General features: G+C 32.6%; 6 protein-coding genes, 1 long non-coding RNA gene and 1 pseudogene across 11 annotated transcripts; 3 read left to right on the top strand and 5 right to left on the bottom strand.

The window, feature by feature from the left end:
• The first annotated feature begins 101,044 nt into the window (after window positions 1–101,044).
• On the top strand, window positions 101,045–165,932 carry LOC136347158 (voltage-dependent T-type calcium channel subunit alpha-1G-like). 5 transcript variants are annotated; one of them, XM_066296896.1, is made up of 26 exons: window positions 101,045–101,154; window positions 103,227–103,461; window positions 114,838–115,015; window positions 118,824–118,865; window positions 132,714–132,993; window positions 134,969–135,061; window positions 135,120–135,467; window positions 135,745–135,915; window positions 137,169–137,358; window positions 139,944–140,209; window positions 141,398–141,777; window positions 141,926–142,135; window positions 146,602–146,767; window positions 148,377–148,667; window positions 148,718–148,903; window positions 149,016–149,189; window positions 149,765–150,009; window positions 150,099–150,210; window positions 151,021–151,173; window positions 151,432–151,787; window positions 153,728–153,920; window positions 153,987–154,136; window positions 154,191–154,761; window positions 154,814–155,187; window positions 156,968–157,582; window positions 159,568–165,932. In XM_066296896.1, exons 1-26 carry the CDS (start codon window positions 101,059–101,061, stop codon window positions 160,318–160,320), a joined length of 6,828 nt encoding a protein of 2,275 aa, XP_066152993.1. In that variant the 5' UTR covers window positions 101,045–101,058; the 3' UTR covers window positions 160,321–165,932. The 5 variants fall into 5 exon arrangements, with proteins under 5 accessions (XP_066152993.1, XP_066152994.1, XP_066152995.1 ...); XM_066296897.1 differs by lacking the exon at window positions 146,602–146,767 and adding an exon at window positions 144,094–144,238; XM_066296898.1 differs by lacking the exon at window positions 118,824–118,865.
• Window positions 155,430–167,139, bottom strand: LOC136347178 (uncharacterized). The gene is made up of 2 exons (XR_010733455.1): window positions 166,800–167,139; window positions 155,430–159,802 (listed from the first exon to the last, which is right to left on the bottom strand). It is a non-coding gene; the product is annotated as an uncharacterized lncRNA (long non-coding RNA).
• Window positions 167,140–167,679: 540 nt separating this feature from the next.
• On the top strand, window positions 167,680–170,393 carry Rpn7 (regulatory particle non-ATPase 7). Its single transcript, XM_066296940.1, has 6 exons — window positions 167,680–168,003; window positions 168,861–169,212; window positions 169,274–169,493; window positions 169,557–169,665; window positions 169,726–169,894; window positions 170,111–170,393. Exons 1-6 carry the CDS (start codon window positions 167,859–167,861, stop codon window positions 170,283–170,285), a joined length of 1,170 nt encoding a protein of 389 aa, XP_066153037.1. The 5' UTR covers window positions 167,680–167,858; the 3' UTR covers window positions 170,286–170,393.
• Window positions 170,394–170,618: 225 nt separating this feature from the next.
• LOC136347183 (uncharacterized) lies at window positions 170,619–176,246 on the top strand. The gene is made up of 5 exons (XM_066296941.1): window positions 170,619–171,579; window positions 173,677–173,839; window positions 173,918–174,104; window positions 174,162–174,320; window positions 175,232–176,246. Exons 1-5 carry the CDS (start codon window positions 171,480–171,482, stop codon window positions 175,427–175,429), a joined length of 807 nt encoding a protein of 268 aa, XP_066153038.1. The 5' UTR covers window positions 170,619–171,479; the 3' UTR covers window positions 175,430–176,246.
• Window positions 176,247–176,913: 667 nt separating this feature from the next.
• On the bottom strand, window positions 176,914–242,507 carry LOC136347184 (uncharacterized). Its single transcript, XM_066296942.1, has 5 exons — window positions 242,365–242,507; window positions 187,986–188,325; window positions 186,188–186,394; window positions 181,903–182,177; window positions 176,914–181,852 (listed from the first exon to the last, which is right to left on the bottom strand). The coding sequence occupies exons 2-5, from the start codon at window positions 188,069–188,071 to the stop codon at window positions 181,779–181,781; spliced, it is 642 nt and encodes a 213-aa protein (XP_066153039.1). The 5' UTR covers window positions 188,072–188,325; window positions 242,365–242,507; the 3' UTR covers window positions 176,914–181,778.
• On the bottom strand, window positions 202,934–204,706 carry LOC136347189 (tigger transposable element-derived protein 4-like). The gene is made up of 2 exons (XM_066296948.1): window positions 204,272–204,706; window positions 202,934–204,207 (listed from the first exon to the last, which is right to left on the bottom strand). Exons 1-2 carry the CDS (start codon window positions 204,558–204,560, stop codon window positions 202,934–202,936), a joined length of 1,563 nt encoding a protein of 520 aa, XP_066153045.1. The 5' UTR covers window positions 204,561–204,706.
• A 5,043-nt stretch (window positions 242,508–247,550) lies between the features above and the next one.
• Window positions 247,551–268,949, bottom strand: LOC136347207 (sodium-dependent nutrient amino acid transporter 1-like). Its single transcript, XM_066296966.1, has 12 exons — window positions 268,760–268,949; window positions 261,822–261,902; window positions 256,874–257,153; window positions 256,564–256,798; window positions 254,134–254,404; window positions 253,885–253,988; window positions 251,782–251,971; window positions 250,585–250,761; window positions 250,422–250,521; window positions 249,527–249,709; window positions 248,003–248,088; window positions 247,551–247,939 (listed from the first exon to the last, which is right to left on the bottom strand). The coding sequence occupies exons 1-12, from the start codon at window positions 268,769–268,771 to the stop codon at window positions 247,790–247,792; spliced, it is 1,869 nt and encodes a 622-aa protein (XP_066153063.1). The 5' UTR covers window positions 268,772–268,949; the 3' UTR covers window positions 247,551–247,789.
• A 3,702-nt stretch (window positions 268,950–272,651) lies between these two features.
• Window positions 272,652–274,614, bottom strand: LOC136347181 (uncharacterized; annotated as a pseudogene).
• Between the last annotated feature and the right edge of the window lie 13,744 nt (window positions 274,615–288,358).

Genomic DNA, 288,358 nt, shown 5'->3' with positions numbered 1-288,358 from the left:
AACTATTTAAAAAGGTAATTTAAGCGTTATTTCTCTCAAAACTGGTGTTTACAATTTAAAACTTTCGTTGCTATGTTATAGAGAATTATCTTACTTTTAAAATGAAAGGTTCCTCGATCCATCGCCTCATTTAAAATTCCAAAGCTGATTGCACCACCATAGAGGAGGTTGTTTTAAAAAATTTGAAATCCACGCCATCATGTGTTCTTCTCGAAACTAAAAACGATGTGTCCTAGAGTTTTACAATACTTTTGCAATTGTTCAAAATAATTCTGGTGAAAAGTTTTCGATGCAACACCCTATATGTTCCTTCATATGAGTTAACGCCAGTTATCAAACGTGTGATACTAGGTAATGTAAGTTACCGCTCTACTTCTAAGCTAATTATCTAATTAATGTCGAAAATAATTTTCGTGTCTACGTGGGTGTGCCCTTTATTTGATTAAGTCCTCTCTCCGTAATTACCAACTTTTAATGAAGTGAGGTTCTAAAGTATAAAATCCAAGTTCAAACGTCACAAGCTAGAATACAAAACAAGAAACGTGTAGCAAACCACAGACGCAACATAAACTCCCTTGGAATTAGAAGAAGAAAATCTGTTCTAATAGGATAAAGAGAAAGAATAGCGACCGGGGTCAAACTCCAAATTAACATGAACAAATAGTCCTTTCATAAAACTGTTGGATTTAGACATGTTTATTTAGATAACTGCTTCGTAAAAGTGTACGATTTATAAGTAAAAGTTCTGAATCTCGTGCGTTGTTAAGCATGTTAAGAGAAATAAATAAGATGTTAAATTTTACTGGAATCGAAGACAGAACAATTTAGTCCTTGATGATGTAGCTTATATTCGTTAGCTATTGTAATAAAAAATAAAATGTATCGTGTACATATCACGTTGATGGGAATATTTCAAATAAACTGAGCGTCAAAATGGCCCAAATTGCCTATTTGAAATTCAATTTCTTCTTCTGATCCCAAAATCTTAATTTTTTCATGCTTGAAACCCTATTTAATTTTCATCCCAGGGAATGAAATTATGTTTTGACAGTTAGGTACCACTTTTCATAGTCCAATTTCCTCGGATTGCTCGGAACAGAGAAATTTTAATCACGAGGCACTCAGGCAAAAAAGATCTTTTAAACTCGTCTCATCTCCTCTGTCTCTCTTAAATATTTAATTTCACCCATATACTATTTAGTTATCAATTGGCTGTTTATCGTTCCGTTTTGGAATTTTGGCAACTAAGATTTTATTATTAAAGTATGTTTTTATTTTAACGGCGTAGGCATCTTTCATTTTGTCCGATATTTGGGAATAACTTATTCATTTGAATTACTCTATCGGGTTTGGACCATCAAAACCAGATAATAACGATAAAATAGCTTTACATTTAGGTAAAATAGATATCAAGTAAACGTCAAAGGCATTTTGAGTTGTTGGTGAATATTAGTCAGAAACAGTCAGAAATATGCGGCGTACACCGGTCAGGATTAGTATACATGTGTGTAGTTTGAAGTTTCGACCTTTGCATGTGTTTCATACACACGAACTGTATGCATCAAATCAATTCAAAATCAATATAAAATATGACTCGTGATGTCTCAAAAATTTTATGTTTTTGGATTGAAATAAAAAAACTGCCATAACAAAGGAAAGTGAAGAATGAGGAGATGAAAAACTTGATTAACGAACTAAACACCAAAAAAATAAAATTAAAATTACGAAAACTGTTTATAGGAATATGGAACAGAGTGAAATCAGTAACATATACTGTCGCGCCTCTGATTGTGCTACAATTGAAACAAACAACAAACTCAAACGCTATCGCCGCCACCACCACTATATTTATTCAACTCGTGTACACTCCCATTATCAGTTTTGACCCGTTATTCTAGTCTGTAGAAGACATCCATATTATATTTCTGTCTTTGTTATTTGAATATTATGTTCCCCCATACATCATAAACACGTACTTGTTACCTAATTCGATGCTCCCGCAAACTACAAACTATAGTAGTATTATTATACAGAGCGGGTCTTTTAAAAGTATAAATGCTAATATCTTCAAAATTCACAAACACGTTTAAAATAATATAATGGGGAAGATGATTAAGGATATGATGAGCTCACTACCCTCCACCGAATGCATCCCAGTTACATTAAGTAATTTTTTTATAATAGCACGGGCACGGTTGCGACATACCATCGCAGAGCATTTTCAATAATTCAATGGTACCTAAATTTTTGCAATTCCGCTCTTCGATGCATTCGATAATGCCTAAAATGCAAAATCTATGAGTAAGACGCCTAAACACAAAACTAAATCATTTTCAATCAGGAGAAAGAATAGAACTGATAATTAATTGAAAGTTTTATTTTATTTAAATCAAACCGTAAGATTTTCCTCTCAATATTAATAATGTTTTATAATAGGTGTTTGTTATTTTCTGTGCAACTGTACAAACAATATTCACGTTCTCAACGCACATTGTTATCAAATAATTAATAATAATGTTAAATGTAAAAAATGAGGTGTTTTTCTTTTATTGGAATTTATGAATGTTTTTCTACCCAGTGAATCGTCGGATCCTGTTTATTATCTAAATTTCACTTCGTGTTTCTTCTCGCAAATTTTCAACCGAAACATGGTTTATTCAATTACGGAACGAGTTGAAATTGTTTTCGTTTATGGTGCTGAGGAATATTGTCTTTTACGAACCATAGAAATATTACGCGGACCGAACATTTATGCTTCCTATATTAGGAAATTAATACAAAAATTTGCGGAAACCGGTTCGGTGGCCATCAAAAAAAAAGGAATCAACCTAGGATATTAGGTAACGTTACTCAAATCGAAATTCTTGGACAATTTGCTCAAAATCCGTCATTGTTAATTCGTCAAGTTACTTTAACTGAACCATCAACTGAGTCGTACCGAAAAGTTCTAAAATTACACAAATTCCATCCATCCAAAATTCGACTTCATCAGAAATTAAATGAAGATCATCCAGATCGACGAATTGAATATTGGGACGGATGCAAGCTTTGATTACCGACAAGCTCCGATCACTGCTCAACGTTTGCTACAGTGATAAGTACACATTTGCCTGGAATGGTACCCTCAATAGGCACAGTTATAAAATCTGATATAATTAAAACCCTCATGCTATGAGAAAAGGAAGCACTCAATATTCACAGAAATGGAATGTTTGGACTGGGATCCTTTGTGATATTGTCACAAAACCTTTGTTTATTGACGGTAATTTGAATGGTGAGATGTATCGTGATCGTTTAAAAAATGCTATTGAACCATTGATAATCCGTGAGCTAGAGAATCTGCAGGACGAAAATGGCGAATTACAAGCGGACGAAAATTAACTACGATTTCAACATGATGGTGCACATTCACATTTTGTTTTGTTTTACTCGTTAGACAGTGGCTGGATAACAATTATCCCGCAAGTTGGATGAAAAGGAGAGGAGTGATAAAATGACCCTCTAAGTCTCCCGATCTCGCGCTGTCGGATTTCTTTTTGTGGGGGCACTTGAAATTTGTATTGTTCAAAACCCAACCAGTTGAAGAGTTAAGACGACAAATTATTACGGAGTGTTGTGCAATTTCTATGGAAACTTTCGCCAATGAGTGATAAATCTTACTCCTTGATTTAATTACAATAAAACTTGCAATTAATTACATTGTCGACAAAAAAAATCTTTTTTTGTAACATAGAGCTGAATAGAATTTTGTAGTAGAATAGTCTTTCTAAATAAGAAAATGACAGAAAAAAGCTGTAACACGTAAGGTTTTCTTGTTGCATTAAACAAAGCACATGTACAACGATAGTACTATTTAATACGTTTAAAAAATCATTTTTTCAACAGTTTTATCCTGTATATTGACTATATTTATGGTTTTTGTTGTCTCGAGTATTGTGGTAAAATCTAAGAAAAATTAAAAAGCAAATGCATTTATTTGGAAGACCATTATTCTATTTTTTCTTTTATGGTTGGGTATATATTTCCTCTTTGAAAACCAACAGTAGTCACTCATCATGGCTGAATCCCATCATCCTTGGTATCGGATTTCCATTGTCCTGATATCTTGATGAAATCTTTCTCCCTGCTCGTCGCTAACAGTTCTCAAATTCTCAGAAAAAAAATTAAATGGGAATGGATGAGTGAACTTTAAGTGGCATTCGGCAACCAAGCGCTTTGTAGGAGTCTAAAATCTCATTATCTAGATCTTCGTGGCTTGGATCCATAATGTCGTCTAAAAATCCCCTCACTCACATATCAATGAGTTCCAAGCTCTAAGTTCTTGTGTGGTAAACTTTTCTACAGAGTTAACATCGTCCAGTAATTTCCTAATTTCTGGTCCAATAAAAAAGCCTTTTTTTAATTTGGTGTCACTTAACTGTGGAAAGACTTGCCTTAGGTATTTAAATTCTTCACCCTCTTTATTCGTAGCCTTCACAAAGTTCTCCATTAGCCTAAATTTAATGTGAAAAGGAGGCAAAGGACATTTTTTGGATTTACAAGGGACACATGTTTAACATTTTGAGTTCGAGATTGAAATTCACTCTTTTCGGGCCAAATTTTGTTTATATGATGTTCATTTACTGCGTGACTGTCCACGAACACAGAAAACAGTAATCCTTTGTAAATCCTCTCTGAAGTCTCACTAAAATCATTATAACTTTTAAATCCCCACATATGTGCCATTTGTACCGGTTGTAGTTGATTTTATCTAAAAGTGTGCGCACATTTTCAGAGATTTCTTTTATTGTCACTGAATGGGCAACTGGTATAGATGGTTTCAAATTTCTATTATGTAATAACACAGATTTTAAATTATACTTTGAAGAGTCTATGAACAAGCGCCACTCGTTGGGAGAATTTTGGATATCGAGTTCCTGCATTAAACAATCTATATTGGTACATATATATAAAGAATTTTCCATATTGTAAAATGCAGAAAACGTAGCAATTCTTTTCCTAAAATTTGTAATTTTTGTTTCCTTTGCTAGCAAATTCTACTTCATAAAACGGGAAACAAGAAGTTCTGAGACTGTTGCTTTTATAACCCCAAATTTGGTACTAAAACATTTAATTCGAGTTATAAACAATAAAATATGGCTCGCCGGAACTGCGACCTGGAGTAAAAGTAAGATCGATACATTGTTCTTGAAAGCCGCCTGATGATGCGGTGTCTCCATTATCTTCCAAGCCAATATCTTGCCAAGATAAAGGCGGAGTCGGTACTGGTGAGTCTGCATTGGGAGGAACAGGTCTTATGTCAGAAAACAAATTCAGATATTGAGTCTTGCTCTTTTTTTTAAATAACCACGGGGCGCATGACTTGGCATTCTCGTCGTTCAAAAAACTCTCTTAACAACGCAAAACCACTCGGTTCGAAAGGAAGATTGAAGAACAAAAAAAAATTATGTTATAAACGGCTTAATTTTAATTATATTTTGGTTTTAAATTGCACCCTTTTTAACGACCCCCCTCATAAAACTTACTACCTACGGATATAAAAGGGTCTACCGAGCCTACCGAAAAGTGACGTGTCTTAGGGCTTAATGAATTTTTTTTTTATTCTAAAAGTATATGCATTGCAAAAAAATGGACTGAACTGTGTTACAAAAATTGTGTTGACCGATGTTATCAGTTCTGTTGCTTATTCCTGATTGAAAACCATTTAATTCTGCGGCTAGATGCTTTACTCATGCATTTGACGTTTTAGGCATTGTTGGATACATTTAAGGGCGGAGTTCTAGCAACTTTGCCATATTGTAAACTTTATTGAAAATGCTTTTCGACGATATGACTTAACCGTGCTCGTGCTATTTAAAAAAACATTACTTGTAATGGCCGAAGTGCATTTGGAAGAAGGTAATGTGTTCGTCTCACCCCGACTCATCTTTCCGCCTGATATTATGGTAGACGTGTGTTTGAATTTTTCCATTGGCAGCATAATTCTCAAGATATTGGCATTTATACTTAACAAAAACACTTAGCGTATATATTTTAGTGCACGAGCCTATTGGTAACTATTTCAGATGATACGGAATTGGTTTTGTCTTTTTTTTTTAAGAAATGCAACGCCACTATTTCTATTTAATTTAAATGTTTCATTGGAATTGATTTACAGTGCACAATTAAAACGATCTTGGAAAGTGCCATTGAAATATGTTAAGTTGTTTTGAACAAATTTACAATTCTGAATTTTATAAAGTGCCCTTTAACGTTCATTAATTAAATTTTTGTCGATTCACAATTTCCCCAATTTTTTTCATATTCGATTAAAATCGCTTTGCTTCTCCATTTACGGTTCTTCTATCTATGAGACTGCCTGTATCTTAGGTTTAAATCTCTATTTCCGTGCGCCTTGTAGGTGTTCTCCCAGAAGCAACGTCGAAATCTGATTAGCAAAATTAAATTAATAGTTCCGTTACGCCACGAAGAATTAACGATGATCACACATAGTTATCAAATGGAAAATTTATGGATGTTAAATTATGACCCCCATATATACACAGGCAGACAATATTAAGTAAATAAGAGATAGGATAGTGCGAAGGAAACAGGAATGTGAATTTCTCATTAGTTTCCAAGCCCGGCAATATGAGGGCCACACAGGAAAATAAATATGGAGGGATATTGTCGAAATAATTACCGTATATTGCTGAACATTAATTGTCCGATGTTGCCGGTCAATACGGGTTGAGTAATTAATTGCTCTAAAAGTTGTTCATGAAAAAGCACCTGAATACATGTTTTTTTTTGGAATTTACAAGTGCAATTTATGTGAAATTCGGTTGTGTATTAAGGGCAGGCGAGCTAAACTTCTACATCTGAAATTTCAAGTTAAATGTCTTTTTCAACTAAACCAGTTACACTAGCTTGAATGAAATAAAAAGCGGATTTATAGAGGGTAAAAAATTTTATAGGCGATAAGAGCGGAGGTAGCTGGCAGAGAATTGCATGGCAGCGCTGGCCTATGCAATTCTCTAAATTTTACGGGCGCTTGGCTGAAAAATGAACAAGGCATAATTTAAATGAGAATGAGCTGCAACAATGTTGCGATGCAGATTACTTTACGTGATTTAAAGGCTCAATCACTGTAAACAGTAAATCACCGTCCTTATTTGAACTAAAGTAGGAATTTCCAAACAGGATTCGAGTAACCACTAGGAGTAATCAAGTGGTTTCTCGGTAAATTATCTGTAATTTCTTATATTACGTCAATCATTAAGCTCAGTCTGATGGCTACAAAGTATTATATGGTTCAACTATACATTCCCACATATATCTTCTATCGAAAATTGCTTGAAGGTTTGAAAGTTTACAAAATTCTTTATAAAGCAATCATGCTAATATTAATAGTAATAATTATCTGACTGGCGTTGCTGTGGGAACTAGCTTGCAGTTAAATGTGACAGTATCTTAATAATCCTCCTTTTAAAAATTATGTGAACAATTGGAAGCATTTTATTTTATTTTACCGGTTATGCGCAATGTTTACATTTATCCACATTTCGTATTGTTTAAAGTCAAATTCAATATAGCTTTTTGGCAGAAAAAATTGTCGTTGCTTTACGAATAACTTACAGAGAAACTGCGTCTAAAAAAATAATAAGTTGTGCCCCATTCACATTCACTTAATTTTATTTCTCCCTATTATGTTCATTTCTTCCAAAAGACCGTTAAACATTTTGTATGACTCAAACATAGAACTTTTTGCTTTATCGTTTTCAGATATGTCTATCTAGGATATGCTAATAGATTATGCGTATATGTTTAAATGCCGCAAAATCACTTAACTCCATTGGGATTATGACGTGCCAATACGAAATATGAGAGTAATCAATCATTGCATGATAGAGCTGGCAAAGAAGAATACATAATATTTTTTCGAGGTCCAGATGTTGTTGCCTTTCAGATAACACGCAAGAGAGATAGCGTTGAAATTAACAATTTAATAACATGTCAAGAATTATACGTTTTTTATCTTTGAAAGATTTTAGTGTTACATGTTGTGTTAGGAGAAACACGGCATTAAAAAGCCAACAACTCAGCAAAATACTGGCAAAACATCTTATATTATTTTCATTGCCAATTATTCTCTAGATTTGAAGGCATAAAAATATACTTTAAGTATTAATTAACCTGAAATGTAAAAATCCAGAGATGTTAAGTTTGGTTTGCGCGAAGGATATCTTATATACTAAAATTATAGCGTTTAATACATCTTCCCTGGTCATTTTCATTCAGCCACATAGTCAGTGGCGTTGGAATAAATAATTTTGTAAAATTAGACGGTTATTTTTATTGAATATTTCCACAACTTTAGAATGAAATGTGACCAAGTAAACACCAAAATGAACAAATTCTGACTAAGAAGAGTAAACTGAAATTGATTAATTATTTCTGTTTGTTTTAAAGAGCTGCCGTTACAATAAATCCTAATTAAAGAAAACCCGATGAACATAATGAATTCATAATGGATATAAGCGCCTAAGGAAACTCGATAGCTAATATAAAACAATCTTAACACGAAAATGCCATTAAATGAAACGAGAGACTCTAGTTACAGTTTAATCCCTCTCATACCTGAACCACCACTGGCGTTTTGAACTGTTTTTTTTCAATATTTCGCTTCAGTTGCTCAGTTAACTTTTACTGCCTCTTGGTAAATTCATTTGTTGTAAAGTCCGAAGCCCTCGAGGCATGAAATATTGAGATCATAAGCGCAGTGAACTACATTTTATACGAACTGAAATCATACACCTAGAAAATAAATTGAGAGTTCAAGATTCATTTGCGTAATTCGAAAGCTTTTACAGCTCTCACGAAATTTTATGTAAAATTGAAAAAGAAACGAATCAACGCCTAATTCAGAAGAAAAAAAGAAGAATTAAAAAGGAATAAGAGGTTTTTCTTTGGTTCGAATACTCACCTATAAATCTGTTCGGATACATTGAAAAGGAAGGAAAGCTTAAAATTGTTCATTGACGCCCTGCAAACTGTATTATTTGGTTACAAGTTTATTGAAAGTAGAACTTGTTGGACCAAAGAATACTGGGGGCAATTGAAAGTGTGTTTAAGGGGATATCTAGATCAATATCTCTGGAGATCGACACCAACTAGCTTATTCACTCTTCGATTTCAGAGAGGAATTTCATACAATAGCTTGAACATAATTAGTTTTTCTCGAGACTGCGGTTTAAAATCTCTATGATGGTGTCATTATGATCATTTTTCTATTTTTGTAGTGACAATACTGTGCCATGGTTCTTATGTTAGGAAAATCTGCTTGGTTAGTTCGGTTACTTCAACATCTCCCAACGTTAAGCTGGAATTAATACAGGAAACACAATAAACTTACTTAAATTGAGTGTAAATTAAATCTAAAACAAAAAACCACAAAACGTTTTGAATAATAAAATCAACCATGACGTGCCATTCGATATTCATTTCTATAAAAACCATCAACAAAGCAGCAATGGCCCTGAGGACATTATTATTATTAATCGGGCCTACCGATTAGCTCGATAGGAAAATAATGGGCCATAAGTACGTGACAGCACGTGCAATTTCTTGTGCATTTACCCAAATAGATTGACCAGTTTGATTTGTTTTAATTATCGATTCGGTTGTGGACTTGATAGGTTGAGAATACGCTTTTTAAGTAATCCGAAATGTAAAATTACAGAGGTGTTAGGTCTGAGCTACGCGGAGGCCAACTTCAAAAGAAACAAATATACATTATTCTAGTGCTACTTAGAGCTGTCAAGTAATATCTAGAGTAATGAGATATGGGCGTCCGTGCAACTAAATGAACTGTGGGTTCCCCGATGGTGGTGCTGAATATACCATAAAATATGATGGGGCGAAACCACATAAAATATGTTGTTGCTGTACGAGTGTGGTAAAGGGTTCCAGGGTTAGGAACGTGCTGAAGCTTGGCAAATTTAGTGGTATATTACTGGCTTTCGATATTCAGATTAGAACAGGTTAAAGCAAGAACTGTGCAAAAAAGGGCATGCAAAGGTTGGTGTCTACATAATTGGATTGTTGGAAGTAGATGCACAAGAAGGATGCAAAAGAAGCATTAGAAATGTAAAATGTGGAGAAAAAAATCCTGAAAGAGAATAATTTCAATGTTTGATATGTAGGCGGAAGCTAAATGAGCAATCTTATATTAAGCTCTATTCACTTAGTATAACCGGACCAGGTGAATCACTAACATGGATGTGCCTAGTCCTTCAGAAATCACTACTTCAACTCCCGGTCCTTGCATCCAGCCTATCACATACCTTCTCCTTAAAACATGAATTATTCTTCTAAAATTAGGATTTCTGGAAAATGTCAACATAGAATCTTTCTTATGTAACTTTTTCGTTCATTAAATTTAAATTTCCCATCCACTAGTCCTGAGAGAGAAACTGTGGCAGCGTAGTTTTAATTATGAGCTTGTCTGGCTGCAGGACACTTTTAAATTAGCCTATAACGAGGCAAGACTTGAAAAATGTGTGTAAACCTGTAGTAAATTTCCCATACAATTTGAGGTTACTTTAGAGATAAAACATGTAGTTGAGTTAACACTGAAAGACACGCAATCACTTAAATCATAATGACGATATCGATGTGTTATTGAAAAACAGGCCGATCTTCGAGCTTTATGCATGTTTCCAATTTTGACTGTATTACTTTCCAAATAGTACGGAATTTTCAAGGTACTTCAGTCCGGTACATGTCACTCAGCAAATAAAAATACATAATGCAATTGATGTTGGTTGAACTTAAAAACAGAGCGGGTCAGTCAGCGTCAGCAGCTAACACCATCTGGGATCGACAAGCTATTTTCAAAGTTTTAGCCGAACCTATGACCAACGGACCAATGTACATAATTTCTGTATGTGTGGCTAAAAAATCTTAACTGAAAGTTTTAATGAAACGGTTTAATTGGAAACTTAAGCTTGATTTGTGGACCTTAGATAAACGACATTGAAAATGTATTAGTAGTTGCGTCAATTTAAACCAATAATAAATATTGGCGAGATATCGGCAAAATTAATCAGCCACTGCGTTGCACCATCTTGTTGAACTAATTTGAACGTCATTGTAATTAAGAACCTATTGAACCTCTGCTCCTACATTTAATAATGTAAAGAAGTGTGGTTCATTTGGAGACTCATTTCAAGCATATGTCTCGATTGTTAGCTAACTGCATTGAACAACTTTTTTCTCTTACAAGAGTGCAAGGAAAAACACTTTTCCTTTAAGCGCACAGAAAATATCATTTTGCGGAAATCGTGTGCACGATATTCCTACTATTCACCTAATAAGGTAATCCAATAAACTTTCCCGCTTTACAAATGCGATTTCTTTTATAATATTACCAAGTTTTCCAAACAGCAGAATTTTCTTGTAAAACTGTTTACAAATTAAAATAGAATTCTAGAGTAAATCGCTCAATTCGAGGTAGTATTTATGGTTTTCAGATTCTTTTAATGGAAAAATCGTTCATTACAATCGAAAAATGCACACTTACATAATTTCTCGTGTGAGATGAAATCGAACTTTTAGACACACACGGAAAGATGCCATTTTCCAGATTCGTTGTACACACGTCGGCAAATCCTTCCATTAAGATCTTTGTAATAACAAGCCCGACGATGCTGGCAGAAACCCCTTTATTTTATTGCTCTTCTATTTGGCACTTGTAATTGTACCGCAATACAATTACCAATGACTAGACTCAGCCATTTATGCAAACTGCATATTTAGCATATTCTGCATATTTCATGCAAGTTTTTAAATATTTGCATATTTGCATAAAATAATTTGCATAACATGCATAAAAGTATTCCACTCGATACCTTCCAGTCTATCTTCGTACCCTGCTCCTGAAGTCGCAAGAAATAAAAAATGCGTTTTTACGGCCAAAGCGAACTCAGTTGCGGACCTTAACTTCGTATTCATTCAGCAGGGTTTACTGAATAGAATCTATCGAAACTGGGAAGTAATAATGTTGGAAGGTCCCAAGAAGTACTTACAAAAGAGGAGTACAAAAATGTAAAAATATGTTTTTTTGAACAATTATCTTCTTTCTATCTTTTTTTTTTAGAATCCGTATCTAATAAAAGACTTTCTAAAGAGTTCATAGAATTACATTATACTAGAGCTCTAATTGCGTTTGTCTTCGTATAATTAATAAAGAAAAATATTTAGTTAGTTCTCCGAAGGTATATCTGCGGCATATAAAATCTTTGTTTGGACTGATTTATTTCTTTGCACTGATTCGAGATTTTTTTTTCAACTTGAAATTCCTGTTATAATTACGTCTATTTTTCACAGAAATCAGATAAACCGATTTATGGGAAAGCCCCCGCAGCGCTTGGGGATTTTTCCCAACATTAAAAAAATTTTCTAGCTTCGTATGTCGTATTCGTATGGTAGTACGCAAAATAGTCATACATTTAGGCTTAGCTTGAGCGAAACTGTAGAGAGAGGTCTTTATTGCATCTTGTTTTTGTGTCGTAGGTCGTGCCCCAAACGACCATTCTCTACAGGCTCACGGCCATCAGCCCTTGTCGCTTTTGTCTTTTTCTTCTGTGTTGTTCTGCCACTTTACATTAATTTAAATGTTGTATGCGATTCTGCTTTCCGAGCTGAACAAAATCAAAAACTTAATAGATTCATGGAGTTAGCAGTATATTCAAATTATATGATAAAGCGGTTAATAGCGTGATTTGGGTTTCGCTTTCCTAAACTTCAAATGGTATGTACGCGGCACCCTAGCAACACTTTAATTTTGATTGATTGATTTGCCTTGGATTTTAGAATCGTGTCCAAAGCATTCGGTTGTGATTCAGCGCCTAATAATGTACAGAGTATCTCGTGTTACTGGCAGCTCAGCTTAGGCAGAGCGAAGGGGGTCAGATTTCTTTCTATTGAGCCCATTTTCCGAATATTTAATTATCAATCTCAAATTTGCTTAGGCTCAGTTAATATAATCTGAACTAACTCTGCTTCCTATGAGAAAAATGGTCGTCGAAGTCTATACTATTCATTATGGAGTCGGATTCCCAATATTCCCAATATTTACTTGCTTGAATCTTAACGCTCGCAGTCCTGTAATGTACAGAGTCGCATATTTGAGTTTATAATTTAACAGTTACCAAATCAATCAGTGCGTAGATACGTAAATATTTCTTTGTAACAGAAAACGTTGAAAACTCTTGCTTTCAGATACTCATATTTATATTTATCTTGTTAGATGGTAACATGAGCTGTTGAAACACAGGGTGACATTACAATAAACAGTAGTAATGAAAATATGAAAGAATTTCTGGAAAAAATATGTAGATTATAGTGTTTATAATAAATATCCTCTTAAGGTTTATAAATAGAAACTTTTGTAAATTCAAATGAGCTTTTTCACCGATCATCCGACCGTGTCATGCAACCGTCCTAATCGCCTGTAATTTCAAACTTAATCGAAAGCTACACTTGTTAAACATTTCAGGAATCAGCTCTCATAAACCAGAGTCCATAATGTTTGGAATTCGACATTTCAGTCGGAATATTTACGGCAAGTTGCCGACATACGAGTATAAATGAAAGTAAACAAACAAAAATCGAACTCGTTCATCCGCTATTAGGCTCAAATCCGGACTGTGGAAAGGACAAGCTAAAACAAATAATCAAGCTTTCAGAGTTTTTCTGGATCTGCAGCTGCAAGTTGCAAATGGGCGGGAGATTTAGTTAAATAAGTTACGTGTCCATATTCAAAATGCTTAATTCTTCTTTGATAACTTGCTGGTAGCTATTGTATTACTGTTACTAATGCATATTTACGCCTTGATCCCTTGATAAAGCGATGCTATGGAAAAAAAATTGTATGTTTGTTGCGATATTTTGAAAAAACTGCGAATCGGGCCAAATTAGCAAGTAGGAGAAAATTTTCTGTTTGGCCCACATACAAAATATTCATATATGTATGTATGAGCGAAACAGGAAGAACAGTACAATAAACGAACGACATAAGTTGATAACATATATATTTTAAAATCCATTTAAGTTTCATTAACACGGAGGTATTTCGTCTACGAGCTATAAATTTACAATTTTTTACGACCAGCACCGACTGGGAAATTTATAGTACCTGCAAGTTTGACCAAATAGATATATGAAGTTGAAAGAGAAGGCCCATGTTTCAGATCACTCAATAAGGTCCTTTTACATTTAAAAAAATCGAGATTTCAGATATTTCAGGACATTGTTGTATCCGACATTTTTCACTGGCTCGAAAACAGTTGCAGATGCAGCAAAAACGCAATAGCCGCCAGTGTTTCTAAATTGAACAAAGAATTTAAATTTCTGGATTTTAGCCGACAGTGGCATAGTAAAAAAAAAGGTTTGGATGGTACATGAGGGTCTGAAGCCATAAAAAGTTCCACCTTGTAGATTTTAACACAGTTTTTAAAATTGAGTTTGGGGTAATTCGCGCCAAGAATAAATAATTTTTTTTACAAAGGTTGAAATTTCTTGAGTTGGACACCACTGTTTAGAACGGCTACTTAAAAAAATTCCTGGTTAAGAGTGCTTTGAAACAAATTTTGTTTAGTATATGCAGGTCGTAACTAAGTTTAGAAGAAAAGTACTCCTAACCACGTAATTAGGTAGATCAGAGATTAGAGAAATCTCGTAGGCGGTAGGAATAACATTTTTAAGCAGCCTTTGATAATTTTTCAAATCTATATGTACAGCTAATTAATTAAAAAAAAATTAGAATAAAGAGTCTAAGGGGTTCTAGTCTGGAGGCCATATCGGCCACCTGAGCATACCAAGCTTTCTGTAATCAAAATTGCGTGTAATTAAATAACTTGTTACGCGAAGATATCTTTAATCTGAGATCTTTGAATAATGCTATTAAGCGTTACCCGCAAATTAGTATTAACTTCAAATAATTTAAATCTGCTCCAACGTTGTGAATGACACATATTTGTTTGTTAAATTTAAGTTGTGACCTGCTTAATGCCAGTTCTCAATTTGTCAGTTTCGTCTATTTCATTTCAACCGCACCATTTGAATCGGATTGAGTATTTCAATCTTGTTAATTTTTCGGACACATTAATCAAACCAAATCCATAATCTATGTTGTTTATACTGCAATTTTTGCGGTGGTTTGGCTGATCCCACTGAAAAAGCGGTCAGAATTCATCCGAGATGAATATACTGTAGTCACGAAAATATTTGCACGATATTGAGTTTTTGAAGTAAAATCCTTTATTATTGTTATACATCATAAAAAAATAAGATATGCTATATTTTTATAAAAGTACGTTAATTTTTATTAAATTAGATAAAAATAAAATTAAAAATTATTAAATACAACCAATATAAATTTTAATATTTCAACGCAAATCATAAAATGTAACCGACAAAAATATTCGAACATAATAAAAGTAAATAGATTTTTAGAGTTTTAATATTTTGTTGGGTCCTTTTATGCCTCGATTACCGGTTGTAGACGTCATAGCATAAAATGTACTAAATTTTGTGTCACTTGAGCGCCAATAGAATTACAGGGCTCAGAAACATTGGGCTAAACTGTTCTTAGAGGCGATTGGGTATGTTCTTAATCTTTTTTCGTCTTCATTCTACAAACGTTCGATGGGATTTATATCTTGGCTTTGTCGTGGAGTTGGTAATAAGTGAGGGTTATTAAAAATCAACCAAGTTTTCACTATATGGGCTGTGAGCTTTGGATTATTGTCTTATTGGAACCAATAATATCTTGGCAGACCCAATTTGTTTGAATTTTCTGTTAAATTATTTTTCTATATTTGCAAATATTTCACTTTGTCCATAATTCCGTCTAAAGACAAGGTTTCCAACCCCGCTTGCCGCCATATGCACCTCCACACCATTACTGACCCACCCCCATGTTTAACAGTTGCATGTAAGTTTTTAGGATCCAGTGTTGTATTCTTTTTCTTTTACACTTTTTGGTCTTCATTGTACTTGCTTTCAGCAGAGAAAAGTACTTTATCCCAAAACGCATTATCTTTAGTTTTGTATTTTTTTGCAAAGTTTAGACGTTTTTTCAGTCTTTTTGGCTGGTAAAAGGCTTCCCCCTAGGAATTCGTCCATGTATGTCGTTACTTAAAAAAAAAACATCTACATAATTCAGGATTTACTTTTCCACATTGGGTTAAAATATATTCCACTAACTTTGATGCAGAAATAAAAGGATTTTTTACATTTTCACGTAAAACCATAGACTCTTCACGTTTTGTCAATATCTTTAATCTTTCTGATCGACGTTTATCGATTATATTTCCCTGCGTTATATATTTTCTAAGATGTACGAGATAGTTGAATTACTTGTATTTAATAAACGAGCAATTTCTGCATGTTCTTTGTCATTTTAGAATTAATTCTCTTTCGCGAACTCTCGTTTCATTTCTTTTCATTGCCATTTTTATAAACAATAATCTATGGTGGTAAATGATATGTAGCTATTATCTTTACAACGTTACAACTGACAAATGTTTCTACACTATCGTCAAATTATTATTTACAGTTCGCATTTTTAATTCCTTTCTGAAGTGTTGGAATACTTTTGTGAGTCAGTATGAAGAATATTTCAAATTTCTTTTAAACAGGATGGTATTTGTTATTTTCTTTACTAGTTATTTATCTATATAGATTCTCTTCTTGATAATATAGTTTAATTTACCGTATGTTAAGTAAATAGCAATATCACATTCTTATTTGTTTCGTTCGAATACTTTCGTGACGGACTGTAGATATCATTTGTCTAGTAGTAACAATAAAAAGCCAGATCTCTATTGCTAAAATCTCAGATTTGACCGATTAATGGTGTTTTCATTTTAATTTAGTAAGATTTACATTCTGATTGGACTGTAATTTTCTCTTTCTACTCGACTGATGATATTACAATAAACTTATTTACATTAGGAGTTAATTTAACTAGAAACATAAAAATACAACGGATTTTGGATCGTAACGTACACTATAATGTTTCACTAAAGATTGATTTCCATGGTCCTATGTTACCTCCGTATGTAAATAGTGGGCCATATTGGTGCCATTATTTACCTGTTCTAGAAATAAGTCAAGAAAACCTATTTAACACCCAATAATTGTGCCTTTGAAAGCTAGTCTAGCGGAAAAAAACATTCGGTTGTGGCTCTATGCCAAAAATAGGGGAAGTAATGCTACGCCAATAATTTGTAAACAGAATCGTTACACCATTGTCGATCATCCATTTAGGTACGCCACGGAGGCGCCTGATATCATAAACAAGAAAATGGCGGTTGATACGAAAATCTGTGCTGAAATATATCTGAGGTACGTGCACGGGAACAAACGAGAAAAAACATATCAAAAAGTTACTCTCGTAAAACCTTAATCCTTTTAGGGCACGGGTGGTGTGGTGAAGGGATCATTTTTTATTCCGGAACTGGAAGAGCAATAAATATTCAAAGCATGAGTGTATAAATTTTCAGGATATAACTCAGCCATTAAGGCACTTTACACCCAAAATCGACAAAACAAACAACAAAATAAACTGACGTTACCATATGATAACACTAAATGATTAAGTCGAGGAAATGTTGTAGATCTGAAAGTAAGTGAAAAAGCTGCACAAATTGCGCGAAGTAACAACAAATTATCAATTCAAAGTCGTAAGCTCCAAGTGATGGGAAAAATAGCAAAAATTCATTTTTGCACAGTTTTGCAATTTGTTTTAAATTGCAAAGTCTAAAGCGGCCTGGAGGCTTAATTAACTTAAGAAAGGACGTCTTCTATGTATGATTTTCTTTCTGACTGGAAGTTTATTACGTAGTCCTTCGATCCTCTAAATGTTTCATATTTTAGAATTTAAAAGGTTCGCATTTGATTTTTCTGCAAACAACGATGCAGATCTGACTCAATAGGCGGCAGACCGGCCGGGGGATTTCAGTTATTGAAAAGGGACTTTTTTCTATATTTATTTGATTTTTTTTATAGGGTGAATATTTAATGCTTTCATGCTTATGTTAAAGAAGGACCAGCAATTTTACCTGGCATTGTCAATTTTTGAATTCCCGTGTTTCCTAACACACGACTGAAATTTCTGGCTGAGAATTGTTATGTTCTATTTATCGAAAATGCAAAGGGGTTCCGAATTGCAATGGCTCCAATCACCTACAGGATGTCCAATAGTTATCGGTATATATTTTTTTAAACGCTCATCTTAATTTTTTTCAAACTTGAATTTTTTACCTGAAATACCCTAGGAAGTAAGCGTCATATTAATTTTTTTTTTCACATTGACTTGTGAGAACTTCAAAATTTTCAAAGTCTAATATGAATGAATAATAGGGGAAGGTTGGATATACTGCTCTGTTTAGTAAAGTGGCCACTACTACATCTCAAATTGTACTTTTTATTTTTATAAGTTACAAGACCATATATTCGGGAACAATTTCACGTTGGTTAAACTGATGCGATCTTGTGTTTGCAAAATACTATAATAAATTCAATTGTTCTTATATAATTTTTAGTGCTTTGTTCTAGAGGCAGCATAAATTTAATGTTAAGCTTTCAGTGTTTGCATTTATAATTTACAATCGTTGTCTATCTACGATTTACTGAAGTGATACAAATTTAGTTTTTATAGGTTATGTTGTTATACTTTTTTTTTAATTTTGATATGCAATTTGATAAATTGGACCGCAGGTTATTGGGTAAAATGGACCGGACCAATTTAACTTGTGTTAATGGTTTTCTTTATAGATGATGGAAAATAAGTATTATAAGTGGAAACCTGAAGATTGCAAAATTTAATACATGATTATAAAAATGAAGTTATTTGTGTGAATGAGTGAGAAAAATTACACAAAGTTCCAAAGGCTAGCTTAAAAAGATACTTGGATAGGCGCGATACAGGCGAAAGTGCAAAAATAAATAAAGGAAGGCTGACTGTTTTCAAAGGAGAATTTGAAAATATTATCGTTGAACACATGCTGAAGTTCGAACAACATATGTTCGGCTTAATAATTATGATATTCAATATGTTCGCAGATTAGCATACTAAATTGCAAAAAAAGATTTTATTACTCAAAATTTTATCACATAAAACAAATGGTAGGCAAAGTTTGGTATTGTGCTTTAATGAAAAGAGATAAAGATAAAATTTTCACCAGAACCGCCCCAAAAAGAAAATAGAAAAAGCAGATCAATTTTTAAAACAGAAAATGGATGGAAGCAGAATACAAAAAATAAATCTAAAAAAGCATAGAAAAATGATGAACGGAAATACGCCTGAAAATTCAGATTATGAAGAAGAAATCTTACTTCTAAACGATTCAGACAGCTGTATGCGAGAAGACTAAGATAATGAATGTATCAAATGTAAAATTAATTATTTTGACACAAAAGAACCTAAAGGGGATTGATTGTACATTGCCATGATTGAAATCATAAAATTTGCATCAGCAATTCTAATATATACGATAATCGTTGCATCTTGATTTTACGACTTACTATATTAAAACATTTAATTATCTACTGGTGTTGTTCCGAGATATTTTTGAAATACATTTTTTTTTGCTGGACTGGTATCAAAGTCCAATTTGGCCACTCCACGGTCCAATTGATACGATTGGTCAGCTAATTTGGAACAAATTTTTGATCTCAAATTTTGTTCATTATTCAGAAATATAATAATTGTGTTGACTTATCTTTAATAAATATGACGATTAATAACTGTCGTTTTATTTAGTGTAATGGATAATTTGGCCAATTCTAAATTATTCCGAAAAAAATTGATTTAACAAAAGTGGTCCAATATAATCGAGTTTCCCCTATTATATCACTAAATTGAGTCTATAGAAAGTTCACATTTAGATTCACAGCTGCATTTTAATCGGCAAATTAGTAATAATAAATAAATGTTGCTTTCAGCGATTGACTATTAACACGTTTGTTTAATGTATACACAATCGATCATTAATGTACGATTTTATTATAGGCAGCCAAGTATACACAACATCAACAAACACACTATTGTCGTCCTGCTTGATGTTTACTGAACAGACAAAGATAGGCTATAAAACAGTCTGTTTTTGTCTAAATTGTGTGCCTAATTTCATAGTTCTGTCCCTGTTACTTTCCATTCTCATGTTTTTAACAATACTCTCATATATGGGTTCATGAATTAAAAATTATTTTATTTACTTACCTTAAATTAAAAAAAAATGGGAATCAGGACAACTACAGGTAGAAAAAGATGTAATAATAACCTTTGTGCTAACGGGTGATTAATAGTCGCAACTCTGTTCATCCTACCCATATTCTTCTATGCTACTCTGTTGAATCATCTAAGAAACGATAGTGGTTCGAAAACATACAAAATTATAACAGTCTGCCTTTGGTAATGTTACTAGCAATGGGTTACGTGAAAACAATGACACGAGGATAGTTCCAGAAGTACACAATCCAATTTTTAAAGGAAAAACATTCTAAAATATTACATTATTTCTGAACATAGTCTTTTTTTGAGATCGACACACTTTTCCTCTGATTCCACCTTGTCATAATTGGCAAATCGTTTTCCACCGAGTTATTTTTTCAAGTTTGAAAATTGAAAATAATTTGAGGGGGCTAACTCTGGCCAGCAGGGTGGGTGAGGAAAAAGTTCGAAATCAAGTTAATTGATTTTGGCTATTGCGACGACGGAAGTGTGGACTGGTGGGTTGTCTTGATGAAATAAGATTTTCTTTGCCAAATGTGGCCGAATTGTCGTATTTCCTTCGCGTTGTGATAAATTTGTATAATATTCTTCGTTTATTGTTTTTTCTTTAGGGAAATAGTGAACGAAAATTATTCCATGTGTATCCTAAAAAATTAACGTCACTACCTTTCCTTCAGATAGAAGAGTTTTCGCCCTTTTTGGAGACGATTTTCCTCTTTGAATCCATTCTTTTGACTGCTCTTTGGTCTCAGGTGTGAAATGGTGGAATGATATTTTATAGAAGGTTATGAATCGATGCAAAACCGGGCTTTATTGCTGTGAAACTTTGCAAAACACTACCTTGAAATATTATCACTACATTGGTTTTGTTCATTTTGCCCGCAGCTTACTCATATCCAATTATCCGGTTAAAATGCGATGTTCAATATTTTTTGTAATGCCCATCATGTCCGCTAACTCGCGCAATTTTAGCCAACGGTCCTCCTGTACAGTTTTTATGGATTTTCACTACAATGTCTGGAGTGGTCATATCTGGAGGGTCATTGGGTCGATTACTGCGGAGTTCGACTTGGCAGATCATACGACCGTCTCTACTACCTGCTATTCAATATTTTACAGTTCTTAATAATGGATCAGATGCGCTCAGAGTGGAATCTCATTCCGCTTTGATGTTGGATGGACAAAGAATTTTCAAGTTAAAGTATTGAATCACGTATCCATGACCATTTTTTTGCATATTCACAAAATTTCTAAAATCGTTCAGTAAAAACGACTTCAAAGCAAATACAAATCAACGCTTTTTACGGTTAGATTTTTGTAATATAGGCTAATTTTGAGGAAAAAATCGCCATTTATAGGTTAGGTTGGGTACTTCTGGGACTATCCTTATACAATGGCTTCCCAATATTCATAAAACTTTATAGACTTTTTTTGCAATCGGACAGTTCATCGGTTTAACAACGGAAATGATACGTGACACGTAAAATATATAATATACGACATATTTGACTTACAGATTTGCTAGAAGATTTTCCAGAAATAATGAAAAGAATGTGAAATTCTTCTAACTAGACCAAAAAAAAAATTGTAAAGGGCTTGAAAAAGGAACCAGGATTTTATTAAAGAGCAAGATGATTAGTAGTCTCTTTAACTGCACTTACACTGTTTTATGACTTTCTGCTTCAAGTTGTTTACAGAAAACAATAAAATTAGCACACATTCGCTCGTGGGAAAATTACTGTACTGATATGTGCCAAAAAATAAGAAAATCAATCTTGAAGCGCGCGGTTTAAAAACGATTTATAGTCCCAAATGAGTCAATTTGTTTTTGAGTCACGCTCAAAGTATCGTAATTTCTTTCTTAATAATTTACGAATAAAATTTACAAAAGACAAATAAGTTAAATTAAACATGACTTAAAAATTGGAATAAATGGGCAATACACTAATAGTAAAATTCACAATGTTGCCACGCGAGATAGTATGTACATACATACAGAGTGGCTCAAGGAAAACTTTGTATCTCGATTTGCAACATTTGAAATAAAAATATGTGAAAAAATGCTCACATTTTGCGATTTTCGTGGACGACAATTTTTTATTGTATTTTCAACCGTTCAAATTCAACGCCTGAACAGGTGTGACGGTTACCTCACAATTTTCTAATGGGAAGCGGTACGTCAAAATAATTCAGTGATCTCATTTTTAAAGGTCTTCTTACCCTCTATTTGAAGTCTACAGCTTCTATGGTGATAAATTAATTATGAACTAAAAGCTTTTTTATCTCATAGATTTTGACAGCCCGCCACATCAACAAGAATAATGGTAGTGCCATTGAACTTGGACGTTAAAATCACTTGGAACTCCTTACTAATAGAAATTTTGGGGATAACTGGCACCTTTTTTTAAGGGTTGAAGTTGAAGCATTAAAAATACAATAAAAAATTGCCCCCTTCGAAGAAAAAATCGACCAGTTCAAGCGTTGTCACACATTTTCAATTAAACTACTGAAAATCGAAGTGCAAATTTTTCATTGGGCTACCCTATTGGTGGCTTAAGTCGAGGATCAAATACAGTTACAATGTTTTTGCCGGAAAATTGTGAAACCACTTCCCGTTCGACTATAACCTTCATTAATACCCTCTGTTGATTAAATAACTATTACTAATTATTCCTTTAAAATCGAACCCATTAAAAGTGCATTTATGTTACTACACTTGGGTGCATAAATAAGCATTTGTGTCCCGTATAACTACCACGTATTTTACTTTTTAAATATCATTTCGTTCATTTCAATTACAAAGCTCAAATCCGTGCCGAACATTCAATCTACGTATGTATGTATTATCAATTTAGAAATTCCTGAAAAGACCAAAAATAAAAATTCATTTATTTATCATAAAATACCGACATTTCTATTATATTTTCTATTGATTGCAATGATCGAATTGGGATGTAGGATGGAATATTTTTCGTACTTAAACTCGGAGGTTATTGAAAATATTATTTAAATGCAAATTACTTTGGTAATTGAACTTTGATATGTAAATTATACTGGATGGGAACAATATATATGAAATTGAGTAAAATAAAACAGGAGATAAACACTAGGGTTTTGGAAAATCAGTAACGTATAATAGGTATTTCAATAAAGGATTAAAGTAAATTGCAATCGATATAGATAGTGTTAGTTAAAATCCATAATTTTATGTTTTTGCTTTGTGGAAGAGAATGAAAATCACTGATTTGGAATAAAACAAGGTAGATGTCGTAAAAAGTTTCTTTTGATTTAATAAGAATTATGTTAAATTAATAAATATATTTTTTTACTTCTTGAAAACGCCAAAAAAGCTCTAGGAGCGTACGCCTAATGCGTCATTGCTAATATAGTTTTGTAGTTGTCAACAAATCTATACGGTGTAATGCTGCATTGAACATTAACTCTGAAGATAACCACTGTGAATATTTACAGATTATCTGTTCATTCTGTGTTTTTGCTAAATCAAACTTAAAAATTCAACAACAAAGGAGTGAAATTATTATTAAAAAAACCATATTGGCCACGAAAATAATTTATCGCATTTGACAATCACGTTAAATGGACCTGCCGGTGTTTGCTAACCATACTAATATTTCACGATTTTAGGGCTAAATAATTGATATTATAATTTATCATCATCAATATAAATATGTGATTCTATAAAAAAACTTGCATGAAATATATAATTCATATCGCTCATTGTCGCACACGTCTATTGTAAAAATTGAACGTTAATGGGACGTTTATTAATTGGAGAATTTAAGAGACTCTTGAACTCTCTCTCTTCTGTAGCGTTGCGTATGTGGGTCTCTGGATTGCATTTCGTGGTGAAAACACATCTGTCAGGAATTGCTTTAATTGCCCACTAGTGCAAATTTCGATAGAGGAAAATGTTCACAAGAAGAGTTACAAAATTAATGACAATCGGCTATTTTATAAAACTTGAATCCTAATATAATATCATTTGAATTTCTTGAATTGTTAAGCAATGAGTCCTATCTTCATCATGGTTAGAACCATAGCAGATGCGTGCTTAGCGGTAGTGGTAAAGATTAACCAACATTTTTCATAATGATTAAATAATATTAACGGAGCTATCTTTTTGCGGATCTTGAAACCTTTCTGCATTTTTTGAACAGCCAGTATATCAGATAATTTACAGAGACTACATTAAATCAAAATTCTGCGGTATAACGAATACATTTTACTCCTGTCACGTGAATATATCCCTCCGGTCTTTAACAAATAAAAACTCACAGTTATCGGGAAAACCAACCCCTTTATTTTTCTCTTTCGATTTCCGCTACGAAAGGGATGTTTGTTCTAAAGCCCAAATGAAATCTGAAGGTCTCAATACAATGCGTGGTTGGGCTTGAAAGAGTGTGCATCGGTTCCGCTGAATCACTTTATTTGATTTAGTTCTTTAGGCGATGAAATTGAAATATTAGTTCTGCTTTGAATGGGTTTTTAATAAAACGTTTTTATTCTTTATTCCATACCTAAAGAGGGCTGGAAGACGTCCGATTATGATTGTGTGATATATGATATACCATTTAGTCTAGATGGAATTTAACAATATTTTCGGGTCGAGCAATGTCTCAAAATGTTAATTATTTAGCACCAGCCGTTTTAGTAAAATACCTCGACCTAATAGGCTTAAAGATGTTACACATAAATCCGAAAATCCTAGGAAAATTATTGGAATTATGCTAAAATACGAAATTAATTAACCACCAAATCCGGCGATAATAACTTTAACTGTTGTTTATGTTGACATTTAATTAAATATTAGGTGTAAGATTGAAGAGGTGTTAGGTGCATATCCGGCTAAACTAGGGAAAATGTGCGTGTTCTATAATTTTCAAATTTTGATTTCAGTGGTATTGAAGGTTTCCAAACTTTGTGGCAACTAGAGATCACTCGTCATCTAAGATATACAGGAATTCTTATTGTAAGGCTTGTTGTCACATAAAAAAATGTAAAACGTGAAAATAAAAAATGGAAATGGCTTTTAGATTGTTTTTGATATTGCCAATTTATTTAAAGAAGTATAAGATTATAAGACCCCTCTAGAGCGAAAGTTTTTCAGCTTAAAACACTCAACTTTTATGCAGAAACAAAAACAAAATTAGGCCACTGTCTTCATAAAAACTCGCTTATTCTTGACATTTCATTCAGTTTTTTTTCTACGCCGGGAAAAGAAGAGTTCAGACCTGCAATTAGGGACAACATCCAGACTTTATCACCGACTAAGTCTAAACTTCTGGTTGACGTGCGGAGAAAACTTAATTATTGAGAATTCTCTACCTTTTTTAACTTCCAATTTTGCCGTTTGGGATACCCTTCGCTGATAAAATAGAGCACCTGCCAGGGTATCAGATGGAAAAGCGAGCTTAGAAAAAGAAATCAGTCCCGCAGGAAAATGTCTCGCCTTACCTTATTGGAATAGACACAATTGTTAAAAGAAACTCTTTTTTTTTTTTAATTCGCTCAAGTGACAAAAATGATCAGACAACGCAAACAATGGATAAATACTGGATTAAACCACATCTAAAAATACGAGACACATTTTAAAAAAAGCAGAAATCATATCGTGGTGTAACTCCGGCATCTATAATATATTCTGTTTTCTTTTCCGGGTTCAGCAAATTCGTTTTACGAGGAAAGTCGCAGACTATGTGGATTAAATTGCCCTTGTGTAATCCGTAAATATAAAACACCATCTTCGAGAATAATATACGAGATTTTAAAATCGCAAACAAAGGTTTTAACTCGGATTAAATTTTTTAGTGGAGAAATCAAGAACGTTCGTATATGCTGCGTATTGAAAGGACGTCAATATCGAAGAGCAAAAATCGAAAAGTAAGATAAAAACCTATAACTAAATGTATCAAAATGATTTTATAAAAAATAAACGTTAACTTAATTACCTGATAATTCCTTTTCCTTTCATCCTTTTTCTGATTTATTTCCTCATTTTCTAAAACAATTTTATTGTGGCTTTAATTACGTCAAATCTCCATTTAGGAAAGTAACTCCAATAAATTGTTCTAGATGTATTATGGGTAAATCATTCTGTGGATGGAAATTGCTAAACCAAAATATCTTCGAATATACATACGTCCAGGTGTACGAAAGACCTCTGCAACATAGAAAGGGATAACTGGTAAAATTAATTACCATATTTCGGTAAAAAACAAAACAATTTACTCGGAACAATCTAATATTAGACCGAATCCAGATTAAGGAATTTTACCTATTTAGGGCTAATTGTTTCATGAATTATTTAAGTTTAGGCTTCTCCGGATACCTGTTTATGGTTATTATTTTGTGAATATAATGTTAAAGGTTTGCAAATTCAAACTAATTTAGGTTCAGGAAGCAAAACGGACTATAAAATAAATTTATGAAAATTATCCGTTATAATTTTCTTGCCAGCTTAGTATAGACGCCGCTTTTATATTCAGGTTTTGGGTCGTGGGCATATTTTATATACCGTGGTGCTCATGAATAATGTCATAATCAAGTACACTTGCCTCAAGTATTTTATTTCAAGGCTTAAAATAAGGTGTTAAATACAAAATTGAATAGATCTTTACTGATATAAACAAAAAAAGAGAACTACACTACATTTTCGAAATATGACTAAAACATTTATAATGTACCACCCTATAGGGTGAGTCGGAAGAATTGTGACAAACTTCAGGAGAGTATTGTACATTGAAAATAAATGGTGAAAACTTAAATTTTGTTATCCGATTTTCATTTGTTTACAAGTTATCGAGTATTTTTTTAAAACTAGCATTCAATTTACAATAAAAGTAGCATTGTTATATAATAATATTAATGTTGATTTAACGTATATTTTCGAGTTCAATTAATGTATTATAAAATGAAACACATTTATTTAAATAAAGAATGTGCAAACTCCGCTCGACAGGTTCAGCAACATTTAGGCAAAAGATTTCCAGTGTGTTGGATTTGTCGCGGTGGTCCTATTAGTTGGCCGCCAAGATCTCCACACCTCACACCATTATACTATCGTTGGTGAGGTTAGTTTAAAAGTAAGGTATACAGTAAAAGTGGACACTCAAGATGCACTAATTGAACGTATTAGAAATGTTGTAGCTGATATTAAAAAAAGACATGAAACAATCAGCAGCACCACGAATGCTCTTCATAGGCAAAATAGAAAATGTTTAGAAGACAACGGCGGTATTTTTGAGCATTTATTAACACAACACCATGTCACCCAAAATGTTAATTTATGAAATTTCTTATGACATTTATGAGTTTTTTTATAACTTGTACAAATGAAACAAATGAAAATCGGATAACATTTGAGTTTTTTTACATTATTTTTCATGTGCAATATGCTGTTGAAGTTTGGCAGTATCCTCCTGACTCACCCTGTGTTTTATTATTTGTGTGAATGGGGTTCTTTTTTCTGGCAATAGATTTCACGCAAACAAAGAATTTCTGTTCCGCATGAGTCATGTGCTAGACAAAAAATATCATTGAACCTATGCGAATATTATAGGACAAGAATTCTTTGTCGAGTTGAGAATTATTAATAAAGGAAGCCAGTTATCAAATTCCATTAAATAATATCTCTGGAAGATTTACGGTTGATGATCAGTTTATCTAAAACGTGTTTTCAACACTTCAATGCCTACTTGCGCAGTTGTATAATGATCAACCCTTATCGTAAAACCGTATATTTTTTAATTCAGAAGAATGAGATATACAGGACATTTTAAAAACTTGCACTAGCAATATCTCAGGATTGAAAATGTTTTGAAAAATCGTTGAAATCGTTTCTATAATAAGTAGGGGAAACCAAAATTATCTAGTTACGAACCTGCCTACGTCTACCCTCTAACTCTCAGTCATCTCAACTTTGTAATTTTGAATAGCAACTCCCCACTGCTAATATCTCATTTTAAAACCCTTTAAGATCGCATTCACTAACATCACATTTCTTTAAGCAGCTATCGAATTATTAAATAAAAGAGGAATAGAATGTTTGCATTTACCTTTTATTTAATTAAGTGTTCAAAATTATTTCCGTTATTTTCCAGACAATAATAGAGCCTGTTTCCAAATTCCTGACGAACCTTAGCCAAAGTTTCCCTTTATATAGCCCAGCATGCTTGAATAATTCTTTCTCGTAGTTCTTTAATTAAGTCAGGCTGAGTTTTAAAGACAACAGATTTTAGATGTTCTCATAAAATAAATTAAGCGACGTTAGATTTGGAGACCTCGGGGGCCACTCTGTAGCAATTCGTCTACCAATCCAGTTATTTGTATAATGGTTATCTAATCAGTGCATAACTAGAATCCTATAGTTAGGAGATGTTCTGTATTGTTGAAAGTGTAGCAAATCCTAATTTAAAGACTTTTTTTTTGTATATAAGCCTGTTTTTTTAATATCTAAATTCTCTATCTAAATAATCCAAGATCCAATGGTATTTTGGAGCATATCTGCATAAACCGCCCCATTTACAATTTCCTTTATAAACAGCGGGCCATTAATGGCATTCCCCAATATGCAAGTCGAAACATTAAGCTTTTCAGGGTACTGGGAATGACCTTCTCTAAATCTGTGTGGATTCTGCTCCGTTCAATAATGACAATTTTGCTTATTAGCATGCCGGTTTAAGTAAAAACAACATGTATCACTAAAAAAAAGTGTCTTTCACAAGTCGAAGCTCAGCAACAACTCTCTGAGTCATTAATTTACAAAATTCAATTTTCCTGTTTGGATCATCGTCACAAAGTTCTTGAACGATTTACATTTTATAAGGATGAAACTTATTCAATTTTACTGTCGTTTTAATTGTTTCGCGTGAAAACCTCGTTGCTGTAGCTGTTTGATCTATCGATAAAGTAGGGTTCATTCCAAATTGACTGAAAACTTCCACTTGAGCTGTTTCGTGAAGGACTCTTGGTTCATTTCTTTTCTTATAAACAATAGAATCTGTTTCTTGAAATTTAGTTACTAACTATCGTATGTACTCATGGCTCACATTTCTGCCCTCGTATTTCAGTAAATACCGCAGCTGCTCTGAGGAAATGATTCTCCGTACCATAAATGAGTATAATTTCTACATGTTCTGCAATACTGTACACCATTGTTCAAAAATAAAATGAAATGAACACTTCGATGATAGTTATGCTCAAAGCTTCAAGGCTTATTAAGTAATATTTGTCAAAATCTTCTTGACTGATCTCAGCACCAAAATGAAGTAAAATAAACGAACGTCTAGAAGCAGAACTCCGGATAAAAAAGTTTACTAGTTTTGCTGGACACAATGATTATGATATAAAAATGTAAACAGTTCTTGATTTCTTAAAATCTATAAATAAACGATAAAAGTATTGTTTGAATTATTGGTCTGCGCTTCAATACGATTCTGAAAATTTTCATTTCATTCGTTTTTGATTTAATAATTCAATAAGCCTTTGAATAACTGGGTTGTTACTACGGCCATAAAACATTTTTAAAGAGCTTTAAAATGGAGTATTATAAATGGGGGGGCTGTTGTTCAAATTTACAAAATTGGGGTGACTGGGGTGTAGGAGATAGACGTGGGCAGATTGGTAAGTACATGATATCGGTTCCCCCTACTTATTACAGAAGCGGTTTCGAGAAATTTTTTTAATATTTTTTTGATCCTGAGATATAGCAATGACAAGTTTTTAAAATATGTCTCCATGTATATAAAGAATAATATATAGGTTGTCCCCGTTTCGACTCTGCGAGGGTCAGAATAGGTACAAGTTGAAATTAGTCAGATCTAAACAATCATGAATGGATAACAAATCATAGGTTAATGAGGGTTATTAATGGAATATTTTAAGTAAGTTAAGGAAACGTGTTAATGGTTATTAGCTGAAGGAAATTGCTGTTGTATGAATATTCCGGCCGGACAAAACACAGACAGCCTGTATAAAAACAGTTTACATATTTATCATTAAATAATCTAACTTTCAGAATAATTCACAGTAATTAATTAGCGTAATATTAATCAATTAATTAAATTCACCTCCATGGGGCATAAATACATTCAGAAATTTTTCAGTAGACCCTCATACGAACATTTAATTGTAAACAAGTAATAGCTCTGTAACGCAACAACAGTACGAATCGTCAATTTTTTGGTCTGAGAAATTTGGTCGAAATAGAGAGTTCGATATCGTTGTTCACTTTTTAATTTGAAGCTGTGCCAAATAATAGAATACGAAATTGTTTTGGATACCGCGTCACGAATGAAGCACGTTTTTGGTTTAAAGGAACAAAAATAAACTGTTTTTTTTTTTATTGCCAAATACATATACATATACAGCACGCCATACCGTAGAGAATGCCCCATATATATTCCAGGAAGACGAAACAGGTATGTATATTGATCCGGTTTTACCTGCCCGGAGTCTGGAGTAAAATCAGGTTCTGTCATGCCCTATATTTTTTTGAGGGAGAGCTGCAAGGGTCGTAAACTCGGGTCTCGGCCAAAGGGCTTTAATGTAAAACAACACAGGAGAATCTTTGATTTAAACCGTGTTTACTTGACCGGCCCTTTAGGGTTTAATTAGCTTTTTGGTTATTAATGTTCAGCTTTTATTTAATATTATGTCTCATGCCCGGCTGATTGAAAGTTAGCAAAACTCAACCAGAACTCGCACTTGAACTTTCCCGTGAGACGAGCACTGCTATTAAATTACTTTTATTTGTGACACTGGATGTGGACTCGAGAGATTGTTCAAATATCAGTTCTGATTCAGCTGAACCAACTTTCACACAGCTGGAAAATCTATTAAATTGTATTCGTATAGATTTTATTTGCAAATCATATACAGGGTGGTGCAAAATCTTGCTCAAAGAAATTTAGGGTAAATTCTATCTTTAAAAATACCAAAAAATCTACAAATGTAAGTACGAAAGAGGTTACTTACTCAAAAACAGGGGTGGTAAATTTCGAAAATGGTTCTAGAAGTTTTTTTAGACCTGAGAAAGACGATGAGCTATTTAGTTTATATTTGGGGCGTCTACGACACTAAAGTAGAGCCGTTGATTCATGGCACGGTTTTGCTAATCTTGACCCTCACAGAGTGTCCCAGACACAATGGTATAAATGGGATCTAGAGCGTTAAAAAGTTTAGTGATTCTCTGCGTTATACAAAGCTAGCTGATTTTCATTCTACAGGGTGGAAAAGTAATTTTTTAATAGTGCAGTTAATCGGAAATAAATCTCATACCTGATGATTTGCAAACTCGAAACTGCGGTTATACGGATTTTTTACTACAATAAATTGATTAAAAACGTCTGTTTCAAGTTAGCTAAAACACAAAAATCGATTGAATTATTTTATATCAATTAAACACCTCTAGTTGTCTGTGAAGTCTTAATCCTAATAGAACAAGAGAAAAAAACAGATTGTTGCATAACATGGCATAACCCGTTTAATTGTCCAAATGGTCATAAAACTTAATTTGTTACCGGCGCTGCTGACCTGGATTCGAGCCACTGTACTTTTCACGTTGAGCACGGAAATTGCACCTGGACCATCATTTTTAGCTTCGCCCAGAGATCTTCGATAAATTGAGCACTTGTTTGAATAATTGAATTGTTTTCACCCATCATAGCATGCCAGAGCCACTTTCCGCATAAATGTCAAAATGATTCAATATTTAGAGACAATTCACAAAAACAGCATTTATTAGTAAAATATGACGGTTTAGGTACAGAAACATGATATATCGTTTTAATGGACATATAATTGGGTTTTAGCGCTTTGGATAATACAGAGCGTTTTATAAAAAAAACTCAGCAGGTGCAAAGGCCAACCGTAAGATTATTAATTTTGATTGAAGCAATCTTCTTAAAAAGTCAAATTTATGTTTTTTGTAAATCAAACTGTATACGCACATAGGAAATTTGTTTATATCCGATTGCTATTATTGGGACAGCAATGAATTTCTTATGGAGGTCAAAATTTACGAGGGTCCGTTTTAACTTGACTGAGCCATAATTCAACAACTCGGCCTGAAGAACATACACGATATGACACATCAGTTGTAACTGAACATAAAATATTCGTAAAATAAATTGTACATATAACTAAATGGCATTTATTAATTATCTCTCTGCATTTAGCATATACAAGATGATTCCTAAAAATATAATACAAATTTCAGGGTATCAGGGTTGTGAAATACAAGATCACTAAAAAATCCTGGTATTTGTGAAAGAAAAAGTTAAGAAATCACTTATGGGATTCGTAAAAATGAAACGAGACACGAAAAATTATTAAGGGAGAAAAAAGTTACATTTTTACTTGCACTATTCGGGATAAGCATAAGTAACGCAAAAATTTACTAAAAAGCTGTGAAATTCCGGCAGGCTGACTTTGTGGGTATATCTAGTGAATATTGGCTTAAATTTACGCTTCATATTTACGAAGCGCCCTGTATACATCGTCAACATGTTAAACGGGTAAACAAACATTCAGACCGTACTATCTCTTCTCATTATGTATTAGATGAAATGAAATAGGTTGCGTGTGTGCCGGAAAGCCATATTTGCTTACAGTGTATCTACTCAATTTAATGCAGTGTTTATCTTTTTGAGGTATACCTACAATGCTGTCGTAAAGTATGAAATAGATTCATTAATAGTCAGAAATTGAACAAAAATTTGGAGACTTCGGTCACGTCCGAGATCTACCCAAGACTGGTCGATTTTCGATATCAGAAGATGAAAAAATTAATATTTTGATGGCGGTGCAAGAAGCTCCACATTTCACAGTTTTATACAGTAACCTTTTATATTTGTTTAATAGGGCCGTTTCCCCTATGCACAAAACATTGAAAACGAAAAAGTACCATCCGTATAAAATACAATGTACTTATGAGTTCTCTGAAGATGATTTCGATGTACAAATCCAGTTTCGCGAACAAATCTGAGAACTCTGCAACAATGATGAAACTTTTGCGAAAAGAATAATTGTTTCTTATGATGCCACATTTATTTTAAATGGCCATGCCAAGTGGTAAAATTGTCGTTACTGGACTTCTAATAATCCGCATTGGGCGATGAATTATTATAGTCAACACTCTCAAAAAGTGAATATTTGGTGTGCCATAATACAAGATAGAAATGTGAGTCCTTATTGTTTCAGCAGCACTCAAACTGAAGAACAATATTCAAGTTTTCTTCAAGAAGATTTAGTTTCAGCGCTAGTTAGTTTATGTCCAGATCTAGAAAAACCCAATCTGCCAAATATACATTTGCTGTTTCAGCAAGATGAGGCACCTCCCCATTATGCACCAGGTATGTGAGCATACTAAAACGAATGTTTCCCAAATAGCTGGATAAATTGAAGAGGTCTTAAGAGGTTATAGAGGGACCAGCTCGTTCACTTGACCAGACGCCCTTCTACTTTTTTTGTGGGGATATTTAAAAAGCAAAGTATATTCCTCTAAGATCTTAAATTTAGACGATTTAAAAAGACGAATTCATGAAAATATATGTACATACGACTTACAACTCCAGACGTCATAGACAAAGTTCAAAAGGAATTTATTTGTCGTTCTGCTTATTGTCAGACAGCGGATGGAGCTTAGTTTCAACATCGCATTTGATCATTTATTTGTTTTTTGTAAGTTTTGTAAATTAAATCAATGCTATTTTTCTCACAAAGTTTCTTATGTAACCCCCTAATTTTTTTACAGTTTATATTACATTAAAAAAAATGCTCTTTAATATTTCGATTTAAAAAACAATTGTCATTTAAAATATCATCAATGACGTCATATGTTAAACAGCGATGACATCATCAAAATAACTAATATTAAAAAAAAAAGTTTTTTAACAGCTAAATAGACGTGTCGCAGAGATTTTTTTACAAAATACGTTAGTTTTAATATTAATGAATTTATTCCAGGCTTTACGAAAGCACTATAGATGTAAATCATCCTCCACGTGCATGTACATATTCGATATGTTATTGCTAATCAGTTTTGATTAGTTTTACATTTTATTAAATGATTAGTATTGTTAATCTTGCTACTAATTTCACTGCTACGTGAAAAGAATATTAGTAGTTCGGGACAAATTTCAAAGAATTCATTTCATTGTGGGTGGTGTAGTGAGAAACGTGGAAGAATTAAGGAAAGCACTCAGAAAGCATTATTTAAATTCTATTAAACCATCGGTTGTTCAGATTTTGCACTCCATCACCTTTAAGAAAACATGTCCTATATCTCATTGGTGAAACAAGAAAACTATTATGCGAATTAACGATTTTGATTTTATGAATCGACTTTATTTCTTAGTTCAGGCTAGTTCAGGTTAGTTTTTCAATTTAGCAAAAATTGTTCTTCGCGTCTAATGTAATTTGTTTAGTTGTTGTTGAATATTCTAGATTACTTCAATTTTTTTGCAACAGTTAAGTGGAGATGAGCCTAAAAAAGTGCTGGATATGCTGAAGACACATCAACAGTTGTTGGCCGAGAGTTCAGTGGTTCCCGAAGTGTCAAGCTTTCAATAAAGTGGAAATGTCGAATTTAAGGGGCGAAGAAAACCACATCTTTTCAGAACACCCGGTTAACAATTATTCGAGACTTCGACTAAAGCAATTCCAGAAGTCTCTTGGAATTAAACTTAGTGTAAAGCATTCTTTTGAGTGGAGTTTCAGGTTCGCCCCAAGTGAGGAAACGAGGGCACGAACATGCTCTATCAGCAGCTATTTCAAGCAAGCGAATATTTTTTCAGTGTCGTCTAGTTCGGGGTGTCAAGGCAACAGTGTCTCCATTTTGCACTATGGTCATCTTAATGTTACAATTACAAATTTGATATATTTTTTTTACTGCCCATTTTAACTCCTCTAAGAAATACCATGGATAGTCAGTAGTTTAGTCAGTTTTATTCAGTGTTTAACACTGTGCCGATAATTAAGAGCTGAACACAGATAAGTGGGCGAGCAGAGGCGAAACTAAACCTTAAAAAATATTGACCTTTAACAAAAAAAACGCGTTCTCTTTTTTTATTTCGTTCGGGTCACGTCAATTATTTCAAACTTTTCGATTCAATGTCTAAAAATTGACCTGCAAAAAACATTGTATTGCTTATATGTATTTTGAATAAAGCGTGATTTTTATTTTATCGGTTGTATTTCACCTGGTTTATGTCAATAATTTGTCTATAATGTCTGTAAATCCGTGTTACCTTTCAGCAGTTACAAGGATTTATGTAAGAGAGTATCCCACCATTAATTCGGACCTCGCTCTGTTTCGGTTATCTATTTGCATATGTATTTTTTTTATTCTCTTTCTTACTAAACACTTAGTTGTGAGCACAAAATCGAAACCAAACCAATTTCCTATCAGTAAACAATTTTCGTCATTTTTACGTACTAGTTAACATTTTTTAGAAAACTTATACTTGTCTTTCTCAATAACAATTAAATAGATTTTGGGTCGCAATACACTATCGAATGAATCTTTGTTTTGTGCTTTCACTTGACGTATATTTCAATTTAAAAATATTGGCCCTTTTCTGTTATCGGTGATGTAAGTAACATTTAAAAAAATAAACTAGCGCCAAAAGAGAGTATTATTTATTCTACTTAATACTGTTTTTGAATTTAAACAAAATTGTTAAAAAGTTAACAAATGAGGGAGAGGAGGACAATTTAAAGTCCCACAACATGGCATGGAGGTTAATTGCTTATTTACTTTTTGTTTTTTTTTTTAAATCAATATTTGGTTTTCAATGGCCAAAGATTTCTGATCAAAACGACGGATCTCCTGTGCCTGACTGCGAAAATGTATTGGTAGCTATGGTTGATACAATATATTTTTTTAAGACCAACTACATAGGTACTTGGTACTTTCTGTCTAATTTTTCTACTACCCGGCAGTAGCATTTTGCACATTAAGACCGCAAACTTAGCTTAAAAGAATGGCAAAATTTTCGAATATCCGCATATGAAATTCTACTACAGCAGTTATTTACGTTACAAGACTGGGAAGTTTTGCTTTGCAGGGTGAGCTACGTAGATTCCAAGGCGAGTTCTAGATACTTGCAGAGCTCTGCTGAATACATTTTCGCTCGCTTGTTCTTCAATATTTTTACCCAATGTTTCAGACATTTTATTAATTTTTTATATTTTATTTATTAAATAAATGTCCTGCAAGGCACTACAGTAATTGTGCTTGTGGTGTCACGATGGACATTGGACAATCCCCCGAGTAATACACAGAAGACCCGATATAAAATAGAAAAGTTGAAAACAGAACAAAGGCTCACTGTGCTCCAAAGCTGCAATTTGCTGAAGCGAATGAGCAAAAACTATTAACAGGAATTTCAATCGTTTTTCGAATGCAGTAATAGAAGCCAATTTTTTTTATAGTTCACATATTTTTTACATATAAAAATAAATTTAATTTGAATGATTCGGATGAATCTACTTGATACTGGAGAGACTTGAAAAGGGGAACAAATTTATTCACAAAATAAAACTTTGGTGTTGATATAGTATATAATTTGACAGGCATTATCCCCGGTGAAGGCGCCCTTTACTTAAGGTTCCCTTTCTTTCAAGTAAACACTGCGGGGTATGTGGATGTTCTGAAAACTAATCTGTTGGTTTTGTTCTAAGTGGAAACACGCTAGAAATAATTGGATCCTCCAACACAGATGCGAGAATTCATGTAAGCCCAGAACTAAATGTTTTATACCTCTTATATTTACCTGTTATTTACTCATTATTTTTAACGTAATTTGTCTTTGTTTTACAAGTTGTCTAGTTGTCATAAATTATACTAAGAATTACTAGCTTGTAGTTGTAACTAGGTAAACGTGCGAATTCAAAATGCAGCTGATTGCAAAACTGTAACAATAGAAATTGTCAAATTATCAGAAACTGTTCCAACACTATGTGGTGAAATTTCAAAAGTCGCATTTATGTTGATTTACATAGATATATCGTGACTTACTTAAAATGGCCCTGAAATTTTTAAGGTTGTGGTTCTTCCCTGTTTTTCTACCCTTAAAACCCGTACAAAATATTTGATATTATATCGTTGAACAATGAAATAAATCGAAAAAGGCGAAGCGCACAAAAATACTTTCACCTACAGGCCAGAGGGATGGACCCTTTAATGTCCATTTTATTATGTAAAGGGCTGGATATATATTTTAACTCTATTATGTAAATTTTATAAAAATTATTAAGAATGATACAAGGTGTTTAAAAAAGACTCATAACATGGTAGATTTGTTTATAGTAATAACTAGATTAAAATTATGACGTTCAGTTGCGTCAGGAAGGAACATCTTAACCAAATTTATTGACAAAAGAATGTACGCTACCGGCTTTAATTAAATTTACATAATTTTTTGAAATGAAGCAACTAAAAATACAATTTTTCTATATCTTGAAGTTTCATCGTATCTTGCTTCGTTTACAAGATTAAAAATAAAATCCGTTTTATTTTATGCCCATTTATTATACAAAAACATTTTCAAAAAAATTCAAGGATTTGTTCCCTTAGTCCATAAGAATGTTTTATGCTTTGATAATTTTTATTTTAATAATTATTTTTCAAAAACCTTTATTAAAAAAAAGTTTAACACCCTGTATTCTGGATATAATACATTTTCGAAGCTATGTTTATAACAACTTTTTTTCATAAAATAACCTCAGTAATAATTCCTTTAATTATTACCGCGTCGTTTCTAAGCACCCTGTATATCAGATATTAAAACATTCAGCATGTAAGCGTTTTATGGTTTAAAAAACAGACCATAAAAGACTAACATCAAATTACATTTGTTTCAGATGCGATTAAATATTAACAGGTTCTTAGTCCGATGAATTAATGATTCGTTTATTTTAAAAAGGTATATAAATAATAGAGCTTGGGAAGTCAAATTTCTTTTGTTCCTTTCCAGGCCGTTATTCAGTGCGTTCTTATTAACACCTCTTTCCTCTTGACATGTTTTATTAATAGCATTATAATGCTCCTTTAATAATGGAAGTTCCATAAAAATACGTACAAAAACAAGAAGGAATTAAATTAAGACTTCTGCCGAGAAACTGTCTTAGACCGACAGGCGTTGGCAATCAATTTTTCCTGCTGAAAGAAGTAACACGTGAGCTTCCGAATTAATAAAAATATTGATTTAGAAGCAAAAAATAGAGAGAAAAGAAAAAAATACATTGATCTTTGTTTTAAATGAAAATACAACATTTAATACTAAATAAGAAGCAGATTGTCGTGTGTTTTTATTTTTTTTATCGAACAATAAAGAAACAATTCATCAAATCTAAGCTAAGGTTAAATTTTCTCTCTCAATTTAAGGGAAATTCTTTTAACAAAATAGAGATGTAAATTTGGTTAAATGAACAATGTTGGCGGATTTTTTTGTGCATAATTAATTACCACTTTTAATTTTGGAAAAGTTTTAATAATACTGAAATATGTGTTAGGGAAAAACTAAACAATTTAACGAATAACTAGATAATAGAAAGATAGTGTAAACGGATGAAGTTCTACTTCTCTCGAAAAATCAGGGGAATAATTTATTGCGTGTTGCGTTGCTTGGTTACAATACGCTTTGTGATGTCACGCTGCTGTGAGAACGGTTAATGCGTTCATGAGAACTTTAATTTTTTTAAATAGGATTCTTCCGTATATATAATTAAAAATCTGTCCTTTTCTAACAATATTTAAGTACTAATTTAGTTCAGGTTAGTTCACTGGTTGAACATGAATAGGTCCAAACCGCAAAAAATAATGGCACAATACCAACTTAATTTCCTCCATAAAAAGTTTACTTAACCAAATTTTCCAAAGAAGACAACGAGGCAGATTTCATTTAGCTTTTAATAATCCTCCTGTCTTAAGGCTTTAAACTCGAAAGTCGGCAAAACTGGAAACTTACGTTTACATAGTTTCTTGAAATTAGTTTGCATTGTTATGAATTTGCAAATAGCTAAGTGAGAAAATGAGGGCCTCGTTTTGTTTTAATACAATTGTTTCCGCTTAAAAGTGCATTCTATGTTCATTAGTGGGAAACTTGCATATATACATATATTTATATATATATAAATTTATAGACAGAAAAGTTTTAATTCACCAATTTTCAGAATCCCACGAAATAAAAAAAATGTTAAAAAAGATTTTACAAAATGCATGATTCTTAAATAAAATTTGAACTTTATTTCTAATGTTACACATTGTCATTGTCATTGTCTAATTTTAATACAGGGGAAAACGTCTCTGTCCATGGTTAATGAAAACTCTTTAATTATAATAAATGTTGTTTTTTTTAACATTTTTTAAACATATTGTAACAAATATTATGCAATTTTTTTACTTATCATCTACAATACTCATAATTTGGCCGAAAAGGCCCAGAAGTAATATGCTTTTTCTAAAAAAATCCCAAATTTGCAATATGATGCTAGACGGTTATTAACAGTTAGAATCGTAAGACTTTTATGTTTTAAAATTATGCAAATATCGCACATTCATATTTGGTCGCAACAGGTTTTCAAGCAAATTCATTTAGACCGTGCAGTCTGGATTTTCTATTATCTTCACTCCGGATGCGAGGGAGATAATGTTTTATGTTAAAACAGGTCTGGTGCAATACAACTGTTGCATAATGTATTGAATCTGGATCAGTTCAGGCTCAAGAATGTCCTTTTGTAGTCAATATCTACATACAGGACCAAAAGTCCTGCATAAATTCGTTAAAAATTGAAAGAAATATTTTTCATAAACATGCTGGAATACGTCAAATATTTTGTTTTTAATTTTGTGTATTTTTTGACATAACAAAAATATATGCATGATTATAAATGTAGTAGAAAAATATATTTTTTTTCTTATGGGACCCCGTGTATATTATGACGTTTTTGAATTTTTTTAAGATTTCTGAATATATTTTATGTGACATACTCATGTCCAAATTTAACAGTTATTGAAATACTTACCCAATACAGCAATTAGAGTGGTCTGCTAGATCACCTGATCTCGCCCCTATGAATTTGTTTCAGATTGTCTGAAACATAAAGTATATTTAAATAAGCCATAGAATATACTAGATCGAAAGAATAACTCAAGGAGCTCAAAATACACATCTTCAAATGATAAGAAAACTTCTTGATGAATTTAACGCTGGACTTTTGGTTCTCTCCGTATATAGTGCACTGATATCCTATTAGGTTATAATTTATTGTGATATACACTAATGGACAAAAGTAGAGAAACTTTAGTGATTTTGAATTAATTTTTTTGAACCAAATTGAATCTGGAAATTATTAAACATATATACATTGTATATTAAAAACTTTTTAAATAATGTTTTTATAGTAATATCGCTGAGACACGTCTTACTGGATAAGTGAAAAAAATCATACAAGGATACCACCCTAATTTATATGCTGCACTGAAAAAACAATATTTATCTCAGAAAAGTCGTTTGGTAAAACGCCCCATTACGCGGTTGATACCTCGATTGTCACTGCTTCTTGCATTGCACAGCCACTAGAAGCAACGAAAGCAGCAGCTTTATTTACTTTAACGGTCTATTTAACTATAACGGTCAGCTAACTTAAACAACTTGATTGTGAGGGTACCTAACTTCTTCGGGTTTCATTTGTGCCGCTTTCATCTGACTAGATTTAGGTGCCGCGGCTGAATGAACTCTCTGTGATAAATATATACTTTGCGGTCATACGATTTTTTTATAACATATTTTTATTCTAAAAGTTACTTCAAATTTTAAAACAAAACACAGATACCTTGCATAATGTAAAAAATGTTCTATTTATGCTTGTCAATCACTGTTTGTTCTAGATTTTTGTAGTCCATAAAAGTAATACTAAAAACACAGCAACTTTCTGCATTCCCACCTGATACGTAACGCTTTAAAATATCTGTAACAAACGCAATAACAAACTTTTTGAAAAGTTTTCTGAATCTTTGCTGGGGCTACCGAAAATATACGTCCGGGATGGAAATGGAACGCAGCAAACTTTAAATAGAATGTTGAAGGTAATAGGGTGATAATTCTTCCGCCACAATGATTTTTTAATATGTTTTTCCAGTATGGTTGAGATTATATTATTTTTTCCAGTCTGGAGCAAAATATCAGAAATATGAAACATACATTTATTACCAACTAGATGGTATATTAAAATTCATTATAGTTTTTGTTGAAGATCAGCGAATGTCTTTGTACCTTTCAGAAAAAGAATTCCAAATGATGATGAATAGTTCTCAGCTTACTTTTCCCTAAGTCGTTTCCGAGTGATAGATTATATTAAACTCTGCTAAGAATATCATATAACCTGAAGACAAGCGCTGATTTCCTCTATTTTCTTGCATTAGAATATTTACAACGGGTAACTGCCCCTGAGAAAAATCAGACCAAGATAATGCGAAAAATATGGAAATTTCGAAAGTTCTATGAAAAATAGCTATGTAGTATGGATGTAATAACTATGAATTATGAGTTCGTGATAGAAATCGTTCTTGGGATTAATTTAGGCTGCTGTGGGAAATTTATACCTACTCATATAACATCGTTGAAATTTTTTAAGGGTTTTTTTTGCGAAATTATAGCTTAAATCTGCCAGGCAGGCTTTATTCGCATTAATCCTTATGGTGATACATAGCAACTGAATGAATGAGGCTATAGGCAAGGAAAAATGGGAAAAAAACCGATATGATATATTGCGTTATAAGAACATTACCAACAAACATGAGCTATTGGTGCCATAATATATTATTCAAACTAATAAACTAATCTGGTTTTGTCATGGAAAGTACATGCCTTTTCGCTATATGATTGATATACAGAGTGGTTCATTTAAGCCAATTCACCTGAAATATCTTGAATAGAATTTTTTTCTTCGGAAAACACCGAGAGACCTCAATTGTACATTTAAGGGGAACATATTTATATCATCAATTCGTAGATCTAAGGTTATGCCCCTAAACAGTGATGTAAACCATGATGTTTTGAATCGTTGGATGAACTGACAAATTTCGCAGCACAATTTTGATCAATATAAAATCGGAACAAAATCCGTTCAATGCTAACAAAACCCATCACCTTATCTTAAGAATTCAATGATAAACATTATTTTTTGCAATATTGATGAGTATATTATTATTAAGTTTAGGTCATTTTTTAAAATTTATTTTATCGATGTTTTAAAACGGTTTTTTACAATATTTAAAGGCGGGGCAAAAACAGTCCAGCATACTTGTAAAGGGAATTGAAATACTTATGATTTCATGTGCTACTTGACCACCCGTGCCATTTAAGATTTCTGAAAGGGTTTTCACCCCATTTAGGGGGATGACTCTACCCCTAGGAATTTATGATTAAAAAATGTCTCTCTTAAAAGTAAAATTGACGTGTCTTAGGGTTTTTCGTAGAAAAAAATTCAATTCAAGATATTTCAAGTGGACTGTTTTAAATGAGCCACCCTGTATAATGGACAGTGATCGTCGCTTATATATTTTTCTTAGAAGGGCTTTATTCGGGACAAAAAGCTTATGAGGTTTCCTTAAATTTTTGGAAAAAGTGGTTGGAAACACCACATAGAGGAGAGAGGTATTCCAAACTCACTTTTTTAGTATTAAGTCTCATCTCTCTAAGCTTTCCAATAAAGGAGATTTCCATATAACCCTATGCCGTTTATATGTTGCTTATTGGCAGAGTATGGGATTGCTTATGGAGATGTCAGTATCAAAGCTTATGGAACCATGTACCTTGATTACTTACAAATTCTAAACGGTTCGAAATCATTCTACAAGTGTTTGGATGCGATCGGGCATTCCGGCCGATAGGGTATACAAACTATCCAGAAAGGTCATGTCATAAATTCGATGAATTATAGAGAAGTTCAACATACTGATAGTAATTTGTATAAAAAAATGCCTAGCGGCCTTCATCATCAAGTTATTCACTCTCGGAGTATGAAATTAAGGGTTGCAATGAAAAAAAAAATTACTGAAGTTTCAAACAACTATTATGGGAACAATGAAAGCTGGGCGGTTTAAATAAAGTGTTTATTTTTACATGCAAACATTGCACTTTTTTATTATAAAGTACAATTATTTTTTTAAAACGGTACAAGGTATCTATCAAAGCTAGGTATACCGTTTTTATAGGAAAATTAGCAAAAAATAAAGCTATGAAAAGCGTACTGACTTAGTCAACTCATCAAAAAATGGAGAAGTTTAAATAGGAAATTTTGACTTTTCCTGATAAGATATATAGACGAAACATGTGTTTACATATGAAAATGAGCATGATTATGAGTTATTTAAATTGGCCAACTTTTATTGTTAAAATGATAATAATTTTTTTAATGTTACAGCAAAAATATTTGTTTAACTTCTTATTTTGAGAGTGAATAATTTGGTAACGAGGGCCGCTAGGAATTATTTTTATGTAAGGTACTAGCATTATTTTAGCCTTCACTATAACCCTTGGAACTGAGTGAAGAACAGTGGTGTAATCAAATGTTAGATGCGATAATCACAAGTTTTCCACATTTTGGCAACAGAATTATAAAAAGTATTGACTTTTCTGTAATACACATGAAACTTATGTAAAAAGATGACTCAGTAAAAAATAAAATCGACGGAATTGAATGTTATTTTAGCTCATTGAGTTCACTATCTATTCAATTCTATCAAGAGTTACCATTTTCCACAATAAGAGTCCCTGATATTTCCCTATTCAAAGTTTCAGCTATTATCGTTATTATGCACTTTTGGAAACTCTTTTTAAACTGCCTTCGAGGTCGTTAATGAGGATTTCAAGCTCATTTTAGGTAGCTATCGAAGGCAAAGTGATAGTGACTGAAAAAAGGACTTATAAAATATCTAAATTTCTTGTTTCTGAGAAACAAAGTTATTTATATTCAAAAATATTTAGTTCTCACTCAATCCAAAACCCCGAAGACAAGTTGCGTCTGTGGTTCACAATGTGATGAAAACCTTCCTTAAGGCAAACATACAATTCCTTTTAGCGAAATTGCAACCACCCTTAAACTTATATACCTACCCTCATAAATAATACGTAAATCTTTACGAGGCCCCTTTAAACTAGTTTATGCTTTAAATGGGGTTCAGCTGGTTATTATTTTGGGTTAAGACATTTCGGAAATTTAATTGGAAGGATATACCCAGCTTATTGGGTTCAGAAGCGTCAATGCCTTTCAGTAGGAATTGAATTTCAATCAACGAAAAGAGAAAAGACATTTAAATAAAGTTTTTTTTATTTTAAATGCAGATTATTTACAAGATTGAAGCTCAATACTGACAACAAAGCTTTGACTAAGTATTTATATACATATATCAGACAATCAAGAGGTAGTATGAAAACCTAATCAATCAAACCTATTATAACATAGACAGATTGTTATTATCAATCGCCAATCAACAGGCAATAAGCATATCAAATTAGACAGGTGCGTTGTGGAGGACAATATTAACAATTGACATCAGAGGAAACATACTGCGTAAATTCTCGAATTCTCAGAGATAATTAATTAGTATGTTACAATCTAATTGTAGATACTTCAACGCTAAGTAATTTAATATTCAATGATAATTTATTGTTTTTGTTGATTACTCAGCTCTTAAGTTAAGTTTGAGAGCACCCGTAAACATTCCTTTAATGTTTCAGATCCTAAAATATTTTCTGCATTTATTCAAACAGATCTCTTCTTTAATGAAAAAGAAATTTTCCTAAAAATCTATTAATTAAATCATTACTTTTGCAGGAGTTCGTTCTTTCACAGGAGGCTTCTAGAAACATGCTCTTAGGTAATGCCTAGACATATATTTTTTCATAGATGCACTCATGCTAAGAAATGTTCGATTTTCAGCCAATTTTGTCTATTTACTACCGATTAAGTGCTTCTGGCGTCGATGAAAACATGATCTTTATCGCGATAAAGAGCCAGATTTTTATCGGGATCGTCAAGGTAATAGAACAGTTTGATTATATTATACAGAGTGTAAATAAAATAGAACGACGTATTTCAAGGACTGATTTTACATTACGGGTCTGCAAAAATCTCCTAAGGGAGCTACGGCCCTTCGAAAGTGGTATCCAAAGAGTACGGAATAGTGCCAGAAACCAACAGGCGAACTACACCTACTTAATATATTTTTAAATCGTTTAACTTTTATGACTATTTGAGATCTAAATATGATTTTTTGTCTAAAATTACGAAGAAAAGGTACTCTTGATAAATTGACGTAAATCGAACTGTTTAGGAAATATGCTGCTTTAAAAGAATCATTGCAAAGTGAGAAGATGAAATTGCGCAGTGAAATTTTTCACTAATTTCGAATTTGATTTTTAACCTTTATTATCGTTTCATCTATTCTATAAAAAAAAAGTTTTATTTTTTTAGACAATTTCACTACTCAATTTTACCTGCGCACCTTGCAATGTGTGTTAAACGGTTTGCGCGACGACAATTTATCAAGAGTACTTTTTCTATGTAATTTTAGATAAGACATTATATTCCATTGTCAAATTGCTATAAAACTTAAAGAATCCAAAAAATACATTACGTAAATGTAGTTCGTCCGCTCATTTCGTATGCCATTCCGCATTTCGTGGGAACCACCTTCGAAGGGCCGTATCTCCCTTAGGAGGCTTTTGCGGCTCCATGTTTATACCAACTTTGCTTTATCATCAGAAAAGTCTAAGGATATTTTTATAATTAGATTAAAGTTCTTCTGAAATAATTAAAAAATACAGTTAGGCATTTAAAGTGTTAGAAAATGTTTAGCATAAAACAAAACTAAGCTTTTGTTGATTGATTTCTAAATTATATTGATTTATTCATAATTTGTAAGTATAATTAAAAACCTGCACTAATATAGTGCAGCATAAACTACACCTGAAATTACTTGTTATCGGTTTTATGATATTTTAATAATATCCTTAAATTTCCGATGTGTGTATTTTCAAATGTAAAATCAGTTCTTAAAATTCCCACCCTATTTTATTTTACTCGGTAGATGACTAAAACACTGACCCTAAACATTTTCATTTTACAACTAATAAATTTCAGTATAGAAAGAAAATTTTGGAAAACTGGGAAGAATCATAGCCTTAGCGTTGCTTCATTAAACATTCACTTGGGAATGAAATTGTTGCGATAGAATTGTTACTGAGAATTAATTAATGCCCATGTAGGAAACTACATGAATATTTCCAAACAATAATTAATGCCAATAGATGAAGAGTTTAGCAAGTACATTCCTTGTATGTTGGTTTGCGGTTTACCAAACCTCGGAATGCAATTGAATGCATAGAACCGTTACATAAATTGGAAACAACATGGTTTGCATCATATGTAATTTTTCGTATACATATATTTTATTTAATATTTAAAAAGATTAGACTAGAGCTATTTATGTAATTAGTTTGAAAGTGCGTGTTTTTATGTAACTAATCTGCCTCTAATATTCCAATATGTTCTTGGAGATTTTTAAAAATCTTTTTTTGAATTAAATGCAGAATTTGTTAAATAAAATTTAACAAATTTTCATATTTTTTGAAATTATGTTTTTTTTTAATTTAATAAAAAAGTTTTTAGAATTAATATTTATTTGTACATAATAAAAAAGTAATTTAAAAATAAATAATAAAAATAATCATCTTTCATACACCTTAATCGTTTAATATATTACATTTGACTCCACGCAGAGCTAATAAAGAGGTTTCAATCTTACAATATTCATCTCCGTTGTGTATTGCTTTTCATATAAAGGATGTTCCGCGAAGAATGCGTCAAAAAGAAATCTTTTTATCTAGACATTAAAATGATAAGATTTAATAAAAATGGCTCTTTTATCTTTAGAAATGATAAGTCTATCAATAATGCAGTTTAAAATCGCAACTATTGCATTGGAAAAAAAAAGGGAAACATATAGGCTTTAACTAGTGCCTTCTTTTCGAAACTCAAATCTCATAAAATGTTTTTATAAAAACTTAAAAAAACATAGATACAAAATTTGGAAAAGATACCTTCAAAAGTACTGGATTTATTTAAATAGATTGTAATATAAAAATTAACTTTAATTCCCTGTATATCCTAAACGAATATATCAGTTTTATAAGGCAAGTTAGGTTAAATCTTATTATTTTAATATCGAGATTACAAGATTCCTTTTTGGTGCATCCTTTATAGAACACTCTATACTCAGACATTTACAAAATTTTACTTTTAAACCACAAGCTTCCCTTCAAACATCTAGAGCACGTTATTCATCAGTTTTAAATAAATCAGGATGATCCTATGAAAATGTATTTTCAATTCAACTTTGTAACATAATCTTTGGGATACAAATTGAATTCAAATAGTTACGCAATCCCTCAAGGGAACCGAAATTTTAAGACGTTCCCACATTATAATTTGCTAATACTAAATTATGGAGCGTAATAAAGATGATAAGATGGAGGCTGTTCTTGGAGCGGTTCTTGAAATACGACAAAAAAGCTTTTGATGAACAAAGGATTTCATTTTCGGGTGCCACTTCAAAAGAATTGTGATGGATAGAAGCAGCACCAGGTTAACAGAGGTAAAAAACTATGACTTGACGGCTTATTTTGTTAAGGTTATCTCTTGTAAAGTGATCGCAATCGACTGTTTTCGATAATATTTTTTCTTTCTATAAGCTATTACTTCACTCATTGATATGGAATTGTTATAAGCGATTTCCATGATTTTTTTTTAAAGTAACTGAAATTTCCGGCAGACTAAATAATCGGCCGATCGCTCAGTCAGATAGGGGTGCATCACATGTGCATGCATTAATCGGCCGATTAAAAATCGGTGAATATGTGCACTGATGTATATTTCAGGCCATTTAAGCAACCGACTAAACTGTCGCAAATAAAAAGTCCCTAGTCTCTGTTGGTTCATAATAGATACTAATGAAATGGACATTTCGAATTATTATTTTCTTCAGCTTAGAATTAATTTAATGTTTCGACTGAATTAATAGAAGTGCTAATTGCACATTTCAATTATTGAATTCTTTCTTCTGGATCGTTTATATTTTAGAATGGAATAAACCCGTTCATTTCTCGTATTTGCTGAGGACGTCTTCTATTGTTGCCTTGAGCGGTCTTCAGAAACTTTGCTATTATCAACGCTGGCGTTTTGTCGTCGAATCCTTTATGTTAAAACGCTTATTATTGTTGACCCTCGGCATGTTATTTGGTTGATTGCAGACAAAGACCTAATAATGAAATAAATGCGTAGGACACTTCGACATTACCTCCTCAACCCATTTCAACACCCAAAAACTTGTCAAGATATTTTACAATATATACAATATAATGCGCGAACATGTCAAATGCACGATGATAGTTGGAAGGTACGAGCAGGAGTCCTAGAAGTACCCGACCTGACAAATACAGAGGTAACCACATAAATAAGAACAATCTTTAAAATATACCAACATTACTTAAAATTGGAAAAATAAAAACTTTTCTCTATCACATTAGTTTTATATTAAATAACATTTATTTTTATTAATGGTTTTAACGTTTCCAATGAGGATGTAGGTCAACATGACAAATAAACAAAATAGCTTTAGACAAATAAATAACGACGATTACATTTAAATGAAATGTTAACCCTAAAATGGTCTAAACCTACTAATAATCATTTTAATACTACTAAACTGACACAAATATTTAGTTCCGTATTCTTTATTCCGAATGACTTCATAACATCGTTGCGCGGCAAAGAGTCGATTAATTTCTGGCACCGTTCTCGAGGTATGACATACCAAATCCTTTGAATTTCTTCGTAAAATTGAGTAAGATTTGTTATATTTTTATCCTTTACTTCCTGTTTTACATTCCACCATAAATTCTCTATTGGGTTTAAATCGGGACTGCAAGCAGGTCACTTAATAACATCAACTTAATTTTCCACTAACCACTCTTTTACATGTTTTTCTGTATGCTTTCGGTCATTGTCGTGCTGAAGCTGCCAGACAACAAAAAGGGTTTTCTCTACATATGGCAGGATAATATTCTCAAAAACATCCCGATATTTGTGCATGTTCAATATACCGTCAATTTTGGTAATAGGTCCAATTCCATGTTTCGACATATACACCCACAGTTTAATATTGCTGCCACCATGCTTCACGGTCATTACAACGACCATGAAGTATGAATTTAACCCAAAGTACACTACAGTGTACTTTGTGTTACATTCTGTGTTATGAGGTCGTCTCGCATAAACTCGACCATCGGAAATGAATCTGTTAATATTTGTTTCGTCCGACCATAACACATGTTTCCATTGAGAACTTGACCATCCAATATGAAGTTTTGCAAATTCCAACCCTGCAGTTCTATTCCCTTTTGATGTCATAAGTTTTCTTCTGGAAACTCTTCCAAACAAACCTTCCTCATTTAAACGTCTTCGTATTGTTCTTGTTGAAACTGCGGGTGTTTCTTGGCCAAACAGCTTTTTTTATAATCGAATAGGCATTAATTTTGGATCTTTTTTTGATAGTATTCATACATGTCTATCAAATAGAGTTGTTACTTTTTTTCCTTCGTTGTCTTATAGGAGTTTTTAAAGTTTTATGGGCATTAAAATTTTAACTGTATTTGCGACCATAGTTTGGACTAATCTAAATGGTCAACAATTTTTTTATAACTCCAATTCTGTTCTTCTAAAGACAAAATAAATTTTCGTAAACTTGGAGTACAATGTTTTCTTCTATCCATCTTATGTTCTATTAAGGTATTTTGCACACTACAGCATCACGAACTCATCGACAAATGATTTCTTTGAAAACGATCTTATTTATTTGTTCAAAGGAATTTTGTTTATTTATTGCTTCGGACTATAGTATTAATATAAAAAATTTATGTTGACTAAAAATAGATGTATTTTATTATAAAAATACCTGATCACACAAATATGTTTATTTTTTTTGTTTTAAAGAAGTTTTACCACTTTAAAGAGCGTACTTATTTACATGACCACCATTGTACATGGTATTTTTTGAATATAAATTAGCGTGTATTGCAAAGATTTCACCTTTGAGAGTTTATGTGTAAAGTATGCGGGTGCTACTTTGATTTGTGTTTGTTTTGCAGCAGTTTTTAATGAATGGTTTTAGAAATTTTGAAAACATCTATTTCTTGCATTTAACAGGCATTAGTTCATTCAATATCAAAGCAAAGTCAGATTCTACTTCGGGGCAATCTGGTTCTTCCTTAACAACTGTAAATTATTGGGTGGCAGAGTTTTAGTGCGGTCGTACGAGCTGCCAAAACGAACTCCGCAGTGGTCGGCTCACTGACATTCCAGATTTGACCACTCCAAAAAATGCGGTGAAAATCCACAAAACTGTACTGGAAGACTGTCGGTTAAAATTGCGCAAATTAACAAATATGATAGGCATTTCAAAAAGTATTGTAAATCGCATTTTAACTGAACAATTGAATATGAGAAAACTGTGCGCGAGATGGGTGCTGTGACTACTCACAATTGAACAAAAACTGTTAACATGTTTCAAGGGAGTATTTGGCAAAGTTTCACAGCAATGAAGTCGAGTTTTTGCGTCGATTCGTAACCATAGATGAAACATGGGTCTATCATTTCACACCTGAGACGAAAGAGCAGTGAAAACAATAGGCTCAAAGGGGACAATCGGCTCCAAAGTACGCTAACACCGTTGCATCTGCAGGAGAGGTGATGACGTAGTTTTTTGGAATACATGGGGGATAATTTTTATTGCCTGTCTTCCTAAAGGAGAAACAATAAACGGAGAATATTATACAAATTGATTGCAGCGTTTGAGCGAAGAATTTAGGAAAAAGCAACCGCATTTGACGAAAAAAAGTCTTGTTTCATCAAAACAACGCACCAGTCCACATTTCCATCATCACGATAGCCAGAATCAATCAACTTGATCTCGAACTGTTCCTCATTCACCTTATTCGCTAGATTTAGCTCCTTCAGATCATTTTCTATTTCCAAATTTGGGAAAATTATTCGGTGAAAAGAGAGTTGCTAATAATGAAGAAGTGGAGTTCGAAGTTGATGTCTATTTTAAAACATTCGAACCTTCTTACTATAAAGAGGGCATAAAAGCCCTAGAATATCGTTGGAAAAAGTGTGCCAATCTCAAACGAGACTATGGTGAGAAATAATGGAATATTTTCTAAAATATTTTTTTAAATATAAGGTCGGGTTGTGATGAAGCTGTCCTCATACATTTTTTAGCCATAAAAAATAATACTATTTTGATATACTGGATGCTCGTAAATTGTGATATCAAAAATAGTTGATTTACAAATGGCCGCAAATATGCAATATTCGAGATACATAGAGTTTGTTTTAGCAAAAAAACCGGAAATGTTAAAAATTCTAGGAATCTATTTATACGATTTTGATGAAATTTTAATGCAATAATTAACGATATGAATATATTAAAGAAGCAAAGTTTTATACTACTGCTTCTACTTAAAGTAAAAGTTATGTCTGTAGATTCTGGTCAATTTTGAAAAATCTCTTTCATAACTTTTTCTATTATGACGCACCATTTTTCATTAAAAAAAAGTAAAACGATTTTAGTACATGCCAATTCATTGATTATTCAGAAAGTCTCAGTTTAGGGTATCCAGATAAATATATTTTTTTATGAGAAATTGACTACGGAAAATTCTAAAAATCCTTCTTATATTATATTGCGTGAATAACCCGTAAAAATGGTTTTATTTAAATAATATTTGGTTTGCAAGTTTCTTACGCTAAAAGAAATACTTCATTAAGAAATTCAACAAATTAAATTTTTAAAAACAAAAAAAAATCGATCATCCACGGTGTCTTATATATTCTTGTACACGTCTATTCATGGATCTAATGAGGTGATTGATGTTCTCTTGAGCGATCTCATTTCAGATTAACTGGACAGCATGACATAACGCCGCTAGGGTTTGTGGGGGATAGGGTAAATTATGCAATCTTTTACCTACAATATCCCATACATGTTCAATCGGTGAGAGGTCTAGAAATGAATGTGGCTAAGGTAACAAATTGATTATATTTTGTTGAAAGAACTCTGTAGTCACTATAGTTACATGTTGTCGTACATCGTTTTGCTGGAAAAGTGGATTAACAAGAATTTCCAGATAACATACGAGATATGGTTCCAGAACTTCTTGGATGTGTCATTAGGCTGTCATACTGCCTCTAATGAAATGTAAAGGTGACTTGCTACAATATGTAATAGCACCCCAAGCCATTTTCCCAATAGGCTGATGGACATGCCTCTATATTGTAAACTGAGGATCCTGTTTTTCACCCCGTTTTCTTCTTACTCTTGTCCCACCATCATGCATACCCAAACAGAATCTGGCTTTGTCGATAGACACCATATTATGCCATTTCAAATTCTAATGTATCCGTTTTTTGCGAAAATGCAGTCGATTCGATGACGATGATTTGATGTGAGGAGTAATATAAAACGGAGACGGTTGGAAATCAGCCCAAAACTTCGTATCTGGCGATAAATGTTTTGAATCCCAATGGGCCTTTCATACTTAGTAAACCACTGATCTGCCAGTGTCCTCGACGAGACGCATCTACGTCTTAGGGCCATAATTCCAAGATGGGGATCTTGGCGTTCTGTAGTTCTTCGGGATCGCTCTGTATCTCTCCTTCTGCCTGTTTGCCATTCTTGGAACCATACCTGATAACATCTCCTTATATTGTTTATACTACGGTCCAATTTAGTGGCGATATCCCAAAATTACCGAGCAGCCTCTCGTAGACGTACCACTTCACCTCTCTCAAACTTGCTCAATAGGTGAAAATTTCGCTGCATTCTGCGTTAAGGCACATTTGATTATTCTAAAAGCACTTTTTAAGCACAGTATACAAATATAAATGATATTTTGCAGTTATATTGTTGATATTTTATTGCAATATTTATAGTAAAAAAAGAATAACATTTCTGATAACTCGTTAATCCATTGATAAATATAGTTAAAAATTTAATCGTTTTTGCGTTACCATATACAAACATGCATATAAAAAATTATTTAAATAAAACCATTTTTACACGGCGTTCTCTTTTTCATGTCACAGTATAGTTATGACATCTGTTTAATTGTTAACGTCACTAATTTGTCACTGCTCCTGTTATGAATTAAAGCACTTATACATGCCAAGTGGGGATTTTTATTAAGTCAAAACAACACATAGTTTCGTTTCTTATCAATCTATTACGTAACACGTTCGTTTTTCAGGTAGTATCGATCATAATCAAACTGTCAAGATATCCAATAAACCCGTTGACCTGATGGTATGAAACCATTAATAAAAATATCGTTTTCATCAATCAAAAATATGTTTCCATAAACAAGTTGTTCTTTTAAGCTTTTAACGTGCCACCAACACTCGTTATTACGTATTAATAACTGGCATGTTGCCCACCTATTGGTTTTTATAAGCCCAAAACTAAAAAAATATATATTTTTTTTTTTAATTAGATTTTTGATAGATTCACATTACAATCTTTATCATGTTAAATTATATAACATTAAAATGCGAAATTATTTAGAAATTTTGAAGCAGGCAAAGTATCTTAACACAGGGTGTAGAAGCATAAATGTTTGTATATATACACGGTGGGCCAATGAAAACGAAACAAGGCCGATTTCTCATATTTACCACTCAAAAAAAAATTGCTAAAACCCTTCGATTTTTATTTCGAGAGGGACATCTTTTGCGACCATTGTCAACTATGCCACTTTCAACCCCTTGGCGGGGAAAGGTGCAGCCCTTAAACCTTAAATGGGATTAGGGGTCAAGTGATGCCCTATTTTAAAGATAATCGAAATCTTTTTTCAGTACTATCAAGTTTTTTTAATTTGATGAAGTAGTTTTCGATAAATAACGTTATAAATGTTGAAGAAGCTAAGATTGAAAAAATAATAGTGTTTTTTCAATTCGTAACATACATTAAAAAAAATTGTGGGACAATCCAAACTTTTCTTGGTAGATGGATTAGCCGAAGAGGATCAGTAGAGTGGTCTGTAAGATAACCAGATTTAAGTCTACTAGATTTTTTTCTATGGTGTGACTTAAGGAGAAAAATTTATAAAATTCAGCCAGAGTCTCTAAATTGTTTACGTCAACAAATCATTGATGAATGTCGCAAAATTACACCTGAAATGCTTCAAAACGTCCGAGATCGTTTTGGAAAAAACCTCTATTTCTGTATGGAAGCAGGAGGCCAACATTTTGAAAATTTGTTAAATTATAAAGTCAGTAAAATTATAGATAAATGTTTTAAATCGCTCCCCTGTTGTAAAGTTACTACCATCAGAAACTTAAATCTATGTGTCAGAAAGAATAGTTTTTCCCACAATTTTTTTTAATGTAAGTTACGAATTGAAAAAACACTATTATTTTTTCAATGTTGGCTTCTTCAACATTTATAACGTGATTTCTCGAAAACTACTGCATCAAATTCAAAAAATTTGATAGCGTTGACAAGAGAATTCGATTATCTTTAAAATGAGGTATCAATTGACCCTCTTATTTCGTTTATAGTTTAGAGGCTGTACCTTCCCCCGCCAAGGGGTTGAAAGTGGTAAGGTTGACAATGGTCGCAAAAGATTTCCCCTTCGAAATAAAAATCCACAGGTCTCAGCGTTTTTTTTTTGAGTGGTAAATATGAAAAATGGGCCTTGTTTCGTTTTCATTAGCCCACCCTGTATATTTAATTACAATATTGTATATAAAAAGTGAAATTTTGTGATTCTGTTAAGCAGTAATGGGCTATCGATGGATGGATGGCAAAAATAATATTGAAAATGCTGGTGGCTGGTTGTGCTAACCGCTGGTTACTTCCCCAAATTCTTTCGATTAAGAAGAACAATGAGCTATTTACAATAAACTACAATACGTCGTATACTCACACATTACATATTAATTTTATCAAATATAAATTTGCTTCACAATCATATACAGGTCGTTGAACTTTCAATTAGCTTCGCTTTTAAACTTCCATTAACGCTGTACGTTGATTAAGTCATCTTTTATTTTCGGTTAAATCTGTATGTAAATGTACATAGATAACACAAAGAATTTATCCCTGACACGCATCTAATATTTCAACGCTTCTTTGAGTTTTTTTAACGTTATTATAATGGATGATCGTACTTGAGGAAAAAAATGTATCCAAATTAATCTTTTCCAGTTGAAATTCCGTTGCCCTAATTTTGGATCAGTGTTCAACTAAGTTGGCATTAAAAATGCTTTATATTTCATGCAACAAATAAAGGTGACATCGCTTTATCTTTTACAGATTTAATGCATTTCTACTTCTGACTAACTCTTCGATTCGAATAATGCAAAGATGAATTCAAACAACAGATTTCGTCTTTCATTGTAGCCAGGCAAAGTTTTATGCCATTTAAGTTAAGCCGCATTTCATGTTCATAGATATTATGCCTTTATTCCCTCAAAGAACAATGGACCTTTGTTGTTGAACAGATAGCTCTCTGCCATTTGGTGGGAAATTATTCTATATCAATACGTATGCATATCAAGTGCTTTTTGTGGTACAATTAAAAGTAGTTTAAATAAATGTTATGAATTTTTCCATAAAAAAACAATAACACATTTCAATAATGAATGTAATTAAAATTAATGGAAAAAACTATTGAATAGAACTTAATTCTACTAAATTTAGGAACAGAAAATTCAAGCGAGGTTGATTCTAAATAACATCGACATCTTAGGATGGCGTATAAATATCAATTTATACACGTCGCTATTATACCTCTCCTCATGAACTAAGGACTCAAAAATAAGAATTTGGCTTTTATATATTTATTATATTTATTTATTATAAATCTTCATAAAATCAAATATTTTTCTCATGTTCTACCGGTCTGACGCCCTACAAATATACCGCCAATTAAATTGTTTAGGTTAGTAATATTTTTTGCCTTAAGAATAATATTCTATGTCAATTCTTGTTTGTGACAATTAGTATACTTGCGTTAATTTGAGATATAACGATCTCATGGAATATTGCAAATATATCATTTATGTGATTCTCTTTCTAAGCTATTGCTACATGATGAAAATTTTCGATTATTTATGTATTGAGATCTTGGAAACTGTAGGAATAGATCTCAAAATGTCATTTATTTTCTTATTAATGGGTAATTTGATCGAAATGATCATAATATGAGCAAGTGTGAAAAGACACTTTCGCACGTGTTAGGCATAATATTTTCCTACGAGCACATGAATCTTAAATTTATCCCTTTTTGAAAGTGGAGTGAATATTAGCATGCGATAAAGTCTTGGCACGTGTGCGGTAAAAAATTTTGTATTTTCATTTGAAGCATTGCCTCTGCACTTCTCCTAGTAATATATGAATGTAACTTAATTGGATATGATTAATCAAATTTTTGTTTGTAGAAAAAATTTCATACTAAGTTCTTTTTTGTACTCGCCGACATACCATCCGCAATCGCGGAAAATTCTCGCTTTTCGTATTTGTTGGGTTATTAACAATTTTTTTCTTTTAATGCGTCCCTTCAAATCCTTTTTCATTACCTTCTTTATTCATTTCTGCGAATGTTTTCCACAAAATAAAACTGAAAAACTTTAATAAATGCTGATTTTTCTTTGTTATTGTGGAAATGTATTTATGTTATGGTTAAGTTATGTCAAACATAAAATGTTTGAATAATAAAGAACACCACGTTCGGGTCTTACAACGTAAATAGTTATTTATACATCTTGAATAAACCACAGTATAATTCATTTTATACATAGGAGACCAAAAGTTGAAGGAAATATTTTTCACGAAAATGCTGAAACACGTAAAAATATTGTTTCTAGTTGTACTTCTTTTAACGTGGCAGGCATGTATACAAGGTTACCAATGTAGGGGATAAATGTCCTTTTTTGTATTTTTAACGAACTCTTTATACATTATAATGTTTTTGAATTCTTTGAGAAATTCTGAACATATTTCATGTAACACACCTATATAATAATAATAATAATAATAACAAAATCGATGGATTGGAGAAAAGGATCAAATAGAGTGGCCTGCTATATCGCCTGACTTGACCCTTATCGATTTTTTATAGAGTTATCTGAAACATAGAGTACTTTTCAGGTCAACAATATAGAAAAATTTAAAAATAAAATTACTCAATTATGCCCAACATTTACAATATTGATCATAATTATTGCAATTTTTTAAATCGATTTATGTTTTTGTTTAAATCAAAAGGACAAATACTCCAACCTGTAAAAACATCCTTTATTCAACTACCTATACTTATCAGAGAAAAGGAATGTTTTATCTCTTCTTACATTCACTGGTATAAACAAATTATCCTTCTAGACTAGCCAAAACTGTTGCAACTAAATTGTTTTGCTTAAATAATTAACTATAACAATGAAAAAGAAAAAAAAACATTTTAATATTTAGTGTAGAAACTATTGACTTTAGTTATGAATATGTCACATAAAATATGTTCAGAGTTTCTCAAATAACTAAAAAATTTTATAATGTACTTGGAGTTCCATAAGAAAGAAATGAAAAAATACATTTATGTCCTTTACGAGTAACCCTATATCCATGTCTGTTACATAGAAAATGCATTACTGAAAAAAATGTTTGACGTGTTCCAGCAAGTTTATATATTTCCTTCAATTTTTAATGAATTTACGAGGGACTTTTCGTCCTCTATGCATATTAAATGTCATATTACATTTGTTTTTTGAAAGTCAAAACCCAACAGGTATGTAATACGCTTTTGCACATGCAACGCAGCTTTCACATAAAATGAGTATTTTCGTAGACCTTTATTTTTAACTTCAAACGGACCTGAGCGAAACAATTGCCTGAGATAAAGTTAAACCTACTTTCTTTGGAAAAAGAACACAACACTGCCGTTTAATGGGCCGCAAACCTACTTTTCCATTACCTAACCATTGCTTTTAGGGAAAAGACAATAAATCTAACATGGTGTACGTGCAACCAATCGGTAAGGAAGTTGACTTTTGAGAGGGATCGGAAATAAAAAGAAACATTTTTGCTTTTGCTTTGTGTTAATTGGTATTTAAGTGGCGGTTTTCTAAAATTAAAAACCTGTTACAAAACCAAACAAAATGAGTTACGAAACTGGATTAAAACTATGTTGTTGAGGTTACGTGATTTCGTGATCTATGCCACGAAGTTAACAAGGGCAGAGCTAAATCAAATCAACTTGTTGATTTTACTTGATTATCGTCCATTTTAAACCCCATTTTAACTTAACGACGCCCCGCTGGGAAATTGAAAAAAAAACTTTATCACGCTTAAACCACCTGCTTTGTTTTACGCCAAGACAGAGATAGTTTTTGTTCTCTATTCTAGTTGAAGAGTGAAGTGGATTACGAAGTGGATTACAAATAGATTAATGCGGGATTAGGAGAGATTCCAGATATGCAAAACATCAGAATTAATAATTTGCCGTTGCGTTGCGAGAGTGATAAACTACAACATGTATTCGGAAATAAAACAAAACTAACAAAACAGAACCTTTAATGCAATTCACGACTATTTGCATCACGTGCAACATCATGACATGGTATGAGAGAGGTCACAAATAGGGGTTAATCGCGACGAATCCCCTACTCGTAGTATCACATACCAGGTACCCATATTTCAATTTACGGATGGCATTTACATAGGTCCGTAAATTATAAATATATAGCATGTAATTTTAACTGAACAATTAATTCGATTAGATACTAAAAACGATTCTCGGGGGCTACAAAATGTTGCAGAACCTCAAAAGAGTATGGCGGCGCATTTCTACTATATCAATTCCAAAGTATTACCGTACTTCGGAATGTGCTGATGGAACTTCACCTTATTATTTCTTTATTCTTTCCTAAACAAAAAATGATTTTTCCTTAAAGTTTTTGATCATTTTTAAAGTCCGTATTGATTTCAGGTATTTGACGACGTGAAATAAACACAGACTTTAATCAATAATTTAGTGTCTCAATATCGTTCTAGTAAGTGATTCTATTATTAGAAGACAATTGTCATATAGACAGAATGGCTGTTTCAGAGCAACATTTAATTTAGCAGATTTTGTACCAATAGGCAAACTAGGATATTGGCCTTTTCTTCCGCTTCCCGCAAAGAATATTCGTGATAGGGCGAGAAAATTATGAATTACATTCAAAATAATGTTTCTTCAAAAATTGTCTTTCTTCTCAAGCAAGATCAAGATTTCAATACTTAAAAATATCACTGATTATGTCTGATTGGCAAAAAATTATTAAGCGAATTATAAATTCTTATTTACTCGCTCTCAGACACAAAAAAGAAGATCTATACCATAAATCAACTTTTCCCAATAGATATATCACAAATTAAGTATATGATCATCTCTGCTTCCGCTAACTCTATTCAACTAACTTTACTTCTGCGAGACAATTGCAATTATACGATCGAAAATAAACTAGGTTTGTGCCCTCCTTAATGAGACCCGAACAAGTGTAATTTTCAACTTTGCGTGCCACCTAACATTTAAACATGAAAAGTCACAATATGTAATGAATCCGTCAAGAGGGGAGGAATATACCGTGAAATATTATTTATTCATGTTTAATGAGATTCGCTAGCAGTTAGAAGTTTCTAACATGTACACTAATGGTAGAATTTCGTAAAATATTAATTTTCGTTGGTTTCGCAATTGTTGAATTTTTTTCTGAATTTCACAAAGTAGTGAAAATTGTCTGGCCTTTTTTGACGTCATGAGAATTATTGTTTCCAAGGGTTCAGGTATTGCTCATAAACACGCGGCAGACAGGTCTGTTATTCTGCTATCAGAACCAATAAGAAGTTGAGAAAATATGTTCCTACGACCATTTATTCGCATGCTTATCTCATAGGAAAATCATGTTCTCGACCGCTGATGTTCGGCAACGCCTCATCTATCAATCTGCATTGTCGGGCGAAGATATGTTGCTTTTCCTACTGAAAATGGTTTAACGTTTTGAACCATAGAATTTGTAAATTAACAGTAGATTTGATATATTAAAAGTTAACGTTTAAAAAATGTCCTCGCCTTATGCGGCTCTACATCTACCATGATTGATGGAATATTTTCAATGTATTCGTTTCCCTGTGTTTATAACAGCTAGCGAAAACTAATTTAAAATACGCAGAATACTCGAAAACGTATATTTAAATGTAGATCCGTGTTCTTAAAATAATAGTGTGCCAAATAGAACTTACATGCGTTGTTGCATTTAATTTGCAAAAACAACAAACAGTAAGGTAAGCAAATAGTAACATGAAAATATGGAGATACCCACATAATATGTAAAACTTGCTGGTTTTAGAAAACATAAGATTTACTTTTAGGAGAATAGACAATTTGCATAGATCAATTATTTCTCGTATATTCTCATTTAAATGTAATTTTTAGTATAAAAATCTATGAATACCACCACTTAGAATAACAGTTCTTGATTGTATTATTGGTATTGTGTTATGACCTTTTCCTTGCCCTCACTTATCGAGGGCGTCTGTTTCCGTCCTCATTAAATTGTAACCGCATTAGATCAATGCCGAAAATAATACCTCCAAGCAAGATCAATATAGCATTATGGTGGGAGATAATAATTGATAGTGCTCCCTGATGATCGAGATAGCAACATCTTAACTTATTGCAGCTTTATTGTATAGAGAGCGCTCCAATTTTTAGACCGATGAGGGTCGAGAGTTCTCAAATGTCACTATAAATTATATTTTTACAATGTTAAAGAATATAACATCTAAAATGTCGCGGGGTTTATATGGCGCCAAAACCAATTTAGACATGCATATCTTTTGCAAATAATTACATTCAATATAGTATTTGGAGATTTGCAATCATAATATTCAATTGTATAAAAAAATGTGTATGTACAATGTGTTCCAGAAACAATGAAATAAGTATGTATTAAATGGTAGAGGGTACAAAAATAGATCGATTCAGTTAACTTCTGTCATACAAAAGTTGCTTGTTTTCATTGTACAAGGTGTGAGTTTTTTTTTATTCCACATTTTGGGAATAACTTTAAGTATTTAATTTCGAGATTTCAAATTACTGTTAGGAATTTTAGATATGTTAAATTGATTGAAAATATCTGTTTTAAGCTAGTTAGCAGATAGCGGCATCTGCGCTTTAACGAGGTACCAGGATTGTTTTTTTATTTTTTTATTTCTTCTTTTGGTGAATTGAAACCGCGTCGTGATAAATGACTTTTCAGGGCATTATTTTGAAAAAAAATTCTACTAATTAATATCTGAAAAATCACTAGATATATGAATTATTAAGCAGAAATAATAAAAGGGAAATAGTGAAGTACTTTTTTCGTATGTTCGCCATTACTTTTTAAAAGTTGTTTTAGGTAACATTTGCAATTATTTCACTTATTCTAACTCGTACTCCTTTTCTACCTGGGCCTATGATTCATAAACTTTTTGTTTAAAGATGTGCATAAAAAGTCATGTAGCCTCATGTTAGGTAAAATAGTACCAATGCTTTTTGCTATTGGCAAATATATATGACTTTTTATTCCATGGCAGGTTTTATGAGGCAAAGTGAATTCATAACCAGATTCTGCCAGGCTGTGATTTAATTTTGTTAGAGAATTATTAATATGCAATGAAGTTTGGTTCATCCCCATATTGAAGAGTCCCTAACCCAGTGATATACTTAGACTTTTTGTAGAAAAATTGCTAATACAATTTCTTTTATTTTCATCCCTAAAATATATATAATAAAAATATAAATGTTTATATAAATATTTTCATCCATAAAAAATTATGCAGCATCCTTTGGTTTCTATTGTTCTTTTCTTCTCTTATTTTTTTTTTTTTGCTTTTTCTAGTACGTTATGTATAATATGTGATCCGTTGTCTTGAATTGGAATTTTTTTCATCCAGCGAGATGACAAAAATTAGCCAACACCAACCACGAACACAAATTTTATGGTACAGCTCTGCTTTAAAGTAGGTCACATCATATATATAGTATTCTAAATCAGGATATCCTGCTGCATACTGCAGCATCTTGTATCACCTCACAGGGTCATAATGTTGTCCTTATATTACTGCATTCGCTGTCAACGAAAATTCACTCCACAGTACCAAGAAAGCAACAAGCTTTTACCCCAAAGTAATTTCTGTACTTGTGGTGCAAAGGTTAGACGGACATTTACTGCTAGAGAGTCGCAAGACTTTTATCTCTTAAAAGTATGCAAATTTTGCACACATTCATATTTGCCCGCAACAGGCTTTCAGGCAAACTCATTTAGACCGAGTGGCCTGGATTTTCCATTATCTTCACCCCGAATGCGGTGACGATAATGTTTTATGTCGAAACAGGTCCGGTATAGTACAACTTTTGCGTTATATATTGAATCTGTACAAGTTCAGGTACGCTTGCTTCAAACATACAGTACGAACAGACAAATCGTCTTGGCAGTTAAAATTGATTTATTTTCCTGTTCTTCTTTACTCAATTCATTACATTATGAATTTGCAATTTCTTTTTAATAATTTACCTATTTTCGTTTTTTTATTCCAACCCGTATTGAATTACTATTGTCATGTAGAATTTCTTTCCTTAAGGTAAATTAGAAAAACACGCTCTATTTTATTTTTCTCCTGGCACCACTGTAGTTGATCCAACCCTGCCTCAGGCAAATTGCCATAATGTGAATTATAAATAGCGGCGAACGATTATGACAGGACACCGACTCTAGCCATGAAATCTGCTGCTAACCACTCGAATTATTCGCTAATTGTTAAAAGCTGAAGCATTCTAGATGATTCAGCTTTAGGTGAACTGGTGTATTTTTGCGCAAGTGTATATGCGGAAAATAATTGGTTAATGATAATTAATTTTTATTTATAATTCGTTTTTATCGTTTAAAAAATGAAATAATTATAATAGGACTGTGAAGAATTTCCCCCTTTCGTGTCTTTCTTCAGTTAACAATGAGCGATCCACTCTCAATGTTATGCTTCTCGACGACTGAAGCGATAACTGGATTGTCGGTCGTATTTATACTGTGATCAGGTGCATTCATGCGCATTGATAGGAGGAGCTTAGGCACATTCGATATATAACGTACCACACGCTGCCAATAAGAACTGAGGGCTAAAGATTTCCTCTTTGTTATTAAACTTATTCTCGCGTTTAAAGATTTCCATTGATTCTCTAGTTGGTCTAGAGTAATAATTGCCGAACACCATATTTTTCGATTTCAAAAAACAAAGATAAAAATTTATAAATATAAATATTTTTCCATTGACACTTTTTAGCTTCTACAAAATCATAGTCAACTACATTGTTTTCAATACGGACTTGTTACGAAGAAAACCTGCTTGTTTTATATTCCTTTCCTGAATTGATTTTTAAGCTATTCCTTAGCAAGCTGATAAATATCCAGAATTCTTTCGGTGACTGATCATCGTTATCTAAAATATGTCTAGATCATAATATTAAACTTTATATATAAAAACGCTTCTATCTTAAAAGGGCTGTCACTTCTTTTTGCAGACACAGGCAACATTAATAAAACAATATTGAGGCCACTATTCCCAGTTACAAAGGAAAAACGAATACCGTCAAAACCAGTGACCCCGGAACTTGTTCGGGCATCTATCACCGTCACTTTCACTCACAAGCCTTTTTTAGAATTTAAGGGTCGAAAAGAATACAAATGACCCTCACCTCATCATCGTAAAAAAACCAATTTATTGTTGGAATAAAATTGAGAAATTTAGTAGAGCAACTCAGTATATCAAAACGACAAATTTCTCAGAAACTTTGGTTTAAGCTTCAGAAAGCTTTGTTGGTCGGTACATAAATTTTTCAATTCGGAAATAAGGGTCTTGACTGGGCAATAACTTAATGGGCTATTCCACTCAAGTTTTACAGATTGTATCCCTTGTGGGAGCCGCCACATTAGAGGGTTAAGCGCATAAAGTAAAATATTGCGTCATAGACATAGGCAAATTATGGCTTCATCCAATTTCATGCATAAGGTTTAAATAGTATTAAGTTGAAAATTTTAGCTTTAAAATTTCCATCTAAAACCCTCACTTGCGTCCACAAACTAAAGATTAATACAGAAGGTGCATTATCATTCACAATGCGCTGATAATGATTGATTAATTATTGAAACGTTAATTGATGGTAAGGGGTCTGAGCAATGCAAGCAGGGTTGAAGTGGAGGAACGATGGAGGGAAATTAGAATTAAAATTTTCCGTGAAAGGGTTTTCTCTTCAAGATTATTTTAAACTTTACTACCATTTAATGTTTCATGTTAACTTGCTGTAGAGTATTCGAGCTAACTAAACAACTGATATGTTTACTCGTCTTAAGTCCCAACGTTACGTCTTGCGGCTTATATTTTGTTCCTTAATCGGGTTATTTCTGTAGATCACTCTAGCGGAAAGTTTCATCGTGAAAAGCCGCGTTCAAAGAAATTCAGTGAATCTCAAGGCTTTAATATTCAATACTAACCCCCACCATTTGCTTTATTATTTAAGCGAAGTCCACAAGATAGTAATCCTTCAACAAAAACAAGCCCTGTTGAGCTTCCTGCCTCGAAATCGTAACATCCTCAGGCTTAAGGTGAGCTCGACTTGTTGCTTTAAAACTTTTGGCACGTTGGCAAAGTTTCCTCGTAAATGCCCTAGAGATAAATTTATTTTCTGCGTGAACAAATTCTGTTAGATGATTCTAAAATGTCCTGGAAATTTCCAAAAAGGAGGGAGGTGGTTACTTCAGATTAGTACCCAAATTTTACCGTATTTTAAATTTTGAACGCCGATATCTCGGGAACCTTCAGAGCAATTGTATTAAAAATATATATCAGATTATTCGCCTAGGCAAATTCACTCACGAGCCTGTATTGGACATATTGCTCAACTTCTTTTAGTTCCAATTATATGATTTAACTTTCTTATATATAGTCACCATTTTGAAAGTGCCTTGTTAAATCTTGCTTGAAAGTTGTTCGACGAATATGAATGAATATATGAAGTGTTACTCTTATGATGTTATTTTGTTGTTGTAGATGCATCATGACTCGGTGCATTCGGCGCATATGTTTATAAGATGTAACATGAGTCATAAAAACCATATTGCCTTATCTGACGAACTTATCAATATAGACGTTTGGACCTACTATTAACCATTAAGGATCCAATGATAAACAAACATATAAAAACTACCCTTAAAACAACTTAAGGATCATTCTGTTGCTCGTGATTTTCGTGTAAGCAATTATGCTGTCAACTTGATGATTTGTATCTTTATGTTTATAATAAATGGTTTTTAAAAACACAGTTTCTTTGTTGTGAAACTTAATTCATGGTAATGTCACTTCCTCCGATTTTGACTCCATTGATTAGTGCCTAATTGATCAAAAAATACGGAAAAGGCTAAGTAAAATCGTGCCGCATGTATTACTTCTAAATCATAGTGTAATACTAATATACAAAGGTTAGCTTTAGTAGAGTTAAGCTTAAGGGATTACTTAAATTAGACTTTCTGTTGAGGTGCCGTCACGAAAGAAATCGGTTGTTAAGACATTGAGAGATATTGTTTTAAAATAGTAACCTATTTCTCAAAGCGTGCTCCTTAGAGCGCTCATTAATTAGGTAAAAGCCGGATACACTATCGCAGCTAGATAAAAGGGGTTCTTTCATGATTAATTGGGCTACAAAATTGAGAAAGGTTTCTTTCCAGATATAAAAGAAAAACGAAATAAAGAGTATTGCAATTTGTTGAGAGTTAAAAAATGAAACAGCACCAGTGTTGCCTTGTTTAGTAGGAGCTATATTCTATTTTACTTTTTGGGAAAATCCCAACATAAAGATCTCGCTCCCGTGTAATGCCCTAACATATGGGCAATATATAAAAATGGAAAGAAAACAGACCTCAATCTTCGGTCTACCATTACGTCTCAAACCATGAGTACCGCGTTAAGTACCATACATCTGGTTTACTTCCCTCCTGATTTATGATTTGCTAATGGTGAAACAAGTAAAGGGCAGTAGTAAATCAGGATGGAATATCGCTTATCGACCCGCGTAAATGGCCCAAGAATCAGAGGATGGCACCGATAAGGTAATAGTTCGAAAGCGTTAAGGTGGTGAGCATCCCACAAATTTGTGGAAAAGAAACCATGAAAGGGACCGGCATTTAAGGGAAGAATACAACTCCTCTTGGAGGGGCAGGCAAAAGCGTTTCCCATCTCGTCGCGTCAGCAACAACTTCTCAACTCTTCCCATATCAAAGATAGAATAAAAGCTCAACAACTTCTGATGCATCTCGTTGCAAATCTAAATCTGAATGCGGGCATTACAGTCAATAATCTAATTACTCATCAAGCCCTGTGTAATAATTAGCCTGTGATTAAACATAACGTCATACGTATAACAGAGTTTCTATACCCTCTCGAACCTTTGGATTCCTATTATCTCATGACAGTAGCCCGTCTGGTCCTTCGATCTAGTAACAAACCCCGCCAGCGTAAGTGGATTACTTCGTGAGTGCCTAGTGAGGTAGTCACTATTGTTAGGCAGGAAATCAGAGCGCTCTGACTTAAACATTATTCAATAACCTAGAAGAACTGGAGGTAACAAACAATAATTGCCGATATTCCGCTGAAATCGAGGATACTATCCCATGACCTCATTTTGTTCATGCGCAAGCGCATGGCGCGCATATGATATGATGGGGTCATGGTGACGCTATTTCCTCCAATATCGTCGCCACGGATTAGTGTCTCAATCGCCAAAAAGAGTCTTTAAGGACCTTAAAAACATGTTACACCAAGTTCTTTCACTGAATGATTTAATTAGACGCCGACGCTATGGTACAGTAGATAAAATTGGTTTTGACATAATTTTCTGATATTCAACTTTAGCATCTATATGTATAAATTATTAGGAAATGTGGGTCAAGCTATTATGATAAACTTATATATTTTATTATTCTTTCCTTCAGTCTCCAAAGTTGAAAAGAATTTAGTCACGTATTTGCATCTTCTAGTTTAGCACCAATAAATGCTTATTGCTTAACTCATAAATAACAAATAATTATCCTCTGAATGAATTACGAAGCATGAATGTTTTAATAAGCGCTCTGATGCAAAATTTCCTGTGCATTTGTTTCATTTACAGAGATTTGCTTGATGGCTTTCCAATATGGCATAGCACTTATTTTTCGTTAGGGTACCATAATATATCGCTACTAATTGATGGATCATTAGGATAGTGGCATAACTAGCCACATGGAATATTAACGGTCATTTAATAATAATTTGTTGTTGTATAGATTTTGTAATGGAATAAATTTGGTGTACATGTTGAACTAATAGATGCGGGTAATCTCTATCAACACTTAATATGTGGGCTGCGCAAAAAACTTTAAGACTCCTTGTGTTGTGGATGAGTCTTGTAATTATGCCAAGACAAAAAAAAAACGTCGATAACTTAGTAACTATAGGACATCACGATCCTGTTCATTGTAACCGCGATCATATATCTGTACAATTTGAGATTTCCATAATGCTGTACTGTTTTTTGATTGTTCTGCTCGACCAATCACTGGCAAATTGCAGGCATAATTTGCACCGGCGCCATTAATTATCTCGGTAATTTGCACTAGTGCAATTATCGCGGTAATATCTCTGAGCGCATTAGCCATGATGTAAGAAATTGAAGTATTTTTACATTGTGGTCGTATTATTCGAGGATGTGATTAATAAAATTCTCACCTTAAATGTACTTCATATAACGAAAATGAATTTATATTTTTTATAACTTTACGCTCATGCTACTTAAACTGAAAAACTCGCAACTTTCCATATATTATCGGTAACTTTAATTGTCCTAATTTTATTATTCCTTATAATTCCACTCATCCTTGGAATTTAATATTGTAACAAAGCAGTAAATGCTGGATTCTCATTGGTGCCTTAAATTAACTAATGGCGCATTGCATCGGTAATGTGCACTAGTGCAGGTATCACGATATTTTTTCTGGACTGCGTAATTCGTATTGACTTTCCAAAAATTATCGGTAATTTTTGTTGCATCTTCTGATCCACATAATTTTCGATTATTCTGGCAGTTCGGCAGATTTTCTGGAACATCTTCGTTGGCGTTCGTTTGTGTCAGAAATAGCAACGTTTCCGGCTTGAAAGAAACTGCTATTCATCAAAACAATATTCCTTTATGTTCCTTAAAAATGTACGTCTGCATAAATAAAAATAATTCGCTGCACTCTAAACCTTGCAACCTACATTTTCCTCAAAAGAATCACAAACCCACCTGTTTACAATGCAACTTTGAGCAGGAAACTCAAACGTCTGACTATTTTATTCGAACATATACATTTACCTATTTGTATGTGGATTTAACGACTCGTGGTTGCACATTTATTCCCATTTTTATTTATTCAGGCCCGTGAAAAGAACATGCAACAAAGAGCTGTAATAAAAAGTGGAACAGACCGCTTCTATGTGTTTAGCTTAACCACATATTCTGGAACTGAGGGCACTTTCATCGAGATTTATACCTCCTGCACCTGACAAGTATAAGCTGAATTTGTTTAATCATATTGTGGAAGTTAATTCTTTGGAAATAATTTGAAAGACCTTTGAAATTGCCGACATGTGGAAATTACACACACATTTATATATTTTCTACGTTGCTGACGGCATTAAGTTCCAGGTAGGTTAATTAATAGTTTGGAATTTGTAACAAGCCACGCAAGGAAAATTTTGGATTAGCGAGCGGTAACTTCGGGGAGATCTGGAAGTTTTCAGGAATTTTCCCAATTTCATACTTCGTTAACCCTCAGTTCGGTTTACTCATCCTAAATTGATGTAATCATTTACGGTCCTGAATATGTTTCGTAATTCTCGTGATTTTCATAATTATTTGGACTTTATGTGGTATGTTCTCAATTAGCATGATCCAGTCACTTACGTAACAAGCATAAATTTTTAACGCACGGACGTGAGTTATTGCGCACAAGCCGCAGTTGAGGACGGCAATCATACAAGTGTGTCAAGAAGCTTTTCCGCTAGCTCGGCATAATATTTCTGTCACAACCATGGCTTACATACGAAAAAAAAAATTCCATAGCGAATATAGGGCACTATTTCCGTCAGACACGGAGGGCTGGTAGATCTGGACCGTCCTGGAACTCCCATTACTGGAAGCATTTCAGCATATCACGGTATTACTGGCATGGGCATTTAATATGAAAATGCCGCAATATTTTCCTAACATTCCACCTCTTTGCTTTATGCTCTGAGAAAGATTTATTTCTCAAGATACGGATCCGATTCATAATATTTCGTAAAGTATACCATCAATATCTTTATTTCTTAAGAGATCACGCATAATCACTTTTTAGTCCATCAGTTTCCCAAATTTTGAAAAACCAAAATCAGTTTCTGAAACACTTCTGTACTCTGCCCTGGTTCCTTCGTCGGCCCTTTTTAAAGTAAAGTTACTTCTGTAACACACTGATAACACTGATAACTAACTACATAAAAGGAATACAAAGGCCCTTAAGGCTCCGGAGATGTCTGAAATTCACCACCTCTCCCTCTAGTTCATCTAGAACAATTTCTATTTGTAAGACGCAAAAGGCACTTTTTCAACCCATGTAATAAGTGGTGATTCCTTAGCACTCTTGCATTTTGAGGAGATTTCTCCCAAGGAATGCCCCCCTGCCCTTCCCAGTCACCACTCCCCACATGAAAAGAGAGAGAAAGAGAGAAAAAAACTTCCAACACGGTCCACTTCACCTCTGCTTTCATATACCCAATTAAGATGTCCTATATTTTCAATATTGAAAAGAGTGTCAGGGATAAATATAACCTTGAGACCTGGTAGGTATCATGTTTGTATAAGTTTTCAAGAAATATTACGATTGAAATCACTAAAAAATGAAAGAAGTGAAGCAACCAAATATTAGTAGTAAATCTTTTCTAAAGTGTAGCAAAATCACTATTTCAAACACAGAGAATAAAATGTGGGCCACAAAATTCATTTTAACCCACGCCACGTGGCAAACTTCAACCATACAAATTATTTTCCCTATAACTGTAGTGATTCTCTGACAGGTTAAAAACCAGGGACAAAGACGGTTGTAAATTACAAGCCTTACTTGCTTTTGAGCAGGAACATTTATTTCCTAGCATTCGCGTTTTTTCTTTGCTTAAAACTCATTAGTACTATATTCCTAGAGACAGGGTAATATAAATCAATTTGAAATAGAAATATATAACCGCAACAACAACAAAAAATCATGAGGATACACGGGTTGCTTGAAAAAGTTGGTACAAAACTTAAAGAGGTGGAAATGGAGCCAAAAAGGATTAATAAAGTTCCTATAAACGATAACTAAACGAAACACTTATGCTGAGGTACGGCACTCCAAAGGAGTACTACCATTTAGACATTTTTTATAATAATTTTCTTTTTGATGAAGATACTGGAGTGAAAGTTATATGTAATAATCATATCACAAGGGTCTTTAACCGTCATAAGTTTAATCAAAATTGATTATAAATAAGAATAATTTGGTAACTATCCTTAATAGAAATGTTTCTATTTTTATATTCCTTACTGTTAATGTTCTGAATTCTAAATTATTAAAAAATAAATTATTTCTGACTAAACTACGAACAATTCGAAAAAAAAGTAGAGAATTTTTTTCTGCAAAAAAGGTAATTTAAAAAAAATAATATTATTTGCTTGATAATTCAAAGAAATAAAAAAAAAACATGCATTTCTTTTAACCATAGTGAGAAAACAACCTTTATTTATAATCGATGTTGATTAAATTTATGATAGTTCAAGACCTTTATAGAATGATTATTACCTACAATTTTCATTTCATTACTTTAGTCAGGAAGAAAATTATTTAAAAGAATATCCAAATAATAGGATCCCTTTGGAGAACCACATCTCAGTAACAATGCTCCGTCGGATTAATATTTTTTACATTCTTTATACTTTTTTTGCTATTTTTGGTTTTACTTTTCGCTCCTTAAGTTTTGTATCAACTTTTATTCCAAACACACTGTATAAGAAAATGGAGATTTTCTAAGGCTATGATTTTGACACTAATTCAATTTAAAAAGTATTTAAATTGTTATTTAAATTATACATAAAATATTTCTCACTGATAATTAACGAGTTATCTTATGCCCTGAAACGTCTCTTAATTATTTTAATTTCTCCTTTAAATTAAGTTCTGATTTTCTCCAAGTAAAGCAAGGGAATAAAAACGTAATTAGTGAAAATCTTTTCATAGTTGCTGGGGCATACTCATTAAGATCGTAATCTAAAATGAAAAAGCGCTAGATATAAAACCCCTCAGATGCCTAAGGATTATTTATCACTATGACAAAAGCTCATATCCTGTGGCGGTCTTCAATTGTCAGAGAGTTGTATTCAGTTAATCTGAGGAAAGTTTTAGATCACAATATTTTAATTTCTTGCTTTCGTTGTGTCAAAAATTGCTATATAAAAGATTCTGATAACAAGTTTTAACTCATACGTGATGGGAAGAAAATCGGGGACCGCTGTTGATTGTGATAGTTGGAGTGTGTTATATAAGGTAATGTTTCAGTAAAGATTTCAATGCTATGGGCGATCAGCTTTAGAAAAATTTGTAAATCATGGGGCTCTGAATTATGCTCAGGTGTGCTGTTAGAAAGTTTAGTAAAAATCGTGTAAAATTCGCATCTCTACCATATTCGCATATTATTCATGCACATTCAGGCACAAGTACTGCTGGAAACTAAAGGAACATTTTACGAAGCTGACATTAAGAAATCTGTACAAACATTTCTATTATTTTTTCTTTATCCTTGCATTCCTTCAAGCTTTAATATTTACTATCTAAGAAAAACATTCCAGGTTCAACCTATAAACCCAAAAATATACGCAATTGTTTCTTATTTTCCGAGAACGCGACATTAACCCGGTGAAGTGATTCCGTCAGGATTTCGCTTATCCTCTGTATGTGTAGAACAAATAAAAACACCAATAAAAATTGGAGGAAAACTTTTCGGTTCTGATAATAAATGGAGCTTTTGTCGTCAAGGGGGCGCCGCAGAAGGTAAATCGAATTTTGATTATGTCTTGTGATCCCTAATGCCATTTGGATGCCAGTCGAGATGCAATCTCGGAATTGGTTAAATAAGAACTGTATTTGCATGTTATGGAGAAAGTTCTCGTTTTTTATACAATTAGATAATTTCTCCCATGAGGAAGATGCGAAATACGAAATATCCAGTGATATTTTATTACGTGACTTTCCCTTCTTTCTTCCTGCTTAGCACTTCTTTTATGGCACTTATAGTTTTTTAGGGCGTACTATCTTGGTTAGCGCGTTAGTGGAGAGCTGCCTCGTATGTATTCTAAGCCTTTGGGGAAATGTTAATTAACGTTTTACGAGATACCATAAAATTGAAGATAAACAGTTAACTGTTTATGCCCTGTGTTAAATAGTTTAACAATTAGAGACTGAAATGGCACGATAGAAAAAGGAGCAACCATAAACCGTAAAGCACTAAAAACTGCACATATGGCTGAAAGTTAGTGTGAATGAAAGATTAATGTCGAAATAACAGCTACGTCGACTCAGAAGTTCAAAGGTCAGCAATATTATTAAGGGCTCCTCAGAGTAGAAACAAATTAAACAGTCGGCCGATAATTCAGTCGGGATGGGGTGTACTATCATCTCCATGCATTTATGGGCCGATTTAGAATCGGCGAATGGGCGCTCGTCCGCCAATTAACCAATCGGCTTAATCATTGGCCGATTGTTCAGTCTGTAGTTTGAAGCCTAAGAGGTTTTCCGCAGGCTACAAATTAATTAGACAGCCGATAATTGTACAGATCGTGTCAGCTGATAGGTGCATCATCATTACGGTTGGCTGCACTAAAATCGGCGAATGTGCGCACTCATATAATCCTTTATATCGATCGACAAAAATTCGCTAATGTGTCGTTTTTGACAGATTCTTACACAGAATATTACTTAAGTACGTGGCCAAATTTCAAGGGGTGATTCTTTGGGTGATTTTAAGACGAAAAATATATAGAGTTTGTCCGGGATACGGATGAACAGCATGGAGACCGCTGAAAGGGTAATATATATAAAATTGCTTAAACTATGAAAAAAATTCCCAATTTATATCAAATAAAAAATCTGTTTTTATATCGGCTAAATCCCATTGGTTACCAAGATATCCGGAAAAAAAGGAATATGGCGGTTTCCGTCTTATGCAAATAACTCTCATACGGTTACAGTTAGAGGAATGAAAGTTTTATATTGTGAAGATACTTTTTTGATAAATTCTCAGCAGTGTTTCCAGTTGTCATGTTACGTCTTCGCTTTATAAGATAAATTGTTAAAGTTTTAATGTTCATATAGACGCAATATCCAATATGTACACTTTTAAAATCGTCATAAAAATTTCTTTTTAGCCATGTATTGCATTTAGTATTTTTCTCAGCAACTCTATGAGTCATAGCCATTAACACATTTTTTGATAAATCGGCTATGATTTTGATTTATAGCAATGGTATAAAATAGATAAATACTACGGAAACTGTGAAAAGAGCATATTTATGTTTGGACAATAATTGTATTTTATTTGAATATTTGTTATAATTTTAAACTTCAATTCGATTCAAATATAGCCATATTATTGTCATTAAAAACAAAATTCAATATTATTAATTTTTTGCTTATGTTATATTTATATTGACTCTAACCTAAATGATTTAATTTTTAAAAAAATTGACAACCTGTATCTTGAAAGCGAAAAGTCACCGAACCTATGTTCATATAAAATTTTCGTCTTAGAAGTACCCACAGAAGCATTCTTTCAAATTTACGTACTTAAATAACACCTTGTATACACACGTTCACGGTGTTGTTTCATGTGCCTAATACCGAACTTCCATTCAATAAGCATACGTAAGTAGGAGATATACGAGAAACCACAAAAAGTGCAGCGACCGCAGTCCAAGCTGGTAATATCGTTACAGAATCCTTCCATCCTAAACAAAGTTGTGGGAAATCATGGTTCAACTAAATAAAATAGAATAGGAAAATAAAGCAGGAGTAACAAAAACCAATGGAGAACTAGTGAAGCTCTATAATATTTTAGCTGACCAGCCCGCAAATCACGAATGGTTATCCCGAGGGAATCCCCTTGTAAATCAGAATGATATTCTGTACTGCTCAGAGATTTTATTTTCGCAATTTTCCTGTCTAGTATGCATATTAATGTGATTTAGAAGCTCGTATTTTCCAAGCACATCTGTGTCATTGTATTAGATTAATTTTTTTGTCAGAATTCTGCTTCAATTTAAAAACCAAATACTTACTTCCGTAATCACTGCGAATCTACAAGATGAGTTTGAGTCTAAAGGCGTGTTTACACGGGTCGTGAACCACAATCGTAAACCACTCTTTCGTGAGCCAAGAAAGCATCAAATTGCCATTAAATCTTCTTCTTAACGCATTTAAATCTGCCGGTTTTGTGATATACGTCTTACTTTTTTGTCGCCCCATTGAAAATAGTCAAGGGGCATCAAGTTCGGCAATCTGGTGGGTCATTCTATTTTATGTCTATGTCCTATCCAAATCGCATAATAATCAAGTCAATTACTAGATAAATTACACAAAAAGACAAGTTATTATCACCCTAATGTAATGACACTGAGAATACCTTTTAGATCATCAAATTTTTTGCAACTGCACATTTTGATCACCTCATGCAATGAAAATGTTTGTTTGGTTTTCTTCACACCTACAATCGCTGTAGAATCGTTACAGTTAGCCATAGGACATGTTACATGAAATGTATTCAAAATAGGAGGAAGATTTCGAAAATGCTATAAAAAGTTTTCCATTTCATGGGAAAAAATAATAATTTTAATTCGCTGTCACTTTATGACGCACCTTGTATATTTTTGAATACCGCGCAATGGTGGAATCTTTAAACCCATTCAGTATTTATATAAAAAATTCTTTTAATTAATAGTATATTTTTCGAGATATTTCAGGGTTGACAGACTTTTCGTACACAGTGTATATATCTCCGATAGAAGTACCAGTTTTCGCGTTCTCAGTTATTCGGCGCGTACGAGCTTCGTAAGTAATAAACTTTATTATTTACATGAGCGGTTGCGAAATATGACAAATTTAACGCTTCTGCGATTCTACTGGCTACTGCTATACGAGAGTTCCTTTTTTTATATTTCTCTCTTGTAGAGCCCCATAATGATCGCTCATTTCTATAATAATCCAAAAATGTTTAAGTTTCGGAGTGGCTCATGCGTAACCCACCCGTGTTGATCGTCGCTCTGCGACTCATACATCCAGAAAATATCTAACGCCTTTGATACCCGAATTCACGATCATAACAGCTTTAGTTTCGATTCTTCTTTTACAAATGTGTTATTCACACGAGGCGTACTCCACGAAAGCGTGGTTCACTACCCGTGAAAACGCACCTTAAGTGCGATTTAACTACAACCGGTGCCAACGGCCCTTAATACTGCTGATAAAAACTGAGGTGGCAGACTATTTTAGTATTTTATGTTTCATAATATACCCCCAAATTTCAAGTTAATATTTTCATCTCGATGCTGGTGGTGGGAAACGGATTTTCGACATACACTGGAGTCGTGGGCTAATCAATGAACTTTAAATGATTAATAAGGCTCCGTTAACGATCGGCGTGGATAATGGAACTTAAGAAGCCTCAATGTTTGGTGTTATTTAAAAAACATCGGTGGGAATGGAAGATTATGAGATTGGATTGTCAAATAGGGCATAATAATTCGTGTGAGTGCTTAAACATCTGCCACACACTCTTCATGGTAAGCCGAAATCCAATTTAATATTATTCAAAAATTATGTAGAGTGGTGTTAAGCAAACACTTTTATGTTTAATCCGGCCAAACTTTTCTTATTAAAACATAAAACATTTCCAGTTGTTCAGTTATTTTACAACACCCTCGACGGAAGCTTGATTAATTCGTTAGGCCTTTGAGTTAGGGGAAATAAAATTTTTCCCTTTATTAAAACCGATATCTCCCTCTAACGAAGTACACATTTTAATTAAGTACGTATTCTTTATTTATAAGCTTCGACTTTAATTATAAAAAGGGCAATTGATATAATCTGGTTTTCGAGTAATAAAGCGCAAGGCTAAAGTCTCATAAAGCGGCAACAAAATGAACCAAATCACGTCTTGATCTGTCACCTGTTGAAATAAATGCCTCGAGAGAAACCAAGAGAGCAATTTAGTTTCCTTTAGGAGGGAAAGTAATATATTACACTTTTTCACTTTATACAAATTTCAGTGTAACTCGGCGGAAAAAAAATCCAAAAAGTCCGGAATTTGTGATACTTTAAAGCCTGCAGCAGTAAATTCAATACTCCTTTGGGGGATATCGTTTGTTTTACTTTATTTTTTATTGAAACTTCCATTTCATGAATATCAGATTTATGGTTCTAGCATTGTACCAAGACATAATTTTCATCTGCGTTTTAATGACTTCATAGTAGGGTTTATACAATTACATTTAAAATATTGCTGAGAATGTAGAAAATGCCAAGCAGTGTGGAAGTTGCCCGCCAGGTAATGCATTCATATCCTCGTGCAAAGATCTGAGACCTCTGCCATCGAAGTCGAAATACCAGAATAGTCCTAAAAGTACCCGGACATGCCATATACAGTAGCGGCCAAAAGTTTCCAAGCTTTTGGCCGCTACTGTATATGGCTGTATGGCTGTATGGCTGTATATGAAAAACTGAAAGTCCTTAGCCCTTCTAACGTCAAAGTGGAGTTAGATTCTACTGTGAGATAGACTGGTCCCTCGCTAACAACTGCAAAATATTGTGTGACAAAATTTAAACACGGTCGTACGAGTTGCCAAAACGAACTCCGCAGTGGTCGACTTGATGACAATTCAGATCTGACCACTCCAGAAATTGGGATGAATATCCACGAAACAGCACTGGAAGACCGTCGGCTAAAATTGTGCGAGTTATAAAATATAATGGGCATTTTAAAAAGTACTGGACATAGCATTATGACCGAACAGTTGAATATGAGAAAGCAATGCACAAGGTGAAGAAAAAGAACATCAAGAGGATGTTTCAAGAGACTGTTTGGCAAAATTTCGCAGCAATAAAGCTGAGCTTTTACGTCGATTTATAATGATGGATAAAATATGGGTCGATCATTTCACATCTAAGGCGAAAGAGTAGTCAAAACAATGGACGCAAAGGGAATAATTGGCTCCGTAGTAGGTGAAAACCGATATATCTGCAGGAAAGGTGATGGTGTTAGTTTTTTTGGGTGCACATGGGATAATTTTTATTGATTATTTCTCTAGAGGAAAACCCATAAACGAAGAATATTATACAAATTGATTGCAGCCTTTGAGCGAAGAAATTAGAGAAAAAATGACCGTAGTTGCCGAAAAAGAAAGTTTTGTGTTATTAAAACAACGCACCAGTCTACATTTCCGTTATCGTGATGACCAAACTCAATCAACTTGTTATCGAACTATTTCCTCACCCACCCTATGCGCCAAATTTAACACTTTCAAATTATTCTATTTCCAAACTTGAAAAGATGACTAGGTGGAAAGAGATTTGTCTATGATGAAGAGGTGGAGTCCGAGATTGATGTCTATTTTACAACATTTGAAGCTTCTTACTATCAAAAGATTTGAAAGGAAAAGGTTTTTGAATTTCAAAAAAGTCTATGTTGAGAAATAATGTAAAATTCCCCAAATTTTGTCGTTTTAAACTATTAGGTGGGATACTTCTAAGACTATCTTGGTAGTTCGGAAAAACTTAAATAATAAAAATAAATTTCAACACGTTACATAAATTCTTTCGCCAGTGTATAATATCACACTTCATTACTCACAATTCTTAAATTATTACATGGGAAACCTTCATGTGCCATGTCAAACAACTTGAAAATTCAGTGCCCTCTTATCTCAACAACATTCACAATCCAGCGTGTTTCCTCATGTCGTAAAAAAAAAAGCACCTTAGGATCCCAAACCTCCCTAATTCAAGTCTTGTGTGGTAAACTGAGTGGAACAAGGAAGATGATTTTGAGACTGCGAAAGTGTGTATCCAATTTGACTCAACGTCCATCTGACCTTAATAGAAAATCAATAATGGATAGATTTGAGGTTTCCTTAATTAGGTAGGCATATGTATACGGAAGGGATTCGTAATATAGAGCAGTATATGTAAAAGTTGAAAATTAAATTTATTCTTAATTAAAATTACACATGAATTTTACGCATTTTATTGCGAAATTATCTACTTTTGTTTCAATTTTGTAAGAATATCTCTGGATCACGAATATATTGATGAATAATTCTTTAAATTTTGCAAACACTACATTACTGGAGATACAATTTAAAACTGTTAAAAATAATATTGAACTGAAACATTGTTTGGGGGCATTTATGAAAACATTCCAACATGGAGTGTATTAGTGTTAAAATAATTTCTGCTTATAACTTAAATTAAATTTTGTTAAAATATAACATCATTGGCTTAAACATAGATAGTATTATTTTAGGTTCAAGGAGATACGCAATAGTATATCAAACACTGAGGTGGGAAGTATTTGATTAATCTCGAGACATGATAATTTACGAAGAAGAGAACTCGGCTATTACTTTGAGACCCTAAGAAAATTTAATTCAAATAATATTATATTTGTACGATGGTATGTGAATTAATTGCACACTATATCGAGAGAGTATTTGCATTTTTTTATTTTATTATATTTTTTAACTTTTCTTTGCTGTAATTTTTTATTTTTGTAAGGAAATTTCTCATTGTTATAGTAAAATATATTTTAAAACACCACAAGTAATTTCAGTATAAACATTTTTTTTTCGCGGAGTTTAATCTAATAAAAAACATTTGGAGATTAATGAAAATTGAGGTACAGCGATAAGCGCCAAAATTCAATTAGTGGCAGCCGTTTTAGAATCATGGGAAGTAAATAATGAGTGAAAAGTATGTATCCATTTTTATGCTGGGCGTCCCCAATGATCTACAAACGTGTACGAGAATGAACTATGAATTTTTTGTGTCATTAAATTTTGTTGAACTAAAAAGAAAATAATTGCTAGTTGCTTGGTTTGATAATATATTGTAATGTAAAATTACTAGTTAACATGGGTTACATTACGAGAATAGTAAGATATACATTAAAAACAAGGCAAATATTTGCGACCAGACGAAGGCAATAATTTCGACAAGAGAAAATATTTATGATACTCCCGAATGGCTTACAATGATTTTTCTTTGAACTACTGTTGTTTCATTAAAAACGTACATAAGAACTTCAATAATAAGAAAAGAGAAATTTTTAAAAACAAAAAGGAATTTAAGCTCCTTCGCGCTTATGAAATGGAATACAGAATACACAGGTATATTATGGTACAGAAACCTACACGAGTTCGATACACGTGCACGAAAAAGCTCCATTTCTCATGTATTTTCCCCTTTTACTCATCAAAACATGCATCTAACAGCATTAGAAATCTGTATATTAAAATTAAAATATAAAGACGTAAAACGAGGTTTTTTACCATAAAAAATAATAATATGACCATTAATGTTCAGACAGAAAAATAAAAGTATTATTTTTTTGACCTGTATAGCCTGCTTGGAAACATAACGGAAAATAACAAAAAAAGGCTAGGAAATGGGGTCAGAAAATTAGGCCAAGGAATGAGAGCGGAAAGTAGAGGTATATAATATGAGATTTTCTCACTTGTAGTATAGTGAGTAATGTCAAAATTTCGTATACAGAGTTTGTAAAAAGTATGGCAACACTTTAATAAGTTTCATAAATCAATTTTTTTTTAATGCTTAAACATGTATAACATTGTTTTGAAAAAAACATTTATTGCATTATTTTCGATGTTCAAAATTTTGACCCCTATCTAATTATCCCTACTAACTTTTTGTTTTTTAATTAAATTTAATGGAACGCACTGCAGCATACCAAATGAAAGGTAATTTAATACAGGATACAACGGTATATTGAGAACTAAAATTGAATTTACAGTTTCCTTACAAACAAATAATTATTATGTACAAAATAAAGTAATTCACTATTACATGCAACAAAATTGAAATTCTTACAATAAATGCTTAAATTGGGTCCAGAAATAACTTGGCAATGGCTCAGTCGTTCTTCAAACTTTTTTACGCAATTATCCGACATTGTTTATTTTATTAATTCTGATTCTGTTTGAATTCTAACATATAAATCATTTAAATTATGTGTTTTATTTTTGTAAACGGAACCTTTTAAATACCCCCACAAAAGAAATGAAAGGGCGTAAGATCTGCGTATTGTGGCGGCTATCCTATTACGTTTCTTTTATCGATGCACGAGTAATGAAATATCATTAGCTACTTGTTCTTCATATTTTCCAGAAAAAAATTGCCGCAATTTCTAGAACTAATTCGTTTTGCAATGAGTGTAAATATGTTGCTTTTTTTACGTCCCCTCTATGTAAAAGGGACTGATAAACTGGTGGCCGATTATATCCATCCATACATTGAGTTTTTGCGGATGTTGTGCATACAGTCTGCATCCAATGATTATCTGTAGACCAGTAGCGACAATTATGTGGATGAATAGATCCATTTAAGCAACACGTTGCTTCATCCGAAAATAAAATTCTAGAAAAGCATGTATTATCCTGAATGCCTTTTCCTGCACCCATTCACAAAATTCTATCCTGCGATCAAAATTTTCTGGCATCAGCTATTGGGCAAGGGAAATTTTGTATGGATGAAACCTTTCTCGTTTCTAAAGATTTCTAACTGATTTTGCAGATACATCAAAATCATCGATAGGTTTGCTGGTGACTATGGGGTTTTCAACAATAGATAAAAGAATGTGTACTACTTTATCGCTACTAGCTTCGTTCGACATTTTCCACATTTTGGAATAGTTTTCACATTTTCAGTTTGTTGAAATTTTTTATTATTTCGACAAGTTACATTTCTAGCAATAAATCGGTCTGGGTATTTCTTATTAAATATGGAACACGTCTCTTCGTAAATTCTTTTGCGATCTCCATATTCCAAAAAGATTAAAAATTTAATGCTTTGTTCTCAGATAAACGATTCATTTTTTTTTTAATAAAAATTAGTTGGGGTAGCAGAATAGGGGTGAAAAATTTCAACATCGAAAGTAACGAAATAAATGCCTCTTTTTTAAATAACATTATACGTGTTTAAGCATTTATTTAAAATGTCGGGTTTATGAAAGTTATAAACGTGTTGCAATACTTTTTACAAGCTTTGCATATTGTTGCAGACAAAATGAAAGCTTTTACTGATTATGAGAACAATTAAATAATTTCTGTATCTGTTGTGTCCACAACAGTTAACGACATTGAGGGTAAATCCCTTGAACCCCTGAGTGCAATTCGGCTTTCAGGTTCGTCCTTTCTAGGTGGTGCTAAAGGGAGAGATTTAATATTCCACAGCCACATAGTCTGAAGTCTGTGGCTGACAAAGATTAATAGAAATTACCTAATTAGAGATGCCATATAACAAGTTGTGTGAGCAGTTAGACCTTTGCTATTAGGTACAACATTTTCACTGGAAAGTTTTAGTGTAGCAATCTATGAATTTGATGAAGCTGCTCAAATTGCGGTTTCGATATTATTCGAGTTGTTCCGTTTGTTTACTAATAGAATTCGACCTCAAATGTTGAAAAATGATTAATTCTGAACCCTGACATTTCGATTAACTCTACATGAAATTGGAATTCAGTGTGAAATATATCTTTGAAAACTGTGCCTGACACGTTATAAATTAGGCGACTCCTTACTGAAACCAGCTATATACTTTCTTGGCAGCGATAAGCATTTCCAAATGCTCTATCTGAGGATGACTCGCGTTCCCACAAAAATAAAATTCGAAGCCACACGTTGGCCAATTTAAATTTGAATTCAGAAAGTCTTATGCAGAACTTTCCACGACAAATGTGGCGAAAATGACTCGAAAAGTGTATAATAAATTAGAATGTATCAAAACGCATTAAAGTCAGCTATTTTCTAATGCTGAGCTTTCAATTTGATTCAAGTGCAGCGACGAAAATGTTTTCCTTTATGGCCACTACCCATAAAAGAAAATGGGCCCTGCAAGTGCTAAAAAGTTCGCCATACTGGAGATATGTTTTCTAAAATGCTCCTCTTTTAATGGCTTGTTAGGGGGTTAATTATTCTAGTCTGGATAGTGTACCACGCAATTATCTAATGCTTATTAGCTGCACCGAAAATTGCAAGTAACACCATTTTTCTGTAGAATATTGATTAATTTTTTCTATTTTTCAGTTCTTACGTTTGATTGACCCCATTTCCTTGGGTGTCTTTAATTTTAGGATTTTCAAGTTCCAGAGTCTCAAACAGCAAAGATGATTTGGTTAAAGCTATAATGCGCCAATATTACACAGTTATATAAATTTTTGTGGTATAGTGCATATAAGAGCTGATATCAAATTCTCAGGACGAGTTCCGATATGGATTTGGACTGTTTTGCATACACGGTTGAGAGCTCGCCAAAATCCGATGATCATAAAAGCCTCGTTTGCTTGACGAAATAATCATTTTCATTGCCATATTCCAACGAAATCAAAGCAAAAGTATTAATTTAATGTCGGAATTTTACCTTTGGCATTAATACCAACAAATAAACGATTTTTCAGTGTTTTCAGTCGTTTGCAGTCGCTAGTGTCTCTACGTCGGGTTTTATTAAATATGCGTTCCAATTTGGGATTAGTTAAGGTTTTTTATTATAGGTAAGCGGTTGTAAACATTTTAATGCCCAAGAAGTATATGTATATACTGCGGACACAGAAAAGAAAACACCCCGTAAAAATTGTTTCATTCGAACATTTTCTGGTATGCACGTTTCGTATGCTAAAATAAATACTTCATTAAAAAATTGAATAAATTTAATTGTTAAAAACAAAAAAAAATTGTCAGTCCTCTGCAGTGTCTTATACATTCCTGTACACGTCTAGACATGAATCTAATGAGATGATTAATGTCCTCTTGGGTGATCCTATTTCAGGCTAACTGGACAGCATGACAATACCGCAAGGGTTTATGGAAGATGGGGTAAATTATGCAACCTTTTACCTGCAACATCCCATACATGTTCAATCAGTGAGAGGTCTGCAGATCGAAGTGGTCAAAGTAGCAAATTGAATGAATTTTGTTGAAAAAGTTCATAGTCATTCTAGCCACATGTAGTCGGGCATCGTTGTGCTTAAAATCTGGTTTAACAAGAATTTTCAGATAAGGTACGAGATGAGGTTCCAAAACTTCTTGGATGTATCGTTAGGCTGTCATACTGCCTCTAATGAAATGTAAAGGTGACTTGCTACAATATGTAATAGCGCCCCAAGTCATTTTCTCCATTGTCTGATGAATATGTCTCTATATTGTAAACTGAGGATCCCGTCTTTCACCCCGTTTTCTTCTTATTCTTGCCCCACTATCATCCATCCAAACATAATCTGGATTCGTCACTAAATAAGATATTATCCCATTCTAGATTCCAATGTATCCGTTTTCTGCGTCGATGCAATCGATTTTGACGATGATTTAAGGTGAGGGGTAATACAAAATGGGGATAGTAGGAAATCAGTCCAAAACTTCTTGTCCGGCGATAAATGGTTCGAATCTCAATAGGCTTTCCATACTCAGCAAACCACTGATTTGCCAGCGTCCTTGACGAGACGAACCTATCTCTTGGGGCACTAATTCGAAGGCGACGATCTTGGCGTTCTGTAGGTGTTCGAGATTGCCCAGTACCTCTCCTTCTGCCTCTTTGCCCTCTTTGGAACTATGCTTGACAACATCTCACTATTGTGTGTACACCACGGTTCAATCTAGTGGCAATTTCCCTAAATGACCGTCCAGCTTTTCGTAGACCCATTGTTCGTCCTTTCTTTTAACTCGGTTAATTGATGAAATTTTCGCTACTTTGTGCGTTTAGACATATTTGGTTAATGTAAAAGCACAGTATAAGTCAATGAAGATATTTTGCAGTCATATTGTTGATATTTTATTGCAATTTTTAAAATAGAAAAAACCTAATATTCCTGATAACTCGTAAATACATTGACAAATATGGCTGAAAATTTAATCTTTTTTTTGTGTTCCCATAAACAAACATGCATACCAAAAATTACTTCAATAAAACCATTTTTACGAGGTGTTCTCTTTTCTATGTCATGCAGTATATTTTTAAAGACAATGCTATAAAAATGGCACTTTCCTGCATGTGAGATCGTATTTAATTTGTGATGTCAACTTAACAATTTCTTAGACAGAATTTTCCGGTGTTTTTACAGTTTTCATAAACCCATTGAATCATATTGTAGATGCTATACATCCGGACAGTATTGCGTCAGCCGTGATAACGGCCAGAGCTTTTTAGAAATACTAAACCGTAAGTACTGCAATAATTTTGTTCAAACAACCAGAAAAATTCTATTATCAAAATATGGAAGCCCGGTCTAAAATGACCTTATAAAACCTTTATTGAGCAATTTTTCATCTAAATGCATCTTATCTAAGATATGAAAAATAGTGTTCATATAACCGTCCCTCATCCAAACGGTTCGAGGCATTTTTTGGGTTAGCTTTAAACTCATGTAATATCAAAATTAATTTGACTACCGCACTGTTTTGAGGTTTTCCAGATATAACATGTGAATTTCTTGTCATGCTACATTGAGTAGGAAAGAAAGAAGTGCAGAAAAATAAAAATTTGTTAGTTGGTTCATTTAAAATCAATGCCTCACCCATTTTATATGATAACAGATATGCTTAGAAAAGTAATTTTTCCATCACATTAAATAAGAGGACGTTACGACGCCAACGCTATATATTTTTCAGAAATATGCCTTTTTTTAATGTAAACATTAATACAATGTAAACAAATTTTTTGAAATTTCTATTCATTTAAAAGCTACAGGAGAAAAAAATATTAGCATAAAAGACATATACAGGGTGTTAGAGAACTTACTTTCATAAATTGAACGAATAATTAAGAACATCATTTTGAACAAAAGAATTCCTTTGGAACAGGGGTCGTAAATACAACCGTTTCCCCAGAAAACAAAAAAAACATAACATATTTTGAAAAATGGCAACGTTTCGTCGTGTATATTTCATTTTGATACCTCCCTAAATAATCGCATCAATTAAGTATACGTTTTTACACATTTTTTTGGATCCGATATGTTTTACAGTAAAATTTAAACATTATGTGATTCTTATTTAATTATTTTGAAAAGCCACTTACCTTTAAATTATTGTTGCCTCATTGGTATACCATGTTACGTCACGTATTTTACACTACTCGCATCACAATAAAAAACACAAGTTTGTTATTTTTTTTATTACATTAAATTTTTGGAAATGTCCACAATTTCAGTTCACGCATGCACGATAACGTTTTAGCCAATTTTCCCATACACGAAGAAAAATGCCGTTTGTCGATGTGAAAGTTTTCTTTCTGGATAACGATTAGCGTAATATTTGGAATTTTGTAACGCGTCTCCATGAATCAAAAGCATATCATGATACTAACGTAAATAATATATTTTCACGTAGGAATTGTTAATAAGCCCGAATACATTTACGTACTAATAAAAGGTCAGGCTGTACCATCGATCCGGTGTTAAGGAATTACAAAAAAAAATCATAACAAAAACAAATTCCGACTCGTCGTTCACGTTTAGTGCAGTGTTGCCGCTTAAGTTTCATTTTACCACTTAAGTTGTATCATTAGTTATTAATTAAGTTTCAAATTGCTTTTAGCGATGTTATGGCTGAATCATTTCAACTTTTTTTGTTACATCTCAAACAATCAACGTCTTTCAAGTACGGTTTTCATTATTTTATTAAAATTTTAAGCTTATTGGCTTATTTTTCGATTACCAACATAACTTTCTTTTTAAACTATTAGGTTTTCGATTCCTGTTATAAGGAGCTTTTTTGTTAAAAATTATGTTCTTGATCATCGATTAAATTTACGACAGTTATTTTCATACCACCCTGTAGAGTATATGTATATGTATGTATAGTACAGGCCAGAAGTAGATAGACAAACACAACACAATTTTTTAATTAAATCATGCATGTGTTAATTGATCTGTTTCCCATGCATGTATGTTATTTGTCGTAAAATACGTTATAAAAAATAATAATCAAATGTTGATAAAGTTATTTTATTGTCATTAAAAATTATATTAACAGGAGCTTACCTAATATGTCAATATGTATTTGTTATTAGGTACCCAATATGTTAATATTTGTGTTTTCTGTAGCTTTTAAATGATTAGAAATTTCAAAAAACATTTTATACAAAATTTGTTTAGAATGTGTTGATATTCAGATTTTTGTCAAAAAAGATATATTTTTAGAAAAAATAAGGTCAGCGTCGCGATGCTAAGCGCCACTCTTCAGATTTTAATGTTTTTTTTTGCATTTACCATACTTTACCTCCTCTTATTTAATGTAACGAAAAATTTGTTTTGCTAAGCTTCTCTGTTTTCATACAAAATGTATAGGCCGTCGAGTTTAAACAATGCTGTACATCAAAAACTGTTTTTTAATCATTTTTTTCATAAAAACTTGTATATGAGGTTAAAATCCCTAGACGTTTTTCGGAATTTCTTGCTTAATTTTCTATAGCTATTCATAGATCTGTTTAACTAACTTTCAACTATCGATGTTTGTATAGAGATTTCAGATAAATACATGACAATGAACATAATAAGTTAAATACACAATAACTGAAAAGTAAATGTAATGAAGAATCTTAAGTATATTGGGCAGCTGTTACAGATTTTTAGATTTTAGCTGTCCATGTTCTATGATTATAACGTTAAATATACAGACTTATCACTGCACTCCTAAGAACTGTGAGGTTAATTTAGGATCAGTGTCGATTTTTCTATTTTTGGCAAACATTTCATAAATTTAATGATATCATAATTTATTGCGAATCAAAAACTCAAAAAACGTCAAAGCAAACAAAAAATTTATTTTTAGGTAGAGGATGAAAAAAGTGCGGTAATTTTAAAAATGATGAGGAATAAATCTGCAAAAAATAAAAACAAAATTTGATTTCTTTTGGCTTTCCCGATATTTCTGGAAGTAATCATAATTAATTTCTTTTACAGGTTTTTCTGAATTAAATTACAGAACTTTTCTTCAATTTAACCTTCACTGCACTTGGGTTAATAAGAAAGATAGCCTGCTAATGCATCGAATTTGTTACAACCTGTGCAGTCTGTAAACTTTTAAATAATTTCCGATTTTTGGATTAATAGTAATTTCTTCATCTACGGAATTCCAATAAAAATATGCCGAAGGCCGAAGTACTGTCTTCACCTACATATATCATGCCCAGTGACCAGCAAATTTATTTCTATACATATATTTTTGCACTACATATTTTAAATATAATGTATTTATATAAAATATATATTTTTTTACATTGGTACTAAATAGAGTACTTAACTTTTTTGCGTTTTTATATCACGAGGGTGGATTGCCGAACCGTTTATATGAATGGAATAAGTATTTCATAACATGGAAGCTTTGCGTTGCCAGCAAACATAATTTTTTATTATAACGCTTTATACACGTCTCGGAAACAAGTATTAATATTACCATGCTGGGATTCAGTTACAGCTATGAGGGATGCAACCTTGCTTGTTTTTCGAGACCACGTCCGGAGTTCATAATATCAACGTCCTCAAAAAGTGCTTTACTTTCGAAATTTAGCCTTTCATTTATTCGTGCTTTAAAAAGTTTTGGAATATTGCCTCTGAAACATTTGTAGATACTTTCACAGTTGGTCTTTATTAAAAAAATTGCTATTTCCTCTATAAGTTATTTAATGCAGCAACTGTTTCTCTAACCACCTCAAGTAGAATTTCCAGTGAATTGAATGTGGCAATCACATCTTCACGCACTTCAAAGTGTAGTACTAAAGTTGCGACCACATGAAATCCTGTTTCTTCCGGGGTTCCCATCAAAATGCTGAACACATTTTCAGCAGCCGAATCGTTTTCACCATATTTTACAGAAACACTATTTAACTCCAACTTTGCCATGGGCCAAGCATCTAAATATATTATTAAATATCGTGAGCAGGTCCTTAGTGTCGAGATTTCAATACCACGATTAAGTAAATATTTATTAGCGATTATTAACACGTTGCTGAAAGCAACATACATTTGTAGTTCCTTCGCCTTAATTGCCACTTTTAAATAAAATATTGGTGGTGGCAGCAACTATTTTTAGCACTTCATCGTTAAGCAAACTACGAGGTGGCTTGCATCAAGGGCCATAAGACTACTTCAGGAATACTGCGAGTATTCAAGTGTTGCTAAACGCGACCCCGTTTGCTACTAGAATGTTATCTCAGGGATTTATTTCACGGTTTAAAACCCGGTATTTTATTACTGCCATTAATTATTTTGCGTGAATTTTTCCCGACCTGGACCGAAAAATATTTCAGATCATTTAACTAAAGGAAAAATCGCCGGAATAGGAAAAACATTTCCACAACATACCGAATGATTTAGGGAATCATTACGAATTCAAGCTGAAATATTTTTGTTTTAATGCCAATGCTTTCCGATTCGTTTTCATTTATTGGAACCTACGTTTGAAACGGCTCTTGTTTTGAGGACAATTATGGTGAATTATGGTCACTAATAATTATTTGATGCTGGATACTATGCAGGTGGATACTTTTTTATTTACTCCCCTATTGCATCAAAATAAGAACATAGAGGGTCGTCGTTTATTCAATTTAAGCGATCGGCCAACATAAGCCAAAGTTCTCTAAAAATCTGGTAAAAGATAAGTTCAACACAGTTCAAAAACACGTTACTCTAAACCTAGTTACAAAATCTAAATTCTTTCAAAAAAACTCTAAAATGGTTCTATAGAAACCAAAAATTATCTAATGAATTAAAAAATGTATGAAAATTTAGCATTAAAACAATCTTGGGATCGCTTATTATTCGACCGAAAAAAAAATCAGGAAAATGCAGAAAAATTTGCAATATTGCCTTAAATGGGTCATGATCATGGCTACTTGACCCACTTTCCATTATCGTTACTTTGTGGATAATAGATATTACACTCATCTAAGCTAACTTGTGGCCTTCATTAGTGAAACCAATTAATTATTTCAAAGAAGAAGTAAAATTAAACGTTTAATTTCAATTTGCAACAATGAAACTCCCAAATAAAGTTTTGCGTTGAAAATAAATCTATTTACTCCACTGTTATAAAAGAAAATCCCATTAGTAAATCGTCTCTATTTGTTCAGTTAAATCGTACCTCAACTTCCCTAAACTTAAATAATAGCGTTGTTAGAGCCCTCTCCAGAGATCTTTGTTGAACTTTCATAGTTGAGGTAGAAGGAATTTACGGATTACAGGAATTTGGTTTTTCGTTGAAGTAACTAAATATAGTTCTCTCTAGTAACTATAAATAGGCCGTACTAATAATAAATAATGAGAAAAGATAAAACTTTAATTACTATTTGAATTAGTATTAGGAAAGGTAAAATTGTAGGATTTTAGTAAGAGGTCAAAGGATTGCGAAAGTTTGTGAAACCGACGTAACATTTTTATAACTGCGGCTATTTGTTGCATATGTAAGCAGAACATGTCATATTTTGGTAGTAAAACAATGGAAATTTATTTATGACCTTATAACAATTTAACAATAATTTTATATGCGTTTGTAAACATATAATGAGGCGTTATAGTGAAGAGAATTGCTACCGATCATGATTGATAAGCTTATTATTCACGTAATGAACTTGTCATTCATGCTGAATACTATAATATTAAAATTCACTCCATTAATAATAAATACGAAATACCTCAACCGCTTCAAATGTGTTTCGCTCGAATATTGGCCTAAAAAATTCTCATAAGAAAAAGGACTGCTAGAGTATTTAGTAAATTTTAAATTTCTCTTTTTCATAGGCTTTGAATTTCTTATTCCAATGTGACGAAATGAAGATCTGCTAAGAACCATGAAACGTCAAAATATTAGATATTTTGTTGTTTAATTGTGCCCTGTTTATGCACTGCGATTTGAAGCTAAAATGTAAACAAAACTGACTTCTTATAGTGAAATTATTTAAGTAGGATTTTTAGCTCGTTTGCAGAAAAGTATAATGTTGTATTCAAATATAACGAAAATCACCCTTTCAGGTTAATTGCTTCACTCGCTTGAGGCGTAAAGCTCACTTCTGCCCCGGGCATGATGATCTTCGTTATACGCTGGTTTAATAATACTTTATTATAAACACACGATTAAAAAGAATTACCGCTTTTCCACATTGCGTGTTCGGCAGTTTAAATGAAAACAATTTACCTTCAACTTGTTGACTACTTTCGTCCTTGAATCAATTGATTTCGTTTCGTAAAATAGAGAATGAATTGTCACGCGACGTGTTTTCAACAAAGTTGAATACCGATTTGATGCCGCATTTATACTTTCGATATTAAAAAGCAAATATTGATATTTAATAGAAATTTAATAATGTTGGAAGGCAGAAATATTTGAACCAGTTTTGAAATTTTAACCGAATTTTAATTAATTCCTGGCAACTACTAGGTTAATTTGTACAGGTTTACTATTGCATCAGTTAAAGCGTTGAGTTTAGTTCCGCAATTTGGCACGCTGATTTCCGAGAATAACTTTAGCACTTATGCAACTTTAATAAAACGCAATAAAGAATAATCATACAAATAAATCAGAAAAGTATTATTTCTGGTACTGCTGTACTTTGCTGGGCTTATGGAGCATTGTTTCTGATTAAGGAACACATTTGATTCGAAGACTTAGTTCTTGCATTTCAAGCTCTAAAGAATTCGTAATGTACAGTTGGGATATAAAACGAAAAGTGAATTTATATGCATTCTCAATAGTTATTTAGTGGGCTTGACAAGTCACTCGAAAGTATATAGAATTTTAGTCCCACTGATGGGTTCTACATATAATTTTACACTTTCACAAATTCTTCTCTGACAGGTATGAATCTATCATTCTCATCTACGGTGAAATTCCTTCCAACATGAGAAACTTCTATACTTGTTTCCTTAAGTTCAGCCTTCTTGTGTAAATCACTCTCATCAACATCTACTTGGAATCAATCTATTCAGACGTCGTTGAAATGTTCGATGCGATTTTAATTTTTTCTTTTTTTAGCACATCTGCACCTTCATCTTCTGTCCCATCTCTAAAATTTTATTTATATCCACCATTTTAGATATTTTTGTTTTTGATGTTTTTGTTATATCTTCCAGGACTTATTATACGTAAACGAGTACTTTTAACTTGGTGCCTCATGATTTAAATATAACGTATTCTCTGCAGGGTTTTCCTTGGGTGCGTTCTTATTGGGATCGTGTTTCCCTATTATATTTTAATTGTTTTATTAGTATTGCTGCATTTTTGTAGATCTTTATCTTTAAAAGTTAAAAACAGAAATTCGAAAGATTTAGTTTTTTTTTGCTATTTCAGTTTATATCTATCGCCATGAATATTATTGAAATGTATTAATTAATTAACTGGCCAACGTTACAGTTTCTCTTTACTACCTCTTTTGAGCCATATCAAATGTTCACGTAACTAAGAATAGCTGCCAGTCTATCTTTGCACACTATCGCCAGGTCACGCTTGGTTACTTTGTTAATAAATAAAATATGAATAATTTTAATGTGGCATAATATAAATTTCCATTTTAAAATGCTACAAAAGAGTGATAAAAGTTTTATGTTGATTCTATTTGTACAAAAGTATATTAACATTACACAAATATACATCTCGAAGTCAGCAAGTCATTTTCCCTTAAGACATGAAATTATTATCCTGTTTTTAAATCCCATTTTCCAATTGCGAGAGTAAATTGCTTCCACGTTTAAGCCATTTTATTATACGGGGAACTGCTGAGACCAAATATAATATTTCGCCGAAAGCTAATATGGTTTTCTACTCGATTCATGCCTTTATTGTCGAGAGATCTAACCAAACACATTAATCTCGCTTCTATGCAGTAGAGAAATCTAGAAACGTATCATAATAATTTTCTTCCAGCTACTAACGTAATTGTGAACTCTCCGTCTATCTCAACAATAACAACGTGGCAGAAATCTCATCAACACATGTATCACCTTACAAAGAGAGGTGAGCTAAAACTGTCTCGTTAATATGTATATTAAAATGGGACCCTCCAAATTTAAATGCCTCAGGTGGCTAGAGGAGCAGTTAATCCGAGTGACAGCTCAATTAATTAAGGCTGTTATTAAGAGCATTCAAACTGAAGATTCTCCACAGATTCCCAAGGAAAACGAAGTTAGCAACCTTTAGACAGTTTAAGTGCTCTCCCAAGTTTTATTAATATAGTGCCTGAGCGAGCTGGTTTTAACCTTCAGTCTGTTTTAAATGTTCCTACAAAAGAAGGACAAGCTTTTGCAGGTTTGAGGACATTTCGTGCTTTTGTTTGCCTATTTTTTGAGAGCTTCAATTATTTTATAAATATTAAAATTTAAATTTAATACTTTAAATCTTTAGTAAAAAAATAGAAATGCTGGAAATAGCAGCAACATTTCACATGTTATAACACATTTATTAAAGAGACGAAAATCTCTGGTTTCATCTTGCAGCAACTATGCTAGTCGACACCCCTATTTTGAATCATAAAGTGGTAGACTCACTCTGAGCATTTTTTCAAATTTAATATGTTTTTAATTAAAATGTTATCTCGATCTTTTCAACATTAAGTCATGTTGATATATTTATTTTAATATAAATAATTTTCAAAGTAATTTCTGAACAATATGAGAGTATATTGCAGCTCGGACAAGGGCATAGATTAACTGAGGAAAATTCTACAAGAATAAATTCGGGATGCCACTCAAATCACATTCTCCTTTAATACTCCAATGGGTGTTATATCACGCGGTACAATTTAACACATTTCACATTTCCAGTGAACTTAGTTTTCAACAGTGCACATTGTGATGTGCACTTCAGAAGTTGATCCGAGACTTTTAATATCATTTAAGGAATTTAAGCGTCATGACAAATATTACATACAAATAATGATGAATAAAATCTATTGAATGTAATTGTAAAAAAGGTTATGAATACTATGTTGAATAGGCAGGTCTACTCTTTATTAAATATTATGACAGGTTGTAGTTTACACAGTAGTTCACAAAAAATAGATTACGTCAAGGTAATTAGGGTAGCGAACGGTACCCTTCGGAGAAGCTAGCGTTTTGACGTCACACGGCAAATTAAATTATTTGTAATCACGGATAGTTTGCGACAAAACGCTCAAAATGCTATTTTTACATGGTATTTTTAACTTTTCGATGTTGTTATATATTGGCAATAGAATGTTGTACTTGATTACTGTGAATTTTTACCATTTCACATTCCGATCAAACGCATCACCTGCGGTGTATTAAAATTGAACCAATGAATTATGACCATATGGACATCAAAATCTTTATTGTCTATTTTTTTCTTATTTCTCACCGCATTCTGTTCCTTAGATTATAAGTGAAAAGAAAATAAAGTTTAACAGGGAACTTCAACGTATTAACCATTCCCCACTGTTTAATAACTACTTCCGTACACCCTCATTTGTTAAACTATTTTAACATGATGCATCGAAACGTTTAATCAGGAATAAAATTGATTCAGTGTTCTCTTTTAGTCAATTTTGGCCACTGTGAAGTGTACAGGTATATAAGTCAAACTACCTCATTATTTTCAGTTTCCTGTTAGTAATAGAGCCACAGCTGCAGCCGAAACACTAACCAATACCAGAGAGAGACAGGCGAGAAGTTAGTTTCAATTTTGAGAGAAATTTCACTAGGAAGCGCAATCGTCAAAGGTAAAAACTCCATCATCCCAAAATAGTCGTTTTAAGGAAATTATCCACAAGCCAATCGAGAAATGCCAATTAGAGACGGGAAATAACCCTTAATTGACTGCTGCACGAGTTCCATGGTAATTCAGATAGTCATGCGATACACGAAGCAGGGTAATTGGATATCGGTTTAAAATTGATTAAAAAGAAATTTAAAGATCGGACAACTTATGCTGATTATTTTTGCCTCCGGAAGAATATTTAACACATAATATAAAATAAATAAAATATATAAGTACAGAAGTAGGTGCTATGAAGCTGAAGTAAGTAATAAACTTTCAAAATGAAAATTTGCATGCACATCTTCTTTGTGCCCATTCTACTACTTGCAATTCATTATTATTGATAGATAGAGAATAAAAATGAGTCTAAACAAACTATTTAAGAAATTAGGCAAAATTGCCAAAGTTCGATATACAGAATTCTATTAATAAATTAAATTAAACTATTATTAAAACTATTATAGAACTTCTTATTTTGCTGCCTCTTTTCGGCCGTCCTTCTCCGTTTTTCTCAATCTAAAATAGTCGTGTTTTTATGTACTCCCCAATGTTTTCCTCAAATCGCTAGCCGTTAAATATGTAATCTATCCCCAAAAGTGAATTGTTTTTGTTTATCTGAATTCTGGATTTTCCTCCCAATATTTTACTATTTCCTTACAAATGGTGCACGGAAATATTCCCTTTGGGAGTTCCCCGTATAAAATACTATTAACGTCATTTTTGCAGGTGACAGTTTTACGAGTACATTTCTTCTCCCTTTACTGATTCACGTATTGTAAGCAACAAACTAATGAAGAATTTAATAATCTCGTGCAAAAATGCGAGCGTATTCGATACTTATATCGAAAATATTTACTTCTATCATTCTTTTTTATTGCTCGGTATGATATAGTAAAAATTAAATGAATGTCTCCACTCGAACATGTACAAGGAGTCACTTTAAGTATTTGATTTATGCCTTTTTTTATGAAGAAAATCATTAGTAAAACACTTGTTTGGAAATTCTGGTAACCGGGTAGTGTGGGATTCACAGGAGTGTTTATCCATTAAAAACCTAGGGGATTCCGAGTTGATTCGATCTGCGACTGTACGGGACTGTTCCTGAGGGATATAAGCATCGAAGACGCGCGTGTGGTTTGATTAGATGGGTGCCCTCCTGTATCCAATTTGCCTTGCTACTATGATTTTTTTTTATTGAAGCTTTGTTGTGGATTTGTTTATTTCGTTCCTTGTGTTTTGTACCGTTCCGTTATGGAAAAACAAATCTCTCATCTTCTTGTGAGGTTCGTGCCATCCGCTCCTTTTTCTTGACCATTGCCAAGATGGCTTAGCTGCAGTGGCCCCATGTTGACTTGCTCTCCAAAATTGCTTTAATTAAGGATTTAAGAGTCAAGGTCCTTATGCAAGCGATCAGTTCGTTTCTTTGTTCGAGAAAAATCGAACACTGGAAAATTCGTTGTTCCGCTGTGTCCGAGACCCCACAGTCCCTGCATTTTGATCCCGTTTTTCCTATCCGGTGCAAGAAGTTTCCAAAACTTCCGTGAACACTGAAAGCCTGTATTAGGTAGTAGTTTAGGCCTTTACGTCGGTGGGACGTCCACGTTCTAGGTCAGGGACTAATCTCATAGTTTAGTGTCCTTTGTCCTCCAGGTTCCTTCACCATGTCTGTCGTTTCCGAATTATGATTTTCCTGGCTCATCATTTATCCCTATCTATCGTTCGCAGATACCCGTTTAGCACAATCCATTCTCCCACCAGGAGATCGATAATGGGAGTCCTCGCCAGTACCTGCATTGTCTCAGGTGGTGCTGATAGCTACAAGCATATCACCCGCACACTTGCTAGCATTCGTGCATATTTCTTGATTCTCAGCATCCATCCGTAAATTGGGGCGGAATACAGTAATGATGATTGTATTACTTCGTAAAGTAGTAGTCTCTTTTTGCATAGGTGGTACTCTTTGGCTGGCATGATTATCTGCAACTACCTGATTTTCTTTTTTACTTTTGTTGCACAAGTCTGTTAGATATTGTGCATAATATAAATTAATTACCCAATTGAATGACCAAATACCTGATGGATCTCTTGGGTGGCATTCTTAAATCGCCGACAGCAAAATGTATTCCATTCCAGTCTATTTTCATATTTAATATGGCTGCTGCCATTTTTCCAGACTTAGTATAAGCGAATGTACGGTTGGCATCAATTTATGACCGCATTTGCTTCAACCATTAGTTCGGCCTTATCGTCTCCCTGGGCAATCAGCATAACGTCACCTGCATAACCGATTGGCACCACTTTTCGAATTTTTCGTTTATCAGTATCAGGTCGTACAATACGTTCTGCAATAGGCAGTACCAAACCTTGTGAGTTTCGCCTGCCATTTTGAATTCTGTCTTTGTGTGTATTTTGTCCACCCTATTGTTAAAGTGGTCAATTATTGTGTTTGTCACGTAGTTCGATACTTGCCTCATTCCCAATTCTTTTACGAGCGATTATTTTTCACATCTAGTGTGATTAAGGAGCACCATCTTTTCCCGCGATATTTTGGTCGATTTTCTCTGGTTTCAGCGATTATATTCGCTACTCGCGCTATTGCTTGTAACATGGAGTTGCTTTTCCTGAAGCTAAACTGCATTTCCGGGAACAGCTCTTTTTCTGGTAATTCCCTGTCCAGTCGGATGTCGACCACACCTAGAAAATTATAAACAGTACAAGTTAGAAATATGATATTACTAAAAAAAAATGAATATTAAATAAGATACATAACGCGTAGGTAGCGAGGTATTCTAATACGAATGAGTTCTATTATTATACTATTCAAGCGAGCTTGCGAGTGAGTCTATAAATAAAGAAGTTGTACATAAATTTTGCTACGCCCTTCTTCGCAAACTGAACTAATCTGACCTGCGTATTTATTACATAAACTACCCCATGCACTTATTACATTATTATATAATACATATGATTTTACCGTGCCGTCCTATATTGCATCTCCCGCCCCTCCCTCAACCGTAAACTTTTTAGCAAATTACACTTGGTTTTAAAATTTAAAAGCAACATTAAATAGGACAAAATTTCTTTCTTTTAACGTTTGTTTTTTTTTATGTTACTGTTTTAAATAGCACAAAATGGCCAATATTTTTAAATTGAAACATACGTTAAGCCACGCTTCAACCTAAAGATTTTTCAAAACTACATTCACTGAATGTATTGTAATTGTTCCACACTATCACGACTGCATAACTGAGCAAAAAGGGGAAAAAAGTACGCTGGCGGGTCTGTTACTAATACAATCGAAAGAAAAATCATCAAATATTTCGTAACAAAGAAACATTATCACAAAGTGCCTTCAAACATTCACCACCTAATATTCCGAAATACTTGCGAGGCATAATGTGAGACCGTAAATTTCCACTTTGAACCTGTTCACTCAATGATAAATGTTTCTGTTCGAGATGGCAAGTTACGAATGAAGGAATATATGTACAACGCCGGAAATTTTTGCACGACAACAAGAAGCTATTTCCGAGGAAAATCAGGGAAATCAAAAAAAGTGGTTTCTTGGGAGTAGCGAACACATTGACAAGCAAACAATATTGCCATTATTTGGGTATTGTTCCTAAAAAAACTCACAATATTTTTCTCCTTCTTGTCTCCCTGGAAATGTTTGCTTATTCCTAAAAGCCATATTAATACCTTATTATCATTTCCATAAGGAACGCCTCTCTAATCTAAAGTTCAATTAACTATCTCAATCTCTTGACATTTGACATCTTGTGGCCTAGTTCGGTTCAATCTGTATTAAGAGATCCGGGAACAAGGTGGTTTATAGCCCCGATAGGCATGACAATTGATGGCCCGAATTTGGGGAATTTTGGGGTTCCAGTCTCGTGGAAATTTTATTTTATCGCTTCAATAAGTAACAGATAGTTTATTTTATGGTCGACGTCTTTTGGGAGATTTCGGGGGATTGGGAAGTTTAGAATGTTGTGTTAAAGCCGTTCTAACAAATTGTCCTCGAAGGTTTCTTCATGATACATAGTTGTGGAATAGCGGCTGGAGATAAGTAGAGTGTGCACAATGGTTTTCGTGGAAAAACGCCTTTGAGTTAAAACAATGTTACACATTGTGTTAAATGTACGAGGATAATCCCAGCAGCACCCGACCTAACACTTGAAGAAAAAAAATTTTGGAATACAATCCATTCCTTCTCGATATAATTGCGTTTGAAATTGAGGCACTTTTTCCTTATATATCCTGTTTATAGAAAGAAACTCCAAATGGTTCAAAAAGGGCAACCTCGCACTCCACATCTTCATTATTAGCCAATCTCTTTCCACCGAGACATTTTTTCAAGTTTGGAATTAGAAAGAAATCAGATGGAGCTAAATCTGGTACATAGGATGGGTGAGGAGCAGTTCAAAACTAAGTTGATTGATTTTGGCCATAGCGATGACGGAAGTGCTGACTGGTTCAATATTTTGAAGACACAAGACTTTCTTTTCCGCCAAATGTGATTGCTTTCTTCAAATTTCTTTTCTCAAACGCTGCAATAAATGCATATAGTATTCTCCGTTTATTGCTTTTTCGTTAGGAAGATATTCAATAAAAATTATCCCACGTGCATCTCAAAAAACTGACCCATTACCTTTACTACAGATGGAATGGTTTTCGCTTTTTTTAGAGCTGATTGTCCTCTATGAATCTATTTGTTTGATTGCAATTTCATTTCAGGTGTGAAATGATAGACCTACATTTCATCCATTATTGTAAATGAACGCAAAAAGTCGGTTTTATTTATTGTCTTGAAATTTTTCCAAACACTCTCTTGAAACATCCTCACGGCATTGTTTTTGTTCATCTTGCGCACAGCTGTTTCATATCCAATTATCCGCTCAAAATGCCATATCCAATACTTTTTGAAATAGCCATTGTTTCTGCTAACTTCCACAATTTCAGCCGAAGGTATACCAGTAGAATTTTGTAAACTTTCACTACAATTTCTGGAGTGCTCAAATTTGAAGTGTCATAGAGTCGATCACTGCAGAATTCGTCTTGAGAACTAACCTGAACTAAGTTTAACCTCTGGCGCTCAATATTTTACCGTTATAAAAGAAGAATCATATTTTGCCTGAGTAGAATCTAACTCCGCTATGGTGTTACATGGACTAAGATCTTTCAAATGAAAATAAAAATTGAAACAAAATGAAAATATTAAACAAACTATTTTTAACAAAAATATTACTATCTCTATGTCAGGTCGGGTACTTTTGGAACTATCCGCGTATCTCTCATTTCTTTAACTTTGGCATAATGTTTACTCAAAGAATTAGTAAAAACATGATAAAGATTATCAACTTCTACATCCAACGTGAATAATAAGTTGATCATTCACGCCCCATGGGATCTGGTTAGAATAAACTCCATTAGTAATAAACGTGCAATACCCCAGTCCCCTTAAATCTCTCTCCGAAATCGGCCTAATAAAACTTGTATATGCATAGCGGTTACTAGAATATATGGTAGGCCTTAAATTTGAAGTGTGTGGCGGCAGCAATCGCGAAACGTCACGTATCGTTAATTACTTGGATGTTTAAAGCCAAATAGGGTAGAAATTCTATTCGAAATAAGTTATGAGTAATCCAGTGCAAAAACTAAACTAAAAGAGAAAAAATCCCTTGGAAAATCAAGAAACTTTCATTTAATTGTGGCATGTTCATGAATTATGGAAAAGGAACTTTTCGTTAATATACGAAAAGAAGGAACAATCTTAAACTAAGTACACTATTGTACTTGCATATAATCATAATAACGAAAATTACACTATTCGGCTCACTTCTGACGAAAGCTTTTCTATCGAGAATGATGGCTTTCATTATGTGCGCCTTCACTAATAGACTAGTCCGTAGATTAGGTTTTGTGCAGAAGATAAATAAATGGAGCGAATTCACTTTTAAGTTTTTTCTTCAATATACATAGGACCCTGTAATGCGTACTGAATAATTCAGTAATTACCCACTACACACAATAGTAATTGTATTGAGAATTTTCTTGTGAAATTACTTTTCTGAATTAATTCACAAGAGCTTCAATCTTTTACACCTGACGTTAATATTTATAACTTCATATTATGCTCGTTCCAGGTATTTTACCATTTCATTTATCAAGCTGCTATACGTGTTTTAGAATACTGATACAGAAAATGAGTTTTCTTCGATATTCAGCAGGAACGTCACGATTTCTGGTGGAGTTATAACGTTGTCTCTATTCTCATTTTAGCTGCTTCTGTAATGATATTTTAAACTGTGATATTTTAAGACATGTTCATCTATTTGATCGTTGCTGATATGAAAGGTAACTGGACCTTAAAATAATATATTGTTTCTTTTTCAATAAATATATCCTTAACATAAGATTACATGGTTTGAACGTGTGTCCATGATGGTTATTCTTTTAAACTGCATCACCCTGGGAATGTATCAGCCGTGCGTAGATAAGGACCCCTGTGTTACCACTCGATGTAGGATATTGCAGGTACGTATAATACTAACATATTAAATCGATCAATAGTTTCGAACATTTCATTTTTTATTTAGTGCCAACTTAAAAGTAGAAGCGGAAATGACCGTGTACAGGATGTCTGGGTAATAAGAGATGTCGGCTGTAACTAGGTCTGAAAGCTATGGCATTTGAAATTGCAAAAATAAATGATTTTTTTCAATACAGTATCTCAAAAACAGAACGATGAATAAAAAATAATAAGTTTTTGAGAAATTTTAATATAAAATTATTTTAGCTGCTACTTTAGGGGATCAATTTGGATACTGGATTTTTTTTTATTTAGTTTTTGAAGACATAAACGGGTTCTTAAATACTACCTGTACCTCTGAATATCCGGACGCAGTACAAAGAATAAACGTAGAAACGATACGAAAATAAAACTTACTTCACTAGTACTTAATACGAATTACTAATATTTCCTAACAAACTTCAAAAATTTGGCAAAATTTGGATATCTGAAATTATAGTACAGGTGTTGTTATTTTTTTCGTACTATTAAAAAATATAGACTAAGGCAAGAGAAATGACTACCAGTACCTTAGAATAAAATATCGAAAAGTGAGATAGTGGATGTCATGGGTGCCAAAATCTCAAAAACCAAATCTTTAGGTTTGTTTAGGTTAGTTCAAGTTAAAAAAAAATCCAAACGCTTCAAATATGACGGTAAAAGCGAAGAAAAAAGGAACTCTACCTCTTTAGGGGCATTTGCTACTTCAGGGAATGACGGACAAGATGAGGGAGATAATAAAATCTACAAAAAAATTCTTAAACAAGATCATAAGCCCTAACAAATTAAAATAAAGTTGTTTACTTGGTGTTCTTTACGAGAGCTTACTACGGTCATTCCTCAGAAATGCTCTCGTTAAACAATATGTTTTCTTTCCCAACTGGTTAAATAAATAGACATTTTCAGCTTTATTTCTTATTATCACCTTCGGGATTAAAATTTTTCAAAGAACTTAAAATAATGTGTGAAAAGCGACACAATGATTAAAAATAAAGCCCTCCTTTCAAGACGAGGAAATTGATATAAAACAGGGACTTTTTTGGAAATTGCCTGCCAGCCACAAACAAAAAAACTTGTCAGTTCTCTCAGAGTTTTCATAATTTATACCCCGACAGTAGGAAATTTGCTGGATATTCAGCGGAATTTTCATAATTCATGTTTAAGCCTTGTCAGTAATTATGCGAGAAGGCTAAAGCTGCGGTGTCAAAGGATAAAAATGAAGTCGTGTAATTTGATGCGGAAAATTGCACGTAATAAAAAGAGTAGATAGAAATAGATAGTGAATATTTCATAAGCTTGATAAATTACATTTTCTTTCCACACAATTAAGTAAAATACATAAAACCCAATTTAATATGAGAAAGTTTGGTGCGAGTCAACACAAATGGACAGAAATGTTAATGGCAAGTCTGCAAGAGGAATCGAGTATTCCAGGAGAAATGGATGTTAGAGAAGTGTTCTTGCTTATTGGCTTCATCAAATATGTGTGCATTTAAAGTGGGTACATTCCAAGACATACGACCTACATTAAATACGGCTTTAGCATTTGCATTTTATATTTCGCTAGAAATTATTGTTTTTTAGAAAAATCTATGTATGATTTGTTTTTTTTTATCAATAACAATATCATGAAAATATTCTAGGATGTTCTATAGTATTAGTACATAATAATTTCCAAAATACAAAAATCAGTTGTAGTCCTTTCGGGAGACCTAGGAGGCTAAAAGAAAACAAAAAAAAAACATAGATGATACATCGACCCGTCAGGAATAAGAAAAATTTTTGAAATATGAAATAAAAACGTGAGGTTCATTATTTGAAAAACTCAGTTAGTAATGATTTTTTGGACGCAAAGTGTCATTTTCGCATCATTTTTAGCCTGTATTCTATAGAGGATGAACAAAGAGATTAATAGTATGTTATTTACCCGATTTTGCAGCTTTCATCGTTTCAGAGATAGTAATAATGCACGTACTTAATAAGACTATCCTGCAAATACATTTATAATTTGATTATCTTTTTTTTTTGTGTTTTACAGAGGTTTGACGAGTTCATTTTTGCATTCTTCTTCTTGGAAATGACAATAAAAATGATCGCCATGGATGCGTATGGTAGAGGCTCCTATCTGGCTGATTCGTGGAATAGGCTGGATTTGTTCATCGTCGTTGCTGGAGCAGCCGAGTACAGTCTTCCAAACTTAAATAGCCTCAACTTCGCAGCGGTTAGAACGATACGGGTGCTGAGACCTTTACGAGCCATTAACAGGATACCCAGTAAGTTTTTTTTAATAATTTTAATAAAACTCGGTTTTAGTATAGATTATAGCAGCGAATTTTAAATAAAACGTAAAAAACTTTCAGCTAAAATGTTGAATTAATTTTCGAAAGGAATTCTTCCAAAGGAAAAAAAAACGAAGAAAAAATCATATCAAAAAGACGTGTACAAATAATAATTAATTGTGTATTTATTAGAGAAAGCGGCATATATCAATCAGCTCGATAATGCCTTAGCTTGATATGACGCAGTCCGAAAAGCAATAGAAATAGTATTTTTAATTGTGAGTCGGATGTCAGAGTTCCATATAGATACAACAGAAGTCGTGCGAACACGGGAACATATATTTCGAACGTGTAATAAAGGCTACTTTTCATTATTAAACCTTGAATTTCATTAAGAGCCCAGGAAATGGCATTTTTTGTATGCTTACACAAAAAGTGTATTTTCAGTACAGCTAACTGGGAAATGCATGTTTTCAAAGTGATATAATGAAAAATCATGTTTCTACAAGATACATATCAGAACTATTTGGCTTGCAAATTAAAATTAAATTTTAAATGTGTAAATTTTGAACATCGTCTATATGCGAGAACCGTCGTATGGGAATATTGTGTTGGCTCTGATTGCAGGGCAACGCATATTACTTGCCGCAGAGACGAGTAATACACGAAATAATGCATTTTGTAGCAGCAAAATACCTCAGAAAATCAACAGTTTTCTGGTGATTGTAAAAAAACAGTCGCATTATATACTAAGATTGTGAAGTGTATTATTATGATCCAAACGTCAGGAAGGATCTAAAACGTGAGATTCATAAGCCTTTCACAACCACGATGTATACTGTCTATAATAGCTCTATCTGAGGAATAAAAAAAGGAGAAAAATAAATGATATGAAAAAATAAAAACAAATGAGAACGCAAATTAGTTATCTCGTCGAACTTAGTCTCTTCTACCAGTCACCTCAACTAAACAATTATAAAGTTATTAAAAACGTTTTTCAGTGGTCCTCAAAAAGCTGAATTGGATTAAAAAATTAACCAAAATTTATCGTCATTTAATATTATATGGGTGGGGGAGGGTGGGGAGAGAGATTAAGGTAAAAAGGATTTTCAAGGGATTTTTTTTATGTTTAATATAGCCCCTATAAATTTTAAAATTATTACCCTATATACAACTTTATCTAGATTTGATAAAATTGCAATGTACTAAATTACGAATAAACTAAATCAGAAACACGGAACTAGAATGCGTTGTGAGTTATAACATCAACGATGGCCTTTCATTTCCATGAAAACCATCTTCATTACCTTGCTAGGTGAATAATGAATTGCATATAGTTTACCAGTGATTTAAAATTTGATATAGCCGATTACCAGCTTATTTAGCGAAAGTCTATAATTATCCCTTAGAGACTTTTCCACAACCAGAAAAATAAATATTTGTCCAGAGATTAGTTCAGGTTAGTTCGTTTTACTTAAGCATGTTTCGCAGCATTTAAGCTAAAGTTAAAAGTAAATTATCCTCTTAAAAACTGTGTTTTACTTTATCTTTTGTTCTTAATTTGAATATTGCTCTAAACGTAGTTTTTTTTTTTAAATAAAATATCCTTGTGAGATAGAGATATAATTTTAATGTTTACTTAATTATATTAATTATAATAATTATTTGAGGTAAGTTATAGTTACAGGTATTTTCTTTCAGTTATTGCATTAGACCGAACTCCATCTCGTCTTGCATTCGAGTGCAGTAAGTCGTATGATTTACCATTCACGAGCATTAAAAACTGCTATCACACATGTATTGTAGAGTGCTACTATCAATTCGTGATTGTGTGCAATGAAGTCCTTTTATCGCACAGGCTCTTAGCAAGAATTATAAAAAGTTGCCCAATGTTGTGGTCAACACAATAATCCTTCCGATGTTATACAATTCTGGCCACGTTCGCAGGTCCTAGAAATTGCTTTCGAGTAATATAAATGTATGGACTGCTTTAGGCATCCCATAGAGAGAGGAACGGTTGCAAGGAATAAATACAATATCTGCATATTTCGGCATATTTGTGAAAAATACCAAAAGAAGTCAACTTTAGTTGCTGAAATTACGCCCTGTAATGTAAAAATTTGATCTCTAAATTCAACACCAATTGCGTAATAATAGCAACCCCTAAATGTTTAAATTGGAAATATGCATTTTTTATATGTCATTTAAAAGATCTTTCTATTCTCTATAACAAGCTAAAACTTATTAACTAACGCCACTTAGTTATTGACAATATAATAAAATAATAAAACACATCAATCTTAATGAACCTCGACTTAACTTTTCCAAATCAGTAGATAGGGAAGTGAGGATTGCTAGAATAGTCAACGTGATCACCTGATGTTACTTCATTAGAGTTCTTCTTATGGGGATGTATAAAGAATTTGGCGTACGAAACCAAACTTTGTAAACTACCATATGATCTAGCTGTAGTCAGCTAGATCACAAGGTAGTTTACAAAGAACAATGACGCTTGCGGTTAGATCTGTTATGTCTGAGATGTTGATTAATGCTAAAAGACATATTTATTTATGGTTGAGATACTGTCAAGAGGCTTGAGGGGTGCATTTTAACATCTCATATATGATTGAGATTGATTGTTTTAATTATTTTATTATATTGTAAATAATGAAATAGTATTTATTATTGTGTTTTGAGTTTATTGTAGAGAATGTCGCCAATGTGCCGTATTTATATTTTTGTATTATTCTTTGCAGTAAAATTTAAAACCATAATAGTTTGACGTAAAGAATCAAGCAGACCTTTCAATTGAGGTATCCTAAATCTATGCTTCCAATTTAAAAATTAGGTGGTTGCAACTGTTACACACAGGGGGATAAATTTAGGGATACATTTTTTACATTATAGGATGTAATTTTAGATTCTAAAATTAACGTGCTTCGATATTTTTTCACATATGTATTTCGAAATATATTGGTGTCGAATTTATTCTATCTCATTTTATTTGGATGTTCCATCTTGTATGGACCATTTTAGGCATCCTATGTATAGACCTATTTAAGCATTCTTATTTTAGCCTTGTTACGTGCTTTGACAGATGAATCATGTGAATAGATCCAATTTATTCAGATTAGGGATTATCAATAGGTTGTAAAAGAATTTCAAAATTCTCATTATTCTCCCGCAAATAACATTTGATACCTGCTAAGTCAAAGGTAGCGTAAAATCGTAAATTACATCTCTAGGAAGCAAAACAAAGGCAGTGCTCCATATTTGTTACCTACCGTTTTAGCGGGGTAACATTCGCGACCGAACAATGGCTTTTAGTTATAATTAGCGGCGGTTGTAGGTCTTGTCAAATGCAAACCTCTACATCATAAATCATATTTTAGTTAACTACATAAATGATAGGTCTGTTAACATTGGAATAAGTCTTTAATTAATGATAAAGGACGTCGTTACAAAGAGTGAAGAGTAGTGCCAGATAGAGCATCTTAAGTGGCAAGCTTATAGAAACTTATGTGGGGCTGATTCAGGGTTCAATCGGGAAAATTTAATATGCGATGGCGTTCAAACGAGAGAAAACTGCATATGAACTTTGGTGTCTACCTCGTAAAGTTTGGGATATTTCGTTTAAATATTCGTATATAAATTGCTTCACAATCTACGTCACGAAAATTCGCAGGGTGTGATGATTCCAAGTTTAGCCCTACCTCAAACTTTATCGTAGTACTCTAACGGCCGTTAACTTTAGGTTAGTTCAGGTTAATGGAATTTGTGACTGTTAAATTTAGAATTTTTTTTGCTTACCGGGCCATCACCGTTGCATTAAAGACTGCATCAGAAGCGGATCTTAGCACTTTGCTGGTGTTTCCGAAGCTTCTTTTCTGGATTAAGAAAGAAGCTACAGCTTTTCACAAAGGATTCAGATCTGCAACTAATGGGAGTAATCGTTAGATGAAACCGGTTCTTTTAGGACTGCCGGACGGGTCATTCCCAATGAAGAAAGCCTGAACGACCTACTGAGGTTTGAATAATTTTTGGTGTGAACGTGGGAGAAAGAAAGAAATTTACTTCTTCAGTCACTACAGGACAACAATCAACTGAGACCACGAATGACTATGACACAGTCATCTAAAGCTGGAATGTACACGCTGGTTACAGGATGGACCAGTCCTTTCGAGCTTTGAACTCATTCTACAGAACAAAGATGAGTGCGAACCTCGTCCGATAATGCAGGGAAGTTTTTCAGGAACTTGCAGACATTAAGAGAATCACACAAGGAGGAGTTCTAAAACACAGGGTCACAAAACTGTCGCGTGAAATAAAAAATCATGAAGGATTGCCTCCTTCATAAACGGAATGGGCTCCCTTCCCCTTGGGAAGAGAGCCCTATAACTCGGGACTCAAAGCGTGAAAGCCTTAGTGGTCTAGCCATAGTGAATATAGCCAAGTCATAGTCATCTTCCTAGGATAACTTCCTTTAGGAGAAAATAAAAAAATATTAGAGTGAAAAAACGGTAGATTGAGGAGTAAAACGAGCCCTTAAAGATCCTATTATAGGACTTCGCCGAAGCTTTATGATACTACTGATTGTCTTATACAGATTTTGTTGAGCTTTCAATACAGCGGACATGAGGCTGCATCGCCGGGTTTCACAAAAGAACGTTCTATGGAGCTTCTGTTCAGGTTTTCAGACTCGATTTTGATATTCTCCTCTTACTTTTCAGTATTTTTTTGATGAAGCAAGTAGCAGCTAAGTTCTACTTGCTTCATATTCTTATACTTTGTCAAGAACAATCTATGTACTGAGACAAAGGTAGATAATTCCGGATTAAGTTGTAGCAATCTCGTTCCAATGACAAAGTGTATCACATGAAATATTTCGAAGAAACTGTACTCATCGATTCTAGAAAACAAGACAGGCACATCGAGTTCCAAACTCAATTAAGTCGATCGGAAGCACTTCCATAATTAAATGTGCACTCTAAGGCATTGCAGGAATTTTGATTTCCGCGACAACTTTTTCCATTTCCGCTCGCGATAAGACGAGTTTAATTGAATTAAGGCAACTTCCACAAAAGTCTCGTAAATTCTTAAGGCTTACAGCTCAGTTCTTTTTCTTATACCTCTATCCTTTCTGGATCCCTTCGCTTTCATATATTTATTTCCTGTCCTCCACAAAAGTTAGTTGCTTCAACGCAATTACTTGGGGCAGATCCAAAACTATCCGTTATTGCTGCATAAGTTACATTGGATAACAGCCTCTGGTTTACTCGTTAAATTTGCATTATCTCGAGTGCTAATTATTCATCGTAGTTCTATAACAAACCTAAACAATTAGTTTGAGTCTTGACCTGACGCCTGCGGCTGTTGATACATATCCCAAGTAAACCCCAGGCCTATTTTGCATAACGTGAAGCAGGCTTAATTTGTATGGAACCTGTTTATTTTACGAAATCTCTAATTCTCCTTGGATTATATCGAGGTATTATCATTGCTTGACGCCTACCGAAGTATTTAATAAATTAAAAATCAATATGGGGACGATTGTAAGTAAATAAGCGAAATATAACTTTTTCCTGCACCAGTGTTCAGTAAAATTATTTTACTGCAGGAATGTGTGACGTGAATATTTTTACCGCCCGCGAAACAAAGTGACATGAAAAATGTTTGTGGGCGTTGCCGTAATTGGCATTGAAAGAGAGCATCATAACTTGTTGCACGCGTAAACTTTTTTACCGCCTACTGATCTTTAAAAGAAATTATACGAAATAATTAACGTTAGCACATAGTTGTAGTAGAAAAGATTTTAGTTCTATATTATGCGAAGTTATTTTTCCTATATGGCCTCGATTGCTGACCGAAAGCCAAAATTCGTTTCGCACGTGTCATAAAATCGCAATCAGCAGTTTGGTAGAGCTCCAACCTAAAATGCGCAAATTTTGGCATTTAATATAGATGAGAGATGCTAGAAGTGACATAAATACACCCATCAACTCATTACGGATCCTGTAATTACTAAAACGCTATGAAATTTTTGGGGAATTTAATCAGTCTGATAGGTGCAATGTATATTTCCCCTAATGACAGAAGACATCGCTACAAAATACAAAAATTGTCAAAAATTCAATTGTTTCGTCTAAGCGTCTTTTGATAGGCAGCATTATAAAAGTTTCGTGACGTCACTTAGTTAAATTTGTTGATTTTTATGATAATAATTTTTCGTAAGTAAGATATTAGTTTTTGCAACTTTATTTGTTTCGAATATTCTGTTGGGTTCTGTAGAAAATTTTAAGAAAAATGGATCGGCAACATGCATTGTTCTCTTAATGAAAAGCTAGTAAGGAAGTAAGGAATCTAAAAGACAAAATGGTATTACTCCAGTGCATTGCAAGATTTGTTGGATGTTCTGTCGGAATGGTCCAGAATTCTTCTAAAAATCGTTCGAATCAAGGAAACAGCAACAAAGCTCGTCAGACAACGTCTAGTATGGATCCAAAAATTGTGCGAATGGCAAATAAAGGAACTTTCAAATCAACCTAAGAAATACTGATTGAGCCAAAAGTCAGTGTCAGTATTTGGACAATCCGCAGAGTGCCCCTAAGAGAAAACGTCAAAGAGAGGACTCCCCGACATGTGATTCTCTAGAAAAAAATTCATCGGGAAGTCCGCAAAACTTTTATGTCAGAGCACTTAGAATGGTCAGGAGAGGAAAATCAGAAAAAATTGCGAAACATTCTATAGCATTTTATAGAATGACGAATCCAAGATTATGTTGTTTAGTTCAAACTGGTCGAGATTAGTGCCAAGGCCTCCATGGCTGGCGTTTGACTTTAGATACACGGTGAAAATCTTGCAGCACGAAGATGATAACATAAAAATCTGGGGATGCCTGGGTCCTCTCGTAAAAATTGATAGAATTCTAACTAAAGATTCGTATTAGGACATCTTTACAAATCGCATGTTGCTATATGCCGCGTAAGACATGCCATCGACATAAGTTTTCAGCAAGATAACGACACGACAAAATTTATGAAGAATCGGTTTACCACAAATCTTATTCAGTTTATGAGTTGGCCCTCACTATCGTCAGACTTGGATCTTATAAAGGACCTTGCGTAGTAATTGAAAAATCAGGTAAAAGAAAGGAGCCTAACTTCTATGAAAGATTTATAAGCTATATCCTGAGAGAAATATAAGAAAATATTTGTCGAGTATTTTCAGCGAGTTATCGCCTTCATGCCCATAAGTGCCAACAAGTTTTAGAAATAAAAGGGCGTACAACTAATTAGTAATTACGAAATTTTATATTAACATATAAATAATTTGTTTTTCAATATTTTAAAATTTCCCACACACATACTACTAATAATTTACTGTAGGTTCATCCTAAATACTGCCTTAGACAAGTTTTCAATATAGAAATGTTATGTGAAACTATATTTATTTCATTGCTCGCATCTGTAGGTCACGAGAGAAAACATTTTGCATCATTAAAGTCCACTAGATTAATACGCTGACAACGTTACCTGAAAGATAATGTCCATAAAAGGCACGAAATTATGCTAAAAGGATATTGTATTCTTAGTAAAATTCAGGACTTTTAATTTATTCACACTAAAGGTGCTGCTTACGTATTCAATCATAATCAATAAACTATCGCGACAGCATATTAGTATTTCAATATTTTAGCAGGCCTGTTTCCCCGTTCTGGATGTACCGTATACATTGATCCAATTATCTTATAGGTCATTAATTAAATTTTGGTTTAGCTGTTTCAACGGTGGCCTCCCTCCCCCGAGAACGCAATGATTCGTGGTAATAATCGAAATACCTGTTACGAGACAAACGTAAATCATGTATAAATTCATATATAATTTTAATGTAATAATAAATAATGAGTCGATAATTTAGTTTGTGGTATAAAATCACTTTTTCGAATTCCACAAATTATATTTATTTTAAGATCTCTATGTTAGATTCAAAACGTTCGAGCCATATTTTCTAGGCAGCTGTTAAGAGCGAAATCGGATAGAACAATATAAAAAAAAAGAAATATGAACGCCATAACGAGTTTTATTCCAGCGAGTTTCAATCAAGAAAATATTCTTGACATTCGTTTAGGATTCTTGAAGGGGGTTTGAAATATTAGGAAAGAATAAATTGGCGATAAGTCGACGAAAGGTTTTTAGGTGCCGTGGATCTCTCGAGGAAACAAAATTAATCATCAGTTATCTATATCTCTTTGTTTTCCGTTGTCTACACGTTCGTGGGCACTTATTATATCTCAATTTCAAGCTTTTTATCGACGAGTTTCATATACGATTTTTCCAAATCATGGTCTAGTATTATGAAGAATGTATTCGATAAACTAAAGATTTGAACTCATCCAAGATGCAGCATAAATTATTATTTTTGCATTGTTAATGCTCCCGTTAGGTTGAATTAAAATGAAAATAGTGTTGAAGTGGCCAAAATTATCGATCATTTTTGCACGTTGCGTTTTTTGTCAAAGCAACATGGGTTTTTTTATATTTTTTGCGAAAGAGTCCATTTAACCAATAAGTCTATAAAAGAAACGCGCTTGAATGCAAAATTATTTGGTTACTTTGAACCCTCCAGGTTATTTAATGGACTATTTTCTGAATAAGGAAAATTCACGTCATAAGTACTGCTCATTCAGTTCCGAGTATTTTTAGTCCTCTTTTCTATTTTACTTTTAAATGACATATTTAAAACTACTGGCGGAATTAAACTTCAATACCTGCCGGGGCACTTATCGGCAGCCAGCGGGCAATTATCGGAACCTGCCGGGCAATTGCTGCTCTAATTTCTCGATAATTGCATTCTTCAAATCGACAGTTGAACATAGAAGAAAAATACTCTCGATTATTTCACTAATACTTATCGATCTAATAAGAATAAACTTTGTTCTAATAAACTGCTCCGCAAAAGTTAGGGTTATTAGGATATTTTGGATATTGCTTAGAGCTAGCGATAAAACTTTTTTTTTGTAACCACTTTCAAAAAATAAGTAAAACGCTATTGTTAATAACATTTTTTAAATTATGTAAGAAAACCAAAAACTAAAAAATAATTTTTGCAAAATTGAAAATAAAATAAAAACTACATCTGGGAAATTCAACATGTCGTAAAGCCTCCCCTAACGTGTGTAACTGCTTTACATCGTCTTGACATACTTTCTTTTATGTTGTCTTGAGGTAAATGCTTCCACAACTGTGTAAGTTGTCGAAGTGGTAACATTGCTTGTGGGTGTTAAAGTCAAGCGATCTGGACGAAAGCGCTAAATGTTCGATACATACATATACTTTCAATTGCATCTATAACAAGTGCTGCAAGATGTGGTTGGGCATTATCTTCCAAAAATTGGAAATTTTCCCCTACAGCAGAATGAAAATTTGGCAGAAGGTTTTTGATTATGTCTTCGTAGATTTATACATTTATGTTTCTTTCACATACGTATTGCTCACTTTTCCCATCGTGTTAAATTCCGCCCCAAATCATTAATATGACACACCCCCGTGATCCAGATGGTTGAGCTCCAGAAATGGACACCCTGTACTGTGTATAGTGCATAAAACACTGATTATATAGGACATAAAACTAATAATATTTTAATTAATAATTGGTATGAAAACATCGATTCCCTAGTTGGGAAAAATTTGCAAATTGCCGTACTTTTTGTTTTTGTTTTCTTTAAAATTTTCCTTCTTATAACAAACTCGTTTTCATGGACGTCATTTTGGAATCTGCAACTGCGAAAAAAGCAACTCTTTTCTTACTCTCAACAGGAATATAAAACTTTTATCTCTCAGCTTACAACTTAGTGAATGTGTTGTACTTAGGTACCGAATTAATAAAATTTCTTGTTGTCTGTAGTAGAGTTTCAACTAAATAGTTTTAACATTAGATTACGTCCCATGGCTCGTCATAACCAAATACTGGGTGGTTCAAATCAACTTTTTTGTGCTTCTCGTTTAATGTTTTAGGAACAAAATAAATTACTGAGATTTCTAATTTTTACCCAACTCAAAGATATGTAGATTATCGATGATTGACATTTTATTGGCAGCAAAATGGCTTACGCTTTGGTTAAAGGTGAAAATGTATGTATATACGGTGACTGCCAGAAATGGTGCACTATTTGAGATTTTTTAAAATTTGAACTTATCAGAAAGTTTTATTCCTAATAAAACTTTGTGCATTTTTACAAACTCAAAAAGCAGTTTATGAAATTTATAGATCTCATTTCACATGGGGAAGATTCCAAAATCGTGAAAATGGCTCATGAATAAAGTACCTTTATTTTTAATTTTAGAGGAAACGTGTATTATGAAAATTTGTTTAGAATTAAAAAGAAGCCCATCAATGAAGTTTCAAGTTTCCATTCCATAAAACATTTTTTAGAATTTATAGTTTACCCCGTATAGACAAATAAATCAAATTTAACATGCCAGTTTCGATTCAGAGAGGATTAAAAAATGAAAATCATAATACTTGTGTACGTTAATACTTTGTCTGTAATACTTTATGGACACTAACATTAACAATGCAAATTAATTTGTTTGAAGAATAATTAATGTTAAGCTATTTTTTGGTGTAAATCTTATTTTACTTAAGTTTACAATCAAATCATAATTTACTTCTAACGTTACTACACTGATGTAATATTAAATTACTATAAAACAACCAAAATTAAAACAATATCTTTAAGTAACCATAAGTGGGTAAGTTTTAATCAATAAACATTTTTGCGACATAAACAATACAAAACTATTATCCGATTTTCAAACAAATAAATTTGTGTTGTGAGATTAAAAAGTACAAATAATATTATTTGGATTTTTGAAACGAATCTCTCCGATACGAAATTGGCATATTAAACAAATTTGGTTAGCTTTCTTTACGGGATGAGCCTTAAAATATTTCTAAAAAGTGTTTCAGTAAATAGAAACTTGAAACTTGATGCTTGGACTTATCTTATGAATCTAAACGACTTTTCATAATACAAGCTAAGATATACAAATTTTATAAACTGTGTTTTGAGTTTACAAGAATGGACAATAATAAAATTTTCTGATAAATTCTATTTAAAAAAATTCCTATGTAGTGCGTATTTTTTACTGGTCACAGTCAAATAGTTTTCATTTGATGAAACATTAAAATATCACTTCATCCAAAACGACGTTAAAGGTCATGACATTCGCTTAAGCGACAGGAGTATTAAGGTTTATCTCCTGCTCCTTAATCCAATAACATTTCCTGCCATCCGGGCTATCACAAGCTGTTAGAGTCCTAATGTCCTCAATATTTTTCTTCATCTACAGAGGAATTTTTCTTTTCCAGGTATGAGGATCCTGGTGATGTTGCTCCTTGACACTTTGCCTATGTTAGGCAACGTCTTGCTGCTATGTTTTTTTGTATTTTTCATCTTTGGAATTGTTGGGGTGCAGCTCTGGCAAGGGGTTCTCAGGCAAAGATGTATGTTCAACCAAACCCTATACCCTCACGTGCGATGGCCTAAGTAAGTACGCTATTATAGCCCTAATTACATAATAGCTACTTTAAGGATTTATCTTCGCAGTGTTAAGGAGTTTTTTAAGAAGATACGTTTTTATTAATAACATTTCTTGTCCAGTGCAAAAATATAAGTGCAATTTTTATTAAAGAAGCACATACACAGGAATTTTTAAACTTTTTTGGTGCCCTCATCCATCAAGTGTAATGAAGTGGAACCGAAAAAGGATTCGCTTGAACAGCTAGTAGAGGAAATTATGAGATATTATTGTTCTAGTTCATATAAGCCGAAAGAAAAACTATTTGAAGTTGCAAACAATGGAGCTAGATCTCTTAATTTAGACTGGCGATTTAGGCACGTCAGACCATCATTTGTAACGTGACGTGGGATGTTTTTACGTTGATGATTTTAATTACGAAACGGTACTATTGTTTGCAATATTATTTTCGGTGACTGGACAAGAAATGCTCTATTATTAATGCTTTTACATCAGTGAATCCTGCGGCTTTAGAAGCTCGCGCTTTTTTAACATACTAGAAAATTACTATTTTTAGTAGAGATATTATATAATTTGCATGTTAAAAGTAATCCATTGATATGAGTAATATAATCAATACTTCATATTATATATTTTGCTGACTGGTGTATGGAGAAAATTAACACTTAAGCGTTAATTATGTCTTAATTGCTATCACGGAAATGTAATATTTCCTCCAACACATCATCTATAGCTTAATATCGGAAGTCATTCATTATATGTGTACACATTGTTTAACAATGTGCTATTTAATTTCCATATATTTTAAACATCTAGCACTATTAATTTGCACGGAAACTGGTACGTTAAACATTAGTCGCAGATAATATATTACGTGTAAATATACAAACATCTGTTAATGCGTAACATTTTAACGTGTTAAAATTCTTTTAAGACCATGTTAGGGTCGGTTCCGTTATAATTTTATCTAGCAAAAGTTTTATATATATTTTTTTAATATACCAATTATATTGCTTATGTTAATTTTCTAATTAAACCAAAGAAACTCGCAAAAATACCTAAAAGAAGCATTAAATTTTAGAAAATGTGTATATTTTGACACTGTTCACAATTATTGTTTTAATTTATGCATTTCAGGTATAAAGGTAAAATAATCTATTTTGCACCGTTTAAAATTTATTGTCGGAAAACGACGAGAACGCAAGTTTGCAACCCGATTACGACCCAGAATATGATAACTCTATAGGTAGTATTGGCGAGTTGGGACAATAAAACAAAACAAATAGTAATTAAAACTTTCCACCCACGTTTCGGTTAAATACACTTGAATCTCTTTAGGTTATTTCAGGTTAGTTGGATTATGTTCATTTAAACGAATCGTCAGCGAAAAGTTTTAGTTAGTTGTTTTATTGTCCCAACTCGTCAATACTACCCACACATACAGGGTGAAACCGCCAAATCGAATAAATTCAATATATGTTAATTTCGACATGGATGAGGAAATACCGAAACGTGTTAATTCTATATCTTGAAAATACATCCAGTAATGTAAACATTTAATATCTAAATTTAACCTCCTTTACGTGACAATTGCTGCAACCCTCAAGTTTTTAAATTGGAAATTTAGATTTGTTATATCTCATTTGAAACAACTTTTCATTACCTACTCAAATTGTTATGGTCTTAAACTGTATAGCAGAAGTTAACTGAAAAGAAAATCATGTAATTCACTGCTTGCTCTACAACAAATTAAAAACTTAACAACTAATACCATTTCGTTATTGATAATGTAAAAAAATAATAAAACACATCAATTTCAGTGTACCATCAGATGTTTAAAATGCATGTCCTGATCCCCTGAAATTCTTGAAAAAATTTAAAACTAAACAAACAATAAAACGAAAAAAAAAACAAAATAACGTTTTAGTAGATTTCGGTTTTCGATTTATACTGACTTTTTTCTACAGTATCGAGAAAACACTTTTTGATAGTTTTATTGGACATGTCGAGTTGTCAGTGTTTTGCAATTTAGAAATATAGTTTATTTAATCAAAATGTATAAAATAACAATTTTACAAATGATTGGTTATGGAAATGAAATATGATTACAGGCCAAAGTTGCTTCTCCATTTCAAGCAAAATTTAAAAATCTTCCGGCTATGTCCCAAGGTATAATTAGTAAAGTTTTTAGATTGTTGTAGAGAATGTGTTGAAATACATGAATCTGTTTTTTTTTTCTATTTTTTTTTGTGCAAACAAGTGTAAATCCATAGTAGTTTTGAATAGAGAATGAAAAGAGCGTTCAAATGAGATATTACAAACTCGTACTTCCAATTTAAAAATTTGGCTCTTGCAATTGTCACGCAAAGGAGGTTGAATTTAGGAATGAAATTTTCATGTTGCAGGATGTAATTTCAGAATCTAAAATTTACGTGTTTTGGTAATTTTTCCACATATGTCGAAATATGCAGATATTGAATTTATTCCATTTGGCTGTTCTACCCTGTATGCATTTTATCAATAACAAGGGACAAAGCTTAGTCTTAAAATGAAATTCGTTCAATTTCGTGGCAGAAATTTCCTCTATTTGCAGTCGAACAGAATCTCAAATGAATATCCATACAATATTATTGTATTATAGCAATCCAGATAGACTCGTCCAAGAATTTCATTTCATAAAATGTCTTTTGAAATATTGATTTTTTGTGGAACTTGCCTGTGATCTTCCCTGAATGGTGAGGATTTTCTATTATCCCGATATACACAATTGTATTTATTTTAAAGCCCAGTACATGCAATTCTCCATCACAATCCTTTTTCTTCAGTTCGTTTACAATTTCTATTTTCTAGAAAATAATTGGTTACCTCTAAAAATGTGGTGCACAGCAGATTAGTACTTTTATTAAATAATTTATAATATTTAACAAAAATGCCAATGAATCAATTTTCCATTGCATTTGTAAGTAATTGTGAATAAATGAAAGAATTTTATTAATATTGGGATATAGAAAATCCACTCAGGTTCAGCGCAGATCAAATTCGAAATAAGTTCTAAATCAGGTAGTTTAATAATCGAAAATTGTTACTGCAGGCAAGATGGTGATCTTTGTTATTTCGTTTTCCTAGTTCATTTAAAACTGATCAAGATCACCAATCCCCCTTAAATAAAAACATCTAGGTTTTTTAATTATACTGATTTGGTTAAGTCCAGATATGTTACGTGGATTTTATCCCTTTTCCAGCAAGCAAAAAAACTGCAACAGTAATTCAAGTTAAGATGTGTGTTACGAGCATTTTTCTCTTAAAGTCGAATTGTATTTAATATTATTATTTGAGTATTATCGGCCCCGTAGATGATGCGAGATATTGTAATTTGCCTGAATCACTGTTTTAAACAGGACAAAATTTGCTCAAAGCAGATTTTAACTCAATAACATTGATTAATTCTAGGCTTATTTGGTTTTTAATCGGGAAAATTTAATCTCTTAAATACAATTCGCAATAATTTGTTCCAGAAATTCGTTACCGGAGTTCCGGAAACGCACATTTTGCCTATTCCCTTAAGGTCTCAACAGCAGTAGGGTCATCGCTATTGTTAGTGCCCCAACCGTATTTCCGCATTTTCTCAAACTTTATTTCTGTTACTCGGAAGTAATTTTATACTATACAGATTCCTAAAATTACTCCTAACTAAAAGAACACTCCGAATATTTCTTTGTTTATTTTATTATTGGCTTATTGAACCTAATGTTTATTGTACCAGTTGTCTCATATATTCTGCAAATCTCTGAATGTTGTGGCTTTAATTTGTTCCAGGGATTTGTTACCGGAACAGTACATTATGCGCGTTCCCTTAACGTAAGATCTTAACAGCAGGCTTATTGCTATTTGTGTTCGTGTCTAACCCACATCTTTCATTTCTGTCCTCTCTCTTATTTCATCTCTGCTATACGAAAATTTTTTCTTATATTCTACAGCTCCTTAATATTAAGCCTCACTAAAGACAGACTCCAAGAGTCGTGAAAGAAAGCCTTTTAAAAAAACTTATTAAAACTCAACTCATCAAAACGGATGCAGAAATTCTTAATGAAGTAGCTGTTCACCATCTCATAGTACTTGTGCCACATGTTACTCCTTTTTGCTAAAGATTCAATATCAGGGCTCTGCCAGAATAAATCATAATACCGGATGAAAGCGTCAGGAAAATGTCATTTCATAAAAGTTTAATAGACCATCTAAAGTCAGCATAGATTTGAAAATTCAAATCTGGAGACGTGACTCGAAGACGTTCCTGAATTATCCAAAGCAATACGTATTTCTTAGAGGTGATAAGGGAAACAATAAATTTATATTCTACTCGGTTTGAAAAGAGAATATCGAGTATGACGGCGACAAACCCGGTTGTGACAAAATCGATAGCTTGAAAATATGACGATTTATTGGCATAGAGCTTCAGGTGAATGGTGAACTTTCTTATAAAATATTGGAGTTAGGTTCGTAATAGGGATTTTTAGATGGAGAGCGTATTTTCGATGATCGTAATTTTGAACTAAACTATCGTTAAACTAAATAGTCAAGTTAAAAGTATTTTTTATGTAGTTCTTGAAGTCTCGTAATTTCAGAACGGACGCCAGGAAATCAATGCCCCCCCCCCCCTCTGCTCCACCACTGATTAAAGTGAAACGAGCGAACTTAATGTGTTCGGTCCTAGTTGTCAGATTAACTTATGACAAACGAGTTCGTAGGGAAAATATTGGATACAGCACGTTAAAAAGTATGTTTACCTCACTCGATTGCTGATTGAACTCCGTTTTTTTCCATGACAGCAAATTACTTCTATCTGTAGATTTCCAGTATCACTGACTGAAAACAAATAAAAAACTAAAGGTTTATAACCCTGTATTTTAATAGCAAATAAGCTTGTTTCGGTTGCATCATGAATTATCTCTATGGTGTGCCAGTTTGCAAATTTTGTCAATTTTATTCTTTAAAAAACACATAAAATTAAAAAATATAGGGTTTTTCAAAAATATGGGATCAAACTTCTTGGAATTCTTCAGTGCAAAAATAAAACACATCTGAGTGTAGGAGCGCGTATCCGCAAATGTTTCCCTAAGGCGCTACGATCTTATAATGTCTGTGAAGGACTTTAAGTTATTGGTTTTTTTGTTGTTGTTAATTTTGTTAGTTGTTAGTTATTTGTATTTTATCTCTTAAGCTACGCCCATGTACTGCAATACTTGTTCTAAGAGTACCATCCGGGTGCCAAACCACATGGCCCATCAAGCCACAACCAAGGGTGCTTTTTGACTGGGGAATATGCTACTAATCAAAGGAAGCTTTCTCGGTCGGAACTATTGCCACGATTTACATTTCGGTGGGCCTGAAATATTTCCAGAAAAGCGACTAGTATAGAGATATTCGCCAGATGGCCGCGATTTATGGTATCCGGCACGGCCATAGCCCGTAAGGGCTTTTGGTGGTGGTACGCCCCTGGTTGGAATTACTCGGGTTTAGTACCTAAGGGATAATCGAAGTAATTCTTCCCTTTTTTTTCTTCTCTTCGTGTTGAAACGGCGTCGCTGTCGGATATGTGATCAAAATCATAGTGTGTAACCCGCACATAACTGTCTTGAAGTATCATAAGGCCGTAGCACCTACGGAAGATATTTGCGGCCACGTGTTTTTATACTTAGATGTCTTCTATGGTTATACTGACTAATCCCTAAAAGTTTAATTCCATAGTTCTGACACATCCTGTATATGTCGTCATTATAACCGAGTCAAAAGTATTTTTTGGTTCATTTTTGAAGTTTAGTGCTTTCAAAACGATTGTACGAAAATAGATACCCCCACCTCTCCTTTTCTGATTAAAGTGAAGCAGATCAACCCCATTATGCTAGTTACTTTAAGACAAATAAGTTCATAAGAAAAATATTGGACATAACACGTTAAAAATTATTTTTACCGTGGTCAATTTTCTACTGGACAAATGTACCTACTTTATCTCACATCAATATACAAGGCATTTCAGAGTTAAAGTAAGAAAAGTCTAGGGAAGATTCCACTTAGCAAAATATGCAAAAAGTTCATAAAAACATAGGTTCGAAAATGCTTGGTTTTTATGATAGAAGATTTTAAGTTTTTTAAAAAATAGAGTTTTTTTATTAATAACTTAAAAACGCTTTAGCCAATTTTAATAAAATTTTAACAGTTTATTAAAACAATTATCAGGCATTTATTGGACCTATTAAATTTTATCCACAATTTTCAGAGGTATACCTAACGGGCAAGTCTGTTGTTTTTTTTTGCAGAAAAATTATCACCATCTAGTTTTTTGCAGTTTTCATGTAATATCTAGATAAACTCACAAAAATACATTTTTTTTTATAATTAGTGATAACAAAATTGGAACAAATATGAAAACTAAGACTCTCCTGCGTCGATGCAGGCATTACACCATCTCACTATACTTTAACGTACGCATTCGAAAATTTCTGGAATGTTCTGGATAGCTCGGCAAGAATCGAAAATTCTTTGGTGTAATTGTTCCAGTGTTTCCACAGGTATTGTGCAAAGTTTTTTAGGTAACTTCAACTCCCAAAAGAAATCTAGAAATGTAAAATCTGGAGAGCGAGGCCATGTAACGGGTGCTCCTTTATCCATCTACCGTCCAGGGTACACTTCGTTCAAATGGTTTCAATGATTTCTTACTTCTCGGTAAAAATACTAAGTCGAAGCCATCATGCTGAAATATCCTTTTACTCTTTACATTCAGTGGAACTTCTTTTAGAAGTCCTGGAATAGTATTGTGTAAAAAACGTAAGTAGTCATTTTCATTTAAGTGCAGTGTTAACACAAAAGAGCCCATCAATTCATCAGTTACAATTCCTGCCTAGACATTTAGATGAAAACGCTGCTGGTGGCTTGTGATATGCATTGTATGCGGCTTTTTTTATGTGAAACATGATAATTATGGGTGTTAAAATATAAATTTTTAATAAACAGCAATTCATAGAAAAATAAAATGTTTCGTCTAAACTGTGGATTTGTAAGCCTACACAGGTATTACTGGTAGAAAAAAGTGGCGTGGATAATAAGCTGGAATCAGCACATGTACTTGTTGCAAATGGTAGGGATGCAGCTGCTCATCCAAAATTTTCCAGACTAAATTGTACCCAAATTCCAAAGCATTGGCTATTTCTCGAGTTCTAGCGAATGGAGTATTCGCCACTCTTTCGAAAATATCATCCTTAGCAGACACAGTTTGGGCAATTCTTCTAGGAGTAACCTCAAGCCTAATTATACGCAATGTACCAAATTCTCGCATTCGCCTTGATCTAAATATGTATTATATGAACACGGCATAAAAACTAGAAGGTGATATTTTTTCTGCAAAAAGCGTTGTTGAGTTATTAATAAAAATTTAATTACAAAACCACCTTGCATCTTGAAAACCAAGCATTTTCGAATCCCTGTTCATATGAACTTCTGTATTTTACTAAGCGGAACCTCTCCAAGGACTTTATCACTTCAACTTTAAAACACCTTGTATAAATAAAATTACAGAAATATAAATGCGTTTTCTGATTTAGCCAACTATATATTGATATACTTCACGAAGGTCACATATCATCTTACCTACATATGAATATACATACATATATTGAGTATTCATAAACACCAATATTGGCTTTGCATTGAGCTGCACTGCCTGCTTAGAAAGCAAAGGAAATTGAATAAATTTGTTGACATTTGCTTTGAAATTATTTTTATAAATATTTTCTATTTGAAAAGAGTTGTGATAAGTGGCACAAGACTTTCAGTTATTATGAATCATATTTTCGCAGCGAAATTTCAAAAATATTCAAAGAATAAAAATATATATAATAGAAAGTCTAAATAAGGAGTCATCATTATTTATCCCCAAAAATCTATTTATTAACCGTTAACAGAGGAGTGTACCAAGGAAGTTCCTCAGGATTTCAACGTCTTCTTGAAGTTCTATTAATGATCAGCTGTCAGAAACTGAAGGTTCAGCTATAATTAAATTCATGATCTCTTTCATAATATCTTCATAAATGATTTAGATGTACTTCAGATGTACTTTTCAAATTACTTTTCGAAGAAATAAGGCTAGAAAATATGACCGTTTTCGTAAAAGTCTAAGTAATTACAATATAATATAATTCTAATTTTCTCAGATCTATGTTTCGTTATCTTAAGCCTTCAGGCGGAGCCCCAAGCATCTGGTTTGCGATATTCAACCAATATCCGGAAAACTTCATGTTTTTTACGATTGAGACATGATAATGTCCCATTAATGCGAATCTTCGCCCGAGTTTCATGCGAAACTGAGGTATAAATTTTGCACTTCCTGCTATTGATTCAGGAATCTTTTCCAATTTTATTTCACAATTTGCAATTACTTTTTTATGTTTAGCTAATTAACTCGTTTTGTAATTCGAGTAGTCTCTAAAATAGTTCGAGTGGTGGACACACAGGTAAGATCCCCAATATCAGAAAAAGTTCTAATTAATTTAACTAATTTGCTAGTCCGAAAATTGTATTAAAATATTTATTCAGATAAAAATTGTATGGGAAATTGGGACTCCGCTTTTCTATAAACATTCTGACTTAAATTGAACTTGAAACTACAAAAAAAAAGACGACTTCATTATTAATCACCCCAGCTATTGATTCTATATGTCTACTTGCCTTTATTCTATATACTGTTAAGCATGTACAATTATAGCAATATTGCATGAAACTGCATGTTAAGGAAATGTACATAAAAAGTGAGACGGTGTTAAAATCTATTAAATATACCATCAAAATGTAAACAGTGATATAAAATAACATTAGAATAATAAATTAAATATAAGAGTTATAGAAAGAACTGCTACGCATATTGATAACTGATATTCCATAGTTCTTATATGGGGAACCAAATGGTTTTTTTTGGTACTTTAAAAACCAAATGAGCGTCAGTAAATTTTGATTATTTAATGCTAAATTGGTCACTGAATTTTAATTTTTTTTTAATTTATTTTAATTTTAAAAACTGTTTATGTATTTTTCGGAATAATTTGTTAATCAAATAATTTTATAACAGATTTAATGCTAAACATCATTAATGAACCAACTAGGTACCGCAAAATACAATTATCCCAATTTTTGACCCAATAAATATGTACATATACATATTTCTCAGAACCCAACTTCTTGACTATCGAGACTCACTAGTGCACCACTAGTAAGTAACCCACTACAATTACTTTCCAAGGGAGGTAATCTAAATTAAATTGTATAATTGTTTTTAATAGGAAACTTGGCGTTAAAAATTTATAGTATTAGAGCGTTTCAATACTAATATCTAAAGTTTTATTGTAGCTGATTTGCTTTATGCCGAATCATATTTTCAAAATAATTTTTAATTTCCATCTGCAACAATATACTAATTGGCTATTTTACATTTTTTACATTAATAGGAATGATTTAGAGTAAATATCATTAATAGAAGGTTTTTCGATCTGCTTTAGAACACACACTCTACTTGTTAATCATTAGACACCCCATTTGAGAGCTATCTCTAATTATCCTATACCTTCTTCAATACTTATTTGTATTTATATTCGTGTTTATTAAGGGGTTTCCATGTTGCAGTCCAAACATCTTACCTTATATTCACGGGGTATATAAAGTTATTCACCTAACCATTTCAATAAGATTTCAGCGCTAGTTTAAATCAAGAAAATTTATTTACCCTGTATAATATTTGTCAGAATTGCACATTTTTTTTCCTTATCTTTCTCTTGGTTTTTGGGAGAATATTCCAGTCCAACTGACAAACTAAAAATATTAAAAATCGTGATGTTTCATCCATAATAATCAGGATCGGTCTGTGCACTCTTTTATAAAATATAATTTAGCAGCAGAAGTCTTGGCTGTTTTGAAAAACTATTAGCATTAAGACAACCGCAAGGAAACCGCTATAAGAGTTAGAGATCCTTCTTTTTCTCCTTTTGGCCAGTACCGAACTGGCCATAGAGAGAAAACGGAGAATTTCTGGCCCATCATTCACCATACTGGGGCCGTACCAACCATGGAACTACGAGTATCAATTAACGTGGATACTGCAGAAAAAGAAACAAATATCATGAGCTAATTCAGTTGAGATGGTAGAAATTTCTGGATGTTCTACGTTTTTATTGTAAAAAGCGTATACAACGTATATTTCCTAGTCATATTACTAAAACTTATACTGAAATGGAAACAAGTTTAGAAACTAAGAGAGAAAAATGTAGCACATCCAAAACTCTTAGCAACACAGCTATCTCACGAACTTTAAATTGACTTTACTTGTTAGGGATTCGCTTTCTCACATTACATAAGCAGCACTTCTTAGACTTCTGGAAATATCGCAAACATAATATTCCGCAAAATAAAACAAAATCTAAATCCCTCTCTTAAACAAGACAGACTGTACCTATCTTACATACGGGGTCCACCATATACAAAATATCCCATTTAAAGCTATGATTGCAGATTACTCAAAAACGGTACGTTATATGAAAAAACGTTTCAAATAAAAGTTGTCCGGTAAGAAGAGGAACATGTTATGAATAGAGTGACTTTTAACCAAAACATTATTTTAAGGTTATTTCCAGGGGAATTTTTTTTCAAATGGCAACCAGTTATATTTTACAGATCTTTATAGATCTTCAAAAAGTGAATATATTTTATTTAAACAATTTTTATTACACGTTTTGTTGCAGAGTAATTCTTGACTTTTGTCTATTTTTTAAGACAGTCAACATTATTGCATTTTTTTTTCTATAAAAGTTTTGCAATACATATTCTATTTAAAACTCATAACAATCACTGTATTTCATTAAAAAAATTATTTCGATGATTTTTTTTTATTTGGCAAATTAATTTAAAATCCTGATTTGAGAAACTTATGGAAGCAAAAGTTTAAAAAAATGTCCTCCTCCTCCAAACATTTCTCAACTCTTATTCGAAAAGAATTGTTTACTCGATGCAACATCTCCCCGTTTATAAATTAACACGCAATTACAATTCTATTATTCATGTGGTTTGCAGTAATTGGTATTTCTGCATAAACTTTGGCCTTTAAAAAATCACAAAAAACAAAATCTGATGAAGTCAGATTTGGTGACCTAGGAGGCCAGTTCACTAAACTTCCCCGTTCGATCTATCGAACTCGATACATTTCATTTAGAATTACACGAGACATGCTAGAAAAATAAGTTGGACAGCCGTAATCCTGATACCACGTCACCCGTCTAATTGCAATCGTAACGTTTTCTAACAATTGCGGAAGATCATTGTGCAAGAAATTGCGATACATTTCTCCATTCAAGTTTCATTGAATAATTAAAGGTCCAATTAATTATTCTGCAATAATATCGTACCATACATTCACTGACCATGGTCTTTCATATTCAACTTCTCTAAGTCAGTGTGGGTTTACAGCATTCCAAAAATGCAAATTATGGTAATTCATAACATCATGGTTTGTGAATGTCGATTCGTCCGAAAACAAAACCTTGGAGAAGAAATTTGCATTTTGATTTAATTACTGCTTTGTCCAATTACAAAAATTGACTCGGTTTTCAAAATTAGTTCCATGAAGTTCCTGATATAAAGAACTGTGGTAGGAATGGTATTTATTCACCTTCAAAACTCTTTGAATACTCATCTGAAATACCTGAGTTAGCATCAATCTGATGACAACTTACATGGGGATCGAAGGCAACAGCTACAAGAACTGCTAATTGATTGCCTTCATGTGTTAGACTTCGAGAGCGCTTGCGTTTTTTTAATTCCAATGATTTCGTTTCTTTGAAAATTTTAATGACTGTTGAAAGTTATCCAACAAAGAAGTATTTCGTTCGAAAATCTTTCAGCATAAAACTCTACTGTCCGATTAACATTTATTGGAGCCTCTTTATTAATAAAAACTATTTATAATTTTTCATCCAAAGTGAAGTGATCCATTTCAATTATTGAATTTTGATATGAAAAGAATAACTTTTAAATAATTTGATACGAAACAATTAGATTGATTGTAGAAAAAGGAATATCGATTTCCTGTAGACCTTGTTATATGGTAGACTCTAACAAGAGGAAATTCAAGACTTGTTTTTCATAGAAATAATTTTTTTTTATTAGATAGAAGGATTATTATGAGTTTTAAACAGAATAGGCATTGCAAAACTTTTTTAGAAAAAAATGCAGTAATTTCAATTCTCTCAAAAATTGGACAAAAATCAAGGACAACTTCGCAGTAAAACGTTTAATAAAAAAATTATTCAAATAAAAAATAGTAATTTTTTAAAGATCTACAAGGATCTTAAAAAAAATACTTGGTTGCTATTTGAAATAAAAAGTTGCCCTTGAAATTACCTTAAAATTACATTTTGGCTGAAAGTGACTGTCTTCATGACATGTCCCCTTCTTTACCAGACAGTTTTTATTTGAAACTTTTTTCCATTCAACGTACCGTTTTTAAGTAATCTTTAATTACAGCTTGAAATGGGACACCCTGTATATGGGATAAAGGCAATAACTTTTAAAATAATTTCTCTGTTAAAAAATATTTCAAGTAAAAATTGCAGAGCTAATTTATTATTACTTTTTGATAAACTCTTTTTTGTTGTCTCATAACAGTTCAACTTTTGATTGTAAAATGTGACCCCTTATTTCTGACTTATTTTATGGAATCTACACCTATTTAGGCATAGAAATATATCACATTTTATTGGCATTAGATGAGAAGAATTTCGGGAAAAAAATTATTTTCTTTATTTTATTCAAAAATTAAAAGATTAGTCTGAAAAGCAAAACGACAAATTACTGCTTACAAGAATTAATTATTATTTAATGTTCACAGTATTTGCTCAAAATGTATTCCGTCGTTATATCAACACAGTGCTATTCTATGCATGACTAATCTTCTCACCTGAACATACATGTATTGAGTGATGGTTTGCATTAGACAGACAATATGAGCCTTCAAGTCACCTATATTATTTAGCCAATCCTTATAAACTTGATCTTTTAAGTGGTTCCCAAGGAAAAATTGCAGGGCATTAACTTAGGTGGTCGGTCTGACCACCTTATTTCACCAAACAAAAAATTGGTATTAATTTTTTAAATTAAAAATCGGAATTTCTCGAATGCTATTTACGTGATGTTTACAAAATACATTCAGTATTTTTGCTTTTCTGATTGAATTTAATTTTTTTAATAAAATACGAAAAATAATTTTTTCCTTGAAATTTTTCTTGTTGAAATCTAGTAAAATTTTATATGTCTGTATGCGTAAATAAGTGTAGATTCCATAAAAGAAGTTAGAAGTAGAAGATTACATTTGAAAAATGAAAGCTGAACTTTGTAGTAGTGTTATGGGAAAAAAAAGAAGTTAATTTAAAAATTCATTATTGTTATTCCAAATACATAACGAACCTTTTATATAGCTAAAAGAAGCAACCATCACAGTAAACGTAGCTTTTTATTTTCTCTTAGTACTTTATTTTTCTTCGGAAATATCCATTAAAATCGCTTTACGCCAGTTGAGTACCATATTAACAAGTTAATTAAATGTACAGAAAATCATTCTTCAACGGTACCCATTCATGCACGAGGTTTCGTTAATACACTTTGAGCGCATTTTTATTGGGTAAATGTGAACGACCGCCGACATTACTACTTGCATTTGACCAATCACAACACTTATGCTTGACACGTGATTAATATTTTCGACTTCTAGAAGTTAAAATTTTTGACCTATGGGGTTTCCAATCTCATACTAAAATGGTTAAAAGTAGGGTGACTTATGAATTCAAGGTAGAAATGTACATATTTTGATTTGCCGCAATACAGTCGACAGAAAAATGTTGTAAATAGCATGTAAATTAAGCGCAATATAATCGCAATATAATGAGCGAATTAATAATCTTGATTTTGTTAAAGCGTGAGCATAGCGAACAGTTAAACAGTCTCGATTATTAATTGCTGCCATCAATAGACTTGTTTGTTAAATAACTATTAGAATTGTTATCCTCTCTGTTCCATTTATCATAATTACAGGGTGATGTTCGAAACTTTTAGAGGCATCAATATATTTATTAAAAATAATATAATACATGCTGTGGTTTTGTTTTTACGGTAAACAATTTTTAAGTTCAGTCTATTAATGATAATCTAAATAAATAAAAAAAACTAACTAATAATAACAGATAAGCTAACAGCCTATAAGAACTGCCCTAAAATGTACATCTACATCTGCTTAAGTTATGTTTTCTTCTGTCACTTTTTTTTATTGAAATTAATTTCTAAACTTATTAAATATTAAAGGTAATAAAAAAAATGTTAAAATATAAACTAAATAATTTATTTAATTAAAACAAAAATTTAAATTAACTAATTTCTTTGATTAAACTTATAATTTAAATGAAATTGTTTATTTAAATGAATTAAATACATCGTTTAAATTATGGAAATTGAGACTGTATCGGGCTAGGTTATGTTCTTTTGAGCAGTGTTTTTAAGAAGGAAACCTAAATCAAACTAAATAAAACTATTTCAATGTTAGTTTTTTATATCGAAGACCATATTAGGTTGACAGTTTCGAGTGGATCACCCTAAACGCATACTGTTCAACAATTTTCCTATTAATATCCCTATGTTTAATTTTGGCGCCCAATTTCGCTCTTATTGTCAGGTACACACGAAATCTGGCCCAGATTAAGCTATAAATTAACATACTGGGGTTCAATGTCAGCTTATATGCTAATGATTGATTTTAACTTATTTCGGTACATTGCAAAACATTAATTACCAAGTATCATCCTCGAATTAATCAGAAACTCTGGGCGACATAGATCAAACTTTCAACAAGTTTAACTTCCACATACATCAATGATTAATTAAAGGAATAAACGTTTTATCCACCACTGAAGTTAAACAAAAAAAATTTGTATACGTACGTGCAAATTCTCCAATTCGGAATCTAATAATTTGAAATGTTGGAAAAGTGACACTCAATAGTATATATATATATACATTTTTATTATATACATTCTTTTTAAGAAAATTTGTTCACAACATTATATTATTTGGAAATTATCCAAGCGTTTGGGGAAGCTAATTGGAAAAGCGCTGTGGAAAATGAGTTACCTACGTGGCGTGTTTTTAGTGTAGTGAGTTTTGAAATGATTAATGTACTATGCCGCAATGGCACATGCATAAAATGAAGTTGATGAGGTACATTGTGGAAAATGGAGAAGTAATTTTATGTGAAAGATACATGTATTCGAGGATCCACTTTTCACTTCAATGGGTGAAACCCCCGCATTTCACCCTCACAGCCGTTCCAAAAAAAGAAGAACCTTACTGTGTCGTTTTGTATGAAAACAACAAATTAATACTACGAAAGAATTTACTACCTCATGTAGGGTTTTTTACATTGAGGCATATGGAGGGTTGGGAGGTGGGTTCACATTCGTTCCTTTTTTCAAACAAGAAACCTCATACATAGAGTACCAAAAATCCGCGTAAATTCCTTCACAATTCAAGGAAATATTTTTTACGAAAATGCTGGAAAACGTTAAATTTCGTTTTATGTTGTGTATTCTTTAACGTAACAGACATGTATACAAACTTTTCCATGTCTTAGATAAATGTACTTTTTCATTTTTTCATTTTTTCATTACGGAATCCCATGTATATTATTACGTTTTTGAGTTATTTGACAAATTCTAAATATATTTCATGTAACATACCCACGTCTAAATTCAACAATTATTCAAATATTTGAGAAATGCGTGGCGTGTGACCTACTAGATAGCTTGACCTCATCCCTATGGACTTTTTTCATGGTGTTATCTAAAACATATAACGTGTATTTAAATAAACTAAGCAATTTTAAAAAACTTAAAGAATAAACGTATTCAAGGCACTCAACAAGTATCTCCTTAAATGATAAGAGTTCTTATTTGACATATGACTTACTCACTATCAGAAAGGCAACGAGGCGCAAGTCGAACATTTAATATGGTAGATTATAGAAGTTTATATTGTTCGTTTTTAAGTATTAATAGTTGCTTTTTTATTTCTATTTTGCGTAATTTTTTTCAAAAACTGTTGAATTTAGACGTGGGTATGTTATATGAAATATGTTCGGAATTTTTTATAGAACTCAAAAATGTCGTAATATACATGGGATTCCATAAGAAAAAAAATGAAAGAGTACATTTATTTACTAAATGGGCAACCTCTTATATATGTCTACTATTTGAAAAAATGCACAATAAAAAAATATTTGACATGTTCCAGTATTTTCCTGAAAAATATTTTCTTCAATTTCGAACAAGTTTTCGCGGGACTTTTGATTCACTGTATATGTGTGTAGTGAAAGGAAAAAAAAATTGCTTAACCGAATAGGTGAATTACAACTTTACACAGAACATTTGGAAAAAAATACATACCAATTTCAAACTCGCAAAGGATTTTAACCATAACATCTTTTACAATTTCGTAACGTACAATTCAGTCTTTTCTGACCATTATTGCCTGGAAACTCATTACCAAAAATTATTGCACACGATAATCAATATAGACTAAAATAGCAATACATGCAGTAAACTTACATCTTGGCACCTCTATCGGCCGTAACAATGCCGTGAGTTAGCGATGGACAAATTTTAAAGCGTCATTGTTGCACTGAAAAATTTCTCCCAATGTGTCGTTAATGATCTTAAGAGGATCATCAGTATTCTTTTCCCTAGGATATCTTCTATCACTTAAATACTTAGTCGCTTCTATCAGTTCCTAGATGAAACGATCTTGAGTCAAGAATATATATTTGCTCAGGGCCTCGAACCAGCACCCGTAGGCATTCACTAATTAATAAAATCAATAAAAAATTATTTTCTATCTACTTCAATCTAATAAAAAATATCTATAAATAATACGCACCAAATTTACTTGCATGCATTAGAACAGATACATGTAAAGTTTAACATGCATCAAGAGTAGATTGGATGCTAGCACCAGGCCCCCTTTAAATGCTTTTATTAACCTCTAGTTTCTTAGGTAGATCATTAAGTCAAATCAGTAGATCACTGCGTGATTAGCAAAACACAATTCTCATAATACTTTCCAGCTCCATCAATGCACGTTTTTTTAATTTTTTATATTCTATGGTAATTGTGTTACTGGAAAACTGCATGCCCCTTCTGGCACATCACATAATGAAGCTTTCATAAGAGAAGTACTTGAATATGCATCAGAGAGCATCTTGTAGACATATCGGTTATTTACACGATTTCACATTGATACGCCTATTGTCATGCTTTTTTATCGAGATTTCAACTAATGTATTTTTTGTCATGTAAAGCCCATACTTAAAACCCAAAGTAGTTTGATTTCATTCACTTCACTTCAAATTAGAAATTATGTCAATATTGCGAATTAGTGAGTTTTATTGAAGCTGTTTAGAATAATGTGAAATCAAAGTAAATATGCTTAAAAACTACATGTAAGCACAATTGTTTTATGAACCTTCAGCAACAAGCGTTTGTAAGCAAAATGACGAAAGAGGGTTCATGGAAGAATTGCATTAATACTATTTTTAACATTTCGGTGAACTAATGATTTACTTACCTCGATTTTCAGTATAGTACCCATGTACAAGCCTCCAGACACGGATTACATATGCAGTAAGAGCAACTATTCAGGGATGCATACATGCCATGACCTCCCGCCATTTCTAAATGGTACCGTAAAATGTCAGTTGACATGGGAAGAAAAGCATATGCAGGAATATGCCAGTAACGATAGTTATTGCATAAACTGGCATTTGTACTATTCCACGTGTTCTGATAACAACCCAAACCCCTTTCAAAACACCATATCTTTTGATAATATTGGATTGGCTTGGATAGCAATATTTCTGGTAAGTTTCTAGAACTTCGTTGACTGCATTACGACTACTTTGGTTTTTATCATCATAAAAATCATTAAATTGTGAATGGAAAATTTCATAGGAATTAGATTCAGTCACCAAGCCAGGTCCATTCAGGCCACCAGACCGGGCCATTCAGGACATTTTTTCTTTCTAGCGTGCGGTATGTGGCCTTATCGAACGCATTTGCGAGCTGAAAGTAGCACTTAACAGTTTGTGGACAATATCACGTCGGGGCCATTAACATTATTTAACCGCGTGCTAACATTCAATTCAGATGACGGAAGCTACAAAGTTAACACACGACGCTCGTAGGAAAAATATCCCACAGTACACGTTAAAAAAATGTGTTTTTCGCACTCCATCTCTGACTTAACTCCGCACCTTTCCATGATAGCGCCTTTAATTCCCGTTTTATGACAGCGCTTTAAGTCCCTTCACATGACAGCGTCTTTAAATCCCAATTCCATGAGAAACCCGTAAATCTATCAAAAAGGCGCCAGAGTGGTGGTATTTTATTTATGGGATATAAGAAAAACATTAATAGATAGATGAAATCAAATTGCACTTTCTAAGGTCCGATTTTCGCGACAAAAATTTATCGTGCCATTGTTTCGTAGCTTATTTGATTCATATTTTATGTACACGGCATTTTTTTCTTATCTTTCATTTGGACACAACACTATATCACGATTATTATACTAAATGGAAGAAAAGTTTATGGCTGACCATACCTGAGAAAGAAAACACTGAATGTTGTGAAACTCTATCAATGTATTATCTTGTAAAAATAAAAGAAAATATATCTGAAATTTGAAGCAATTACAAATTATTCAAAATAACTAGAATCACTAATTAAAGAAAATTATTAAGATCAAAAGACTCGCATAAATTCGTTAAAGATTTAAGGAGATATTTTTCATGAAAATGCTGGAACATGTCAAAGATTCTTTTTAGTTGTCCATTTTCCGACGTAACAGATATGTAAGCAGGTTTATCCATGTAGAAAATAAATATACTATTCCATTTTTTTGAATGAAACCTTATGCATATTTTGACATTTTTAAGATCTTTGAGAAATTTTGAACATATTTCAAATAACATACTCACATCTAAATTCAACAGTTAAAAAAAATATAATAAATAGAAAGAACGATAGAAATATTAATACTAAAATATAACAGTATAAACTACTACAATCTTATATATTCAATGTTTGAATTGTGCTCCATTGATCTAACCTTAATCTGAACTAACCGGACTCTGGACCAGCCGCCATTCAAATTTCTCCAGATTTTTTAAAATCATTTAAGCAGGTATTTGTTAAGCTTCTTGAGGAATTTTATTTTTCAACTCTTCTATATTGTTGAGTTTATTTAAATACATCCTATGTTTAAGATAACTTTATAAAAGAAAGTTCATAGGGGCGAGGTCAGGCGCTCTAGCAAGCCACTCTAATTGCCATATTCCTCAAATATTTCAATAACTGGTAAATTAAAACATGAGTATGTTACATGAAATATGTTCAGAATTTCTCAAAAAACTCAAAAATGTCATAATATACATGGGGTTTCACAAGAAAAAAATGCATTTGTCTATTACATGGCAAACCCTGTATACATGTCTGTAACTTGAAAAAATGCACAACAAAAATCAATATTTGACGTGTTCCAGTATTTTCACGAAAAATGTTTCATTAAATTTTTAATGTATTTACGTGGAACTTTTGGTCCTTTTTGCATATAAGTTATTCCGGGCAATTAAAAGACACGGAAAAAAGCGCGATGGAATACATATTCTATCACGCTTAGTGGCATTCGTTGCACTGCAAATGTTAATAGCCCTCATTATGCTCTTATAAAGACAAGTAAAGCTAACAATATTCGTATAGAGTCGTGGAAAAAATGTTTTCTTTTTGTAAGTTTCCCTCTGAAATACGATTCAATAAATATTTTGATAATTTCAGGTAATTTCCCTCGAAGGATGGACTGAAATTATGTATTACGTCCAAGATGGTCACAGTTTTTGGGACTGGATATATTTTGTGTTATTAATTGTGGTATGTAGAAGGGTTCTGTCGAATTAATTGTTTGATAAAACTTCTCTACTATTCCAAGATCGGATCATTTTTTATGATCAACCTTTGCCTAGTCGTCATAGCCACACAATTCTCTGAAACAAAGAAAAGAGAGATGGAGCGCATGCGCCTAGAACGAGCACGTTTCCAAAGTAGCAGTACATTGGCGTCATCAACAAATAACAGTGAGCCCACCAGCTGTTACGCCGAAATAGTGAAATATATTGCTCACTTATGGAGACGATCGAAGCGAAGAATACTGAAGAAAATTCGATTATACAGGGTACAAAGGGACATGAGGAGGGATAAGAAGATTACAATGGGAGAGACAATAAGACTTAATTATACTAAGAGACACCATCCTAATTGTCCGAGAATGAAACCAATGGTAAGTACGATTTTTTGAAGGAGTTTAAAATATCAAAAAAGCTTTGCACAAAACATCAAAATGTCTAAACCGCATTTCTTGCAATGAATAAAATGGTTTACACTCACATCGGTCTGTGTCACGTTTTCTAAACAAGCTTGAAAACTCTCGACCCACATCAGCTTAATCTCACACAAATATTTAGAAAAAGTATTATCTATTTTCTGGCATATGAAAAATGCTGATTTTAACCTGTTTGACTAAATAACATAAACTAAAAACTATTATCGATTTATAGCAAACGCAAAGCCTACCGAGTACAAGGGCCGTGTCCCGAGCGAGCTCAATATGTCTAAGTGATCCCGGATTTCTCAGAGCAGAGGATATAGAGCTATCCGTTGTTTCTCCAAGAAGACCCGGTCTCTTGAGAGTTCCTTCGATATCAAATCAGGAAATATCAAACAATGAAGTAAGTGCTTTTGCTTTTTATTAGATCATTACCTCATTCAATTATTTCGGATTCTGGTTTAAAGATTTTCTTTCAATATTTTTGATCATCTTTGACGAGATTTACTGAGATTTTTCTGTAGTTTTCGCAAAATCTCTTTCAAAAGCTCAGATTAGTTGAAGTTGTCTTCATGCTTTATAGGGTTTTCCCAAAATTCTCAGGTTAAATCAAACTAGATTAGAAAAAAGAGTCCAAATTTTTAACACATTTTCTAAAAAAAAATTGTCATTTTAAATACAATTTAAAATACACTTTTGAAGCTTTGTATATGATAACCATTTAACTTTGGGACTGAGGTTAACTAGGTTAACACCCAGTTATATTCCTTCAGCTTAAATTTCAACTGTAGTTAAACTCAATTTAAGATTTAGGCAGATAATCAATGAGGGTTTAAACTTCGGGTCGAGATTAAACTTTAGCTATAAAAAGCATATATAGGGTGTCCACAAAGGTCCTGTCATAAATTCTAGGCGTTATCGAGAAGGCTAAAATAATGCTAGTATTTCATATAAAAAATTCATGGCGGCCTTCATTTATTATATTATTAAGTTATCCGCTCTGAAAATAAAAAGTTAAAAAAGTTCTTTAGCTGCAACTTTTAAACTTATCATAGTAACAATGAAAGTTGTGCGGTTTTAATAACTGATAGTCGTGCTTATTTTCATATGTAAACAGATGTTTCACGTCTTCCTTATGTACGGTAAGTCAAAATTTCTCATTCGTATATAAAGGAATCATATACACGGGGCCCCACATTCGAATCTGAAGATGAAGATGTCGAAACCGCAAGAGAAACAAGAGAATCAGTCAAATATTTTCTGTATATCCTGAAGTCACCTACTTCTGTAAATATCATGCTACACTCTGTAGATACTTTATAGACTACTTCTAACTGACCTGGCGCAGTAGCTTTTTGTTTTCTTATATTTAAAAATTTGTAAATGAGACTATTTAGACCTGCCTTCTAAGTTTAAATGGTTTGAAAATTATGACACATTTTTTTAACCTAAAATTTCAATAGCCTGTAACTTAGCAATGAAGCATATTTGGAATTAGTTAATCCAGATCCAGGCAGATATTCAGGGGAAGATACAGAGAAAGAAAAAATTCCTTGAAGCAAGGATCTCCTATTTCATTATAAGTTGTTTTTGTTTTAAATATGTAATTGTACATTTAAAATGAATTCGCATTGAATAAAAAATATTTATTTTCAGGCCCAGAGCCCAACGAATATGCTATCGCCAACTTCTTTTCAAAATAACCGACGTCGCTCTTCCGTTATGTTTAGTGGTGTAATCGTGCTACATGGACAAAATGTTTCTCCAACTACATCCGCATCTAACCTCTTATCAGTCAACATTGATAAGAAAAATGTTTGCTCCAGCGAAAAAACGACACAAGCAGGTAAGAAAATATCTCGTTTTTGTCGATTTGGTTCGTTTCAAAATGAATAAATAGCATCACATTGTGTATCCACCTTACCTCCCATTTTTTTATTGCTACATCGGGGCTTATTACATAATCACATTCACACATGTATGTCATGGGAAGCTGATTAATTGTTTTATGACAGTGGGCCTTATGAATACATAGGCGCTTATCTTTAATTAAAATCTAACTATTAAATTAAATAGCAAAACCGCCTATAAGGCAAGTTTTAAGGGCGCTTAAAACAAGATTCACCTTTCAAGTAATGCAAAGTTTAGGTGCCTTTGTTTGACCAGTGAGGACATAGAGCTAAAAGTTGCTCTATGTTCGCCTTAATTAAAATCGGGTGGGAGCTTAAGATGAGCTTGAGAGCTCTATCCATATCGAAAGGTTTCTCGCTCGCAAAAATTTTACTTGACTCTAATACGAAAAGTAAAATTGTAATTCTCATGCTAATTCGTCAAGAGCACACATAACTATTTCAAGAAATTTTAGAATAAAATCAACTGGTGTACATGTAAAGGGTACACCATTGAAAACTTTCCATCACAGTTACTTTGAATTTTTGCAAAAATATCGTAAAACGTCGATTTTGTTTTCGAGATAACACATGATGGCGCGGATGTCAAATTTATTGAAACCTCCCTCTATGTGGGGGTGCAATCAGCTTTGGAATTTCAAATAAGACCATGGGTCGAGTGACCCCTCATTTTAAAGGTGATTAAATTCCCTCTAACATAATACTTATTTTTTGAATTTTTGACCATCAGTTCTCAGAAAAATAACGCCCAACGTATGCATAAGATGCTACGAAATATTCACAAGTCCCTATAACGGACTCGAATTAACAAACTTTAATCATTAATAGAAGAATCTATGCAAACAAATTGTTCAAGATGTTATTTACATTTCGCTCAGCGGTTTAAAATATATTTAGTAATTGTTCCTTCATTTGATCGGTACCCAAAAATTTTAATGAGTTTCTGTCGTACTTCGAAAGCTTAAAAGTAAAACCCCTATAAGATTAAGTTGGCCCATGAACTCTACGAGGACGATCTCGATCGTCGCCTTCAGTTTTGTAAAGTGTTGACTGATCGACTTGTGGCTAATTCCAATTTAGTTTACTCGATTTGCTTTTCTGACGAACGAATGTTCCTTTTTCGTAAATGGATTGGTTAATCGCCGTAACTATCGATACTGGAATGATTCCAATCCGAGGATTTTCAGAGAGGAACACACTCAATATCCTGAAGAGCTGAATGTTCGGATTGGAATTCTCCATAATCAAGCATTCGGACTACTTTTCTTCCGAAAAATCTCTATAGGAAATTATGCTTGAATCTTCTAGAAAGTCACATCTACCCAACAGTTTTGGAGGCTAACGAAAATGAAAAAAACATTTTTGGAAACGAAGTGTGGTTTCAGTTAAAAGGGGCAACTCCACTTTTTACAGCAGTAGAACGCCAATTCCTAGATGAAAATTTCCCCAATAATGGGATAGATCGTCGAGGAGCCATTGATTGGCCATCCAAGTCACTCGATTTAACACTTCTCGATTTTATTTTGTGGGGCCACTTAAAATCTAAAATTTATCTAAACTAATCAGATTCCCTAGAATTATTAAGGAAATGGATAGTTAAAGAATCTCGCCTAATCACCCCTGAAGCTCTTGGAAATTTTCAAAGAAATATAGAGCAATGTTCATTTTATTGCATGGAGAGTAATTTTTTCCAGAACTGGTTGTCAATAAAAAATTAGGTATTATGTTAAAAAGAATTCTATTACGTTTAAAATGAAGAGTTACACACATCCACGGCCCACTTGAAATTTTAAAGGTGATTACACCCCTACAGAGGGGGTAGCTTCAATAAATTTAAAATTCACGATATCATGTGTCACTCTCGTAAACCGAATCAACGTGCCTTAGCGTTATATGTATAATATTTTTTGCAATTATCCAAAATAACTGTGATGGAAAATTTTAATTAGAACAACCTGCATAAGATTGCCTTTGGATGCTCTTTACATAAATTTGCGAAACTTGGCAATTTATTATTACAGAGTTCTAGCACAGAACCAATATTTACCACAAAAAGTTCACTCGACTTCTGAGCTTTGAACTGGTTCAAATACACTGCAACTCAAAGCAACTTTCACTTCTCGTTATTGACCATCCTGTATAACATCCCACGACCAAAGCTTCGAGCAACTACGACGCAAAGGTCATAAAATATGTTTATATCTGGTAATCCACGAAATCCAATTAATTATGTAAAACTCGACCCTCTTTTCTCCCTAAAACTCACAACTCACCTGTTATCGTGCTGACCTTGTTTCCGCTCTTAAATATGCATTTTCCTTCTTGAAAATTTCGCGACATTGAGGTTATAGCAGAGCGTCACGAAAATGCTCTTACAGACAATATGCGGACATTTATTTACGAGCATTTGGACACTCTTTCTTTACAGTTGGAACTCGAAATAACAAATGTTACTGACGCTACAGAATAATAATGTGTAGATACCGAACTATGCCCATTAAAACTACTCTCAAACTTTCAGGTGACGGAAATATTTGGCAAATAACAGGGCCCTCAAATGCTCAACAAATGTTGGAAACAAAACAGCAAATTGCTCAAGAGTGCAGTGACTTAATGAATGGGGAAGCACTCACCTGCCAAGAACTTTTGGCTCTAGGAGCCATAAATGCAGCATTACCTTCGGGCCAGGTGGTTTTGGACTCTTTTTTTGATTCGCTGTCGAAGGGAATGAATAACCGACAAAAACAAGGTGAAGATTGTTACGTACAGCCCGTGAATACTGAGGAGGTAAGAAGTACAATCAAGAAACAGCTACATTTTAACAATGTTAATTCTACAATAAAATAACAATAATACAACAAGTATGCAAGCTTTGAAAGCTTTACTTAAATTTGCCAGTGATGTAATAAGATACACGCAACCTTCATATCACTTGAAACTGGAGCGTAATCTAAGATTGTAAGCTGCAGAGTGGCACGAATAAGTATGGTAATGAAGCCCGATCTTGTAATAAGTTTTTTTCTAATTAGAAAAGGTTACGAGTATATTCATCGTATGGGTTAGTACATATTATTAATAATCTTAGGTTATCACTCAGATGCTTTCCCCAATGCATCGTATTTTAGAACAATCGAGTCAAACTTTTAGGAATTGTTCAGTGTAACAACAGAAGACATCTGAGTATAAGAACCCCCTGTACGCAAATATCTCTTTCCCCAAAAGACGCTACGGCCTCATGATGCTTTAAAACTGTTAGGTGCAAAATTGTATTTCATCGAGTTTTAGTACATTTATTTTAATTTTTTGTTCAAAATAATACGTCAGGAATTGTCGTATTATGTCGTCCTTGAACTTCATTAGTTTGAGAGGTAGTCCAGTTCTGTGGCCCCCTAATTTACTCGATCTAACACCTTTACATTTTTTTTTATGGGAACATGTGAAGTGTTTGATTTATGAAACCCCAGTGGAAACAAAGCAAGACTTGATTGCACGAATGACTGCGGTATTTCAGATGATTCAGAACGATTATCAAAATTTTAACCAGATCCGCAAAAACTGTATACAGGGTGTCCAGTTTTCGACGTCGTTCAAACAGATGCGATAAAGTTCAACAATCACTTTAATGTTATTTTATATAAGTAATTTAAATTGAAATTTACTAATTCTCGATAAAAACCATTTTGTACATAACTATCTTAAATCATCATAAAATCATAGCGCCTTAGGGAGACATTTGCAGACGACGATTATTGTACTCAGATGTCTTCAATCGTTGCACTAAACAATACCTAGCAGTTTGATCCCCTAGTTTTGAAACACCCTGTATAAATTAAGTTATAGACTATAAACCTTGGGATTTCGCTCTTTAACGCTTAGATTTTTTTTAAGATAATAGTTTTAGACTATAATTCAAGTTAGCTTCCTTGCCATAAGATTAGTAGCAACTTATTCAGTTGATTTTACACATGGTTCCAGGATTACAGTTGCTGCATTGAAATGTGGCACTGTGAAGCAGAATATAAGAACGAGAAACGATCCAAATTCTACATTTGCTCATGTATGGTTGTGAAAGGGATTTTGAGAACACTAAAAACAATCAGAAAATACATCAAGTCGTTAGTTGAGCATAAGATTTTTCAACATGGGATTCTATTAGCAATTCTCATAAATACCCTATCCATGGGTATTGAACACCACCAACAGTCTAATTGGCTAACTCATTGCGTAGAGGTAACCAATATTATATTTTCTGCTGTATTTGCAGTGGAGATGGTTCTCAAAATAGTTGCCGAAGGCCCATTTGGATACATCTCCAATGGGTTCAATGTTTTTGATGGTGTGATTGTCATCTTAAGGTAAGTTGCATGAGTTATCTAAACTTTCACAGAAAATGCCATGAAACTCGTCGATAACAAAAAGTAAATTTTAAATTATAAGATTTTCTTAAGTGTCATAAACGCTTCCTGTAATGCTTATGTGATTTAAACGTTTATTTTCTTTTAGTGCAATAGAATTGTTTAAGAATTTTACACAAGACGAAGAACTGCATACCGATTCAGGCCTGTCCGTTCTACGAACATTTAGACTTTTAAGGATACTAAAACTTGTTCGCTTTATGCCAAACTTAAGGCGGCAGTTATTTGTCATGCTAAGGACAATGGATAACGTTGCCATATTCTTTTCGTTACTTATACTGTTCATATTTATATTTAGGTAAGTGGCAGTAACGGGGTTATATTTTTCAGAACTAGCTCACAACTACACACTTCAAATTTGACAAAAGTTAGTGTAGAAGTTCTAATTTTTCAGTGTAGAAACATTTTTGTTAGCTTAAAATGAATGTCATAGAGCAGTAATTTCGGTAATTTTGCTTCCACAACCCGCCACGTTACAACTTTCAGTAAATTGTAAAGGTTCGGTATATGCGTCTGTATGAATTTTTCTAATCGGTCTGGAGAAAAACTCGTTACTAAGAAATTCCTCCACTGCATGTTATATTAACTTAAAATTGACAACCGCGTATCCCAAAGAAATAAAAAAATAGCAAACCTTAGATACCCCTCAGATCCTCCTTTAATTTTAAAATGAATTTATAAGCCTCCGATCCCTCTATATTCCCCTTTTTTGACAACCACCTTTCCAAACTAATTTTCTGTGTATTCATCCTCGTATTTTGGAAAGAGATTGAGTTCTGAAGCAGAATAACAATCAGGAAGTTAACGATATTACAATCATCGCTTAAACATCAGCTCTGATCCCGCTTTCACTTAGGTTCAAAGTCAGAAGTTTTTCTTTTTTTCAACCAAGCGGAGACCAAAAACTTTGAAATAAAAAACGAACAAGTGAATGAAATTTTTTATAGCATAAAAGTATCCAGCTCAGGAGAACCTGCGCTCTAATCAACGAACTAAAAGAAATGTATGTGGTATTACTTTTTATAGTTTTTTCAGCACTTTTTAGTAAATTCGGCACTAATTCTTTAGAGCGAAATCACAATACTTTACATCTTATATTTGCGATGAGTACGCCGACACGTGAGAGATCTCTTATAACAAAATGGCGTCATAAGGGTACAAATCCATAGCAGAATTGGAGACCAATACATCAATTTTTCTAAGCCTTTGCTTTAACGTAATTAGTCGTTGCACTACAAAATTGCCAGAATTACGTTCCTTTAATTGCATGTTAAGAGAGAAATAATATTGCACTCTCAACCTGACTTGTTGAATCATGGCTGAAGCTTGGTTCGTCGGAAATCAACCTTTGAGGTCCATAAAAAATTTATTGGGAGTTGCATTAAAAACATTTAATATAGACAAATTCCTTGTATGCTTGCGGAAAATGTGAAGGTCAAGTTAGCAAGACTGGATTTAAATCAAGTTTCAACAACTCGGCCTCAGGACACTTGAAAAAAAAAAAACGTTTTTTCGAATATTAGCAAATAAAGTGGGTATGAAATGTTGTTGAAAATGTTGAAATGTCTTTAAAAATGTTGTTATCCTACTAGTTAATAAAGAAAACTGCATTTCTTGATTAGTTACGCAAGTATCTATTATTAAAAAAAATTAAAAACTAAATTATTCATGTTTAGTTTTCAATTGTTGCGTAATAACTTTTGTCGAATTTGAACTACATTTACTAACTCTGCACATACAAGATATCATATAAAAACCAAATAAAAATATCTATGGTGGGTAGGGGTGGCATTTGATTAATTATTTTTAATTGTGTAAATATGTTAATTAGAATATTGGTTACTTTTATTTAGTTGATGTTTAGAGAAATTTGTATACTGTGTACACCACTGTAACCTCTCTTCAAGACTTTTCTTCTTTCAGTTTATTCAAATTCCTTATTTGCACTTAATACTGCACCTTACACTGCCAAACAAAGAATACTTTCTGTACATAGAACAACTTAATACCTACAATCGAAAACGTTATACAAAGTGCTTAAAAATGTCCCTATTTATAATTTTATTTTCAAATCATACTTAACATTCCAAATATCACATTCGTCGATTGTTACTGTCGTATAAGTTATAAAATGCTGTAAAAATCAGTCAGTAAAACACGTAGGGTGTTAAATTCACAATAAACTCACTCATATCATAAAGTTACTAACCACCATTAACTGATAACCATAAATGCTGATTTTTGGGATGTTTTTAGTATACTGGGTATGAATATTTTTGGGTGCAAGTTTTGTAAAGAGCAAAAATATAACAAGGAAGGAGTCTGCAAATCTAATTCTGACGAAGATAAAGATAGGAAAAACTTTGACTCCCTTTTGTGGTCACTCGTAACCGTCTTCCAGGTATTATAATTTTTTTCCCTAAATCAACTGCATTTAGTTATCTTTATGTGCCTGCAATAATCTCGTAAATTTTTAAGTTTTAACGCTCTCAAAAATTGATGTACTAAATGCGGTTTTCTCGTTATTTATCTTGTCAAGTTTTATTAAAAATGAAAGCGGTAAAAATAAGTTGCCATTCTGTGATGTGATCTTCAATTCAAGGTAGGTTAAAGTATTGGTCTGCTTGAAATATAGTTTAGTTTTCATAAATTTTTCACACACTTAGCTGCATGCGTAAGTTTTATGTTTTTCATTCATACTGGGTGAAACAGTACTGAAACCTCCATAACTAGGAAAGTTAGAAACTCTTATAAATTAATATATATTTGTGTTGTTTTTGGGCGAGCAATTTGAATCAACTTTTGCGTTTTGGACAAATTTATGACTCAGTCATGGAATATAAAAAATACAATTGTATCGATAATTTTTATCAGTCTAGCTATTTATTTTTTGTTCCCATAAATTTAAAATTGTCCCAGACATTTAACCGACTTTCTAGCTCTACTAGGTACCGATTCCGCTTTGCTGAGCATCGAAGAAAACTCACCCATTGGATTCAATTGCTTAATGTTCATAAAAGCCAACATATTTTTAAACCATCGATCCGGTCCTCTTACATGATAAAAAATATTGAGTACATTAAAATGAGCCATGTGAGTGTTAATGCATTTTGGCATCGCTAGCAGGAAAATATCTTCGTAAAATCAATTAATTTCGAACATTAGAAAAAAATATTTTTGAAAATTTCATTTCTGGCTTTATTTTAACGTTTCAGCTAATATTAAATATTAAAATTGAACACATGTGGACGATTTTCTCACTGATCTCTATGATAGGTATTGCACTTCGTAATCTAGATATTTATCTAAACTGAAATTGTTGAAATTATATGAGCAAATATGTACGGGGTGTAAAGTTGTAAACTAACCCGCCGCCGAATTGTAATCAACCTAAGAGCATACGTTATTTACGCCTGTTCAATATTTTTCATTCCACCACCTCTATAGAATAACAAAAAAGTCTACAAGCTAACTCTGTTACAGAGAAGGTGGACGGTGTGTTTATGAAAACGTTTAACAAAATGACGTAAATATGTCACATTACGATATCCATTAATAAAAATGAGAATTTAGAAATTCCAGTAAGGAAACATTAAAACAAATATTGTTAATCCAACTCGTAAATATAATGTAATGAAAAATTATATACTATTCCAAATTATTAAAAATCTCCGGTCGCTATAGAATACCGATCTTTTTTACCTATTCATATATATAACACACAATGAGAGTGATCACAAAATTTTACATTTTCTATTCCTATATATATATATATATATATACAAAAATATAATAGCATATTGCTGATAGTGGACACGTATGTCTATTGGTGGTTTTGACCTTAACGGCCACCGGCTATTAAGAACCGTTTTGTTCAGTCTATTTTGAGGTATGTTAAATCTGTGTGATGAAAAAATAACAGCGGTTTTCAGAAACAATGATCTGGTCCTGAATGATTCCTATCAGGTGATTTTCAACCAGTCAGACGCCGCCTTATTTATGATCAGATAAGGATGAATCTGATTCCGATCATGGTTTCCGAAAAGGCCGAATGCAATGTTTACAACATATAGAGGTAGAAACACATAAAATATATAGAACATACGAGATGCGTCTTTTTCGAGCTCATGCATGAGTGTTTCAGTTATTTGACAAGATATGATCGGTTAAATTGGAGCAAAATTGAGCAATTTAATGCACATTTAGAGTCTGCTTTGAGACTTAAAAGTTCCGATATATTTTCATAATTATCTATTCAATATATAATGAGTCACGTAATAAAGCATTATCATGTAGATGGTAGATAAATATATGTACATGTTTGTGCATGTTTCTATGTTGCCATAATACATTTTATGTTGAAGCTTTGAGTGTTTTCTATCAATATGTCACCCCTGCAGTTGTGTTTGTCTAAAAGCATCTGATTTGTTAACACTCAGACTAGATTTCAATCATAGACGATATTTCTTTTACTTAAACTATTTTATAATTCATTAATTATTGTTGTAGATAATAGAAATTGTTCTCTATATTACTTGGATATACGTAAAATGTCAGTCTCATCAATCATAACAAACCATACAATCCTCAACACTAATTTTCAACATAAATAAAAAATATAAATATGTTTTTTTAAGTTGAATTTGATTCAACACAAAATTTTAACCTAGACACAAATTATTACCCTCGAGAAGCATTAATTTCTCCAAACCCTTTAACCTATAAAATAAACCCATCTCTAACAAAATTCATACATTTTGCTAGCATTCTGGGTATGTACCTGTTTGGTGGTAAGTTTTGCAATTATGTAGACGAGCAGGGCACTGTTCAACATTGTGGATGCGAAATGCTCGAATTGAAAGACGAGAGGTGCCAATGCGACCGGAAGCACTTCAACAACATCCTATGGGCTACTGTTACCGTGTTTCAAGTGAGATCTATTAAATTTATATTTTTAGATCATTAAAAATAGTACGAAATGTTTACTGGATTTACTAATTCTTCTTGTATTAAATAATTTGGATTTGTTGCAATTTAATTAGCTTTTGACCCCACTAATAGTTAGATATGATTCTCTTGTCGCTATATGTAAAGCAAGACAAATTACATAGAAATCCTTTTTGCAACTTTTTCTTAACAATCCCCTATGGAAGACATTCAGAGAATATGACTCTATTATCAGTTAAGATCTGGTACCACCGAATATATGTGGCGATAGAAAGTTTACTCAGCCACGCAACTTTGATCTATGCACATAAAAGTAGACAGAATTGGATTTTATAGAAATTAAATTGGAAGCGGAAGCTCTTTTTACTCCCTGAAGTTCTTTGCTCTTTATGTATGTGTCGGAGATTTATTAGTCCTTAAGTAATAAACTGTAACATTACGAGCTGATAATATGACGAAGGGCAGGCTGACGGAGTTATCTTAAGGAAAAGCACTGTCGAACAAGGTCGCTACCACCAAAGACGAAATCGAGAGGCCATGTGTGCGAGCCTTCGTGAGAAACAGGGACTAGCAAGTACCTTATCCCTCGGATTTGAAAGATTCGCGAGATCTGGAAAAATCGAAACCAAAAAGAAACAGGCAGATCAGATTTGGAAAGGACGAGAAGCGCTCGTGTGACAGCGAATTGGTTGGTTTTGCTCTTTTCTATTCTTGTTACTAAAAATGAACAAAATACTTTATATCATCATGGAAAATCTTCCTAATGATGGTCCGACATATACATCTTCATGATATCTGGAAAACCAGAAACCAAAAAGGGACAGGCAGATTAGATTGGGAAGTGACGAGAAGCGCTCGTATGGTAGCGAATTCGTTGGTTTTGCCCTTTTTCTTTTCTTGCTATTAAAAGTGAACTAAATACTTTATATCATCATGGAAAACCTTTCTATTGATGATCCGACATATGCAATATAGCCGGTATCTGACAATTTAACAGTAGTCGGAATGAATAAAGTTAACTTTGCTTTTTTTAATAAGCGGGCGCATACGCCAGACTAAAACACAGAAAATCAGATCCTCTTACAAAATTATGAGCCTCTGCCTGAGCCTCGCCAAACCGTTTTTGGTTATTGAAAGCAATTCTCACACCAACGCAACCAAGAAGCTGGAGTCAATAACTTTTAAAGCTATTGTACCACAGGTACCATACAGGTATGTTTCAATAGAGGATTTTACCAAATTCAAAGTCGCAGAAATATTAGCTAGCTGTCCATTAGTCAGCACACCTTGTGCATAGTTTTAAGTATTTCTGAGAAGTTGGATTTGGTTTTATACCCCTGTTGAATGAAAGCTATGGAATGCCTTTGAAAATCAGTTTGGACATCTTTCGAGATTATAAATGGCCACTTCTTATATCGTTCAACGGTTCGCGTGTGGGTGTCTGTGGGCCTATTCGATTCAAACGGACTGATATAATTTACTCTCATAATCAGTGGGCGAACTATCATTCAATTGCAACAAATCCACGTTTTCTTTTCATTATTTCAAACAGAAATAAATAACCATGAAGGTGATCTGCAATGTTATTTCAGATACTAACCCAAGAGGACTGGAACATGGTCTTATCAAATGGTATGGCACGAACGACCCATTGGGCTGCTCTTTATTTCGTTGCACTCATGACTTTTGGAAATTACGTGTTATTTAACCTCTTGGTAGCTATTTTGGTTGAAGGCTTCAGTTCGGAGAGGAACGAGAGGCGAGAGAGAGAGCAAAGAGAACTGGCAAGACGTAAAATGTCTTGTATATTAGAAGCAAATTTTAGGGAACTTAGTGATGCCAGTAGCAGGTCGGAAACGGGGTCTTCAGATAGTTACTCCAATGTAAGAAAAAAATTATTTAAAATCAAAATTAGTTCAGTGATCGTTGGCAGGACAAGAAGAACTACTGGAAATCAACTGTTGAAATATCGAAAATAAAGAACTTAAATGGTCAAAAATCTATACAAACCTTAACGAAGTGCGACATTAAAGACGTAAATTCCAAGGACAGCTGTTATATTCGAGAACCAAAGTGCAATATCCAGAAAGAGTCACTGCTCAAACAACCCCCTGGACCGGTAAGTGTTTGATAATAAAAAACTGACAGATTAACCTTGATGTAGTACTTTAACTCGTTGAGTCTATCCTAGTCACAGTCTTACAAAACACTTTGGTTTTATTTTGTTCCAGACATCCCCTCCTATAATAACACACACAGCAGCCACGCCCCAAGATTCCCCCAGTAACACATTAGACGCCGATTTTCCAGAATTTCTTTATAATGTCACTAGTGCGACAAGTGACACTGAGGCCGATCATTCGTTATGCCTCTCTAGCACTGATTCTGCTACCCAGAGAAGTTCTGTAAGTCCAGCTACATCTTCAAAGAATATTGATTTATTTTTATACCTAATTCTGGAATTTTAAAAAATCATAGTAAATTAATTGATTTGCACATTGTTACAGACACAGGGGATATGAAGTTGTGTGTGCTGTTCTGTTTTCACACGAGGCCTAAGAATTTGAATGCAATATATTTCGCTGCATTATGTTCTGCAATTTAGCTATAAAATTACCTTACTATATTGCTGAAAATGGTTAAGGTTAATTCCGGTTAAATTCGAATTTTCAGTGGGTCGTCCTATGGAGTTGCAATAAAAATATTAAATAAAAACGCATACTTTCATCGGAAATAAATTCTTATTTTCTTTATATTCTTCAAGACGTAGTTACAAGCCAATTTATAATATGATCCCAATGTAGTGTTCATTAAACATTTTACTTACAGTGCAGTAAGTAATATGAGTTGCACTAAAACTAACCTGGATCATCTTAATGAATAATTATTTGTTTGGTAATTTTGTATTAATGTAAAAACAAAACAGCGATAGAAATTTCTATGGATCATATTAAAAAAAATTCATCGGCATCTTTTTCAGAGCCAAAGTCTACTAAAACCTCCTTCCCTCTCTCCGCTTCCCGTGACGTTTCGTACGTTTGAAAAGCCTCCAACAGAAACTCATCAAGTTCCTTCAGGAAGGATAGTAATACATAATGAAAAAATTGGAATGAAAACTATGTCATTCTCAGAAAAAGTCGTACAAGTTAGTTGCAACAAAAACGAGATGAAGCAGAATCCCCATAAAGAGAAATTACAAAGAAAAATGTCGTGGAATCTCCCAAGGTAAAGCTTACAAATACTCATAGACTAAAACTTTATGAGTATTGTGTGGTGATGTCATTTAAAAATGTAGATTTAATTTCATTTTAAAGAAAATCAAGCCTGAGAGTTAAGAGGGATAAATCAGGATCAGACTCTGAGGCTGTACCCTTAAATAATGGAAGAGATCATTCTCAGTGTAACGGAAAAGGCGTTGTTAGGCATGTAAGTTACATCTCTACGCTGCAATAATGTCTCTATATATGTTTCATTATATTTTTAAATAGAAAAGTTCGAAACAACGACTTCAACTTATGTATCTACAGGATTATCCAAGTTTTTGGAGCACCCTCAAATATCTAGTTTATTTCTAGCAGAATTGAAAAGCAGTAAATTCAAAAGTATGTAAAATTTTCATAAGTTTTCCAAATATTTAACTTTAAATTTAAGTTGAATAAATACACGAAAAACTTTTTTAATTTCCCCAAAAAAAATATATTTTTTTAAACTACTAATAATTATGTATATCTCTCGCCGTTGTCGTCATTATACTAATCGATCAGCGTGTCCCAACTGAACACTGTTACATAATATTATTACGCACGGCGTGAAACTTTGTTGCACATACTTACCAGAAATTGCTGATTTCGCGTTAGAAGTTTCACAAAATCTTTTTCTAAAAAGCTGAAAGTTTTTTACTTTCACATAGTCAATCTTTAACTTGATTTTGGTTGCTTAATTTAAAAAATATTACGTAATTGACGTTTATCAACTGTTTAAATTCATTAACATATCTGAAGAAATTTGAGCCCAATCTCTTTTTAAAGAGCAGCTTGAGAAACTCTTATGGCAGTTGAATGAGCTATGCACGTAATTAAATGTATTGACAATATTGAAATATCTGGAATCTAGCTTTAATCATGAAATGAACGAAGTCGTTGTTTCATACCTAACTGTAGATACTGTGGCTAGTTAGCTAGCACCTACACTTACCATAAGTCATTCTGCTTTGCTCTTCGCACTTTTGTATTTCAGGCCAGCTTGAGAAATGATTCATTGTTGCAATCATCTATTCGGATTCAAAATGACACACATCGAGACCCGCCCAATAACAAAGTCGTCAGAACCGCAATTATTCCACAGAACGCTATTAGATGTAGATCAAACACATGTAGCCGATCGCAACGAGTAATGCCTTAAGTTTATTTCTTTTTAATTTTGCTTACATTTTACGAATCGATGTGAATTCAAACATTAAGCTATTTTCGCATCTTCATAATTAACTAAATAATTAAAATTAAACTAACAATAAAATAAAACAATGCAATTGCGCAAGTATTGCACACTTTATTAATTTTCTCGTTAACTATGAAGTTATCGATATAGCTTTACGCTACTCCAATTTTAGTTAATGGTCTCAAGCTGAAAAATATTAATGTTTTTTAGGTCAGCACTACTCAATCGACTTTAACTAGACGAAACTCCCTCACTAAATCACCAAAAAGCACATCCAGAAGTCTCCGCGAACACTCCGAGCACCATTCCAAACAAAACCTCAAAAGCTCTAGCCCTATCCCGTCCAGAATATGTGACCATATCGAGAATAAACCATTAAATAATCTGAAAGATAATAGCTTAATAGACACTACTTTGTCCAATCAGATAAAATTGGAAGAAAGCGTAACACCCTCTTCACCAAGACTGAGCATCATCGATAGGGTGGAGATGATTATTGAGCCCAAGATTGGATGTTTCAAGGGGAAGGACGAATATTCGTTATACTTGTTTTCTCCGAAAAATAGGTAAGAAAGTTTTGGCATTGACATTCTATAAATAAATCAATCCCACATTATAAATCTCGCTATTTTTCAATATAGAGGAAGCTTAGAACTGCGTCACCCTGTATTTTACAATCATTTTCGTTTATCATATACAGTCAGTCAAAATGAAACTCGTACACATGAATTATTTTCATTAATTTTTCTTTATGTTAAAGAATTAAAACAAAATAATTGATTGTGTAATCCTGGTATTAAATGGACCTGATAGATAAATAAGAATTCCAAAAACATTGCATTTTTTGTTAAATATTTCGAAAAAAATAATTCTTGATATTAAAAAGAAACACGTACATCCAACATATTTAGTAGTAAATGCATATTTAAAACAGTTTGATAATACATTTTTGTGTTTTCTATATAATATTATCCTCGTCTATCCAAATTTAATTGTTATTTGCAATGAGTCGACAAAGAGGCCAACAAACTACCTTCACCGATAGAAACCTCATCATAAACCATTAGAGAAGCGGAAAAACTTACCATCAAATAGGTAAAATGGTCAGTAGGAGCCATACAATAGTACAGAATATTGTAGATCGTTATATTAATGAAAAAATGATTAAAAACAAAGTGCGAAATAGCCCTAAAAAAATTTTTAACGATTAAAATGAAAGGTGGATTTTAAGAAACATTGCAAAAAATCCAAACATTTCTACTTCTAAATTGGCAAAAATTCTAAAAAGATATCTAAATAAGGTCGTTAATCAACTAACCATTCGAAACTTATTATATAAGCATAATCTAGAAAGTAACCCGATGAAGTAATATAAAGATGTCCAAAAGAAACCACGAATTAGTAAGACTAATAAAGTCAATCGCTTAAGATTTGCGGAAGAATACTAAGAAAAGGATTTTAACCTCTAGAAAGACGTAATGTTTGCATATGAGAGCAAATTCAACATTTTCAGCTTAGATGGATAACAATTAGTTTGGAGAAAACCCAATGAGGCATTAAAAGAAAAAAAATTACCACCGACAGTGTAGTACGGGGGAGGCTCCGTTATGGTCTGAGGATGCATATCGGTAAAAGGTCCTGGGAATCTTCGATTCATTGAAAATACCATTGACCAAAATATGTATTTAGACATTTTAAAGCTAAATTTAAGGCAAAGTGCACAGAAATTGGGAATAGAAACAACATATAAATATTACTAGGACAATGACCCAAAGCACAAGACACTAAAAGTTAGAAAATAGCTACTTTATAATTGTTCCGTAGTAATAGAAACACGTCCCCAGAGTCCAGATCTAAACGTAATTGAAAATTTGTGGAGTCAGTTAAAAATTGCAACACGAAAACATGAAGTTTCTAATAAAGAACAACTAAAAACTGTTTTAAGGAAAAAATGGGTACAGATACCAACAGAATATTGAGAGAAATTGGTTAAATATAATATATACCCAACCCTCTAAAAGACGTAATTAAAAACAAAAGATTTTCAACTAAATATTAAATTAAATTTGAATATGATTTAAGGCTACAATTTGAATTGTGTTCGAGTTTCATTTTGAGATAGAAAATTGATTTTCATTCTGCATTACGCGTGTGTCTGGAACTTTTGAATACTTTTTTTTATTATTATATTCAATATAGAGTTTCATTTTGATTATATGTTAATGTCAGTTTATGCTTATTATGTTACTTATACCAAATAAACTTAGTGTACGAGTTTCACTTTGACTGACTGTATGTTTATGCGAGTTCGCATGGTAAAATTCCTTATCTGTAATATAACGCTAAAGATTCTTTGAAATGTGCATATTATTAGGTTTCTCTGTATGCAACTCGTTAGAAAAATGCTATTTTATGCAACCGAGAATTTCTCAGAATCCTACTCATTACACAAACTTATGCATTTCTTACGTGATTACATAAGCTCTTATAATATCATCTGTTTCAGATTTCGCAATAAATGCACGTGGCTAGTAGAACAGAAATACTTCGATAATGTTGTTCTCCTGTTTATTGCCATGAATTGCATAACACTGGCCATGGAAAGACCCAACATTCCTCCCGAAAGCCCAGAAAAACTATTTTTACAAAGTTGCAACTATATATTTTCCGTTGTCTTTGCATTCGAAATGTTCGTTAAGGTATATTCTCTATAAAAGTGCATAATAAATAGAGGTAAATCTAAAAGCAAAAATTATATTGGGTAGGTTGTGGCTGCTGGTATGTGCTACGGGCCCAACGCTTATTTCACTTCCGGATGGAACATAATGGACGGTGCTTTGGTCATTATTTCTATAGTTGACATTATAATGTTCCTTATTAACGACACAACTTCAAGAATATTTGGAATTCTCAGAGTAAGTATCTAATAGTCAAAAGCATAAACAACTATAAGTGAAGTCATCTTTCAGGTCTTTCGCCTTTTACGTTCGCTTAGACCATTGCGAGTTATCAACAGGGCACCAGGGCTTAAGCTGGTAGTTCAAACTCTTCTCTCTTCCCTCCGCCCTATTGGAAATATTGTACTAATTTGTTGCACGTTCTTCATTATTTTCGGTATCCTGGGAGTGCAGCTTTTTAAAGGCACTTTCTACCATTGCATTGGAGAAAACATAACAGCAATATCAAACAAGTCTGATTGCTTCAATCGAGGCTACGAATGGAAGAACGAAAAATACAACTTTGATGACTTAGTACAAGCGCTTATGTCACTTTTCGTTCTAAGTTCTCGAGATGGGTGGGTTAACATCATGTACACGGGGTTAGATGCGGTGGGAGTCGACAAACAACCCATTACAAACTACAACGAATGGAGACTTCTGTATTTTATTTCGTTCATTTTACTTGTCGGCTTCTTCGTCCTGAATATGTTCGTGGGAGTGGTGGTTGAAAATTTTCACAGATGCAGGGAGGAGCAAGAGAAAGAAGAGAGGATAAGAAGGGCGGCTAAGCGAGCTTTACAGCTGGAAAAGAGGAGGAAAAGTACGTTCCGAATTTCCTGTTCTTACATGATAATAAAACACCCGAATTTCAGGAATGAATGAACCACCATATTACATCAATTATCCTAACTGGAGACAGTTCATCCACAAAATCGTGACTTCGAAATATTTTGACCTCGCCATAGCGGCTGTGATAGGATTAAATGTTGTTACGATGGCAACTGAAAGTTATCGAATGCCGACGATTTGGGAGTACTTGCTACGGATTTTCAATTACTTCTTTACGGCAGTTTTTATATTGGAAAGTATAATGAAATTGATAGCACTTGGTATCAAGATGTACATAAAGGATAGATGGAATATTTTGGATGTGGTTATTGTGATACTCTCGGTGTTCGGGATCATCATTGAGGAAATGAAGGAAAATGAGATGAAGATAATCCCTATTAATCCTACAATTATTCGGGTGAGTATGTGCATATAATGGTTCGGTCTATAAAACACCTTAAAGCCGAAAAGATTGGGATTTTCTAGCGTCTGCAAAGCGCAGCTAAACTTGTCTCATACAAAAATTTCTTATTTTTATTCTCTAAGATGTCAAAAACTGGAATCAATTCCATACGAACAAATCGACATGTGATTTTATAAAAAATTATTATATGGAACGAAATATTAAAAAAAAAAGTTTTGGAAACAAAACAATAATGCTTTGATTGTCACTGTTTTTTATATTAATATTTTCAATATTTGGTTAAAATTGACTTGTAAATTCAACGAAATGTAACAAATTTCTATTGCGGCAAAATTTCAAAATTAACCATCTCCGTACACTGTTTCACTGAATTTTTTGTTGCTTATATATATGTCGGAGAAGCACAAGGGTTGTTCATCTTTTCCATTATTCTTTAATATTAATAACTAGACACTAACTAACAAAAGACACTAAGCACTAGACTATAATTAATTATATGATACCGACGAATTCACAAACCACTCTTATCCCTTTTGTGGGTTTCTCGTGACTACGTCTGCAATCGAAGAGTTATCCCGATTGCGGTATCTTCACCCCTTTTTATATAAACAAATGCCCTAAAGACTAAACATAAACATAGACATAGACATAAACACTATTATTCACCGATATATATATGTATATACATATGCGTTTTTTCAACGGAGATCGTCGATTTTTACGTGTTACATTTTTTTCCATATATGTATTAAGTAGAATTAAAACCGCAAAACCTGGCATAAGTAAGATTTGCAATCCTAATTTTATTCCAATTTGTCAACTACATAAAAAAAATTTGTGAAAACACTTAAAATAATAATTTGTTTTTTAGCAATAATTGTCTTTTTTTTTGGGGTTTCATTTAAATGCATCACTTTGGTTCCTAACATAATCAAAATACTACAATTAAAGTCTGTCGGGTTGAAAACTTGGCATTTAGTACGATATCTACTAAAACAAAATTAATTTGTTTACTCTTTGTTAAAAAAAAGATCGAAATAGAAACGAGCGAAATACCGATACGTCTGTACGTGTCAGTAACACTTTTTTGTTGAAGTGGTTAATAAAAAATATTTGTTCTCCTAAAAAAAATTGTTATGCAACACATTTAAATTTTAATTGTCCTGAATACATAATTACTGGATATTTTAAATAGCAATGTCAAAAATTGGCGTTGTAATTAAAAAAAACAGGGTCTCACGTTATATCTGGGATATTAATGACATCATAAGAAATCATTTTATGTGAAAAATTGCGCGATTATGTATTAAGGTTAACGTACTCCTCCATGTTTTTTTTTTTCAATTGTCAATAGAGATTTCATTTAGTATATTCCAAACTTCACGTCCCCTCTGTATTCCCAATTTAGAGTATTTAAAAAATTATTTGGCATCCTGTAGAATCAAAACAAGCAGCTTTTATGTAAGGTAAGTTAACTTGAATCATTCTGTTTTTTCCTCTATCACTTAATGCTCACTTATCCCATTGCGTGTGGGACACTCTGTATAAGCAATGTCATTAGTGTTCACAGTGTCAATGTCTAATCAGTTTTTGAAGGATTTTATTCCAGTTCCTTCATCTTTTCTCTACGATTTAGTGCGCATTTGAAGAATTGTAAAACAAGAAAAATATTGTATTTTAATTTGGGATGGGCATATTGCCTTCCTACTTGCCTAAAAATAATTTTTTCTGCTATATCCATACATCTGAAGTTTAAAAATATTTTTTTTTGCAGGTGTTGCGCGTAATGCGCATAGCCCGAGTATTAAAACTCCTAAAAATGGCGAAGGGTATCCGTGCACTTCTAGACACGGTCATGCAAGCCCTCCCTCAAGTCGGCAACTTAGGGCTCCTCTTTTTCCTCCTATTCTTCATTTTCGCAGCCCTGGGTGTCGAACTATTTGGCCGGCTAGATTGCACGGTCACCCCTTGTCAGGGTTTAGGAGAGCACGCTCACTTCGAAAACTTTGGCATGGCATTTCTCACTTTATTTCGAGTGGCAACTGGAGACAACTGGAACGGAATCATGAAGGACACTCTGTATAACGAGGAATGTAACTCAAGCGATGACTGCATAAAGAATTGTTGCATATCACCCATCATTGCGCCGATATTTTTTGTGATCTTCGTTCTTATGGCTCAGTTCGTTCTTGTAAATGTGGTGGTAGCAGTTCTGATGAAACACTTGGAAGAGTCTCATAAACATCTGGAAGATGAGCAGGACATGGACATTCAACTAGAGAGAGAGTTCCAAGAGAAGCAAGAACAAAATGAGCGGAGGGAATTGTGCCTGGCTCTTCAGTTGGATGCACAAGAGTGCCACTCTGGTCTTGAAAAAAAACTTCATAAAGTAAGTTTTAGTGATTCCTTCTAGATGTTTACTTATATCTGAAAAATATTGTTATTTTGATTTATTAAATTTTTGACATTATCTGAGTACTTTTGTAATCTAGATTTTCCATATCCATGAAGAACCTGGTGATGTTTCAAAACCCCACCATTTTGACAAAACATAATACATTATTGTTACAGTTTTTTCAGACTAAACAAAGCAAAACTGAATTTGAGGTATTTGCCAATCTCAAATGTGCCTTCCTATTTAGATGCACGCACTACACTCTTTATCTCCATCACACTTGACTATGTCTTCCTTCTAAAGAACATTGTCTACATATCTTTTTTCTAAACTATACTGTTTATATACAGGGTGTTTAATTGATCGATGAAGATACATGAATAGGTAAATGGAGTGCACATTTATCTATATAGAATAAGTTGTTTTTTTGTTAGTGAATGAATATGGCAAACTATTAAACTTACGAAGCCATTTATTTCCCAAAGATTTGCAATGTTAGGCCACCAATTTACGGCATCTTTTGCACAAAATTTACAATATTTTAAAACCCACTTCGCCAAAACTGAAATGTTTCGAAAATTACGACTGGCTATACTGTTTAATATCATTCTTCCAAAATCCGATAATAAAGTTATTTAACTATTAATGTCATGTCTCATTGTAAATGTCTATACGCAGAATTTTCTTTCATAATGGCCAACTAAGTGATGGTTTTGACGTAGAGTGATCGACCAAGTCATGACTTTAACGTATAATAGCTGACTACGCAATTACTTTGTCGAAAAATAGGTGACTTTAACGTTTCTTTTTCAAATATTCGATTTCTTATCGACTAAATATCTCTCAGTTGAATAACAGTTATAACCTAATAAATATGCCTTAAAAAATTCGTCGATCCAAACACCCTGTATAATTATTCTGATCTAATTCTATGTTTTAGTATTATATTTAAATATGTTAATATACTGAGTGACCGTTTTTCGAGCGCCAAGTGGATTCGTGGTTATTTTAACACATATGTACAAGGTCAGTTTAACTAGGGCAGAGTTTTGTATTTTAAGACTTAACAAGAATACTTTTTTAAAGCAACAGCATTGCCAATATTTTCTTAAACATACTTGAAAAACTGAGACCCAGTTTTTAGCTTTTTAGTCATTTCAAAATGTGGAACTTACTCTTCCATTAAGGTGTCCCTTCCGGCTGTTTTTTAATTAATTACTGCTCATTTTTGTAAAACAATGAGGCATCATACAGATTGGGCAAAACTTTTTTCTGAAACACGTCTTCGAGTACTGAACTAGCAACACCTCAGATAAACAGATACTTTTTAAAGGTAGGTAACTCAGTTTAGAAATAGCTATGTACAGTTAAAAACCTGGCTTAAGGCCTATACACACAGAAGCAACATGAGACAAGAGTTGAAATTGCAATAATGATTCCACAAATTTGCTGGAGGGAGAAAGATATACTTAATCCTCGCTTCAACATATCATTTTAATTTCAAGAAAGACAGATCATCAAAGTCTAAATTAAATATTGCTTCTGCGTATACAAGTCTTTAGGCTTATTTACTTCAGTTGCATTATTCGGTTCAGCCAGCTCTAGACTTAATGCTGAACTCAAAAGTTTCGATATTATAGACATGTTCAATACTTTTTTTCTATCGCCTAAACATTACAACTTACTCCACAAATCTATTTACACACACCTGTTCGCTTCCTAGACAAAAAAGTTTCCATAGTTGCCATCTTTCACATCTTTAGAGGCCTTTTTGCCGTAAAACGGAAACGCTCTGTATTCGAATTTTTGCTTAATGCGACTCGTTTGCAAACAGCGCTGCTTTGATTTGTTTGATTAGTACCACCATTAACTTGTTTAATTTTTTATCAATCAAAATAGTGCTGCTGGGAGCATTTTAAGAAAATGTTTACAACTACCAAATAGTTCATGGCACATTATCCGGTAAAACTTTGTTTTAGGTGCTCTCCTTACCCGCAAACTTCACGTTCAACTCCCCTGGATCGGGAGTACAAATGACGACGGAAAAGCAGCATTCTCGATCCCGCCGCCAAACGTTACATAGTCACCTGCCAATCATGTTGTCCAACATAGAAGATATGAAGAACATTGACGATTCCATTTCGGACATCTATAGTATCCAAGAAGTAGCAGCCCCTTGTGCAGATTCGCCTCCAGGTGAAGTCTCCAAGGAGTCTACACGCATCAACTTAGATGAAATCTTAACATATCCGCCCAAAGATTTCCTGACTTTACACCAATTACAAGTGCCAAAAATTGACGATGATCAAAGAGGGAATAAAAAATCAAGCGAAAATGCCTTGGATTTAACTAACAGGTTGTCAATCCGACATGAAAGCAAACCTGTTAATCGATTGTATGGCAGTACAAAGCATTTGTTTCAAAAACAGCTGTCCATGGACATTTGTGAGGAAACTCCATTCCTTGCTGCCCTTGCAGTGTCGGAAGCTGCAAGGAGCGATAATAAAAAAGTTCCAAGTAGTAGTGATGAATTCAGTACTGATAAGATTGAATATTTGAAGCCTCTAAGGTACGATAGTCAAGAAAGTGTGCAACGAATAATTGCGGAACGAAGAAAATTAGATGAAAATTTTAAGGCTGTTGATCCGTATGATATTTATGATACGAGGTTTAGTAGTTGCGAGGATCAAAAGGTGGAAAGTGAGAATTCTGGTAAGAAACTCAGTTGCTAATCTTAATCTAATTAACGACGTAGCTCGTTAGAATGTTGTGATTATTATTAAGACATCTTAGAAATAGATTTTCCACTGTTCCTTTGAGAGAAAAAAAACATGTTATAGTTATACCTAACTCTAGTTGCGCAAGTATTCGGCAGACCCTATTCATATAGGGATTAGTTTACTACATCACCTATTACCTCCACTATACCTTATCCAGCCGATTGCAATCATATATGGAAAAGGTGGGAAAGTATGGCTTTCCGTATTTGTTAAGAAAATAAGTATTTGCTAAATAAATTAACTACTTTATGCGTCCTAAAGCACTAACGACTCACGTAACCGTATAACAATTGTCATTTAGTACAACCGCAAGGCATCAGAATTCCATGGCCACATAAGAGGAAAATAATCGTCGAATTGTTAATAGGAACACCTATTTAGTTTTGTGCAATATTTCCAAAGGAAAATCGTATAATGGTGTCTAAGATTTAAAAATATATAAAATATGTATATCTTTCCTTCAAAAAAATCCAAAAAATATTGACATAAATTGTTATGAACGCGCAAAACGCTCTCGCATCAATGCAGCTTTAAAGTCTGAAGTATTGTTTAGTATTTGCGCTAAAATTGAAGATTTTTAAATGGTGATGTTACGTAATAACGCAATATTCATTGAAACGTCATATTACACGTACTCTTTAAGAATAGATGCACTGTACTTAGATTTTTAACAAACCTGACAGACAGACTGTGATAGTAGTACTCATCCCAACTTTGACCTTAATGATATTCTCTAGGAGCCTTACAGAAAAGACTAAGACTATTTCTATACTCTTCTTTATTATTTTGATACAAAGCTTTACTGGCTTTAAACTATCGGCATCACCTTTTTACGAGAATAGTCTCAAAAGTACCCGACCTACAATTTAAAAAAAAAATGAAAATATTAAATTATTAATCAACGTAGTCTCCTTTGAGATTGACACACTTTTTCCAACAATATTTTATGGCTTCTACGCCCTGTTTTTAGTAAAAAGCATCAAATGTTTCAAAGTAGCCATCAACCTAGAACTCCACATTTTCATTATTGGCAAATTTCTTTCTACCGAACCACTTTTTCAAGTTTGGAAATAAAAAATAATCTGAGGAAGCTAAATCTAGCAAATAAGATGGTTGAGGAAAAATTTCAAAACCAAGTTGGTTGATTTTGACCATCATGGTGATGGAAGTGTGGACGGGTGCTTTTTCTTTGTGAAACAAGTCTTTCTTTTTCGCTAAATGCGGTGGTTTGTCCTTATTTCTTCACTTAAACGCTACATAAATCTATATAAGATTCTTCGTTTATTGTTTCTCCTTTAGAGGAACAATCAATAAAAATAATTCAACGTGCATCTCAACAAACTGATGCCATCCCCTTTCCTATAGATTGAGCGATTTTCGCCTTCTTTAGCGCCGATTCTCCTCGTTGAGTTCATTGTTTTGTTACTCTTTCGTGTCAGGTATGCAATTGTGGACCCATGTTTTATCCATGGTTATAGATTGACGCAAAAACACAACTTTATTACCGCGAAACTCTGCCAAGCACTACTTTGATACCCCCTCACTGCGCTGTTTTTGTTTTATTGAGAATAATTGCGGCACCTACCTTGCGCACAGCTTTCTCGTGTCCGATTGTGCGGTCAAAATACTATGTCCAGTACTTTTTAAAATGCTTATCAGGTTTACTAACTTGCGTAATTTTCACTAACGATCTTCCAGTACAGTTTTGTGGATTTTCACCACAATTTCTAAAGTGATCAAATTTGGAGTATCATTGGTTCGATTACTGCAATGTTCGTCTTGGCAGCTCATACGGTCGCGTTCAAATTCAGCCACTGAATATTTTACAATTATTAAAGGGCCAGATTCTCCCAGAGTAGAATCTAACTCCGCTTTGATGTTGGATGGTTCAAATAAAAAGATTGAATCACGTATTGATGACCAATTTTGTCCATGTTCACAATATTTCTAAAAACGTTCACTAAAAGCGGCTCGAAAACAATCACAAATCAACACTTTTTAAGATAGTTTTTGTAATAAAGGCAAATTTTTAACAAAAAAATTGCCATCTATATATCAGATCGGGTACTTTTGGGACTATCCACGTATAACGTAACATGTTAAAACACAAAAACTTAAATTCATGAAATAATAGTACCGAATTAATAAAAATGAAAAATTAAGGGAAACAATAAGACAAAGCGTGTGCTGAGCGTTTTGCCGCAAATAGCCTGTGGTTGCAAATAATTTGGAACGCGATGTGACGTCAAACCGGTAATCTCCCGTAGGATAATATTAGCTGATTTAGTTAGTTTGAATATATTTAATTACGATATATTTGGAAAGTTTTTTCAACGTTTCAACGCGTAGTACGTAATTGTGTAACCTTCGAACTACAATAAATATAAAATAGTAAAGCTGCAAATTAAATTCAAAGCTCTGCAGGTAATGCAATGAGTGAATATGTAGCTAGTCAGCAGTGGAGAAATATTACTTCAACATATCTGCAAAAGAGCCGTCGGTTTCATTAAATATTTGACTACATTTCAAGAAAACATACCAATTCAGGCCAATGTTCTGATTCAAATCAAATTGTTCAAGGCTATCGCACAAAATGTCTAAAAATGTTTGATGACATAAAAATAAAACTTTGAATCAAACAAGTTTTTAAATAGGTAAATTCTTTACGCGTTAAGCTGTAAACTATTAGATAGATCCAAATGTAGAGTAAATTACTCTCATAATTATTTTAGGGCTAAAAAATTAATACGTATAAGTAATAATAATAGAAACATAATAATGAAGAACATAGACATATTTTTGTTCAGATTACAAACTTTACAGGGTTCCATCTCTTTAACTTATATATTGTAGTACTACTAGAAAAAGTAGCAGTAAGTAGAGACAAAAAACAGGATTTATCGACTAGCAGATAGAACCAATTTGCAACTGACAATCTAAATACTTTGTATCTTCAAAACTAGCCCAGAAACACTAGTATAAAAGATTAAAAATTAAAAACAGCTAGAAAACGGCGTAACAATGTATAACATAAAAAATGTTCATTTAATTACTGAGTCTTCCTTAGTTTGCACTAACTCTTCATCAAAAATATGGTACGTCCCATCAAACTATGGTACGCCATGAGTGTGGCTTCGTGTAAAATAAGGATAATGTCAATTATTTTCAAATAAAACTTAAAAATATATTAATAGTGTGAGTGTTCATTATTGATGGCGTAACCATATTAATTCATACACCTTGTCGTTATTAAAAACCGTGAATTTCACTTTTAACGAAGAAAGGCATATTTAGACTTAAATGGATGTCTTTCTGGGGGCTAAACAATCCTCTTTTCTGCAGACTAATTTCCAAAACAACACTGAAATTGAGCCTAAGATATTTATAAGATTTTTGGTTTCTATGAAAATTAGATTGATGTTAAAGTTAACAGCGCATTAATAACTTGGCCCTGAAGAACATATGATTTAGTTAGCTCAGTTATTGTCGTAAAGAATTACAAACAAGCATATTTAGGTAAAAATTTGAATATATAGATAGTATTAATCGCATCAGCTTCGTATAAAACGCTGATCTTGAATTTCATATGACAATGACTAAGATTATAAGAAGAGTAATAATACTATTATAGTCTTCTAAATTGTGTGGTAGGTAGCCTAAAGAATTGAAGCTAGATATATAAAATAGTATAATAAAAATGTCAGGCAGAACTAAACTATATTTTAATGGCCTACAGTTTAGAAAAGTCAAATTGTTTCGATATCTTATCTGTGATATTTTTTATCCTCCTCATGCTACATTTTATTAAACGTGTTTAGTATAGTCTTGTACTGTTACAATTTTAGTATTATTATTGGAAAAAATTGATTTATCATGACTTGATATTAGACTTAAATCGTCTTTACTAAAACTTAAACTTAAGTTTTATCTGAACCAGCCGAATAACGATTATTTACCTTCAAAATACAGTCAGCGTTGAGGCTGAATGATATTTGCAATGTTTTTAATTTTATATTTTTCTCAATTACAAAAAATTTCTAAATTCTCTAATTTTGATTTTTTAAAAGATTTTCTCATTTTTTCATTTTGATCTTTGATGTTTGCAAACATACAACCGAACCAAACTTAAAACATTATTACATTTAAAGCCGCAAAAATTAACAGTAGAAGAAGAAATTTAAACGTCACAATATTTTAACATTAACACTTTAATATAGTCGAAGCAATGGATCTTTGCATGCGATCGCACTATGGATCAACCTAATAAGTACGTCCCTTTAAAACATATTTCTTTTCCGTTCTGCTTATTACAAAGTTTATTTAATTCGAAACTAACCGAAGCTCAAATATATTTTTTGCAGATTTAAGATATAAGGCTAAGGTGTAGGTTCCTAAATATACAAATGGCATCAATGACAGTATATATTGAGCTTTGTGTGTCTAACGTCATATTCGTTGTAATCACAGTGTTGTCTATGGTATAAGTCACAAGACAGATCCCGAGATATCTGGGAAAATTGAATTTTTATTATTTAATCGTGCTTTAATAAATGATCATAACCCAACACTACTCAACAGTAAATATTTTTTAAATAAAATCAGAATTTAGTGGTTCAGATAAAACTCCTTCCTTTTGATAATTTCAACCAATAAAACAAAGCGTAGTCGATTGTAGTTTTGGTAGTTACATTTACACATGTGTTGTAGTTCATATTTACGTTTAATTTCCCACTATGGAAGGAATAAATAAATATTTCTATGGAAAAATATATAAAAATACAGTTTAATTGCAAAGCTCATTTTGTAACAATTCGTACAGTTTATTGGTAACTTTTCGTGTATAAAATGTGCAAAAGGAAATTGAGAAAAATGTATGTTGTTAAATGCCTAATTAATGGGTTTTGTATTTCTATTTCCTTTTAGGAAAACTGTTCTTTTCAAATATAAAATGAAAACTTGCTTTCTCAGATTGGAGCCCTATAGAACTGCTCAAAAAATAACCGAAACCATAAATATTAAGACATGTTCATACAGGAGCAACATTTGTGATTGCTGGAATGTTTCCACAAATTCTTTCGTATAGCCGCTGTGTTAATCTTCTAACGAACCTAAACTAGAAATATCCCATAAAAATTTAAGACCATGTAAAAAGATAGTTCAACAATATGTTTATTTCAACAAAAAAATCAATTCTAAATTTTCAGATCGATTTCCAACTATTTGTACTGCGGATATTTCTAACCTCTCCGACCTGGAATACGGTTTTAAAACATATCTAAAATTGACTTTTAATGTTGACTCTGCATGAAAGGGTCTTAATACCTTATTTAAGCCTAAGGCTTATTTATTTTTATGGATAATAGTTGTTTAACGGCAACTACAAACACTTTTTTAAAAATTTTAATGCAAATTTTAAGATATGTGTAGGTACATGCATATTAAGAAGTTTTAATTCATTCTCTAATCTGTGCCTTCTATCTGTGTCTGTACATTAAATCCTGTATATCTCTGTACTATTTGTATATTAGAAATTAGCATTTAATTATAAGTAGTAATTACTCTAAATAAATGATTACACTAAAATTTTATTGGTTTTTATATCCTATTTATTTCGATTTGCAAACGACTTTAGAAGAAGATGAGCCTAAAGACCTTTAATCGCGTCCTGTTTTTTAATCCCCGCTGATCTTTTTTAATAAGTTTTATTGAAAACATAAATTTGGTTTGCAATCTAAACACATGTTCAAAATTCTTGGCTTGGCTTCGCTTGCTAACTTTTAAAATTTCCTATCTCAAGTCACTATCGTTTTGTTTATGAATTTTTTTGGGTCTTGTGATAAAAAAAAGAAAATACCATAGCAACGAATAATTTACATTCGGAAATATGCTGGTAGTTATATACACAAGCAGTTTAACGTAATAAAAATAATTCCGTTAATTGATATAGAATATAAAATTTGGCATCTCCTTTCGTACAAAAAGCCAGATAATTCAATTTCTTGCTTTGAACGGGCAAGAATAGTGACCTTACATAAATAGGCATTATCAAAATCACTAAATTACTCATTGTCTGAATATATCCCGGGTTTCGATAAGGCAGATAGTTGCTCTTTCTCAGGGTACGAAGAGATCCAGGCAGACAAGAACGACTCACTTTTACCAAAGAAATTGTTTCATATAAAAGTGAATCAGTGATGTTTTGTGAGGATATTATGTATCATGACCGTACTCCTCTCGTCGTAATTGAATAAACAATAACAGGAACGATATATGCTGAAAATCTTATCCAAATAATCATTCAGTTCTTACACAATGAATTTGGAAAAAAAATCATTTTTTTTATGATAATGCTTGATCACGTCGTACGTAAAAAGTGCGAAACATGATGCAACAAGGAAATATCCAAAGAATGGACTGCCCAGCAAACTTACCAGATATGAATCCTATTGAACATGTATGGGAATTAATTCTGCAGAACAATATCCAATTCACTGCGTGCGTAACTTTAGTTTACAAGCTATCTTTAGGTTAGTTGTCATTAAAAATTTACTTCACCATAACGTCGAAAACTCTTTAAATATATGTTTTATTAAGATTAGATTTCGAAAAATTCGAGATATTCGACTACCGCATTTATGTCCACTTCTCAGTTCCACTTGATCTTTGTGTACAAGTTTTACTACAAACATAACAATTTATCTTTATCATAATTACCACAAAGCGTTCTTCACCATGACGTTAAGAACTTTTTCAAATTTGTCTCTTATTAAATTCTATCGTAAAAAATAAAATTTAACAATCATCCCATTTTCTTTCATATTTGCAAAATTTAGAAAATACCATTAATGAAATAACAAGATTAATCATTTTACTGGCGAGTCATCCCTAACTTAAAAATCAGAATAATTAAATTACGTTTTTATCGTGGTAGACGCAGTACAATTTTAAAATACCTTTTCGAGTTTTTAATTAAATCTTTCGAAAACGGCAACTCTATGAAATGTCACAAACGTCGAGGCCGCCGAATATGACGGCAACGCCGTGGCGAGCATTTACGCAGCATGTCAATAGTACATAACCTCTACCTCCGAATTACAACTTACTTATTTAGTAAAAGGTATATTTAATTTTCAGTTAATTTTAATTGAGAATAGAATGCTACTCCATGGTCATTTATGTATAAAATGTTATTCTCGAATAGAATAAAAGAAAGAATGACTTAGTGACAAGACAAAGCTCAAAGCAGGCGCTTATGGAAACATGACATTGTTGACAATTTGACATGACAAAAAAAAACAAATGGTTCCCCAAAGTCACCAATCATACATTTTGCTTATCATCTTTCCCTTTCGGGTTTGCGATCAGTGGTCACTGCATCGTTTGTTCTTTCATTCAGTTTGAATTTATTATTTGAAAACTCTGTTATTTATTATTTAAGTAGGTGATTGGTTGTGAATCTTGGGCTTGATAAACATCTATTAAAATAAATCATGCCTATCGAAAACCTGGAAGATCAAGGCTTAGAAAAAAACCCAGATCTTGAGCTAGCTCATTATAAGTTTCTACTTACACTGCCTGAATATAGAAGTGATAAAAATGTTCATGCAAAAATTACTGAGGCGATCAAGAAAGATGGTAAGTTTGTTTTTTGCACACTAACAAAACACTGTATATGATGCAAGAAGCCCAATAACACACCATGTTAGGTTCTTCAACAGTTTAAATATGTAATAGTCGAAATATTAAAGTACAATGGAGAATCCAATATGACTTATTTTCAAAAGTATTTTGTAGCTAAGCTTATCAGATACAAATAAAAAGTTTTCTTTACACCTAAGGAACTTATGATGTAAAGAAATGTCTATTCAAAAAATGCCATTGGAGTAATTTTATCTAACTTGCTGTTCAGGCACATTATCTGTTGCACCTGCTCAATTGCCCCACTTGAACTTCAAGAAATTGACATTTGGTTTACATGTAACATTCTGTATGCAGTACTGAGGGTAATCTGAGAAAACTACTAACAAGATGAACAGAAATCAGGCAGCCACACCATTCAAACTTTTCCTTATTCTTTTGCTTGGTCAACTTGTCTGTCACTTTACTCATACCCAAAACTGTAGACCATTAATCTATTGTATATCTGGCAACCCAAACTTGATTCTTACAATAAATCAGCCTCTACCTATATAAATTGAGTTATTTAGCAAATCTTAAATGATCATTGAAAGCTAATAAGAAACTAATAGATATAAATCAGAGTTAAACTCAACAATTAAAGTCATATTGTGAGGAGTAGATCACAGATGAATTTTTTACACTAAAATACTTTGAACATAGTTTTATCGCTTGCTATAGTAGTTTATAGCGTGATATAGTTAATATGGACTTTTTAAAATCATATTGCAATGTTTATTGCCAAATGTAGTTATTTGCAGATTTTTAGTAGTGAAGATTGAATAATTTTTATTTTTATTTACTTTTTTGTGAAGATATGGCTCCATGGTACGAACTAGTGTGTCAAGATGTTGGCTGGAAAAAAGATGAGAAATTCCTTGCAACCCTTAAAACAAAAAATGAAGAGCAAATTAAAACACTCAATGCTGCCATCGAGGATGCTGAAAAGAACCTTGGTGAAATGGAAGTAAGAGAAGCATATCTTCGGAAAGCTGAATATTTCTGTAGAATTGGAGATAAAGAAAACGCTGTCAGCACTTTCAGGCAAACATATGATAAAACTGTTTCTTTGGGCCATCGTTTAGACATTATTTTTCATCTAATAAGAATTGGATTGTTTTTTATGGACCATGACCTTATTACTAGAAACATTGAAAAAGCTAAAAGGTGAGAAGAATTCAAATATTACCTCAGTGCAACCTTATTCAAAATTTCTGTATTTTTGTAGTTTGATTGAGGAGGGTGGCGACTGGGATCGTCGTAATCGTCTGAAAGTATATCAAGGGGCTTACTGCATGGCAGTAAGAGATTTTAAAACAGCTGCTAACTTATTTTTGGACACAGTTAGTACTTTCACGTCATATGAATTGATGGATTACAAAGCCTTTGTTAGATATACAGTGTACACCTCTATTATTAGTTTACCACGGAATCAATTGAGAGATAAAGTGAGGATTCCGTAATTATTTTGTACATCGTAATTATTTTATTATGTTTCCTTGCTATTTTAGGTTGTAAAAGGTTCTGAAATTTTAGAAGTTTTGCATTCGGAGCCATTTGTAAAAGATTATCTATTTTCTTTGTACAATTGTCAGTATTCTGACTTTTTTACAAATCTTGGTATGCATATTAAAATCTTCTAAAAGCACAAGTTTTTAACCATTATATGAATTTTTTTAGCGAAAGTTGAGGAAATATTGCGAAAAGATTATTTTCTGAATCCACATTACAGATACTACATAAGAGAAATGAAGATTCTGGCTTATACACAGCTTTTGGAATCCTACAGAAGTTTGACACTGCAATACATGGCTGAAGCATTTGGTGTTACAGTCGATTTCGTTGATGAGTAAGTATCACATCTTAAGCTTATGCTATATTTTCCTTTGTACTATTGAATAACCCAAACGGATTTATTACTAGATAATTAAAAATAAGTCCTAATCCAATCGTAAATGAGGAATAAAAATTTCCAAGAAATATATATTGTAGTACTATATACTCAATTAGTTGAAAACCGATTTTTCTTTTAATTGCTATTATTGTATTCCTGCTTTACTTCCAGGGAACTATCCACTTTTATAGCAACTGGTAGACTTCATTGCAAGATTGACCGAGTAGGGGGAATTGTGGAAACAAACAGACCTGATTTGAAGAATGCCCAGTTCAATGCAGTGGTTAAGCAAGGCGATCTGTTGCTGCAGCGTGTGCAAAAGTTGTCTAGAGTAATTAACATATAAAAATTTATTTTACACCGTCAATTCATACAGATGTGACAATAAACAGTTACATCGTGTCATGTATGAATTAAGTTTGCTTAATTAGATTTAGGTATACCTACTGATAAATTAATGACATTTTTATTACTACCTGAGTTCCATATTATTTAATTTACATCGTTATTTTAATATTATGTTAATCTTCTTTTGTGTCGATGCATAAAAATAAAAAAAGATATGAAAGATTGACCTTACGTGCTAAACAAAGATAAGATTGAAAAATATAAATAAGTCTCGCGTTGATTTTATCTTAAAATATAAGTTCAAACTTTTTAACTTCAGACTAGTGCAAAGTTGACACCCTAGAGATACTAAACTCACATCCTTTCCTACAAGGAGTACTTGCGAAAAGTTAAGATTAACTCAAACTTTTCTAGTAATGTTGTTTGATTCGACGAATTCTATATGTAGGTAATCTTGGATTGTACAGTTGAAAGATATTAAAGTAAGTAGAAGATTTGCGTCTAGAACAGTCGAAACAAATGTTCCGACAAAATAGTGAACCGACAAATTTTTGAATTGCCGAGCGATACTGGGAAGATTACTACCCTGATCGCTACGTTATGACGTACGAATAGGTGATTGGTCTTCTAAGTCTCCAGATCTATCTCTGTTGGACTTCTTTTGTTGGGAAACATTACATTACACGTCATAATTATTAGATATAGGTTTTTGAGTTAGTCAGTTTCAACCACATGAAATTCTAGGGATACTAACTAAGGTGATCCTTAAACCTCAGCAATTACGTACCTAATGCTTCCAAAGGCTTTGAAAGTGCTTCTAAATTAAGTGCCTATATTCTCTTAGTGAAAAGGGGGATGAAATGCCAGCCCAACCTCCCTTTCGGCCATTTTCGTCATCGATAAATGCGCGTCGCGCGTCTCTTTAATCTGGTTGCCGATTTGTTTTCCTGTGCTCCTCACTCCTCACCGATCAGTGAGTGTTTGCGCACTGTAAAAGCAGGATACATGCTGCATTGAAAAACGTTCTATTCTAAATATAAACAGATATTAACTTATATTTATGTGTTTCCTCGTATGTGCTGTCGACGAATGTACACTATGGTTCCGGTTATGCTATTGGATGTTTTAATTTTTCCTAGTCAACGACAATTAAGGAGAAATCTAAAAGAACATAAACGATAAAATATCTCTAATGCATTTTTGGATAAATAAAGGTAATCAGCAGGGGCATTATTGGCCCAGAAGTTGTCGCTTAGTTCGTCCCCCTCCAGAGGCTGTTGCAAATTATTTGGGTAAGTCTAAGTAAATAAATAGGTAGGTATCTACGTTATATGAATTCAATTTTTTTAAATTATAGAGATCAGTACAACGTCTCAATCAAAAATACGCAATTTTGGGCATATATTTACTTCAAAAAATTTAACAAAATTCAAACGTTAAATATTTCGCAAATTAATTTAACAAATAATTATGATTAATAAATAAATTTACTGCAGAGAAGCATCTAAAAACTGTTTTTTACGGACCTCATGTACAGGAAAAATTCGTAAACTGGTTTCTATATTAAACATTTTTTTGTGTAAACTTATAGTTTTTGAAATATAAATTCGTTAAAATTTTATAGTTAATTATCAAAATCCTTAATTTGCTATTTATTAACATAAATTTGTCTACCCAGTAAGTAGCAAATTAAAGAACCTTAGTGGACGCATTGTTTAAATTTACACTTGAAGTATATAATAAAGAAAATTGCGAGGATGATGTGATTAAGGTGTTTATTAGAATAGATGCTTGAATAGATCTTGTGGAAAACTAGAGGCTTGAGTTGATGTAAATAAGTATCATGCTATTTATGTTTTAAACACATAAGTTGAACCCTTATTTATAAAGTTTAACTGGATATGTGAAAAGAAAGAGATCAATATTTCATAGAAACAGTGTGAAAAATTTTGTTTTTGTCTAGGCCAATTTATATGTATCTGGAATGAAAATTAAATATTATGTCTATAACCTGCTTTAGTTGAAGAGAACCATATTTTTTTCTAACAATATGATGCGAGAACAAATAATTCCCAAGTTATTCTTTTAGATCACCCGACCTAGCCTCGGGAGACTTTTTGTATGGGGATATTTCAGAACTTTAATTTGTCGTACGATTTGGCATAGTAGCATTGAAATTTTGCGTAATGCCACTTAACGGGTATTTGCACGATACAAGAACAGTACTGTACAGTAATATATGTTAAATATATAAGAAAAAATGGAAATCAATTTGAACATCTCCTTTACTGATAGTTATACTTACTAATACTTATTATTATACAGGGTGTTCCTTACTGATATGCGGATATTTTGGAAAGGGGATTCTACATGAAAAAATAATGATAGTTTGTCATATAAATTATATTCCAAAAATGCTCCATTAAGAAAGTACAGGACTGCAAAGTTTTAGAAAAAAAGTAAATTAATGAATATTTCCGAAACCGCTTGAAATATTTCCGAAACCGCTTGAAATATTTCAAAAAAATTTTATATGTAAAGACAGTTTACAAAGGGATATTAATTGTAATAAAAATATGCGGTTCACTGCAAAGTTATTCTAAACTATTTTAATGCAACAACTAAAGCAAAAAAAAATTAACACATTATGGATTGATATTGTAATGAAATTTAAATTGTAATAACAATAAAAAGACACGATTTTTATAACAAGTGTTGAAAATTACCCCCTTCGCTTAATAGGCATGCTTTCGTCCTTCCCATTGAATTGTGCACTCTTTCCAATATTCCCGGAGTATTTCATATTCTATCATATGCTGCAACTAGCCTCTTTTTTGCATTGAATCACATATTTTTACTGAAATTAATGCTCCTTTATAAACTGTCTCTACATACCAAATTTAATTGAAATATCTTAAGCGGTTTCACAAATATTCATTAATTTCCATTTTTTTTCTAAATTCCCTGCAATTGTGTAACGGAACATTTTTTGAACATCGTTTATATGGCAAACTACCATTATTTTTTCGTATAGAATATCTGCACATCATTAAGGAACACCCTGTATAGTATTCGATATTACTCTCCTCTGAATAAAATGAGTCCATTTCTTTTTACAATTTCTTAAAAATTCATTGTGATGTCTTCTTTTAAGTATTACATGGTGTATATTAAACACGAGGTATTTTTCGATACACGTTTATAATTCATTTTTTTACGTTTATTTTATTTTATTATTTATTACTTAAATTCCTTTTTCAAGGGCTAAAATAGATAATTCAATTTAAATAATTTTTTCTAAAAATTTCTTGTAATTCTAATAGCACAAAGCATATACATGTACGTATATACTGAGTAAACAAAATTTTTTAAAATACTTTTTTGTGCAGCTAGTCGTCCCAGGGGATTTTATCCCAATCCCATGGTAACACCAGTTCGGCGCTTCCAGTCCCTCGAAAGTGTATCCAACAATGGTCTGCGTTATAGCAGAACATCTCCAGGTCACCGTCCCATTCGCCCCACCGTACACAGTAACGCACATATTTACTATAAGTAAGAAGAAATAATTTATATCATTGTTTGCTTTTTTTATTAGTTTTGCAGCGTATTTGATTTTTAAGTACGTTTTAGTTCAACAATTAACCGAACACCACGATTCGACCAAGAGAGATCAATAGACATAGAAGACCAAGCAGCAGTACAGACCTTAGGAGGAAGTGAGCTGGAATCTTATATTCAGAAATTTAAATTTGCTTTACTGAGTTTCGCCTTCCTCTCTGTATGCGTTATGTTTGGGGCCAATTATGTGAGTACAGGAGTAAGTCAATTATTATTTTATTTGAAATTTTTTAATGAATAAGGAAATAAATTTCAGCACATATGGCGACTGGGAGTTGAAACGTTAGTAGTAATTTCGGGAACTCTCGTGATACTTCTACTAGGTGGTATAATTATTTTGTACTTGGGTGATAAGCAAAACACCACACATCTAACTATGATACACCAACAAAGTTTCGAAACTAGCAATGATCAGGTGAGAACAATAAATAGATGGATATTCTCAAGAGAGAGAGAGTAGTCACTTTTAACCTTTTTTCAAACTTTCAATACCGAAATATTGAGAATTCCCGGGGCAATTACTTTAAAAACCGACTAAATTTATTCGCATGGATGCACTGTACAGGGTGTCTTTAGCTGAATGACCATTATAATTATTTAGAGAACCGCGAAAATGAGAAAATTACAATTTGGTGACAGTCATTTGAATCTAAGATCTATTAATTGAAAATTTTTTGAGTTACTCTGTATAAATACATTTTAAAACGAAACATACATAAAATTTGAAGGAAAATTCAAAAATAACATAAAAAATAGGCGTTTCCTTTAAAAAAATTAAGTTGGTGGTCATAATTTTTTGGGCCACCCTGTATACATAAATTTACCATTAAAAAACAGCAAGAAAAAATAAAAATCGACGGGTTCGAGCGTTTTTCGAAAGAACAAATTCCTGATTTTTAATTGAATTTGTTCCACTTATTTACCTCTCACTGTATGTATACTATTGTTCCATGACCTGGTAACTTTTTATTAAGAAAGACAAGAAACCGCAAAATCTGAAATTATTTGTACCTTAAATATCTCGTAAACTATATATGGTGGAAGAAAAAGTGTTCTTGATAGGTATTTTTGCGAAGAGTTTCATGGAGTTATAAAAAAATAAATATCATATTTCGATTCGCAGATTCAACAATTTCATTTCTTTTAAATGAAAACCATCGTTTTCTTCTTTACAATAAAACAAAAAATAAAATTTCTCAAATTGAAACTAAATAATACATTTTTCATCTTTGCTCAATAATACTTGTATTTACCTAAAATGAGTTTTTACTCAACAATTGAAATCCGAACGAAACGAATCACAACTATCTCACTTCTTTATCTCAGTTCCAATTAGATGACTTACAAGACCACAATCACCAGCAAAGACCCAATCAGCTGTCAATACATGAGACAGAAATGAGAGAAGCGTCGCCCCCGCCATATCACATCGCCATTAGATTGACCAATCAGGTAGATCTGGAAGATATACAGATTTACGATGACCAATCCCCTCCTCCACCATATGAAAAGGCTGTCACCTGAAGCAGATCAGGGTTTAAAGGTAAACATATTCTACTTATGTCTTGTAAGCATTTTTTAAAATCTATAAAGAAAAATTATGAAAGCCACTTATTAATGTATTCGTATACTTTTACAATTTCCAGGAAGTTGTTAACATTCACCCATTTCCTAAAGACTGTATTTATATGCCAAATATTTGAATATTAGATGTAATGTTCTTTAGGTTAAAAAAAATGATTAGAGTATATGCTGGTTTCTTTTGTATAATATCTTCTTTTCAAAAATCTTTCACTCTAAAAACTATAAAAAAACTAAAGAGTTTATTTTGGTAATTTTAATTTTGCATATCATCTGGATCCACTTACTATCTAAGAAATGGGTTTCGTGGTATTTTGAGATGAGGATCTTTTTTTATTAAAAAATTAACTTCTTAATATCTTTTAACAAAATTTTACTAATATGTCTATATGTCCATGGTGATTTAATCGAATAAATATTTCTGTTATTATTGGTACCATGAATATCCTTAAACTAGCAAAGCTTCATGTTTTCTTCTAAATTCAAATACATGTTTGACATGTTAGTATAGTGTAATTTATAAAAATGTTTCCTGAATATGTATGTATAATACAACATTTTGACATCGTTAAATAAACGCTTAATCGGCCAGTACATAATGTCGCTATTAAAATGTAATTTTTCGTAATGTTTTATTCACGTGATTAAAATCTATATTTTTAAAGTATTGCATAGATCATGTTGGAAACATAAGGCAAATATTTACATATTTATATTTTTTTCCACAATGTGAAATAAAATGCAAAATCACTTTTCAAAACTCCTTTATTTTTCCTCTCATTACACAATCCCTGAATTGGTCTGTAGGACAAAATCCATTTTGGTTTTCTGGTTCTCTCTGAAATTCAATCTGAATGGTAACTCCAAATAGATTATGGTAAAACAATATAGATGCGTAGCCCATTTAACTGATTGGCAAACATACGGGAGACATGGGCAAGCATGTGCATTCATACTCAGTTATTGACTGTGGACTAGTTGCAGTATATCGTTTCAATTAATTAACCAACAATAACTAATTAATTTTCTCTTACCTGAATAATATGTAAGATATTACACCAAAACTCAAAAATAAAACACAAAACAATGGAAAGCAAGATTAGAAAACAAACAAATACAGACCAGATGCCAAAGCCAAAATTACGATAACCTGTCGAATTAAACGTGAGTTTTAGCTTTTTTGCAAGTAATACTCTGTTTGTTATGTTAACTTTCATAGGGGATGGTGGTAAATAGTACATTATGCTACGAGAATAATAAGCAGCATGTTACGAGTAAAACGAATGTCTGCGTCTCATCTGCAGACCAGGTCAGTAATTACATCAAGAAAAGTAATATGCTTGAATTTTTTCTACAACTTCCCCAACACTGTTACGTAATGTTATTAATACTTAATGATGAAAACAGGTAAGTAAAAGTCATAGAAGTTACACACAATATTATTTATTCGAACAGGTATCAGTACAAATATCGTTGTAGGCTGAGCATAAGATATACATAGTTTTGTTGAATATGATATACACTTGAATGTAGAATGTCCAGGGTCATCACCTATAACCGCATAATTAGACAGATTAAGCCTTTATGCTTTTGGGTTACTAGAATCCTGTTTCTTATGTGGAAACCATGTACGTACTTCTATTGGAATATGATTACAGATATTTATATTAATAAAGTTTAATGTAGCAGGTTTAAGACCTATACCTATTACTTATGCAAATAAGACAGATGAGTATATAAAAATGTTGTGTATAACGTTACATATCTATTCATAGCTAATACTAACTCAGATTTTGTATGTGCCATCGTAAGTAGTTTTAGATTACTTTACAAGTCAAGTCCATGTTAAAACTGCCTCTAATCTTCACTAATTTCAATTATTTTATGCTTTCGCATATCCCCCTATAAGTACCTAGTTTTAATTATTACATATATTTCTATACATTGTTCCCTATACAGTCATTAAAAATCAATGTTCGTGATATCTACAGTAAATCGTGAATATCATATATGTAAGTACATATTACAGATATAAACCAGCGTGATCTTTTCATGTGGGATTAGTCTTGATGGTATTAAGTAATACTACTTTAGTAAGTATACAGGACCTAATTAACGCCAAACTGCATCCACATTTCTTTCTGTAATAATATTACAAATTGGTAAAATATATTTTGAAGATCGACAATTTTTGTTGTTCACCAATAAATACACTGCGTATCACTCTCTACACAACAACACATGTTATCGAGCGTGAATAATGCGCACGTCATTCACGCCTTTGATTCTTAGAATTCATGCCGTTAATAATAAGTCTCAGGAGTATTTAGTAAGTTTAAATTTTTTTATTTCTGAAGGTTTCTTGTAGTTCGACATAGGCGATCTGATAGCGCAATCGTCAAACGTCAAAATATTATAAATTTTTCTGTTAATTACTTAGTGACTTAAAGCGTAATCTGCTACAAATCTTATCCATAGTGAGTTGTGCGTTTAGTAACCATTTAGAAATAAAACAGGAATTGAAGAAAACCCTTGGAAAAAACAGGAAAAATTTATTTAATTGTAGCCTTAAAAAATAAATAACAATGGCTTCTTATTATGGAACTATTTAAAAGGAATTTTAGGATAATTTGCAGAAAATATGAATATTTAGCCGTGGACAGAATATAGTGTGTGCTCGCGTAGAGGGCGATCAATAATTGATATGCCAAATTTTACCCACATAATCTACATCCAAAAATAAGGCGATGAGTTTATTAGTTTTCGAGATGCAAAGTGCCACAGTTTCACATTTTTTACATTTTCTTTGTAGCTCCTGGTTGAAGGTCTACATTATTAGATATACCAAATGATTACGAGAATCTATAAGCTGTGTTTGTTGTTCTGGAATCAGCTTATTTATCCGCTTACCCTGCAAACTGTTTTATTACTACTATTGATCGTTAATTCCCAAAGATTAAAATTTGTGTTCATACTAGAAACTTTTTCTGTCTTTTGTATTGTTTGTTTAGCCGCTAAAATCCCTAAAAATATTTTAAAATGCATATGATATTCCAATAAGAAATGCTTACGAGTTAATGCGTTGCTATTTCGATTAAAAATTAAATGTTTGTGAGCTAATGTTTACATGAAATTTTTGCTGTATTTGGGCATAGATTGTATTGACAAATTTGGCAGGCCATTTGTGAGATGTCCATATAATGGATGATAATTCATAATACGGAGATACATGGTCGCCCAATAATATACTTTTTGGATTTTGAGTCATTTTAGAGAAAAAGTTGTAATGATTTTTCGAGGTATGTTAAGAAATAGATAAAAACTAATACCAGTTTGCAATTTAATTTTAATCATTTGAATTAAAAGAGTCATCTAAGTTTACATTTTAACCATTTCACTTGTTTTGCTGGTCATAATATGTACGATATTATTAAATTCAAAAATTTTATCAAGAATCGAAGGGATAGATACAGGGTAGAGTGATTAAAAATGGGAAATCGAATGTTGGAGATATCCGTTAAATCGTGACCACCGGCATAAACTTTTATAAAAGTTGATACTTACGCAGATACAAGATGCTTTTATATTACACGTAAAGCTACGCAAAATAATTATAATTTTTTTTTCATTATTTAAATTGAGATTTCCCATGATTAATAAATCACTCTGTATATTGTGAAAAACATGAGTTGAAAAAGTTATGTAGGCACTACCAGGAAAAGTCTTGTTCACTTGACTTGAGGGATTAATAATAGCACTTATATTCTATTACACAATCATCATAAATATAAAAAGTTATTTCAGTATATTCACATTTATGTAGCTAAACAGTCATTTTAGTATGTGGTCTCATTTTTGTGGTTCGTAATTAAGCGGGTTTTTCTTCAGTCGCAATAAAAAATGCTAAATTGTCATGTTTGCCATAATATTGTAGTGCCATAAATACTAAAGTGACTCAATATACAGGGTGGGAACTTTCAGAACAACGGATCATTCCGAACTTCAACACGATAATGTTACATAGTTGGTTCTTGGAAAAAAGTTGCATCATTTAGTGCCATTTGATATCAAGGATATTTAGAGTATGCTATATTTGTAGCAGTTATTCAGTATATAAGGTGCTTTATTGGTAACATTTTATATAATTGAGATTTGCACCCTTTCCCCTAAAGGTGAAGTTCAAATATATATTCAATATATCAATATGTTGTGTCATTTACAGGATTTGAAGGGAGCGTTGCCCTAAAAAACACCACCATGTAGTTTTTCATAATTATTTATGTAGGTTCTAAGTTATTCATATTCCAAATTAGAGCTAAATATTTTAAAAGCCCAGGAATTTTTATTTAAAAATAATAATAATAAGATTAAAAATTGAATAGCTTGTATTTAGAAAATTAAAGATTTACGGACCTACAGCCATATCAATTTTTTAGAATAAAATAACTCAAGAAATCACACCATTAAGTTTGACACAGGCATTTCAGGATATCTTGTACATATGAGAATCATTGGGAAGTTCTCTGCTATTTAATTTGAATTTTAGTTACTGCGAAAACTACTGATACATTAAACAATGAATTTTCAACTGTCATGGCTACTTTCGTAATTATTAATATCATCCATTTTTGGCTAATGCAAAGATTACCAGAAAATATAAATTTTTATTTTTATTTCTCAATTCCAACTAAAAGTAAAGAAGATGACTTATATCTCCTGAAAGAATGGTTTTCATTCCCAGAAAAAAATCCTTTTCTGTCTGACTTGATCATCACAATCTGTGCGATTTGATTAGGAAAGACGCTTCACGACACACGATAGAGTGATTAATTAGAATACTAGTAGAATACAGAGAGTGTTTTAATTTTGTCATAAAAATTGAATTTTCATAAAATTACTAAGCAAGCGGGTATAAACCGTTATATATTATCCTTTCGTAATAAGATTTTATTCGACTCAATCTATTTATGGACCCGCTCGCGAATTTGCTCGGTCATAAACTGATTCGTCTCATAAAACCCCACATTACGTCCTTATCACATAAACAACTATTCTGTGTAGGTGAATTCTTTATGACTATTGAAATGCGAGATTTTATTAATATTTATGAATGATGTGTTTCATTGTGCGTGAATGTTCTTAATTGAATGCATTGCAGAAGTGACCACCCTGTAATAAGATCTATGTAATTTTAACTTTACCAGCATTACATTTTAATTTACGGCAGGGAGATAACGAATCAAAATACTGGGTATTTACATTAAGTATTCCATTCATTAACAAGCGTTTTCGAGTACCTAACTCTTAAGCTCAATACATTAATTATTATTAGGTATGTACCTATACATATTAGTTTACATACCTATGCATGTAAAGGTCATATAATAGTAAATGTATGTATATAAGTTATGATTTATAATTGACTATTATTAGCAATGATTTGTTTTTATAAAATTAAGTAGGTATACCATTAATGCGTGAAACTACGAAGTTGCAGCAAGTTCAACTTAAGTAATTTTTAGCCTTTGGCTAATTGTAAAATGGTGAAATAAGGATAAATGTAATAATCAAAAGTGTTTTAAATTGAAAAAAAAAATTCTATTTTTAAGGAAACAATCAACTATTGCAGTGTGGAAACAGGAGTTGTCTAAAGAATCTACTATGAATCACGCTTTTATAGTTACCTTCAAATCAAAATAATTGAAAATATGAGCGCTCGTAATATTTAAATGACTCGCTTTACATTTCAACACCATATTCCCACTAACTTAGTCAATAGTAGCATGGTCTTATAATTTAATCTAAATATTGTATCGATCATCGGTAGATCAATATTTCTAAATTTTTTTAAGATTTTCCTTTTCAGTTCCTTGAAAGATAGTATATGTATAGGTAGTCATGCCATGGTGTTTATATTCTTCTTCACGACTTTCCATTGTAAATTTCCTTAATCCTAATAGTATCACATGAAAAGTCTTAAATTCCCAAATAACTATATGCATGTAGTACCAAACACCTATAACTGTAGTTCCTTACTTTGAGAAATGGTCAGCTCTAAATAATGTTGAAGTGTCCAAGTTCATTATTATTCGTGATGGTGACATCTTCCAAGACTAACCCTCAGCTTTCCATGTTTGCATCGTCGAAAAGAGTAACGCCGATGGTAACACCGTTGACAACGTCGTGCACTTCGCATTTTTCCTCCGGCATCAAAATCTGACACACATGGCCATTCTCCAATATTTGGGTCTTGTGTAACTCGCACTCTTCTGGAGGATCCAAATCCCCAGGGTCACCCATAATTACACCACCGTTCTTTTCGCAGAGAACATGGTGTCAGGGATTCAGGACATCTCTTTCGGATACCTGCGAAGACTATTAGTCTTATTGTTCGTGAAGATAAATGCCATAGTTACCTCTACGAGAGGCCAATCGCTCTCTGGACTTGAAGATCGGCCCCCAGGAGACGAATTTTCCTCGTCCTCTCCGGAAGATACGTCCACCACTACAACGCCTCCGTCGCGTGGATCTCGTGGCCCTCCACCTGGAAGACCTCTGGACTGTGGTCAGGCCACAGTCATTAATCCAGTGTCCGGATCTGGAGACCAACAGTTGTCGGACAACCAGCAGCCTATGACAACCGTGACAACGCCGATTAGGAGGGCCAATATTATGTAAACCTCTGCGTTTCCTGAAATGTAGTGTTATGTAATAATCGCTCAATGATCCAATAGCTGACATTGCCTCAGTAGCACAAAGAAATTCAAGTATGTCAGTCAGGAGTTAGTGGTTTCTAAGGTATCAGAAAATATAAAATAATAACAGAATATATCCATGGTCATAGGCAGGCTGTCTGATTCTGGAGCTTAACCATGAGGATTTTCCCTTAGTTCGTTTCAACCAGGGGTTCAATATGTTTGGCCTTCATCTTTACAACTTCTCTTCTGTAACTTGGCAATTTTATGTTTGAAATCCCACTTTCCTATTATCGGCAACCGTGATCAAGTTTATTTTTCTTATCGGCGCCATCTGCAATGTTCACACTTTTCAATTCAGCTTTTTAAAATATTATTAGTTTTTTAGGTGGAATCATATGGAGACATACGTTGACCTGCACTTAACCAGATTTTTATCCATTCGATTATTATTTACTGGAAATTATGAAAGATCTCATACATTTGTAGCATTCGCAGATATTCACGTGAGCACTGTGTACAGGTACCTACCATTTAATATTACTGTGTTTTGAATTGTAGCCCTTTGTGTCCAACTTTTCGTTCCATTAAATTAAACGAATAGACGTCCAAATAATTTCCAGTGTAATTAACATGCCGAAAATTTACCATTCCGAAACATTCGTTTTTAACAGCACTTCTCCACTCCCCCTAATAATATCCCAGAAAATGCCCGTATTATTTCGAGTTGACAGGATGAAAACAATGACGTAAATTGCAGTCTAAACGAGGTGTTGTTGAAGTCTAATTAAAATCTTGTCCAACTGTAAACTTCATCGGGTTGTTAGAAATATTAACAAACGAATCAACCACAGGTATTTTTTGAGTGCTGCCGTGATGCAAAGAATATTAAGTAATGCATGAAACGTTCATATTTTCATTAACAAATTGATCAGGAAAATTCCTCAATAGTAGCCTTAGCAATGCAATTTTGTGCTTAGTAGAAGTTTTAAATACAGGATGCAAAAACGGAACAAGTGCTGTTTTGAGACAATTAAAGATAAAGGCGCGATTAAGTCGGATCTTGATTTGCAAAGGAAAAGTTTTTTTCCACATTCACCTTTTAAGTACTAATTTCCCGAGAGACTCATAGTGGAAGTCGAACGCGGAGCACCCTATACTAACCTGGACCTCGGACTAACTTTTTAGCGGATTGACCCAGAATATTCATACCGTACCGATTAAACATGCTCCATTGATTCAATATGTTATAATGATTAATTGAAATCCAACTTAGTAAGTCTAAGTACAGTTTCGGTTACTCAATTAAAGAACTGAACAGAAAAAAGTTTCATGGCTGTCCGGAAAAACAGTTTCTGCATAAATAGACTTGCATGGAGCATTTTATATAGTCCATTTGTAAGCTACACTGTCCTTTGGGACCGAGAGTAGTAGACCGGGAACAAAATCGAGCACGGTAGATGGAGGTGACTTAATAAAATATTAAGTTTCAAGTGTAGGCACCGCCGGCTTATGTATTATTTAGTAAGATATTTTCATGGAAACATTATACTTCGTGCTGCTAACTTCTTCCAAAATTTGGTTAATTTGAGTACGAACCAGTTATTTTAACGCCGAGAACTATTACAAAATATGCCTGTTGAAAGATAATTTTATTCCTGCACGTCTCAGGAAAAGAATATTAAATTTTATGAAATTTTTACTGTATATTGTTTTGTTTCTATTTTTTAGTACACAAACGACTTTTTATTATTTTTCCGATCTTGTTTTCGTCAGGCTTAAATATTTGAGCAAATGACAGGGTCCGTAAAGAACTGGTTGCTGTTTTATTAAGACTGGGCACTAGTAAAACTAGCGACGCTGAAGTAAATTTATTATTCAAATAAGAACCTTTTCTATACAGGGTGTCCTCGAATTACGTGGCCAAAATAATACCGCAGATTGTTTGAGTGAAAATAAGTCGATTTAACTAAACTTCCCTCAGTCCAAAAGTTGATAATTATGGAGCTACAGGGTGTTAAAGTTGAAAAAAAAATCACATTTTCTTTAATATCTTTCAATTTCTTTGAGTTAATTTCACGAAATTTCATATTTGAGGGTGTTTTAGGATACGAAATTCAAATTTATTAACGATTTAGTTGTTTCTTCTAGGGGGTGCCACAAGCGACCATTAGGACACATTTAAATCTCTGTAACTTTTTCGTGCCACGGTGTATATTATTTTGGTATTTAAAAACCTTTTTCTCTACCTTTTATACTTAGAAAAGGTATACTTTATTGACGTCGCTAGAAGCAACGGTTTTGGAGAAAAATGCATCTAAGCCTGATGATGCATGCAAATTACCTTAAAATTAGACGCCTTTCAATATTAACAAAAGTTTTCCGATTTGGAATTCTACGGAAAGGATATTTTTCCTTGTAAACTCGTACACTTTTTTGACTATTACAACGGCAAAGTCCATAAACTAACAGCATATCCACTATTTCAGAATAAGTGAATTTATTGGCCATACTTATGGATATTTACAGGAACAAGAAGCGAAACTGACAAGAAAAACTGAGGGCTAAATAAAAAAACTGACATTTGAGAAACAAATTCAAGTGTTAAAATGTCAATTAAAAACATAGCCAACTGAGTTATTTACTTAAAAGCGCTAACGCAAATATGCAGCGCATTAGAATTATGCGTTTTTCTCCAAAACCGTTGCTTCTAGCGACGTCAATAAAGTATACCTTTTCTAAGTATAAAAGGTAGGGAAAAAGGTTTTTAAATACCAAAATAATATACACCGTGGCACGAAAAAGTTACAGAGATTTAAATGTGTCCTAATGGTAGCTTGTGGCACCCCCTAGAAGAAACAACTAAATCGTTAATAAATTTGAATTTCGTATCCTAAAACACCCTCAAATATGAAATTTCGTGAAATTAACTCAAAGAAATCGAAAGATATTAAAGAAAATGTGATTTTTTTTTTCAACTTTAACACCCTGTAGCTCCATAATTATCAACTTTTGGACTGAGGGAAGTTTAGTTAAATCGACTTATTTTCACTCAAACAATCTGCGGTATTATTTTGGCCACGTAATTCGAGGATACCCTGTATAGTGTCGGTTGCAAATGGCATAATTCTCACTGATGATAACAAGTGCTCCTTGTGATCCAAAAAGATACTTTAGACATGTCGGCCAACGTTTCGTTACCGAGGTAAATAATATGTTATACAGGGGGTTTAAATTTTAAATTTATTTCAATTTTTTTTCTATTCAAATTATCTCTCTAATTTTCTAGCCTTAATTTATTGCATTTTAAGTGTATCTGCAGGGCATATTGTTTCAGAATTATTTAATTACTTACGAAATTATGAGATAATGAATGCGATTCTATTTTTAATTTGACTCAAGTTCGTGTTCATGCTTTTGTTTAACTTTCAAGATACTGGAAGATTGGGGCACAAATTAAAGTTTTTTATCATTCCTCAAGACTAACTACGATTCCGTCTGAAGTAGAACAAAAACTAAAGGGCCGACAGAAAGATTTTAAATTGAAGCATTCTCGAGTGATGCGTAGCAAAAAATTTGAGCTACTAAAAGGTTGTTTGATTGCCAAAATAGTGTCACCATGTAGATTTTCATCAGATGGTCATACTACCCAGGAAGAATTTTTCGCGACATGAAGGTAGCCACCACGAATCGAGAACTTTATAGGGCTAATGTGATAAATATGGAATAAATATGTATTAAAGAAATTTGAAAACTTATACCCTACAGTCGCACATTCCTAAACTTAATTCAACTTCAGTGTTTGTGTAAAATTCTGTAACTATTGCTGCTTGAATATATATATTTTATATTGGGGATTTTGAGGTCCATCACCATTTAGTTTAATACATCAAGTTTTAGCTTAAATCTTTCAAGATCTGATACCGATAGGGTGATTCAATAGCAATCGGTACGACTGGCATCTTGTAAACTCGTTCCAGGTAAGAAATATTTCACCCAACAATACCTAATTGTTTTCTTATGCCATTTCCCATTTTGCTCCTCCATAGACTGTTGATCAAAGTTGGATCTGCCCTTCTCCATTCTCTCCATCCACTCGCAGTTCTTCTGATCCCACCAATGGCTCCACCAGGCATGCCAGGAACCGGTGACGGTGTACTGAGTTGTGGTAATTGAGCCTGATTGGGTTGGGCTGTGGTCCCTTGAGTTACTCCTAATCATTGATAAAATTAAAGAAATTTTATTGTTTTATATATACAAGGTGTCAATTTGAAAATTTCTTCCAATTATCTCGAAGCGAGATAAATTTTTGAAAAATCGCCGGAACACGTCGTTTTTATTATGGAGGGGGAACGATTTTTATATAGAATTCGCTGCGTCTCTTTCGGCCCTGTAACCTCTAGAACCAGTCACCTCTTTGATGTCTCTATGTTCGTGAGTTATCGTGAGTAAATTTTAAAATGGTATACACATTTCAGCAAAGGAGCTGTTCGAATAGATTCTGGAAACTTTCATTGCAGAATCCAGTAATGCATTTCATAAGGTCAGAAGTCAAACTGGAATGTCATGTGAGACTGTACGAAAAGCACTAAAATTAAATAAATTCCATCCCTACAAAATTGAAATTTTACAGAAACCTTGTGATGACGATTTTCATAGGAGAATCAAGTTTTAGGAAACCATGACCAATTTAATTAATAATTACCAATTTTTTTAACAAACATTTGTTTTGTCAGTGATTAGAGCAATTTTTTCCTTAATGGTCAGGTCAATAAATTGAACTGCTGATATTGAAATAACGAAAATTTCCACGTTTTTAGAAAGGGTGCTATGCAGTACACAGAAAAAAATTAATGTTTAGGCTGGTATTCTCGAAAATGCCGTTATAGGACTTATGTTTATTAAGGAAGTCTTAACTGGAGAGTTGTACTTAAGCTTACTTGAAAACATAATTGATTATTTAATATCAACTCATTTGGAACATTAAATTAATTGAAACATCTTGCAAGAAGACTAAATGCATTTTCAGCAAGATGGAGTTCTTCCGCATTATTTTAAAGGGATCAATAAACTGGCCTGCAAGATCACCAGACTTAAGGTCGTTAGATTATTTTTTATCAGGGCATATAAAACTGGTTGTATACAAATCTGGCGTGATAATCTTGACAGTTTGAAAAGTTGAATCACAGAGGCAAGCAAAGCTATTCCAGAACCGTTATTTGAAATGTCAGGGAAGAGTTTCAAAATACGCTTTATTATTCTTTGGAAAACAATGAAGAAAATTTGGAACAGTTAATAAGCTAAAACTATTAAAAATAGAAATTCAAATTTTGAACGTGTGTTTTTTTTTAAAGGTCAATAATAACAAAAATTATGTGTTTTATAATTTTAAACGGCTATGCAGCAGTTTATTATAACAATCTCCTAATAGCAATACACGTTTGAATAAAAAAAAGTCTTGATTTTAATTCTATCAAAACACTAATAGAAAAATGAATTTTAAATGATCAAAGACGCCTAACTTGATAATACAAAAGTCAAATAAACAAATGAGGTGCCAAAATGTATGGAATGAAAAGTCTTTTAAAATTATGTATGCTAACCTCCTTTACCATTTAAGATATTTGAGAAGATAGCCCTAGGAGGTAGAGGGTTGCAAGAGGCACAGTGAACTATATATAAAAGTTGTTCCTCCTTCGATAAAAAAATTGACGTGTTCCGACGATTTTCTAAAAATTTATCTCATTTTGACATAATAGGGGTAGGAAGTTTTCAAATTAACACTCTGTACGTATATCGCTTACCTAATAGTTTGAGTAGGGCCAGCGCTACTGCCAATAACATAAGCCAGCCCATCCCTGCACGTCAATGTATCAGTGTCCTCCACCATGAAAAAGGCAGTTTGCTAAACATTCGCCTCTTGATTTTCAGTTATTCGACTATCAGATAACTTGGTGCTTTTGTCCCTCCCTGTAATGTATCTGGGAATAGTTCTGTTTTTTTGTCAGTTATCGTGTTTTAGATTTGAACTAGTGTCGCAAGAGTGTTCTAATGGAGGTTTGAATTTTAGTTTAGGGACCGATGAATTTCCTGTTTCCTGTGTTAATTCCTGCTTTGTTGTTTAGGGATGTTCACCAGTTTTATCTAAAACACACAAAAACATCAAGATTTGAAGTTAGCAACATAAAATATTAAAAACATTCATTTAGCTATAGAAACTATTTTTGATCACTGAGTGCTTACAATAGACTGTTTACTGTATAAATAATTTTTTTTTCTAGCGGCACAATTCTGACTATTCTAGAAACATCCATTTGATGATTATCTATATTGTCGTATTACTATGGCGACCTTTTTCCTAATCTCTTGGCTACATTTGATTGTATATAAGGCCAAGTTATATAATTTCACTGACGAATTAAAAACGAATTTGGTTATACGTTGACGCAATTCCTCTTCACGGTTAACTGGAGTAACATAACTTTATTTATTTTACTCCGCAACTTATAATTCGGTGGGGTAAAATCGGGAGATAACGCAGGTCAAACCCGCGCGCTCGAGTGTTTGAATCGACAGTCATCAAAGATTTTAAAGAGGTTTTTTGTTAACTTCTGGTTATAATATGCTGGGGTTCCGCTTTAGTTTTAATTAACTTGAGGAGGTGAAAAACCTGAAATTTCAATAATGTTTAACTCCAATTTCTTTAAATAAATGTGAAACCCACAAGCGATTATTTTCTGTATTGAAAATGCTTTCTCTGGAAAACCTAACATCGTCTGGCCAACCAATATTTAAAAAAAGTTGAGTTGTTATTTCTTGGGTGCCAAATTTGTTTTGATAAAAATGCTATTTTCCGTCCTTGAGGATTGGGCTTTCGCGAACTTGCGTTTATTGCATACTAGTTATGCTTGTATGCCCTGATTCGAAACATGCTGACTCCAAATCATCTACAGCTCTAAGGATATGAAAACGTGGTAGTAAGCTAAAATATTCACAATATTTTCTTCAAAGAAGTTATTTATAAGTTTCGATATATACCTTTAATTTTAAGTCATAATTAACGAACTTTGGCTGTATCGGTGTAAACTTCCTTCCGTTCATTTGCTGTAAATCATGGTATATTGTTTCGCAGAAATACCTGCACGTTCTTGCCTTAATTTGACCACATTGCCCATGAAAAGTTAATGATTTCATTCAAACTTCACTTAAATGTTTGTTTCCTGTCATTTAATTATTTTTAGATTCACTGTTCTAAAAAACATCTAATAGAATTTTCATAAACGCGCTACCTATCATATTAATTCGATGTTTCCAGATAAGACACAAAAGAGCATCTATACCCATACCGTACCTGAGTAGTACCTGGCCATGCCACTTAAATGATTTAAAAAAATGTTAGATAAGATAGACAATAGGATGAATAGGAAATATAAGAAGAAAGATAAGAACAAAGAATAAATAAGAAAATTCGGCCTTGGCAAAAATCTACTTCGAATAAATATCGGTGCAGGTGTATTTGAAGGTTTGTCTTATTTACCCAAATAATTTAAACTGTCACACACAGCCGGTATTTTTCGATCATCAAACAACGTTGTGTCGCAGCATGGAAGGTAATTTAAGTGGGATCGGTTTTGATAAATGTCAGGGTTTCTAGCTCGATACTTAAAAGATTTTTATAAATGAAAGTTGATTTTTCCGATTTCGAATTCTCCAGATTTCGGCTTGATGGCAGGAACGATAAAATCTCTTTTTTTGCAGCAGGGATTACTTTCTAAACTTGATAGATAGGTACCTACATGCAGTGTTCCAAGCGAAACGCCTCCATAAACTTTTTCTTGTTATCGTGTCAAGGGCTACATTTTTGCTATAAAAGTAATTTAATTTGAGGCCCAAAATAAAACAGATCATATTAGCATTTTTTTATCATGAAACAGTACACTAATGGATCACGCGCCCTCTGAAACGTTCAAGTGAGTGATCAATAGTCTTTATACCGGAAGTCGAACCTGTTTTTTACTGAATTCACTCGTAATTTCCATTCTGTTTTGACTATATAATATTGTAGGGGCTCACTCAGAAAAAAATGTTTCAGATTTCTCATAATATTCTATCGGAAAAGGGAGAGGGGAGCCGTCTGCCATAAAATATTAAAGTCGCGCAAATTTCAAAAACTTATTTTGGTGGGTCATGTTTAAACGACAAGAACGAGCCCCAGAAGACATAATAATAGAAGACAATAATGTCAAAAAGTGGAAAAATGATCGTTTTTATTCTAGAGCATTTCGTATATAGTTTCACGTTCCGAATCTATAGAATTATATGGATGAGCGCAAATATGGAAAATTCTGTGTTTTCTTGTCGGGGTTTCAGTATATTTGTGTTAGATTCAAAGAGAAAATGATTTAATCAAAATTCCGGGTGTCTCCTGTTTCCTTATAAAGTCACCATAGTACCGTACATATTAGAGGTACTACGGTAGATGATAACAGCAAAGGTGTTTTAAATATAACGAGTGGTACCGCGGTGATGTATTTAAAGCAATAAATGGCATTTGAACATATTATCACACATTCAATGTATACGGATTTAGGAGGAAAACTCTGAATATTTAGGTTGAACGAATCATAACGCCGCCAGCCAATGTCACGGATTTTTACCTTGGCGAATAAAAACCTTAAATTAAGGTCAGTGCGTAAACAGCGTCATTAATTTCCACATAATTCACATCCATTATGGCATACGACCCTATTTTAATTGTAAACTATAACCATGGCATCATTGCTTTAATAAATTTTGGGACATAGGGCTGTATCAATAATTTAGGTGATCGATTTCAATAAAAAATGATGATGAGATAAAATGGTACATAGAAGTGCTAAGAAATGCACTCTCACTTTAAAAGCTCCAGAGACTCGTTATCCACAAGAAACTGTTTTCCTCATCGAAATTCGGCTCTGCTTCCAAATAAATAAAGTTCCTAATAAAAACATCAGGTAAAAACAATTTAAGCAATGGACTGAGCTCATAGAAATAAATATACTTTAGAGTATCTTGAAAAATATTTATGATACATCCAGAGGACCCTTATTTTCTTCTTGGCGCTTCTGTGCTTCATTGTGGAAAAATGAATAATGATTCATGTTTATTGTGGTTAAAAATTTGTTGTAAGAATGGATACATGAGAATAGATGACAGGAGCAACCAACGTTAGAAAATGGGAAAACGAATGGGGTTTAGCTCTTTTATGTTCCTTTATTTCCTAGTTCCGTTTAAAAATCAGAAGTTATGGTAAGTCCTTTCTAAATTTACATGCATCAGTATTGAAGTTTGCTCCGTAAAATATATTGTATTGGCCCGTCTCATCCGCGTGTAGCTTTCGAATGTTACCCGATAAAAATGGAAATACCCAAGAACCTTTCGAATTCTGGATTACACAATATATCCGCTATTCGTCGTTAAGCAATCACATACGTAATATATTCCGGTTTGTTCAAATCGCGACCATAGGGTTAAAATCGAGGGGGTCTTCAAATGTGGTATGGCTATATCTCGTACTTTATCTTCAAGTTATATGAATTTCTTAATAAATTTTCCTAAGACTCGTTGGACATGCTGTAATTTTTTAGGTAAAACGCATGTACCTTGGATACAAGTCTAATTCAGGGGAGATTTAGAGAGGTAAAAAGTATAAAAGACATGATTTTTAAATGAAGATAATAATTAAAATTTTTCTTCCAATCTTTGCAGTAAGGAACTAGTAGTTTCTGATTTTGTTTTGGCATTCATTTTCTTATTGTATTCACAACTTTTAACTCTTGTTAGTCGTAATATTAAAAAAAATAAATTCAAATGAACACATCGAACTTCAAATTTTCAACGGAAAACTGTTGCATTATTCTAAATTAGAACCAAAACTGAGTTCGTAACATTTTTGGACATTCCAAATAAGGACATTTTTTATTCCTATCTGGATATTTCTAGCCTTTTGCCAACTGGAAATAGGTCCATATACTCACTCCATATTTAATTAACACCGGAAATTCAGCCAGTTAGTTTCCGGATCATGATGCTCCATCGAAAAGCATTAATAAAACAGGTTTATTTCTATTTTCATGATAACTCGCATTCATTTTATTTCTGAAATTAGTTTCCGTGTTGTTCGGGCATTTAAAAATTCCATGTTCCACTAACTCGTACGTATGTTATTACATATGTAGGAACTACAGTGCTATGGCACATAATTCACTTGTAGCATTGTGAAAGGGCACCGAAATCATTCTTCATCCTCAATCATTTATGCACACACTGCAAAATTTGCCTCAAAATTGCGTTTATGTATCTAAAACTCAAAGCTTAACAGCGAGCTATTTTCTGTAGCTACTTTAATTATTAAATAAAGGTAAATTTCACACAGCTAAAGCACTATATAAGGCCCTATTAGATGTTAGATTAATTAGGAAATTCATGCGGTAGTAATGGACTGCCACAACTTTGTGAAAATATGAATTAAGACGGAATATCTTGCTAAGGATAATTAAATGAGTTCTATCTAAAAAAAAAGACAAAGAAATGCAAATATTAAATCAAAAATATTTGCAGGAACATTCCTATATCAGCAGAGAAACTTAAATTGAAAAAAAATATATTAAAAAAAATCATATACAAACATTTTTAGGAAATGCTATTGCATGAAAATCCTGTTATATTCCAGTGATATTGCGAGGCAAGTGGGGCTCTGCTCCTCCTCGCTTCGCAATATGACCAAATTTTCCTAATGCGCTCCGCTTAGGCAAGCCACACAAAACAACTCCTTTTCTAATTAATCACATAAAATTAGCATTACAGCTCTAAATTCTTAACTGAATTCAATATTTCCTCTGCCTAGTCCATTACTTACCTATAAGTCAAAGAATCCTTAAGGATCCACTCGCGTGTTTAACCACAAAGCTCATAATCCAAAGATAAAGGGGGAGAAGAAGCGAACAGCAGAATCCATTCCCTTGCATTTGTGGTACTAACAAAAGGGATAAGCTGCTAATATTTGGATAGGTGTCACGCCAGATGGGTCTTTTATATTCCATTATTTAGACGAATAAAAAGGAATTTGAGCGACGAGATTTTCGGGAGAAATTTCCTGCAAGGGAACGCGAGGATCTTAATAGTCAAATATGTAGGTAAGTTCTATCTCATCAGTAACGAAACTGTCTTAGATCAGTTATTATAGTTCTTTGGATAAGAAACAATAGATAAGACTCAGAATGTCTATTTCTTGAAGAAAGGCTAAATCGAATTAAAATAAGTAAAACAGCAAGAAATTATGACTACCCTGTGATCGATTAGCCTCCTAGATAAATAATAAAGCGTACGCGTGTCGTTATTAAAATCTCATTTAATTTTGCTTCAAGTAATGGATCGGTATCGAAATAATATTGTAAAAGTTTTGACAATGTCAATCTCTTTGACATCATGTTAAAATATTAAATATAAAACAATTAATAAATGAAGTATCAGCAAAGTAGCTCGTAAAAAATATTGTACGTTACGCGCGCGGAAAAATGAATTAACAGAGCTCTCTAAGTTTCTAAGGTGAATCGGTGGGGGAGCTCTGGTTCGACCTACAAAACAATATTTTCTGGTCTCGCAACGGAATAAATAATTATTTCCAGGACTAAATGTTTTAAACTGCTGTAGCGAAACTTTTTGGAAAGTTACAGAATTTTTGTGTAGGCTTGTTATTCCGCACTACATATTCTAAATCAAAGAGCAAAACCTCAATTATTTCGAAGTAGTTCACCTAATTAATTAATAATTTCCCCGATGAATACCGATATACAAGGTGCAATCAATTCGAATCTACAAAGAGTGTCCTGAAAATGCATGACAAAAATGGTATCATGAAATTATTTTTGGTCAATGCATTAAAATTTACTTCAAAAATTATTTGAAAAAAGTGTCTTGCTTAAACGCAATGGATGGTCAAATTTCTTTTAAAAAAAACATGTTTTTTGCTATATCTGGAGAATGTTTCAATGGATTTCAATGAAAATCATTGTGTTTCATTTGTACAGGAATTATTTTCATGTAAAATTTATATCTATTCCCAATGTGCCAGTGGTAAATTCTTAGCCATGTTCAGGGAAAAATGACGAGGACTTTTCAGTGGGTCGCTGCATCGTATCGATTTTTTTTTGATGATACATTACCCCTTTCTACAACTTCTCGATCTCTTGGGAATTTCTCATACGGTTAACATATCACGCTGAACAACATTTTTTTTTCTCACACAGAACATCAATTTGCCGTTACTTCGATAATTATCAATATTTGTTGATATGAACGATCTTGTCACTTATGAGAAATGTCATAAAAATGTATTCACTTTTTTTATGTTTCTTTTGAAATCAATAATGGCGTTCTTTAATGAAGAAATAACACATATCGTTAAAATTATGTGCTTTTGTGTAGATAAACCGGAAATTCGGGAAGAGCGCCGCAGAAACTTAACACAAAAATTCAGAATTTTAACTAAATTAGTCATTTCTTCATTAGAGAACCCAGTGAAAAGTTTTGGTTATTTTTCTATGAACATCGCTAAGAACTTGCCATTTGCACATTGTGAATAGATATAAATACCGTCTAAATGATATACTTTTTTCAAATAATTTTTGAACAAAATCTTATTAGATTGACCCATATAATCTCATAATACTGTTTTTGACACGTATTTTCGGGACTCCCTGCATATGGTGATCTCGTAAACGTTAAGAGACAAATTTCATTAAATAGCAACAAAGTTGCGTATTTTTGCGCACAACAATAATTAATTAATCAAATCTTAAAAAATTCGAATACATTTGAAAATATCCGATAAAAATCGAAAATCTGGAATTTTGTTTTTCTAAAAAAAACTTGATTTGGAGAAAGCTGATATTAAAACATCATTAAAACATTTTTATCTCGTTTTCTACTAGTGTGATCGGTATTTTTACCCAACGATTGGTTTTTGAGATATTATGAGCTATTCTATATTTTTTTATGGACGCCATCTTGGATTTTTACACAATTAAAATCTACATGAAATTTATTTTGCAGTAATATATTATGTTCCAGTATTTTAGTGGCTTTTACATTAATTAACTTTTTTTATGTATTTGGCGTTTCCATGTCAAGTCAACAAACGGCAGTTTGTATATTCTAATTCATTTATTTCTCAATCCACTAATTTCGTTAAACAATTAAGATTTCAAATGAAGAAAAGGCTGACTTACTGAAGATATGTTATTCTTGTCAAACAAAACATATTTCGTGTACTGTAAATGTATCTTTAGCAGTCTCCTACAATAAAATAAAAACATATGAGTTATTTTAGAATGTTACATAAAAATTTTAAATAATTTAGATTATTCAACAAGCCTCGCTAAAAGTGGTGTTAAAGTAACGCAGCAAGACATTAATACACTAGTTAATTTGCTAAGCCATTGTATTTTGCTAACCTTTCAAGTTCAGGGGATGTCACTTATTAGGTAACGGATAATTTGTCTGTGTCAACAAGGCAAATAGTCGCAGAAGGGCACTGTCCATCGTTCAATACAATGGAATGCTGGAGAAATTTGAAGAAAGTAGGCTACCATCCCTACAAAATTAAAAAAACCCAAACATTGCATTCAGGTGATACTGAACGTAGAATCATCTTTTGCCTCTGGATATTGGAACAGATAAAAAAAATTACAAATAACATAATATGGAGCGACAAATGCAGATTAACGAACTGTGATATTGTCAACATTTTGATTCAACGATTGGGTATGATTATTTGCCAATCAAATATTAGTTGTTTATTTTTATTAAGGTTATTTTAAGTCTCAAAATTGTTTACAAGTTTTAAATAATGAGTTTTAACATTATTTAATGAAGATTCCGCTATCCAAGAAACTACACATATAGTTCCAACAAGATAGTACTTCTGTGAATAATGGTAAAGAAATTTCCAATATTTTACATTTGCACTTTCCTAATCGATGGATCGGGAATCGGGGTGTAGTATATTTGTCAGCGCAATCTCTTAATTTGGGACCTTTGGATTATTTGGGACTTCTAAAAAACAAAGTGATCGAAACATCTACAAACACCCAAGAAAACTTGAGAGTATGAATTATGAATGTCTTAAGAAATGGAGCTCATGGATCAACTCATAAACCAACGAGGAAAATAATTGAAAAAGCACGCAGATGCTTTAAGGTAAACGGACACCTTTTTGGACATTTACGTCATTGAATTAAAAACGTTTAATAGAATTAATGAAACGAGTAATAAATAAATTGACAAAATATGATCTGAAGTTTGTTGGTTGAAAAAGGTTTTTTTATCTTTTATCTATATAAAATCCATTAAAATACTGGAACAGAATACATCAATGTAAAGGAAATTTCATGCAGACTCCAATTTAGTAAAAACCTAAAATAATGCCAATAAGAAATTTCAAATTATTTCATGATATCTCAAAAACCATTCGTCGAACAAAAATATTGATCACGCTAGCAGAAAGCCAGATGGAAACTGCTCCAATAGCGTTTTAGTATCTGCTTTCTCTAAATAATGATTTTTGAGTTCTTTTGAGAAAAAGGAAAATCTAAATTTTCGATTTTTAACGGATATTTTCGAAAATACTCCGAATTTTTTTAATTCACAAATTGATTAATATTGAGCGCCAAAATTCATAACTTCGCCTCAATTTAACCGACTTGGTATCTCTTATCGTTTCCGAAATCCCTCTCCATGGACTTGAGTTTATTACACCGTGTATATAAAAAACATGTATTTGATCAAACCTCACGAACACAAAATTAGATAGATGGATGTTTTAAATGAAAACAATGTGAGGCCCCAAACATTATTAATTTGAGGCGGAAACTGACCCGTGAAATTGGTTTATTTCATAATGGGTGCACTTCACGAAAACGTTAATTATTGGAAATGACAGTATTCTCTTGCTAGTTATGATATTAAAGGCAGATCATTTCTATAAAACAAGAAGTAGATCAATCAGTTAGTTTAAGTTAATTCAAGTTACAAGAACAGAACCCCTATGCCTCAAAAGGATCAGAATAGACACTCGATTTTCGTACTAATATTTACCATTATTAGGAAAACGATTAATTATTTCCTGCTGAAAATATCAATGTTATTGTTTAAAGTAAATAAAAATGCATTTTTCACTAGGTGGTTAATTACTTAGTGAAAAATTAATTACATTTTTTTATGAGAATTAATTAAAATTAGCGATGCAACACAAAATTGGAGTGCATGGTTCAGTAAATTGTCATAAATGTTCATAATTTATTGTAAAGTTTTAGTGAGAAATTTTGACCAATGCTACAAGAGGCTTAGGGTGATATCCTTGTGTAGATACGAGTACAGGTTTTTTCCATCTAAATATTGCAAGTAACACCCCCGTCATTAATAAAATTATAATTTATGAATGAATTGTGATCTTTTTTTGTTCTGTTCTCTTTTTTCAGTTTTATTTTTTGTTGCAAAACTTTTACATCCTCAGGTAGAATTTCAAGCAACAGGCTTATTCAGAAACTAACACCAACTACTGTCAGTTACTAAAAATACCATATGCTGAAAAACGGGGTAGATACTCAATTCATTTATGAGCATTGATATGATTTTTTTAAATTTAAAACGCTTTTATTAAATACAGACTTACGTCTCAACTTTCATGGAGCTATAACCGTTAACAAGTGAATTTCTCTTTTATTATGGAAAACTATGTGTTATCTCGTAATGCAGCAATGTGAGATAGATAAAAATGTTCAAAAATGTAAACAAATAGTATGTTACCTAGTTGGAATATATTTCATTACTGTCGAGAGATTTACAGTTTTAAAATAAACGATATAATCTTAAGGCACTGAGAAATTTTTTGAAATTCTGAATATAAATTTTTTTGAATACTGTTTTTTCCACTACAGCTTTAAAAGATACCATTGTTGGGATATTAAAACACTGTGAAGTTCATATTTTCGCCTTTTTTCCAAAACAGCTAAATAACAAAGTAATAATGACATGTATATGCCTCAATATTTACCTAACAATATAATTGGCAATAATGTCATTACTCCATGATTGTTTTGATTATGGCTCTTATGGCAATGAAAATAACAAAAAACGTCGTCGTTGATGCTATAATTCACGACACAATGCCTTTTTGCATTATGGATTTAATTTCAATTTAATTTGGGTGTCATTTTATAAAATCTAGTTAATTTTAGTAGAGAAAAAAAATCGTATATACCTTTCAGACGTGAAATATTTATGATTCTCATGTCCTAAATTAAGGTTATTATTGATATTAGATTTAAATTAGACGTTGAGGGCCTAATAATAGATTTCACGATTTCGGTGTATAATACTCTATGATCTACAATCAATATACATGTATGTATGTAAACACGGGATTAATTTTGTAATGTATTATTTGGTCAAATACTTGCCATGTAAAATTACCAATAAACATAGATAAATAATCATTATGACTCTAATTAAAAGTTACTTTCTTGCCAAAAACATTAACAAAAATTATCTTTTGGAGAACCAAATAAAGAAAACAAACCATAACTTTTGTGGAAAAAGTATAGTTTCTTCTCAATAATGCTAGAAATCAATAAAAATACGTCAAGAAAATAGGGGCGGGAAATAAGAGTCGGAAATGAGGACGGGGATCAGAGGTATGTAATATGACATTTCTGAACTTGTAATGAAGTTAGTAATGTGAACATTATTTCGTCAGTTAGTGCGCTTAGGGAGTCCGCTTTCAGAATTCTTTCCTTTTTATTATGATATTCGTAGTAAGTACCAGCGATAGTAATATTTGGCATCGTTCCAGATATATCTGGAATCTATCCAAATCTTGTTGCTAAGCACAACATAATTTGTAATAGAATCAATTTGTCAAACACACAGATTCAGAGTTCTCCGAGAAGAGTATATTTACTGTACATAAAAAGTTTTTTTTAGAGCTTGGTTCACAACTGCTAGGGACTCTCGATCCGTTGTCGATAAATGACTACATCGATCTTTCGATGCAAAAATTACGGATCTTTTTACTAAAATAATTATCCAAAAATAGCAGAAAAATTAAGCAATCGCAATGAAAATGGCGATTTTGTCCTTTCATCTTCTACGTGAAGTAATTTTGTAACTTCATTTCATATTGATTTAGGTAATTGATAATGGCAATAAATATTAACAGTCTTAATGTGTCCTGACAAAAACTGACACGATATATTTGTCTCTTATTTCGTTGTATTTCTCAATCAAAACGACAATATTTCAGCACTCTTTTGATATCAAAACTTTACGGAAATGAAACTGTTTTGATGCAATTTATTTTTAAACAGGCTCTTTGAGGCTAACAAGGCTTCCTGTTAATTGAAATATCATAAATATTTTAATAAAAAATCGCGTCGACTTCATTCTCTCCTAACTCTTTACCGCACGTGTACGGTAAATTTTTTCTGGGAGATGCCACGTATCTTTTGCTAAACTTTGCGGTATATTATGTCTGCATAACTTGTTTCTGGACGGAATAGTTGAATAGTTTCAATACAATTGAACCGCTTTGGTCATTTACTGTAACTACTGTAGCTAATCCAAGAATTTTTCTGTACAGGAACTCGTCCAGCAGAGCATAGCATAAAGAAAAAAAAATTGCAAGATTGAAAAATGGCTGAAATGTGACTTCCATTTTATGGTTTTTCTGTTAGTATACAGGGTATGTTTAAATATATGTTGCCAAATTAATATGGGAGGTAGATTACGTTATTTTATACCGAAATTTCTATACAGGTTGTTTCAAAACTATGAAATTATACTTCTAGGGATTATTCAAAGCACCAATAGAAGACATCTGAGTATAAAAACCTGTGAGCGCAAATGTCTCCTTAAAGCGCTACGGTTTTATGATGCTTTAATGATAGCTATATGCAAAAATGTGTTTCATCGAGTTTTAACACGTTTTATTCCCATTTGTTTGTACAAAACAACACTACAGGAATTATTTTTCTTAAAGTTTTTTTTTAAATACACAAAAAATACTGTGGTTTAAAATCGATAATGTGCACTGTTTTCGAGAACATTTACTAAGTACGAGATACTGCACATTGCTCATATACTATTGCGTTGAGGTTTCTGATACCTAATTTGCTATTCATTTTTATTATTTTCTATTGTCAATGTCAGTCTTTTAGTTTTTTGTCATGTTGTTCGTTTATAAATATTTTGTAAAATTTTTCATCTAAACAAAAATTGTATCTTTCATATTAATCATTTTTGAGCACATTTATATAGAATTTCCGAAATAGAATAACGCAACTTACCTTTTATATCAATTTGACACCATAATTTGGAAAAACCCTGTATATGTCCGTTAGTGCCCAAATATCATATTATTTCAGGCACCACGTAATTATTTTCGAAAAGATTTCTCCACTCTTTAAACATATCTCAAAATATATACTTCTGCTGGAGTCTTAATAGCAAGTCAATATACACAGATTGATGTATATACAGTAGAACGTTTTCCCACACATGTAGGTATAAAAATTTGACCGCATGCCGTTTTCCTTTTTCGTTTTCCTCCGCGGGCGCCATCGACGCAATCATAACACGATTTCTAAAACATCAAAATCTTGTTTATTTTTATCGTTTTTTATTCCATCTAGACCTCTTAACGGAGGAGGTAGGTCAATGTTAGCATTTCAGATTTTTGTTTTTTTTTTAATTAATTTTTAAGAAGGCTTTAAGGCTTAATAATTTATGGCAAACTGACAATGTGTCCTCATTCTTTTTTAGTTTAGACATCTATAATTTGTAGAATACCAGAATAAAAATTATAAAATGTTCGTTTCGGGAAAATGTTTTTGGTGTCATCATGATATGTTAAATCATCATGTTGACATATTTTAAAAGAGACAGAACAACATGCTGAGTGCAGGACGACAGCAAGAACATCGAAGAGATTAATCTGAACTACTTTAAATTTTTAATGTAAATGCTGTTGGAGTTTCTGAAATACCAGAGCTTAAAGTAATAAAAATTAGGTACCCGCCACCTTTTTGAAATGTTTAAGAAAATTTCGAAATCTGTATAGGAACTCGCACAATTATAACACCATTAAAAAATGGCATATTCTGTATCATTTGCCATTTAGAAACAATGTTATCGCAGTATATTCTTAGGCCCTTTGTTGATTTATTATCTCGAGCATCACCAAATTTAATACGTAGTTTACATTAAATTGCGGTACTAATTAATTCATTAATCAGACGATACCACAATTTTCTGTAGCAGATGTTTAAGACGTTTAATCATTCCTGCTTAAAATAATGGGGCATTCGGTTTTAACTTGGATGAACAATGAGAAATCAACAACATTAAATTATGTTGAATATGAGTAATAATTTAATTTAGCAATGTTGAGGAAGTTTGTAAATTGGAAATTAGGGCAAACTCTAAAGTGATGCAATGATATACTGTAGTATTTTATACTTTAGGGTCAAGAGCGTAGAACTTCTACGCAACAAACGACTGTTACTCTTATACGTCCATCTTATGTTGACCTAATTCCAAAATATCAAGTTAAATATTTTTTTATTTATCAATATGATTCCTGGAAAATTCTTTGCTTCGTAGACTTTTCCATTTTACTTATATTTTTTCTCAATTCTACTTTTTTACTTTTGAATTTAGTATTTTTTGTATTCTTCGTTATAGTAATGACTTGTTCGCCGATGGTATTATTCATGATCATATGAAGACAACACCTTGAAATATACAAAATACAAATAAAATGAAGAATATTATTGAATAACCTAACCGTAATGGTAAATATGGAAGAAAGAAAAAGAAATCCCTGGCTATATTTGATTTTCAGTTGGTTTGAGTTATCCAGGTATATAATAACTAATTATGCTCCTCACAATTGAGAAAAACAGTGCATCCTTCCCATTGCTACAAAATAATTCTCATTTAGCTTTGACACAGTACAATACGCAAATGATACCTCTTCAACTTTATAATTAATGCTTTATGGCATGCCACAATCTGAAAATTAATGACTTCAATGAAAATAGCCCTTCATGAATTGCAAAATCCATTAAGCGTGTATATTGCTCCAATAATTATGACTCTAAAGATTTATTCCTTGATTAAACGATTTTCCCGAATGGGAAGCTGCAGTCTCTGCTCTTAGTCTACTGTCGTGTTTAGCGTTTTGTATAATAAAGATAATTTTAAAAAATTTCGTGTAACATCACCTATTATTGAGGATGCCATACATTCAGCTAAAACATCATAGGCATGTTACTTAACATACCTTTAGAACGCTTTATGAACCTTTGCACGCTTAATTAATAAACAAAATAAACGATTAAATAACGAAATTCGTATTATTGCGCTTTTAGCTTTTTGTTTTATTAATTTTATTTTTATTTATGTTATTTTATTTAAAAATAATGAAATAGTATTTCATATTTACCAAATACAGTGAAATCCCTCTTAAGCGGACACTGACGGTGCCAGAAATTTTGTCCGCTCAAGAGAAGTGTCCGTTCAAAGGGAAAAAAGTTCAGGCATAACGGATTTTTTTTATCATATAAAATGATCAAGAAAATATGCACATATGTATTGAAATGAAGGATTTTTTTACTTAAAGAAAAAACAAACATATATACACATTAAAAAAAAATTAAGATAAAAATTCATCTAACGTAGTTTGACGGATTTTTCTTTTCAAAAAGGCTTCTTGATAGTGTATTTCTAAATTTGACAACATTTTTAAAGCTTTGGTATCTCCTTGGTGTAAAGAAAAGACTCTCAGTGCCTTTACCGATTTAATTGCTTCATTGTAGGTGTTAATACTGCATTTTATTTCTGCTGCACTTTCTTGGTCATCATCGGACTCATCTGACTCACTTTTTTCAACATCCATGTTTTTTAAAATTGAATCTGAAACAAATTCCTCTTGCATTTCTTCCACAAATAAATTTTGATCCATGATAAAAAATTCTTCAAAGCTCTGTTGCGTTATTCCTAAAGGCACTTTTTTCTTATAAATCTCCGCTAGCAGGGATAGAGGGAGTTCTTCTTCCGGATCGTACTGTTCTTCTAACTTTGGGTTTTCAATGTGAAATGCGTTTTTAAAACAATTTTTTATAGTAACGCTAGTCACTTCACTCCATGCTTTATTTGCATAGAATATTGCATCCAATAAAGTTATTATTTTTACTAAATCCTGTGCCGAATTTGCATCATCGATATTTACCAGTAAGTGTTTCAATAATAAAGTCCTGTAATTAAATTTGAAATTCTTGATAATTCCTTGGTCCAGCGGTTGGCACACGCTTGTGCAATTTGGGGGAAGAAAACATAGTTTTATATTTTTGAGATTGATTTCTTTGGGATGCGAACAAGCGTTGTCCAAAAATAATAGAATTTGTCGTTTTTGAGCACCCATTTGTCGGTCAAAGTCTCTTAGCCATTCAGTCATTATGTCAACGGTCATCCAAGCTTTTTTGTTAAATTTCCACATCACTGGAAGTTTGTTTAAGTCAATATTTTTAAATGCTCTCGGCCTAGCAGCTTTTCCAATTATCAAGAGTGGTTCTTTTTCACCATTCATATTGGCACAATGTAAAATAGTAATTCTATCTTTGGACAATTTTCCACCAAAACATCTTTCTTTTTTTAGAGCTAAGGTTTTATTTGGCAAAGCTCTAAAGAAAAGCCCTGTTTCGTCGACATTGTAGATGTTTCTTGGTGGGTACTTCTCTATTAAAGAGGGTAATTTTTCTAAAAAAGTTTTCACATTCTCAGGATTCACTGAAGCAGACTCCCCTGAGATTGTTTTAAAAGCTATATTGTGACGAGTTCTAAATCTATTAAGCCAACCGGTAGAAGCACTAAAATTTTTGTTTCCTAGCGTTTCTGAAATTTCCTTTGCTTTTGCTTGTACCAATGGACCTTAGTAGAAATAATAACGATTAAGGAAATTAACGAATTGGAAGAATTTGGAATTTGTACATACCTGTTAATGGGATTCCTTTATTCCGAGACTCTACAAACCACTTGTAACATAACTTATCAATTTTTAGACTCTGCGACTTTAAAAAACTTCTTTTTTCGTCGACGTTAGTATTGGAATACCATTTCTTCATAAGATTTTCTCTATTTTTTATAATTTCTGCTACTTGTGTTTTGCCTATTTTAAAACGTACTGCTAATTGCCGAACACTTAACTTTTCTTGTTCACGTACTTCAAGAACTTTAATTTTTTGTTGTAGTGATAAAAATTGCTTTTGTACTTTTGGCCCCATATTTAGAAATATGAAACGATGAACAACTCTTGAAATGAACTACATATTAGACTGCTCTATTAGACGCCTTATTGTACATTTTGTATTAAATCAAGGGTTGCTAAATTCTCATTAACATTTCAAACCATAAATCAGTGCCTTTTGAATAGACGCCGACACTGATGCCGACAATACATCAAAGGTACCGCCAAAGGGCCGAACCGTTATATAAATGAAATTTACCGACATTTTTTTAAGAAATTTACCTATCTTTATTTGCCGGTTTAATTTTTATTCGTCCGGTCAAGAGAGGTTTTTTTTCTCGAAGTTCTAAAAACGACTGTCCGTGTCCGGACAAGAGAGTGTCCACTCAAGAGGGAATCGCAGCAATGCTTTTCTAATGGAAAGTATTTGGGACCAGGACAAAGTGTCCGTTCAAGAGGGGTGTCCGCTTAAGAGAGGTGTCCGTTATGAGAGATTTCACTGTACACATATCGGAAATGTCTAAGTATATTTTTTATAAATAGAGTAAATTGTTTTGAAATCAATTCAAAAATAAAATTGTGCATTGATTATGTTAGAAAATATTTAATATACAACGAAACTATGCCTTTGTTGATAGATTTCTAAATTATATTGATTTATTCATAAGTTGTAAGTGTAATTAAAAGCGCCCTTCTTTTAACTTAACAAAACATACTCAGCCACCAAAAAAAAAATGAAGTCTAATACAAAGTATGACATCCACGGTTATTGATTACGACCGTAATTCTGTCGCTCACACTTAAAATGATATTGTTAATTTCCACTTTTGGCATCCTTCCCCATTCTTCTGACAGTAGCTCCCAAAATCAAAAGGCACCGTTAGTATTGGCCATATGTTGCGAAATCCTTCTTTGAAACATGTCCCAGACATGTTCAATTGGATTCAGATCTGGCGATTATGCTGGCCATAGCAATACCACGATTTCTTTATTAATCAACCAGTTTGTTATAATACCAGCGATATGTGGACGAGCATTATCATCCATGAGGCGAACGTTTTGGCCAACACCATCAACAGATGGTCCGACTGTAAGGTAAAGATGGTACCTTCTGCTGAGCTACTGGGAATCGATTTGGAAAAACGAGGTTGGTTCTGCCATCAATCAATATTTTTACTCATACCATTATTGAACTACCTGTGAATGAATACACTTCCTGGTCATGTCGTAAATATTCATTATTTTCAAACCGTCTTTATACCCTTATTTGATGAGAATCTGGGAGAACTCCAAGTCTAAATTCGTCAGTGAATAAAACTGCAGCTCGATCAATTCCATTCCAATTTCGATATTCATTGCCGTATTCTAATCTTGCAGCGCAATTACCTCTGGAAAGAGTTGGACATCTCAGTGGTCTTCGACAATGAAGATGGCCTTTATATTTTTAACAGTATCTCGGCCTACAGTGTCGTGGTGTGTCTCTTGTAAATTTGCAACCAATTCATATGACGTAATTGTAGGTTGTCTTCTAGCTGCTAAAACTAAAAATGCATCTTGGACCGCAGTTGTAATGCGTCCATGTCCTGGATGTTTTTAACCAGATTTCCAGTCTCCCTAGAGCTCCCCCATAACACGACTAATAACACTTTAGAAAAAAAACCTGCTTTCAGATACCTCAATTCCTCTCAAACCAGCTTGAAGAAGGCCTACCGCTCGATTCATATTATTAAGAGTTAAATGTTGTTGTTCCTTGGTAAAACAGTATTTTCAAAGTACCTGCTAGACACCAGCTAGTATCAAAAGAACAAAGTTAAACCAACGTGATAATTTAGTAGAGTACAAAATTCCAACTTTTTGATATCCCCAAGAACATTATTTATTAACTTTTTGATTTTTAAAATAAATTGAAATATATATACAGAGTGACGACTTGCACTAAACTATTTAGTACAATATAAACTACAATTGAAATCTCTATCAGTATTATCATTTTTTTATAAATATACTTAGTCTTCTTCGATGTGCGTAATATTTCCTCTATCAGAGTTTTGTTCGTTTTTGATTAGTTTTTATTTATCATTTTACAATTCGTTTTGGTGATTTTCCTCACTTATTGCATTTAAAAATGTCATTTAAACAACCTTCATTTCAAGGCACATGCAAAATCGAGAAAATCATTATTAAAGTTGGACCATATCTCGGGAATTGAAAGAGCAAAAGCAATCCTCCCTCAGCAGGCTGATAGAGCTCATCCAGGTGCTTTTTTATTCATGTCAAGTGAACTTACTGGGATTTGTTTCGTTGTGTTATTCAAGTGAATTTTTTACTTTTCATCTTTTCAATCAAGGTCACGTTGCCCAATTCGTATAAATTGGAATAACAAATTCGGGCATTTAAATAAACACTGAATTGCCCCAATTTGTCTAGATTTAAGGCTTTTCGTGGCTTTTATAGTTTCCGAAACTCTAATACTCAACCTAGAATTTGAGAGTCATGTATGTACATGTTAATTTTTTAAATAGACTTAATTAAAGATTGATTAAATTCAGCACTGTCCAATAAAATCAACGCCTATGTTCCTATTCCGTTCCAAATTTTCATTACAGCATAAATCTTTCAATGATCTATTTTATAACAGGCTCCACCTATTGCAAGGCATGTTCTTTTCTTATCACTTCCTGGTTAAATAACGCAAATAAAACCCAAATATATGACATTACAAGTTCTGGCAGGGCCCCAAATTCTAAAGAATTGTAGTATCTGGTGGAACAAATCAGAGGTTTATGTCTTAAGGCCTCAATATATTACATTATCATTCGAAAACTTCATGAATATGTCGGAAAAGAGTGTTATCTGTTCCTTTACGTATGGGTAGACGTAGATAAATGCCTACTTTTAAAGGGTGCCTAAGAATAATTTGATTTTGGGAGATTATGGAGGGTATTTCAGATTCTAATGCACACATTTTAATAACGTATTCCATGAGCTTGCTATATAAACGTTTGCTTTTCAAAAACGCTTCATTACAGAATTACTAATATTCTCTAAGAGAGGCAGAAACTTTTGAAAGAAATGCACATAAAGAAAGTATTAAGCTCTTCCCCGAGAAAAAAGTTTCATACGAAAAAAACTGAGAAAACCTTTTTTCAAAATTAAAGGCAGATCTTAGAAATAATGTTTATTTTTCGAAATTGCATTGGCGTATCACTTTTTCTTTAAGAAATATTCGACGAGCTGTTGATGCACCCTCCACGGGAGGTATTAAGAATTTATTGTTCATTTACAAAATAGGGGTCCTCTTTGGCTATCGAAGAGCATAAAATTTAATACAAGATAGTTCCAGGCGTTGTCTCCCAATAAAACTTTAACTATATAATTTTTATAGCAAATTAGCGTAATTTTTGGACATTCATAGGACATCGTTAATAGATAAAATACTTTTATTCCCAATAAAATACCAATTTTAGGAATATTATTGACTTACAAATAGGTTGGTACTCTAATTTATTCTACATACATCTTGCGTAGCACAGAGTCGCAAAAAAGAGCTTGAAAATAAATTTAAAATCTTGCTATATTTATTAAAATGCTCACAAGCGCCATTTAGCTAGATGCTTAAATGTATCTACATTTGTTGGCATGTTGATATGGATTATACGCGCAAACTTGAAAAATTAAACGAAGCCTTGTTTTTTACAATTTTGCTCCCTCTTTTTGGTAAATGCGACACTAATCTGTGGTAACAAAATCGTAGGAAATGACGCTACTACGACTTTTTAACGTTCTAAATGGCCCAATAATACCTCTGGCATCAAAATGACGCCATCGAAATACTAGTACTTTCACTTTTCTTCCAAAAAATAGGTTTCATTTTAGTGGGATGCCAGCAATAGCAAGGTCTTATCAAACGTCTTATCAATAGTCTCATCAATCGTCTCGTCAATCGCCTCATTAATCATCTTATTAATCTTCCCATCAATTGTCTTCGCAATTGTCTCATAAATCAGATATCCTACTGTGTGTATTAATTATTTAATCGATTCTTAAGTTGAAATTTATCTCCATTTTCAAGTTGAAAACTGTTCGTAGCAAAAGATATTACCTCCCTCAATTAAAAAGTAATTCGGGTGTTTGCGAACTTTTGGGTTATGTCAACCAAAAAAAACCGAAGATTATAATCTGGAAATGTGAAAGAGGGGAAAACGATCTGTGGTTGCAAATACATCAATATCGGCCTGGCCATATGTATGTGATGAGCAAAAAATTGCTGTGTAATTGATGTTTTATTGCCCAATAAATTGGGATTCATTAGAAAATAAATTATGTTTTATATTCCCCATTTTTCATGTTCAATTTATGTTCAAATTCGATCGAACATTCTTACTTAATTACCAATAAATGATCGTAACCAATATTTTGAACATCAATTCCTCTTTAGAGAACGGTACCGCAGAGACGAAACTTTCTGGCTGTAGACTGTTATGACGCCATTAAATACGAATAGTTACGATGTAATCAATATTCCAAGAACAAACGAAACGCTCAAGGGAATAGCATCCATTAGCAGTGGTTTTCAGATATCCTTTGAAGTCATAATTGGTAGGTAATGCCCCATCTCAACGAAAAGACTTGAGGCCTTGTCAGAGAAACTTGGTTTCAAGATTATAATAAATGAATTTGCATTTTAAAAAATTCTATGCAGCTCGTCCGATAGAACTCATAGAATTAAGAGACCTATAACTTTCTGCAGTTATTTCTGTGACCTTAAGTTTTAATGGGGAAAATAAGTAGGTATAAAACGTGAAACCGTTCTGCATAGAAGAAACCTAATAAAATTAAAGTCATTGGAAATTCCAATTGGAAAATCGAATTAGTAGATCCAGTTCGTAAGTTAGATTTGATCCTCAAATCGAGCACCTAACTTTTAAACCTTTAGCTGTAAACAACTCCATTTATCTTGCTAAGTTCAGTGGACTGTAGGAAACATGTCCTGAGGAATTTAATCGGAAATTCAGGTTTAATTCTTTTAATTAATGACGTCGCGTTGTGAATCCTGTCCAAGTTGATCTTGAACGTATCTGTTGCATACCATTTGAATGCAGGATACATCAAAATGGACAGTAGATATTAACATATATTAATGGACAAAACTAAGGATGCTTCTGAAATTTTTAAGAAAAATATCAATTCAAAACTGTTTAACATTTATGTATATCATGTCTTATTTATAAAGAAATATTCGTTAAATGTACGCAGAACAATTTTTTATTGTTTTTATCGATAATTTTTTTTGCTGATTTGCAATTTATACTGACTAAAGAAATTACAGTTGGTGTTGATTTTTAGTAGTTCAAATTTATGTTTTGTATAGAATATATGTATGTACGAATTTAAGGCTTAGCATTGCGAGATACTTGCCGAAAGATATTTATCTGATGACTTGCGCTTAAAAATTGTTAAATCGTTTCCATCAAATTCGTGGTATTCAAAGTTTTAATAATAAATATTAAAGATATTTTTACTCACAAAAGTTGTAATGGTAGGCCAAGAAATACAAGCCAAGACCTAAACAGGCGTATAAGTATTATTGCTGAGATATAATCGAATTTGGTAGGTAATGAGGTAAGGCTAGTATGGAAATGGTTAGAAAAACACTATTGATTTTTTAGAAAAGCACTGCTCGCTTTTGCTCAAAAGATATTTACATTGCGATCTTGCATTTTGGGAAAAAGTCTCATTTAATGACAAGACCAAAACTAAATTTTTTGGATCTGATGAGGTACCATTGGTTGTATACTTAAATATTTTTAAAAATATAATAGAACAATTTTGTGACAACAATCTGCCAGTTAAATGGATATTCCAACATGACAATAATCTAAAAAACAATGCAACAATAATTAGCACTTGGCTCAGTTAATCAAAAATCGCCATTTTGCAATGGCTAGCACAAACCTCGGACTTGAATATAATTGAAAATTTATGGAATGATTTAAAAGTGCAATTTAGGAAATAAAATGTCACAAATAAGGAAGATTTAAAGCAATCCATTCAACACATGTACAGAAATATGGATATATCCAAAACACTCTTCTTGAATCGATGCCCAGAAAGCGTGCAGAGATTATTAAGAATAAGGGGTATGCTACGCGTGATTAATTTGGTTGATTTACTTTTATTACAAGTATTGTTTATTGGCGGTGTTCACAGAGTTTCCTATATATATATAATACTTGTAATAAAAGAAAATCAACCAAATTAATCATACGTAGCTTACCCTTTATTCTTAATAACATCTGCACGCTTTAGTATGCTTTTTTTATTGACTTATGTATATTATTATGCTATTGAAAACTACGTCATTCAACCTAAATATTAAAAAAACAACGATATCGAAAGCTTCCTTAGTTTTGTCCATTAGTGCATGTATATCTTCCTCAAATTTATATTGTGACTGATCAAACACGAATCATACAGACTTTACACATGCTTAATAACCTTAACAAAGTGTAAAGATGTTGATAGGCCAAAATCGATACAAAAATGTCTGGAAACATGCCAAGAAATTGGATAAGATAAAGGAAAATCATCCCTTTGAACAAACACACATTGGACATCCTAGCTATAAGGAGCAACATACCCAGAATTTGGTGCACAACTGGTACGATAAACATTTTGACAACTCATTAAATTGCACATACAAATTAATTATAGATCCAGAATACATTGAAGCAATGTTTGTATAATAAATACAACGGTGGGAAAAGACAAAATAAAAAATACAATCGTGCGGATCTTAACTCTATAAGTTCATATATTGATTCCAAACCAGCAGAATAATTGTTTTATAAATTGTACAGCTTACCACTATTATAAAAATATGAAAAAAACGTATAAGAATGTGAAGAAATAAACCGGACTATACACAAATCCAGAATTAGAGTCTTCTTATGTTACTGCTCGTGCTAACTAAAATTTTTCAACACATAATGGAAAAAAACTGCAGGACCCGATAGGACAACATGTTCCAATAAATCCATTTAGCTGTAAACCGAAACACTTAACTATTAACCCATTCTTTGTTTTGATGAGCGACATACAAAACAACAGATCTAAACGGAATAAGACCACAAGTATAATTATAGGCCTTAATAAAGCTTTCGACAGCATTTGGCATAGCAGTATGCTATACAAATTATACAAATCTCATACACTAAAACTTAATATTATCAATAAGCTACTAGAAAAGTAACAACTAAAAGTACAGAGGACACATTTTCGTTCATTTTTTTACCCTTCTTTTAAAATATATCCTACATTGATATATACAATTATAACTTACAGATTAAAAAATACATAAATAAAATAGCATATAGGATATTAGAAGACGCTGACGATATTGCCCATATTGTTCATAACAAAATAATTAAAAATGGGTAAAAGTAGGGTAAGATTATCTGTTTATTCCTTGTTTACTTGATTAGCAGAGAACTTGTATTCATCTAATATGGACTCATATTTATTAAAAAACATATAAACACATTCTTTACTCAAAGTTCTGATTCTAACTATTGATGTTACCTCGGAATACATAAAGATAAGCAAAAATTACCTTTCATAAATTTATAGCACCATTTCTGCCCAGCAATTTCTTTTTCTTTACTGAAACGGTGTATGATAAATTATATTTTCTACCACTTAAAAAGCAAGTTAGCTTAAATCAATTACAGTAAGCCCAAAATAGCTTGATTCTAAATTGAAAACGTGTGCATCCAATTTCTCCAGTTTTTCAATTATATCCTTCAATCTTTCAAATTTAATATTCTTATTTAATCTTTGAAAACAACACTGTGACATTGGTTTAAGTATTTTTTTATAGATTTTGAGCTTCATTAAACCCAATAACACTCTGCGATAATTTGGTTATTGTCTCATCTATATCTTCTTTTCTCCAACTATTATAATTTCAATTTGATATATTAAGGGCCTATAAAATAAGAAAAAACAAGTGTTATGGATATCGAAACAGCAAACTCAGGAACAACTTACCAACTATACTTCAATGTAAGGATTCGACCAAGAGATGTCAGGATAGTTCCAGAAGTACCCGACCTGACGTATAGATAGTGATTTTTTTTTAATTAGCCTATACTACAGACATAACCTTAAAAAACTTATTTCTAAAATTTGGGGCATTTAGGAATTTTGTAAACATGAACAGAATTGGTCATCGATATGTGATTTAATCCTTTCATTTGAAAGGTCTTAGTTCATTCAACGTTCAAAGCTGAATTAGATTCTCCTCTGGGGAAATCTAGTTCTTCGTTAACAACTGTAAAATATCAGGTGGTAGAATTAAAAGACGGTCGTACCAAATGCCAAGACGAACTCTGCAGTGGTCGACACAATAGGCTGATGGTGTCACTTTTTTAGGATGTACGTGTGAAAAATGTTATTGACTATCTTCCTAAAGAAAAAATATTTAATGGAAAATATCATATAAATTTATTACAGCGTTCACACGAAGAAATTACTAAAAAGAGACCGAAATTGCGAAAACAGAAGTGGTGTTCCATCAAGAAAACCTACCAATCTACTATACTTCTGTCATCACAAGGCCCAAAATCAATCAACTTGGTTCGAACTTTTTCCTCATCCACCCCATTCGTCAGATTTGGCCCCCTCAGATTATCTTCTATTTCTAAACTTGCAGAAATGGCGCAGTGGGAAAAATTTGCCTATAATGAAGAGGTGAAGCCTAAAATTGATACCTATTTTGAATTATTCGAAGCTTCTTACTACAAGCAGGGTATAGGAGCCATAGAGCATCGCTGGGAAAACTGTATCAACCTCATGGAAGATTATGATGAAAAATAATTTTTTTTTCTTCAACTGTTAAGTCGACTACTTCTGGGACTATCCTCGTAGCTTACAATTTTCACAATACTTAAAGTACTAAAACTGAGGACTAACAGATATAGGCATATTACTACTAAGGGGCAATTATCGGCGAATTTGCTGGGTCTCGTTAAAGCTTAACAGTTAGATAAATAGCAAGATTGGTTTTTCATTGGGGGAGTCGCAGTTATAATGATTGAATGAGACATGATTGGAATAACGCGGTAGTTTCTGGAGATGGAGAACAGCAGAAAGGTTTTAGACAGGCAGCAGATTTCAAGAATAACGGATTTTTTAGCCTAACCATGTCAACTATATTAATGAAAACAATGATGTGTACGTGGGCGTAGCATAAAAGTACGTTACACAACAACAATGAGAGAAAAAAATTGGTAAAAGCACAGGTAATTTTCTAGGTCGTACTCGTACGATCGTAACCTCGCCTGGATACGATGTAAAACGCTATGCAAGTCTCATCTAAAATAAACATAACTTCATATTGATTAAATTTAATACGATTTCTTCGCGTTCAAATAACTTAGCATTTGCTGCAGAACTTGTGATTAATAAAAAAAATGTAATTTCACCAATAATATATTGCATTAAAATAAGTTCAATGTTGAAAGATCTGGTGATCTCGGTGACCACTTGATTGGTTCATTTCAAGCAATCTAATTGTCTCCGAAATTAAAATATATTTTTTTGAAAAATACTTTTATATTTTTAAAATTTGGCATGGAGAAGTGTGATTACATTTTAAACAATTTTTTTGCATCCTAACAATAAAGACACTTTATTACTAATAATTTTTTCAAATTTATTTATAAAACACCTTGTATAGCATGTAATCAGCTCATTTTTTGCCCATTGGTTCTCTTATTACAACTATCCTGAGACACATCCCAGACCCATCCATATTCGGAGATATTTCAGTTCTCTTACACAACAAGTTTGTGTTCATCACTTTTAAGCTTCTGATTGTCTTTCCATACACCAGCATCACCATCTACGTAAGTCCCCTTTTCTCACATGAATCAATTACCAACCTCATCGCCTTGGTTATTCTGAGTTCCAGAATTTTCTCGGTCTTGGTATCGACCATCCAGGCCAGGTAATCTACTAAATCAATGTTATTTGAAAATCATACTGCCAGCAACATGTTAGTTCAGGTTAATTGCGTCCACAGAATTGACCCCAGGACCATGGAGACACCTTACATGTCCTCGTTGGTTCAATCTGGACTAACCGGACGTAATCTGAAGGCTGTGCTAGAAATTTTGAATCATCAATCCAAATACACGGTTAATGGTATAAGCCTTTGAAGAATATCCATCAAACGTTTTTCTTCCTCAATTTTAAGTATATAGGTTTTATAAGTTTTCTTTATAATTAATAATTATAACTAATAACATAATTAACATAATTAATAATTTCCTAAATCATACGAAGTCTATAGATATCTAGTGTCTATAATTCACCTTGTAGGGAACATCCAGGCAACGCAGGGCTCAGGGGAGCCTTATGATATATGAAAGTTGAGTTTGCAGCTGCGAATTTCCAAATCAAGGATTTATTTGAATTAGTCAAATGTCTGGTAGTATGTAACACGAAAGCATTGTTTGATTAATGATTGATATAATAACATCACACGTAATTGAATGAAAATGTATAGTAGGTCTCCATGTGCTACAGTACTATTTAGAGGCTGTGAGAAACAGCTATAAAATTTAAATGATGACCTCAATCAATTACTTGAATCTAAATTACAAAATATGTGATAGTTTAAACATTCAATTATATGAATACTTGGAAGGAACAATTATTGCAGTAAATGATGGATTAATATAAAAATTATGTTTAAATTGAAAGTACAGATATTGTGGAATCCCTTAAAAGTCGGAAGCTGAACCTTGTAGAATTATAGATAATCTACGTCTGGGCATTCACGTCCGCACAGCTCCTAGTAATTAACACTGATGCAAATTAAAGTCACAATAGTAATTTTAAAGGATGGAAAAACAGGATATTTAAACATTTTTCCTTGAAAGTGGAATGAGTCAACATTATTCATTGTGTATCCGGAAAAGGAAATTGTGGATGTCTCAGGACATGTTGCGAACGTTCTAGATTCGTACAGAATCCATTAAAATAACATATTCTACTAAATATAGAACAACGTACAATGTATGATAAAACAATAGTTTTATCATACATTGTACCAAGAAGATAGGGGCTCCAAAAAAGTCTGAAATACCCTGTATGTTTGGTAATATGCGTTTCTTAAATAATATCTCACGACTAAATAGTTCTATTTGGCGATTTTCTACCAATTCCTCAAATGTTAAAATTTAACGACCCTGAATACTATTTTGCTCGAGGAAGGTTTACTTTATCATGGTTGACTATGAGCACCTTTGTTACATTAGTGTTCAGTAGATTTAAAATAGTTTTTTCAACTTTTAAAGTGACACGTTACGACACGCTGATTGCAATTGACCGGAAAATGCGAAGTGGGGTTCGAACGACAATTGAGTATGGTAAAGACTCTTTCGCACGTGTTACATATGTGCAATATTTTTCCTAAGATCGCGCGACTCAATTGTTTTCAGTGAGTTAGAAACATGAGCATTAGCATTTATTTTAACCTGCGCTAGTTTGATCTCTGCAAGCAGTAAAAATCTCTACCCACACAAGTGCGGTAGAAAGTTTTTCTGTATGCATGTCAGTGTCAAATGTTTCTAAAACGTTTTTTAACTCTCATATGTAAATTTAAAGTGGTATGTTAATGTTACAGTAAAGATTTTTATAGCAAACATGCAGTAAATTGCTATTTTCGTACGTATGCGTACAGGAAGGCCACTATACCGTACGCTAGTAGGAAAAAATGTGTACATCATAATGGGTCTTAAAAAATAGACGTTATTTCGTTAAAATTAATCCATCCTTTCCGAACTATACGAGTTAGATTTATTCATTGTATTTAGAATTCAATACATTAAAAATTTATTAATTTAGGTCAGGTAGTTTGAAAGTTTGCAAAGAAAAACCAATTATAGGCTGTCCGCTTTAATGGCCGAAATCTCTGTAGGGGTCGCCTGATAGATAAAAAAAAAACCGAAGAACTCATCATTTTAGTTTAAAGTATTCTATACGAATTCAGATAGGTAGCTCACATATTCTGGAACGTGTAGGATTTGGAAAATTTTGGTACACTAAGTATAGAGAATAGTAAGAAAGCCGTAGTGGCCGAAGAAAAAGTTTTCTTTTTTATTGCAATTCCGACTTTTTTTTCTCAAATTTTAGTTCATTTGTAGGTAAATTGCTGATACTTGTACCTAGCAAACACGAAACATCCGCATAAAAATGTTTTATCCTAGTGTTGAGCAATTGTAGCAAACGAGCAATGCGTCCATTTAACAGTGACCTCTAACCTTTAGTCGGTGAAAATATAAGAGTATGTCTAGAATTACTTCTAGTGTACGTATTCTTTTGTTAGGCTAGTTAAATATAATAGAGAAATAAAAAAAAGTGTATGTACGCCACGATAATGACATATTTCTGAACCTCCCGACTTCATCTTTTACCAAAACGCCTTTCAGACTTTAAACTTAGGCATTAATCTAATGAGATAATCTCCTAGGGAATTTAGTTTGAAGCTAATTGTATTTTATTACAAAATATCACTAGGGATTGTAGAAGATTTTGCAGTGTTATATCTACAATATCTCAGGCATGTTCAATGAATGGAAGATCAGGAAATCTGAGAGGCCAAGGTAACAAATTCATATTAATTTACATCATGCGTGGGTTTATCGAAGAAGAGGATTCGGGAGGACCCTAAAATGATACATTTTCCATCCCTCATCACAATTAGGGTATTTCAGCAGGTATGCCTATATTTTAACATGCGTTGATTTAAAGCTAACGTCTAGCCTTTAGTCCGTAGAAATCCCACGGCATGTCTGGAATTACTTCAAGTTCACGTATTCTTTTATTAAATTAATTAAATCTAATAGAGAAGTGAAAAAATCGTATATACTCTACGGTGGCGAAATATTTATGAACCTCACGTTTCAAGTCCCTTAGCAATGCGCGCTTCGGGCTTTAAATTTGACGTCCGGATCATAATAATGTTTTTCTGAAACTTAGTGCATAATGCAATATTAAAGTAGGGATTAAATTTAAAAATGAGCTTCAAGAATTTGTTCCCAAGATAAACAATATAAGAAAAATAATTTATAATTTAAAGTCACTCTGTTTTCCAACTTTTAATTTGAGCGAAACTCATAGCTAAGTAAACAATAATTTAAGTGTCACAAATCATGATGGTAAGTTCTGAAACGCTTTTTGTGGAGTATTTATAGGATTTTTATATTTGAACTTCAACTGTTGATGCAAAATATGATACTTGTAAAAAACAAATTTTTCCTATATTTTCTCATCAGTTGAATGAAATTCAATAATAATACATAAAGTTAAGCTGCTCTTGTGTGAGTAAATATTTATTTTCTTTAAACCGACAGTTCGGCGAACAGCTCAAATAACCCGAGAAGCGTAGTATTCTCAAGATAATATAATTCGATCCAAAGAGATATTTGCAAGGAACGGACTCAACAATCGTTGCCCCAATACACATTTATAGTTATCAATTCTACTGAGAATTTGAGGACAAGCTGTTGATGGAAAATAAATTTTATTCAATTGTGGGCAAAAATGCAGATTTCTGAAAAAATACACGATAAATTAATTTATTAATAGAAACAATTCCAGCAAATATAAATTGAAAATCGTACTTGACAATGGAGACGATTCCCATTACGTACGAATATCACATAAATCACGCCTCAGCTGTTTCAAGTGCCATAGAGAGTATAATGCCTTTTGATAAAATGTAAAAAAAAAATGAATAATTATTCTAAAGAAATATATTTCGGGTGCGAGTATAAATTTGGTTTATCACCCATTAACTAAACTAATCTGGCAAAATAGATCATGAGTTTTTGCACAAAAACCTGCCGAAATTTCACAGTGAAAATATCATAAGTAAGGCGTAACGGTGTAATGAAAACAAAACATTCTAATCGCACGCCATCATTGGCACAGAGGGATTAACCGTCATTAGTTTGCAACAGCAAATTTAAATAAATCTTCATTAGGCAAATGAATAACGAGTAAAGAGATTTGGTTGGATTTTGATTGGGGTACCCAGAGGGAGGTGCAGAAATCCGTTTCTGAAGATGGGAATATTGAAAATTAAGTTAATTTCTATAGAGGGGAAACATGGTAGTTTAACAATGTTTAAAATCAATATTTTTGTAGGAAAATTTTATTCAGCATATGTCTCATACTAAAAAAATCACTGATTTTATTATTAAATAACAATTGTAATCCAATACTAGACTCTGGCAATAATGCTATCGCGACAACTGCAGTTATCTTTAGAAACACAAGATTTTCAGCCTTCATATCAATTTACTAGGGAATAAAGTGATCCTGGGATCGATAAAAACATTATTTTTATCGCGATAAAAATCGGATTTTTATCAGCGTTGTCAGGGTAATATGACCAGTGTGATTATTTTCCAACATCGCCTTCAGCCCGATAACCTCTTATTTATTTTCAGATATTACAATTCTCATCAAAGAATCACTGGAATATTGAGTTGAAAGGGAATTTAGCGGGATTAATTACATTTCTAACGAAGACACGTTCACCTTGTGATTTACTCTGATTTGCATAAGGATTTCGACATCGCAGTAAATACTCTTGTGCGTAAAATTCTACAGTAATTATTTCTCCGTATTATATTATTATAAAAGTGTCTGTTGGTTTATTATTATTGTTTTTCCTTTCTTATACCCCTATCGATCCTAATTAAAAAAAGCAGCAATATGATCAAAAATATTTTATTATCAAAACTAAGCAAATAAGCAATAAAATGACAACAATTCTTTAAAATGGCCTCCTGTTACTGTAATGCAGGGTTCCAACCTACTTTTGAATTACTAACGTACACGTTCAAAAATGCCTGAAATGTTGCGGATCGAATGTAATAAAACATGTTGCTACTTTTTTTCATGTTTTTGATTATAAAACGCCTTTTTTATGAAATAGTATTCGCATTAGAACTTTTGACCAAGCACGCTTTTTGTTGTGTAGAAAACATTGGCAATTTAAAACATTATTTCAAAATGAAAATTGTTCCAGTGATGTAACAATTAGGAGAAAAAACCTCATATAAGCCTTAAAATCTTCATCACTGGCATATGAAAAAAAATGAATTAAGGCTAAAAAGTAACTAATATTAATATAATATAATATTAATAATAATATGCGTAAAAAACTGAGTTCAGTACCTCAAACGGTTATTGGGACGTCGCCAAAAAAACTGAAAAAAACATTATTTTTAACACCCTGTATCTTGAAAACGGTGGGATTGCGGACCCATGTTACTAAGAACTTTTTTTTTTACAATGAGTAAGAAATTACACCTTTAATTTACGGGCACATATTTTGAAATACTGGGTATTGTGAAGTTTCTAATATAAAACTGAAACGTCATCGGTAGGTACCTGAGGGTAAAATGGGTTTAAAGGAGCTTTTACTAATAATTAAGCAGTCAACATTTAAACACTAAATATATTATACAGGGTGTTTTTTAAGTCTGTGACCAACCTTCAATAGTGAATCTTCCAGTGATTCTAACAAGACAAGTTTATATAAACATAGATTAAGTACTGCTTCGTTTTCAAGAGAAACGGTGTCCAAATTTTCGCAAAAAATAGTTTTTTCTTAAAAATCTTCATAATCCTTTAACTAATTTTGTTGAAGTTTTACAGCATTATTTATGGTTATTATTATTATTTGTGCGCCGCTGATTTCTTTTTTAATTTTTATATTTTTTTACATTTAGCACAGTCGTGGCCCCGTAGATCACCGGATTTAAATCCATTATTTTTTTTTCCTTTGGGTTCACGTAGAGTTCTTCGTTTATAGAATTCCGTCCAACACTGAAGAAGAACTAATCCAAGGTAACCAGATAAAACATACGTTGGGACTATTTAAATTTATTCGTCAATTGATGTTAAGACGAGCTAAGCTAATGCTTGCATTGAAATTGAAAGAGGAATTTTTCAGCAAGTATTATAAGTTTCGTGTTACTTATGGTTAAATGTTTTTTTGCTAAAAAAATTGCATATAATGTTTTTAGATGTAGTGTAAAAAAAACTTTTTTATTACATTGTTCTGAAATTTCTGACATTACCTCTCTGCATGGCACTAGCAAAAGGAGACAATCAATTTCTAACTTAAAAGATTCCTTTGTACTACGTTAAAAATTGTCATAAAATTTCAACGTCATATTAGTTTGCGTCTTATTATTTAGGTTTTTGTTAATATATAACGATAAAAAAAATTGACATCGTGTATATTAAAAACGAAATACTACTGGATCTACACTTATATAAACTTTTCGTTTTAGAATTACTCAAAGAATCACCTTTTGAAGTTTGGCTACGTATTTAAATACCATATACATATGTGATACAATAGTAACCTAACACTAGATTTTGAGCGAACATTCTAATTTGTACATGCATCAAACCCTTGCTTCAATGTAATAATAATTAGTGTTTATGAGGACTACACAGTTTAAATTCTTATGACCAACGAATAAGTGAGCTTGCCAAAGGGCCTAGTTTTTGTTTTAGTTTGGGGGAAAGTTTCTCAACAGGGAGTTTATAAATTCAGAAACTGTAGCTTAGTTTGGTAGTTAACTAACTGCGGTAAATCAAATTAGCATTAACTATTATTAATATTTATTAGATTATTTCTCTTCGTCATGTTTTGCTGTAATAACAATAGTATAATAAAAAAATTTGAGTGCTGAAACTTAAAAAAAAGTTAATAATGGACCTCCAGGATTTCGAATGCCAACGCCCCTTAACACGTTTAGACATTGGCCTAATGAGATAATCGATGACCCGCTAGAATATTTTATTCCAGGTTATTTATATATCTTTACGAAAACTATCAACGGTTGTGAAGAATGTGACAAATTATCAGTCTTTTTTCTGTAACGTTCCAGACATGTTCGACGGATGCCAGGTCAGGAATTCTGGAAGAACCAAGTAGCAAATTCTGCAGCATCTGTGTATGCGCGTCCTCTTGTTAAAAAACTGAATTAGGGAGAGCTCTGACACAAAATAAAACAGATTGTTTCGATAAATCTTGGGTTAACAATAGTTGAACATATTGCCTCTGATGAGGATCAAAGGAGACCGGTTGTCATGAGCAATAGACTTGATTAGTTCATCATTATTGGAACAGTTTTTGATCGAGGGTCGCATTTCCGCCTCATCGACTTCTCATTCTTACTCAATTATTAAGCATCCATAAAGAGAACCTGGATCCTGGAATTGTCGCTGAAGATCTTAATTTTCACGTACGATATGTTTAAGTTCATCTTATTAGGTTTAACAGGGCAATTCCACTGCCGTAACAACACCCACTGGTGTGTAAAGCGTCATTCTCAGATAGAATAATGATAAAAAGAACAATCCATCTTAAATGGGAATAACATGAAAAGAAGCCATGTTCAACTTTTAATTCTGATCTCTAAAAATAAACTTTCGAAGTTATATAGCGCCTTCATTCATTTATAAATATTTCTGCTCCGAAAGCAGAGTGTTGTGCAATTAAAGGTCTATTTATTGTCGTTTTATTTTAAATTTTGAGAGTGACGGAAACTGTTGTTATCATTGTAAAGCAATCGGTTTTCAATACAAATATCGCCATAATTTCATTCTTAGGACATACCGAATGTCAATTTAAAAACTTTCCATCCCTATCATCTTGTAGCAGCAGAGATTTTTTAAAAATCGCCGGAACACGTCGATCTTGTTATCGAGGGAAAATTATTTATATATAATTCAATGCGTCTTTTTCAATCTCTTACTCCCAAAACCACAATATCAAATATCTTAAATGTTAAGAGTGGCTAAGTGATATATCATTTTGGAAGGCTTTTCATTCTCTACATTTTAGTACATGCCGAATTTGTTATGTGACTATCACGTTATCAAGTTAGATATCTTTGATCATTCTAAATTTGTTTCTCCTATTAGTGTTATGATAGAGTTAAAACCAAGACTTTTTTTATTCAAACATGTCTTACGATTAGAGAATTTCCGTAAGAAACTTCGGCATAGCCATTTTAAATTATATGACAAAATTATTTTTAATTACTGACCTTTGCAAAGAAACATGTCGAAAATTAGGATTCTTATTTTTAACACTTTTAGTTTATTAGATGTTTGGAATTTTCTCCATTATTTTCAAAAAAATAATAGTAAAGCCCATTTTGAATCTCCTTCTTGACATTTTCATATATCGTTTTTGAATAGCCCTTTTCTTTCTGTGATCTTTCTTGTGAAATCATCAATATTATCAGGCTGGATTTTCTAAACAACCGATTTTATATGCACCGCTTGAAAGTAATCTAACAGCGGTAAGTCTGATCTCTTTCAACCCATCCATTTGTCGGAAAATTGGTCATCCAACCATTCTCGGACTGGGCGAAAATAATGCGATGAAGTACCATCTTGCTCAAAATGTATTTGGTCTTCTTGCAAGATGTTTGCACGAATTTGATCTTCCAAATGATTTGTTATTAAAAGATCAATTACGTTTTTAAGTAAATTTAAGCACAACTTTACAGTTAAGTTTTTTTGAATCAATAAACGTCTTATAATAGTATTTCTGAAAATAGCAGTTCAAACATAATTTTTTTCTGGTCACTCTGTAACATCATACCTAAAAAGGTGGGAATTTTTATCATGCCATTATCGGCAATTCTGTTTATTGACCCAAGCATTAAAAAAAGGATGCACCCATTACTGAAGCAAATGTTTGTTTAAAAAAAATTGATTATTATTAATTGAGTTGGTCATTAAAATCCTAACGATAAATTTCCTGCAGAATTTCCATTTTGTAAGGATAAAATTTATTTATTTTCACTGCTTTTCGTTCAGTTTTATGTGACATTTCAGTTTGAGTTTTGATCGTACGCATCGAATTCCTGGGTTCTGCAACAAAGGTTCCCTTAATCTCTATTTAAGCAGCTTCATTCAAAACACACTGAACCGCCTTTTTTTGTTGGCAATAAAAGAAAAACCCTTTTCAGTAAATTTTTTTTGTTAAGTCGAAAACGTATCAATAACTCACATATGAATTAGGATTCCTAGCGTGAAAAACTTTCGCTGTTCTTGTATATCTTCCTTGCTTCCCATAAATAAAAATAATTTCAGCTCTTTTCTGAATTGTGTATAACGTTTTTAAAAATCCTCACAGTAACGTTCGACTTATCGCAATAAACTTTAACCAATTTATACAACTAATAACATCGACCAGTACCACAGATATGTAAATAATATTTTCGATGCAAGATAATATTAAAATGTATCAAATCAGCATTCCATTGCAAACACAAATATAAAAAAAATCATATTCTACATAAATGTTTCTTTTCGAGGACTGAAAATATTTAGTAGATTGCTTTAGCATTTGCTTCAGTGATCAACGCATATGTTCTTTTAATGATCGTCTCAGCAAACAATAAGTCAACAGGTTAATAAATAAATTTATAACAACAATTTCCTAATCTTAAGACATTTATGAAAAAAAAATTGTTTCGATGCTAGCAAAAAACTAATACGAAAAAGAATTTAGAATAATGAAAGACAAATAAGTTGATAACGTGCCAGCAAAACTGCCAAAATATAAAAAATCAAAAACGTGTTCCAATTAATGTATCACTTAACCCTCTTCACATTTTAAGATATTTGAAAAGGTGGCTCTGGGGGATTACGGGTTGAACGAGGCGCAGTAAATTCTATATAAAAATTGTTCACTTTCGATAACAAAATTCATATATTCCGGGGAATAAAAAAAAATCTAACCCGTTTCGAAATAACAAAGGTAGGAATTTTTTAAATTAACACTCTGTATATATATATATCATTTTTAGTCGGCTTTTGTGTTCTCTGCACATTTTGTTTCGTACTGTTCCCATGTTATGGTAAATCTAATTTTTCTTGAGTTCTTATCAAACCGATTTAGTTCCCAATTAATCTAAATTGGAATCTAAAATAACTGTTGGGAATTTGACAAACAATCCTGAGAAAGTTTGTCAAAACTGAATTACCGAATGGAGGCGTTAGCCCTTCTCTTGTATTCAATTGGGAAAAGAATCCTGTTTAGTCATGCTTTTCGATTACGAAAACGTGTCAATTTATTTGTGAAAATTAATTATAAATTTTTTAGCAACATTTTTCAGAATTCCCAGATCCATTTTTTATCCTGCCAAATTAGGACTCAAAGTCTAAGTTAGGAAACCGCATTAATTTCCTTCTTTAAGTAGCTTGCCGGAAATTTTAAATATAACATTCATTTAGTGTCACCTAAATGTAAATTTCGCTGCCATCTCCTCAGCAAAAATTCCCTGAAAATGTTATTAGTACTGCTAATGTTCAGGATTTATAACGTGCAGGAACTTTTCCATTAAAGGCGATTTCCGTAAGAAAACCAATATGGAAGCGTGCTGTACGTGGCATTAAAAACACGCTGCGAGAAGATGCAATCCAGAATAATTTATTAGGGTGGAAGTTTTGCGAGAGAGCTAGAAAAAGGACTAATTTTTCAACAAATGTATGTTTTAATTTCTGTAAAGTTATGTTATTTATTCAATACATACACCGTGGGATTGACACTGAAGGTTGAGAATATTCTGCACCTTTGAAAGCTTTCGGTCTATTATTCCCTAAGACTGATCCGCACTCAGTGCTTCGATGATCATACAAGTATGCCAATTCACATATTAAATTCACCCACATTTTTGACTAATATGAGTTCTCGGATATTACATGAAACCGAAACGCTGAATTATTTTGGCACGATATGGTGATTCGAATTAAATTTCAGGACCTTTCTCCATCTGGTTTATATAGTCGAAGCAGATAAAATATGCTTGACTTTACTTTTCATTTCCATTGAGTTTTTTTTGCTCCTAAACGAGTCATATTTAAATAAAAATAATAATTCGAAGATCTAAAGCTTCAGAGCTAGACCATCCCAACAGTTACTTGTGAATATGAATTAAAATTATTTTTTAGGCTTATAAGGGCCTAAAATTATATGAAGTTTTTAAATAATAAATAAAATCTTATGAATCCTATTATCCAAATCGCACATAAAAAATTTAATCAATATGGTTTGTTTGCTTTGGAGCAATATACAACATGTTCCAATATCTTTTCGAAGTCGCTGGATCGAAAAGTTATTTGAGAATTCAATTGCAAGAGTATGTTAACTATTGAATAGACAACGGCTTGGACACTGAAAGAGCTTCTCAAAACAGCATATTAAACCATAAGCTAGTAAAATGCATTATTATGGCCCGAACCTCAAATTCTTAGAAAAAAAGACGGAAAAACGTACTTTAAAGTAATTCAGCACACGCAATAGTTCTGCATTTTAAAGGCACTAGTGCGAAAAAGAACTTACTCACATCAACGAAATCCTCTTCAGCAATAATAAGGCACTTCTAAATGACCCTTAGCGAATATAATGTCATTAAGGCCATATTATGGCGACCCCATTACTTCCTTCCGGTTTTTATGTACTTATTTTTCATAAATGCGGCTTTTATTTCCCAGGCAAAAGAGCTTTTGCATTATTATGAAGTGTTTGTCATTACTTAAATGCTCAGGATCTTTAGAATATTCTAGAAAAAGCAAGTCGGCTTCATAGTCCTGCTATTTCATTCTAAGGGAATTTATGAAGCAAAACATTACAATTATATTTAATAAAGGTGATAGAAGATGCGTTTGAAATGAATGTGCCCTTTCGCAGTTTCCTTCTTTGCTAGAGTTTAACGATCACGAAACTTAAAAAAATAAAATAAAAGAAAAGGGTCAAAGCGTTTCAATATATCTCAGTAGCCACATTCAGTGGTTGTTGCCACTAGTAACTGCGCAACTGTTGACCCACAACAGATTTACCTGTACTATACGCTGCACTTCCAACAGATTTCAAGAGGAACTGGCCGCATCTATATTCCGAACTTAAAACCATTGTAAAACTGTTACCTCTGCTGAATGCGGCTATTGTTTTCATACTTTTAGTTTTGATATATTTGTGTTATTTGCCATCATATATTCCTTTATATATTTGCCGGTTTACAAAATATGTACATATCTAATTTCATGTTATACTTTTGCAAAAACCGATCTCTTGTCACGTACGCATAACGCTGAATCATGGAGATAAAAGGTCCAAAAGGTTTAAAGAGCTATGAAAAACAGTTGATACAAGCTTCATAGATAAACTGAATGTTATAGAATAAAACCTTGAAAACACCCTTTAACCAAGTTTAGAGATAATAATTGAAAGGATTAATTAAATCAATAATTAAACAATTTTTTTAGGAAACTAAAAGTTTTAGAATCAAAATTTGTAGGTATATTGTTATACGATGGAACATGTAATGTTAATATAGCTAAATCCCCAGGACTACATTACTTCACCTTTCCTTTGCTGCTCAGTCATATACATATATACATATAATGAGTGATATGCAAGTGATATGTATATGGGGAGTATTCGGATCAATAATTGATTATGAAAAATTAAACAGTTAACTTTACGAGAACGGCTTTATATAACATATAAAGTCTAGTATAAAACTAATCATTAACTCTTCAAGAGAGGAATTTAAGATATATTTTCTCAGTGTAATTGAAAAAGTTATAAACTAACGAAGTACCAACTAATTCCGTTTGTCTTGTTGAAATTTTGCAAAATGCTTAAGATTCTATAGTCGACGAAATATATACCTATTTTCGACCCTAACCCTAATTAACCTAAATTAACATATTTAATCCAAAAAACGTAAAGTGAATTGCAAAGTATCACCTCGTGGTCGACGTGTCTTTCCTAAACTATATTAGCAAAGGAAGATTTATAGGCTAAGTAAGATTAAATATGAAGTGAGATGAAAAATGGAATTGTAAAAATAAGAACACAGGAAAATAGGAAGAATAAATAAGAAAAAAGTGAAGAAGGCAAAAATAAGACAAATAAAAAACAAAATGTCAACGTTCTTCATTCATCAAACAAATTATTATTTACTATTTAATTTTTCTCTTACTTCCTGTTTTATCTCATTTACTGTAAAAACCCGTTTGAAGAGGAGAGTTAAACTCAGTATGAATTATAACTAAGTCAATTATTATTAGGCAAACATAAACACATCGTTATAGATTTATGTGAGACATGGATTTATTACAATGCCAAATAATGTGTAGTTTATAGGCAAACTCTAATCAGGGTTATTAGAAAGTCTTGCACACTACTTATTGACGTTCAATGCCTTTAAACGTTTTGCATATCCTATTACCGAATTAAATGGATCCAATTAGCCAAAAATTTCTCGTTAGAAAAATGAAGATAAAAATGTCAAAGTCAAATTTCCAAGCACTGTGCGAACATTTAATGAATATGATAAAATAAAACAAACCCTATATGTAAAATATTAGATACATATGTATATTTAGTTAAAGATTAATTCAGGTTATTTCGGAGCATTACCTAGTTTAGCTCATGTTTATATAGTTGAGTGTGTGCCTAAAGAAAACAAATGACAATAGAAATTTGAATATTACCTCAGAAATATGTTAATTAGAGTTTCTGCAATTAATATCAGCGAATAGTTTGCCTTTGCTGTGGCGTCTGTTGAATATTTCATATCATATCGTTAAAGGGAAGGCAAATTGGTGTACTTATGATTGATTTTTCATGTCTTGCACAAAGCAGTAGTTTGATTATAGTCTATCTTTGAAAATTAGTTTTAACGATTTGTTGATTCGTAGGAGCTTAGTTTTTGAGGTGCGGAGAGACGCAACGGAACATCGCATGATAACATTGTAATGCAACATTTTCTTGCTGTACATAAAAATTACCATTCTGTGTTAAAAATTTATTCGAACAGTATATAATCTCATATTTTATATATAGAACATATTAGCGATTCGCCAAAATCAAAAACATTAAATTTCCATTCATATAAATACTACCTTTATATTACATTACGTTCGTGTATTAGAGAATCCCTAAAAAAATATTTAAAAAATACTAATGATAGAGTCCGAACCTAAAGATCTACCGACCAACAAATACAGGATGTCTCAGGGAAAAGTATCTACTCTGAATATTTTTTCTGTTGTTTATTAAAGAAAAAAACGCGAAAACACGTCAACTTTGACAGCGAGGGGGCACCATTTGGTTAAACGTTGTTTTCAGAATATCATCCCTCTACCCCTGGGAGCCACTTTTTTAAAATGTTGAAAATGGAAAAGGGATTGTGTTTTACCTCGGTCGAAAAGTATCTTTATTCTTTACGTGGTGAAGCTTTTTTGTACGTCGATCCTGTTGAAATGAAACAAAATCAAAATAACATGAGTTTAACCTTGAATGATATTTCAATGAATGCCGAAAATGTATAGGTCGTTAACAAAGAAATTTTTAACATTCTCCTTTAATATTAATAAACTCTATTATAATTTTTTTGTAAGAATGATTTGTTGATACTTTTCTCTGCACTTAATGATTTTAATATTTCGTAGCAAGACATCACTTTGCAGTTCGATCAATGGTTAAATTAAAATCGTTACAAACGAAAATCGAGATTGTAGGTCTATATTATAGAAACAATAATTCTGCAAAAGAGGCCACTCGTGTCTTGAATTTAGATATTCTTAACAAAATGGTATGCAACCCTTATGTATTTGAATTGCTAATAAAATTTAATGAGACTAGTTTGATTGAAAATATAAAACACAAATTTGGTCATCAAATGAGAAGCGATGAAGTTCAAATCATGGTTTCGAGGTATGTTCAAATAGACAACAGAACATCTGTACGAAAGATTGCTGAGGAATCCGGCATTTCAAAAAGTTCTGATCATAGCATTTAAAAGACACTAAAATTGAATTTTTATGTTATAAGACTAGTACAGGAATTCAATGAGGATGATTTCGGCCGTTAATTAGAATTCCGCGAATTCTTTATCAACATGTTACATTTAAACAGATATTTTTGTTGAATTTAACATTTTCTGATCAATCTTCGTTCTATTTAAATGGTGAAATTAGAAAATATGACTGTCGTTACTGAAGTGACGTCAATCCTTATTTGTTACGAAAGAGCCATACACAACAACCTCAAAAATTTAATGTTTGGGCGGGGATTTCAGGTGATTACACTGTTGGATTGTTTTTCAAATCAGTAATTTTAAATAGAGAAAACTATCTACAATTTCTGCAAGACGCCATATTTCCCAAGATAACAGATATACTTGAACAAGATATCCGCTTCTTAGAACAAGAATTAGTTTTCTAACAAGATGGAGCGCCTCCATACCTCCACACTACACACACTGCTACTGTCTGACAATTTCTAAATGAAGATTTCCCCGGAAGATGGATGAACAGAAGAAATCTGGTGAAGTGGCTCGCGAAATTCCTCAATTTTAGATCGCTGGATTTTTGCTCATCGGGATATTTGAAGACCAAAATCTATAACACATAATCTGATTCTTTTGAAGCGATACGTGCCCAAAGCTTCGAAGAGTGCAGATCGATAACACCACAAATGTTAGATTACGTGTAACAACGTTTTGACGATTAGCTGTACATGTGTGTGAAAGTCAATGATGGTCACTTTCAACATTTCTTAAGATAAAATAAATAAAATATCAGTAAAAATGGTCAAAATCAAGTTAATTTATTTTTGTTTAATTTCTAGAAAACCGACGTATAAAAATAAAAAATAAAAGCTCGTTTATGCAGAGAATAAAATTACTTTTCAAACGAGATATAATACGACTCCTCTTTCAATTTGAAAGTTTCGAAGGGATAGTTGCCAGAAGTAGAAGGATGACGTTTTAAAGACCATTTTTTTTACCAATTGATATCCCTCTTCCTATCAAAGTTGACATGTTTTACCGTTTTGCTTTTTAACAAACAACTGAAAAGATACTCACAGTGGACACTTTTTCCTGAGACACGCTGCATGTAAGACTACATTCCATACAGACATCAAAAGCAATGATGTATCGTAACGGCATCATGCAACATTTAGCCATGTAGAAAAGTGGTACAATACCAGCGCAATCATTTCTTTGATGTGATAATAAAGTACCGTGAAATACCGACAATCCACAGGACGCTTCAGTGTTACGATGCTTACAATATGGAGTTACGGATTACTCACTGGTCTATTACTATACACTAACTGGACGTTATTACTCAGTACCGTCCATATTTGTTGTCATATCTGGCAACAAGTATGAACGGCACAGAGTTGCGTTGTTGTTGCTATTCCATATGCTGTTTGTACACGCGTATTTACACAGCTTCAAAATAAATTTGGATGGCACAGTGCTACAGACATCCAAGAGAACAACGTATTGTAACAGCACTATACAATATTTACAATTGCAAAAACGTGATGTAACACGAGCACGTATTGTTTCTTTGAAATGTTGACAAAATACCGTGAATTGCAGGGACGCCCCAATGCTACGATGTTGCGTTACAGAGTTACGTTAACGCTGTTAGGGTGCATGTGGCACCGCTTCGTTGAAAACTCACATTTTAAGTGAATTATATGCAACGCGTATAGATGGAAGCAAATTCGACGAACCTATCAATTATATGTTAGCGCATCTCGTATACTCAATTTTAAGATTAAAGCACGTATTACACTAGTAATTTATTCATGAACTTATTCGCGAAAAGGCTTTATGAATTAATTCACGTATGTAAAATCCCTTTTACACTAACAATTTGGCCATTAATTAATTTATGAAGAAAATCACAAAATTATTCACTCATTGGAGCGTGTTCTAAATTTCATCGATTTTTTTTTTAATCAGTTCTACCAAAATATACAATGTATGAATAATTATTTATTTATTTGTTATTTTCGATTTGTGAACCATTCGCGTGTGATTTATATGCAAAAATAGGTAAAACTGACAATTAACCAGAAGTTTCACGGCTCAATTCGCGAATTATAGTCAGTGGAAAACCCACAGATTTCATGAATGAATTCGCAAATTAATTTATAAAGAAATTGTCTATGAAATAGCGACGTAAAAACACAGAAATAAGCAGTTTGCGTAAGACTAACTGTTACAATTCATCTGTCAATGTTAGCAATATCATCCTGTCATTAATGTGGCTAAAATTGCCACTTCTACTCGTCTGAACTGACACCTTAAATCACGATTTATTTAAGCCAAGCTTGAAAACTTCGGATATCTGTGTAAGCCGAATAGAAAATTTCTTTATGTGGCATATAAATACAACAGATGAACACAGTTAACGACTGCGCTTACACATAGCTCACACAGATTCGTCCATAAACCTAGAAGTGCTTACACAATATGCGTTAACGCTAAATAGATGGGTTTTTGCCTAGTTTACGTTTATGCAGTTTGCATATCTGAACGGATTTCCGTAAATTTATTCCTTGGATTTTGATGGACCTAGAGAATGTTTTCTTGAAGTGCTACGCGGCGATGTTCCGCTGCGCAACGACGTTCTGCTGCGTGTAAATTCTTGACGGTCGCACATCTCTGCGTAATGAGAAAAAGTTGCAAGAGGATACACGATGTTCGGTTGCTCGTCTACATGAGTGTTACGCCGTGAAGTTTTGCAGATCGTTTGTACTCTACACTCGCCTTTACAAATATTCATATTATTATTTAATTAGTCTTACTTTCAATTTTGATATTTGAATACATATGAGGCAAATTTTTATGCTGTACAAACATAATTAAAAACAGTTTTTGATTGACGCAACAGCTTCTATCGCAGTAAATATCAGATGATTATTAAAAAACCTCCAGAAAGGGTTAGAATAACATAGAGATGAGTCTTGATTATGTTGATCTGTTATCACTATTTTTTAGGATAAATTGTAAATAACTTAATCGAATCCTCGCATTCACGGTTCGGAAGTTGCTTGTTAATGGTTCCCGTTATTTGATTGCTCCTTCTTTTCCTTCCGAGGAGTAATGCACAAGAGAATAACGTCGTCAATAACTCCGTTAAAAGCGCTGTCAGGGTGCAGATTATAGAAACTTAATGTGCCTTTGAATCTAACTTTCCTTTAAGTTGCCTTTTATTTCATAGAGTGTTCAATTATGTCTGTAGCTTACGATTCAACATTACCAGAATTATAGATTTTCTGTTAGTTTATCGGATAATTAACTGTATTTCCTAATCTTTGAAATCTTAATTTTTTTTTATCATCTCTATTGTGAACCTATTTAGATGATATCTAACAAAAGAATATAAAGTAACAAAGTACAGAAAGTTTCCATTAATGAAATTGCTTAATGTCCGCTAGATATTCAGGAGGTATGATTATTAATCGTATCGATTAATAAGGGTATAACGGCTTCTTTCGTTCATGTAAGTACAATCATCCGAAGGTCCATTCGAAAGAAGAAAGTTGAGTAATCAATCAAGTACAATTTATTATAATATAATATTTTCTCAATCTTAATTGTTCTTATAGATACTCATGAAATATTAATAAAGCAAATGAATGTGGATTAGCGAATATCTATAGGGGCAAAGGTAGATACACTTTAAGGACTTAAGCCAATTAGAGAAGTTTATAATTAATAAAGTAATCTCCTCTTTTGAAGGTAAAATATCTCTCAATTCGAAAACTTTTCTGGATACCGAATCCGCTTATGGTACGGACTAGTATCTCAGTTCTTCGTGGGCCATAAACTTTAAAAACTTTTGCGCTAATTCCACTGCTCCTTTCAAGTGCGAAAGGAATTAGTAGCCGGAAGGGAATAAGTAGTCCGTTTTAAACTTGTGATAAAAAGAACTCGAATAAGTTTTATTAAGAGCAACTTGTAACAAAATAGTTATGATTGAACGGTACATATAGCAAATACTCGTCATAACGGGAAAGCCAGATTAGTTCACCTTGAATTACATCAACTAGCTATTATTAACCATTATTCAGAAATAACATATATATCAAAAAAGGGATTAAGAGGCGCCTGGTATCTCAAATTGAGATATTCATTCCTCGATTTATTAATAAACATTTCCCGGTTCCATTCGTGGGCCTAAATATAGATAAAACGTACCAATTTGGGGCACCAAACGCTTAACACTAGTCAGCCGAAGTCGTCTCAATTTATCAAAACCAATTTATAAAATAAAATGAAAAAAAATGTGAGATATTGCTATAAAATATTTTAAATCTATTAATGTACTGTAACGAGAACCTTAAATAAAATTACGCAGATTATTGAAACCCCTGAAAATCAATTCCTTCATTTTCTATACTAAAAAGTGCTCTTCTTTCAACACTTCCTGTAATATTATTCAGAGTAACAGGATTTGCATTAATTTAACCGATTTTTCTTGAATCTATTGATTCTTTAAAAAACGTGGCATAAATATAATTTTTAACAAATAGCGTGAACCTAACTATAAGTAACTTAAGTCACGTGATTTTAAATAATCTAAGTCCTGTCTTGAGTGAAAGCATTTAAGGGTTGGAGTTGGAATTTCATTTCGGTAGCGTTCTGACCAATCATAAAGTTCTTCGTTTGCTTATCACTACTAGAACTCCTACTTTTTCTGGATGTCGCGGTTTCTATAATTGCATGAGGATTTTAAACTGCTAAAACATAGCCGGGAGAATGAAACGAGACTTTGTTAGTGAAAAGTCAACTTATGATGAGTTTTCCTGCGGAGTTTTCAACAGATCCCAAATGGAAGTTGAATTTGTTGAAATAATAAAAGTCGTTGGATTTTCATGAATTTACTGTCTGTTGTACAACTTGAACTACCTCTTCTGTCGAGATAGTTGTTTGTCCACTTGTCCACTTATTTATTCTTTACTTTAAAATACTTGGTGTTTCACGAGACAAGTTTACACTACTTTTAAAAGAATATTATTAACCTTTTATAAATGACTGCCACATGGAGAAAAGTTTCTTGGAACTCCTCAAGATAACGCTGAATATAACATTGCCACATCCCATTCATTTCTTGAAACTACTAAAGTAACTTTCTAACAAGAAAGCTTTCTGTTTAGATATGGAAGGGGGTCTAAATTTGTTGAGATTTAAGGTTTTTTTCAGAATAGAAACGAGACATTTATAAACTAGTATGCGTTTCCTGGGTTCCTGAATTTAAAAAATGGATATTCCTCTACTGTTTTTATGTCTATAGGTACGGGGGATTCCTAAAAATTCACACTCAAAGGAGACCGCTATAACTCGGAACCATGATATTGAATTGGGAAATGTTAAATACTATAATAACTATTTCCCTAGGGCACTTTTTTGAGTAGAATTAATTTCTGAAAAAAAAAGTGAACGCATAGGTTACTTTCTAATAACTTGGTTTCTCTATGTATTTTTTAAATATCCTACAATTTTTAAGATTATTCAATAACACTTTTTAAAGATTTCCAGTTATTAGTTAAGCCCAATTATGATTGTTGAAAACTTCGAAAATTCGAACAGTCTCTCAAAAAATGCTCTTCAAAGATATAATTGTTTGATATAAGAAAGGAACAAAAACTATTGTTATATCTCGAGAATATTTTTTTTGATTCTACTTTTTTGGAAATCGATTTTACTCAAGAAAATATCTTAAGAAAGTATTGATCATTTCCCGATTCAACCCAGAAATTTCACCAAATAACAAGATTTAAAAAAGGCTTTATAGTGATAGAATTAAAAACAATACACGGACGCAGTTTGTACTAATATTTGTTTCTTGAATCGAACCGAAAAAACAGGTTTTTTTCAGCTCAATTCAAATAATTGTAAAAAGTTCCCCCTCAAAATTAAAATATTGAAAACTGATCAAAACTGTTAAAAGATGAGATTGTTTTGAGTAAAAAAAATACATAAAAAATTTATTTTTACCAATTTTAATTACTTTTAAAAATTTTTTTAAATAATAACCCGTTAGTATTATACAAGTTACCGTTATAATACAAAATTCCAACAATAGCATTATTTCTAAAGTGAGGTTTCGTGCTTTTCATAATTAAAAGTAGATCTGAAAAATATTATTTTATATGAGTATCTCATAAAGAGTGATGTAATTAAAATACTCTCTTTTTCTCTTTCATAATTCAGACATTTCATATTTTCCTTCCTTACCAGCAAGGTAACAAAGCAATATATTGGCTTAATACGTATTTATGTGGTAGATTAACGAGAACATAACATTAAAGTTTATTATAAAACTCGAACTAGCCTAGCTTGTACATATCTTGGTCCCGGATTGTCCATATTGCATTCAAAAAATAAATAAAAAGTGTGATATAATATCACATTATATTAAAATACCTTCACATTCGTATGAAATGAACCCCCCAATAATAATAATAAGTAAATCTTGTAATTTTAACATAATAGTGTTTCTTAACAAAGTATCGAATGAACAGAGTTTCAGTAAATAAACAACATTTATTATTTATAAGGTTAATAATAAGTGACATTGCCTCGTACAGCAATGCAAACGTGTACTCTTTTCGGCATACTTTTCAATGAATAATCAATATCCTTCTGGAGTATTTCATTTCATGCTACTTCAATCATCATCTCCCAAAGATATTCGATAGGTAAAAGGTCTGGTGACCGTGCAGACCAAGGCAACATTTCTAATTACGCTTGTTCGAAATACTTTCGAGTGATGTTTTCAGTATGTGGTCTTGCATTAGCCTGTTGGACAATGCCATTTGCTAAAGTCTGCATGAACAGTAGTAATTCTGGCATCAGGACATTGTTTTTTTTTAGTTCGAAACTTTCTCATTGGGAACATTTTAAGATATTTTGTTGACACTTTAGCAACAATATAAATATTATAATATATTCATATAAATATTATTTTATTTATTAACAATCCAATAGAGAATCTAAAATGTTAGTGAGAAAGTCCACCACTAGTGTTTTTCATTTTTACTGAAACTCTGATTATTTGATACTTTATTATGAAGCTTTTTTTGCCAAAATTACGAGACTTAATTATTATTATTACTGGGTAGTGCATTTCATATGAAACCGAATATATATCATTATCCATTGTTAGACTGTTGAAGTGTTTACTACACAGTATGACTCCAATTTTAGGTATCTTAAGCTATAGCAAGCAGAATATTAGTAGCTCATTATTATAAAACCGCGGATAATCATCATACTCCCCGCTTAGGTAGATCTTTAAACTGTCACGAATGCACATAGTAAAATAAATATCTATTATTAATGGATAATAGATTACGTGTCAAAAAGTTGTATTAAATTCCGCTGAAGGGATAACTTGGGATTAAATTTCGTAATTGCTTTAAGTACCGACATAAAAAGGTTTCTCCAGTTTTTACACAACGTACCTCCTTACGTCAAACTTTGGAGGAAGTTTTTGTGCTCTTAAACTAAGTAATTGTTATATACTTTTTTGTTACTCAATTATGGAATTGACGTTAATGTGCTTACTCTATACGAGATTTAATTTCCTCCACCCTTTTTCAATTATTTTTATATTTCCATTTCGCAAAAGAAAATGCACAACTTAACTACTATCTACCTTATTAATATTCATAGAATTTTCACTTAAACTTGTTTTTCGTAGGCACTTTCCAACTACAACCTCAAGCAAATAGAGCTTCTTAGAAAGCTTGACAAATAGGGTCCATCTTCGAAAGTGCAGAGGCGTAGAATTTATACATGCAATTAGGCCATATGTTCATGTATTTTACGGCTTCATTTGCTTGGTGGTTGCAGCCCTAATTCAATGTTTAGTTATATGTCCTATGGAGCTCTTAAGGTTTAGAATTGTTATTATAATTTAACTGAGACGTAACAGAGAACTAAATTGTGACATTAAAATTAGATGTTATGTTACACAAAACTCTAACTGAATTGTAGAAATTCGAAACCGAACGTTATAAACTTATTAAAAAAACTTGTTGTTATTAGTTGTTTCGTACATAAAACATTTTGTTAAATCCCTGGAAAAATTTGCACAACTTGCCAACATTGCATGGGGGGTGTTCAAACCAACCTCATTCCCCTAATGCGAAGTCTTAATCTTGTAGGCTCTGAAATAAGGAACGCATCCCTAAAGCCCCATGCATGATGACTACCTATAAAAATGCCCCTGTATCAGTTTATGAAAAATTCCCGAGGATGCGATGATTGACGTATTCTAGAAGATTCGATAGAATTTTGGAAATATCTCAGTAATATTGCAGGTCCGGCCAACTAATATACAGTATGTATATTTAAATTAGAATAATATGGGAAACTTTTTTATTATTGATTTTACGAAAAATTTGTTTTTCATAAAAAGTTTTGCATGGTTTTAAACCTAAAATCAAATAATCAAATTTTTGGAATATCATACCAACTATCTTAAAAGGTTCAATAATTATTTCTTATTAGTCTCAATAATGCACATTTGTACGTTATTTATCAAAAACATAATAACTTTTCGTATCTTAATATGTTTTCAAAATAATTGTGTGATTAAAATAGGTAATTGATAAATAACAATAATTTTTTTTGCTAAAAGGAAATGACAAAAATTTCATAAATTGTATAACTATGTAGGATTATTTAAGTTTTAAATAATTCCGCTAATGTCTCAAATTAACCACCCTTTTTTTCGTAACTTTTAATAGTTCTTTTACCAATTTCCCTTAATACATTCATTACCACATTTAGAGTAATTTCCTGAAATGCTTCCGAAATGATCCTCTCGAAATGATCAACATTTTTAAACAGTCGGTACTGGTAGACTTTCTGGTTTAAATAACCCCATAAAAAATAATCCATAGGGGTTAAAGCGGGAGATCTAACAAGCCAAAACATATTTATACGCTTGTAACGATGTACTATAAAGTTTAGAGGCTGCAGTGAAATTACTTAATAGGTATAAGTAAAAGGGTTGTAACTAGTTTAAAGGGCTTTTTAAGTAATTGACGTGTTAATAATTGTTCGATTTATGTTTAAACAAAATTTCTTGAGTTTCATGAAATTTAAAAAGTTGGCTCACTTAACGTTGAACTCAGCAAAGGATAATAGTGTTCTTTTTAATGGATTTCTTGAATTTTAATAATGCCTGGTGCATAAAAACAATCTGTCTTTATAAGAAAAAAAGATAAAGTAAAGTTTTTTTCAAAACTTTTAAAGAATTTCAATCAGATACAATGCCGAGCAGTGAAATTATAAGAATGCAGTTAATAAATGATAATCTTTAGAGGAAAATGAATAATCCCCCACAAATTATTTTTCGATTTCTTCAGTTTTGATCAAAAAAACCGGTTAATTCATTTTTGTACGAAAGAATTCATTTCAACACAAAAGTGAAGCGATGTCCATCATAAATTTGATTTAAAAATGTGGGTTTCTTCAATTTTGCTATAAAGTTCTGCAAACAGGTCCGGACCAGCTCAAATCACTAATCATAACACAATCTAACCTAGACGGCAATAAAACCGTTGTCATATGCCACCAAAATCAAAATAAAAGGGAAGATCAGAATTGAATTTAAAAAATTCAGAACCGTATTTAAAATTTTTAAATTAATAATGATTACAGGAAAACGAAATGTCGGCTTTAAAATTTTTTGGTATGGGGTTTATGGTGGCAGACAAGATGCAGTACTATAACTGACTAATTATAGTCCTTGGTATTTTCAAAAAATATATTTTTTTAATACAACATTTGTGCAAAAAATAATTTTTGGGAAATTCAGAAATATTGACGAGTTTCCTTTTGGTCAGTAAAATGCTTAGGGAATTGTATTTTTCTAAAGAAAGGTAGAATATGCAAGAAATATAAATTAGTACCAACGTGTTTCTTTTGTTTTTATTATATACAAATACTAAAAAATGTAATGTGTCCATATTAAAAAAATGATTGGAAAAAGTAAATATTTTAATTCTTTGCTACTAATAAACTGACGTAAGCAGCATCACTAAGAAATTCAGAATCTGAGATACCAATCTGCGCCGCAGCTTTTCGCTGAGGGTTGATATAGATTTCCGTATTTAGAGTATTTTCGCGACGTTTTGCCAGTCTCAAAACTCTGCTTCATTGATTTAATTGATGTGCTTTGTAGCTATGAAGAAATGACTTACTTCTTTAATCATTTTTTGGCAAAGATGTAGAATGTTCGCAAAGCATGTTAATTTTCATGGTTACAACCGTCATAACACAATACAAAACTTGGTGAAAATCTTTTTTGTTCTCTTTTTTTAGACTTATATGCTTTCCCTTTTTCAATTATGTACTCTTGTTTCGTTACATAACACATCACGTATCACGTCTAGTGTAGAGAAGTGATATATCGAATTCACTGTAAAATATATGATAATGAACGAAATAAGAAATATTTATGTTAGGTTAAAGATTCCGAAGATACCATGCATCTTCTTTACATTTAACTACCTAAGATGAACTTTATATGATAGGAAATAGCTCGCGTATTAAGTCAAAAATTCCCTCGGTGCAGGAGTGACCCACTGATTTGGAATGGAACTGACACCGCCGCAATAAACAAAATATTTCTCTTAGTAAAGATGAAAAATTAGAAGGAATGAGACAGGTAGAAGTATTTTCTCAATAAATATTCATAAAAAAGAATATATCTTTCGAACACTCACCTTATCCTCACTTCACTCTATAATTTCTGTGATATTGATATTTTTAATACAGTGCCATCATTTTAAAAACCGCCACTTCTATTATTTCTTTCCTTAGAAAAAAAAATAGAATTCTAGCCTAAACGTATTTTAATTGAAACTATCTTTTCATAATGGTTTTCCCTTATAATGCGGATAGCATCCGCACCTTCTATCTACATAAAAAAAAATTAATGGGTTACTTCAGCTTCTCAGTATATAATATTAAAGATTTTAAAATCATGATTCAGCAGCGAATTGAAAATTGAAGTTGATTTATCCATTCTCTAGTTAGAGCCACAAACAAATGTTGTAGAAATCGATCTCTGTTCCAGTGTCATTAAAATTTTTTATCAAGGGTAAGCTCGTAGGCGGAGGGACAAATAAAATCCTTATAATGAGCTAATCATACGAATATAAGTACAAAAATACCTGCGAGGGTGTGGACTGCCACCTTTATTCTTTTAAATTTCCATATAAGGCATACATATACGTAAATAATACTCCGTTCCTTATTACTTATGAATTGAACTAAAGTTAAGGAATCACTGGGGTGTTCACTGCCGAGATTAAAATTTCATAACTGCCAAAATTGTTTGAGCTCTTTTGAGGGTAATAAGTAGACAGGTAGATTTACATATTTTACAGCAACGAAGAAGATTGTAGTTTCAAGGCAATAGACCGATGTATATTATGGTTCTAATAGTTTTCTTATCTTTTCTTTACACTTTGGGAAATAGATTCTTTTTTAGAGCAGTGCAGGTGCCTTAGGAAAGCGGTACCATCGCTATTGATGCCGAAATTTTTATTTTTCAGAAAGTTACGAATGTCTCTGAGCAAAATCGAGAAGGAAAACGTAGGAGTTATCTTTTCCTTCAAATCGATTCTTCTATTACATATTTTTAGTCATTTTCTCTCTCAAACAAATAAGGCTTCTGCATGACATAACATTTTAATTTCCTCTCAGAAAACTACGATTTACAGGATTTTGAGCGTAGGCGACTCAATTCTAGAATTCCGACCTCAATTCTGGAGTTATAAAATGCCCATTGTTTGAAAAGGTACCCAGGTATAGACCGAATTTCGGAAATATCCCTTCCAAACGTTTATTACGAGCACATTTCCGATGAAATTAGCCGCTTGTACCAGGAAAACGACTGAAAACAAATCTAATCAACGACTGCTCCAATGTTGGAAAATTTCTTTCATTTTCATTTCGACATAAAACATTGGAGCCTGGTAATTGGGAACGTTTTCAATTATATTACTTATAAAGCTTTACAGGATTAAAAAGAACGCCCATTAAAAAGTAGACCCAACTTTTGAATTTAACTTTCCTAGGTTTCTAGATCGAATGCTGAGTTTTGAAAGAAAATTGTTTGGACATTTTATTAAAAATGAGTGACATCAGTTTTTTTCGGTTAAAAACAGCCTCCAATATATTTTAAATATTTTAATTAATTCATTCATTCATTAATTTAATGAATTTAATTTAAAAGATAATATTTTTGATTTTAACATAACGATCAAAATTACGGAAAACAATAGAAAACGTTGATTGCTAAACTCATTGTAATAGCGTAGATTGAATGAAAAATATTAATCGCAATAGTTCAAGTTCACATACAATAGATATTATAAGATTTATGGCATCTCTTATGGATTTAGAATCAAGTTTCCAATCAGATTCTTCGTACCATTACCAAGTACCATTGATAATTGCGGAAAATACCCAAAATGGCGGCTCCTCGAATATACGAATATAGTTTTTTAGATTCAAATTCCGTGATATTGTTCCAAAGATCTGGCCAGGCATGATGGTTTTCTCCTTCACTATATACTATGAAGGGAAATATCTACCAACGTACTTAACTAATCATTAATTGTCATATCTAAATGTAATATTTTTCAGTAATTTTCACAACAAATAGATATGCTAAGCTCCATCAATCTTGCTCTTACGTCATGTAAAAGCAAATTAAAAACCGTACTCAGTCGTTAACGATTCAATGGGCAAGAAATGAGCAGGTATATCTAAACCTGTTGAATAACTTTTAGAATATCGATGTATTATGAGATTTCACGCACATTTAGTTTGATTTTGATTATACCAAAAGAAAGTGCAAAATAATATTTAGCTTACTGGAATTTCTAATGCTGATTCGAAAAACACCTGCTGCTGCGGTTCACCGGCCGAGAAACCTCGTCGCTGAACTTCCAAACTCCGATAAATCGTGAGTGAAGTCACCGTATTCCGCGCAGATAACTCCCGAGTACACTTCTGTATTGAAAATCCAGAGAGCACTGTCCCGGCACAGTTTTCATATCGGGAGCCTCTATTCTGGACCCGGGTGAACGCGCAGATATACGAGAAAGACAAGGAGAGAGGTAACGGAAAACAAGGAGAGAATTGCTGAAGTTTCCACAACTACGTCTGGACGGGAAGTGGATGGGTAGAGGTGGCTATAGGTGTCGGAAGTTGCCGGGTAAATTTATGGTTCTGTTTGATACAAGAATGTTAAGTAATGAACATAAACACATAGCAGGCCACAAAACATAGCATGCAGCCAACAGAAGTAAAATTTTTTCGTAGTATTTAGCTAAAGGGGAAGTTCGCTAAGCTGGTGACGTATTTGGGGCTAAAATTAATAGCTACTTTCAATGGGATTGCTTGCAACTGCTCTAGCTGCAAAACTCAGCAATAAGGATTTGGGACTAAATTTGAGATTGAGCTAAACCTGCCTTATACATAATTGACTTGTTTCATTCTATATGATGTCAAAGTAATTTTTCATATAACGAGAGTACGAATAGCAACTTAACTTATAGTAGTTTTGGCAATACATATCTAGCGAGCGCACCACTTTTCAGAGTGATGAAGGTTGAGAGTTCTGAAATAATAAATCATACATTTTTATGACATTAAAGAATGTAAAGTTTCAAAAAGTCGCGTGGCTCCATATGGCGCCCAAGCCAATTTAAACTTGTATATATTTTACAGGTAATGATAAATGAAAAGCAAAAGCTGGTTGGTTTCATTCTAAGGGGTGTCAAATTATTATTTTTTTGTAAATTAGAGATAAATCTAAGACGGACGGTTTTTGCATGCATAAATTTTGTCCACCCAATGACGCTGAAAATTTTCGCTCACATAATATGAGAATAAACATTTTTGTTGATGTTGATGGATCAAAAAAGCTCATTTGCCAATGTCGTTGTATAAAATTTCCATTCTCGAATCGGGACCCAGCTAGAAATGACGGCGTAAAGTAGAAAATATATTCCCTACAATCTTGATAAGTTGAAGCGAGGTGGGCTGATGTCCGGAGCACTCAGAATGCAATTACCGAACATTGTTGTGGAATCCTAAAAATAGTTCTAAAAACACCTTCTCTTTGCGTAAATCTCTAGAAATTGGTAATTTTCTGACTCCATTGATTTCATAGATCCTCCAGTATTTGGACCGAGATTTTTTCTTCTTTCGTTCCTCTTTTTCATATTTCTATCTGAATTGCTCTACTCTTTCATCCTCTAATACATTATATTAATTTGTACCAATGTTTCTGGGGCACCCTATAGAGCATACCTCATCGATAAGAAAACATTAACCGATTTTCCGTAACTGTGTTGAATGAAGTCCACAACGGTAACATGATGATCTGCAGCTTTACCCTCAATTACACGACTTCAAATTTCTTAATGCAACTTACCTCTGGATTTTAAATTGCGTCGGAGTTTCAGGTTATAGATAATCCAGAAACTGAAGCTTGCTGATAAAGTCAATCACCTCAATATCTGCGTACAAATATTTTTTAAAACGATTGGAAATCAATATAGAAATTGGCAAGGCAGTGAAGTGTGACCCGCTCCTTAATCAAAATTGAGAGTGTTAATTTGAATTTATGCATTTGGAATGATTTTAATTTTTTTTAAAGACTACAGGCAACAGTTATTTAAGTTTGATAAGATAAAACTCAACTTATGTGACTGATGAGATTGAAGAGATGGACAGATGGAAATTTTTTTCTTATATTCCTTTAAAAAGGAGGACAAGCATGATCAGTAGCTGATACAATCACGCGACTGATTTACTGAAGAAAAAAATAAATAGTTACATATATTACGTTATACACATAAATGAAATCAAAAAGAGTTTTAGCTTTTTTTGAATTTTTTCCATATTAAATTACAGCTATGTTTTTGATCTTAATGATGAGCTTTCATATGTTTTTGAAACACCTATCAACAATCAAATTAAAACAGGCAAAAATATATAGGGTGTTAAAAAATTAAAGTTTAGTTGATTGGTGCAACTTATATTTCACACAAATCGAGTGCGGTCTTGCAGAAACTGTTTTTCTCCAATTTCAACAATAACTGACATTTCTTAGGTTTATAACGAAAAATTCTCACCCTGTATATATCTAAAATCTGTCACGGTTTTGATTAATGGTTTTGGAAAGCAACAAAATCAATTTAGATATGTATCTCGACAACTTTCGTAAATAGCTATCGATATATAATAAATAATATCAACAATTCTGGATCAAAAGATTTCTGCACTCCGTTAAAGAGCTAGTAAAAAATCATGCAAAATACCATGTTTGCATTTGAAATTCGGTATTATTAGCTTCATCATGATAAGCAGCAGTTAGCAGCATTCTTATGAAAAGCTGTCTTAAATTCTAATCTTCTTTGAACAATAAAATAGAAGTTTAGGACTTTCTGCTACGTGGTTTTGGCCGCCGATCCAGCACATTCGAGAGTAGGCGGCGGCGTCCTGGCTCCGACGCCGCCAGTGCAGCGACCTTTGACCCACAGACGTCGGCCGGTGCACCGGCATGGGGCAGCTCCAATGGCACACTCTACTAACTCGTCTTCGAGGTTTCCGATTTGGTAATTCTCTCCTCTTCTGCATATTTAGTTTTACTGCGAGGGTCTGGCTTAAAGTTTCACTTGTTGATCCCCCTTCTAAGACCGGCATATCGAAGGAAAAGAACGGAAATGTTGTACTCTAAAACTGGTAAGCATTGAAAGATGCATTATTCATCTGATATAGAGGGTGTCTTTAGTTGAATATCCATTAGATGTATTTCGAGATCTGCTAAAGCTAGAAAATCACAATTTGGTATGCAGCCAGTTGAGCCCAGTCTATACATTGAAAATATTTTCAATATAGCGGCATTTCGGAACGTATTGGACTTTGATAACAACTTTGTTACTTTAAACTTAATGAATATGTTTTTTTTTATGATTTAGTATTGAATTTCAAATAAACTTTATATAACATGTTGCTAACCTAAAATGTCAATTTTCGAAGATAAAAACTGAGTAATGTAAAAATTCGCAAAAACTTTCTGTACAATAAAAACTTTTTATAGTGGAATTAACAAATGTAGAACAACAAAATTTTGCAATAAAAACACTACATTTAAAGTGTAGTGTTTTGATTATAACAACTCAATAAAGTTCTTATCTAAGAATAGGAAAATATTACATGACCGAATGCAAAATCAAATAGTCTTTTAATCCATATAATAAAATATAAGGTGTCCCATTTGAAAAAACTTACTTTCTGATATTTTTGTATTGGCCTAGTTCAATGTATTTTTCTGCCCACCCTGTAGATGACTATCAAAATTGAATTTAAGAAGAATGCAGTGTTTTGTGTAATGTTTTGACTTTTTACTCGTAAAATTTTATTGTTCTAAAAGGTGATTTAAATTAAGTTTCTATATTAAAATATGAAATATTTTTGAAACATAAATGTATTTGTCAGCGACAGCGTGAAATTTCTAATCTAAAAATTTAAATAAAAATAGTCATGAAGGACTAGACGAAATAATTATCCGATCCTATTTTTAAAATGACTAATCAAAGAAAAAGGCATTTCGTGCTTTACGTAAATTTTTGGTGTCGAAATCGACATTCTAAGAGGACAATTCGGAATGTTTATCCAAAAATTCGAGCAAACTGCATCAATTGGTCTCCGCGATAATCAGATTTAACTCCCTTGGATTTTTTTCTTTGGGGGGCATCTGAAGAGCAGAATTTACAAGAATAAACTGGACACTATTGCCTAGCTGAAACAGGAGATCAATCGTGAAATAGCCAGCATAGAACTTGATTTGAACCGCAAATTAATCCAAAAATTCCAAAAATGGATTACGTCATGCCACATGAGCCGTGAGAGTCATTTACATGATATCATCTTTGATACATAATTGTACATTTATGGGTTTCTCAGTAACAAATTTTTCCAATAAAAAAGATTTTTGCCAGGTGTGACATAAAATTATTTTTATCTCTGAAAGTTGGGATTTTAATTTAGCAAGATGTTACATAAAGTTGTCCTGAAACTCAATATGGAATCATAAAAAAACAAAAATATAATTACTCTATTTAAAATAACCAAATTGCTATCAATTTTTTATACTTTCGGAAATTATTTTTTTTATATTTTCAGTCAATAGATCTTGGGATCAAATGGTTGCAAACCAAATTGTTCTTTTTTAGTTTTCGCGAATCTCTAAACTCTTTTAATAAGCACTCAAGTGAAGACACCCGATATAATGATAAACACATAAGGAAAATCACTGATTATATTTCTATCAACTTAGATATACCAACTTGGATAGAATAAGAAAAAGTTAAACATAGAGGGTACACGTGTAATAAGTAACAACGGTAAAAACATTCATCTTGTCCAATAACGAATTAGATAGCAACCGAGTGAGAGCGATAAAGCAGTTAATTACCTATATGTGCAGTCTCCGCAATCGTTAATCTTCACTAGTTTCCTCTGCTCTGTGATCAGTACCTGTCAGGGGTGTCATGTTAAGGTTTTTATTTTGTTAAATACTCTTTTACTCAATAACAGTTAATTTCGTAGATTAATTCAATAACATATGGTGTAAGTTGGCAGTTAGCTAATTATAAATTATCCCAAAGCCCAGTTTTTTAAACGCTCAGTAACTATACGAGCTATATAATTTCTATGAAAATAGAGAAAGTAGCCAATATTCTACTTTGTTTTCGTCTTGCCTATGGAAACTACATTACTAGTAGAGTTATGAAGAGTTTTATAAATCGTGCTCTGACCCTGTTTTTCAAGTTCATGAGGTCGTTTTACTTAAGTAGGCTAGTTGGGGAGGGAGGACAAGGTTTAGATGTATATCAGGGTTGCCCAAGATGAACAAAAGGTCGAACGTCAAACATGAATGAATAGAGTGAGGTAGAATCAGTTATACACTAACACAGATATTTACATGATATCGAGTGCAATAAGGGTGCTACCACTATGAATTGCACCAAAAAACGTGTGTAATGTGAAGGGAGAATGTTTTTATTTATTATTTGTTGAAAACTATTTTCCAATTAATCAAAAATTAATTAGCAATAACATAATTTTTACATAATATTAAAAATACCTGGAGAAGGCATTGATTTTAAATATAGAATTCAATACTTCCAGATCTCGTATAATTTAAGTGACACTAATTAAGCCAAAAAATAAATTATAATTTGTTTCCGCAATAAATATATCTTATGATGTCATGTACTCAATTCTATCGTCCTAAAAATATAAATTCAACCTGCCTAATGAACCAGTTTCCATTATATAATGATTGTGTACGTGCCAATTCGTCTTGCTTAAACGTTGTCCATTCTTGCGTACGCTTTATGCCTACAGGTCCCCAATTTTGAGTGGAAAATATCTAAGAAACGAATGTAATTTTATAATTCATCACTTTGGTGAATGGGGATTTTTTAAATTTTACCGGAACTTCAGTATTCCAGAATAAGTAATAACCAATCCATACAATACTTTGTAACAAGCCCACTCCTAGTATACACCAACCAAATGCTAAAAACAAAAATTATGTAAATTAATAAAAAATCTAAAAATGAAGAACTTTCATCAAAAGCATGCATAAAAAATGGATAAACATATCATATACATATATCATATAAACTTCGTTAACTAGAAAAATTTCGTTAGGTAGTCTGGCCCATCGAGAATCTACTAGAAACCGTAATTATCAGAAAGAAATTATTTTGTTGTAAAAAACGGAAATACCTTTACTATTATCATAAAAGTTAATGGTTTCTGGAGAAGATTTTCAATATTTATTTCACTATTATCATGAGTTTTTATATCGGTAATATCGAAATGTGTGAAGTTTCGAGGCTCTGCATTTCCTAAATGAGTTGGCTCAATGTCAGAAACGAAACGTCAGTCCATAAAAAGGGAATCGAAAAGCATTTTCAAAATTAACCCTCGTTTTGGTAAAATAAATTTTGGTGAAGATACCTCGCTTATTGCAATAAAGTTTGGGCTATAATTTTAGCATCAAAAATTGCCCCCTCATTAAGAAACTTGACGTGTTTCAGGTTTTTTCAAGAATATCCACTTTCTATCCAATTTTACACATGAAAGTCTCGCCGATAAAAACCGGAAAGTGAATTTAAGGGATCGGTAAAACCACTCTCCGATCCCCGTCTTCAAGATAATAATGTAAACATTGAAAAATGTGCCTTTTCTGTGTTACTCTCGAAACATGTTTATGTTATTGATTTATTAAATGAAATTTAAAATACGTAATTCCCGTCCCAATAGGACTACTCTTCTCATCTGAGTGACAATATGGGTACTGAATCCTTATTAGGTTGATCGAAAAGTACAAAAACACATCGGTTTTAACGATTCTTTAGTCCAACTGCTCTATACTTGACATTATAATAATGTCATATTGAAAATCCGGTTCGGACAGATACTCGAATATTAGCGCATAACCAATTTAAAAGACGGTTAGAGAATAGGTTAAAATCGGTTGTAAAAAATATCGAACGTCATGCTACCCAAAATGTGCTTAGTAAGGTATTACAAGCTTCCTCGACTGGCTGAGTTGCCCTGACAAATATTATTTTTTAGCCTTATAACATAAATATCTCTTCCTGGTAATTATGCCTTGCGGCGGGGTTACGATGGGCTACTCTGTACACATTACCAGCAAGTCACTATAGGATGCGAAGATGTCTTCCATTGAGCAGAATTCACAAGAGATCCTTCTGCCTCGTTAAAATTCGTTCTGGGAAAAGCGGACAAGTGAATTATAATACCCACTAGAGAAAGTTCTCAATCTTTCTTGTCAATGCTAGAGAGCAGAGAAATCAAGTTGTTTGATTAATTCTACTGCCCGAAAAATCGTACAACGAATACCGACGACAGGGCGATTTATATTACGTGCAGTTTTGCAAATAGCCAACTTACCTAGACACTGGCTACACGTATTACTACTTACCTAAAATACCATCAGGGTATGGAAGATTGTATATTCCGTAATACAATGGCTCTAGAGTAGCAACAAAGTATATAAATATAACCAAAAGCAATAAAGGCATTATTAATCCCCAACATAACCTCCAGTAAATGCCTGGCTTGTGTCCGGTCATATATTGAAGATCCAAACAGAAGTTTTGCAAGCCTATAAAAAAACAAATTCTGTATATGAAATTTTCAAACTTTGAGACGTTTTCATATTGGAGTGATTCCAATGAAATGAAAATTTATTAATTTCTGCGAAACTACTCGAATATGTTTGAACAATTTCTTAATGAATTGGTACGATTTTTGCATTGCGGGCATTGCTTTAGCGATTTTTTTATGAAAGGAATAAAAATAAATTATGATTTTGTGTTTATTATATTTTTTAATCGGCTTTAAAAAATTAAAAAATGTCTCTAGTGATACGTCCAATGCAACATGACTTTGATTACAATCACAATTCATTTAGCTTGAGCTAGCGGAGAACATTAAAACACTTTACATTTTTTTAACACGAAAACAGTAAGTCGCGCGATCAAAACTAAAAAGAGCTTCTTTCTTCTTAGCTGAATGGACGACTCAAATATTAATTAATTTTTTGAAAAAGCATGAGCGATATATTTTTTAACGTCCAATGTCCTCCTGATACACATGCCACTGATGCATCTTAAATATATTTTTCAAGTCCACTAGTAGAAAAATGTGCGTCCGGTGAAGCTACCAACAGCTACAAAATTTCATTCAAATGTCTGAGTCAGTTACTTCATTAAAAAAATGTACATACTCAATTAGTATTGGATTTAAGTGCTTTTTAAACCCTGTTTATTAATACGACTTCTTCAATTTTGAAATCACCCTGTATCTTCACATACCATATAGATAGACTACAGCGTACACTTCCAGAATGGCGAAGACGAATATGATGAATGTGCCTCCGAAATGATCAACGAGATCTAACATATATTGACCGCCCTGGAATTAGATAATGATATAGTCCCATCTAATACCGAAGCCGTAATTTACATATGTACTTACTGGTGTAACGTATATAAGGCCAATTAGAAACATAGCTGCCGCAGTTGATAGTGATATTAACCATAAAGGTATATAAGGGAACGCGTCTTTTATCACTGTATTCAGGCAGTTCTGTAGTGCCACCAAACTTCCGATCCCCAAAACAAACAACATGAAGAAGAATAATATGGCGAAGAGCTGTAAAATAAAGTCGAGTAAGGCAACGTAAATAAATGAGACAACTTAACATAGTATAGGAAGGTTACTCAACTGAAACACTTTGATTTAGTCAAATCAAGTTTAAAGAGCAACTCCAATCAAATCCAAAAAGGTCCGTTATTTATAATTCCTTATCTGGTTCACCCTTATCATTCGATAGCATGGTGATGTAAATTAAAGAATAATAATAATAAAATTCAGTTTAAAGAGCTCTTACAATTTAAAATTATCAGATAATTGTAATTTCCCTAATTACTTCAGTATTTTTAACAGATCATCGTTTTCACAAAATAGCTGATGTCCCAACTTTAACATAACGGCCGGTTCTGTAATAGGACAAAACGACACTTTGCTCTATTTTGCATTCACTGGATTGACAATCGCGGTTACAAATTTCATCCGTTTACTGCATTCAACACATATGTTGGCGGTTAAGGCATTTCAAAGTACATTTTATTGGTTTCTTATGTTTAGATCTGTGAAATCTGCAAATTGGTTAAAGTTATTGTTACGTGTGTGGCGCTGAGAAAAAATAACCCTATTTCCAGATAATTTTCAATGTATTATCTTCATATAAGACAACATTATATAAACTTTCTGCGTAGTTTCACAGGATCTTAACTCGAATAAAAAGACGTTGAGCAATATTGTTGCCGAATGAATATCAATTAAAGAACTTCAATACCGTTATTACACCTCAATACATTTCTACCAAAAATAAATATTCATTTCTTTGTTAACGTGAATATTTTCAAAATTACTCTCCAACAGAAATTAACTCGTATGGATATCACATTCAGTTAATTTGCGGTTATTGGATTGCTCTTCGCATTCCATGCGTTTCATATATTTATTAAAAACTAGAAATCAATTGAACGAAACTGTTAAACGAAAAAGTTGAAGAAAAAAATAAGTCGGTTCGAATATTATTTCTCGAAGCGATGAAGCAATTAAGGCCTAAATTTATCAAATCCCATCTCTGCAATTCAAACAACTCACCCATGGTGCATAATTAAATTTCGCTATTGCTTCTGGGTATGAAATAAACGCCAGTCCAGTTCCTCCAGATGAAATTACATTAGCGGGTTTTTCACCCATTTCATAAGCCAGATTTCCCAATATGCCAAAAATTGTGGTTCCAGATAGCAGCGACGTAAATGTATCAAGAGTTGTTACTATTAAAGCATCTCTGTAATAAGAAGTATTTTGCTATATTTTTTTAACCATATTAGGAAACATTTGTACTCCACTGCTTGTAACGAAATACTATCATATACTGGGTGGTCGGTTTTGGAGTTCGACCGAACACGTAATCTCGATAACCTTAGAAGATAATCGGTCGATTAAATAATCACAAAGTTGCGTAATTTAAAGTTTAAAAAATCGAAGTTTTGGAAAAAAATCTCTTATTTTCTCCTCAGCATATATGTACAGAAAATTAAGAATGATTAGCACTTCATCCTTGCAACTTCTCTTCCCCTACAACATGGCAATATCATATTTCAAATACAAAGTTGTGATTTTCGATAACAATTATCAACCTTGTGTTTCATTATGGGCGCCATTTTAAATTTTCACATTTTTAAATTCAGTCTTTTTTTTGATTACCATGACAAATTCCATATTTACGTTGTGTCGGAAGTATTAAAAATAAAATTTTTACAAAGAATGTCATTAAAGCAATAAAATAACAAAAAAAGTAAATAAAGAAGATAAAAAAGAAGCTCACAAGCTTGATGTTCTCCTTCCAAGTACTGTTCTATGTGTTTTCTTAACTTCTCCATTGACCTTATGATGTTCCTATTTCTTATCTTAATGCTTAGAGTTGTGATGATCTTTTTTCATAGTTCATTAATATCACTGCATACACGAAAACCTGGTTAACGTGGCGACCAAAGTATGTGTAAAATGTAAAACTGATGATGGCTGCCAGAAATCGACAAGCCTGATTTCAAATATGACATCGCATCGTTGTAAAAGAGAAAAAATCGTAATAATATGTTAATTATTTTGAATTATCTCACCTAATACACACAAAAAAACTTTTTTCCAAAAATTCTGTTTTTTTTATACATCCGAAATTTATCAATTTTTTTCAAATTTTGAAACGATATATTCGTGAAATCCAAATAGCGCAACTTTTCCTGATTTTAACCAACCTCGTATCTTTTGTTGTTACTGAGATCTTCGTGATTGAGCTTCAGGAACAGACATTCTGTATATTTTTATTTCACAAAAAAAGTTGACTCATTTTTATACCATATAAAAAAAATCCTTTTGTGCTCAGACAAGAAATCTAGTTTTGATATGAAAAAGTTTCATTTGTAAGTTAAAATAGTTTCCTTTCACTCTTTCTTCCTATTCTTAATTGAATTCTAGTAATAAAATTTAGCTGACACCAGACATATAATGTGCTCTTTCCTTAATAAAACCTTGCATAAACTAAATATACATGCTTTTCTCAGTTCAATTATTAAACAACGACATGTTTAACTTAATTAGCCTCTTCATACACCAGAATTGGAAAAAGTGATGTTCATTTCTCATAATACGTTATCAAATGTATTACCATATTTTGAATGTTATTAGAGTGATGAAATGAGGGAGCTACACAGGAAAGAGGCTTCATTGTTAATTCTGTTAAACATTCCAAACACTGCTTATTCCGTTATAATTCTTGTTATTATTGCAGAGTAAAATAATAGAAAATATCACGTTTTCGTCACTAATAATCTGAAAAAGTTGCAGTTTTAATTCGTAGGTATCCTAAGCCTACGTTTTCTACTGAAATATGATCAAAAACATCTGCAGCAAAACGTAAAATTAACGAGTCTAGAAATGTTTTTACTTCAAAAATTTTTAATGTAATGACAACTTTCCTATAAAAAATGTTTCCCAACAGAAGCATGCATAAAATCCAAAGCTTCCATTGAAGTAATTTCAGTCTAGGTAAAATTACATTCATACCTAACGAAAGTCGTTTTTAACATTGTGAATGAGCATACCCGTGCATTGGAATTGTTCATTAAATTTCTCAAATAAGCAACTTTTTTTAAATCGCTTTCTATTCCTACATTTAGAACAAAAAACAATTAATTCTACCTATTTATCTTGTGGCCAAAAGGATTATACGAAGAATACATAATAATGGATCCGAATCCAACGTTAAGCGAGAAGAAGCACTGTGTCACTGCTGCGTACCATACCTAAAATGTAATAAATGTGTGTACAATTTCCTGTCAAGCCGGAAATATTGCGCATGCGTAGAGTACATGTTCAATTGCTGCATGGGTTAGTTATAGTTAATAATTTTATTTATTTATTTTTACTTTTCAATTGTTTTATACTCACAGAAGCTTCACCGAGCTTTGCCCAATCAGTTTCAATAAAATAATACATTCCATCTTTTGCGCCATTCAATGTCGCTGCCCTGATCAGCAACGTAATCATTATGACGTAAGGAAACAAAGCAAGGAAATACGATGCTTTTCCTGAACTTTTCACGCCTCGCACAGAAACTAAAAATGTGATAATCCACGACGCCAACAAACACAAAGTTAATCTCCACTCGGGAATTCCTATGCCATCAGAGATATTATCTTTTTGTCTTAGAACCTCAAGCCTGAAAATAATAATGAATCATGAAGTACAAGTCCTCATATTATCGCACAGCGTGCCGTAATGTTGTACAAAGGAAAGCATTGAAGGAAGTCTGCAGTATAATTTTGCGTAAATAAATAATTTCAAAGGATATAGGAGCAGGTAGAAGAATACTAAAAACACATCGAAATTAATTTGATCATTTGACTTATAGCCAACTAAACCGTGGTTTTTATATAAGAATACATATTATTAATTTTAAAGTCTTTACAATTTACTTAAAAGATATACAACTTTGCTTCTGCCATTTTTCTTTCGAAATTCAAGGCATTATTGTAAAAAAACGAGTTATACATTTATGATTTGAACTATTGTCTATCGCTGATCATTATTTTTTCCCATTTTTCGGCCAGTGTACGAACCTCATGTTGAAAATATTGCTCACCTTTTAAAGCAATGCACGAATCGACCTAATTTTTTAGATCCTTATAAAATCAGAAATGCCAGTCGGCCAAACCAGGTGCCATTGATCAGAACAATTGATTGTCAGATGGAGCAAAATCTAGAGAATACGGCAGATTTTCCCATTTCAACTCTTCCAAGTATATCTTGACTACTTCTTCAACATGGGGACAAGTATTGTAATGCTGAAAAATTACTTTATCGTATCTTTCGATGTATTGAACCCGTTTACTTTGCAATGCTCGGTTCAAACTCGAACTCCCATTGATCGGGACAATTTTTCTTGACTTTAACCTGAGACTTCGTTAAGTAAAGCGTCCAATTCTGCATATATGAAAATCTTCATAGCGACGTAACCATCACCCTTCTTAAGGCACTGGAATTCCACGCCACATGTTTTATTTAACTAATAACGGCCATATTTATTAGAGAGCATTTGACGATCCTCAAATGCAGATTTCTTCATATTGAGGCAGAAAATTAAAACTTCCCGCAAATGAGGAAAATTTTACCCATAAATTGATATTTTCAATTGAGAATTACTTTATGATGCAGAGACAAATCGACTAATATTTCTGTTGAATTTTATTGAAAGATGTCTAAGTTTACTGCACGACGTCTACAATCTATTTATTTTGACCGCTACTGACCACCAAAGCCCTAAAGAAAACGGCGGGAGCAAAGTTGTATACCTTCTATTAATTTGTTACATTTTTATATTGAAAAACTTTGTAAAAACAACTGTAACACATTTATCAAAAGAAAATATTTCTAACAATTTACAACAATAAAAATTATTTAGACAGCGCTTAAACAAAATTAAACCAAAAATGTCTTCCGAAAAAACTGCAATGAAGTCTCTGTTCGTCAAACCAGTTAATACGTCAAAAATCAAATTAGCGGGCGCAAATATATTAAAAATAATTAATCTGATGTCCAGAAGAACGCTTTGCTGAATAAAGTGATGAGGGTTGAGAGTACTCCAATTTTGTTTCTCATTGCTTAGACGACAAGATTGTCATAAAAATCCAACTAAAATGCAACATTTGAACAGCATAAACCATTATTCTCCAACTTAAACCGTTTGGCATTTACGACCCTCCAAACTGCGATATCATATTTTACACATCAATAAATCGAAAACAGATAAAAATCGGAATAGGCTATGATAGATGAATTCGATTTATCTCCAAGTATTAAAGTGGGTGTTTTATTTAAAATAAGAATATTGCCGTTTATAGTTCCGGCCTTGATGGATTTCAAAGATCATTAACACTTTCTTCGGACTTTTTTTATATCTTCTACGAAAAAATTATTTTATTTCATTGATATTACGTTTTATCTTAATGATGCCCACAAATCTAGTCCACACTTTGAATTTAAAAAACATTTCCAAAGTTTAATACAAACATTTAATGACATCTTTGGTAAGTTAAGTTTTACTCAAAAATAAGAAAAAATGCAGGTCCGTATTGATAATATTTTTAATACAAAAACGCCCAGTAAGAACCTTTCTAATGATGAATTATAATAAATCCTACAGGACAGGTTTCGGAAGGAATGGGTTTTTGACGTGTGTAGCTTGTACATTTAAAAAAACTTAATATTTTCCTTTAAGAATTGGTATTTCTTCAAAAGCAATTTGGTTAATTGCTACTAAACAAGATGAGTTAATATAGTACATCCAGTACGTATTTTAAAGTTAATTGAATATCTTACCGAAACCAAAGTTCAGATGAGCTTATTGTGTTGTTATTATTATTTCCTATATTATTCGCCGATTCTACGCAGTTTCTCCCAATTTCTTTTTCATATTCCAACCATTCTTGTTTACATAACGTCCAAGGTAATGTCCCCGTAAACGAATTTATTAAATAAAATAAAGTTATGGCCATAAGACAGCAATAGTACGTGGCTACGCATGTTGAACCAATCAATTGTCCAAAACCTATGCCTGGTAAAAAAAAATATAGGTAAAATGATTCACATATTTCTTCAATGCGCCTTTTTCTTTTGTCTGAGTACTCACTTTTCAGTACCGGCGATAATTTCTCATACATCTTCACATTTCCTCGACTCGAAAACTGACCAAGCACCATCTCCATATAATACAATGGTCGTCCTATAACTGTGAGAACTATAATGTATGGAATTAAAAATGCTCCACCTCCATTATCTTTCGCGGTGAATGGGAACCTCCATATATTTCCGAGCCCCACTGACATGGCGATGCAAGACATGAGGAATTCCAACCCATTACCCCATTGGGCCCTATCTTCGCCATCGCCTTCCAAATTTTTCTGTTCTTTCTATAAATTACAATCATAATTATGAAGACACAACATTCTGCCACCATGTTAAAGAACATATATTCGCCTTTTTAGATAAAAAGGCTACTTTCTAACAAGGGAACACAAAAGATTAGATGAATCTTGAATCTACATCAAAGTAAACTGGTTCCGGTAAATAATTTCTCTCCATCGCATGTTAACTATTTTAATCATTTTGAATATTTGCAAGTAATTATACTTACATAATACTTTGCTTACATACCTACTTTTTTGCAATTTCATTAAAATATATTGATTTTGAATTTTGATAGCCGCACTGAATTAACTCGTGTCGAAAGATTATATCAAAATTAAACGGGCATAAGGACCCTTGCCGTAGATGCAAAAGCACCACCAAACCTGGTACTGTTTTTTACCGTAACTGTATTTTTAAATAATATATGATTTACTATTATTACTCAAATGTTTACAGGATGACCGAAAAAAACACTAAAATATTTTGAAAGAAGATTTCTTAGATTAAAATAAGATAATCCTTCATTTAACGAAACAATTCGTGAACATTTCATTGTTAAAATACAAAGTGTTAAAATTTCAAATATAAAAAAAATCTTTAAAATTGCTTCGGTTTTCAAGATATTAAATATAAATATGTTTGTGATCTTCGGTTTGAAAAATCATTGTTGAAATCTACTGCGTGGTTATATTCTGAAGTCGAGCCCGTTTTTGCTACCTCAAACTTTTTTATGATGCACTAGTGATAATTTTGTTACTGATAATCTATGTTCCTGATTAATTTTTAAAAAATTTGTCTCCTGGATTTTTTTAGTATCTTGACTGGTTTTTAACTGTTTATGAAAATGATATTGAAAAACCCCAATTTTAACCTAAACTTTTATTTAACATAAATAATTTTCTTCGATTTGCTCGTATTTGGAAATCTGCTGGAAAAAAACAACTTTGATTCCAAATAAAAGGAAAAGAGGAGAAGAGTAACGATAAGACGCAAAAGGTGATGAATTTATCCGCCTGAAAACTATGAGGTTTGAAATTATACACTTAGTTTTATACGAAATGTCCTAACCAATAACAATAATAACTAAGGGTTGTAATTTGGGCAAAATAATGCGTCATAACCAAACGATGAAAATTTCAGTAAAAAAGAAAGAATGCTAATAGTTTGTTTGTCATCGACCTTCTAACTTTTTAATTGCATTGTTAATAAATAAAAAAATATTTACGTGAAAATATCGGTTTATTTTATTATTGAACTATCCACAGGACATCTTAACATGTCCTCAGTGAGATAGTATTAAAAAAGAAAAAAACAATATCCCGAGGACAATTCTAGCATCCTTCATTCAGTTTTAGCAAGTGGAATTTTCCAACAAAATAATACAAGACCGTATACTGTGACCATTACTCGAAGGTACCTGGAACAAGCTCAATTGGAAATGCTGCCTTAGCCTGCACGGTCACCAAATCTAACACCAATTGAACATCTTTGAGACATAATGAGTTGCAGTCTTAGAAATTTCCCAAAGCCTACAAATAGTTTGAATGACCTACGACATTTTCTTAAGGCAGCATAGAATGAGATATCCCCGGAAGATATTGATCATTTGTTACAAAGCATGCCGCGAAGAGTGCATTCTTGCATTGCTATTCGAGGCGATGTCATTCATTATTAACTCTTAAATTAACAAATGTTTTTTTTAATGACACTCTGATCATTTAATACTCTGTTATGAAGTATTATTTTGACACAATTCCAAGACTTAATTATTATAATTACTTGGTTTTGCATTTATTATAAAAGTGAGTGTACTTAATATATAATAATATTATTTTCAGATCCTAAGTGCTAGCAAGGCGAGAAGTAATACTTTACCGTAAACTAAGTTCAGTTGTCCAAATGACACAAAAAGGATTTTGACCACCAATCAAATGCAGTGAACACCGTTCTGCACATGTTTGGTTTAATATATTTTTTCTAGCTCATGTGGGGTAATTTTATTGACTTTTGTAAGTTTAATAAAAAATAGTCTTGTTGTAAAATCTTAACACTCACACTAACGGTAAACGGGTTTACCGCATGCAGGTCAAGGTCGAATACTCACAAAAAATTATAACATTGATCCATACTGCTATAATTTGCGTGTAGTGAAACTTATGGCCGCACGTGTGCGGCAAAGCGCCACTTTGCGCGCGAAAAGATGTACGGTAAAGCTATCTCATGCCACCCTTATAAGAAAAAATATAAATCATCAAGTTTGAAAAAACTTGAGGTACTTATAATGATTAGAAATATATACTTTGAGACGTTATTCCCAAAACGTACGTACATTATTTTCCTATCTTATTAATAAAATTTCGTAATTAACGACGACAGAAGCCTTAAATCAACTTATTTCGGTCGTTATTTACTAGTAAGCCAATAAAAGTGGGTAATAAACATAGACTAGATATTCTCGGTACTAATATTTCTATTATATGAAACTGGAGTGATTTAAGGCAGGTTTATTAAAGTTTATGACGACTTGAATAGAAAAAAATGCAAATGGCCGATTGGGGAAATTAAGCCGATAAAGAAAATTTATAAAACCGTGTGATATAATTGGAAAATGTATGTGTAAATGTACTTACAAAGCTTTAAGTATGATACTCAGCTTTATTTAGCTTGTAACCCTTTCTCACTTGTATTCAAATTAAAGGCATTTTTTTGTTATAAGTTATTTAATTATACATAATAGTGATTTTAGGGCACGTAGTACCACAGAGTGTAGGACCGCCAAAAATTTATATTTTCTGCTTGAGTTAATACTAAGTACAAAACGTAGTACACAATAATACACAAATAAATTAAAAATAGCTAAAAAAGTACAAAACAAGTGCATTTCTGTCCAAGTGTAACACATGAAGGCAATCAAATAGCAGTTCTTACAGCTGTTGCCTTCGATCCCTACATAAGTTGTCGTCAAATTACTGCTGACTTAGGATTATCAAAGAAAAGTGTTCAACGAATTTTGAAAATGAATAAATACCATTCCTACCACATTTCTTTACATCAGGATCTCCATGGAACTAATTTTGAAAACCGAGTCAATTTTTGTACTAGGGCAAAGCAGCAATGAATTCAAAATACAAATTTCTTCTGCAACGTTTTGTTTTCAGATAAATCAATATTCATAAACCATGGTGCAGTGAATTACCATAATCTGCATTTTAGAGTGCTGCAAACCTACACTCACTTAGAGAAGTTGAACATGAAAGACCATGGTCAGTGAACGAATGGTATGGTATTATTGGGAAACAATTAATTGAACTTTTCTTCATTGAAGGAAACTTGAATGAAGAAATGTACCGCAATTTCTTGCGTAGTAATCTTCCAGAATTGTTAGAAAAGTTCCACTTGGGATTAGACGGGTGATATGGTATCAGTATGACGGCTGTCCAGCCACTTTTTCTAAAATCTTTCATAAGATTCTGGATGGAATATCTCCAGATTGATGGATTAGATGGGCTGGTGTAGTGAACTAGTCTCCTAGGTTGCCTAATCTAACTTTACAAGATTTTTTTCTCTGGGGTTTTTTAAAAGACAAAGTTTATGCAAAAATACCAACGACTATAAAAGAATCAAAAAGGAGAATTGAAAATGCCTGTCAATTAATAAACGGAGAAATGTTGCATGGTGTAAACAATCCTTTTTGAATAAGAGCTGAGATGTGTTTGGAACAGGAAGTACATTTTTTTGAACATTTGCTTTCATAGATTTGGAAATCCAGAATTTTAAATTAATTTGCCAGATTAAAAATTTTTTTCGTAGAAATATATTTTTTGATTAGATAGAAGGATTATTATGAGTTTTAAACAGAATGTACATTGCAAAACTTTTCTAGAAAAAACTGCAATAATTTCAACTATTTCAAAAATTCAAGATATCAACAAAAATTAAAAATAATTCTGCAGCAAAGCGTCTAATAAAAAATTGTTCAAATAAAAGATATTAATTTTCTGAAGGTCTACAAGGATCTTTAAAAAAATACAGTGTCGCCATTTGAAAAAGAAGTTCCTCTTGAAATGACCTTAAACTGACAATTTGGCTAAAAATAACTATCTTCATGACATGTCCCTTTCTTTACCGGATAATTTTTATTTCAAACTTTTTTTTCGTGCAACGTACCGTTTTTAAAAAATCTTCAATCATAGCTTTAAATGGTACACGCTGTACACTGTGTAAACTTAGAATTAATAATGTAAAGTGATGTTTCCATGATGTTATCAAATGTGAAATAATGCCGAAAATTGAATAGAATATAATCTCATACAAAAGTTGAATTTCGAAGCCGAAGATTTTTAATATTCGTTTATAGGATCCGAAAACTTTTTACTTGATGTGGTACATTCGCTTGGTCTCATTTAAAATTTTGACGGAGTAGCTATGGCCTCTAAAGTTACACCCTGAAAACATTGACTTTGATGGAAAACTCTTTCTCCGAGACTTTAAAATAAACATGTCCAGACGTTTTCTTATAATTGGAAAATCTCATGGATGGTGACTTCTTTCTGCTCCCGTATATACGTACATGTCATTTAGACTAAAGTAGGAAGCGCCGTAATAAATCTCAGCGACAATGTAGACACATGAAACGCCGATTTATTTTCCCTTGTACAACATATTCTTACCTCGTCTTCTCTACTGCTCCCTTTCCCATTTTGAACGTCATTAGGACCAGGAACAAATGATGGATTGTCTAGACCGCTAGTCTGAAAAATATATAAAATCACGTTTAGAAGCTTAACAATACCTTTTTCACAAAAAGTGTAATAGTGAGTTTTTTAGCGTGCTATGTTGGATTTCACGTGCTTAAATTTAAATCTCAAATGCCTTTTTGGCCTCTGTTTTGCTGAAATTAAAGCTACGAAACTTGGCAAATGTTAATTTCACACAACAAAGTTTACCATCATAAACCAACTAAGGCCAAACAAAACTTGCAAAAAATTGTAAAAGATGCATTTAATTTCATCAAATTTGTATCATTATGCACTACTCATGTGCGGAAAATTGACATTAATATATAAAAGGAAAAAACATTTAGAAGCAAGGATCGAACACGAGTACAACAAACACAATATGAACTTCTTCCTCACGAGTATTTTGTTTACGCACGATCCTCTAGCGAGGGCAGTTAGCCATATTCGTAGGATGGCAATTTTCTATAAGTTGTATAATACTTTTTCCACGGCTACAAGAATTTGTAACAAATAAATTATATTTACTGCCTCGAAGTTTAAAATTCGATGTAACTGCCACAAAACCGGCCGCTAGGGTTTTAAAGTTTGTTTGTCTTATCCCGTTGCTATGGATACAAAGCCGTGGGAAATTAGCTTATTTTGTTATCATTGCGCGTAGAACCTTTAAAAATTTAAAGTTTGCGAAATTCGAGGATCTTTTAATTTTATTTTTGTAGAGGTAATAATGCAGCATCCTAAAGATTTGTATAACTACTATTTTCCTAGATCTTTTTGCAGGTTTTCAGATTTAATTGATACGTTACCGAACCCTAAAGTATAAGTATGTGAATCCGCCAGTAAACCATACTAAATTTGTTTATTGACACATTTCCACATAATTGGCTAAAAGCTTTTGATCAGATAGGTATGATTAAAGATAGTAGGTATTAATGGGAATAAACATTAATCGATGTTGGGGACGATCCAGAGGTTTTAATTAAAAATATTAAATCTGTTTGGTGTGATAACCGAAGTAAGTCACAACCTATCAGCTCCATTAATCTGATTTTTTATTTCGGATTGTTACTTATAGGTTGTAGTTCGGATCTTTGTATATGCGTCATACATATGAATTGTATGCATCAAATCAATTCAAGGTCAATATAAAATAAGAGCACTGGCGCTCCAAAAATTTAATGTTTTTGCATTGAAATAAAATAAGCTGGTATAACAAAGGCAAGTAAAAAATGAAGTGATAAATAACTGTTCATTTATGAACTAAACGCCATAAAAATAAAAATCAAGAAAGCTGTTTATAGTGATGCGGAACACCGTGTAATCTTTAATATATATTGTCATGCCTCTGATCGTATTAAAATTGCAACAAATAACCAACTCAGACACATACGTTCATGCCACTATCTTTATTCAACCCGTATACGTTCCTCTTTTCAATTTCGACCCGTTAATCCAGTCTGTAGAAGATATGTATATTATATCTCTGTCTTTGTTATTTGAGTATCAAGTTTGCCCCACACATCCTCGACAAGTACGTGCTACCTAATTCGATATACATGCAAAGATCCAAACTAACAACTATATATTCTTGTGTCTTTATAGCAACAGGACATAGAGAGTAAAAATTTTATAGAGACGTTAAAATATCAAAGGTATGTCTTAGATGAATTCATCAGCTCTTAGCTATTTGTCCGATGTTTGATGGTAAAGAGTAAATGGCTCTATCAACGCCATACGTTTACGGTTCAGGTTTTTTAACGATCGGTCGATAGAAATGACTGCAACAGCTAGGCGGAAAAAAAATTTTTAAGAATGGACAAATGAGCTATTCATTTCAGTTAATTGAAAACACTCTTGAACCTCCTGTATGGCATATTCAATGAAGAGTATTATAATTTTCTACGGCCAACACACCTGATATAATGCAATGAAAAGCAGATATCTCTTAGGAATGTCTTAGGTATAGTAAGTATTTCTTAAAAAAGGAACAAACCAATTAGCTTCAGTTCACTGTCTGATATCGAAACAATCTCGGATGAGACAAATAGTGGTAACGAAGTTAATTTTCTTTGTTAAATAATTAATTATCTCTATACAATTGCCAGGAATTTCAAACAATAATAACTAATCGTACATCCGCACATAATTTAGTTTGCAACCGAGACTAAACTCAGAAGAATTGTAAATTACACAACCAGTATAATGTTCTTATTACGTATATGTCCAGTCATTTCCAATTAATTTATTCTATCTCATCCCTTTTTAAGTTTAATTTTTATTTTTACGTTTTTTTAGTTTTCATTTTCTCATTTTGTTACAATTTGAAACATTTATCTTCAATAAGGTTTTTTACGTGTTTTTAATAGGAAATTTCCACGATCACGAATAGACCGCTAATAGTTTATTACTGCAATTGGGATTTCACAAATTTCTAAACCTGATTTAAATGTTTATATCCCATTTTCTGTATGTTTATTGTTTGTCGAACGTAAGTATTTTATTCACCGATTACGTCAACAAATTCGGAATGTTTTCTTTCACTAACAAGTATACAGGGTGTCCCGTAAACCTTCGACAATGCTTCGCCTGATGGAAGGCCCATCCTTTAGAAGTAAGAAAATGAAAAAATAGCCTAAATGAAAATATCATGGATTTCGAGATATTTACACTCTTTTCCAAATCGACAAAAATTTACATTACTTGATATTTCGTACTATCACTGTTACACCACTCCAAGTAGAGAAGCAAAATTTCTGTATTAGTTTCGTCAATGGTCATTGTTCAAAAGCACATCGATAGATTTTACATGCATGCTTCGGATTTTTAAAAAACAACTTTATTTGAACGAATTCTCGATAACTCCATTTTTATTATGTAACTTTTGCTCTCTATTGTAGCAATGGATGTACACCTATTTTGAAGCCCATAGGCTCAAAAAGTAGCGCCGTTTTTCTAGATTCTGAAATGATATAATAAATATGTGTTTCTTAAATATAAAATATTTATTTAACTCGTTAGATGAAACAAGTACAATTTTTCCACCACATTACAATACCGTTTAATGGTAATTTATTGACTTGTAAAAGCATCACAACACCTTCATACAGCATATCTCGATTGTTTTCGTTACATTATTTAAATAACAACAAATTTTAACATTTATTAATCTGTTTAAAAATAATCCATTCTTTTTTGTTAATTATTTTGTGAGTAATTTTTTGAGCTTATTCTAGTATACTTATTAAGCCATTTGTGCAATATACCTCTAGCGAATATTCAGAAACGCACTTTATCTATGGATAGTGTGGAAGCAGTGCAAATAATGCTTTAATACACTACCGGGATATATTTCCATTTCTAAATCATCCTGGACCACGCGTTTCCACTGCTACGCACAACGCCTATTCTAAAGGAAGATTGGCAGAAAAACATGCTAGAGAAGGGAGACCTCAAGTGGTTGATGATGAAGAGGTATTGGAAGAAATACATCGGGATCCAACTACGTCAGTACGAGACATTGAACGTCGGACAGCCATTCCAAAATCGATTGTACATCGAATTTTAAAGCGGAATCTAATGTACCCATATCATGTCCAAGGAGTACAAGCCATTCTTCCAGGAGACTTTCAACGTAGAGTGAATTTTTGTAGACGCATGTTACGTAAAATTCGTCTAGATCCAATATTTTTCGATCGTATTCTTTGGATAGATGAGTCTTTATGCAAGTGAGGTGGTGTTTTCAACATTCATAACTTTCGCAGTCGGCAAATAGAAATGCCTTCAGGGAGAATAATTTTCAGCATCAATTTAAAATCAACGTTTGGACAGGGATAATCAATAACAACGTTATAGGACCAGTGGAATTATCCGAAAATTTAAATGCTGAAAATTATTTGCAGTTCTTGCGAAATCAGCTACCAGTGTTAGTTGAAAACGTTTCTCTATTGATAAGAAGACGAATGTGGTTCCAACATGACGGCTGCCCTTCCCACTAGGCACTGATTGTGAAAGAACACCTAAATAACGTTTTTCCTGGTAGATGGATTGGACGGCGAGGACCTATTTTGTGGCCACCACGCTCGCCGGATCTAAATGAAAATATCTCGAAATCCATGTTATTTTCATTTACACTATTTTTTCATTTTCTTACTTCTAAAGGATGGGCCTTCCATCAGACGAAGTATTGTCAAAGGCTTACGGGACCCCCTGTATATCATCTTAAAGTAGTATGTATATTATTTGTCAAACTGAGTGCAGTTCGATGTAAATACCATAGATATGAGATGAGTATGAACATTTTTAAACTGTAGGTGCTCAGAACCATTAAAAAGGTATCCGATGAGTTTAGGTCTTGATTAATAAAAAAAAACACTGAAAATTATTCACAGAATAGAAATATAAGGCATATTAATTTCATTAAAGTTTTAATTTTTAATTTTGTGAGCGTAGAACTTTAACCTTAATAGAAGCTTTAATATCCAAAATTTATATTAATTAAATTTAATTAAATTTTAGTATTACGTTCCAAGGCAAAATATAAATAACAGGCGACAAAGAGACAGGTGTTACGACAAATAATACAAATTTGACTTGACATATCATATACATCTTTAAGGTTTGTTTGTATTCACCCCAAATTTTAACTAATTATCTGAACTTCAGGAACGGTAGGGAAAATAATTAAATTCATATTCAAGCTTAATACCCTACATAAGATGATCCGTAAAAACTTTTTGTTTCGTCAGTACAATACGTTTATGCTTATAACTTCAATGCGGATTCAGTTTGAGAACATTGAATAAATGTTTATGCAAATTTCAAATCAATCCCAAATTAATTTAGTTTTAGATTAAGTAAAGCTGCTCCAAATCGCCATATAAACGCTTAAACGTCATTTAAATCCTAATCTGACTATTTACTGAATTACTTGTCAAAAATGGCAACTAGCAGCTAAGTGATATTTCACATATTTTATTGTAGTAACGTCGAATTCAGAATAATGTGAAATGAGCTACTTATATCTGGTTTTTACTTCAAGATTTTTTGTCATAATTATTACCGTTACCTCTATTAATAAGCAAAACAACTTTTAAACTTAAATTAGCTACAAGAAATTGATAGTTTTGACAGTTGACAGTGTCGACATATCCTCAAACTCAATTTGAAATATTATTAAATAAATGCATGACGTCATTTTGTCAACTTCAACTGAAACTGAATTGCCATAATCAACAAAAACGCAGTAAAAGTCGAGCATTAAACCTCCATTTGTGAAATCGAATCATAACGAAAATTATTCCCTAAGAAATGTGAAGGATTTCTAGTTAAGTGGGTAATAAGAATTTCTGGTTGATCTTGTATGTGTAAGTAGATAGTTAGCATTATAGTAACGACTTTCCTTTTACCTCATCCCTCCCGTTTTAAGTCGCAGTATTCCCAGAAATAGCTAAAAGCACTCATATATGACATATAATTTTTATATAACCGGAATAACCTGATTTTATGTATGTCTGTGTCTACAAATAATAAAACAATTCGTAGTTTTATGGATGTACTCCAAATTCATTCATTAGTTAAATTCATTACACCGTGAATAACACGTGACCATCAGACCATAAAATAAAATAACTCAAAATTTACGGAAAATATTTGCAGTTTTGACCAATAATGGGTGTTTCATTCCCAATTTATATAAATCAAAAGTTTTGTTTTTGAATTTTTGCTATGATAATAATGTATCTAAGGAAGATTTAACTGGTAACGCACATCGATTTTATTTTTAAAATTTTAATTACGATTTTCATAAATGTGTCTAATTTGAAAAACTGGCGTTAGTAAACTAGACATTTTGACAATAACACATGGTGCGCAGGAGAAATATGACACATTTTTTATATTTTTTGCGTAATTTTTATGTCAATCTTCCCTTTCGAATTATTCGAAGGAATGATATTTTCCATATATTAAATCTAAAGTTTTCTACATATCAGATACACGTTTGTAAACTGTCCAAATTAATGTTCCTTTCGGCGTTCGCTTCGATGTATAGTTCGTTGTATATTGTTTTATTAAGTTCTGTAAGAAACCTTAGAGCATGTGGTAGAAATTTGAATAGGGAACTCATTGATATCCTATGTAAACTCCTTATCTTGTGTTTAGTCATATTATCTCTTAACACATGAATATAAAGCTTGATACAAATTTTGACATTTAAACGCTCAACGAATACTACATAGAACGAACCGAACAGCCTTTAAAATATTCGTTTGAACAAAGAAAAATCTGTAGTTTTTGCAAATCCGTTCACGACAAACTAGTGTTTTTTTGGTGTTGTTCATTGTATTGTTCATAGAGCGGTGATATGATATGTTACGGTAAGGCCGAAGCTTAAAAAACTTCCAGTTGAAGCTCGCCTAATTAACTCATTAAATCCATAATTATAATATGTATGTTTTAAATAATTTTAGAACGCTTTTGAACCAAATTCTTAAATATAAGGAGTAGAAGTTTCCTAAGATATGACGTCAAAATTACGTGTTTTTTTTCTAATGTTAGACATAACTCGACTATGCTGATTGAAATATTTTGGCATCTTTCCCAAGAAACTTTCTGGGCACTTTTCCCAAATTAAAAAATCTAGCCCTTAAACTGATTATCAGGGCATAGAATGAGCATTGCGGAACTACTTATTACACTCATATTGCCAATATTCATGATGGTCATGTCATTTTTAACAAATTTCATTAGCGACAAATCTATACATTGAAAAAAGTTTTAAAAAATCGGCAGATCTTACGTTAATCATTTATATTGAGCTCTGGAAATATTAAAGAAACAAACAATTTGACTAATTTAGTGCAACAACTACTTACTTTATTCTCCATTTTCAATTAAATATGATCATGCACAAGTTTAAACACACGATATCCATGAACAAATAGTCAAGAATCCATCCATGTAAAAAAAATACCATAAATAACCAACATTCGCGCTGTTCATCAACAACAGACTCGAACAGCTTCAGCACATCTACCTTTGATCGTGGTATTACCCATTACACAGGGGACATATCTTAATGTTGGCAATTTATTTGGTACGATTAATTATTATTGCGCAAGTTCTAAGATATGCCGAATCGTTAATTATCGCTTGTTAAAGGGATAATAAAAATAATCTTTCCCAAAATTTCTATTGTAGATTAATCGCCATGTCTGTCGTCCAAATGAGTGTCAGTTTTATCCATTTTTCACATTATGTTTTTTGAGTTAAGTTACAAGTTTAATTAAATTAATTAATTTAATTTGATTAAATTGGATTAAACTAAATTATATTAAATAAAATTAAAAGTGTTCTATACAATAAGATTGTGAACTGATTCATTATGATACAAATGTCAAGTTCCAGTTGTAATAAACTTATTTAAATTCAGAATAAAATAAAAGGGAGAGAGAAAAATATTAAGCACCTTGAATCACAACATCAACGATGATGTTCTATTTGAAATTTCTATGACAACCATCTTCATTAGCTTCTTAAGTAGATAATGTGCCGTACATGTGACACACGTGAGAAATCATATTTTCCAGTGTTTTAAAACTAGAAGTAGATGAATTGAAGAATCATTAAAATCCTCCTAAATGCATAATGAATCTTGACCTACATACATTGTTTTTGGTATTTTATGTGGATTAGACATATCACATGTTTTCACAGATCCCATTTAATTTATTTTTGCGTCCAGTTTACTATTCTCTTGTCAGGTTTTATTCAGAAACATTATAATACTATTAGATTAATTTGAGCTATTTATGAGCTAGATACGTCTTATATTTATGACTTATTGTTTATTTGAAAAATTATTTAGCAGTAAATAATTTGTAATTATATTTTATGATCGACAACATCCGGACACCAGCAAACTGACTTAGGATTTTATTAAAGATCATGTTCGTAATGATATTTTAACCTTACATTTTTTTTAGTGGAAATTGCTAACTTTATAACTTCTCGCACACTTTCCACCTGGGTGCATTTAGAATAACGCCTCAGGAGATACAACAGATTGTATCGCTTTCGGCATCTTGCGGAATATACCCAGAAAAACAATCATCCCAAAACATATATATTGTAACTATTTAGTATGTAGTCCGCTCCCGGTGGCAATTTTTCCTGTGCCAGAGAAAGGAGGGAGGTCAGGCCATAAGGGCGTCTACGCTTTTCAAAGAAGTCTCATCAAATACATAAGAAATTTTAAAGGTCAGCCCTACATAAGTTTTCTTCGGTCATCTAAAGTTGTTCCAATATATATCGTTGAAAAATGGTTACCCAGAGACCCACGGTCTTGTCTTCAGTTCAGGTTAGTTCAATAAACAAAAATTCTTTATATAAAATATTGATATATATTTAATATTATAATTATATAAAGTGTAACCCATTTAAGATGGAAACACCCTTGTAACTTTTGCATTTATAATTCGATTTCAAAGACTCAAAACTCAAAATATAGAAAATAGAAAGCTCTATTTATGTTCTAAAAATTGTTTTTTAACTCACCCTACCAAGGCATAATATAACTTGTTTTCTATGTTACAAATTCGCAAAAAGATTAGGATTCTTTTGGAAAAAATAACCACGCCACTCAATTCAGTATTCTTTTAAATGGGTACTTACCAAGGGTACCACTACTTAATAAAAAAATAACAATTATTAACTATTTCAGAGAAGTTTATTTCATAGTTGCAAACAGTAATATGTTATCAAAATAACGATAAAAATAAATTTCAAAAGAATTAAATTGAATGATAAACGTCAAATTAATTTCTTTTTGGATGGAAATATGGTTGTTCCAAATTTTCTAAAATTTTTTCAGCAAGAAGTGATTAACGCTTTGGATCATTTTCCCCTCGCTTATTTAAAAAACCTCTATTTTCAATTATGTGGCAGTCCTACTCATAATTCCGCATGTGTGGGACAATATTTAAATTTGCATTTCGAAAATAAATGGATAAGCCGCAATAGGTCATTAATCGAATGGCCTCAAAAATACCCCGAGCTAGCATCCTTAAATTTTTTTCTGCGGGGCGCGATCAAAAATACAGTTTATAAATTGTGTTGAACGATAGGCAGGGGTTCCTTCCTTGGAGGTTGGAGATACCACCCGCGAGTTATTATACGAGAGCGCTTACACGCGAGCACTACTTGTAGTACTTGTCGGTTCACGTTACCGACGTTGTACTTTTATGTTACGAGAGTCCAGGACGGACTATATACCTGCTTAGCGAGGTACACGTGGGATCTCCCGAAAATCTCGGAATTAGGACAACCCGTCAAACTATTGCACTATTTATTAAATGATTCGTAAATAGTTATTACTAAACTAAACTTGAAGCGAACACGAGATTACTTGGTTACGTGGCCGAGTATTAGTACGAATTTTTCTTTGTCGGGTGTTTGAGGTGTTGAACCGTCAGCGATAATGGTCAGAGTTGTAGCTGTGCAGACGAGCAGAAATAAAAGAGAGAGATTCCACCCTCTCCCAGCCCTTAAGTACTGGGAGGTAATGGCCAACCGACATGGGCGTACTACTACTCGGGATGACTTTCCCTTGAAGGAATCCCATTATGCCCAGAACGACGACCAGAACAGATTATCCCGTGACCGGAATATGGCCGTCGTTCCGAACGGAACGTGACGGTACCCTCAATTTTGTCTACCGCTAAGGGTAACGATGGGATATTTCGATATTCAAGGACTACATCCCATGCACATTTTATAGTTTGATTGCCTCACAATATAGTTTCTTTTGAAGAACACAAAGCCGAGGAATTTTGACTAATAAAACATTTGTATCAACTATGGCGGGTCGTGACATCTGGGAAGCAAGCAAATACAAGATGTGCAGGGGCGTAGCTTTGGGACTTACATTAACTAACATATCAAGTCTTGGCCCCTCAAGTCTTAACAAATTGCGTGCTCATGACATTAAAGATTTTCAAACTCGCATACATAAAGCTTGTGAAAAAAGGAGTCTACAACAATTGAAAAATGTCCAAAGGAACATTTGAAAAAGATAGAATAAATGTATTGAACTAACGGGTGGGCTAGAGAAAACTTTCAAAAGTTAGTTTATTAGTTTACTTATTTTATTATTTATTTGTTTGGTGACTATCTTGATAAAATAATATTGTTCCCAATTATAAAATAAGTTTCTCTGATATGATTAATAATTGTTATTTTTTAATAAAATTTGATATGTACCCATTTTAAAGAATGATGAATTCAGTGGTGGCTTGTTTTTTTCTAAAAAAAAAACACTAATCTTTTTTTTCAATTTTTTACATAGAGAACAAGTGATAATAGGTCTTGGTCGGGTGAATTAGAAAACAATTTTCACAGTATAGAGCTTTTTATTCATTATTTTTCTGCCGCGTGTTTTTAAAATCGAGTTATAAATGCAGACGTTCAAGAATGTTTCCGTCTTAAGTTAGTTGAATTAAAAAATATATATACCTCTTAATTATTAATAATGATAAATAATGAAAAATTTTTAATATTCCAATCATTGCTTTTGATAGCTGCAGTTGTTTCTGTACTCTTGTATTTATAGTTAGTAACTTTGGTGGATATCTCGTACACATATTTAACGGACCTTCGTTTTCTGTAGAATTAAAAAAATTACAGCTTATTTTGAAAAAGTTGTAATTTTTTATTTAATTATATAATTAATAATAATAATAATAATTAATATTTTGAAAATACCTGATTTTATTTAAACAAAATAAATTGAGTTTAAGAAATCATTTCTAGCAGAATCAATAACGTAGGCTAGTTTATATCTAAAAAATATTTTTTAAATCGTGCAAAATCAAAAACAAGAAATATAATGCACTGCTGTTGCACTTCCGTTAGAACCTACCTGATAACTTTCACCACATTTACTATCTTTCTCACTTTTAATTTAATTCTATTCTCACATAAACATTCTTTTATATACACTATTTTTTATAATCTACATAACTTTCACTTTGAAAACTGTTATAAAAGTTCTTCAGGGCATGTGAAGGTGTGAAGGTACAGAGCACACAGAATAAGTGGATTTTTTTCTGCGCCTATCTTCAGCTTTGGAATAGTATTCGAGCCACGTATTTTAAATAACTTCTAAAATAACTACAAAAAAACAAATCCTGCTCTTATTTATTTAATAATTATTTTAACATTTTTTTATTGCATTAAATCAACTTTTAACCAACGTAGTATAACCCAACGGTTTGCATTCTACTAAATATTTCAAGTCCTGTCTTTCGTTTTTATTAAGCACACTCACTTCTAATTGGAATAAAAAGTCGCATTTATAAATTTTCGAAACACGATACTCAATTATTTCGTATTCACAATGACCCAATTCTTGTTCCAAAATTCTATAGCAATCCTCTCTGAATATCTGAGGCTGTAGTGCGCGCCTCAATTATCTCTTCAATTGCCTCTGTCAAGAGAATTCTAAAATTGTCATCTGTTTCGAATAGCTCTAAAGTAAAAGGTGTCTTGTCCGCAAAAATAAACATTTTAAAAGTTTCTTTGTCATTTAAAAGATTTTTGTAAAAATCTTTATTTCCGCATTGTTGTAACCTCTGCAGGGATCCTTGGATTTTTATCTGGGACATAATGTAACTTACAGACTTCAAAAATTCATCATAAAATAAGACAATGTCATGAGTCTTGATGCCTACATAATTTAATTGCTCACTTAATGCTTTGTGATAATGCTTTAAGAAAAAGTGGAAGTAGTGTTTTCTGATTTCTTTATTGGTTATTAAAGAGATGAATAAGAGAACGTCGTGGGCTGGACTGTGATATCTGGGAAGTTGAAAGTCTACTAGAAGCACATGCTGAAGTTCACTCCATTTGTCTTCATACTGAAACATGACATTTTTTGTCCAGAGATCTCCGTGAGCAAGAACATTTTTAAAACTATTTTGAGTAGCCATTAGCTCTAAAGCATGTTCAGCTAAAATATCAAAGTGATATACTTCTTTTAAAGGTATAAAGTTATTTTTATGCACTTTTGATATTAAAGCTCTCAATCCTTTAATAGCAGCATTAAAGAAATCGTGGCCCAGGAATCCTTCGTCCTTTCTTATAAACAGCTCCTTGATAAGATCTTCATCACCATTTAACAGCCTAAAATGCTCACCAAGTTCTTTTGACTTATATTCTTCATAAGCAAAACTCGAAGCATGCAATTTCGCAAGAGCTTCTAACACCAAACAAATGTGTTTGTTATTTAACAAATTCAGACTGGCTTGCCGGGGCAAATCGTAGTTTTTCAAAGTTAGATCTTCGAAAACTATAATATCATTTGGAATTCAAAGCAAATATATAATATAAGAACAAAATCAATGCGGAATTCTGGAATTGTGTTATGAAGGTTTTTAAGAAAAGTCTCATAAAAATATATTTCTCGTTGCCATCCATTCATCGATATCAGAAAGTCACTTTGCATATCGTGTCCAAATGGAAATCGTTTAGTGAAAAATCGCAGCACTTTATTTTCATCTCGTATTCGTATATCAATCAGTAACAAAATATGTTCCCCAAGGAACCCGTTTACTTCATCAAAAAACTGCTCAGTTTTAACATCACTTATCTCGATTTTCAAATATTCTTTCACAACTTTTTTGCAATTTTCTCTGCTAATAATTTCACTACTCATGATAGAATTAACTTTCAAGTCACTACTGAAATAGGAATAATATGTTTTGGTTGAAAAAGTTCAGTTGATTGATTACCTGATTTGGAGAAAATCTGGTAGTTTTAAAACAGTTAAAGTGCGGATTTGCCGTTTATGGCCACATTATGCTTATTTTACCAATCTGAGTCAATTTGAGCAAAACTGCATGTACCGTTACTGGTATAACGCCAAATCATAGTTTTCGGTCAATTTACAACAAAACACTACGATATCACAGAATTGTCGATATTTAATCTCCGGATTGATGAAAATGATGGAAATATCCCTAGTTTCGATTCGTCACTTGCACATCTTGCAATTTGGGTTTATTCGCACAAAACTCACAGCCAAGAGATATGCGAAGAAGTTTCTACTACTAGATATCGTTTAGAGATTTCAAAATATCCCATCATTTTTTTGGTGGTCCTGACTTTTACCGAAAGTGACCGTTGGAAGAAATTGCGATCCAACCTCTCCCAACTGAGCCAACCTGAAGTATGTAAGGTGAACATAGATCCAAAGTTTTCAATTGAAATTTAGGAAAGTAAAATGTTACACACGATTTTTTCGAATTTCAAGCGTCAATTGTGAGTGCCTCCGGTTTAAGGAGCCAAAATAATTTGTAAATATTGGCTTTACCTTAGGCAGCCCTAGCGGTTTCTAAGATGTTTTTGTTTTAAGTGTACATTACGCACAAACGTGTTATTAATTAATAACAATTACGAATTCTTGAGAATTAGCAGAGTATGGTCATCAGTAATTTTGAGAGTTTTTTAATTATGGTAATTTGTTTTATCATTAAATCGAACAATAAATATTTTCCTAATTTTTCTTGTTGTCAAGAGTTGTTGATTTTATGTGAGTAGCGCCATATATGATTTTCGCCTCCAAACGTTAGCAAAGTTACATACTTTTCTATAGCGCCATCTATGAACTTCGCCTCCAAACGTTAGCAAAGTTACATACTTTTCTAAAGCGCCATCTATGAACTTCACCTCCAAACGTTAGCAAAGTTACATACTTTTCTAGAGCGCCATCTATGAACTTCACCTCCAAACGTTAGCAAAGTTACATACTTTTCTATAGCGCCATCTATGAACTCCATCTCTAACCGTGAGCAAAGTTTTTTTTTTTATCTTCGTAGCAGCCTCTGTGAACTCTTCTCTTGAACACCACCAGAGTTATTTTCACTTTAACTGTCCACACATCTCGAGTGACAATTATGACATTTCCATATCAGTAATCGGACCGCGAAAATTCGTTGTTTGTTTTTATTATCTGAAAAGTGGAAATTGACTTCAACTTTTAGATCTGAAATAAAAATATAATTTAATTTAACACACTGAAAAGTAAAAATTAAGAAAAGGTATCATACCAGTCGATTAAAAAAATATCTAAAGAACCAAGAAAGAGGAAGTAAGAAAAAAAAGGAAACTCATTCCTAGAGGATCTTCCAACGATTCCTCGTTTACAAAATGTAGACTCCCGTATTCCCGAAATATGTGAACTAATAATAAAATTTCCCTACCTCCCAACGCAATCAAAACTTATCACTGATGTTGTCCTAAAGTAGAAGACCTTTCGTAGAGGACTACATTATTTTCATCGACTGTTCCCCTGCAATTGGAATTTACCCAAAACTATTCCTCTGTTCTTAGTACTGAAACTGAACCGTTCCACCCTGACAAAGTGAAAAGGATTCTACTACCCACTAAAGCTAGCAACTATCATTATTCTTTAGAGTCTTCGAGATATAGCATTGGATGGGTGCTCAATTTCTTGGATAGTGGAGAAAGTAGGGCTTTTCCACGGCTTCACGACCTTTACCAAGGTACGTACAGTCAACTTTGGTCCATCATTTTTAATTGTAATTCAGGATAAGTAAAATTGGACTTTCTTGCGTTTCAAGTGTGAACCGTGAGCACCTCCGGTTTCAGGAACCAAAACCATTTGTAAATATTGGCTCTTACGTAGGCAAGTCTAGCGGTTTTTAACATTTGTTTTTTTGTGTAAGTGTAGAGTACATTAAGCAAAAGCACGTTATTAATAACAATCACGAAATCTTGACAATTGGCGGAGTAGGTTTTGTTCTTGTTCGGGAAAGATGGTGACACGACGGTAAGGTGGACAGTGACTTTGTCGTCGTCATCATCATCATTACAAATATCAATGACTATCAGAACGTAATAAATTGTACACGATCGTTTTTTCGTCAAAACTCTGACTTCTTTTCCGATCGATTTGTTCTTATTTTTAAAATAACAAACGTATTTGTCGAGTCCTTACCAGTGGTATAAAGTGGTTCGGCCTGGAAATACCGAAAGTTTATTTGGGCGAGGACAATATTATAATTTACCAAATAGCACTTTCTAAACCGAAACGCGGAAATTTATTTAAAATGTACATTTCAAAACAAAAACGTTTTGTCATTAATTACAATTGAAAAGCGTTCATCTCATGCCAGTCGTTGACGGGGAGAATATAATTCTCTTAACTAGGAAAGGTGAGAAAGAAAACAAAAACCCATTCCCATTTGAATTTTTAGCGATTTCTTGTCATCGGTTATTTTGAGAGTTTTTTTTAATGTTTATTTTGGGTAGTTTGTTTCATTTCTAAAACGAACAACAGATATTTTTCCTTTATCAAAGAGTTATTGATTTTTTTTTCATCTGTGGCGCCATCTATGAACCTCGATTTCTTCTCCAAGCAAATTACAGTTTCCTTCCTTATTCCACACCCGCCATCTACCGTCTAGAGGCAGAATCTTTTAGATTTCTTCCCATTCAAATTACAGTTTCCATCCTTGTTCTAAATGCGCCATCTACTGTCCAGGGGAAGAACCTTTTACAGAGTTCTTTCCAATCAAATTACAGTTACCTTCTTTGCTTTACACCCGCCATCTACCGTCCCGGGGAAGAACCTTTTACAGATTTCTTTCCAATCAAATTACAGTTACCTTCCTTGTTTTACATCCGCCATCTACCGTCCCGGGGAAGAACCTTTTACAGATTTCTTTCCAATCAAATTACAGTTACCTTCCTTGTTTTACATCCGCCATCTACCGTCCAGGGGAAGAACCTTTTACAGAGTTCTTTCCAATCAAATTACAGTCACCATCCTTGTTTTATATCCGCCATCTACCGTCCCGGGGCAGGACCTTTTACAGATTTCTTCACATTTAAATTACAGTTTCCCACCTTGTTCTACATGCGCCATCTGCCGCCTAGAGGCGGAATCTGATTGATTTCTTTCCCGCCCAATTACAGTTTTTTTCCCACTTGTTTTTTCAGCCCTTTCTATTTCACCTGCATATCCATAGGCGTAAAAGACACATTTAGAACGGCCTGCGCCCCTTCAAAACCACCCCCATCACCCCAAAAACAGGCATTCGGAAGAATTGATTTGGAAAAAAAACCTATGAACTACACCACTAAACATATTAGAACATATCGAATGACAATTAAGACATTCGCTTGTCAACAATCGAACCGCGAAAGTTCGTTTTGTGTTTTCATTAACAGAAAAGTGGGAATTAACTTAAAAATTTAAATTTGAAATAGAAATATAATATCATTTAAAATTGAGAAGCAATAAATAAGAAAAGGTATCATCCCTGTGGATTAAAAGACTATCTACGGAACGAAGAAAGAAGAGGTAAGAAAAAAAAAGAAGCCCGTTCCTAGAGGATCTTCCAAAAAGTCCTGTTTTGCAAAGTATAGGCTCCTCTATTCCCGAAATATGAGAACTAATAATAAAATTTCCCTTCCTCCTAACGCACTAAAAACTTATCATTGACATTATCCTAAAGTAAAAGACTTTTCGTAGAGGACTACATTAGTTTCATCGACTGTTCCCTTGCAATTGGAATTTACCCAAAACTATTCCTCTGTTTTTAGTACAGAAACCACAGTCAAAACATGTGCAACTGAAGCGTTCCACCCCGACGAAGTGAAAAGAATTCTACTACCCCCTAGAGCAAGCAACTATCATTATTCTTCAGAGTCTTCGAGATACAGCATCAGTTGGGTCTTCAATTTCTGGGATGGTTGAGAAAGTAGAGTTTTTCCACGGCTCCATAGCCTTCACCAAGGTAGGTACAGTCATTTTTGGTCTATCATTTTCAATTGCAATTTAGAATAAGTAAAATTGGACTCTCTTGCGTTTCAAGTGTGAATGGGGCGCGCCTGCCTTTTCGGTGATTCAAGCCCTAATCATTTGTCAATTTTGGCTCTTTCGAAAGCAACCACTTACTCTATACTTTCAAAGGTTCTCACATATTTAGCATTTATTCGGAGAAATTTGCTTATTTCATTTTAGGGTATTGTTTGATTAACAATTTGAGAAATGTTTATCGGGAGGGAATATTTATTTAAGTAAAATTACAATAATTTTTGTTTAAATTTCCCTTATAGTAAATCAGTTCATACATTGTATCATCAAGTTACATTGTATGAACGAAGGCACATTGTATCACCAATATTTAATTTAGCAAAATTACAATAATTTTTGTTTAAATTTCCATTATAGTAAATTAGTTTATACATCTTTATCACGGTTCTCATTTATGTGGCTACCACAATGTATCAACAACGTGTCTTTGAAATAATCCACCAACCTTTTGTTGGTAGATTAATAATTGAAAATTGTAACATAACAACACATTTTAAATAGTGGCATAAAAAATAACAGTCATAGATAAAGAAACAGTGTTAATTAATATACATATAATTAATTATTTTCAGAATTTCATCCAATGGTTTTCTTTAAAAAATTTAAAGAAATACCATCATAGGTGAATACTAAACACTTAAACATTCGGGGAATTCTTCCTATGAATCGTCGTTACCTCGCTTTGTATCCGCTGTGGCGGCGACGTTGCCATTTTTGTCTCTCTCCGAAAATTGCAATAATTTTATAATTTTCACCTTCTTTCGTTATAACAAACGTTTATTTTTATTTATACGAGATGTTTTTGGTAATAGAAAGTTATAATTTGCCATTGCCATTGGGGAAAGATAGAAAAGATAGATTCCTCAATATATTTCGTTTTCCTTTTTTAAAGCGATAAGTGCTTCAAACTCATTACACAGGGATACATATGAATGAATATGATTTTGATTTTGAAGTTGTTAAAACTAAAATTACCTTGTTAATAACTGGAGCATTTATCCAGCACTAGTTTAATGGAATTTGTTAATGTAAAACAATCGATTTACAGGTAAAATTATAACAAAAGAAGGTGAATGAGAGAGATGGTACAAAGGGGGTAATGAGGGGATGTTGAAGGGTAATTTGCATTATTCGTTAATGCAAATTGACCCTCCAACATCCACAATGATGAAAGTTATTGAGGAAACCCAATAATTTTCAGAAAAGCATTCATTGGAAGAATTCCCTTATTTTTTTGATTTCTTGCACAATCCGGCAACACTGTACGACACCGGGCCCAAAGAGGGCCCGGCAAAGAAACGGACGCAACGCAAAGATACGTGGAGAATAAACCCTCCAGGTACCTTGACGAGGAGTCGGCCTCTCGACCGACCCCTCTTTGGGGGTCTTAACCCAATTGTTAGATCCGGCAGAACAACAACGACCACAAGCCGGAGTCGCCCCCCGGTGAACGGGCAAACGGAGGAATCATCAATGGGGCCAGCACCGATGAGGCCTTCGTTCACGACGCCCCCCGAAGAGGTGCAGCAACAAGTGCCGCTGTCGTTAACTGGTCCAGATCCCGAGGGAAAAGACGGCGACAGCCACCGAAAACTTTACTAGTCTAAGTTCTAGGATTTTGCGAGGAGACGGTTTTTTACCGGTGGTTCCATCTGCGGCCACGATAGGAATCGAACGGTACCGAAGGGCCATCTCAGAGGGAGCTGGTGCTGATCGTCACAAGTCGGAAAGTCAGCGAAAGGGAAGGTCCCAGACGGCAATTCGTTGCAATTCAATTCGACGCAATCGTCGGGAACCACCCGTTCTATCCTCACAACGTAACGAACAAAGGATTAATTCCTTGTTCTTGAATCAAAAACGGATCAATCCACTTATTTCAAGAGGAACGATCCAGATTCAAACGTTTAGAGGGAATAAAGATGACAAAAACGTCGTCGACAGAACGGGGGGTTCAAAATGGGATGGGGGGCAAAATGGGGGCCGAGACGGAGGATCGGAAAAAGGGCGTCAAGGTACATCAGGTAAGAACCCAAAATAAAACTTTAACAGAGCAGAGAAGAGAAAATTTGGTTCAGGTTAGCAGCAGCAGCAGCAGCAGAGGGGCACCAGCAGCAAGGGGGCACACCATTGGGAAGTGGCTCGATATGGTTATCGAGGCTGCAGGTAGTGAGGGTGTCACCTACACACGGTAGGGGGCGACTCGCTAAAATAGGTAAAACGTAGGGTTCACAGGGCGCAGCACCTCAAATCCTGAGGACCGAGAAAGAAGATTGCACCACCAACTTCAAGTTTAAGGTTCTCGAAGAACCTTAACGAGCAAGTAAGCAAGGGGTACAGGTAAATTTTGGGCAAAAATTTCCACATTTGCCTAAATTCGCTCCTTATTAATCGATTCACACATCTAGCTTTTACAAAAGACACACTTTAACACATTTTCAGTAGGTAGGTAGGTTTAGCTCGACCAGAACTTTGACTCGAAAGAGTCTGAGTGACCAACGAAGAGGCAGGATGTCATCTTTGCCCCCTTTATCAAACATTAGCAAACACGGAACACGTTTTATACACGGGTTCACTTTGAACAGATCATGGGGGGCCAGGGATACATCGAAGTTTCATCGGCATGGACTCTCTCAGCAGGAACAGGGAGTTGGTATTTGTTAATAATTATTTAGTAACTTTTTTTAGCAGCAGAAATGGCATTTGGTAAATTGGTAAGGTACATTTGGCGTAAGCAAGGTAAAAAGGAGCAGAGAGCAGAGAGCAGAACTTGTCGGAGAAGAAAATATCCTAGGTAAGCACAGAAATTTGATTTTAATTTGAATATCGAGTGCTTATTTCCAACAAGGTACGAGTAAAAAGGGTTACTATCATACAGCAGTAGGGTCTCTATACAGGGAACTAATTTAAAATTCAAAATACAACAGTAATACAAAGTGTGTATTACATTAATAACTGAATTTTTTAATTGAAAAAGTAGGCATTCATCCATTTTAACAATAAAACATCTTCAAATTTAGTTATATAGTTTTTTTTTTAATTTTATAGGGAAAGTAAGAAGCTGTAAAATATAGACAAATAAAAGGAATTATTTTTTTTAACTTCAAGTTTTTATAGATATTATTTTTTCTTTAAACAAATTATAACATGTAGGATATTTCCTTTTATTTCTTACACAGCTATTTTAACAAAAACCATTATTTACAACAAGTAGAAAGTTCAACGTAGAGAAAATTTTTACTTGTATATTATTATTGTTTTGGTAAACATATACACATTCATACACTGACTCATTTGTTTCAGAGTTAGTCTGTAAAAAGTTTATCAAAGGTACGATTCAGCATGGATTTTAAAAAAATTATAGAGCTCAACAAAGTGCACATTTTCATAAAAAATGGCCCGGTCAATGTAAAATTTAAGGCCTACTGTGACAGTTTTCAAGAGCAAAATTTTAATAAATCGTCAATATAACTTGTTAAAATTTTGCTTCTAGAAACTGTCCCAGTAGGCCTTAAATTTTACATCCACCAGGCCATTTTCGATGAAAATGTGTAGTTTATACAGCTCTATAATTTTAAAAAAATCGGCGCTAAACCGCACAATTAATAAAACTAATGCAAATTAGGGGACATGTTTAAATGAATATTTTTTCATAAAATATGAGAAAATATGAGAAGGAACCTTCTCTTAAAATTAACGACATCACTTAAGTTACACCCAACATGTACATTTCTTTTAATATTTATTTACAGTGTATTTCCTAAAGGTAAGGAAAATGTTTTATACGAAATTTATCAAAATTTACAGTTACAGTTTCTCACTGGATTATTTTAAATGAATTAATTTTAAAATTACCTGAAAGATAACTCAGCCTCTAAACTTTCACCTATTATTATGTAGGAAACACACTGTAAATACACACATTTGATTCTGGAGGTGAGATCACCTAAATTATTACCAAAACGTCCAGTCAAAAAATAATTTTAATTCTCTTCTTCATTCCTTTAAATATTTGCATCGAAGTACCAAACACGAAACATCCAGTAGATTTACAGTTTGCATTAAGAAATAATTTCAATACTTTACTTTTTTTCTTTTTGTTTTGTAAATGCACAAATGTTAATACAAGCCTTTTTAGGTTAACCAAAGGATATAAAAGAAGAAGGAGGAGGAGGAGAAGGAGGAGAATACGACGGCAGCAGCAGCACAAAGACAAAAAACAACAGCAACGTAGCAACGTAGCAACATAGTTACATAGTTACATAGCTTCGAGACTCTGCAGTGGATAAGGAGGATTTAAACAAGAACAGAAAGAAGATTTTCTCACAGCCGATTCACGTCACCTACAGAGAAGAAATATCATAGGTACAGGATCGTTCACACCATTTGACAATAATTTTCCAGTAATTTCAAAACTCATCATAGTATTTTGTAAAAACATAACTTCAATACTTTAATCTCTCTAACGTTCAAGTCGATTACAATACATTCCACAGAGTATCTGATATGGCGTGAACGACCCTGTATTTTATTTAGTATTTAAGTTTAGATTAAGCATTTTCCGGGTTAATCATGGTTCCGGTTAGCCATTATTCGTGTTAGCCACACGTACATATATAGAGGGTTCGCCATTTATATCCGTCCTCGGTCACGCCATTCGAAGAAGTTTCGATTTACTCAATTTAGAAAAGAATACATAAAACAAATTTTATATCGACGAAAGCATTTGCCACACCAAAGCAATTTCTCGAAAAATTTTCAAGTTGCCTCAACTCATTGTTTTTATTTTAATTTATCCACGATTTGCAACGACATCTTTTCATTCGATATTCACAGTCACAGCAGGCATCATTGTGTAAATCAAGATATTTATTCTAGTAGGCTTTGCTTCTATTTAACAAAAGAACAAGTAACTCGATTTATCGAGTCATCACACATTAATAGTCACCACGTATTCTACTTCGTCGACTTTCATCTAAAATGATTTTTTTACAAAACTAATTATTTTTCGAGTTCCGAAGGTTCATCATAAGATAACTTCCAAAACCGTAACGTTTGAAAAAAAATGTTATTGCAAATCGGAGAGAATTAAATATTACATTAGAAAGACAGACATGGAAAAAACTGTGGGTTGTCATTTAAAAAAGTACGAATTAATGCCGTTCAGCGAAAACCGAACATTCCACATTAACGAAAATTTTATTAAATCACACAGCTTTCTAACATAAAGAAGTACAATACTAAAGTTTTCATATCGATATTTTGACATTCGATACAAAAATAACAGTAACCGAGCCGAGCTCGGACGAATGGTGAACTTCGTATACACAGGGTCATAGGCCCAACTCGTTCGTTAAAAGATTATTAGGACGTAAATGTAAAATCGATCCGGAATTTTGGAAATTGGAAATTAAGTTAACTCGAACACAAATTTTCAATTCAACAAGAAATAGTCGTTCTGGCTTGCCTATTTCAAACGGGGTCTCTAGTATATTAATTTGTTTTTAAATTCTACGTAACATTTTCGGTATAAAGTCCCATACTTAGATTCCTTATCACTTTTGAAACATTCAACGTCGAATTAGAAACGCGTCTTCGTAACGAGGAATCTTCAATTTGTGCAAATATCCACAGGTACAGTAAACGCGAACGAAACATTTCGCAAAACGTCAATACAACGCATAATCTTTAGTTCGCACTCTTGACAATTATAGGTTTTAGTATTGCAGTACCGTACCGTTCCTAACATTTATATATTTTTTTCGAAGTCGTAAACGTGAATTTTTTAAAACGAAACACCATTCATATTAACTTTAAACAATCGTAACTAGAAAATTTAATTCTCGATCAAAGCTTATCATCAGAGTTACCCATGTCGTTCCAAACCACGGTTCGAAATAATTAAGTTTTATTATTTGAATTCGGTAATAACTTTAATTTGCGATAGGTAACGTATTATTTATTTTTCGAATGTCAACTCTAGTACTTTCAAACAAAATTGAATTACTTTGAAAATTATTTAGATCATAAAGAGTTTGATGTCGAACGACATTCCTTACTACTGCAATAATAACCTACATAAATAGGAACTAAATGTAAACTCAAGACTGCAGATACAAGTAATTTTGAAAAGGATCATTACGGAAGCTTGTTTTTAATACCAGATCAAATATCTAAAAATGGCGAAAGCGCCGGGTTTGGGATATCATACCGAAAGAGCAGGCGATTTTTTTTTAATCGACGTCATAAAAAGTTGAGGCAACGTAAACGAAGACTTGCATTTTTTAAAATTGTCATTATTTTTTTTTTGCATTCGTATCTTTCCGATTTCAACAAATCGGTTCGTTCCACTTGTCTACAATCACGGTGTACTCTTCATACGACGTTAGAAAAAGTTGAGGCAACGAAAATGAAGACTTCCAAATTTTTAAAAATTAAAAAAAATAATAATTTTTTTCCGCACGCACATCTCTCCGATTTTCAAGACATCCGTTTGCCCCACTTGTCTAGAATCACCGCATACCATCGAATTTTTTTTTTTATTCGATTTGTATAATTTGTATCGCACACAGGGTGAGTCAGGAGGATCGTGCCAAACTTCGGGAGCGCGTGAGACGTGAAAAATAAATGTAAAAGAAAATTCAAACGTTATCCGATTTTCGTTTGTTTACAAGTTACGGCGTAAATCAAATTATAAATTAACGTTTGGATATCGTAGTAAATGTTGGGTAGCGGCGTGAGGTCTGGAGACCTCGAAAGCCAACTAATACATCAACATTACCAATACCAAAAGTACGTTTATGGTAAATAGAATCCTAGTTAAAAAATTCGATTTACGCCATAACTCACGAACAAACGAAAATCGGATAACATTAGAATTTTTTTTTACATTTATTTTTCACGTACGACACGCTCCCGAAGTTTGGCACGATCCTCCCGACTCACCCTGGATATACAGGGTGTCCCACAAGTGTTTCGTTATATTTCAGTGGGTAATAGTACATTGAAAAATAATACGACTCCCCATATAAACCATATTCCAATAATGCTTCATTAAGAAGATACAGGGTGTTAAATTTAAAACACACCTGGAATATTTCAACGTATCAGAGTATCAATGAACAGGCGAGCTCAATTATGTATTGAACAAATTGGCCGCCAATTTGAACAATTTCTATAATGTTATAGCAAATTAATAATATTTAAAACAAACTTATTATTAACTAACTATTAAAACCATTTAGAGAATATCGTGCATATAGACGGTATTCAATTTTTTACTGGCAAACGATACGTCGGACGAAAAAGAGTCGAGCGAGCATTTTTCTTCTAAACGAAATTAAACTTCTAAAAATAATTTTTATTTTGATAAAAAGCAGTGGCGCACCATGTTTTTCTTTAAAAATGTGCCGAGAGGTGTCCGTACGCACGTCACTGGCGAAACGAAAAATAGCCCTTTTACATAAATAAATGCGTCTACATTAACTCTCAAAACGTGCCAAATTTCACTTACATATCTCAAACGGTTTTGAACATATCATCTTGTATCTTCTTAACGAAGTGTTATTGGAATATGGTTTATATAGGGAGTCATATTATTTTCCAATGCACTATTACCCACCGAAATATAATGAAACACTTGTGGGACATCCTGTCTATTTTTTTGTCGTAAGGACCTCCTTCCGATTTCAAGATATCTGTTTTTGTACCCCTTAACTAGAATCACGCTGTACTCTTGAAATTTTTTTGTTTTTTTAACTTTGATTTGTATAATTTGTATCATATATATATATGTCGGAGATTTATCAGTTCTGAAGTGTGGAAATGTACAACGCGAGTTAGCAATAAGGGCCATTCGTGAAAACCAGGACGAACAGGTACCATTGGAAATGGAATGGGAATCGCGAAGAAGACAATAATTAAAAAAAAGGAAGGTAGCCGTCGAGCAGTAGTGAATTCGTGAGCCTCGTTTTTATTTTTTTATCATACCATCAATCGATACGAATTAGGAATATTCTTCATCATCGATAATTTTGATCGTTTCATTAAATAAATTGACGGTAAGGCATGACTAACGAATTCATTTCCCTTTTTAATTACTGCCTTCTCCACAGTTTCCATTCTAATTCCCCGTGGTCCTCTCGACTCAAGGGAACGGTACTTGTTCGTCCTGGTCCTGGTTTTCCCACGGACCGAAACTTCACACACGGCCCCCCTTAATCGCGTCGGTAATAGTGACTAGTGACCTCGTTCGACACTGCTTCATCTCCACGATAAACCCGTCAACCTGTCAACCTGTTCTTCAGCCTCATTGCTAACTCAAATTTTACATTAAAAACTTAAGAACTAACATATCTCCGACACACATATATATTTTTTTTATTTGATTTGTATAATTTGTATTACATATTTATTTATTAATTTTTTTATTATTATTCATTTTCTTTTCTTTATTTTTAAATCTTTCTTTTATCATTTTTTTAAAATTCTTATTGTCTTTATTTTTATTTTGTAATTCTTATTTCTTTATTTTTAATTTTTTCTCTTTCAGTTTTATTATCATTTTTGTTTTTTAATTTATTGTTTTCTCTTGATCATTTTTTATTTGTTGCTACTTATTGTTTTCTTAATTTTTCCTCTTTCTAATTTTTATATTTTATTCTTTTTCTTTATTTATCATGTCTTTTTATTTTAAATATTTTTATTTTTTTCTCTTTGGTTTTTAATATTCATTTATTTTTCTTTAATTTTGTTTTCTTTCTTTTTTATAATGTTTAATTTTTATATTTTTCGCCTTCGTTTTTATTATCTATTCTTCTTTACTTTTTTCATTGTTCATTTTCTTTTCTTAATTTTTATTTTATTCTTTTTTCATTTTTTAATTGTTCATTTTTATTTCTTTCGTTTTCTTATTATTCATGTTCCTTTCTTAATTTTTATTTTGTTCTTTCGCTTTTATTATCTTTTTTTTCTTTACCTTTTTAATTGCTCATTTTTTTTTGTTTTTTATTATCATTTTCCTTTCATAATTTTTTATTCTTTTTTTTATTTTGCTTTTCTCATTTTCTTATTTTAATTCATTCTTTTTTTTTATTTCGTTTTCTTATTATCCATGTTCCATTCTTAATTGTTTTATTTGTTATTCTCATTCGTTTTTCATTTTTTAATTGTTATTTTGTTCTTTCGTTTTTATAATCTTTTTCTTTACCTTTTTAATTGTTCATTTTTTTTCTTTCGTTTTCTTATTATTCATGTTCCTGTCTTCATTTATTTGTTATTCTCATTCGTTTTTTTCATTGTTCATTTTCTTTTCTTAATTTTTATTCTTTCTTTTGTTAATTCTTACTGTCTATTTTTTATTCTTTCTCTTATTATTTTCTTAATTTTTATTATCAGTGTTTTTTATTCATTTAATTTTTTTTCTCTATTTAGATTTCTAACTTTCGTTCCTTAATTATTTTATTATTCAAATTTTTAAATCATTTTTTTTCTTTTATGTTTTTAATTGATTATTTCATTTCTTAATTTTTATTATTTTATTTTCTGTACTTTTTATTCTTTTTCTTTCATCATTTTT

The sequence above is a fragment of the Euwallacea fornicatus genome, chromosome 27 (assembly GCF_040115645.1).
Source record: "Euwallacea fornicatus isolate EFF26 chromosome 27, ASM4011564v1, whole genome shotgun sequence".
Taxonomy (NCBI): domain Eukaryota; kingdom Metazoa; phylum Arthropoda; class Insecta; order Coleoptera; family Curculionidae; genus Euwallacea; species Euwallacea fornicatus.
Note: the sequence above shows the minus strand (reverse complement) of the source record. Positions and strands in the feature narration are given on the sequence as shown.

Coding starts and splice junctions, on each gene's coding strand:
- Rpn7 (XM_066296940.1), top strand. CDS start 167,859: ATGCCTATCGAAAACCTGGAAGATCAAGGCTTAGAAAAAAACCCAGAT. Junction 168,004..168,860: donor TGAGGCGATCAAGAAAGATG/GTAAGTTTGTTT, acceptor TTTTTTGTGAAG/ATATGGCTCCATGGTACGAA. Junction 169,666..169,725: donor TGACTTTTTTACAAATCTTG/GTATGCATATTA, acceptor GAATTTTTTTAG/CGAAAGTTGAGGAAATATTG.
- LOC136347183 (XM_066296941.1), top strand. CDS start 171,480: ATGCATTTTTGGATAAATAAAGGTAATCAGCAGGGGCATTATTGGCCC. Junction 171,580..173,676: donor GGCTGTTGCAAATTATTTGG/GTAAGTCTAAGT, acceptor TTTTTTGTGCAG/CTAGTCGTCCCAGGGGATTT. Junction 173,840..173,917: donor AACGCACATATTTACTATAA/GTAAGAAGAAAT, acceptor AGTACGTTTTAG/TTCAACAATTAACCGAACAC.
- LOC136347207 (XM_066296966.1), bottom strand. Junction 257,154..261,821: donor GGAGCAGTAGAGAAGACGAG/GTAAGAATATGT, acceptor TGTAATTTATAG/AAAGAACAGAAAAATTTGGA. Junction 248,089..249,526: donor ATACCCTGATGGTATTTTAG/GTAAGTAGTAAT, acceptor TTTTGTTTTTAG/CATTTGGTTGGTGTATACTA.
- LOC136347158 (XM_066296896.1), top strand. CDS start 101,059: ATGATGGTTATTCTTTTAAACTGCATCACCCTGGGAATGTATCAGCCG. Junction 135,062..135,119: donor ATTTTGTGTTATTAATTGTG/GTATGTAGAAGG, acceptor TACTATTCCAAG/ATCGGATCATTTTTTATGAT. Junction 157,583..159,567: donor TTGAAAAAAAACTTCATAAA/GTAAGTTTTAGT, acceptor ACTTTGTTTTAG/GTGCTCTCCTTACCCGCAAA.
- LOC136347189 (XM_066296948.1), bottom strand. CDS start 204,560: ATGGGGCCAAAAGTACAAAAGCAATTTTTATCACTACAACAAAAAATT. Junction 204,208..204,271: donor TAAAGGAATCCCATTAACAG/GTATGTACAAAT, acceptor ATTTCTACTAAG/GTCCATTGGTACAAGCAAAA.
- LOC136347184 (XM_066296942.1), bottom strand. CDS start 188,071: ATGGTGGAGGACACTGATACATTGACGTGCAGGGATGGGCTGGCTTAT. Junction 186,395..187,985: donor GGCCCTACTCAAACTATTAG/GTAAGCGATATA, acceptor ATCAATGATTAG/GAGTAACTCAAGGGACCACA. Junction 182,178..186,187: donor TGGCATAAGAAAACAATTAG/GTATTGTTGGGT, acceptor ACTACATTTCAG/GAAACGCAGAGGTTTACATA.